The sequence below is a fragment of the Orcinus orca genome, chromosome 11 (assembly GCF_937001465.1).
Source record: "Orcinus orca chromosome 11, mOrcOrc1.1, whole genome shotgun sequence".
In the NCBI taxonomy this organism is placed as follows: domain Eukaryota; kingdom Metazoa; phylum Chordata; class Mammalia; order Artiodactyla; family Delphinidae; genus Orcinus; species Orcinus orca.
Window position 1 is genome coordinate 34486106 of NC_064569.1, and position 243793 is coordinate 34729898.

General features: G+C 36.4%; 1 protein-coding gene across 1 annotated transcript; it reads right to left on the reverse strand.

Moving 5' to 3' along the window:
• Window positions 1-29795: 29795 nt before the first annotated feature.
• ADAMTS20 (ADAM metallopeptidase with thrombospondin type 1 motif 20) lies at window positions 29796-225438 on the reverse strand. The gene is made up of 39 exons (XM_004274437.3): window positions 225071-225438; window positions 224129-224490; window positions 207886-208048; window positions 170692-170951; window positions 157993-158076; window positions 157347-157471; window positions 155973-156013; window positions 140139-140244; window positions 138152-138298; window positions 136154-136295; window positions 134470-134574; window positions 126937-127082; window positions 125554-125735; window positions 125320-125456; window positions 123128-123245; window positions 120670-120765; window positions 117733-117899; window positions 117448-117577; window positions 112327-112453; window positions 110579-110789; window positions 110282-110446; window positions 109619-109783; window positions 108519-108638; window positions 107407-107514; window positions 106194-106358; window positions 105808-106098; window positions 104804-104965; window positions 103321-103497; window positions 77991-78158; window positions 64424-64597; window positions 64176-64346; window positions 56898-57098; window positions 56061-56190; window positions 55755-55849; window positions 55573-55667; window positions 54891-55024; window positions 48883-48974; window positions 33723-33827; window positions 29796-31330 (listed from the first exon to the last, which is right to left on the reverse strand). The coding sequence occupies exons 1-39, from the start codon at window positions 225159-225161 to the stop codon at window positions 31241-31243; spliced, it is 5748 nt and encodes a 1915-aa protein (XP_004274485.2). The 5' UTR covers window positions 225162-225438; the 3' UTR covers window positions 29796-31240.
• Window positions 225439-243793: the final 18355 nt, after the last annotated feature.

Genomic DNA, 243793 nt, shown 5'->3' on the forward strand with positions numbered 1-243793 from the left:
TCACATGGCTTTGTACCCTTACTATATCCTAAATACATCCATCAATATTGTGTAGTATTGACTTGCTTCTTTTACACACATATATTAGTATCATTTTTTACATTTAATTCTGCAACTCTTATTTCTTTCAACATTATATGTTTGAGATTTATATTGATTTTGAGTTATTTCTATGTCTATACTCAGAAATATATAATAATTTAGAACGTAAAATGTGCTTTTCATAATGTTTATGCATTCTAGAAAAAATACACTCATTGTAAATAACTAAGTCCCCAAAATATTGCATAGGCCTACAAAAGCACTTCAAAAGTATGTCTTATTGCAAAATTAAACCCCACGTTTACCCATTTGCCTGTAGACAAACAATTACTTTGTAGGAAACTTCCTCAAAAATGAACAAATTAGTTGACATATGAGACTGCATGGCATACTCATTCCTTACTTATAAGATACCAAGATTCTGTATAACTTCCAATATTCATCATAATGATTTATAAAAAATAATTATTTCAACAAAAATTTTATTATTATTATTTTTTGCGGTACGTGGGTCTCTCACTGGTGTGGCCTCTCCCGTTGCGGAGCACAGGCTCTGGACGCGCAGGCTCAGCGGCCATGGCTCACGGGCCCAGCCGCTCCGCGGCATGTGGGATCTTCCCAGACCGCGGCACGAACCCGTGTCCCCTGCATCGGCAGGTGGACTCTCAACCACTGCGCCACCAGGGAAGCCCCCAAAATGATTTTTTAAGTGAACAGGAAAAGGAGAAACTAAAAACATATGCATACACGTTTAGTTGGAATGAAATACATTGACAATATTAATTTTAATTATTGAAATGCTGTCTGATACAGAAAAATATAATGAACTTACCTCAATTTATGTTAAAGATTTTAGCAAATTTTTTTTTTTTTAAAAATAGGTAGCATACTGCTTAGATTTTCGGAATCAATTGTAAAACAACCACAAGAGGGAGTCTTGAGTGAAAAATACATCGAGTCACACACTTTGTTCCTAAATTAGTGATACAATGATGGTAAAGAACCAAACATAAGAAGATGGTAGTGAACAGAAAGTGGAATATTGAACATGCTGATTTGTAAACTCCATTAATGTGCTATCTAAAAATATATTGTTAATTTCTAACCGACAATATTTGTTAAATAGACCATCCCTTTAACTTGTATATTACTATATTATATCAATGTACTATTAGCAACCGCAATAACAATAAAAGCTACATCTTATTGAGATTTTAATATATGCCAGACACTATAGATAGTGTCTGATAGTATACACATGAGGGGTTCCCTGGTGGTGCAGTGGTTAAAAATCTGCCTGCCAATGCAGGGGGCATGGGTTCAAACCCTGGTTCCAGGAAGATCCCATATGGTGCGGAGCAACCAAGCCCTTGAGCCACAACTACTGAAGCCCACGAGCCCTAGAGCCCGTGCTCTGCAACAAGAGAAACCACCGCAATAGAAGCCCACGCAGTGCAATGAAGAGTAGCCCCCGCTCCCCGCAACTAGAGAAAGCCCACATGCAGCAATGAAGACCCAATGCAGCCAAAAATAAATAAATAAATTTAAAAAACAAAATAAAAATTTAACTGATACATATATAAGACAACCAGTATTTTGAATTTCAGATAAACAACAAATAATTTTTAATATAAGTACATCCCATGCAGAATTTGGGACCTACATATACTAATTATTTGCTGTTTATCTGAAATTTATATTGACCTGGCATCCTGTGTTTTAACTGACAGCCTTACTCTAAAACTGATCCAGAGCCTTAACTCTCTGTTATTTGACTCTCAAGAACTAGAAACTCTGCCTTGGATGAAGAAAAGGGCAGCCACTATTTTGCTTGTCTAGACAAGTGAAGGTCAGTGGTCTGGGTCTCGTTGCCCCTTCAGCATCATCCAATAGTTCAGTGGTTCCCAAATTTTAGTGGGTGTAAATACCATCTAATGTGTTTACTGTAAATACACGTTCTCCAACAGCCTTTGGCTGGGCCTAGAAGTGTACAATTTTAACAAGACTCCAGATGTTTCTGATGTAGGCAGTCCTTGGCTTGTTCCCTGAGAAACAGTGAAATAGCTGGCTTACTCAAGAAAAATGTAATGACACTGGAAAATGTGCTAGAAAAAGTAAAAATCATTTTAGGGGCAAGGTGGACCAGCCTATGAAGTCTGACTAAAATTAGTAGAAATGCAGTCTGAAAAAATATAAGCTGAAGAAAGATCTAATTGAACATCATGTTATCATGACACGCAGCAGTCAATAATATTTTTTTAATGGAGTAACCAATTAAACCCAATGTGCATTTGATAGGCTACTACTGTTCTTCTGGACACTGGCCATGGGAATTAAGGCTGATATCCTTGAACATGCAATATATATCAAAATTTAATATTTCCTTTTCTCCACTACTAAATTACTCATTTCCGTGCAAAGTCTTCTCTTTTTAGGTGGGCCATTCAGGGCAGATGATTCAATTATTCTGACCTTCTTCCAGAGTTTGAATTACTTACTGATCCTGAGAAACTTCATGCAGATTAAGAAATTAAAATGAGAACCAATTTAAGTAAATGAGAGCAATTAAATGTTTTCTGCTAAATGTTATAAAGGAGCTCAAATCCCAAGAAATCTTAGAAAGATATCATTAAATTATTTTAAGATTTCATCTGTCCACACTCTTTTAAATGTTGCCTGCAGGCATTCTAGTATCTATCTTTTTAACCCTTTTTGTGTTTTCAGTAAGGTAATAACAATGAGGGCAAGAACCAGAGAAGACATGTTAAACATGGAGAGGAAAGAGCAAATACTAAAGACTTTTTTTTTTTTGCGGTACGCGGGCCTCTCACTGTTGTGGCATCTCCCGTCGTGGAGCACAGGCTCCGGACGCGCAGGCTCAGCGGCCATGGCTCACGGGCCCAGCCGCTCCGCGGCATGTGGGATCTTCCCGGACCGGGGCACGAACCCGCGTCCCCTGCATCGGCAGGCAGACTCTCAACCACTACGCTACCAGGGAAGCCCTAAAGACATTTTAATGGTAGAATTAATACCACTTGGAAAGTTATTCAATATGTAGAATGAGTACAATATCAATTTTTCTCTATTATGGCCATTATGATCATTTTATTAGTAATTCTATCTTACTAAGTAGTATGACATGCATGTTCTTGGTACCTATTGGACTGTGAAGAATTCATTTTCTTTTTTTCTTTAATTAGGGGGTGGCTAGATGATGGCTATTCTTTTAAGATGTTCACTTCCAACAACAGTCCCACTGCCCCTGTTTTGCTGTTTTATCCCCCCTAAGAAGAACTGAATGCCACCAGTAGACAATAATTGATCAAGACATTTACATGAGTAATCTTAATTTTCTATATTATCCAAATAATTTTCTCAATTTGTGTATACTGAAAGACAATGTTAAACAGGCTTGGACTTGCAGTAAATCTCAGAGCCGTGGCTCAGTTAACTAGGCACAGCGAATCTCCAGAGATGATGAGGTGTGAATTATTTCCCAACCATAGTAGACACTGAAACCCTTTTTTATCTGAGGATCCTGTCATGGACTTGATGTTCCATCAAATACACACACACACACACACACACACACACACACACACACACTCACTCACTTAAAACTATGTATTCTGTCTATGTCAACATGTTTCGGACTTAACAGCAGGAGACTTGCATAGCTGTTTTATTCCTCCACAAAGACATTTTGTTATATGTCATCTGCTTTTCTCTGGATAGCTGAGTTGCTGGGTAAATGGCATGGTGCTGTTCTCTTCTTGCTAGGAATTATATAGTTCCACCAGTAGATAACATGTGTAATCCCACTGACCTAGAGTTTCTGGGTTCTTTGAATTTCCACATGAAATTTTTAATTGGCTTATCAATTTCTTTAAAAATGCTTGTTCAGATTTTGAGTAGGATTGCATTGAATCTACATATTGGTTTAAGGAAGATTGCCAGGTTAACAAAATTGAATCTTCCAATTCATGAACATGGTCTTGCAATTCATGAAAACATCCCTCCACTTGTTTAAGTCATCTTTATTTCATAGTTTATTTTTCAGTTCTAAAATTTCCATTTGGTTCTCTCTTTTTTTTTTGGCTGAATTTCCATTTCTCCATTGAGACTTTTACCCCCTGAAAACATGTCTTTCAGGTTTTCTTCTGTGTTGGGTTTTGTTTTATTTTACTTTATTGAGGATAGTTATAATATCACTTTAAAATCCTTGTCTGAAAATTTCAACATGTAATTCATCTTAGGTTCAGACTGGATGTATTCTTTTTCTCTTGAAAATGTGTTTTTTCCTTGTTTTTCACATTTTGGGTAATCTTCAGTGTATCCTGGGCTTTATGAATTTTAAGTTGTGGGGATTGTGAATTCTGTTCTTTTTCCCTGATGAACATTTGCTTTTAGCAAATAATTTTCTCCACTAGGCTTGAACTTCAAACACTGCTGGCTTTCTTGAATGGCCTCTCTCATCTCAGTTCAGGTCTTTTGCCTTTAGCTGGGCTGCCTTTGGCTCTGCTTCACACATGCATTGTTCACGTGTCAGTCAAAAATGTAGGCAGACAGAATCTGGGGATCCACATTTTGGCTCTTATCCTTGTGAGGTTTACCCAGTCTCTTCAGTGGATCAGCTTTTGTGGCTACATGTTTCTAATTTCACTGGCCAGAAGGTCTGGGTCTTTCCACATGAGCCCCAACTCCTTCTGTGTGTATCTCCTGGACTGCACTTAGCTCAGGATAAGAGCTGCAGAGAGGGAAATTTACTTAAAGAGAATGCCTTCTGTTCCCTCCTTCAAGTGAGCATAGACTCCCCATCAGGTCTGTCTTCCCCTCACTGCCCAGTACCTTCAGGTAACTGTTTTATGTGTTACTTCCAGGTTTTAAATTTTCCTGCAGATTTTTTTTCTAGTAGGGTCTTAGTCCAGCACTCCAAGAAATAGAACTCCCTACCTAAAAATCTGTTCTTCCAAACTACAAAGACACCATCGAATCCATGAATTCATCTTGGATTTGTTTGACATACCATCTCTACCCCACTAAAGACAACTCCCTTAATTTCTGGTGAGTCCGACATGACTATTTTCTCTCAATTATTCAGTGATGGTCATTCTTGAACATCTAGATTCCAATAATTATTTATGTTGTCATGATATTACGTTCTTTCCTTCATCAGTATGGTCATCAAATGGTAAAGTTCAAAGTAATAAACTCCTGGTCATTGTTTTCATAAGACTCAAAAAAAAAAAAAAAAAAAAGAATAGGAGGGAAGCTGTATAGGTTTGACTGCAGCGAGTTTTAGGAAGTTGCACAGGATCTATTTTCTCATGCTGCCCTGAACCTTTAGCTCTGATTTAGGTGTAGAGCTGCTCTGACAAGTTTCCTCTTGAAGTCAATTTTAATCTCTCTTTTTATTTGGTGGATTCAACCAGCTTACTCATTGCGTATTTATTTTGTAAACTTTTACTTCTCCCTCCTAAATGTATTTTTTTCTCTGCTACTTATCTCTATTTCCCCTGTTTTCTTCTCTTTTAATGGGCCACCCACAAAGCCAGTAGCGTACCTTTGATATAACTTCCTAACTGAGCAGTTTTTGAATACCTCTTTCGTTCTCACATCTCTACCCATTATGGCAGAGACAGGTTACAGAAATCTACATTTCTTTCCTTCCTTGACATCATCCATTTTCCTCCAACAACTGACTTAGAGTTGTTCTTGAAATAGTGTAAATATTTGCTTAGGATTTTATCCTAATATCCCACTCTATGAGACAGTCGTGCTGATAAAACAGCAGGGACATGTCACAGAGAATTTTCTACATTCTACAACTTAACAACTAAAGGGAATCTTTATTTAATTAAAATTTTTATATGTCTTATTTCCACTCATAAAAAACACTGAATTTCTCAGGGCCCTTATTTGCATTTCCATTTCCTTTACACTGATGATGCCTTGAATTCTTAACTAGACCTCATCAGAAAAGTCATTTTCCCTTGAGTATGAGTAACAAATGGATTATACCTCTTAGACATACTCTAGATTTCCCAACAGTTTCAGAATGAAACAGGTCACTGCCAGGGCCATTATCCTGGAGTATCCAAAATCACACAGGTAATCAGGGAGGTCACACAAGTTACAAATCAGCCATCAATAATTATTTTTAATATTTTTTTTACCTGTAGGTTAAAATAAAGATAATTTGCAGTTCTATGCGAATATAATACGGTCCTACAGTACTTACTCTGTGCTAGACACTGTTCAAGCACTTTACTAATGATACTTGAAATATATACTCAAAGGGGAAACTAATAGTAGGTTGGAATTAAAAACTTGGGCTGTTTTAGTAAGGTCTGGGAATTAGTGAGGTGGGGCTGGGTAAGATGGCAGAAGTAAAATAAAGTTCTCCTACCTCAATGAGGGAGTGTGGGAAAATAAAAATGTGCTAAAGGTCTTATCTTGATGAGGAGATGCACAGCTGGGAATAAGAATGCCTTCGTGTGTTGGGCAGTGGGTCAGTATCTTATTTTTGTTGAAGAGTGGAGAAATATGTGTTTGATCACAAGCATCAAAAAAGGAAAGGTGTTTCTGGGAAATTGACCTTCATTGCAGGCATGTAGCCAGAGTCTGCAGAACAGGCTGGTCAGGAAGGGTGGTGGGCGTTCAGGACCCAACCCTTTACAAGGAATTTCTCACACCTGGTCAGAGCCTTGCTCTCTGTGGGTGGTATCATTCACAGCTGTACACAATCTAAACATGCTAGCATCTTTTATGAGCTGCTTCTGATGGAACACAAGAACATAAAAATATTGTGACCTAAAGAAATTGCCTTGCTTTGAACTCTGGGCAAAGTTGTAAACATTGCTGACATTTCTTGATGTCAATTGGATTATGCTTTCTAGCATTCTTTCTTAATTGGTTTTGATTGGACTGAGACATACTGATGATTACAGGATTCTTAATAATTATGCCTACAATTGTCTAAAAGTCTTTAAGAAACTAGAGCACACTACTAAAACTGCTTGAGATAAAATTTTAAAATGGCTTTAATAACTATGAACATGAAAAGCTAGAAGGAGAGAGTTTTAGGTAAAATCTGAAGAGTTTTATTTGTGTCTAATGTCCATTTCATATCCCTTGCCTATTGAACTGGATGATCTCTGAGCTATCATGCATTCTGTTCTTGCGTAGTGTTTGGAGTGCCCTTGGAGAGGGTTGGGATTTCCTTTTTACTTTTCATACAAAATTAGCACACTTAATGGAAACAGCACACTTACGTGCAGCTCCAGCGTTATTGTAAAGGGAAATGGAGAATTCAAAATTGGGGAAATTACTAATTTGAACCCATTGTTTGATATGTCTATTTTAAGACAGGCATATTTAGTGGAAAGAGGGGAAATGTATTAATAAGTTCTTACATTATCGCAAAGTAAAAAAGACACTCGAATTGGAAGTAGCAGCATGACTTATGAACTTCTGGGAAACGGGAGCTAATTGGAATCAGTTCAGCTTGTGATAGGCTACATGTCAGTGAGGATGCTTTACAAAAACAAAAAATATAAAGTACACTCGAGAAAAGTCATACCTACTGATGAGAGTGAAGGGATCGATGCCCAATGTCTACTAAAAGTAGAGAAGGTTCAGAGAACAAATCATTTCATTAATAACAATGATCAAATATTTTGATATGTTTAATTGATATATCCTCTTCCTTATAATTCTGGTTGAGAAGTGAAAGATAATAAGGAAACTAAGAACCAAAGAAGGAAAGAAAGAAAAAGGAAAAGAAGAAAAGAAAAAGAGAAGAAAAGTGTTGCTGAGTTGACACAGATGTCATTTGGGGTCCTGGAATGGGTAACAAGAACAGTCTTCAGACAAGCTGAAGCCTGAGTCTGTTGAGGAGTACTCTGGGTTTTGGGGAAATTGATCTTTGTTTTGCCCAATATCTCAGTAAACATTCTGGAATGTGCTGGAATTGTTTATATCAGCCACTTTCTTCTGATGAGCAGGCCAGTTTTCAGGACAGCCAGATGTGAGGGAGATCAAGGAAGAAAGCCCTTGTGAGAATTACAAAAGGAGCTTCTCCTGGCTGGTAGAATCTTCACTCCTTGTGAGTGATATCATTCACATTCCTTAGCTTTTGTCATTGAAGACATTTTACATCCACTTCTCTTGACATCTCTCGGTCAATAATACCATTACCTCATTGTAACAAACATGATAAATTGTAACTGTTAGTAGAATAGACAGCAGAATTCACTTCTAAATTAACAACTGGAATTTTTTTTTAAATAACAAAGTCAAGCACACAGAATACACAGAGAGCAGAAATAAGATCAAATATATTATTTAGAAAATTAAAAGTGATCAAGATTAATTCCCCTCTTAAAAGACTTGAGAATAGGAGATTAGGAAAAAAGTAGGAGAGTAGGAAAAAAGTTATAACAAAATATTTTTAAAAACCAACCTCCTCCCTTTAATGTATAGGTGCATGTGTATGTGTACATGCATGTGTATGAAGAGAGTGGGCATGAGAGAGAAAGATGTTGCTTGCAAATATTAGACAATTGACAGTTTTAAAATTTTACTGGTATAGATGCAAAATCAGTTCATTATTTTGCCACAAACAAACCTAGATGAAATCAAAATAGTAGAGATTTTACAGACTACATTTTTTATCATAAATCAATTAAATAAAATATAAACAGGTAATGGGGAAACTTGATTATATGGTACAATATGGAAATTAAGAATTATCTTTCTAAAGAAACTCTAAATCACAAGCTAAAAACAAAAATTACAAAACTATACACAGAAAAAAGAAAACATTATACCAAAATCTCCAGAGACAGCTAAAACTGTATCAAATTTAAGGAAGGAATACAGTGTAAAAATTAGGGAAAGACTAGCAAAATCAACCAAAAGAAAATACATAGACAAAAATCAATATCAAACCTTGGAAAATGAGAAATAGGAATGAAAATATTTAAGAAAGTATAGATATACTCAATTGCATTATTTGAGAAGGCCAGTTAGAAAACAACAATTTCTAGCAAGCTTGATTAAGGGAAATATGCAGAAAGAAAAATCATACAAGTTTAGAAATGAGAAGACATAATACAGTTAATACTATGAGAGTTAGGAAAGAATATCATCTACAATCTATAATAGGCATTTTTAAGACCCAGAGGAAATTGATGATTTCTTTGCAAAATATAAAAATTGACCAAAGAAGAGGTAGAATGCTTGCATAAACCAAAGGGATTTAAAATGTGTGGCAGTTTCCTTACTCTACGTATATCTATACCCTGGTCATTATGTATTTTTTTACCTCTTGACTTTGCACTTGACCATAAGATTTTCTTTAACCAATAATATATGGATGAAGGGCGAGTATGCCTGTCTGAGTCTAACCTTTCAGAGGCTTCAGGTGTCTCTGCCCTCTCTTTTTGCCTCTGACACAGCCATGAAAAGGATATGGAGAAAAATAAGAAAAATAATTATAAGCTAGTTCTAAATATTTTTCTTTGGCTCATTAATTTTTAAATAATTCCTCTTATTTGATAACTTAGGGGAGATCTTTTTTTCAGTTGTTTAAGAATTTGCAGTCTAATGATAGCAAGTTCTAGTTTTGTTTCAAAGTTAGAATTTCTGATTTGTCTGCAACTTCTTTGATTTTATCATGTATATAGAGGTTCTGATTCAGAGACAGTCATATAAAAACAAGTTCTGTTGTGTCATATTCTATTTGTTTAGAAGGTATTTGAAATAAAATAAAAATTATTCTTGGAAAAAAAAAAGGATATACCTCTATAGCCACCTCTCCAAGGAAGATGGTACAGAGGTGCCAGCCAAGCCCAGCAGAAATCAGTCTGTAGACAAATAAGCAAGGTCAGTGCAGATGAGCAGAGCTGTTACAGATAATCTGAAGACCTGTAGGAATAAAACATGGCTGTTAAATCTTCGACTTTTAGGTTGGTTTATTAATGCAAACAACCCTGAGTAAAAGTAAGCACATACCAATGTTATGAAAGTTCTTCCATCATAATTAGGGCACAAATACAAGAAGGTTTCACAGCTGATTTTTCTCTAATCTTAAGAACAGGTAATTTCAGGATATACCGGATCTTTCCCTGACTATAGTAATAGGATGTAAAGATTCTTAGTTCATTTATCAAACCAGACACCTTATTACCAAAACTTGATATAGTACCAATAAAAGAGGAAGGGACAGGGAGACAGTGAAAGAGATATAAATAGAGAGAGGCAGAGAGAGAAAGGGGAGGGAAGAGAGAGAAAACTATAGGCTAATCTCATTATTAAATACACAGTGAAATTCATAAACACTACCTTAGTTTAAAAATCTAATTAATAACTCACAAAATTACCGTTCAACTGACGAAGAACAGTTTGTCAAGGAATACAATTTTAGTTCAATTCTCTCTTCTGCTTCTGGCATACCATTCTATATTATTAGACTGACTGATAATGTCCTACAGCTTTTGAACGCTCTATTCTATTCTTTTCAGTCTTTTTTTTCTCTTTGTGTTTCAGTTTGGGTAATATCTTTTGACCTGTCTTCATGTTCTCTTATGCTTTCCTTAGCTTGTTGAGTCTGCCAGTGGGCCCATCAAAGGCATTCCTCTTTCCTGTTACCATGCTTTTCATTGCTAGAGTTTTCATCTGATTTTATTTCGATAAATGTACCATGTGTTCTTGAAAAAAATGTGGTTTTGTTGCTGTTGGAAGTTACATTCTATGCATGTTCATTACATCTTCCGTATCTTCCAGATCCAGTTGAGAAAGGTGTGTTAGAGTCTCCCACTAAGATTGCAAATTTGTCTGTTCCTTTCTTTTGAAACTATAATTGGATGCATCCAGATTTTACTGGCCGATATCATTTTGAAATATTCTTCTTAATCTTCAATAATGCTCCGTGCCTTAAAGTTTACATTTTCTTTTATAGGAATAGTCACATCAGCTTTCTTTTGGTTAGTGTTTGTAAGGTATAGTTTTTTTTCCCTTTCATTGTCTTTTTGAACTTTCTGTGTACTTGTATTTAAGAGGCCTCTTGTAAACTGCCTGTAATAATCTTTGGCTCTTTATGCAGTCTGACAAGCTTATTCTTTCACTTGAACTATGTAGTCCATTTGCTGATAGACATGCACATATATCTCCCACATCTTCAAGAAAGGCCTGTTGCCCTGCCGTAGGGAGCGTTACCAGCAGACTGCCTCCATTGTCAGCTCCCTCAGGGTCTGCCTCAACTGCAGGGGAGCACTGCACCCCAAGTCTCCCTGCTTTGTCCAGTGCTGCATGCATTTGGGGATTGAGCAAGTTGTAAAGGCCTGGCCATTTCAACACAACATAAGACAACTCCTGTTCCTCTGCCCCATTCTCCTCCCTTTGGGTCTTTCCTTTTTCCTAAGGCGTGGCCTAGGATGGAAGCCTGACAGACCTCTGTCACCTCAACCCTGAATGAGACCTAGCTCTGCTCTTCAGAGTTTCCAGACATCCTTCTAAATCTGTCAAATGTCTTGAGGCGGAGGCCTGTGGAATTCTTGGAGGCTGGTCTCTGTTTCCTCAGCCCTACAACACTAGGATACATTCATTCTGCCTTTAAGGCCTTTAGGACTAGCTCCTGGCCTTCTAAACAGAGCAGAATTTAGCAAATATGCTCTGGGGAAAAAAAAAAAGTGAATTTGAGTCATCTCAATTTTCTAACTTGTCACACCAGACCCATAAGCCAACAGCTTTGCTGATCTCTATTTTCCCCAGCGGGGGCTCTCTCTGCTTGGGAAACTCCAAAGTTTGCCTGTGGCCATGCTCAGAATCAGCAAAATCTCCAAGCAGAAACAAAGAAAACAGCTAGAGATCTTCCGCTCAGCTCAGGAAGCTTCCTCCTCTTTGGGATTTCAGTTGTTCTAATAATGCTTACTTAGCTGTTCTGACGCCTTTAAAAATAGGGTTTAAAAAAAATTATCCAGCTTTTCTAGTTGTTACAGTAGGGACATTGGTTTGCCATAGCATCCCACCAAAGTGGAAGACTCAGTTATCTCTTAAACCTTCTTTTAGTCTTCTCCTTCTTTGTGCATTCAGCTGACACATCCCATTGATCCATTTCTGCCGTTTGCTTGGATCTTCTGTCTTTTTCTTTCCATGGCCACCACTTTAGTTTGGTTACTCCAGGGTGATTCCAACATCACTAGTCTCTCCTGCACATCCCACTAGACTTCTCTGTAGACTAAACATTGGTAGGCACAGCTCTAATGATACTAATTTCCAGTTAGAATTCTTCCATGGCTTTTTGCCACAATTGAATGTCAAGTTTTTGTCCCAAGTTATTTCTTGTTTTATGATTCCTATTGCTTATGCTTCATGCAAACCAGACTATTTAGTGCTCCATTAACATACCCCGAAAATCAGCACTACTTGCCCTTTGTCCAAGTTATACTTAGTCATTTTCCCTTTAAACATCTGCTTTAGAAATCCTACCCGTGATTCAAGTTACCATTTAAATGCTGCCTCTTTCATGAAAACTTCTTTTATGCTCCAACAAGATCTCATGAGTTTGCCTCCTCTACATCTTCCTGTTATGTAGATTTAACTTGTCTTTTGGTGCTTCCTAAATTCTGTCCAACATTATATTGATTTGGGTATCCCCACTGCTAAAATGTAAAATTTCGAAGTCAGGGACCTATTTGTACTATCTGGTAAAATATACACTTATTAAGCACATTTTGCTCAACAAAGAATAATAAAATAAACATTGGTAAATAAATAAAAGAGTGAGTCACATAAATGATCAAAAATAAGTTGATGACAAATTGTGTACAGATTTTCTAGTGTAGGGACCTTTTCTCTCCCTTTTTCACCGTTTTTCACCATGTTTCTGCAATATTCGGTAGTGGGGGGGATATTCGGATTACCTGTAATGATTGCTTGGACCAAAGTCAACCTCCTCCTTGCCTTTTCTTTGTTAGCTTCAAAGCCATTGTACAGAGAGAGATAATTTGGAGCAAGTACAAAATATTCCACAAAGCAGCATAAAATGTTTATCTTAATTTACAGTCAACCTTAAAGTATAAAAATTCAGTATTTGTCCACAAAGTGCTTTCAGAGCCTCAGAAGGATAACATAACCCAAATCCAAAGTGCCATTGTGTTGTTATCTTCAGGTTCTCACGTTATGAGGTCATGCTTATTACTCATGTAGTTGGATACTTTACATTTCTTACAAATCCTTCCCAGAAACAGCCCCACCCTAAATAAAACTGTTCAAAGTGAAGACCCTTAGTTTTAAAGTATAAATAAGTAAATGATGAAACTTGGTAAAATGATCTTTTAAACCTCATTTGGAACAAAAGAACATCAGTGAGAAACAATAAATGATGCAGAGAAACATTTATTTCTGCATCAGCTAAACTCCTTTCTCTATCGCCTGCAAAGGATCAACTGTCATGTTCTATAAAACTCTGTGAGTCATATGAGTTTCCAACAAGCACTTATCATTGGCCGTCATAGACTGATGTGGACTTGAAGTTGGGGAAAACAAGCACGAAGGGCTCAAGCTTGAAATATTAATAATATAGTTGAAAGAGATTATAGCAGGAAGTCCTTCTCCCATCATTGAATAATCTGATATAAGCTATTTGGGTTGTATCTACATAAGAAAAAATAAAACTATTTAAATCAGTAAATCTGATTTTTAACATGGGAAAATTAATAGCTAATTGAAGCTGTGTAGTCTGTACTTAATACATGTAAATTATGTAAATAAAACAATATATATGTTGTGATATGCATAATTTTAAATCCCGCACTCTCTATCTCTATTCTCCAGGATTAAACTGAAAAGCAGCTGAGGATAAACAAGGTCAAGGGTATGGACTCTGAAACCAGACTGCCTAGGTTCAAATCCCTGCTCAACAATTAATTATGTAGCCTTAAGCAAGTTAATTAAAATCAAGTTTCCCATAGATTGCTTACCTTGATAGGAGTGTTGGTTACTGGGTGTAAAAATTTGTCAAACCACATTTAACTGAACACTTAAAAATCTGTGGACATTATTTTATATAAATTACGTCTCAACTAAAAGGGAACAAAATTGTTTAAAAACCATTTCTATAAGAAGGGAAGGGCTTCCCTGGTGGCGCAGTGGTTGAGAGTCCGCCTGCCGATGCAGGGGACACGGGTTCGTGCCCCGGTCCGGGAGGATCTCACATGCCGCAGAGCGGCTGGGCCCGTGAGCCACGGCCGCTGGGCCTGCGTGACCGGAGCCTGTGCTCCGCAACAGGAGAGGCCACAACAGTGAGAGGCCCGCGTACTGCGGAAAAAAAAAAAAAACACACACACACACAAAATAAAAAAAAGAGAAAGAAAATCACTCTGCTTATCACATGTTTGTCGTATGTCTTAAATAAGACTGCATACAAAATGCCGCAGAAATCATAACTATTATCATTTGAATAAGTGATCAAAATTTTGCAAGGTAAATATTGCCGCCTTTTTTTTTTTTTGAACTAATGAAGGAACAGTCTAGAAATGTGTACTAACTTGCCAAAAATTTGAAGCAGAGCATTAAATCTTGGTCTGCGGAAGGTCCGAGTTTTCTCCACTCTAAGAGAAAATTACAGTGTGGACTTTTTAAAAGAAGTTTAGCTGGATTGAATGAACAGTTAAGTGTAGATTCTGTTTTTTCTTGTAGTTTAACCATGGGAAAAGAGCTCAAAGTTTCAAATGTTTTAGTTTAAAATATTCTGTTCACAGAAAATTTTAGTTTGAAAGTTTACGATTGTAAATCTTATAATAGGGTATAATAGGGAGGGATAGTAACATTATGGAAGATGGGAACTTCATTCTTCCTTTCTGCTACCTGCTAAGGGAATATTTCGTTGTTTCAAATATGTTTAGAACTGTTACTTTTCAGACTGACAGCCTAATGGATGATACTACCAAACAGATAAAGAGACTCTATCTCTTCCTCAGGCATGTGGAGAAATATACATAAACATATGACATTGGCTGCAAACATGTTGGTTATATGGTTTGAATAAAAAGAAAACCACCATGAACTATATGGTGGCTTTCCAAATGACACATTGTAGGTTTCATCTAAAATTATTTATAATTCCTATATAAAATATTTCTATAAAAATTGTTTCCAAATTTCTGCTAAAGCACAGGTGAAGTTAGCTCCACTTTTTAGCTCATCATCTCTTGCCATATGATGAATGTAATCTTAAGAATTAAGTAACATTTTAAATAATAAACCATCAACTTTGATTCTATATAAGTATTGTGAATTCATTCATATCTTATGATTCGTTCTATTTTTTGAAATTCTAACATTTTATAGAAATTATGTAAAAGGTTTGACTGTTTTGGGGGAAACGTTATTTAAGATACTTTTTATATAGCTGCATCCTAATATAAAAAATCATTATGCTTCCTTTATTCATTCATTAAAATACTACTAGCAATCACATTCAGAAAGAAAAAAACCTGCTCTGTGATTGGTATACAAAGGCATCCGCAAAGAACTTTCAGTTTAGTGAGGGGAAATAGAATTACACTGAAGTGATTATCATAAAAATCAATATTTAAGGACACTGTTTAACCCAACAGCAGTGGGAGCAAAGCAAGAAAGATATTTCTGAAAAGGCAACTTATTCTGAATAGAGAAAGTTCAGATTTGAAAATCTTATCTTTGATACAATAAGGATATAGTAGATTTAACAGAGGGTGACCTGGAGAGAGGAACTAAAATAAGCAGAGACACAAGAATACAGGAGCAGAAACCCAAGGGTAGAAAAATAAACTAGAAGATTAATAGCAATTGGTTTAACTACACAGTTCAGGTAGTAGAGAAATGGGAGATAAGTATCTGAAAGGATGGTTGGAGCCAGATTTTGAAGGTCTGAGAATGCTAAGATAAAGAGTTTGGGCTTTTATTCCCCAGCCTCTGAAATCCTGGTTTAAGCATTGTTCTAAGCAGTGATTCTCAAAGTGTTGTCTAGGGAACCCTGGGGAGCCTCCATGAGGTTTTTAGAGTCCATGAGGTCAAAACTATCTTCATAATAATACTAAGATATTAATATCATTCTCATTGCCTCACAGGTTTACTGTGGAGTCTCCCATGGTGTGTTACATCACAAAAGATTAAATGCAGAAGCAGATGTAAGAATCCAGGTGTCTCCTCTTGAGCCAGACGTTAAAGATGTTTATAAAACATAAACCCATGCCATATTTCTCAATAACAGTGCTTTGTTTTGGAGAATATAGTTATTTTTTATAAGACTATATAACTTACATTAACATGTAATGGCTTATTAAACTTATTTTATAGTAAATTAATAAATATTTTTAAAGTTCTCAGTTTTATTTCTGATATATAAATATATAGTATCAGTAGATATAACTCCTCTAACTAAAAGCTCTTAGGAGTTGTCACCAATTTTTAAGAGTTTAAAGAGGTCCTGAAACAAAAGGTTTGAGAACCATTGCTGTAACAGTACCTTGGACGTGATACAGATTTTATCATGGCCTCTAGAGGACACATCCAGCCATGTCGTAAATGTGGGGAAATCTGATTCAGTCACCAAAATAAAAGGACATGATTTTTAAAAATTTTTAATAGCCCAGTAAATCCAAGAATGTCATTTCAACATGTATTCAATGTAAAACTTGTTGAGATATCACGAATTCAAAAGAACATCATTTGAAATTCCACCGTCAATTCTTCTTGAGACTTCACTGAAGCTCTTCTATCAGCAGTGCCACATCCAGGTGTGGCTTGGTTGGCTCGGGCCACGGTGTCCCGAGGTCTCCCTGCTTCAAATTACCTGGGCAACAGGCTTCTAAGGAAGATTCCTGGCTCTTACCCAGAACTTCCAATCATCTTTTGTGGAAGATCCCATCTGCATTCAATCAAGAGTCCCACATTGTTCTTAGGAGCACTGCCATTTAAAATTCTTGTTTTAGGATATTTATGGTGTACTTAACAAGTTTACAAAGAAGCATCCAAAAATGGTGGTTAAACCTCACATGGAGTCAGACATTTCACTCAGCTGGAATTTCAGTCGCCATTGACATAGGTGTTTTTTCCACTAGAAGGTATCTTGTTTTCAGGCAAAAATTGAGAAACCCTGACGTTTACAGAACTTGTCCAGAGAAAAAGAATTACTCATGGATCCCTAGTGAGACCTAAATTCATCAGACACCACTCTGCCCTCATGGAAGAGTAAAGTGTGGATTAAACCTGAGTGTCTGAGACTTTAAGGTACAAGAGAATCACCAAAGATTGCAAAGCCTAAAATATTTATTATCTGATCATTTACAGAAAAAATTTGCTGTCTCCTGCTCTAAATCAGTGCTTTTTAAACTTTAACAAATTAATCTTTCAGGGATCTTGTTAAAATGCAGATTCAGATTTGGTGGATCTGGAGTCAAGATTCTTATTTCTAATCAGCTCCCAGGAGATGCTGCTGGCCCACTGGCCACCTCAGAGCAGGTCTGAAATGCAGGACCTCAGGCCCCAACCTGCAGTCCCACTGAATTGGAAGCTGCATTTCACCAGGATTCATGGATGACCCTCATGATTGCACCAGAAGCACTGAAGTAGATTACAAAAAAAGAGTGTGACCTTTGACTTCAGACAAAGCAGAATCGTAATCCCTCTCTCTCATTAGGCATGGGGATATCTGCATGCAACTCAAGCTCTCCAAATCCCCTTTTTTTCATCTCTAAAGTGGGGACAAGAATATTTTGTTCACCCACCTCATAACTGTTACGAAAATCAAATATGACAATGGAAACAATTTATAAATAACACTAACACATATTGAAGGTTTACTATATTTGCAAGCCATTATGGCAAATAATTTATAAATAAAGAGACTGAGGTTCAGAGAGGCAAAACAACTTGTTGGGAATCACATTGCCAACTAGAGAAGAGTCGAACTGGTACACAGTCCTGGCCAGTAGTTACCTGCTCCTGCACTTTTTATGACCATATAATTTTGCCACCTTGAGGGTCTTTCAGCCCTATTCAAATGCCTGTGTTAGTGGCTTCTATTATTTTTTGCAATCATATTCCAAAATACATCTCCATGCATAAATGAAAGAAATCTACAGTCTGGGCCAATAGGGTAAATGCTGCAAACCATAGTGCACACACTTGACCTTGCCAAAAAGTCAAAAAGCAATGAAGTAAATCAAAATAGTCCTAACCCATGTCCTACGTTAGAGCAACTTTGTTTAATTAAGGTCAAGCTTCCAGAAATCCAGGAATGGTCAACTCTCATGATGACTAAATCACATATTGAGGGAGATAGCGGTGTACACTGCTCAATTATATAGTTTCCTGGTCTTTGAAATCACCTTTGAGTATTGCTCTCAGGAGAGCTTTGGCAGCACAGCCTCCATCTGCTTATAATTTCCCCTGCATTTTCTTAGCTTTTTCAGTCCTTGCTGTTTTGCCCAGCAGGAAGTCAAATTGGGTGAATCATTTTCACCAGGCAGTCCCCATCTCTGCAACTCACTTTCATTTTCCCTTCCTGCCCTAAGTAGAGGGTCACAGCTGTCTTTGAAAGAGCACTTTATAAAAGATGCAACAGCATCCTCTACTGACTGTGGCTTACTATATCAAAGAGGAAACAACTCACTTTTGTGTGATTTGGATCATTCTTCAGTGCATTTATCAGTGCTTTTTATTTTCTTATTTTAGGCTGTTTTGGAATGAAAATAAAACCTTGGTGTTTAAACTCATTTTTAAAACCGCTTATTGAGGTGTGTGACTGACATAGAAAAAGCTGTACACATTTAATGTACGCAGCTTGTTGAGTTTGGAAATAAGAATACGTCAGTGAAATCATCACCCCGATCTATGCCATAAACATACCCATCAGATCCAAAAGTTTCCTTCTGCTCTTTTTATTATTATTGTTATTTGTGATAAGAATGTTTAACATAAGATCTGCCCTCTTGAACCATCATACACTGTTGGTGGGAATGTAAATTGGTGTAGCCACTGTGGAAAACAGTATGGAGGTTTCTCAAAAAACTGAACATAGAACTACCACCTGACCCAGCAATTCCACTCCTGGGTATATATCTGAAAACAACAAAAACACTAATTTAAAAAGATACACACACCCCAATGTTCATAGCAGCATTATTTACAATTGCCGAGATATAAAAGCAACCTAAGTGCCAATCTACAGGTGAATGGATAAAGAAGCTGTGGTATGTATATACTACTTAGTCATAAAAAAAGAATGAAATTTTCAGCAATATAGATGGGCTTGGAGGGCATTATGCTAAGTGAAATAAGTCAGAGAAAGACAAAAACTGTATGATACCACTTATATGCGGAATCTAAAAAATACATGTTAGTGAATATAACAAAAAACAAGCAGACTCACAGATATAGAGAAAAAACTAGTGGTTACCAGTAGGCAGGGAAGAGGAGCAATATAGCGGTTAGGGGAGTGGGAAGTACAACTATTGGGTGTAAGGCTCATTGATGTATTGCACAATACAGGAAATATAGTTAACATTTTGTAATAACTGTAAATGGAACGTAACCTTTAAAAACTGAATAAAACATTTTAAAGTAAAAAGCCCCTGCACTATCCCTGAAACCCTAGGTTTCCAAAGAAGTACCCACCCCCAGCTTTCAACACATATAACATGTTTGTATACTTTAAAACTAGTTCACAAAAGTATTATACATGATCCCATGGGTCATGATAAAAGTGGTAATTACAGCTAACATTTTAAAAACTTATTGGAGAGAGGATTCTGGGAAAATGGCATAGTAGTAATCATCAAGAATCTGTTTCCCCGCCTAGAAAACAATTGTACTGGCAGAACCATTTTGGACCTCTGGCATCTACTGAAGCTTTGCAACTTCCAGGGGAAGGCTTGGACAGTAAAACTGTGATGAATTTTAGTCAATTTCACCTTTTAGTTCAACAGCACCCACTCCCAAGTCCCAAGGCAGACAGCCATGGATATGTTTCTGCAACAGCTTGCACTCAGCTTGAGGAATCCAGGGTGGGCAATAAGGACCTGTCCTGAAAATTTGGGGATCTATGTTCTGTTCACTGAGAGCTGCCTCTGATCATGACAATACAGACTTGGAAGCAGGCAGTCTTTATTAAACACATCCCCACATACACACCCACCATTGCAAGTCCCTCACCCTCAGGCTGAAGCAACTTCCAGGAGATTTAAAGGGTCAGATCTTTTTCCCTCCTTTACTTTTCTCCTTTTAGAAGCCAGACATTAAAGACAAAGACATTCAAGAGCAATTGCTTTCGAATTTATAAAGTCACTGTGTGTGGTTAAGGAAAGGCACAGGCTCAAGAAAGATCTGAGAAGACTTTAAGCTTATACCCAGGTTTATCGTTGACACAGAGACAGCCTATAACAGTCAAAGCCAAGAGAGAAACAACAAAAAGCAAACCCTGTGAAAAGGGGAGAATCTGATTACCAGAATCCACATAATTAAATTTAAATGTCCCATTTGCAAGAAAAAACACACCAAAAAACACAGGAAGGTATGAACAATTCATTGGGGAAAAATAAACCAACAAAACTGCCCCTGAAAAAGAACAGATGGCAGATCTACTAGATAAAGACTTTAGAACAACGGTCTGAAAGATGCTCAAAGAACTAAAAGAAGACATAAAGTTAAGAAAATGATGTATGACAAAATGGAAATATCAATAAAGACAGAGAAAACTTGAAAAGAAAATTTTAAAAAAATTCTAGAGTTGAAAATACAACAATTGAAAAGTAAAATACATGAGGGAAATTCAAGGGCAGATTTGAGTAGGCAAAATAACCCATGAACTTGAAGACAGGACAATTGAAATTATCAAGTCTGAGAAACAGAAGGAAAAACACTTGAAAAAATATGAACAGAGCCTAAGGGGCCTGTGGCACACCATCAAACAGACAACCATATGAACTGCGGGAGTCCCAGAAGAAGAAGAGAGAAAGGGACAGTGAAGTTATCTGGAGAAATAATGGCCAGAAACTTCCCAAATCTGATGAGAGACATGAACAAAAGTATACAATAAGCTCAGTGAACTCCAAGAAGATGAACTAAAAGAGACCCACACTGACACACATTATAATCAAACTGTCCAATGCCAAAAACAAGGAAAGAATATTGAAAGCAGCAAGAGAGAATCAATTCATCACATTCAAGTGATCCTTGATAAGATTTTGGACAGATTTGTCATCAGAAACTTTGAAGTTCAGAAGGCGGTGGGCTAATATATTCAAAGTGTTAAGAGAAAAAAAAAAAAGCTGTTAGCCAAGACTCCTATACCTGGCAAAACTGTCCTTCTAAAGTGAGGCAGATTAAGACATTTCCAGATAAACAAAAGATAAGGGAATCTGTTACCACTAGACCTGCCCTGCAAAAAAATGCTACGAGTAGTCCTGAAGATTGAAATGAAAGAACACCAGCTAGTAACTTAGCTATAAGAAGAAATAAAGATGTCAATAGAGGTAAATAAATGATTCATTATAAAAGCTTGTATTACTGTAGAATTAGTTTGTAACTCCACTTTTTGTTTTCTACATGATTTAAGACTAATGCATTATGAAAATCAATTACTGGTTTATGTTTTAGGTCACACAAGGTATAAGATGTACTTTTGCGACATCAATAACTGAAAGACATCGGAAGGAGCTGTAAAGGAACAGAGTGTTTGAATGTTATTGAAGTTAAGCTAGTATAAATTCAAATTAGAGTGTTGAAACTTTAGAATATTAAATGTAATCCCCATGGTAACCACAAAGAGAATAGTTACAGAATATCGAAAAAAGGAAATAAGAAGGGAATTAAAACATTTTATTAAAAAAATTGACTAAACACAAAAGAAGACAGGAATTTAGGAAATAAGGGACACAAAAACACCATAAGGCATATAGAAAACAAATAGCAAATAACAGAAGTAAGTACTTATCAGTAATTACTCTAAATGTATGTGAATTAAACTCTCCAATCAAAAGATAGAGATTGGAAGAATAGATAAAAAAACATCATATGCTGTCATGTCAACTATATGCTGTCTATAAGAGACTCACTTTAGTGTGAAGACACAAAGAGGTTGAAAGTAAAAAGATGAAAAATAATATTTCATGCAAATACTAAACAAAAGACAGCAGGAAAAGCTATACTAATAGACAAAATAGACTTTAAATTAAAAAAAGGTATAAGAGACAAAGAAAAACTTCATATATTAATGAGTTTCAATACATCAAAAATATAATAATTAGAAACATTTATACACCTAATAACAGACAATCAATATATATGAAGCAGGGCTTCCCTGGTGGCGCAGTGGTTGAGAGTCCGCCTGCCGATGCAAGGGACACGGGTTTGTGCTCCAGTCCGGGAAGATCCCACATGCCGCAGAGCGGCTGGGCCCGTGAGCCATGGCCGCTGAGCCTGCACATCCGGAGCCTGTGCTCCGCAATGGGAGAGGCCACAACAGTGAGAGGCCCGCGTACCGCAAAAAAAAAAAAAAAAAAAAAAAAAAAAATATATATATATATATATGAAGCATAAATGGACAAAATCGAAGGGAGAAATAGACATTTCCACAATAATAGTTGGAGACTCCAATGCTCTACTCTCAATAGCAGATAGAACTATCAGACAGAAGTAAGGAAATGGAGGACTTATTACACAATAACCTGACTAAATCTAACAGACATATACTGAACACTCTATCTAACAACAACAGAACACACATTCTTCTCAACTTCACATGGGACATCTTCCAGCAAGGACCATATGTTAGGCCACAAATTAAGTCTACATAGGTTTAATAAGATAGATATCATACAGAATATCTTTTATGACCACAACAAGATGAAGTTAGAAATCAAAATAGAACTAAAACTGGAAAACGCACAAATTCGTGGAAATTACACAACACACTCTTAAACAACAAATGTATCAAAGAAGAAATCACAAGGGAAATTAGAAAATACTTAGAGATGAATTAAAATGAAGACACACAATATCAAAACTTATGGGACATAGCAAAAACAATGCTAAGGAGGAAATTTATAAACACATTAGAAAAGAAGAAATATCTCAAATCAACAACCTAACTCTGCAACTTAAAGAACTAGAAAAAGAAGAACCAACTAAAAATAAAACTAGCAGAAGGAAGAAAATAATAAGGATTAGAGCAGAGATAAATGAAATAAATAACAGAAAAACAATAGAGAAAAATAAAAAAAAATCAAAAGTTGATTCTTTGAAAATATGAATGAAATTGAAAACTTTTAGTTGGATTGACTAAGAAAAAGAGAGTAGAATCAAATAACTAAAATCAGAAATGAAAGTGGAGACACTACAACCAATAATAAATACAAACAATAAAAAGGATTATAAAAGAGTAATATGAACAACTGTGTGGATCAAACTTGGATAACTTGGATAACTTAGATGAAACGGACAAATCTGAGAAACACAAAACTTGACAAGACTGAGTCACAAAGATATAGAAAACCTGATTAGACTGATAACCAGTTAGGAGATTGCATCAGTAATCAAAAACATTTCAACAAATAAAATCCCTGAACCTAATGGCTTCACTTGTGAATTCCATCAAACATTTAAAGAAGAACTAACAAACACCAATCTTTCTCAAACTTCAAAAAATATTTGAAGAGGAGAGAACACTTCCTAACTTCTAGCTCCTCATTCTCTAAGGCCAGCATTCTTCTGACACCAAAGCCAAAGACACTACAAGAAAAGAAAACTATAGACAAATACACTTATGAACATTGATGCAAACTATGCAACAGGAAAAAATATTTGCAAATAAAGGACTAATATCCAGAATAAAACTCAACAACAAAAACAAATAACCTAATTAAAAAACAGGCAAAGGACTTGAATAGACATTTCTCCAAAGAAGATATATGAATGGCTAATAAGCAAATGAAAAAACTGCCAAAATTACTAACCATTAGGAAAACACAAATCAAAACCACAATGAGATAGCACCTCACACCCATTAGTATGGCTACTATCAAAATCATTAAAAATAACCACTGTTGAAGAAGATATGGAGAAATTGGAAATTTGGAAATATTGGAAATTTGTACTGTTCATGGAAAACAGTATGAAACAATATGATGGGTCCTCAAAAAAATAAACACAGAACTACCATATTATCAGCAATTCCACTTCTGGGTACACACTAAAAGAATTGAAAGCAGGGTCTCAAAGAAATTCTTGTATATCCATGTTGATAGCAGCATTATTCACAATAACAAACATGATAGTAACCCAATGTCCATTGACAGCTGAATGGATAAGCAATATATGGTATATACAATGGAATATCATTAGCCTTAAAAAGGGAAGGAAATTCTGACACATGCTACAACATGGATGAACCTTAAATAGGGAGTTATTGTTTAATGGGTACAATGTTTCAGTTTTGCAACATGAAAAGAGTTCTGGAGATGAATGGTGGCAATGGTTGCACAAAATATGAATGCACTGAGTATCACTAAACTGTGTATTTTTTTAATGGTTAAGGTGGTAAATATTGTGTAATGTGTATTTTACCATGATAAAAAAATTTTAAGCAAAAAAAATTGAACCCAATTTAAGAGCCTGACCTCGTACCAAAATTTTACAGATTAATATTTTCAGCCACAAAGTGAGAAAGATACTATAAACAGCTCAGATTTATAGTTGCAACCATGATGTTCAGGAAGATCTAGTGATTTTCCCAAGGTCACAGAGCTTACATAAGCAGCAGAACTGGAGTGTAGACCCTGAGAACCTGCCGTCTACTCACTATAGTGCTTTCGAGGCTATTTTCTGTATTTAAAATGAGGGAATGTAGCTAATTTGGCACTTTCTACCATTCAAAGATATTCACAAACATAAACTCATTTACTCTCACAATTTTTATGTTAGGAGGGCAAGCAATGCAATTTTTCTTCTATCCATTTTACAATTTACAATACTGAGGTTGAGATTATGTGTTTTGTTATGACACCGGAAAGATACAAAATGGCAGAGTACATTAAAAACTCAGGTCTTCTTAACTATGAAACACTGTGAACAGAACCTATCTTTGCTTTGTTTCATAAACTGAACAGCTTCTGTGTAGTAAAAGTGAAAGAGTAGTGATCTACCCCCTTCTAGAACTGTGTTTTTTACTCACAATTAAATGTCAAATAGTTTTATTTATATAACAAACGTGGTAAAATGTTAAAAATTAGTGAATCCGGCTGAAGGACATATGATAGCTACTTGTACTATTCTTGCAGGTTTTTGTAAGTTTTAATTCTGTAAATTTTTATAGATGAAGTTTAAAAATATGAAGGTATAGTCAGATAAATGCAAGCTGAATAAACTGCCAACTAAGGCACCAGACACAATTTACACATATAAACGTTTAGAGTTGAAAAGTACCTTGGAAATTATTTATTTTAAATCCCTTATTTTACAGCTGAGGAAACAAACCTAAAGTTTAATGTTAACGCTATTTGTTAATATTAGAGCCTGGTCTAGAAATCTGAGGTGTCCCCGAACCCTTGCTCTCATCCTGAGTTTCCTCTTTTTGTCGCATAAAGTTTCTCCAAAAAAATTATTGCATTAAAAACAACTTCTTTGGCTCCTGGAAGCCAAGGAAGATTCTATATTGTTAAGAATATTCTCAGATTGAAGTAGTGAAAAGAACACATGTATGTTTGTATGACAGAGATACAGATATGGATCTGATAAGGATATAGGTAACAGTGTTCAACTGGGTTAAAGAGAACTCAAAGACTGTTCACCTACTCCATTGCAAGCAGTTGCTTCTCAAGCTCTTCAGAAAATTGCAGAGGAAAATTAATTTGACATTTTTTCTTTATCACGCTGCAAAATAGTTAAGAGTGGCCAGCAGATGCCACTGTTGTCAGTTGTAAATAATTTTTCACATTTCAAATAAAGGAGATGAGTCATTACAGAAGGAAATAGGATAAGTGTAACAAAAATAATCATGTTATCTTAAAAAAATGTAACAAAAGTAATGCATTAATTGGATCTTATTATTTACCTTTAAGCAAAACATTTAATTAGACACTTGTCAGCTAAAAGATATGAGCTAACTTGTTAGAAAAAAATTAACAAGGAAAACTGTAAGTCTTCTATGTTTGAAAAGAATAATCATGTTTAAAAATTAGAAGTTGATGCAATCACCAATGTTGACTAATAGCTATATTTAATAGCCAAGATATAGCTTACCTGATGAGTGACATCAAGGAAGAGTAAAATAAAACATCAATTCTATTCTTTTTTGTTACTATTGAGACATTATAAAAATAGTTTTGTATTTCTCAAGCCTACACTCAATGGTGAATAAGCTGTTACTACAAAATTGACTGTTAATTATGTTACTCTCTTATATTTCCATCAATATTCGTAGTGTTAAGTATTTTTAAAATAATTTAAAATATATAAATTAAAGCAGACCTACATGGCCTATTCCATGAGAAAAAATATGATGGCTATTGGTTACTTCTAGGCTGGCCTCCCAAATTCCACAGTGGAACATGATTGATCACTCCTGGAATCCCTGTATCTTCCTGAACATATTTTTGGAATGACTCTTCACTTTTTTTAAAACATCAATCCCACCAAAAATCTGTAAATTATAGTTCAAATAGATTTTTTCATATATTTTCATGTGGATTTGAATTGCTGAATATTTTAATTAATTGACAAGAAAATATTAAATCTATGCTATATTCAACACTCTGATAGTTGCTGTGAGGGATTCAGAAGAGAATAAACATAGTTTCTGTTCTTAAGCAAAGAATACAGTAGAATAAAAAGAAAGGTTTTATGTATGGACATATATGTACTATGCTAAATGTTTCTGCTGTTACATAAAATGATGTGTAAAATGGTGAGGTTTCATAAGATTGTTGTAAAGATTAAATTAGATAAGGAGTAAAGTATCCATATCTAATTTAATCTCTCAATATCAAGCACAAAATAGTGGCTAAGCCAGTGTCAGTTTTCACTCAAATAACTGTCTTGGAGAGCAGATAGAGTGAGTGTTCAAAACCCTATTCAAATACTAAGTATAAATAATAAGTGATGTAAGAAAGGAATAGAATACATGAGAAATTAAAAATAAAGTGTTCCTGGCAGAATGGTCCACAAAAATCTTGATGGAGGAGGTCATATTGAGCTAATACTTGAGAGAAATGTAAGCATTTAAAGTGTAGAATAATGTGAAATAATCTTATGTAAGGTAGAGAAAGTGTGGGATAAGATAGGTTAATCCCTGGGGCAAACGTTAAAAAAATAAAACAAAGAAGCCAACATAAAAAGAGAATATAAAATTGAATACAAAACTAAACAACTCAAAAGAAGGCAGAAAAGGAGGAACAATGGAAGAAAGAATGTATGAGACAAATAAAAGACAAATAACAAGAAGGTAGACTTAAATCCAACCATATCAATAATTGCATTAATTGTAAATGGTCTTAAATTCTTCAAGAAAAAAACAGATTGCTGAACTGGATTGAAAAATGAAAAAACACAGAACAATTCTATGCTATTTATAAAAGAAAATTTAAAGATATATGCTGGTTAAAAATAAAGGATGGCAAAAGATATATCATGCAAACACTAATTAAAAGAAAGTTGAGATAATTTTTTTAATATCAATGTAGACTTTAAGGCAATAAGTATCACTAGAGATATAGGAATATTTCATAAAGAGGGTCAATTCATTGAAAAGACATAACACTCATAAACATGTATGTACCTAATAACAGAGTTTCTAAATTCATGAAAAAATATGGCAGAATTAAAAGGAGAAATAGACAAATTCACAATTGTAGTTGAAGAATTTAACATTTGTAAGACTAATAGAATATTAATATTAACATCCTATTAATAGAATAGAATAATTTAATCAATAAGTGATCATTTTCAGTAATATAATTTTAAAAAATTGATTCTACAATTAGAAAAATATCTCAATATATAATATAATATATAATAATAATGGACACTACAGTTATTATTATATATTAATACTCTACAGTTATAACACTACTATAATAACTGACACTACAATTAGAAAAACTGTATCCCTCGGTAATTGATACTGCAATTAGAAAAAAGATACAGAAAATATTTGAATAATATGAAAAACTAACTTGACATAATTTACTTACATAAAACCTATACAAAATTACTGCAGAATACACATTATTTTCAAGTGCACATAAATATGTACCATGATAGACAATACTTTCAGCTATTGTCATAATATTTCATGGAACTCTCCCTCACCCTTGCCAAACGCTATTCAGACATCAAAAGGAAAAGAACTCAAAATATATAATTGTGCTTGGCAATTAGGAATTCATTTGTGATTTTAGCGAAAGTAGTATCGATGAAATATTGAGGGCTGGAAACCACGTTATAATGGACCAACGCTTGAATGAAAGGTAAAGATGAAGAGATCAGGAGGATAGCTGTTTCTCTTAGGAAGTTTGACAGTGAAAGGAAGAGAGAGTGAATAGGGGTGGCAGAGGAGGACATATTTTTGTTTTAAAATATAAGAGAGGTGAACACGGTTTCTGGATGAAAAAAAGGAGCCAGTAAAGAGAGAAAGGAAAAGGAGAGAGAATAATCTGCGGAGAAAGGTCTTGGGTAATTCAGAGTGGGAGGAAATCAAGAGCAGAGATGGGCAGATTGGCCTTTGATATGATCAGGGAAAGCTTTTCCCCTTAAGAAGTAGGAAAAATAGATAAAATAGATGTAGAGGGTGTTTCACTTTAAATGATAAACAGGTATAGAAAACTACTATACACTGCATAGTAATATTTGTAACTAAGGTACAGTGCAAAAAGCATGCTTTGTGATAAGAGATCCTCAAATGTTTTAAATCACATTCACATAAAACTGACTCCCTTATATGTTTGTTTCTTTCCTTTTTTGTTTTTTTTTGGGGGGGGTGGAGTTTAGAGGGTGGGGAAAGGCAGGAAAGGTGGAGGACAGGAGAGGTAAAGTGAACAAAAAATAAAAAAGCAATTCTCAGAAAAAGGAACCTAATAGCAAAAAATATATGAAAGGATCTTCATCCAACCTAGTAATTAAATAAATATAAATTCAAACAATGAAATACTATGCTCTGCCCCATAAGATCAGAAAAAAATTTCACATGTCACTGAGGAAGTGGATACTCTAAACTTTTTACACCCTGCCAGTGGTAATTTAACTTGATTTAACCCCTTTAGAAAGTAGTAATTTGGCAATTTCTAGGGAAGTTTAAGATGGATGGATGAAACATGTTATTGCTCAAAAGGATCTACTCCCTCCCTTGGGAGAGGATTGTGATCATTTCCATATGTCTGGCCATCCTGCACTGTAGAGGTGATATATTTCCCTGCCCCATTGACTAGGATTTGGTCATGCGATTTAAGTTGACCAATTGAATATGAGTATACATGGGTATTCCTTCTATGAACAGAAGCTTTTGAAGTCATTGCAAATTTTTGTCAGCTTCCTGCCCATTATTTCCATGAGAAGGGTATACACTGGATAGGAGCTGTTTCCATCCCAGCTGCAACAATTTGAATAAAATCTTTTTAGAATTTCTGTAGTGATTTTAGAGTTATAGACTTTTTGGTGAAGAATTCTTTTTTTTTTTTTAACCTGAAAGGAAAATGAAAACAAAGTCCTAATATATCACACAAACATGTTTATTACTTAAATGTTTATAAATTATAAGATTTTACTTATGAATAAAAACATTTCTAGAAAATGTTACACATTTTGTAATAATGTTTGTAACTGGTTTCAGGCACATAGTGCAAAATACTTCTTTTCTGATACAGAGATCCCTAAATGTTTATCTAACCACATTGGCACAAAATTGCTTTAGTACCTTATATGGTACAATATACCCCTAATAAATCTTTGAAAAAGAAAAACTTTGTGGACAAAACTAGTACACTACTATTTACTGGCAAAAATCTATTAGTAGATTCAGTTTTCTTGGTTTATAAAGTAGGTTGCCATAGAAAAATATTATTTGTCTATGATTCTTTTAAAATCACATTATTATATAATACACAAATTATTCACCTGAAAAAAATCTCTTAATACCTGAGAATTTGTCCATGAATAGTTAATTTTTATACTATCTTTTATGTTCTGGCTTTGAGATACCTCAGATATGAAATAACTTGAACGTCTCTAATAAAAGTTTTGCAAATGTAAACATAATTTTATGTTTACCAAAATAGGATCTTCAACATGTCAATAATTCTTTTCTACTTGATTAATAAAATACAGTACTTAACTGTGAGAAAATTAATTTTTTAAGAGTAGACATATACATATATAAGATCTATAAAGACATGATAGAATATACACATTATAAAAACAATGTATTGCTCTTATAAGTACAATCAAATTAGAGGTAGGTGTTTTAAGTCAAATTCTACTATATCATATCTTCTTCTGTATTATTCCCACAAAATTTCATATTTAGTATTTAACCAAAGCATATATTTTAAATACAAAATTATACCATATTTTAGGATGATTTTTTTCAAGCACCATAATGCACAATTAAAAATTAAAGGAAACATAAAACAAAGTATCTAAGCTGTATCAGTAGAAAGTATAATGGCTATGTACTTTTTTGATGTGACTATTGATTTGCTATTCACCTGACAGATTCAGTATGTTTATCGCAGTTTTAAATAAGTTCATTTTCCTAATTTTTACTTGCTCCATTTTAACAAGTAGAATAAACATTCATTGTACAGTAGGATACCAGAGCAGAGATTTACATGTGTGTTTATAGGCATAAGGTAATTGTGGTCCAGTCCAAGCTGTTAACAGCAATATTATCTTGGTATAATTCAAGCATCCCTGTATACCCTACCATAAATTACTATATCCTTTTAAGGATCCAGATTAGAATCACATATCGTTCAGTTTATTTTGAAGGCCTTGAAAAATTAAGCAGTGATGTGACTCCCTGATGAGCACCCTGAAAAAAACGCACAGACATTTTAGACATGGAAATCTCAGGAAGGGAAGGGTAAAGAAACAAGCACCAGCTATTTGCAGTTTCCAGAGAATGTCTCCTCTTTGGGACATACTTCCCACTTCTGAATGTTCATATTACTTGAATTGGGAGACCAGTAGTCATGTGAGGAATACACTTTCCACAGAACCCTCCACATCTGCCATAGACTTTGGTTCCATCCTGAAAATAGGAAGAGGCAGAGATACAGGAGAATCTGTTACAAGCTAGTATCTGCGTGCACAGGGCAGAAAAAGCAAATGCTTTGAATCATGCGGTTGAAATAATTAGCCAAGGTTTCATACAACAATTACACTTGAGGTCAAAGGTCATGCCATTTCAGGATTAGTTGAAATTTGTGGTCATGGGAATTAGATAATGTGAGATTCATATTATCTACTTAATGATTATAAACCACACTCTAATTTAGACAATTCATCTCAACCCACTTATTTTTCAACAAGATATCTATTTGCTTCAGTGAGTTTATTAAAACCTCTCCCAATCTGTTGTCCAGCATTGCCATGATTTTATATAAGATTCTCACAGACTAAAAAAAAGATAGTATGCAAACTTGACCTTAACTGAATCCAAGCCATATTAACCTCAAATATCTCCTGGAAGCATTAGAAACACAGCCTGAAGAAAATATTTAGAAGGTGATAAAATGAGGGGGGCGGGGAATAAAACTGGACTGAAAGCAGGAATTATAATTAGACAAGGACTAAAAAGGGAGATTCTTCTTTTTTTTAGGAAAGCAGAGCTGCTTACTGAGGAATGACTGGTGAAGAAGGTGGTCAGGACATGCTAGATTTTCTTTCCAAACTGTCTTCTATCTTTAGGTCCAAAAGTCAAAAGGCATTTTGATAGGATAAAGCAAAAATAGCTTGAACTCCTGTAGTTTCTAGAAAAGGTAAGTTTTGCTTTGTTTTTTTAATCTAAGGAAGGAGGATAGAGAAGGAAACTTTGGGTTCCTGGAACTTTTGAGGATGAAGAATATTTTGAGATCGGGGGCTTTTGAAGTTGCCTCTCCTTTCAAAAGCTTTCTAAACTCTAGAGAGTCTGAGTAAACAGAGAAAGGAATGGCAGTAAAAATTCCAATTTATATACATTCCTGTTCGCAAACGGATCGTATAAGTAAACCCCTAATCTTGCTTAAATTTAATGGGAAATGAAAATATGTGTGCATTTCCATAAGTACATTTGGGTTTCACAAGTCTCATTTTCACACCAGGCAATAGATCTCAGGAAATACCTTCATGTGCAAAATTTTTGATTGAGGGAGAAACTCTCAATTAAAAAAACAAATAAATAATCTTTAGAAGAGAACTTAAATAGAAGCAAAAGTAATGATTGTACTAAATATTCATTTTTACTGCTGCCCTCAGCCAGATCTCATTTAACCAAAAGATACCTAAAAGCTGTATAAAGTCAGAATATCTCATTGCACTCTCTACATTTTCTACTTGCTCAGAATATACTTTAACTAGGTAATTAATTTATTTCCATTCTTCTACCAAAAGGGATTAGACCAAAATTTGCCAAATAAATATTTAGAAATAGCCATTTTTAAAAAGCCTACTGCTTGCCCATATGATAGAAATAATAAAAATTTAAATTCTTTAATTATAAATTGAAACACAATTTCATAATATTCAGAAATATAATGTTTTAGTCTCTGATTATTAGAAAATTGAATTTCATTTATAAGTGGTATTCATATAAATAGGAGTGTAACAGAAGTCACTTTTATCAAAAGAAAGAAAAATGATAAAACCTTAGAGTGGGCAGGGGGTTGTTGATGGTGCTGATTTATGTGCAATATAGGTGAGGACACTTATAATGTAGATCCTGATTTACTATAGATAGAATCATGTTATCTAAGACATGGGAACTCCAAGTACTAGGAGCCATCTCATAAAGAGTATGTGCTAGTACACCATACCAGCATCAAAATTAAATGGATTCTGCTTTAGATAATACATGTGCTATAGGTAAAAACCAAATACCAATGTTCTCTAGATAAAGGTAAACAGAGGAAAATATGCATACAACCCTAAAAAATATTCCTAATTCTTGAAGAACCTATAAAGGATATTTGTTAAATGACAAATGGCTTCAACCTCAGCTCCATCACTAAATCAAAGTAGTGAGGTAAATAAACCAAAAAGTTACCTCTCACTTTGAAATATTAAAACCTACAAACCTTTAATAATTAGAATATAGCTAAAAGCACTACCTCTTTTTGAAGTACCTGCATTTCAAGCCATCAACCCCAAACTTGAGCTACTTCAATCTATATGCTCTGGCATTTGATTTCATGTTCAGATATATGTAGGCTAAACATGAATGTTTATGTATATAAAACCTACATAAGCACATGAATAAAAATGAACCCAATTCCATAATTTCATAAATTAATGTTATATTTCATTATATGTAATATAGCCCATCATATGCAATAACGCATTAGTCATTAACTTCATATAACTCTAAATTTAAAGTAGAGGACCTTTAATGCTAGTTCACAGCACAGAAGTATTTCAGACAGATTTTTTGGTCCAGCAGGACTTACTTGTGATCTGTGAATGATGACAGAGGCATAACTGCCCTGAGCAAGCCACTTTGCTGTACTGGATATCTTCATTCCAGTTCCAGCCAAATTAATGCTGAATTGTCCCTGGATTGAAAACAAAACAAAATAAAAATAGATGGAATTCATAAAATATTTAAGCATCCACTTTGCTGGAAACACCTGAATTGGAATTATGTAAGAAAGGACTCGAATTGGTTTTCAAGATTCTTTCTTTAGAAAATGAAAGAATATTGATACAACCTTACACTAAAGAAAATGAACAGGCTAAAGACTTTTTAAATTGATTACAAATAAGTCTTCTCAATTACAAGAGACAACTGAAATAATACCAGATAATGTTATTTGTGCAAAAGTAATTCTGTCCAACACTAGGACTCTAGGGTTGACAGCTAGAGCTTATGCTCCTGTAGCAACAGCAAGTCCAGTCAGAATGGGAGTTCACAGGGATTGATACCAACCAGACTTTAACATTTCTCCAGTTTCAATTTTTGACCCCTCGTTGCTAATTTCCCTAAGTTACACCTGTTTAATGTATTTCCTAGAATCTTCTGTTACTGTGCCCTTACCTTTTGTGTTAAGAATGTTACTTTTTAACCTACCACACAAAACTACTGAATGTGATATTATTGCCCCAGCTATCATGTGCTTTTAAGAGCCCAGAAGTGTTATGTGGACGTCTGATGCCACATGATTTACACACATGGTATGTGAGCCCCCTAGTGGCTTTATGATCGAGTTATTTTCAAGACATAAGAACCAGTTTCATGTCAAAATATTCCAGACTATCTCTGCTAAAAATTAAACTTTAGGGCTTCCCTGGTGGCACAGTGGTTGAGAATCCACCTGCCAATGCAGGGGACATGGGTTCAATACCTGGTCTGAGAAGATCCCACATGCCGCGGAGCAGCTAAGCCTGTGCGCCACAACTACTGAGCCTGCACGCTAGAGCCCGTGCACTGCAGCAAGAGAAGCCACCATAATGAGAAGCCCGTATGCAGCAACGAAGACCCAACACAGCCAAAATTAAATAAATAAATTTATTTAAAAATAAACTTTAAATATCTGTTAATTAAGAAAGTGCCTGATTAAAATTGGCAAAATTTGTGGCACATGTATATGATCTTGCAGTACAGAATTATACACTGAAAAGCTGAAGTACTTAATGAAAGCTAATTAAGCCTACTGCCAATGTTTAATATACATACAGTTTTAGAGCGATATGAGGACAATCTTAGATCACATCACAATATCCTATGGCCTAAGACTCAGGAATCTTGAGCAAGACAGTGATAAAACATTAAAGATTATGTTATGTCAATGAAAATATTATCTTGTCATGAAAGCAAACTAAATAGATTTCAAATATATTTATAATATGAACTATTACAACTGCTAAAAAATTATGTATCAGTTTAGTTTATTGTTAGATTTCTTAGGAATCTTATATACTTCTTATTTAAAATCAAAATAGAGATTCAAATACATTTATAATACAATGATAATATATGGAGAATTTTCCCCAAAATAGAAATAATTTGTTTTAGATAAATTTCAAAGAACATTAGTTATATACGTCATTTGGTTATGAAATTTAGAATATGACCTGTATGTGTGCTTCATTGCTGTACTCCTAGAGTCCAAAAGAAGGCCTAGGCACTCAGTAAGTGTTTTTAAATGGATGAATGAAGTGCAACATTATAAATATTAAATTTTAGCATTGTAAAAGTTAATACACAGCTAAACCCTTCATGCTCGTGATAATGAATGACACTAACGCTACACACATCAGAATTTTATATTAGTAAATATTTGAATGAGAAGAAGTAATTCTAAGGATATATTCTACTGGTTAATACTTAGTCATCTCATACAGGTTTTGCACTGAATACCTTCATCCCACCTTAACTCATAAATAGGCCTCTCACCAAATAAAAGAAATGGAACTATATTCTGTGGTGTAGGTTTCCTGTGGCTAACCACTTACTGAGTGCCCCAGTTGGGGGAATGCAATGTTTTCACAACCTAATAGTTTACACTTCCATTTATTCTTTACCTCCCTGCTCAAGGTTGCTTGGAAGCATTCAGCTGGAAAGGAAAGACAAAAATCCAGCTGACTACAGTACTGAGAGACTTAGGTGGTCATTAACACAATGAGTTAGGTCTAGAAATATCTGCTGTTTCATTTCTCCAGACTAATTTTCATGATCTTTGTTTACATCTTTAGTCCTTGTTCAAAAGCTACATAATACAATCTCAAAGAAATGGCAAAACAATTCAACTGAACTCTGGGATGATATTGACAGAGGTAAAAATACACTTCACTCATTTGTTCGAAATTAACTGAGTGGCAGACTTGGTATGAAGCACTACTGCAATACAGAGAGAGGTTTTGCTCTAGGTTTGAGAAGTGAAGCACAGATTGGTGGTTGCCAGAGGTAGGAGCTGAAGGGGGAAATGGGTGAGGGTGTTTTACAAGATAAATAAATCCTGGGGATTAATGCACAATATGGTAACTATAGTTAAGTATACTGTATTGTATATTTGAAAGTTGCTAAGAGAATAGATCTTAAAAGTTCTCATCACAAGAAAAAAAAAATTGTAACTATGTGAGTTGATGGATGTTAACTAAAACCATTGTGGTATAATTTTTCAATATATACATAGTCAAATAATTATGTTGTATACCTTAAACTAATACAATGTTTAATGACAATTATATTTTAATAAAATGGAGGAAACTAAATCTGATATACACATAAATAAATGTGATGCAATGTAGAGAATTATAGGTGCCATAAGAAAGGTACTGGTATATTCCTATGGAACTTTAGAAGTGATAAATGATTGAATAATTGTATTAATTACTTATTTCAATTCCATTACTTTATTTAAGATTAAAATTTAAACCTCCTTTAACCTAATATTTAACTTGAAAAATTAATTCAACATAGTATCAACTAAAAAATATGGTTTTTTGAAGTAGTATGAAGTTTATCTCCTCTTGTACTCTCGACATTTTTTAGAAGAGGCCATCATAGGAAGTAAAATTCTAACAGCCAAATCACAAGTGGAAGGTAAGGTGATTCAGAAGACCTAAGAATTCAACAGATTGGAATGTCTGCCCTTGAGTAATTAGCTGCATCAAAGGAAAAGTAGTTAAGGATACAAGGCAGAGGGAAAGCACAGAAATAGATGCAAGTTTTAATGTTCCACTTCTTTGATTGACTGGTTGGTTCATATGTGCCCATTATATCATTAGGTTTTACAATCTTAAAGTTTGTTCCACATATTTTATTATGAATGGGATCTATAGATCTAATGCAATTCCAATAAGAGAAATGATTCTAAAATTTATATTGAAAGACAAAGAAATTAAAATAATTAAAACAAGTTTGAAAAAAAATAAATTTGAAGGACCCACACTACCTTGTTTTAACACTTATTATAATAAAGTTATCATAACCAAGACAGTGCTGTGTTGGTGAAGAGAGAGACATGTAGATCAATGGAACAGAAGACAGAGTCAGAAATAGACCCACATAAATATGTGCTATATATATATATATATATATATATATATTTTTTTTTTTTTTTTTTTTTTGGCCCCACCACATGGCATATGGGATCTTAGTTCCCCGACCAGAAATCGAAGCCATGCCCCTGCATTGGAAGTGTAGATTCTTAACCACTGGACCACCAGAAAAGTCCCCTCCAATTGATTTTTGACAAAGGCAGAAAGGCAATTTACTGGAGAAAGCACTGTCTTTTCAACAAATGGTGTTAAGACAACTGGATGTCTATAGGCAAAACCCTTCCAACTTCATAAAAAATTAGTTCAAAATCAGTCATAGGTATAGATGTAAAGCATAGAACTATAAAAAAATTTTTAAGAACACATAGAAAAAATCTTTGTAACCCGGAGTAAGTCAAAGGCTCTTAAATATGACATTAAATGTACAACCCAAAAAAGAAAAAAATGATAAATTTGACTTCATTAAAATTTAAAACTTCCACTCTGTGTAAGACAATTAAGAGAAAGAAAAGATAAGGTCCAGACCAGGAGAAAAAGACTTGGAAATGTTATATACAACAAAAGACTTGTAACCAGACTATGTAAAAAACCCTCAAAACTAAACAGTAAGGAACAATAAGGAAACAAACAACCTAATTTTAAAAATGAGCAAAAGACTTGGGCATACACTTCACCAAAGAGTATATACAGATGGAAAATAAGCATATGAAAGATACTTAACATTATTATCCATTAGTGGAATGTAAATTAAAACTACATTGAGCTACCACAGAAGATGGGAAAACAAACAAAAAACTTGACAATACTAAGTGCTGACAAGGAAGCTAATCAACTAGAAATTTAATCTTTGCTTGTGGGAATAAAAAACGGTACAGCCACTGTATCAAACAGTTTAGCAGTTTCCTATAAAGTTAAACATACACATATCATGTGACCCTACAATCTCACTCATAGGCATTTATCCCAGAGAAATGAAAATGTACGTTCACACAAAAACCTGTATGCAAATGTGCATCTCAGCTCTATTCATAATCTCCAAAAACTATAAACAACTCATTTTCTTCCAACAAATGAACAAACTGTAGGACAGCTGTATGACATTCATTTGATGGAATAATGCTCAGAAATAAGGAAGAAAAAATTATTGACACATGCAAAAACACAGATGGACCTCAAAGGCATTATGTTGAGTGAAGGAAGTCAATCTCAAAAGGTTACATATTGTGTGATTCCATTTATAACACATATCTATGTCATCCCAGAAAATGCAAAACTAAAGCAACAGAAAAAAGATCAGTGTGTACAAGGAGTTAGGTGGGAGGGAGGAACTGACTCCATGGAGGAAATGTGAGGGAGCTATTCTATATTCAGATTATGGTAAAGTAATATGAATCTGTATGTATGTTAAAACTGTATACTAATAAAGGCAATTTTATTGTGTTTTTTTTCACCTTAAGATGTGAATGAATATAACACTTATTTAAAGAAAAAAATTTCCAATTGACTTGCAAACAAAACCCAAGTACATGCTATATGTAATAGACACACTTAAAGTGACTCATAAAGGCCAAAACTAAAAGCATGTGCGAAAGTATACCAGGAAAATGTACATAGAGAACAGGGGTAGCAAATCCTGATAAGGTAGAATAGAATTCAAGTATGAAATCAGGAAAACATGACAAAGAAGTGCGAAAAAGCATAATCCACAATGAAGACGTAATATGTGAGTATTATGCATCAAATAACACAGCAACTTTTTTTCTTTTTTATCGCAGTATGCGGGCCTCTCACTGTTGTGGCCTCTCCCATTGCAGAGCACAGGCTCCGGACACGCAGGCTCAGCGGCCATGGCTCACGGGCCCAGCCGCTCCGCGGCATGTGGGATCTTCCCGGACCGGGGCACGAACCGGCGTCCCCTGCATCGGCAGGTGGACTCTCAACCACTGCACCACCAGGGAAGCCCAAACACAGCAACTTTTATGAAACAAAACTACAGGAGATGAAAGGAGACATAGGTAGAAACATCCTAATAATAGGAAATTTTAATATACCACTTTTAATAACAAAATAGATCAAGCAGGCAAAAATAAGGAGAGAGATGATCTAAACAATATAAATAAAAGGGTAGATCTTATGCATATATATCAAACTCTGCAGTCTGATAATAAAGAATACACGTTCAAAATATGTAAAAACTGGCTCTGAATACTCAAAATGGATGCTGGCCATGATCCTCTGGCATTGGTTATTTCTCTTGCTCTCATGTAATCAACATTAATTACAAAACAGCTAAAGAGATACACATTGTGTTTTTTTTTTTTTTTATGGCTCTGTGAAAAGTACCAAACATTTTACTTCACTTTTGAGGTATATATATATATATATATATATATATATATATATATATATATATATATTCTAAAGTCACATCACACTCTTTAACTTCATCTTATATTACAATGTGGCAAAGTTTATTTTCCCTAGAGAGTGCCATATGTGTCCATTTTCTTTTTAGCATTCATGTCCTGGGGTGCCCTGTCATATGCAAACAAAGAGAATATGGTTTTGAGGAATCCCAAACAACAGAATAAGTTCTTTCTGTGACATCAAACATCTGGAGAGTATTCATGCAAATCTTATATAACTTAACACAGAATCTGGTTTATATATTTGACAGAATAGCTTCAAGAATACTGGACAGTTTGTATTTTTGGTAACAGTAACTTCAGGCACTTGAATACAGACTGAAAAAAATGGGCATACCTTTTTTTGACAGCACATACCTATGCCCAATAACATCTAATTTTGGAAATAGAGCTTTGCATTCCAGAAATGCAAACTAAGTGGAAGAGCCATCTCACCTTGACTAGCAGAGAGGAGCATTTTATTACTACACTGGGGCTACCTCTGACTTCCTCAAGGATCTTGTACAGGTTGTTGACACAGAGTGTCTGTTTCTCCAACTGTAAATTGGGGTTACCCAGTTTATAACTATGTACTTTTCTCAAGATATTGTAGGGGAAAATGGGGTTACATAAAAATTGGAGTAATAGAGTTAGAAATTACTGAAAATATCTGTTTTACCATTTAAAAACTTGATTGTGCTAAGATCTCTTATTCTGATCTCATGCTCATTGAGAAATATGCTGTTTATAATAATTAGTTTTCTGTTAAGATATTTTCTATAAGCAAAGTTTACTAATGAGATAAAAGGAGTTTTGATTCCACTTGACAGTTATATTACTTATTTGTATATCAGTCTCCTGTGAATTTTGTTGATGTCTCATTGACCAGATTTATTCAATTCAACATGTAATGAAAAGGACCAGATTCCCAGAATGTCATGACCTTTCCGAGGTAATAGTACCTTGTAGCACACTCTTCACATCTCTAGGTGGCATTTACTTCTTTCTAATTTACTTCTTTCTAATCATATCAAGTATATGACCAGAAGGCATTGATTAGAAGGAATATGGATTGTTGGACAAAGTTGACCAGTCTTGACATGGGTTGGTCATTGGAGACTGAATAATCTCCATTTAAAAGGGTCAAAATGGAAAAGCTATTTTAAATATCCATATGTGAAAGAAAAGATTGTTTAAAGTGCTAAAAGTTTTAGAATACACATCCTTGACCTTAGAACAACTGTTCAAAGAGACACAGTGTAAGACTTCAGAAGGGGGAGTTCATCAGGAAAAGCATAGTCCTGGGAAGAGAACTAAATAAAAGATGTAGGTCAGAGAGTCACCATTTTGCAGGGAGAGCAATCATCTGGTAGGCCAACATGAGCGAAGCAGGGAAGGAGAAGAATGGACATGAATAGAGCTAACCAGGCTCAAAGATTGAATGAGAACCTGAGATTCCTCTGCAAAGCTGTGTACCTTAAAAAATATAGCCAATAGAGGGAGCACATTTGGAATGGCTTTTGAGGAGACCTGTGGACTCTTTCTTCAGTGAAACAATAGAGAAAAATAGGAATAGAGGGGAACTTCCTTCAACTTGATAAAGAACACTTACCAAAAATCTATAGCTAACATTACAGTTAATGGTGAAAGACTGAATGCTTTCCCCCTAAGATCAGAAGCAGTTAAAGCATGTCCACTATCACCACTCTTCAAAATAATGCTAGAAGTTCTAGACATACATACTAGTATGATTCCACCTATATAACATCTTTGAAAAGACAAAAATTATGGAAATGAAGGCTAGATTAGTGGTTGCTAGAGGATAAAGTGAGGCTGGTGGTAGGAGGGAAGTAGTTGTCATTATAAAAGTTCTTGTGGGGCTTCCCTGATGGCGCAGTGGTTAAGAATCCACTTGCCAGTGCAGGGGATACGGATTTGATCCCTGGTCCGGGAAGATCGCACATGCCGTGGAGCAACTAAGCCCATGCGCCACAACTACTGAGCCTGCACTCTAGAGCCTGAGAGCCACAACTACTGAGCCTGCATGCCACAATTACTGAAGCCTGCGTGCCTAGAGCCTGTGCTCCGCAACAAGAGAAGCCACCACAATGAGAACCCTGTGCAACGCAATGAAGAGTAGCCCTCACTTGCTGCAACTAGAGAAAGCCCGCACACAGCAATGAACACCCAATGCAGCCAAAAATTAAATTAAATTAAATAAAAAAAAATAAAGTTCTTGTGGTGATAAAAATGTTCTGTATATTGATGTAGAAATGTCAATATCCTAGTTGTGATATTATACTATAATCATGCAAGATGTTACCATTTGGGGAAACTGGGTACATGGGATCTCTGTATTATTCCTTAGAACTACATGTCAGTCAACAGTTACCTCAAAATAAAATGTTTAATTTCAAATATAAAAAATATATAAAATACAAAACCATTTCAAGTCTCTTGAAATTGTCCTAAGGCTATACAAAAAAATGGAGAAACATTTATTCGGGAAAATCTATGAAATCTAGGTAAGAACAGTAAGCATCTGTGACATCTGAACCATGACCTGTCCTCTCTTCCCCACCTCAGCAAGATGACAGTTCTACTCTTCGTGGGTGCAGCTACGAACACAGGACTGTATTTCCCCCAGCTCTCTGCTAGGGCTAAGCTTTCTCCTAGGGTGTGTGGGGGGCGGCAGGGGTTGGGGGACACCAGCACTCCTCATCTCACCCAGCTCTGTGTTGCTGAAGCTGTCTTAGAGGCAAGAATGGCGGAGAGTCTGAAGCTCCCTTCCACCACTCAGTCCCTGCTCATAGATCAGAAGATCTGCCCCAGGCATGGCAGCCCAAGAACACAAGGCCTGAGTCAGTCCCACTCAAAATCACTGGTAGGGCAGAAGTTCCATGCTGAGCAAGGCAAGCCAAGAAGACCAGGGGATGTTGCCATTACCCAGCATTCTGCTTATAGATGGGGGATGTTACTCTGCAAAGTGGGTTCTACCCACTCAATCCACAGAATTGGTGCAAAGGTCCTTCCTTGGGGGAAAATCAATCTGTAAGAACAGAAAATTCCATAGCTTTTCCTAAGGAGACTGAGCTTATTTGGGACTGAACATGGGGAAATTTAAGCCTAAAGGGCATACTGAAAATAAGATTTTAGTGGTGTGCAGTTAAGAGGAGGATGGGGGTAACTGGATGAGAGCAAGAAGCCAAATGGTAGGTCAAAGCTCAGTTTATCAGAGAAAACCAGGGAAAGAGACAGCCAAGAAGGGCTCCTCTTGAAGTCTGACCTGACCTCAAAGACTGACCTATAAGACTACCCTGGCCAAGGGGCCTGAGTTTAATTGGATCAGACCATGTAGTAATTTATGCCTCCAGGATGTTACTGAAAGAACAAAGTGATCATATACTAATTAGTGGAAGCTAAGAGCTGAGTGTGATATCAGTAGAGGCAGGCCATCTAGAAACTTCATCAAAGACAGGCCAACTAAAAACACTGTCATTCCAGGAGGATTGGGGTGACAGTGTACATGTCCAAGGCTGAGCCCTCTGAGGAGTGACATTAAAGGCTGCACACCACAGGGGAAATAGATGTCCCTGAAATAGCCCAGCCAAAGAGCTAAACAAATACATAAGCAAGCAAACAACAAATCCTAGAGGGAAGGGGAAACTTAGTATCCACAGTTGCTAAAATATCTTATCTAAAATGCCTGGTTTTCAACAAAAAATTGTGAAACATGTAAAGAAACTGGAAAGGATGACTCATATACCGGGGAAAAGGCAACAGAAACTGCCTTTGAGAGGTTTCAGATGTCAGGCTAAGCAGATAAAGACTTCAAAGTACCTATTATAAATATGCCCAAAGAACTACAGAAAACTGTGTTTAAAAAAGTAAAGGAAGGTATGATAATAATGTCTCATCAAAGAGAGACTGTCAATAAAGAAATAAAAATTATATTTATAAAAAGAGCCAAAGGACAACTTCAGGAGTTTAAAAGTACAATAACCAAAATAATAAATTCACTAGAGCAGATCGATCAGTAGATTTGAGCTGGCAGAATAATCAGCAAACTTGAAAAGATATCAATAGTGATGAAACAATCTGAAAAATAGAAAAAAGAATGAAGAAAAAATGAATAAAGCCTCAGAGAAATAAAGGGACGCCATTAAGTGCACCAACGTATGCATGATGGAAGTACCAAATAGAGCAGAAAATATATTTGAAGAAATAATGGCTGAAAACTGTCTAAATTTCATGAAATGCATTAACCTACACATCTAAGAAGCTCAACAGACTCCAAGTTAAGTAGACACAAAGAGATCTACATCCAGATATGTCACAGTAAAGACGCTGAAAGTCAAAAAAAAAAACCAAAAAAACTGAAAGCATCAAGAGAAAAATGACCACATATGTGGGAATCCCAGTAAGATAAATAGCTGAGTTCTAGAAGCCAGAGGACAGTGGGATGGCATATTTAAAGTGCTGAAAAATAAAAACTGTAAAATAATTTTCTAGAAAATCAATCTCTCAAGAATGAATGCAAAATAAAGACATTCCCAGATAGACAAAACTGAGAGGATTTGTTATTAGCAGACATACTAGTTATTATTAGACATACTAAAGGAAGTTTTTCAGGCTGAAGTCAAGTGACATCAGACAATACAAAACAACCAAAGCGTACTAGTAGAGGTAATTGCAGTAATCATAAAAGACACTATAATTGCATATTTCTTTTTCTTTATTCTCTTGTTTAAAAAGCAGTTATATAAACCAATATGTATGTAATTATACTACTGACCAGTATAATATAGAAATGTAGTATATTTGATAATAATGCCACAAATAAAGCAGATGGAAGCAAAGCTATTTTGCAGTAATTAAATGACAGCAGCTGATAACTCAGAACCACAGGAAGAAATGAAGAGAACCAGAAAGGCTAAATAAAAAGGCTCATGTAAAAAACTCAATGAAATATAAGTTCTCTCATTTCTTATCTCTAAAAGATATAAGATTATATAAAGTAACACTATAAAAATGTATTGTGGTTTGTTACACAGGTAGGTATATGGACAACAAATATAACAAAAAAAAAAGGGAAGAAGAGGGCTTCCCTGGTGGCGCAATGGTTGAGAGTCTGCCTGCCGATGCGGGGGACATGGGTTCGTGCCCCGGTCCAGTAAGATCCCACATGCCGTGGAGCGGCTGGGCCCGTGAGCCATGGCCGCTGAGCCTGCGCGTCCGGAGCCTGTGCTCCGCAATGGGAGAGGCCACAACAGTGAGAGGCCCATGTACTGCAAAAGAAAAAAAAAAAAGGGAAGAGGAAAAAGAGTATATATAGGAGTAATGTTTCTATATGTCACTGCAATTAGGTAGTATAATTCTGGAGAAGATTCTGTAGTAGAGTTAAGATGTACATTGTAAGCCCTAGAGCAACCATTAAGAAAGCAATTTAAAATATAGTGAGAAAATTATTAAGGAAATTAAAATGTTACACTAGAAAATGTTCACTGAATAAAAAAAGCAGTAAAGAAGAGACAAAAACAATACAAGACCTATAAAAACAAAAAGTAAAATGGCAAAGATAAATCCAGACATATCAGTTACAACATTAAGCAATCCAATCAAAAGGCAGAGATTCAACAAAGTACTCCCTGTAGGAGACACTTTTAGGATCCAAAAATATATAGGTTAAAAGCAAATGGGATGAAAACATATATACCATGTACTATAAGCAGCCTGAGTAGCCATTCTAATATCAGATAAATTAGACTTTAAAACAAAACAAAACAAAATGGTACTACAGATAAAGAAGAACATTTTATAATGATATAAGGGTCACTATATCAGGATATTATGACAATTACAGCATACAGTCATGTACAACAAAATCACAAGGTAAATAAATCTAATACAAAATAAATGAAACAAAAGGATTGAAGTGAGAAGCAGACAATTCAGCAATAATAGCTGCAAAGTTTCCTTAGATAGAATAACTAGGCAGAAGATCAACAAGGAAATGGAAGAGTTGAACAATACTTTCAACCAACAAGGCCTGACAGACATCTACAGAACACTTCACCCAACAACAACAGAACACACATTCTTTCCAAGCACATATTGAACATTTTCCAGGATAGCCATATGCTATGTATAAAACAAGCCTCAATAAATTTTAAAAGATTGAATAATACAAAGTGTGTTTTCCAACCACAATGGAATGAAAGTAGAAATCAATAACAGACGGAAATGTGGGAAATTCACAAATACATGGGACTTAAACACCACACTCCTAAATAACCAGTGAGTCAAATGAGACACCACAAGTGATAATAGAAAATACTTTAAGATGAATGAAAATGAATTCACAACATACCAAAACTTCAGGGATGCTGCAAAAGAAGTGCTTAAAGGAAAATTTACAGTTGCTAATGCCTATATTAAAAGAGAAAAAAGATCTCATACCAATGACCTAACCTTCCACCTAAAGCACTGAAAAAAAGGAGAGCAAATTAAATCTAAAATTCTATGGAGCCAGTACTTCCCTGATACCAAAACCAGAAAAAGACATCACAAAAAAAGAAAATGATAGGCCAATATCTCTTCTGAATACAGAGGAAAATCTAGCAACATATAAAAAGGATTAGACCTCATGACCAAGTGGGATTTCCCCAGGAATGCAAGATTGTTTCAACATACAAAAATCAATCAGTGGGCTTCCCTGGTGGCGCAGTGGTTGAGAGTCCGCCTGCCGATGCAAGGGATGCGGGTTCATGCCCCGGTCCAGGAGGATCCCACATGCCGCGGAGCGGCTGGGCCTGTGAGCCATGGCCTCTGGGCCTGTGAGCCATGGCCTCTGAGCCTGCGCGTCCGCAGCCTGTGCTCCGCAACGGGAGAGGCCACAATGGTGAGAGGCCCGCGTAACGCAAAAAAAAAAAAAAAAAAAAAATCAAGCTGTGTGATACACCATATCACAATGGTAATGGACAAGAACCACAGGATCATCACAACAGATGCAGAAGGAGCATTTGACAAAATCCAACAGTCATGATAACACCACTTCAATTAGGAAAAGAAGGGCACTTCCTCAATCTAATCAAAGGCATCTACAAAACTCATAGCTAACACACTCAATGATGAAGGACTGAATGCTTTCCCTCTGAAATCAAGAATAGGACAAGGATGTCCACTCTTGTCACTTCTACTCAACACTATCCTGGAAGTTTTAGCTAGTGTAATGAGGCAAGGTAAAGAAATAAAAGGCATCCAGATTGCAAAGGAAGAAGTAAAATTATTTGTGTGTGACATTACTATGTATATAGAATATCCCGGGGAATCCAATAAAAAACTATTACAACTAATAAATGAATTCAGCAAGGTTGCAGAATACAAGATCAATATACAAAAATATTGGCAAAAATTAGTGATTTGTTGAGGCCTCGGATTTTTTTTGGGGGGGGTGGTCTCTTTTTGGGCAATTCTCCTTGTCAAAAGTCTTCTTTATCTTGAGCTGGAATCTGCCCTATTAATGTCTCCTTGAGTAACACATACTGAAGTCACTCCTCTTTCATGGAGCTCCTTACATATTTAATAGTAGTTATCATAACCTCCCACCATTTTCCTGGCTACCTTCTTCATTTTCCTAACATAATGAAATTTAAACCTTCCTTTTTTTTCCTGATTGTCACCTTCTACTCCTAGATAGATTAAAAATTTATCTTTCCCAGACAGAAAATTTTTTTTTTTCGGTACGTGGGCCATATAATATTATAGATATGATAGATATTGGATGGATAAATAGATGAGAAAGAATGAATGGACACATTTCCCCAATTTGGGGAATCAAGTCCAACCATGGGCTGAACAATCCTGAGGCATCTCCAATGAAGTGGCAGCTGGCAGAGAAGCAAAATATCAGGCAGGAACTAAAACCCCTTAATAGGATTTGCCCTGAAAACCTGGCATTTCATAAAGCAACAAAGTAAAGGCATTCTACCCTCTGCTCAAGTGGAGCACAGACAATATGTTTCCAATGCATCATATGAATCATAATGTCTTTGTTGTTCTTTAGCCTTAATTTAATTGTAAAGAAATGTGGTATCACATTTTGTTCCGTGAAGAGGAAAATAATCCTTGTATTATGCCAGCCAATAAAAATAACTCAATATGAAAAAAAAAGAAAAAAGAAATTACTACTTGATCTACACTAGTTATATTGAACTCATGGTGGTTGAATAAAACACCTAGGTCTTTTTATATGACATTGCCAGGTTCTACTTGCATTTATGGACCTAAGATTTATATATTTATTCCAGTTAACTTTTTTCATATTCATTTCAGCCTGTAGTTCTAGTATCTTTTGAACTCCTTTAAGTGTCCTTCTCTAATACAGAAAATGCCCTCTCTTTTTAGCATAAGCATACTTTCTATGTCATAGGATGAAAACTGTGAATGAGAAATTCTTAGAAGAGAGGGCTATGGCAAACCCTTTAGCTAGTTCTCTTCAAAATGAAATCATTATTATAATTACTATCTCCTGGGCAGGATTTTTCATTAATCTATAAATCTACCTAATAATGGTATATTCACCTAGCTTATGTCTCTGTATCTTATCATAAAAAATGTTATTCACACAGAATTTATAAAATCCTATGTTAAAAAAATGAGACAGCAAATTTCTTCTAGGAAGCACACTTTGTACTGGAAAGCTCAAAAATGACATAAAAGGGTGTGCAAAGAGAACTCTGCGAAAGAAAGGATAAAAACAAGAATAAATACATGGAAATGTATTATTTCACAGTAATAGAAAGTTATTCTGAGAATGTTACAGGCCCAAACAGCTAATATAACTGTTGTTAGCAGCAGTGTATGAAAGTCACATGTTTGTGATCCATTCCTTTACCTTGTAACTTATGTCCATTCATTTCTATGGACTAAGTCGAAAGATTGACAGTGATAAAGCATCATGGAAGGAGAAACAGGATCTAAACAATTTAAAATTCTTATTATTACACCCTTCACACAAACCTGGTACTGGTAAAGATGCTTTTCCTCCAAAGTTTATCTATAACCTTTGAAATGAATTTCATGTCAGAAGTTTGCATTTTCTATTTACTTATGTTTCTTGCAGTATTTTGGTCAAGAAAGTGAATGAAGAGAAACAGTATTAACTTTACTCAGTGAGAAAAAATAATCAACTATGAAATACCTGTGGGCATCTGGCTGCACTATAGCAATCTCCAGCTGTGGCAAATGGAACTGCATTTCCAAATACTGTCTGGGCAAAAAGAAGGTCTGTAGCTAGAAAATAGTAAATGAAATTCTTTAGCACTGAGACATTGTATGTTTTCACATCTTCATTGCAAAACATGCAGTCTTCATATTACATTCTTAAATACATTCATATAACTAATCCAAAATTTTAAGCAAAAATGTTGCACAATTGTAGTACATAATATAGATCAGGCTCTCAAATTTTTACTTAATATAAAAATGTTCACCTCATAAATTGCTCTAAAATATGACAGGGACATCTGTAACTAATCCATATTTTTTTTTTTTTTTTTTTTTTTTTCCGGTACGCGGGCCTCTCACTGTTGTGGCCCCTCCCATTGCGGAGCAGAGGCTCCGGAAGCGCAGGCTCAGCGGCGTGGCTCACGGGCCCAGCCACTCCGCGGCACGTGGCATCTTCCCGGACCGGGGCACGAACCCACGTCCCCTGCATCGGCAGGTGGACTCCCAACCACTGCGCCACCAGGGAAGCCCAATCCATATGTTTTAAAAGCTAAATAAATGCTCTATCGTATTTTACATCATAGTGAATATCTAAAATAGATAAAGTGGCATAAGGAGCAAAATTACAGAGGAAAAAACATTAGTTAAAGATAAATTATGATAAAGCAACATATATGTACTTATAGAGAGTATGCATATCAATTCATTTAGAGAATTCAAAAACATGAAGGTAAAAAGTGTGCCATTTTCTTTGATTTCTTCTATTACTATTTCATTCTTTCTAATCTTACTTTTGCTATTGTTATTAGCAAAATTTCTTGACTGGCAACAATGCTGGGGATTCCATATAAAGTATCAGAAAGAAAGAGTCATTGGCTCAAAAATAGGTTGGGAGGAACCCTAAAGGTTAGCTGGTACAATCACTTATTCATGCTTGAATCACTTAAGTAACATCCCAACTAATGCGCATGCAGTCGGTGGCTCTCACCTCTGCTAATGTTGTTTCAAATATCTTTCAGGAGGACTGCAAGATCACTGCATGCCCTCATGATGACGCCAGTCCCCTAGAGGCAATCCCCAAAGGTAGCATTTCTGGAAATATTTATCATATCTCCAAGGGCAGCTTCCAAAGCCAGCAGGCCTTCCATGGTGTGCCAGAGTCAGCTTGTACCAAATCATGAGAACCAATTGTGTGTGTCTCTTCCCAACTCCATGCATAATGAGCTCATGTTGGTAGCTTAAAATTGGCCATGGTGGGAATATATACCCCACGGAAACTGGCAAAACCTACAAATCAAACTTTTTTTTTCCTGATTGTTAAGAGCTGGTTGTTAAACATTTATCCGCACACCATTGCTTATGCATGGTACTTAGGGTTAGGCTGGGCAAACTGACACAGTTTTCAAATTAGCCTTTGCTATTATCTCCTCCATCATTCCCTGGATAACCCACAGATAGCTCTCGCTTAACATGTCCAAAGCTAAATGCATTATATTTTTCTCCAAACATATTCCCCCTGCTATATTTCTCATCTCATTGAACTATATCAGCATCTACCCAGTTATTTTGGAACTCTTTCTAAATATTCCATGCCACAAATCCCCATATTCCATCTGTTGGAAAATCATGGAGTGTACCTCTTTAATATTTCTCTCAGGTTCTCTATTCTGAACCAAGTCCCTAATTTAGGTCCTTATCACCTTCTATCTGAACTATTATATTAGCTTCCTAAATATCTTCATGGATACAATTTGCTCTCTCTCCAACTGAGCCTGTTCCCTCCCCTGTTTATACTTTTACCCCAAAGGTCCCCATAACTTAAAAGATAAATTCAGTTGTATAGTTTAGTACACGTTGTTCTTCATGATCTGCTTTCTGGGAACTTCTTTAATAAGCGGCTATCCCCCAACCTCCATTCAATTTATGCTTAGACAAAACTAGACTACTCCTTATTCTCTAGTGGAACCAAAATGCTTCACCATTTCATGCTGTGTTCATGATGTCTCCTCCTGAAACTCCTTCTCCTCACTTTGGTTAATTCAAATTTGTCTTCAAGATTTCCTTAAGATAGTTTCTTGAGGAAAGTTGACTTCTATTCAGCAAATATTTTTTTAGAACCTATTGCGTATTGGGCATTATCATAAGTACTGTAAGAGCACAATAGTGGATGACATAGGGGCCGATGGAACCTGAGTGCTACCAGAGAGAAACAAGTAATAGAGTAGATACTATCATATGTTGTAGGTGATCAATGCTATAGAAAAAAATTTAAAAAAAAGCAGGAAAAGAATGAGAAGAAACGGAGTTTTGGAGTGGAGAGGGTCCAGGATGAACTTATTGGGAAGGTGTATTTAAGCAGAGACCAGGAAGAAACTGAGGGGTAAACCCAAAAGACAATCATTCTAGGCAGATAGAACAGAAAGTGCAAAGGCCTTAAGGAGGGGTGGAGGGCATGCTTGATGTATTCAAGAAACAGCAAAGGGACAAATGTGTCTGAACCAGATCGTGCAAGGGAGGAGTGTGGAGGGAAGGAGCAGAAAGGTAATGGAGGTGGGAAGGTCTTATTGAGTTTTATTGACCATCGGCAGGATTTTTAATTCTGTTATGAGTTAGATGGGAGATGTTTGGAGAGTTCTGAGCAGAGGTTGGGGTTATTAAAAAGATGAAATGAGATAATGTATAAGACAAGACATGGCTTACGTTTTAAGGGATCACTCTGGATTCTCTATTGAGAAGAGAATCTAGGTCAGGAGTTGGGGAAAAGGTGAAAAGGAACCTGAGTGCTACCAGAATAAACAGGAATACCAGTCAGTAAGCATAAGAATCCAGGTGAAAAAAATGATATAGACTTGGCCCACGGTTATAGCAAATGAGATAATGGCAAAGTGGGATTTTGCATGTGTCTTAGCTCAAGCTGCCCTAACAAACTGTCACAGACTGGGGGGCTTAAACAAAAGAAGTGCAGGTGCAAACACGGTCAAGTTCTGGTGAGAGCCCCCCTTCCTGGCTTGGAGATCGTCTTCTTCCTGTGTTCTCACATGGCAGAGAAAGAGAGTCCTGGTGTCTTTTCCTCTTTTTTTCATAATGGCATTCATCTTACAATTATGGCCCTACCCTCATGAACTAATCTAGACCTAATTATCTCCCCAGGACCAAACACTGTCACATTGGGGATTAGGGCTTCATCATATGAATTATGCAGGACACAATACAGTGCATAGCAGCATGTATGTTAATGATTCACCTGACAGAATTTGATGATGGATGGCACATAGGTGTGAGATAAAGGGAGGAGTTAAAGACATTGCTATGTTTTAGCAAGAGTAACTAGAAGTTGATAGTTGCCATTTACTGAAATGGTAAAAATTTGGGTAGAAGGACTGGTTCCTTTGTAGAGTTGTGAATGGACCTAGAGTCTGTCATACAGAGTGAAGTAAGTCAGAAAGAGAAAAACAAATATCATATATTAACGCATATATGTAGAATCTAGAAAAAGGGTACAGATGAACCTATTTCCAGGGCAGGAATAGAGATGCAGAATGAACATGTGGATGCAGTGGGGGAAGGGGAGGGTGGGACAAACTGTGGGATTAGGAATGACATATATGCACTACCATGTGTAAAATAGATAGCTAGTGGGAACCTGCTATAAAGCACAGGAAGCTCAGCTCAGTGCTCTGTGATAACCTAGATGGGTGGGATGGGGGGGTGGGAGGGAGGTCCAAGAGGAAGGGGCATAGGTATACATATCGCTGATTCACTTCATTGTACAGCAGAAACTAACACAACATGGCAAAGCAATTATACTCCAATTAAAAAAAAATGAAAGTTCAGTCTTGGATACATTGTCAGACACATATTAGATTTCATGTGGATATGCGGAGTAGGGAGTTGAATCTTGGAATTCAGGGAAGCAGTCTGAATTAGGGATATACATTTGGGACTGTCATTTAATAGATGGTATTTGAAATCTATAAGTTGAAAGAGATCCTTAAGGGAATGACTGAGTCCTGAAGTTCTTCAATACTCAGTGTTGTATAAAATGAAGAGTAATTAGCCAAGTTGAGAAACAGTGAGAAAGATGGGAGAAAGAGTGACCAAGACAGGAGCCAAATGATGAGAGTGAGAAGTCCTGGAAACCAAAGACTGCTGATGGATCAAATGAAATGAAAATCAAGAATTTGGCATTGGAGTTAAAGAAATGGAAGAATTGGTGATGTAAGAGAAAAAGGAAAGTTTGCTGAAATAATGGTCCTGAGTTGGTACAAAGCAAGGAGCTCAGAGCACAAGTAGAAGGGGTTGCCTCAGATGGCAGCAGAAATAGTTCATCCACAGTGACCAGGAGAGAAGGCAAAGTCTATAGGTCAAGGTTTAGGTCATCAGCAATGAGTGACTGGAGTGGAGGTATTAGAAAATTTTGAAGTTTGAAGCCAGAGGAGAAGCTGTGAGTCAGACATTGAGAAGAGTTGGGGAGGAATGAACCAGGGTCTGTGCAATCTCAGGAGTCATGCATTTAAAGTAAGATCAGTCAGGAGGGCTGTGTATTACTTGCCACATGCAAGATTCATGGTGCAAGTGCAGAGTAGGTGAAAGGTTTAATTTAATCAAGACTGGGTTTTTGGCACACAAGTATGAGGAACGAAAAGAGAAAGCAAGTGGAAAATGTATACATTTAACATTGTATCTTCAGAGCCCAGTCCAATGCCTGGCAAAATGGCAGGTTTGATAAATTAATGAAAGATAAAAGCTTGCTAAACAGTAAATAAGTTCCCAAATGCCCATTATGTACTCAGCAATGCTGACACAACATATATTATTAAATAATAACCATTGTTTATAGAACACCTACTACTCGCAAGGCATTTACTAGATATGTTACAAGTATTATCTCTTAATCCTAACCGAAAAAAAAAAAAAAGGAAAGAAAGCAGAAAAAAAGAAAGAAAAAAACCTGAGAGCCATCTTATTATGACTGGTAACTGGATGCAGAGAATTTACACCCAGCAATCTAACTCCAGAGTCTATGATCATAACCAAAGCATTATAACACTTCCCCACTGCAGTAATTGTGGGTGTTCAGTAAATGGTAGCCACTATTACTGACAATAATAGTTCACCATCATATGACTGATTTAGAAATTATGTATTCATGCATTCACTGTCTCAACAAACATTGTTTTGTTTCTTTTTGTGGTTTAGGTACTGTGCTAGGCACTGGTGATTCAATTGTGATTTAGAGTTTCTGCTTCTGAAATGAACTTCTTTGCATTTTCATGTCACTATGTAATTTTCAGGAGGGCAGACTGTCTGATGCTCAGTGTATGTTAGGTTTCATAAAGTATATTTACTTTAACTTGACTGTACTATAAATTACTTCCTAGAAAGGCAGCAGGTCCATAATCTGGGATCTGTGAGTGGGACTTTATCTCCCTGCAATGCCAGTTACTAACTGTATGAATTGGGCCAATCACTTAATTCTATAAGTGCATCTTAATTTCATCACTTGCAACAATGTGATGAAATTTTGCCTTATCTAGTATAGGGTTGTTAAAAAGATCAAATGAGATAAAGTATAAGAAAATACTAGACAAACTGTCACCTGAAGCTAATGTTAATTATTACTTTAAGCCCTTGCAAAAAAGCTTATACAACTACATTGAGGATATTAACTTCCTTATTTTTAATGTAATTGAGGATTTTAAGGTAGATTGTTATATCTTGGGAGGGCAGGATCTTTACTATGACAGTATCCTTACTATCTTTACTAATGACAGTGTCATTACCACTACATTTTTATTAAGGGTTCCCATGGTTTGTATCACTATGTAGCTAATAACTTTTTAAAAAGAATTCTAAGTAATTATTGTACAATGCTAGGCCCTTCTCTATACCCTAGCTACCACATATACCATATAGTATATTGTTACACTTGCATTAGCAAACAGGTACTTTTCATTTTACAAATAGAGATTCAGCACTTACTTTTAATTTGCATGGAATTAAGATCAATTCTTATTTTGCTGAAAACAGTGTGTCCAGCAGCCAAGTAGTCATTTTTACACTCACAGTCTTGCCTCCTGCTTCCATTAAAAGGACATTCATATGGATTTTGCAGTCTGTAACAACATTAGAATATTTTAGTATTAGATACCATTATTAGACCATAATGCAGATAAATGGTAAACTTTGGAAGTGGGAAGGTAAAAGACACACTCTTCAATATTTTAGGGTCAACAGGTTAAATGTGAAAGAAATGAAAATCACTCAACAAGTTAAATGTCAAAGAAATACAAAATGATCAATGGGAAATTCAAGACCAGTTTGTGGAAAAATAATTCAGCTGTAGTTCTCCTAGCTTTTATTACTGGAATTAATTTGATTTCTATGAAAATACACACAGGTCTTAAATTCTTCCCTCCTCTGTTGTCTCACTGCTCACCCATAGTATCCTTCTTAGTCAGTCTCTCTGTGAGTACATGTTAATGCTCAAATCTTTATTATTGAACAGGCATGGACAACATCTGGCTTAGGTCATAATATATCTACCTGTTTCTAAATTACTTGTCACACTGGGAGCTATTCAAGTACCACTCTGAACTCTGGAACTTCTAATTCTCTTGAAGGACCATGAAAATGCACAGATAAGGCAAAACACAGCATATACCTAAAGCCATACACTTCAGAAAAGTTGTCTTCTTCACCTTTGACCAATGATATATATTCCTTGGGGTTCTGCAAGTGCATGCCAGCACAATAGATCTAAAGAGAAAATGCAAAGATCTAGAAAAGATTTTTTCAAAGTCAACAGTCAATGCTAAAATCAAATAGGAGCTGTCTTCATAATACCTTTATTATTCTTCCTTTAATGTTAAGGTAATAGTCACCATCTTTGGTAATGTTGTTTTTCACTTGGATTTCTTTACAGCTGGTAAATGTTTTACCTTCAAGGACAAGTGAGTACAACTTATCAACAATGAACAAATTACAGACACAACATGAATTTAACTCAATTACACCAATATTGTTATATTCTGAAAAAAACAGACCTTTCATTTTGTGGAGTGTATGACTACTCTAAATATTTATTTTCAGATTTTAATTAAAACTTCTGAGGAACACTTAGGTTCTAGATTTTTGAAGTCTAGTACTTACAGTCATGGACATAACATTTCTTTTGAGCATCTGGTTTTAAACTCTTTAAACATAAGTCACTGGACCAACCATTGTCAGCTATGCATTCCACTCTTCTCTCCATTACCCCAACTCCACAAGTCACAGAGCACTGTGAACAGAGTAAAATTTGAAGGTAAAGTATATAATGGATAATAAGGCCAGTAAATACATATCTCCTCCTTTCAAGCTAGGTCCTTTTGGAACAAACTGATGATCAATAATGGCTAGAATTTCTGCAGACACAAAAATATCCTGGAGGCTAGAGAGTCACAGGTGGGGCTAATCCTTAAGAAACTCAATCTATTCTTTCTCAGTTACTGGCTCCTTTCCATTTATTTTGTATCGTTAGCTCAGCAGTATATTGTTAATACCTGATAAATATTAATTAATGATGGTTATTCAGACTACTGAGTTTTTACTCATTGTTGTATGCTGTTTGCAAAGCAATATTTACTTGCTTTCTATCAATTAAATTGGAAATGGAATATGGTGCAAATAACCTGTATTACTCATACATTAGATTTATTTACTTTTTCACTTAACCAATAAGTATTGCTTAAGCATCTACTCAAAATGCAAGCCACTGTGCCAGGTGCTCTGAGGAAAAGAAACAAGTATTAATTATGGTCCCTGCTTAAGGCAGGTTATAGCAAACTTAGAAAAAGAGATGATAACTGATAAATAACTGGTAAAGTGATTGTTAGACAATAGGGGTATGAGACAACTCTGATATCTAGTTAGAAGTGCAGAATAGTAGGCATCCCACAACTAGAAAGTCTCATTCAGAAGATTTTAAATTCATAATTATAAACTGACCTTGCTCCATTTTCCAACTTTCCAAGTGGCCATATGCAAACAGGTTCTAAAATTGCATTTGTAAACCTGAGGGGAAGGCAGCACAGGGCATTCTTGATAGTCTATAGGCCACAGCTCATGAAGCTTATATTTCTCAGTAGATCGGATCCCAATACAATATGAAATCCTTTGTCGGTAACTAAATCCACAGTTACCTGCACACTGAAAAATACAATGTTACGAAGGGAGAAGAAGATGCTTTTAAACTTAACCAGGGTTAAGCACCACTACTTTCCAGGTGCTTAATATATACTATGTTATGGTATCCCCACAACAATCCTATTATTAGCCTCATTTACAGATGGGTAAACAAATGTTCAGAGGTATTAGGCAACTTTCACAGAGTTGTGCCAGGATGGAAAGGATCCAGATTCAGGATAGATTGTCTATATTCAGTGCCTATGTTTTTTCTGTTTGTTCCTTTGTTTGTTTTCTGTTTTCTTGGTCACACTACAAAGAATAGCTTAACTGAATGAAAATTTATCACCTGATAAGCAGAGCTTTGGAGAAATGAAACATATCAAGCATTCTTACCTGAAATAAAGGACATTTATTAGTCTTAATGTACTTGTAACTCTATATAAGTTTAGCATATATTTATCTCTATACATACAATGTGATGTGTACTACCATTTGACTAGAATAGGTAAGTGATTTAGATATAAATTAACGATCCAGAGAAAAGAATGGGCAAATAGATTTCTGACTCCAACAAAAAGGAGTAACAAGGAATAGAGTTACCATCTGACCTAAAACAAAAAAAACACTTGAACAAAATATGTATTGATTAAACAATGGCTCTTAAGACACTGGACATTAGGCAATAAAGGACAGTGATTCCCTGGGAGACGGAAACAAACAAAGTGACCCTATAATTGCTCCAGCTTAATGTCTTGAGAGAGTTTCCAGGTTTTGGAACAAGGAAAGGGATCCCAAGGGGACAGCAGAGTTCTGACCAGTGCAAACATGTGAGGACTCCAACTGAGGCCAAGGCATGGACCGATTAAAAGACATATGGGGACGTCCCTGGTGGTCCAGTGGGTAAGACTCCATGCTCCCATGCAGGGGGCCCAGGTTCGATCCCTGGTCGGGGAACTAGATCCCGCACGCATGCTACAACTAAAAGTCCGCATGCCGCAACTAAGAAGTCCTCATGCCACAACTGAAAGATCCCATATGCTGCAACTAAAGATCTCACATGCCCCAACAAAGATATCGTGTGCCTCAAATAAGACCTGGTGCAACATAAATAAATATTTTTAAGTAAATAAATGACATATGAATCACTGTATCTGGCACTCACACAGGACCAAATATAGTGTCTGTTCCCTTCATTCAGACTGGAAAACCTTATATACATGCAGCAATAGGAAGAGTACTCAAAGGGGTCTTGCCACAGTAGAGGGGAATAGCTAACTCTAGACTAAACAATGAACTGGTCTCCCATAAAAAATCTTAAGAGCAAGACAAGAAAAGATCACACTTCTTACAGACAAAATAACTGCATTCTGGAACAAAGCTCAAAATATACGTATAGAAATAAAAACTATCAAGTAGCCAACAAAGTAAAATTCATAATGCATGGCATGCAATAAAAAATTAACTGGCATGCAAAGAGGCAGGAAAATATAACCTATGATGAGGAGAAGTATCCATCTATCAAAGCAGACCCCAAGGGGTGAGTGACACCGGTGAAAACAGCAGAGCAAGGACATCTGAAAACGTTCTCTTCTATAAAGGCAATGAGAAAACTGACAAAACTTGTGAAAATCAACTTTTTCAGAGCTCTGTAAATTAACCAAAGGCTTGCAGCAATCCGGGAAGCATTTATTAAAGAAATAAGGCTAAATCTCAGTAAGAACAGTGAGCTTTGTGTGTTTTAGTTTGCCCTATTCCCATTCCCCCTCTTTAGCTCTATAGGAGGATTGAAAATCAATAGCCCTGCAAACATACTGAAAAACAAAAGCATGGAAGCCACCAGAGGGATTGGACATCTTTCTAAGCCTCATTTCCAGAGAACTGTCATTATTTGAACTGTTTAGTGGTTTTCTGAAAGACCTCACTTGCAAGTCTCTATTTGACTTTACCCAGCACTTGCCCAGTGCTAAAAGCCTTCTCCTTGGAGGCATTTTTTAACACAATTAAAGGCTATTGTTTAACTTTGCAGCTTCCAGAGGAAGTGGATAACAGTCAGGCAAGCAATGGGCTACCAAGAAAAGCTTAAAAGGAAAAGCTTGGAAAGGAGATGTCCACAGGGGCTTTAAAAACTCCAACAGAGTCATAGATAACTAGAAGGCCATGGACATACATAAGGTTTGCACATGTCTAGGGCTGTGTGCAAGCTTAGGAAATATCTGAGAAGTACCTACACTCTCATTTCTGGCTGATGTCAAGGCTCTGCTCAAGCAGGAAGTTAAGGTTAAGGAAGAGTTGTCAACTGCCTCATCTAGTGTTGAAGATGCCCACACATGCACACAGAGCCTCTTGGCAAAGACTGGAGATTACTGGTTCCAAGTATCTCAGGAAATCACTACCCAGTCATTAGTTGAAAACTAATCAGATAGAGACTTTAGTGATCACATGAGACAAAGAATACAGACTTTACAGTTAGTTCAGAAAAGTCACTGAACAAACAAACAAACAACAACAAACAGCAGTAACAACAAACTCTGGGAAGATGGGAGAACATGTGTAGAAATCTGTGTATCTATGTAGACCTATAACAAGTAAAGAGATGGAATTAATAAACAAAAAACCTCACACAAATAAAAACCCAGGACCAGAGCCTTCATTGGTGAACTCCCCCCAAAGTTTAAAGAATTAGCACCCTCCCCCTCCAAAATACTTCCAAAAGATAGAATAGAAAAGAACACTTCCTAATTTGTCATATGAGGCCAGTATTTCCCTCATACCAAAACTAGGCAGACATAACAAGGAACGAAAACTACAGACCAATATCTCTTGTGAATATAGATGTAAAAATCCTCAACAGAACACTAGCAAAACAATCCCAGAAGCAAATAAAAAGGATCATACACCATGACAAAGTAAGATTTATCCCAGGAATGTAACATTGTTTCAACATGTGAAATCAATCAATGGAATACATCATACAAATAGACTCATAAAGATCACATGAGCATCTTAAGAGATGCAAAAAAAGCATTTGACAAACTGACACATTTTCATTATACAAACATCAAGCAAACTAAGAATAGGAGGGTATAATAAAGAGAATCTACCAAAAAATCCATAGCTAACCTATTCAATTATGAACATTGAAAGTTTTCCTCTAAAGAGAAGGATATCTGTTTTTACCACTTCTACTCAACATTGTTTTGGAGTTTCTAGCCAGGGAAACTAGGGAAGAAATGAAGTAAAAGGCACCCAGATTTAAAGGAAGAAATAAAACTACCTGGATTTGCAAATGATATACTTCTGTATATAGAAAATGCTAAGTAATCCACACAAAAAAAGAACTGTGCTCAATAAATGTGTTTAACATACAAAAATCAATTCTATCTCTACACATTATGAACGGACAAGCAGAAAATGAAATTAAGAGTATAATTTCATTTTCAGGAGCATAAAAGATTAATAAAATTTTTAGGAACAAAATTAACCAAAAAAGTGTAAGATTTGTACAATGAAAACTATAAACTATAAAGCATCCTTGAAATAAATTAATAAGACCTAAATAAATGGAAAGACATGTCAATTCACGGATTGGAAGACATTATTAAGATGGCAACATTCCCCAAACTGATCAAGATTCAACGTAATCTCTAACAAAATCCTAGCTGGAGTTTACCCAGAATATGACAAGTTGATCCTAAAATTTATATAGGAATGTAAGGGACACAGCATAAGCAAATAATCTTGAAAAGGAAAAGCAAAATTGGTTCTCTCACACTTCCTGATTTCAACACTTACTATAAAACTACCTTACTATAAGACCAAGACTATGTGGTAACGATATAAGGATAGGCACATAGATCAGGGAACTGAATTCAGAGTTCAAAAATAACTCTTCAGTAATAGATAATTCAATGAGGAAAGAACAGTTTTTTCCAAAAATTGTGTTGGAACATCTGGATAGCCACATGCAAAAGGATAAAGTTGGACTCCACTTCACATCATATACAAAAATTAATACAAAGTGGATTACAGACCTAAACGTATCAGCTAAAATTACAAAATTCTCAGAACAAAATATAAGTGTGAACCTTTGTAACCTTGGATGGGCAATAGTTTCTTAGAAATGATACCTAAAGTACAAATGAACAGAAAAAATAAATTTGACGTCATCAAAATTAAATACATTGGTGCACAAAAGACACTATCAAGAAAGTGAAAATGCAAGAGAAAAAGTTACAGCTGACACCACAGAAATACAAGGATTATAAAAGATTACTGCTAACAATTATATGCCAACTAATTAGATAATCTAGAAGACATGGATAAATTTCTATAAATGTTCAATCTCCCAAGACTGAACCAGGAAGAAATAGAAAATATGAACAGACCAATCACATGCACTGAAATTGAAACTGTGATTTAAAAACTCCCAGCGAAAGAAAGTCCAGGACCTGATGGCTTCACAGGTGAGTTCTATCAAAAATTTAGAGAAAAGTCAACACCTATCCTTCTCAAAATAGTCCAAAAAATTGCCAATGAAGGAACACTTCCAAATTCATTCTACAAGGCCAGCATTACCCTGATACCAAAACTAGACAAAGATATCTCACACACACACATACACACACACACACACACACACACACACACACAAATACAGGTCAATATCACTGATGAACATAGATGCAAAAGTCCTCAACAAAATATTAGCAAACCAAATTCAAGCGGGATTTAGTCCAGGGATGCAAGGATGGTTCAATGTCCACAAATCAATCAACGTGATATACCACATTAAGAAAATGAAGGATAAAAGTCATATGATTATTTCAATAGTACAGGGAACATACCTCAATATAATAAAGGTTATATATGACAAACCCACAGCTAACATCACACTCAGTGATGACAAGTTGAAAGCTTTTCCTCTAAGCCTTCTTCTAAGATCAAGAACAAGTCAAAGATACCACTCTCACCACTTTTATTCAACATAGTTTTGGAAGTTCTAGCTACAGCAGTCAGACAAGAAAAAGAGATAAAAGACGTTCAAATTGGAAAGGAAGAAGCAAAACTGTAACCATTTGCAGATTACATGATATTATATATAGAAAACCCTAAAGACTCCACCAAAGAACTATTGGAACTAATGAATGAATTCACTAAAGTTGTAGGATACAAAATCAATACACAGAAATCTGTTGCATTTCTATACACTAACAACAAACTATCAGAAAGAAAAATTTTAAAAACCATTCTATTTACAATTGCATCAAAAGGAATAAAATACCTAGGAATAAATTTAACCAAGGAGGTGAAAGACCTGTACTCTGCAAACTATAAGACATTGATGAAAGAATTGAAGATGACACAAGTAAATGGAAACATACACCATGCTCATGGATTGGAAGAATTAATACTGTTAAAATGTCCACACTACCCAAAGCAATCTATAGATTTAATGCAATTCCTATCAAAATACCAGTGGCATTTTTCACAGAACTAGAACAAAGAATCCAAAAATTTGAATGGAACCACAAAAGGCCTGGAATAGCCAAAGCAATCTTAAGAAAAAAAAACAAACAGAAAAAAAACCCAAAAAACCCTAAAGCTGGAGTTACCATGCTCTTGGATTTCAAACTGTATTATAAATCTATAGTAAACAAAACTGTATGATACTGGCACAAAAACAGAAACATAGCTGAATGGTACAGAATAGAGATCCCAGAAATAAACCCATGCTTATATGGTCAATTAATCTACAACACAAAGCTAGGAATATACAATGGGGAAAAGACAGTCTCATTGATAAATGGCATTTGGAAAACTCAACAGCTATGTGCTAAAGAATAAAACTGGATGCTTTCCTTACACCATATACAAAAATAAACTCAAAATGACTAAAGATTTAAATGTAAGGTCTGAAACCCTAAAACTCCTGGAAGAAAACCTAGGTAATACGCTCTTTCACACCAATCTTAGCAGTATTTTCTTGTATACATCTCCTCAGGCAAGGGCAACAAAAGCGAAAACAAACAAATGAGACCACATCACAATAAAAACCTTTGGCACAGCAAAGGAAACTATCAAAAAAGTGAAAAGACAGCCTACTGAATGGGACAATATATTTGCAATGATATATCGGATAAGGGGTTAATATCCAAAATATATAAAGGACTCACACAACTGAATATCAAAAAAAAGCAAACAATTCAGTTTAAAAATGGGCAGAGGATCTGAATAGATATTTTTCCAAGGAAGACATACAGATGGCCAACAGACACATGTAAAAATACTCAACATTACTAATCATCAAGGAATTTCAAATAAAAACTGTGATATCACCTCATACCTGTCAGAATGGCTATAATCAAAAAGACAACAAACAAACAAGTGCTGGCAAGGATATGGAGAAAAGGGAACCCTCCTGCACTGCTGGTGGGCATATAAATTGGTACAGCCACTATGGAAAATATTATGGCGTTTCCTCAAAAAATTGTGAATGGGAATTACCATATGATCCAGCAAAATTCCACTTCTGGATATTTTCCTGAAGAAAACAAAAACACTAACTCAAAAAGATATATACACCCCAATATTTATTGCAGCATTGATTACAACATTCAAGATATGGAAGCAACCTAAGTTTCCATAAACAGATGAATAAAGAAGCAATAGATAGATGATAGATAGATAGATAGATAGATAGATGATAGATATAGGTAGATAGATAGATATACGGATGATGACAGAGATATATGCTGTACCCCTTACACTTATACAGGGTTGTGCGTCAATTATATCTCAATAAAACCGGAAGAGAAAAATTTTTTAAAGCAGCCAACTATGCAGGGACAGATGCCAAACCGTCCCTGGTAGTCGGTTTCAAAGTTGTCACCGCTTCAGAACTGCACCAGAGTTTAACATACATGTCGCTATTATTCTATTTGCACCATCCAACTGCCAGCGATTTTATCCCTTAGATTGATATGCACACCATCATCTGCTCCCATGTTCAAATTTAGACCCAGTTTCAACTGGGTCAAATTTGAAACTCAGCTGTGTTTTCCAGGAGCGAAAATTCTCAACTTCCTTTCTTTGCCTTACCTGTGATGAGTTTCCCGTTACCACAATATACTTGCAGGGAGGGTTTCTGCACTTTCTGACTGCAAGAGGTCTGGTTGAAGGATCGCAGAAACTTTCATTCACTTGCGTGTTTTGTGCACCCACGCACTTCACTTGCCGATGTGTCTCTCTTTTCTTACATGACGTTGAACACTAGAAATACAATGACGAAATGAAGAACACATTCTTTCACTGAAGGGTTGTCTGAAAGTGTACTTGACAATACTCACATCCAGCCACTCTCCCGCCACCCAATGGTACTGTATGCAGTCCTGACGCCAACATTGTCTCTGAAAATAAGGCCGTGTGGACTGATCACACTTTTCTTCTGCCACCCGACCAACACCTCGCAGTCTGCAGTACACATCCCTTTGCTGAACTCCAGAGCCACAGGTCACAGAGCACTATGAAGAAACCCAAACGATTGGAATAATTAACTAACAAATATAAAATTATGTAAAAATCTCAAAGTAGAGCAAAATTATACCATGCATTAGATAGAAAATACATGCAAGAAGTATTTTTAACATTGCCTGGTCTGGAGCACCTATACAAGTATACAAATAGATGTTCTTTATTTTGCAATACCTATTCAAGTCTTGTAGAAACTATGACCAGATACTCCGTCCGAATAGATAGCTCTCTCTTCTGACTTCAACATACTTAATATCTATAAAATTTACCACACAAACTATTCTACTACTACATTGCTTTTGAACATTATTTAAATATTGAAATTACACTGTATTCATAATCTCCCTCAAAGCAACAATAATTTCCAAGTTTGGGTTCTATCCATCTTTATACCTGCCATCCCTATTACAGCTTGGGGATCCAAACATTTGCTGATTTGTTGACTCGTGATTGTATTTCAGTGGAGAGGTGTTTTGGGAAACTGATCATGTAAGCTTACAGTTTACTTAGACAACCTTGTCTTAGCCTCTCCTCTCACTTGTCTTATCTGTACAAAGAAGGTTTTGTGTTATTTGTAAAATTTCACAGAACATGTCCCACACATTTATTCCTCGCAACAGCTCTTTAAAGGAGGCACCAGGGCTGAGGGCCCGGGACTTAGCTAAGAGATGTTAAGTCATTTGCCTGAGCTGCTACGTGAAGTCAGTGGCGAAGCAGGTTTAAGCCCACTTCTTTCTGACTGCAGCCTTTGAGCTCTCCCCGTGCTGCCTCCACGGGATGGAGAAGGACTTGGCAACTTCTCAGGGTTTTCTCAACTCTGCAAGGCCAAGCCATAAAACAGCAGAGCCTGACCACAACCAAGAGCTAGGATGCCAACATTAATAAAGTAGGCAGAACGTCTAAGGGTATTTATTTAATTTGTGAGCTTGGTTTTTATACTCTTCGTTATTCCAGAAGGGATTGGAGGTCATATTGAGTGTTACATGGGGCCTCATGGCTGTTCGCAACTATGACAGTGTAAGGGTAAAACTTCAGGTTTTTCATTAAGGTCTCTGTTTCTGCAGGATTCACAGAGTCAGTGGTTGCTTTTTTCTCTAACAGTAAATATGTCTCTGCAGAATATGGTTTCACCATGAATTGTAAAACACTTAACGCCCACAAAAGCTAAGAACTTAGTTCACCTGTTAGACTCAAGTTCCTCTTATAAACTCTTGCAACAGTTTTACTCTAGCGGCACCTTTAGATTTAGTTTTCTGTCTTGTGTGTATAAGCGGCAACCACTGACTTAAAAGAGGATTTTTATATTTTTTTAACTTACAAAGAATATTATGCATATCTACATTGCTTACTTATATTGACCCTCATCTTATGCTTTAGCAGTTGAATTTTGACAGCTTATTGAATGTTTTCACAAAAAAGACATGGCTCCTTTGTATGGAGATAATAACTTAATATGTATTTTGTGCAGGGCACAATATTAAGCAGACTAAGATGTCAGGTTGTAGTTTAACTTATCTGAACCTTTGGTGAAATGTTTAGTCTATAAAATAAGGCTCCTGCAAACATTTTCCAGTAATAATTCCACAAATATAAACCATATTCAGAAAAATTCCTACTTCTAAACCTGAAAAAAAAATCCTGAAAATAAATTTCATGAAACACAATTTAGCAAGAAGTTGATAAATAGCGTTTTCTACAGTTCAATAATCCACAGTGGCTGACTGATTCTTTGACCACAGCATGCATTTAGAAGAGTCCACTGACACCATAGGGGGCTACTATAATGGACCTCACCCTCAAAGGAAAAAAAAAACTGGACTACTGCTTGGAAGAACACAAGTAACTTTTGTTTTTCAGCATTTTTTAGAGCTAAGAGTACAAAAGAGTAAACTGATGTGATTTCAGATTTGAAAAGAGGAGAGAATTCTTTGCTTAAATGAAGTATTTCTTAGCCTCATGTCATCGATAACCCTAACTGCCAAGTCCAAGAGACACTTTTCAAGTCTTTTCTTAGTTAATCTCACTGACACTGTCAGCACCAGTGACCACATTCTGTTGAGCCTTTCTGGCCTCTGTGATTGAAATCCCCTCTGGTTCCAGGTACTCTCCTCTTGTAGTCCTTAACTGACTCTATTTTCTCTGTTTAGCCTTTAAATGTTAGCGTCTCCCAGGGTTCTCTTTATAACTTGCTTCTCTTTATACCCTCTGAGCTCTTCCTGAGCAATTTCTTCTATGTCCCAATAATTTCTAAATCTGTTCTCTCCAGCCTTGATCATAATTCTGAGCTCTCCATTTATATTTTCATGTATTTACAAGGAATTTTTCATGTATTGACAAGACTTTTCATGTATTTTCTACATAGATATGTCAAAGGCACCTCAAATCCAACATTTCCAAAGCCTAACTTATCGCCTTTGCCCATCAGCTCCTCTTACGGGCTGCGGATGCTGTGAAGACATGATAACTCACTCTTATGTCCAGCGACTTATTAGAATGACCTCCCAAGGTACAGCTGTAACTCCAGAGTAGTCACCCTTATTCAACAGCTTTATTGAACCACATTTTTATAAGCATGTTAAATTTTATCTTTCTTTAAAAATCCAAGTAACTCAAACGAAGGCAATGCGAGTCTATCATTACAAGTATGACACAAATAATTGATTGGAAGGCACTAACTGACCACCACTGCATAATTTAACTCAGAGAGGAAAAGTCAGCCAAATTTCCTATTCATGCGTACATGTACTACAACACTGCATAGCCTGGTGCTTTAAAAACTTGACAGTGGAAGTGGAGAAGGTAAGTTTTAGCCAATCCACAGGTTTGGCTGTTTTAGCTACTGTAGAGCAGAGATGAAGAAATGTTAGAACATGCATTGCCAAATGGGTTCATTAAGGCTAACTCACTCTGCTATTTAATAAAAAAAATTATTTAAAATGTAATAGTAAAGTCCTTTCTTGATGCATTATTTATAATTTCTTGTTAATGGATTAAGGTTTTGATTTTATTATAGTCAGTTATTTGTAACTATAGTTTATTTCAAATTCATCAATACTGTAGCAGTAGTATTAGCAGTAGTACAGGATTTTGAGTTAGAAAAGACTCTAGGAATATCTAATTCCAATTCCTCTTCCATCCTGAAATCCATTTTACAGCAGTAGTGAATGAATGAATATCAAACCTACCCATACTTCCACAGCCTCAGTATGAGTAAGTTCACTGTATCCTGAAAGCAATCATTTCATTTTTGGGTGACTCTGAAGTTTTAGCAAATACTCTCCTATATTGAGCTGAAATATTCTTCCGTAAACTTTACCCACTGTCTAGAACCTGTCCTCCTTATCAACATAGAACAAATTCATACTTACTTTCATGTGAGAAAGTATAAAGGTGTGAGGTCTGGAAAGGGAGCAGCTATTTTATGACCATTAGGGTTGATCAACAGAATCACAGAAATACCCATCCAGCACCCTGCCATTGTGGAGCTACTGAATCAAACTTAAATCTAGTGACCTTCTGGTCTTGTTATGTAAAGAATAAATGACTTTGAGTTCAAGCCACTAATAATCAGTACTTTTCCTACTTGCAATAGAACACAGTGAAACTGATACAGAATAGTCACAACAATTCGATTGTGCTTCTCTGGGGATTTGGTAATTTGTCAAGACTTTTCTTACAGTGTGGGTCTCAGAATAGGTACTGCTCCAAAAATCTGACCAGAATTTATTAGTGCAAAATTTTGAACACTCTTCATGTATTAATGTAGCCTAATATGTTGCTAGTGATTTAAGCAACTACACCATATTCAATACATGATCAATTAAACCCTCAGTTATTTTCCTAAGATATGTAAAATCCATATATATCTTAAATTTATGCAACAGGCTTTTTATATATAAATAAGCCTGTAATGAACTCAACACAACATAGACACAACATAGAAACTACGTTTCTGTTGAATGCATTCTTATGTGTCATCCAGTGACATTCTGCAATTGTTGACTTCAGATGCCTTGTAAGAGGGGAGATACATTGCTAAGGAAGTAAAAGACATTGCTTAGGAAGTATAAAGATGAGCTCACGTAAAATGATAACTATAAAATAATTATGACAGCAACTACAATAGGGAAGACTCAGACAAGTGTTCAAATGCTCATCCCCCGCCCCCATCACTTCCTGGCCTGTGACCTGCACAAGCTGTTCAGTACTTAACCCCTATAAGATGTTGTTTCCTCATCTGCATAATGAATACCTACAGTTGGGAAGAATACAGAAGTCTCTCAGCAGTGTCAGGAACTGACTGTCCCTTGCTGCTTCCGTCCTATTCCCATTTTTTTCACTTTTCTTACAGAGATACAAATATTTTTGCCTTGAAAAGTTTCTCGACACATGCCTCAAACCAAAGAGTATTAGTCGTCTCAGCCCACTCAAAGATAGACCATCTTAAGTATCAAGAAAGATGATAAAGGAAGAGAGTTAACAGGCAGCATAGAAATTCAAAAGCAGAATTGCTGGCACTAGCTAGAAAAGATTGAGAAGCATAGCTCACCCAGCCCCAGAACAAAAAGACATCCTCTCTGACCTTGGCCTCAGCCTGTCTTCCTGGAAGAAAACTCACTTAACCTGGGTGTAAAGATGAAGAGGCTCTGCATTCTTGGTCAGGGGCTGTGGGGACTTAAGATTTACTATCTTTTTAGATTATAAAAGATATATATGTATACATCACAATTTTTTCAAATATGACTATATTTGAAATCAAATATTTAAATCAAATATGATTTATATATGTATTTTGGAAATATAGAAAATATGGAATTACAGAAATACAAAATCACTTAACCATGTCAGCATTTAGCAAATAGTTTCCAAAAAAATTTTTTTTCACATCAGGTGTTTTGGGAAAGGGGGGCACTAGCTGGTAGACTTGTGAGATTTTGGAACTCATATCACATTTGGTTCCAACTCTGATCGTAAAATACTACAAAGAAAATAATGGGTCCCTGAAAAGAGGGACCAAGTAAGTGGCTGCTATCACGAGGCTCTAGATTCAATAGGGTTGCCTGAGATTCTTCAAGTATCTTTCTAAGCTGTCCGGCAAGTTTGCCATGATCAAAGGGAGGTGAGAATTCTGGATGATTTTTTTTTTCTGAGTATAAAAACTACGTTTGGATGGCACTGAACTAAGCATGAGACCATGAGGATGCTAACACCCCATGCTAGCCTTAAAAACTTGAATTTACAAGTGAAGCTGGTATTCCCAAATAGGTAAAATTAGGTGAAAACAAAAACAAAAAGCCTGGTTCCAGAAATAAGAGGATGAGGCTTTTTTCATTTTAAATGATTCCAGTATTTATTTTGCCTCTAAACATATACATCTGGACCCTAGGGACAAAGGACTCTATATAGCAATGTTTGTTCCTGTTTGGCTGCAGTCATTAAAATGCATTACTAAATCCTTTCATTAAAAAAAATGATATCAAATACCAAATGAAGAGTGTTAACTTCAAAACTCATTTGAGCACCTCTGTGGTCACAGTTTGCCAAATAAGTCTTTCCATTAGAGGTACAATGTAAAATAGTAATAAAATGAAATTATAGTGAGGGATTCTAGTAAAGCAATTTTACAATTTATGCAGTTGGAACAAAGTAGCAACCAGTGATTATCCTGTAACTACCTCTGAAATTACACTTCTGTTGAATATATTATTATATGTAGCTCACTGACAGCCTGCAATTGTTAACTTCATGTGGGTACTTTTTATAGAATAAATCAAAGCCAGCGACTTTACTAGTGGTCATTTGTTTCTGGCAGAGTTTTGGGGACCGTGTGGGTGTATGAAACTAATTTCTATGACAAGGAAAACCAATTCAAAGAAAAAAAGCCGACGCTGTACAAAAGCATCTGTGTTTTTTATAGTCTTTACATATTCATATCTGTATCTTAGAAACCCCTGAAATACATCCCTTTAGTGAATCTTATATAATTTCAGAGTTGGTGGCAAGCCAAGGACAAGTTGTTAGCACCCATGATTGATTCACTGTTGTGGAGCTGGAGGTCAAGGGTCAGGAAGTGTCCCTCATGAATAGCAACCACAGCAGCTGCAGCAGCTGCAAGGCAGCAAAAGAATCCTGAGGATCAAAAGGGATGCTGGTGGCCAAAAAGCAGAGTCTCTCCCGCTTCCAGTCCCATCCACCAGCGTCTCCTGCCTGCTGTCATTGAGAGAAGCTAGGGGATAACTAACTGAAGGGTCAAGGGAGACAGGATGGACCCAGTGTTTCTGTTTTGAACGACTTAGTAGGTAGTAGTGGCATTCACTAAATAAAACAGGTTAATGGGATATCTTTTAAATAATGGTCTCTGCTAAACCACAAAATTAATTTTATTTACTGTACCCAAATTCAGGGTAGAAGGAAGTGCTCAGATATATATGTTTTGTTTTGAGAAGAAAAACAGAGACATGTTTGCCCCTAGTTTTCAGTCAAAGATGAACCACAATTCTCAACACCCTAACACTTGACAGAGGCTAACTCTTCTACACAGAAACCTGAGATACTCACTCAATTTGGGAGCTTTTTATTCAAAAATAATGATGCGCTGACACTGTCCCTTTAAAAGCTGGTGCTCTGCCACCAAGGATCTGATCTCACGGAGTGAAGGATGAAAACTTAGAGGCCCAGAGAAACCCCACTTCTAGCTCCTGTCTGAACCCCTACCTTCCTAACATAGCTCCAGCATCAGACAGAGACAAGGAAGTTCCATCAGCAGAAGATGAGCTCTTTTTCCCATCGTAGGACTAGCTCCTCTAAGACACAGGTAAGTATCCTGAGATACTGCTGAGAGCAGCCAGAGAGCTTTGCTGAAAGCCTAGCCCCACTGAAATCAGGCCTCAGGAAATTATTCTAGTTATCATTTCTGGCTTCATTTATGGTTTTTTTCCTCCTTAATATTTCCCAGGCTGGTCTTTGCTGGACAATCACATTCAAATATATGGCTTTCCCAGTTTAGATCTGGAGCTTACTTCCCTGAGTGTGCCAGAGCAAGTATCCATCACCCTTCTTTTATAAACTGAGTTTTCAGTCTTGGTCTCATCTCCGCAGCAGCTTCATTTTTGCTGAGTCTTTCCAAGTGTGTCCACTCTCTGGCCTTAGACCAGCTGGGCTCCCTAGTTCTGTCATTTCCCTGACTCTTAAACCATCTCCAATTATGATCCATCTGGAACTTACCAGTCCCTTTTCCAAGTTGCAAACTCAGCTCAAATCCAAGACTTTAGTGTGGAAGCAAGACAGTTACTAAACACCTCATCAGGTATATTTTACTGTTAGGTCACCTGGAATAATATTATAATCATCAGTAGCCTCCCTAGTATTCAGTAACGGAATTTCTTGTAAAGTTTACAACCACAAAAAAAAAAATCAAAAGACTAATTTGTTGAGCAGCCTCAGAAACAGCGGATTAAAGCTCCACAATCAACTTGATGTACCCTGCATCTGTGGAATACATGAATAGACAATGATTCATCCCAAATTGAGGAGCCGTGTGGATGAAAGGCTCTTGGTGCTCCAGCCAGAAGTCAGGGCTCTGCCTCTGAGGTGGGAGAGCTAACTTCAGGACACTGGTCAACAAGAGACCTCCCAGCTCCACATAATATCAAATGGTGAAAATCTCCCAGAGATCTCCATCTTAACACCAGCACCCAGCTTCACTCAACGACCAGCAAGCTACAGTGCTGGACAACCTATGCCAAACAACTAGCAAAACAGGAACACAACCCCACCCATTAGCAGAGAGGCTGCCTAAAATCATGATAAGGCCACAGACACCCCAAAACACACCACCAGACGTGAACCTGCCCACTAGAGAGCCAAGATCCAGCCTCCTCCACCACAACACAGGCACTAGTCCCCTCCACCAGGAAGCCTACACAACCCACTGAAACAACCTTAGCCACTGGAAACAGACATCAAAAATAGCGGGAACTACGAACCTGCAGCCTGCAAAAAGGAGACCCCAAACACAGTAAGATAAGCAAAATGAGAAGACAGAAAAACACACAGCAGATGAAGGAGCAAGATAAAAATGCACCAGACCTAACAAATGAAGAGGAAATAGGCAATCTACCTGAAAAAGAATTCAGAATAGTGATAGTACGGATGATCCAAAATCTTGGAAATAGAATGGACAAAATGCAAGAAACAGTTAACAGGGACCTAGAAGAAATAAAGATGAAACAGGCAACGATGAACAACACAATAAAAGAAATTAAAAGTACTCTAAAAGGGATCAATAGCAGAATAACTGAGGCAGAAGAATGGATAAGTGACCTGGAAGATAAAATAGTGGAAATAACTACTGCAGAGCAGAATAAAGAAAAAAGAATGAAAAGAACTGAGGACAGTCTCAGAGACCTCTGGGACAACATTAAATGCACCAACATTTGAATTATAGGGGTTCCAGAAGAAGAAGAGAAAAAGAAAGGGACTGAGAAAATATTTGAAGAGACTATAGTTGAAAACTTCCCTAATGTGGGAAAGGAAATAGTTAATCAAGTCCAGGAAGCACAGAGACGCCCATACAGGATAAATCCAAGGAGAAATACGCCAAGACACATATTAATCAAACTGTCAAAAATTAAATACAAAGAAAGCATATTAAAAGCAGCAAGGGAAAAACAACAAAAAACACACAAGGGAATCCTCCTAAGGTTAACAGCTGATCTCTCAGCAGAAACCCTACAAGCCAGAAGGGAGTGGCAGGACATACTGAAAGTGATGACGGAGAAAAACCTGCAACCAAGACTACTCTACTCAGCAAGGATCTCATTCAGATTTGATGGAGAAATTAAAACCTTTACAGACAAGCAAAAGCTGAGAGAGTTCAGCACCACCAAACCAGCTTTACAACAAATGCTAAAGGAACTTCTCTAGGCAAGAAACACAAGAGAAGGAAAAGACCTATAATAACGAACCCAAAACAATTTAGAAAATGGGAATAGGAACATACATATCGATAATTACCTTAAATGTAAATGGACTAAATGCTCCCACCAAAAGACACAGATTAACTGAATGGATACAAAAACAAGACCCTTATATATGCTGTCTACAAGAGGCCCACTTCAGACCTAGAGACACATACAGACTGAAAGTAAGGGGATGGAAAAAGATATTCCATGCAAATGGAAACCAAAAGAAAGCTGGAGTAGCAATTCCATATCAGACAAAATAGACTTTAAAATAAGGACTATTAAAAGAGACAAAGAAGGACACTACATAATGATCAAGGGATCGATCCAAGAAGAAGATATAACAATTGTAAATATTTATGCACCCAACATAGGAGCACCTCAATACATAAGGCAAATACTAACAGCCATAAAAGGGGAAATCGACAGTAACACATTCATAGTAGGGGACTTAAACACCCCACTTTCACCCATGGACAGATCATCCAAAATGAAAATAAATAAGGAAACACAAGCTTTAAATGATACATTAAACAAGATGGACTTAATTGGTATTTATAGGACACTCCATCCAAAAACAACAGAATACACATTTTTCTCAAGTGCTCATGGAACATTCTCCAGGATAGATCATATCTTGGGTCACAAATCAAGCCTTGGTAATTTAAGAAAATTGAAATTGTATCAAGTATCTTTTCTGACCACAACACCATGAGACTAGATATCAATTACAGGAAAGGATTTGTAAAAAATACAAACACATGGAGGCTAAACAATACACTACTTAATAATGAAGTGATCACTGAAGAAATCAAAGAGGAAATTAAAAAATACCTAGAAACAAATGACAGTGGAGACACAACGACCCAAAACCTATGGGATGCAGCAAAAGCAGTTCTAAGAGGTAAGTTTATAGCAATACAAGCCCACCTTAAGAAGCAGGAAACATCTCGAATAAACAACCTAACCTTGCACCTCAAGCAATTAGAGAAAGAAGAACAAAAAAACCCCAAAGCTAGCAGAAGGAAAGAAATCATAAAAATCAGATCAGAAATAAATGAAAAAGAAATGAAGGAAACAATAGCAAAGATCAGTAAAACTAAAAGCTGGTTCTTTGAGAAGATAAACAAAATAGATAAACCACCAGCCAGACTCATCAAGAAAAAAAGGGAGAAGACTCAAATCAATAGAATTAGAAATGAAAAAGGAGAAGTAACAACTGACACTGCAGAAATGAAAAAGATCATGAGCGATTACTACAAGCAACTCTATGCCAATAAAATGGACAATCTGGAAGAAATGGACAAATTCTTAGAAATGCACAACCTGCCAAGACTGAATCAGGAAGAAATAGAAAATATGAACAGACCAAACACAAGCACTGAAATTGAAACTGTGATTAAAAATCTTCCAACAAAAAAAAGCCCAGGACCAGATGGCTTCACAGGCGAAATCTATCAAACATTTAGAGAAGAGCTAATACCTATCCTTCTCAAACTCTTCCAAAATATAGCAGAGGGAGGAACACTCCCAAATTCCTTCTATGAGGCCACCACCACCTTGATACCAAAACCAGACAAGGATGTCACAAAGAAAGAAAACTACAGGCCAATATCACTGATGAACATAGATGCAAAAATCCTCAACAAAGTACTAGCAAACAGAATCCAACAGCACATTAAAAGGATCATACACCATGACCAAGTGGGGTTTATTCCAGGAATGCAAGGATTCTTCAATATACGCAAATCTATCAATGTGATACACCATATTAACAAATTGAAGGAGAAAAACCATATGATCATCTCAATAGATGCAGAAAAAGCTTTCGACAAAATTCAACACCCATTTATCATAAAAACCCTGCAGAAAGTAGGCATAGAGGGAACTTCCCTCAACATAATAAAGGCCATATATGACAAGCCCACAGCCAGCATCATCCTCAATGGTGAAAAACTGAAAGCATTTCCACTAAGATCAGGAACAAGACAAGGTTGCCCACTCTCACCACTCTTATTCAACATAGTTTTGGAAGTTTTAGCCACAGCAATCAGAGAAGAAAAGGAAATAAAACGAATCCAAATCGGAAAAGAAGAAGTAAAGCTGTCACTGTTTGCAGATGACATGATACTATACATAGAGAATCCTAAAGATGCTACCAGAAAACTACTAGAGCTAATCAATGAATTTGGTAAAGTAGCAGGATACAAAATTAATGCACAGAAATCTCTGGCATTCCTATATACTAATGATGAAAAATCTGAAAGTGAAATCAAGAAAGCACTCCCATTTACCATTGCAACAAAAAGAATAAAATATCTAGGAATAAACCTACCTAAGGAGACAAAAGACCTGTATGCAGAAAACTATAAGACACTGATGAAAGAAATTAAAGATAATACAAATAGATGGAGAGATATACCATGTTCTTGGATTGGAAGAATAAACATTGTGAAAATGACCCTACTACCCAAAGCAATCTACTGTTTCAATGCAATCCCTATCAAACTACCACTGGCATTTTTCACAGAACTAGAACAAAAAAATTCGCAATTTGTATGGCAACACAAAAGACCCCGAACAGTCAAAGCAATCTTGAGAACGAAAAAAGGAGCTGGAGGAATCAGGCTCCCTGACTTCAGACTATACTACAAAGCTACAGTAATCAAGACAGTATGGTACTGGCACAAAAACAGAAAGATAGATCAATGGAACAGGATAGAAAGCCCAGAGATAAACCCACACACATATGGACACCTTATCTTTGATAAAAGTGGCAGGAATGTACAGTGGAGAAAGGACAGCCTCTTCAATAAGTGGTGCTGGGAAAACTGGACAGGTACATGTAAAAGTATGACATTAGAACACTCCCTAACACCATACACAAAAATAAGCTCAAAATGGATTAAAGACCTAAATGTAAGGCCAGAAACTCTCAAACTGTTAAGAGGAAAACATAAGCAGAACACTCTATGACATAAATCACAGCAAGATCCTTTCTGACCCACCTCCTAGAGTAATGGAAATAAAAACAAAAATAAACAAATGGAACCTAATGAAACTTCAAAGCTTTTGCACAGCAAAGGAAACCATAAACAAGACCAAAAGACAACCCTCAGAATGGGAGAAAATATTTGCAAATGAAGCAACTGACAAAGGATTAATCTCCAAAATTTACAAGCAGCTCATGCAGCTCAATAACAAAAAAACAAACAACCCAATCCAAAAATGGGCAGAAGATCTAAATAGACATTTCTCCAAAGAAGATATACAGACTGCCAACAAACACATGAAAGAATGCTCAACATCATTAATCATTAGAGAAATGCAAATCAAAATTACAATGAGATATCATCTCACACCAGTCAGAATGGCCATCATGAAAAAATCTAGAAACAATAAATGCTGGAGAGGGTGTGGAGAAAAGGGAACACTCTTGCACTGCTGGTGGGAATGTGAATTGATACAGCCACTATGGAGAACAGTATGGAGGTTCCTTGAAAAACTACAAATAGAACTACCATATGATCCAGCAATCCTACTACTGGGCATATACCCTGAGAAAACCAAAATTCAAAAAGAGTCATGTACCAAAATGTTCATTGTAGCTCTATTTACAATAGCCCAGAGACGGCAACAACCTAAGTGCCCATCATCGGATGAATGGATAAAGAAGATGTGGCACATATATACAATGGAGTATTACTCAGCCATAAAAAGAAACGAAATTGAGCTATTTGTAATGAGGTGGATAGACCTAGAGTCTGTCATACAGAGTGAAGTAAGTCAGAAAGAAAAAGACAAATACCATATGCTAACACATATATATGGAATTTAAGGAAAAAAAAATGTCATGAAGAACCTAGGGGTAAGACAGGAATAAAGACACAGACCTACTGGAGAACGGACTTGAGGATATGGGGAGGGGGAAGGGTGAGCTGTGACAGGGCGAGAGAGAGTCATGGACATATACACACTAACAAACGTAAGGTAGATAGCTAGTGGGAAGCAGCCGCATGGCACAGGGATATCGGCTCAGTGCTTTGTGACTGCCTGGAGGGGTGGGATAGGGAGGGTGGGAGGGAGGGAGACGCAAGAGGGAAGAGATATGGGAACATATGTATATGTATAACTGATTCACTTTGTTATAAAGCAGAAACTAACACACCATTGTAAAGCAATTATACCCCAATAAAGATGTTTAAAAAAAAAAGAATAATTTGTTATTAAGCTATGAACTTAGCAAACGTGTTAACACTGTACAATATTAATTCAGAGCATAGTGCAAAAAAATTATGTAATAGAATAAAACACATTTAGTAGAGTAAAACTTTCAAGGTTATTGAAAGCATACAGAATGAATTAAGATTTTCTCTGTAAATGCAAAAATACATATATAATCATAAAACATCTTACATACCTCATTCCATTTTTTGGCTTTCCATGAAGGGCATCTGACAGATCTACAAGCTTTATGAGTTCGAGGTTTCTGTAGATGACTGCAATATTTTTCTTCTAATTTCCCATGGAATTGGTCAACGCAAATCACCTCACGGTACTTTAAACCTTTACCACAAGGAGCTGAGCACTGGAAAATAAATATGAATGCACTTGATTCATTTCATCTTTACTAATTAAAGTTTATCTGCAAGAAGTGTAAAATGAAGCAATCAAAACATCATCATTTTGATATTTCATCAAGATATACTTTGATATTTCTGAGAGAATTTAAAATTTGCCAATCTGCCCTCGACCATCACTGATATTGATATGATAAGGTATCCATTTATTTTTCAAAAAAGTATTGATTGTCTACCATATACCAAGCACTCTTCTGGCACATAAACGCTTTAGATCTTTTGAGGTTAAAGACTATCTGCAGCTAACTCCTGTTATCACACATATTTCAATAAAACTTGCTTTCGATTTTGTATGGTCGCCACCTATTCAATTTTTAACCCCATATGTCTTGCCATAGTGCAAACTGTGCTTTGGATGTCAAAAACAAAACAAAACAAAAATCTCTCAATGTAGGAAACTATGAGAAAGTATAAAATTAATTTTTTAAAGCGCAATTCAGTTCAGGTTTGTTTTTCACTTCCATCTGGCAACTGTATGTCCCCATCATCAACCCTCCAAAATATTTAGTGAAAAACAAACTACCTAAAATCTCTGTAAGGATATATGTAAAACAGTGATCAGACTTCCTTTTTCAGCCAGTTGCCATTTTATGAGCAAGTCCAGTGCAGAGGAGAGGAAGGGCTTGGGCTCTGGCATTGAATACCAGCTCTGCCACTTACTATTTGGGTGACTTTAAGTATATTTCATCCCCTGGCCAAACCTCAGTTTCTTCATTATAAAGTGATGATAATGACACCAATATTAGTGGTTTATTATGAAGATTAACATGAGATAAAGAAAATGAGACATCTAATCCAGTCCTTTTACATAGGGTACATCTTCGGTGAATATTAGCTTCCTCTTCTACCATTTTCCTTCATATACTCTGAGGATGTTGACAATTTTCAGCATGATATATGTACCAGGGAAAAGTTAAGCAAAGAAGATACGGATTCCAGATAACTCCTCTCATTCCTCTGAGACAGCTGGTTACATATGGTTTCATTTAGAAACATATACTGAGTTCTGAGAACATTAGATAATATATTATGCATTTTATGTATATTATGAGTTCAAAGAGTGACTAATATAGAGTATTAGATGTTTAAAATATTTTAAATTAAAAAAATGAATAGTTTGGGGATAATTTACCTTTATATGTTATCTGCAATACTATATCCCATTTGTGTGGGGAATTAATTTAACTTGGTGCCTTGATTATTAAGACATTACCATATCTGAGATGTTCTCTTCCTGTTAACACCTACAGCTTTACATGCCACTTAGAACACACTTTAATTCAGTGTGAATTCTTAACGGGTCTTGATAAACTGTATTACATGTACATTCTTTCCTGCTATTTTTTTTATTTTTTATTTTTGTACTGAAGTGTAGTTGATTTACAATACTGTGTTAGCTTCAGGTTTATAGCACAGCAATTCAGATATATATATATATATATATATATAGAGAGAGAGAGAGAGAGAGAGAGAGAGAGAGAGACGAGAGAGAGACACATATATGTATGTATATATATTTTCTTTTTCATATTATTTTCCCTTATAGGATATTACAAAATATTGAGTATAGTTCCCTGTGCTATACAGTAGGTCCTGTTGGTTATCTATGTTATATATAGTAGTATGTAAACATTAATCGCAGCTTCCTAATTTATCCGTCCCCCCACTTCCCCCTTTGGTAACCATAAATTTGTTTTCTATGTCTGAGTCTATTTCTTTTTGGAAATAAGTTCATTTGTATCTTTTTTTTTCAGATTCCACATATAAGCAATATCATATGATATTTGTCTGGCTTACTTCACTTAATATGATAATCTCTAGGTCCATCCATGTTGCTGCAAATGGCGTTGTTTCATTCTGAATGTGCCCGATCTCATCTTTCCTACTACTGACCTTCCCTTTCAGATCTACCTTTATGCTCTACTCCTCTTGGTCTCTTATCTTGGGCACTTCCCTGCCTGTTTCTTGACTACATTGTTTATTTTTCAAAGAGTATAACATAGTTTATACTAAAAAATCACATACTATTGAGTACCAGGTGTATATTATCTGGGAGTATACATGCATGTTCACACATACAAGAATGTTTTTCTCCTTGGTTGTGTATTTTTTCTAACTTTCAAACTGTGACTTTTTGAACAAAGGAGGATTTATTACTCTCCCTGATAGTCCCTTGTAAAAAGTATTCATTATTGTGAATACTCATGATATGAGCCCAGTAGTACTTATGGAAGATGGAAAACTGTTTATTATTTTATTTACTCTATGAATATTATTGAGTTTCTGCCATATACCAAGAGTAGCATATAAATATAGATTCATTAACCATCTTTTGCCTTGACTTATCCTCAAAGTGCTTATAATCTAAATGACACCATCTATTAAATGAATAATGCCAGAGTACATCTTAAATAATATTAAATTCAATAAAGATCAGAATAAAAATACAAGACAGTAAAAACCATTAAGATAATACAATAAAAATATTATTGAATTAAGAAAATAGTGAAAAATAGTCATTTTTTTATGGGATATTTGGTAAGCACTCAGGGAGAGGTAATATTTAAACTCAGTCTTGAAGATGTAGTTTTGTTGATGGACAAAGACAGATGGTCTTGTATATTTGTTTGATGTGCCTTATCTAATGCCCATGTGTCTCTGTTTTGCAAAATTCTCATAGTTTTTTTATCAGTGCCAAGAATCCAAGAATCATGCAGTAAACATGCAGTAAATTGTTGATATTTCTGATAAGAATGACCAATTCATTTATGAAACTAACACAAGAAGAGACATTAAAGACTCTACTTTAGAATTGAACAATGCATTTCCTCTATAAGCAGCATTTGTGAGTGGAACGTAAACTGGGACATTACAGTTCACTACCAAAGTGAGGACTGTTTCTCACAAAACTGAATAGCCTCTCCTCATCTAACTGGAAGTCACCTTTTATTCTTTCTCTTCTTTGTTATTCTAATCTGTAACCAAGACTAGTGTTAAACATAATTTTAAACATATTGCTTCTTTACTTTTTTCAAGAACTGACAATGAATCTCTGTTGTCCTTAATACAATACGAAAACAAACCTCTTCCCTGCTTTCTTATTTCACCAAATTTCAGTCAACATCCCTTTCTAGCACAATATTCTGTTTCTTTTCAACACACAACCTTTGCTCTACTAACGTATAACATAATTACTTTCTCTTTAGGGTGACATTTTCACTCACCACAGTACCTGATTCATATTGTTTCCTTTTACTTCGACTAATCACTTGCCCCGGTGCTTTCTAAATAGTACTTATCCTTAAAGCTCTAAGTCCATCCCATGTCTAAGGTGAATACATATCAATCTTTCACTTCTCTGAACTCTTCTGTCTCTGTTTTTGGCACTTCATCATTTTCTATTTTTGTCACATACTTTATCCAAACTTCTAGAGGTCAAGGACCTTTTAGATCACCCACGTCACCCACAAAGTGGAAGGTACGATAAATATCAGCTGATTAATTGATGTTGATTCTTGGTGCAAGCAGTTATTTGTTTTTATTAAACTCTAAAATAATTTATTAAAACAGTTTACTTTTCCATGAAATATATTTATTGGATATTAAACTCAAAGTCTTCTAGGAAAGATAGACAAAATGTATAAAATCAAAGAATTGCAAAGTAAATTATGCTTTCATTACACTTTTAAAGTAGCACTCTCTTTCCCCAAGATCTGAAAAGGAATAAGTACATTATTTTATCATGTCTGATGAATTCCATGTGGGCATTTAAGTAAAAGGGAACACATTATGCAAAGAATTATGTTTTGGTTGGAACGAAGCAGTCATAGAGTAAATAACTAGTGAAATGTTACCTTCCTTCTCTCAAACCACAATACATTCTGAGTTGTAAAGTTTCCACAAAATAGCTTATTTGGTAGAAAAACCCAAACATGGTCATTCTTTGCTCTGGGACCCCAGTAATTCTTTTCATTTTTGTTTTTCTCTATTTTATAACCCTGATACCATCCTATTCCCTTGAGGTTTTATTAACTGTATAATTTTTTTGAACTTTATTTTATTTTTTACATAGCAGGTTCTTATTCATCTGTTTTACACATATCAGTGTACACATGTCAATCCCAATCTCCCAATTCATCCCACCACCACCACCACCACCACCCCATCCCTCTTTCCCCCTTTGGTGTCCATACGTTTATTCTCTATATCTGTGTCTCTATTTCTGCCTTGCAAACTGGTTCATCTGTACCATTTTTTGATTAACTGTAAAATTTATTTCCAGAATTCTCATCAAAGTTTTTTTTTCTTTAAAATCATCTCTGTCATCCTTAGTTGACAGTCTTACTCACTAACTCTTTCTGAGATTTTTCCATGAATACTAGGGAGCAATAGCTATAGGAAGTGGTGACATTAAATGTAAGTAATCTGAATTGACTATTCTTATAAATTAGGTGAAGACACGTGCCTATTTAAGGAAAACAGGGCGTTCAAAGCAAATGTAGAATTTGCAGGCCCTAAAAATAGAATAGAATATCCAGAACTGTGCAGGTTGACTGGCACATTCAATCTCAAGATGGACAGTTGGAATTAATGAGTCCATTTTCACATGATTAACTTTGGAACAAGTCTATTCTCGTTTTTCAAATGAAGTTGTACATAATTACAGAATGATTACTTCTGATATTGGAAGTGTGGATTATTGCTTTGTTTGCATATAAGGATACTATAGAAGAATGAATGAATTGACAATTTGTGAGAAACTTGTTGTTAATTTAATTCTAGAAACTTAAATTGCAAGACAAAGTAAAACAAGGAAATGAAGTTTACCTAGCTCCAGTTCTAGAAAATGGAAAACTGTGGAGTTTGTGCATGTGTGTTAGACTTTCATAAACTGTAATGGTGATTGGGTCTCTATCCTCTCTGAAAGTAGTGGGAAACATACTGATATTGGGAGAATTAGTATGTACCCTAATTAACAATAAAATAGACCTGAAAAGTAACTGTTACACTATACCCTTGTCATGTATAAACTGCCTTTTACTGACAACAAACTGGGTAACTGTATGTAAGTTCTTTAATCTCACTCAACCTCTATTTTTCATATGTAATATTAGTAAAAGAATAACTATTTCATATAAATGTCTGGGTAAAGGTAAGGAGAAAGGAATTTTTTAAATGAGAGAAGGGGCCAAACTTAAAAAACTCTAAAGAATTTATAATGCTATAGCAAAATGTAAAAAATATTAAAATTAATAAAGAATAAAAAGAATCCTGCAAACCTTAATGTTAATTATATGAAGGACAACCATGAAAATGTCTCCCATAATGTAAAAGCGAATGGGAAGATGACATAGAGAGAGAATATTGTTTCCTGGAAAACACTCTGCTCATTCCCAGCTCACGACATTTGCACATATCATGTCCTCCAGTCCCAGCACTCGTCTTCCATTTCAATCCCTACATATTTTTCAGTGTTGAGTTTTAAATCTCATTCCCTCTGCAAAGCCTCCTTTGGCTGCTGGAGGATATCAGTCCAGGCTAGATTAGGTGTGGCTCTTACAGAGCTTTTATACCTCAATACCTGGTTGCCTCTTCCCCTGTTTCTTTTCCCTGCTAGACTATAAATTCTACTGGGAACAGACTTATTACAGGAAATCATGAAAAGTAGAAAGAACCCCAGAATCACTTGTTCCTAATTTAACGTGTTATGAACCATTCTTCTTCTCAAAAGAAGAAATAATTGTACCATTGTACCATGAACCATAGTTCTCCTAAAATAATAACTATTTCACTGGTGCTACCTTAGCTGATTTTAGATGGTATATTTTAAATTTAAGGCTTAAATTACATAGTAATGGTCAGCCTCAATTTTAGCTATAAAGATCCCTTAGCTAGCTCTTTGAAAACCAGAGTAAAAAAGAAAAGAACCTAAAGTTTGGTCTACTGAAAAACAAGTGAAGTCAAAGTTAAGAGTAAGAATTAATTACTCATGGGATCTATTTTAATTAAGTTTGACTAGAAAAGTAGCTAGGCAAAAAAAAAGTAGCTAGACTAGAAATTTGGCTAGAAATGTCTATTTCACTTGCCACTGCATAGTGTCATCTATGGATGAAGGAGTATATTTTTGTTTCTATGTTCCTCACGTAAACTTTAGCTAAATAACTCTAAGAATAAGTACTAAAACTAATATTTGACATTTTATATTAGAAAATTATTATTAGAAACACTTAATATTAGAAAAGAGCTATAACATCAACTATAAGTTCTACATTAAATATTTTTAATGATTATCAAGATAAGCAACCAATCAGTGAAAGCACAGGTTTTACAGAAAAACTTAGCAATTCACATAGATTCTCGGTTTTTTATTTAAAATTTCCTAATTAATTCAATATATAGCCTAAATAATTTCCAGTTCTCTAAATGGACTTCAATCAGTAAATTTGGCAATGACCCCATTGTTTAAAGTCAGCAGGGTCAGTTAGTCGTTCAAGGTCAATTAGTCAGAACTAAAAGTATCTTGTAACAATAAAACTACAGCTTCTTTAGCATTCCTCTTCATTTGCTGATAAGGAAAATATTTAACATGAAACAAGTATTATCAAAATTTGATAATACCATTGTAAACATTTTATTCTATATTATGGTTTATCACAAACCATTTCAGGGATAGTTAAAAATAATGACATTTAGTTTTTCAGCTATCAGAAATAGCATAATTTGACTTAATTTTAGTTTTCTAATGTTGTTATTATGCAAAAAATGACTAACAAGAAAATACAAAACTGAATAAAAATAAGTGAGTTACTATTAATCAATTTCACTTTGCTTTTCAGAATCTTTGGAATCTTCTGGTTGTTTTTTGAAACATAATCATTAAGTCATCAAACAACCTAATGAAGAAATGAATTTTTACTTTATTTCTAGATGTCACATTATCTCTGTTTCCTGACAGCAAGGTCCACAGTCATCTGTTGAAAATGTGAAAGCTCACAACTGGATGGCTGGGAGTCATGTCCATCCTATTGCTTACTGTATGACAGGTATTAGCTAAGACAACCAAGGAAAACCTGCTACCAAGTGACAAAGGGGTTCACACAGTCTTTTTGTTTTAGGAGAGCTAAACTCACAGAAATGCAATCATTTCACGTTACAAATCTAAGTCCAAATATACCTTCTCACTACAAACCAGAAATGCTTTCCATCAAGACAGGTGCAACTGAATAAGAAGCATCAATTTACAATGAAAAAAATGGAGAGGTTTTGATTTAAACACAAACGTATCATAGTAGCTAAAACATAATCATGTACTTGGAAATAATTTGAGAGGATTAGTTGTCGTTTTCTTTGTCTTTATGAATATTCCAAAAGTATCAATGAATTTCTCATTATAGGAACATGTATTATTTATCTTTGTTTTGAACTTTTCAAAACTAAACAGTTGTATGCTTCTATAGTAAAGTTAAATTTTAAATTTTTCATGGAAAATTTCTGATCATAGCTATTTTGCCAGAGAATTTTTTTAAACTATGTTTTGGTGATTATGTTAAATGTCTTTACGACACTCTTATGAAACAAAAAAATTGTCTATGAAATGACATATTACAAAGGGAAATAATAGAGTTTCAGGCCAAAACAGTCCAGAAGTTAGATATTCTATGGAATAAAACACTATTGTGTGTATGCATTCATGGATATGTATGTTTCTTTTTTTCTTTCTGATTTTTAAGAAGCCTATTATAACATTCTCTAAATAAAATAAAGAGGCTAATCAAACAAACAGACTACATCTAAACCCCAGGAACAGCATGGTTTTTTTAAATTTCAGGAAGACAACGATAACTATCTATCTAAGAGAAAAGCCCCACTATAGAAAAATCTTAGCTATGAGTTTTATACAACTATTAATACTTTGTAATTAAGGGCATTCCTTACAATGGTGGAATACTATTTTAAATTGAGCTCCAAAACTATTAGAGAAGTAAAACATTAAAGTAGTTAGAGCAAAACAGCCAGAGTATAGTAGAGTAGGGTATCTCTCTGTTTAAAGAGAAGCAAAAAAATGACAAAAATATGCATATTAAGAGTAGAGTGTCAACTCTGTAAATATAGTACTGCTACTGTTCCTTTAATTCAATGCATATGTGCAGTAAGGAGTAAGATACTAAATCTTATCAACAGGGACCCCATTCATAGTATTTCCTGAAAGATTATACTTAGAGTTTTAAAGTTTAATGGAGTTTGAATATTTCCTTTTTAACCTGTTACAGACACCCTTTGACTACGCAGCTTTAATAATCCAAGACAGCATTTGGTTTTTAGAATACGTACTACTGAAATATTTCATTCAGTTGCATTGTATCTGATTATATTTAAAATCTGCAAATTTAGACATTTAAAATTTTTCAAGTCAGATTCATTTGCAAAGATGTTTGAGTCTCAACTTAAAGGACAAAGAAATATATGCTTAATAACAAACATATCCAGTAAACTTTCACATTTATATTATTGTAAAAATTATAATATTTTGATTTCTATTTCATGTTCTAAAATTTTGGGGGGCAGGTATATATGTATCTATTTACATACACACACAAAATGGACTTACAGTTCTAAGCTAGTCAATGCAACACAATTATCTCATGTATAATTTATCTGGCTAATTCAATTGCAAGTAATATTTAAAGATAATTTACTATAATATAATTATGGCTATGGAAAAATTCTGTGATTATTTTCACTTTCAAATATAAAACCTGAAGCAAAATTGCAATAACTCATGCAAGTACTTTATACAGAAAATTTCACTTATCATATACTGTTTTCCACACATAAATATTAGGAAATTGGGATAAAAATCACCCCAGTATATGATAACTAAAATACTCAATTATTGGATTCATTTTCTTCAATAATAAGATTTGATAAACAATCCCTATAAACCTGCAAACATGAGTTACTGAACTCAGGTTTATTTTGCTGGAAGCAACAGTAAATGTAAGTCTAATTCAAATGTAAGCACTATTTGTAGCAAATAAAATTGCTCAGGAAAAACTGGCATTAGTTTAAAGCTTGTAGATTATTCTTTTAACTTTCTGTCTAATAGTATAGTGTGTGTGCATTACAAAGGAGTAATGAACATTTCAGACTCCTCTGTAAAATCTCATCTAAAGGGTTCCTGTTCAGAGATTTTATTGACTCACTAACATAAATCTTAACAATTACATGGTATCAGGAAAAAAACTGTTACTCTCAATATGAGAATAATATAACTCTTGTCTAATTTTAACAATTCTTTAGGGGCCATTATTGTGCATTTACTTTTTCTTGATGTCTTTATACAAATCACAACAACTGGGACGTTACTTTTGTTAGATGGTATGGCACGTTCCGTGATAAAAACCCACATTTTAACCCCTGGGAGCTGCATTCAGAACCATGAGCATCTGCTTTCCTGGATGGAACAAAGCAGAAAACTATTCAGTGTGGGTAGACCATAAAAAGGTAAAGAGATCAGAAAAATAACTAAAGCATACCTTTAAAAAAATAGATTGACTTTCAAGGCATTACTTACTATGGTAACATTTACAAAATTCTTAAAATCAAGTGCCAACAGAATAGCAGGATTTACCATTTCAAGTTTCTACAAATGTTTTCATGCTAGCTGTGGGAGTTAACAGAAGTAAAGCCAAGAAGTTTGCTTTCAAGTAGGGTTATAAAGATCTGAAAAGGAATATGCACAGAGAACTCTCAGATGAGAAATAAAAAATGAGCTCTATGAAGGCTTTGATAAGGGAAAAGTCAGAGTTGAAATTAAAGGAGCGATACCCACTGCACCTATTTATGTCTATTTATCATATGCAATAAAAGTTGTGAGGCAAAAATGTTTTCGGGATTAATTTTTCAGTGAACTTAAGCTAACTTTAAAATTATATTAATCAGATAAAGATTATTTATGTTAAAATTTAAGGCGGGGTTTTATAGTTTTTACTACTGGGGAGTGGAAGATAGAATAATAAAAAGGGCATGGGATTTGGAATCAGAGACCTACACTTGAACCTCAATTGTCAGCAGTTGAACAGCCTTGGGCTAGGTCTTAACCTTCCTAGTCCTCAGTTTTCTCATCATAAAGTGGCAATAATAACACCTACACCTCAGGGTAGTTGTGAGATTAAAGGTGATAATGGATGAATGAACCTAAAACAGTGCTTGACACAATACTCTAAAGTCATATTAAACCTCCGTTCCCCTGACTTTTTCTTCCTTTCCCAAATCCTCAGTAAATAAATTTTAAAAAAGGTAGTGAAAATACAATCCATGGTGTGGGTTTCTCTATTAAACACTTGAATGGAATAGGGGCATGGTTCAACACTCATACATTTGTAGCTCATTCAGTAGTGAGAGGAGGGTAACCACCTCAAGGGAATTCAGGTAAGACCCTATCTTGTTCCCTCTGTAAAAAAATTCTGTTTACCAAGATGCTGAAAAACTCATCAGACATACTTCAAGTTATTTCAGAGCAGAGAGAAGGAAGAGAAAGAATAGGAGGTGAATAGACATATGGTCAAAAAAAACCCCAACAAAAACCTAACCAGTTTCCGTTAAAAATGATGGAGTGATCATATGTGTTCATTTCCCCCTCCCTCCTTGATTTTTTTTTTCAACCCACAAAGTCAAAGCCAATAAAACAGACTGGAAGATGCAAAGAAGAGAAAAGACCAATGTGAAGCAAGACAACCTTGTACCTACAAGACCTCTGAACCACTTAGCACCTGGATGCAACAAGAAGGGCTACATCTCCTCAACTCCTCTTTAGGTAGATGAGGGGTTTATTCTTTGGAGAAATTAAATTGCAGGAGTTCCAGAGTTGGGGATGCTGGAGGAAGAATAAGGGAATTCTACGCATTGAACTCTTGACCCTTAATCTCTCTGCCCAGAGTACTCTTGCTCACTGGCAGGGGGTTCAAGGGTTCTTCTCTGAGAAACTGTGTCTCCAAGAGAAAAGACCTTAAACTATTGACTTACAGGGAATATCATCAGTCACTAGATGCTATCCAAACGCAGTTTCATATCAATTCTCTAGTGCCTTACTCTTAAATATGAGCTGCAGAAAATTATCAACTTTTGAAAGAAAAGACTTCCATAGGAAAACCAGAAAACCACTCCCACCCTTACCCAAAGAAAGGGTCCAAAGGATAAGGAGACCATCAAGAGAGAATCTCCCCTCAAAAAAACAGTAATTAATATGAGAGAGAGAGAGACTAGATGCTATATGGGCAAAAGAAGAATAGAATACTATGGCCCCAAAGCAATTAGAATGCAAGAAAAGGCTTTGGATAATTCAATATGTAATAACATAAATAATTCAAGAGATGGTTTATACACTGACAAAGTTTCCCATCAAGTAAAATCAAATGACAGAGACAGAAAATAAGAGAATTAGAGGATCAAGAATTCTAATATTCAACTAGAAAGAGTTCAAGAAAGAACAATGAAAATAGTTGCATAGATATTATCCAAGAAATAACAAAGTTGATTTTCTCAGCACAAGTCTCCTTAATGAAAGGGCCTATAGAATGCCTAACAAACTGAATTTTAAACACACACAAACACTAAGTCACTTTATCATGCAATATCAGAACAACAGGGACAAGGATACCAAAAGCTTCAGTGACACAGACATGAAGACAAAGGCACCTACAACAAATGAGGAGTCAGAATCACCAGACATCTCAGAATGCTAGAGGATAAGATAATCCCTTAAAAATTCTGAGGGAAATTATTTTCAAGCCAGAATTCTAAAACCAGCCAAATTATCAATGAAATATGAGGACTGACCAAAGACATTTTCAGATTTGCACAAAAGGAAAAATGTACCTCCCATTTTTCATCTTTCCAGAAGATACAGGGAAAAGTGTTTTCATATGCAAGAGTAAATTAAAAAAAAAAAAAAAAACATGTGATGCAAGAAAAAGTCATCATAATCGAAACTGAGTGAAAGGCTTCACAGGATTAGAGAATGGTCAGCAAGGTTGTTTGTCCTGGCCAGATCAGAAGAGGATGACTGGGGGTCAGGGGGCTCTGGGAGGAGTCTAGGAAAGAGAAATATCTGAGCATTTAGAAAAAAACATTCATAGAGATTTTATATACGTGTTCAAGCACTTGAGAGAAAAAATAATAATTGGAACATTCAAAGAAAAACTAAGCAAATTTTTAAAGGAAGCAGTTACTAACTCTAGGAAAATCAGAGTTGTGCAAGAAAGGAGCAGTGCTTTAGGGACCTCCTTGGTGGCGCAGTGGCTAAGAATCTACCTGCCAATGCAGGGGACACAGGTTCGTAGCCCTGGTTCAGAAAGATCCCACATGCTGCAAAGCAAGTAAGCCCCGTGCGCAACAACTACTGAGCCCGCACGCCTAGAGCCCGTGCTCCGCAGCAAGAGAAACCACCACAAGGAGAAGCCCGCGCACCACAGTGAAGAGTAGCCCCCGTTCACTGCAACTAGAGAAAGGCTGCATGCAGCAACGAAGACCCAACGCAGCCAAAAAATAAATTAATTAATTAATTTTTCAAAAAGGAGCACAGTGCTTCAAAGTACACTACTTGGCTTCACAGTGACGTAAGGAACACTAACTGTTGACTGAATCAAGATTTATTTTGAAGATAGGATTGTAGAATTAGCAGTCCATTTAGGAATTAAATAGTCAACCTCTATAAAAGGAAGTCAATAGGTAATTTATTTTTTTTTGATGCATCAATAAATAGCAAAGTAAGCCTGTTCGGGAATAAGGAATTACGTATCAGAAGACATAGATAAAAGGATTTAAAGATTAATTCTGGGTTAGGAAAGACTGCAACAGGAGATAGCTTTTTTTCTTTATCAGCATTTTAGCATCACTTATTTTTTTAACTATGTACATGTGTTACATTAATAAGACTATATTCAAAACTGTAATCGATGATATTTAGTTCATTAATGGAGATCAATGCCAAACTGGGTGAGCTCTCTCTAGAGGTATGTGCTTGAGCTCTGGATCCACCTGGGTATGGAGGAGACTATTAATTACTTTATGAAGACATGAAATGCACACTTCCCAATTTACTTATGACATAAAGTTGGAAGGATTTATTTAAAAGTCAAATATGAGAATTTAAATAAAAACTATACGAATGCAAACTACTAGAGAAAAAATAGAAGTTCTATACTTTTACTTAAAAATATCTACTCCTAAGGAAAAATAAAATGATTAATAACAGTATCATATACCATACATATTAGGCTTATACTGATGTAAGATCAGTATAAAAAAAACTAGGTGACCACTAGGAACTGAAATTTGATGCAATATTGATTATATTGGGCTCAGTGTTCATATCAAGGGTGGCAATATTCTTTTTACAGTTAGACCATTTTTGCTAATGAATGAAATTCTAGATGTTAGATTTTGAGAGAGAAGTAAAAAAAGGTGATTACAATGATTAAAGAGTTGAACAAAATAAATATATTTAACCAGGAAAACAGAAAAATAGCTGCCTTCAAGTATTTGCTCTGTAGAGGAGGAATTTGATGTATTCTTACTTCAAGGTGCAGAATGAGAGTTACAGAGGAATATTCCATATATATCAATTTTACCTCAAAATACAGAAGAGCAGTCATATAATTTTCCTAAAAAGAAGTGGATTATGTTATGTATGGTCTCCAACTTTAGAAAGGTTCATCAACATAGAAACTGTGTATAATTCAGATGAGAAACTTAGTAAATAATGTATGCTTTGTGTAGAAGGATAGGAAAGAGGAAATTGAAAGTCTCTACCAATTTTAAAGGTATAATACCAAAAAAATGTAAGAAAACAGTATTTTTAAAACATTTCAAGAATCACAATAATTTAACTTTTTAGATATATATTTATGGGTTTATTTTTAAAGCTGTATTATTTACTCAAACCAGAAAATCCAAATTCCTGCACACCTGAATTACAGGACATCCATTGGTAGGAGAATATGCCATCCTTTACTTCCTAAGAAATTTCAAATAAATCTTATAGTTTTATATTGCCTCATTCACTATGACATAGGTATCTGAATGAAATCATGAAGTTATTCCCAGACTTATAAATTTTAGTTTCTGATAAAATAGCTTTCAAAAAAGAATCTGCTTTTCATTATCATAGCCACAGCTAAAATCTTTCCAACTAATTTCTCTTTTAAAAACTTCTCTAGAGTTTTCCTAAGTATTAATATATATATACATGGAAACATTTTCCCAGTCAATAAGGAAGTGAGTTTTATGTACAAGTTTTCTCCATATTTTGACTTAAAAATAACTAAAAAATCCTCATAGTTTGAGAGTGACACAGGCATAAAAACTTGAAGACAATGTTTAATTTCATGAAATACAAAAAATGTCTCCAAAGCTCTCCTCAATATAAACCATAATCTTAAATGGCCTATTTAATTATATCTAAATAAATACCATATCCTTGTTAACATAATAGAAATTTGGATATTAGGATGATTTTCATGTATAAATTATGCATCAACAAAAATAACTAGACTTTCTACCAAAATATGCCCACACATTAAAGATGCTGAAATAAAAAATAAATGAGAATTCTAAACTTAATAAGGTCAGAAACCACATCTATAAATGTTTACTGAATGAAAAAATGTTATGTAGAAAAAAAACGAGCAAATACATACAAACAAACATCACTTAAATATGCAGTTTATGTTATCTGAATGAGGTAGAGTTGAATGGCCCTTAATTCTACCAAAATTACATAGAAAAGAAAGCTTCATGTAATTTAGATCTCTTTCTCCAAGATTTTTGTTGTTGTTTTACTGATTCTATGGGGTGCCTTGTGGATCAGCAGAGATGAGAAACATCTCCTGGTTTCATCTAAAATTAAGATCTTGCCAATTTTAGCAACGAAATGCTCACTTGGAGACTGGAGCCCATATGAGCTCCTACTGTTCTTTGGAGCCTGGATGCTGAAGAAATGTCCACTGATGTGAGAGGAGCCAGGCCTGATTATCTTCCCTATTCCCAGATCTGAAAATATTCCTAAGGCCTATGAATAAGCAGTAAAAAAGCTTCCCTCAGATGGAAGGATGCAAACTCTGGTGGTAGAATATGGAGTCATTTTTTATTAGTGTGGCAGTAAAAAGTTCCTTTTATTCTTTCACTTTCCTATAAAGAATATATTCTCACAGAGCACACATCACCATTTACACGGTACAATTTGTACATTTCAATTCTCACACTATATTTAATGATATCCCAGAGTGATTAATCTTTAATCACACAAAATGCTTTCTGGTTCTACCTATTGAATATTATCATATTTGCATTTGTTTATGATGGGTAAAGTCTACTATAAGAAAAAAATACTTTTGTGAATATATTTATACCCTGAAAAAATTACAGGCTAGAAATAAAAATGGTTCTACTTTGGGCAAGCCTTTTTTTGACAAGTTTAATAATTCCACCAAAGTTCTCTTCCCCAGAAGTCTGACTGCTTGCCACAGTATTTTCAATTCTGTTTTTGTTTATATTTTGGAACTAGGTTAGAATCATATTTCCTGCTATTAATAAATATCACATTAAAAGAAACGTTTGTCTCAAAAATGATGATAGTCATCTCTTTAAATGTATTAATTTGTTGTTGCTTTAGTCTTTTTTTATCCAGCTGTAATATGTAATATCTTCTATCTCATGATACATTCGTGTTTTTATCCTCCACACCAAGTACTATGCAACCATCGTTAACACACACTAACTGCTATGTAAATATCTACTGAATGAATAACTTAAGAGAAATCCATGAAGATTATAAATTTTAAAGTCTGATAATATCAAGTGTTGGGAAGGATGTGGAGCAACTGTAATTCCCATACAACCCTTCAGAAAACTGTCTGTCAGTATTTACTAAACCAGAACCTAAGCATTAACCAAGATTCAACTCCTGTCTACCTACCCAACAGATGTGCATATACATGTTCACCAAAAACATGTGTGAGAGATGTTCATAACAGCATTATTTGTATATCCCAAATTAAAAACAACTCCAGTTGCTTGTCAACTGGAGCATATTCATATAAATTCATTAATTTATTCACACAACAAATTTATTCATGCAGTACTAGAATGTAATAAGAAACTACAATTACATGCAACATGAATGAATCACACAAATGTCATATTGTGACTCTCACAAACAAATTCTCTAAGTTCCATTTATATAAAGTCCAAAGACAGGCAGACTTATCAGTGATATTTGATGTCAGAATATGGGTAGCTTTGGGGGGTACAGTGATTGCAAGGGGTATGTGGGGAAATTTCTGGGGTACTGTTCTTGGTCTGGGTGTTGGCTACTCAGGTGTGTTCACTAAAATTCACTGAATTGTACCTTTATGATTGAAAGTATTGCTGAATGTCACATTTCCTAAAAGTTTGAAGAAGAAGCCAAACTCTAGTCTGAATTGATTTCTTTCTTACACTAGAGTATTTTTGCTTCAGTAGATCTTGTTGCAGATTGTTCAATGTGTTATACTTATCTACTGCGTTTGGATTTTTAGCTTTTTGAGGAAAGAGAGTTAGTACTTATTATTGGATGTGATAATAAAAAGCAAAATACATTGAGTCTTTAAGTAACAGGCCCTATGCTAATCACTTTACCCATTGTCCATTTAATACTAAAAAGTGTCCTCTTTCGGTAGGCACTATTATTATATTCTATGAAACAAAATCTTCGAAATGTTCAGTAACTTTCCAAAAGTCACTCAGTTAAATAATAGCAGTTTTAACTCAAACGTAGGCATTCTAACACCACAACTCTTAATCACAAGATCTAGAATAGACTTACTATTAAAAGTTTCAGTAGGCTTAGGAATAATGATATTGCTTCAAACTCTTTTGGTAAATGAAAATTTACATTTCTCTTGGTGAAGTCAAGATTATATTCTCTTACGTGAAACTAATACAAAGCCAAGTTATACACCATCAAATGGGCCGCTCAATCTGCAGTTTGTAAGCATAGTAAATTGACTCATTGCCCAAACTTTTTACTCTCTTCAAGCCCAAACTTAATTTATCTCAAAATTATCCAACGTGACTTTTCTCAACTTTATTATCTTGACAATACAGTACTTGACAAGATGTTCTCTTATATATCTTTTCCTCCCATTTGCAAAAAATAGTCCCATGAATCTCTCCTCTACCAGCTTATTCTACTCCATTACAATTCGAGTGTTGTAATCCATAAATACTTGATGAGTAACTGAACAGTCCCTAAATCATCACTCTAAACTTTTCGAAGAGTCCCCTCTTGGACTTCTCATCTCCAGTCTCTGATATTTTCAATGTGTTTATAATTTATGATGAGAATTGCCTATGAATCTTCCTAAAACACTGCTGTGTTCCCACTCCAAAAAATTCAGTGTTTTTTAACAAACTTAAAGAATTTTTCCATTTTTAAATTCTCTTAAGCATGATACTTATTGGTCCTCCTTGCTATGGCTCAATTCATATTTCATATTTCTAACTTTATTCTTGCCCCTTGTCTCTCACAAACCAACCTACACTAGTCAAATAACTACTTTTTCTGGCCTCTGGTTTTGCTCAGCGTGATCTCCAACCTGGTTCCTCCTTTCCCACTCAAATCCTATCTACCCATCAAGGCTTATGCCTTCTTGATAAAGCCCTATGTTTCTCCAACTGGATGCACATTTTCTGACTTTCCATGACATCCATTTCTGCCTTGTGATTTGTGTATATATTTATTTTTCCCTGGACTGTGAATCTTTTGAGTACAGTATGCCATTCTTATTCATCTTTAGCTTTCTTAGCCCAGTGTCTGTTACAGATGGGCTCTTAATAACCTTGAATGGATTGATGGGGATTAATTTTTGGGAGCTCAGTGGCCACCATTCCCTTCATAGTTACCTCCAAAGTCTCTGAGTCTCCCTGGGTCACAACTGCAAAATGTCAAAAGTTCAGGGAGATTGAAAATAGCTCAGAGCAGTCTTAGAGGATCACCTTAGAGCTCAGTTACAACTGATAGAGAAGAATTTGTTATGTGATCTACCAAAAACTTTGTAATACATCATTTAACTTGCACAAATATATGAATGTCATATAATGCATATTATATGATACCAGGGTTTTAGTACAAAGGTCATATCACAATAGGACGTGACAGAGTACCTTCCTAGATATAGCCTACTAGATTTAGGTACATTGGTGAGTTTAAGTTTACCCAATCATGTGGGTAGGGGAGTACAACCAAGAAGCAGATGATGGTGTCTATGAAAACAAATTACATAATTCCAATCTTTACTGTGTAACGTATAAGGTTTTATAGATGTTACTGAACCGTTAAGTCTCAAGTATATCTCAGAGGCAAGGTGATTCAATGGAGTACCAAAAACATTTTTTAATAGTCTCTGTTCACATTTGTTTTCATCTAAAGTAAGAAAATAAGCTTTGCTATATGGGGTTATATGTCAGCCTGATATGTAATGCATATAATACATTAGGTATCCTGGCAGGGAGATCATCACTTGCCACTCACTTTCAGTGTACCCACCACACTTCACACACACCCACTTAGGAAGATGAACAGATTACAGTACATGTATCAACTCATAACACTATAATCAGATGAGTGCCATGACACACTGCTCCTGCTGGTTTTTCAGTTTTAAGTCACAGAGTTTTGCCGATTGTGTTCAAATTACCAAATGGGGTCATGAAGATGAATTATTAATTTTTCTATTATGAAAAGAGGCTTGTTCCAAATTTGCTGATTTTTTCTATGATAAGGATTAAAATGTTATACCTGTCACTTAAACAAATAGACTTATAATCTCTCCTTTAAGATAAAGGAAACATTTAAGATTGGATGAGAAAGCAACTGCTTTTGGAAAATCCTTCTAAGGAGAGAACATTTTGAAATGTTTGGAAGTGTTTCTAGTGTTATGGGACTTTGTTACCATAAGTATGCCAACGACAGAAATTCTCCAGTGTATTTTTAAAACTTTGGAGCAAGATTTTCTAATATGTTTAAATTGCTTCCAAATCTTTCAAAGTTTCACTGTTTTAACAGTATTTGTTAAAATATAAAGATATAACCCCTTCCAGTACTTTTCAAGAAGCAAATGACAGAATGGAAAATGGAAATTTGTCAATTTTCAAAAAAATTTTTTAAAATAACTGGTATGATCCGATGATTTAAAATCAATGACTAGTTTATAATAGGAACATCCAGTGATAAACTTTGCTATATGGAGGTATGCATTTAGCAAAGTAATTTTTTCAGCTATGGAAGCTACTGAAATCACATATTGGAATAAACCAGACTTTTGAATTGCTCTAACAGTACTAAAACAAGATTTTCAAACTAATGAAACATTCTACCACTTTTTAAACATGAGATGAGTACAATAATAGTTCACTGAGAGAAAAACTTTATTATCCATAAAATTAAAAATGTATTTAATATTCATCTTATCCTTTTAAATTTATATGTTCTATAAATTACATTTATATATTAGTTTATGCTTGCAATGTATAGATATATAATAATATATAAGGGTATGTGATCAAAATATTTTACTGAGAAATGTACGTATAATTAAAAATTAGAAATTGTCTAGAAAATGTCAAATAGACTCTTTAAAGTGTTAATGTTTGACTCTGTTGTAATTATATAGGAACTAAAATCTGATTCTCAGTCTACCGAAAGTTGACACAAAATTATAACAAAAAATTAGGGATCTAATAAATGCACTAATATTAACCATGCCTGTATATCTCCTACAGCACATAGATATTGTAGAATACTGAGACTGTTCTTCTAAAACATCTAAAAATCTATTTCCAGAAATTCTTTAACATTCTGAAGCATTATGCCTGGGAAAACAGAATTACAATGGAAACATGACCATCCATTTTCTTCATATAAAGAAAAATATAGCAGTATCACCATTTCACGTTGACATGTTTTTTAGAGTTATTTTAAACTCTACATTCTAACTTCACTCAACCAAACACACTTACAAGTATCTTTTTTTACATTCTCATCGTTAGATTATCTCCTTAAATTTTTCCTAAGTCACACATTTCAAACCTGCAAGGTCCATTTGTATCTCCAAAATTATTTTCAAAGCATCATATCTAGGGCAAACTATAAATCAGTCTACATTCTCCCTTTCGGTGATTCATGAAATTTATGCACACACACAGACAAAAGAAAAAGATGCTGGGATTAGGCAAAAACTAACCTATTCTTCTAGCACAGAGACTTGGACGCCACTCATCTCTAGCCAGGTTATAATGGAATACCTCCTGCTAGTTAAGGCTTTCTAGAAGGATCTACTGGAATAATTACTATGCTTTCAAATACAATTCTTATTACCAATTCTTGGATAATTATAATCTATTGAGCCCCCGATATTATGAGTCTTTAATATTATAAATCACAAAGTTGTTACTGAAATAAGATAGGAATCCCATTCTGCTTCTAATCATCTGTTTATCTGGTACCTTCCCCACTAAACTGCAAACTCCTTGTACACAGGGATTGTGCCTGATTTACGTCTAGTGACTAACACAATGCCGAACATGTAGGGGATGCTCATAATTTGGGGGAGAGTTGATGAATGTACCATAGAATGATATGGCAATATAATAAATGGAAACATTATTTCAACAGATTTCTATGATAAATTGGAAATAAAATAGATTTCCAGTCTGTTGCTATACTTGCGTGTGTCTTTTCCAAATTTACGAAAATAACTGATTACTATAAATTGTTTTACTGAACACTCCACTTTACAAAGAATGGACAGTTTCTTGAAACCATTTCCCCACACATTACCTTGTTCCCCTGGCTGATTCTGGTCTTAGGAGCAGTGGAGCCAGTAACAAGTTCCTTCCCAAGTACATTCCACCTTGAGTGGGAGCTACAGTTTAAGAGGCTGCCTGACCCCTCTGCTCAGTCCCTCAGTGTTCTTCTGTTACACAAAACTGTTAAATTGACAAACTGCAGATTTACTAAGTGTGTACAGCTACCCCATGCTCATTTCTGAAAGCGCCTCTATTTGTCACATTCTGTTGTATCATATTAGAAATTTAGTGCTCTCTCTCTATATATATACACATATATATATTTTTTAACACAATGCTACAGGAGGGTATTATTTTAAAAAGAGACACTTGGGGAAAAGGATTAGCATCAAGAGGGTTCAAGTATCAAGCTTTCCTTTTTAAAAAATAATTTTCTCATTTTTAGAGGAAAAAACAATCTTGAATGGGAAAAATACTCTCTTTACCTCTGTGTGATCATTATTAACCCCAGAACACAATGGAATACACAACATTTTCTTACCAAACATGAATTCATTTTATGTAGGGAATAAAAAAATATTCATTTTATGTAGGAAGATTCTAGGAAAATAAGTCAGTTAAATGAGGTTTAGGGGGAAATAAAGATAAGTTAATATAAATTTATTTAAAGAGCATTTGCTAGAATAGTTTATGTTACATGTAGTGTCCCTTCCAATATAAAGGAAAAATAAAACTTTTACTCATCTTTTAAAGACTACCCTGGGCAAGAGCACATCTATTGTTAACTTACTAAATGAATTTGCTTACATCACAAATTTTTATTCATTATTTATAATATATGAAAAGAATATTAAAATTTCTAGTATTTAAAAATTGATAGCCAACAATAAATCTTATTTTTAAATACCAATGTTAGTTTCTAATAGGATTATCTGAAAAATAGCAGTAGCTTATACATATACTCAGTAAAATTATGAAAACGTATACTATTCAACAATTAAATGTTTAATAAGAAAAATTAACAATTTGTTATTTAAGAAAAATACATCAAAAGAAAAAAGGCATTCATTATAATACAGGATCTGTTCAGTGACTTAAAACATTTTAGGTACTGATCCAAGGAATAAAAATATAACATACATGTGAATTATGCAAAGCACAAAGCCACAACACATCATTAATAAGCAAGGGTTAAAATACAATCATTTCACATTGACTAATCACAAAAATGCAGTCATTAAATTAACAGACATACGTTAAGATTTATTTATTCCTTTCTTTAATCATGCTTATAAATTATTACAACACAAGGTTTCCAACATGGAGAAAATTTAAATGTATATTTACAACTTTTTTCCTAGTTACATTTTAATGATTTAGCACTTGGTATTTTAATTTTGCTTTAAAATGAAAAGTGTTTAAGATTTCATGTCACTCATATATGTGTGTATATATATATATATATATATACACACACACATGTATATATATACATACATTTCTTAATTTTCTAACCTAGTAAATAGGATCCGAAATTAAAGTTGTACATGAAAGAATATCAACCTGATATGTTAATTAGAGGTATTCTGAAATTTGGCTAATATGCAACAACACTGAAAGAGGTAAAGGGTTATATCTGGTTTTAACAACAAAACTTCAGATCACTTAAACCCTTTTAATATAAAAGGCTAATTTAAGGAATAAAATTCTTCATATAATAAGAAATCCAGATACTCTAATGATATATATTTATTTTATACCTATAAAAAGTTAATAAATAAAGTTTATAAAAATTCTGATATATACATCTACTGTGATTTTTAAATTTTTATCCTCAATTTATCAAAAAAATTATAGTTCTTTCCTAGTGCAAGGACTGAATTAGTCAATGAACTCCTTTGTGGAACAGACATGTATTAAATAATTGAAGACTTTTATATTTTTGTCCTACTATTTTTTAATTTGTGGTTATTGTTTTCTTGGTCATTTGTTTTTTGTGAGGTTGAAAAAAGTTACCTCTACACAGGGTCTTTAATGAACATTCAGGTTTTTCACTTATGACATCATTTACATACAAAAAAATAACATGACACAAATATATTGGAATGTAGTATTAGATATTATTCCAATACAAGAAACATTGTGTGATGTTGTACACCTTAAACTTATACAATAAGACCATATATATCTCAATAAAGCTGGGGAAAAATTATGTGAATGTTACAGTGAATATGTAGAGAAGATTGATAAACATTAAGATATTTTAAAATGTTAAAGGATCAAAAACATCTAAAACTGACCCCAAATGAATATTTGCAATTCTAATATGCTATAACTTTAAGTACATTTTACATTAAATTTAAAAAGTTTTATAATGTTATTAAATAGAACAGGAGTCAACAAGCTTTCCCCAGAAAGGACCAAACAGTAAATATTTCAGGCTTTGAGGGCCAGTCTCTATTGCAACTAATGAACTCTGTTTTGTAGTGCAAAAGCAGCCATAGATAATACATAAAAAGTTGTGCATGACTGTGTTCCAATAAAACTTATTTACAAAAATAGGCAATGGGTCAGATTTCATAGTTTGCTGACCCCTGAAATAGAAAATCTGATTCAAAAGCACAATTTTAGGAACTTCAATATCTGGCACAAAGCAGGAGACATAAGTAAATGTCTAATGCTTCGTGAATTAATGAATTCATGAACGAGTGGGGAAAATAAAACCTTCGTGTCTGCTTTCCTAATTGAGGCAAAATTCCAAGAAGGCAATCTATGGATTAAGTCTTATTAAGAACTAGGCTTGCAAATTAAACCAATAAAATGAAAGAAAATGTAACAGAGATATAGTAAGGAGAAAGTGAATTTCCAATCTAAAATGACTAACAAAAAATATCTTTATAGTGAGTTCCTACAGTACTTCACATCTCTCCAACTAAACTGTAAACTCCATAGGGGTAAGAAATATGTCTTTATTATTCCTGTAGCACAGCACCTAGGATATAGCAGATGGTCAGTGAACATATTATTAAGTATTGCTTAATAATTTTTGCTTTCCATAGCAAAATACGTTTTTTGTTAGTTCCTGAAAAGTAATGGCTCTCTACTTCTAATGCAGCCATTTAACTTTAAGATCCTCCTATAAAGTTAAAATGTTCTGTTGTTTTGTATCAGTCACACTGACTCTAAAGATGAATTTCAGCCTGAACTGGAACTTGACCTGTTCTTCAAATAGCATGAATTGAAACAGGTTTACATTTCATCATAAAGCTTTGACTTGGGTGAAGTAAAACAAGTGTACACATCAGGGTTGGATATAAAACCAGAGTTATAATTATTTTCCAAATAAAGAACTGTTTAACTTTATAAATTTAATTATAAATAGATTATAGACTCCAATCAGTTTTTCACCTGAGAGAAGTATACTTAGTTGTTCATGATTTAAAATATCAAAAGTGACCAAAATGCTAATTTCAATATATTTATATATTAATTATTCTTCAAAGCCTGGTATTTGAAAAATACTAAAGGAAATTAATCATTCATAAATATTTATGAATTTTGTCTATGGCTCCAAAAAAAATAAAAAATTAAAACGGTTCAAAACACAGTAACTCCACACAGTGGAAGAAATGAATATTCTTATAAACTACTATATAAATCATACTTTTCCATGATGTATGTGACAAACTGTAAACAATTAATTTACTTTGTGTAAGTAAATTTCTCTATATTTTTTAATACAATATTTTCACATTTCCAAACAAAATACTAAGTTTAACAATGATAAAAACAAGAATGTTACTTGCTTTTAGATCAGTTATTGGACACTGACAGACAAAAGCCACAAACAGTTATATACTCAAACAAGACACAGCCTTAACTCGCCATTGTTATAAGCACAATGTTAACATTATGTACAAATGTAAATAGTAAAATATTTCCAGTTAATTTGTGGGCAAGCCAAAGGTGTACTGGAGAAAGATACTGCCATTAGAATAGTGCTACGGTTCAAAATTCACTTATAAAAAAATAAATACATATAAAACTATTTTATATATATATATATATATATATATATTACAGTACTTGAAATTGAATGATTCTTCTTTCAAACTATCAAGCCAAGAGGGCCAATGGTCTACTTTAAAAAAAATCAGAAGATAAAATGTGTGCATCACAATTTATGAAGAAAGGAAATTAAAGTAAAAGGAACATAGAAAAACAAAACAAAACAGAAGGATAAAAATAAGAATACTATCGTACCGATTTCCATGGTCCCCGATGCCATGATACATCATCAGGGCAAGCATGCACATGACATTGTACCACACTAGGTGGCTTGTTTAAGATTTCACAGTTTTGCTCTCGTGACATTTGGCCATTGGGAAACAGACATATTACGAATCGTGATTTTATTCCTCCTCCACATGTTTGTGTACACTAAAAATAAGAAGAAAAATCAAAACTATGTGGCTTCAAAAAGAATATTATATTGCTTTATTCAATGTTGAGTACATAATCAGTATTGCTAGAATTTAAATTTATCCTTTCTTATAATCTTATAATTATAAGAAATATATAAGAATATATTTATATTCTTATATAAGAAATATAAGAATCCTTATAATTCTCAACATTTCTTCCTGGGTAAAAAATAAATCAAAGTTTTAGTTCTATAATTTTTTTAAAAAAGACAAAATTTTGAGAATTGGTACTGTAATAGGTATTAACTACATAATGTATGGTATCCTATCAAAAGATGACTGTGTAGCCATGAAAGCTAATAAGGGAGATCAAAATTTATGAACATAGAAAGATGTTCAGTATATATATATTACATGAAAACAGCAGATGGCAAAGTGGCATGTATAGTATGAACCTATTTCTGGAACCCACACAGAACAAAATCTGGCAGGAAATGTATCAAATGTTAAAAGTTCTTATCTTTTCACAATTTTTCATTTTATTTGAATTTTCACTATGAGATTTAACTCAGAAATTAAAAAGTTACTTTCATTTTGGAAAATAGTAAAAGTACATTTTAAAGAGGTACTTGCTATTTATTAGCACCTGGTCAGAGTGTATCTTTAAACAATGATTTCCAAACTCCTTATGGAAAGAAAATATGTACTAAAATCATTCAGCAAAAATATCTGACTAATTAAATTAGGCAGTTTGTTTTATTCATCCAAAGCCAATGTAAGTCTTTCTTCTTTCTCATGCATAATATAGGTGGAATTAGTATTCATTATAACCATTTTTAAAACTATCTTCATAATCCCAGTGCCTAAAAGAATGCCAGGACATGAAGAAAGCACTCAATAATTGACAGCTCTCCATTTAAAAGATTCACCAAATGAATGGTTCAGGCTTCATTTGATATGGATAGAAGGATATAAACATGCCTATATATCACTCTAATTGTCTATATCCATCTAATTTTCTAAGAAATTAAAACAATAATATACTACTTTTAGAGAGGTTTTAGTAGGTCACAGACCTATTGGCTAGCACAAAGGATTCTGTTAAAAATCTGGAGTATATATTTCCTATCATGAATGAGTGATTTATACCATGACACAATGTCTATTAAAAGAACATATTTTTACTGACTCAATTAAAAAAAAAATCTTTTCTCTGTAGGACAGTGAAGTAAGATTATCCAACAGTAACAATATGAAGTGCTTAACTTTCAGTCTTGGGAGATGTCATAATCTCCACAAGTTTAGGAGATAGTATGACTTACTTCTCCCCAGCTTCCGTAGCTCCACCGTGGACAAGGCCCCGAATCACAGTGCTTTGATTCTGGGGGTTTGGAGGCTGCATTGCAGTAACTGGCACTTTGTCCATTTTCATCCTGGCAAACCACAGCTCTACGCTGAATACCTCCAGCACAACTGCTAGAGCACTGAAAAGGATGGAACACAGGAACACACAAACTGCAGATTCCATGGCACAAAATTACATCCAAAAAACCCCACAAAAAATCAGTACTTTGACTCAAATTCAAGCTTTCCACATTAAAACCCCCCTCATTGGAATAATAATTTGAATCAAGAATATCTGTCAAAAAACACTTGGGTTTTTTTTTTTTAAATACATAATGTGTTTTATTTAACCCAACATAACCAACACTTGGGTTTTAACTAGGGGTTTCATTAGAATTTGTTGATGGAAAGGTGAAGTTTTTAAGCTTGCAAAAGGAAATTCACCCTTGTCCTAAGTGTTAAGTAAAAAGGAATTAAAGTTTTCAGGTCTCACTAGGAAGGAAAAAAACCAAAAGATAATGTTAAGTTACTAAACTTTCACATTGTTTTTCTTTATTTGGTATCTTTACTCTCATATAAAATATGAACCACAGTTGTACCTTTTCTAGTAATCATGATTTTATTCCAGCTTACTGCACTGCTATCAGAGTAATTTCTGGGTTTTGGGGGCTTTTTTCTTCATAAACACTGGTAGTCTTAACACTTAAAAGATTTTCTTTTATTTTTACTATAATAAACTCTGAGATTGTTTTCAAGTGCATTCCTCTGTAATCATAATATCACATTACTGTATAATTCAATAAGAACTCTGGGGAATTGTAATCTGCATCAAAAATTGCTTAATCCTTTTAAGATTTAAACTACTGATCTTCAGAAAAATTTAGCATTAAAAGCATTCGATGTCATTACACACATATCTGTTAAAAGGCCATATAACATAACAAAATTACAGAATTAGTATAACTCAATAAAGAGGGCTTACTGATCCCCATGGTCCTGTTCTCCACTGGTTTCCTTTGATTGATGGATGGACCCCCTGATTTTGATTATCTTCTGGTTTGTGAGTTAATGGAAAATTCCTGCCTGGTAAATGGCTTGGCTGCTCAGAGGAACTCGGAAAGTGGCTGTATGTGGGAGGGCAGGCTGCCAGGTTACATTCTTGTTCTATCACAGGGCGGACTTCAGGGTCACAGTAATTCTCATTAATTGGCTGATGATAGTTGATGCATAAAACTTGTCGAGTTGTTTTTCCATGGCCACAGGAAGCTGAACACTGATCACAAATTCAGCCAATAAACTACATTATCTTAAACAGCAAGTATTATATTTAAATTTTTCATTTCATTTTTCTCACACACAAATACTTACAGGTGACCAATTCCCTGTTTGCCACTCTCCACAAGGGCTAAAACAGACAGCTATTTCAGCTGGTCGGGGTAAGTGGGCACAGTATGATTCATCTGCTATTCCATCGTAAGCATCACGACAGCTTACATAGCGGGCTTGATTCCCTCTTCCACAAGACACAGAGCACTAAAAAAATTGAATAATACCAAGGAGTTATACAGGACATTTCCACGTCCCTTACACTTGGCTGTTGTTCAAATTTCTAAACCTCAAGTTTATTGAAAAAAGTTAAATTATAAATACTATCACCTGGTATCATTTCTGAGTCAAAGACAGGGCAGTGAATATCCCAATGAGTTTAGAAAATCAATTTCACAAATCAGATATTTGTGGTAATGAAACAAAATACTCAGCTTCTAGGAATACTGATTAGTTGATTGCCAAAATTTAAAAAAGAACAGAAAATATTTTATGTAAGAGAATCTTAAGATATCATTTAAGATAACTTTTGAAGACCTAGGTAATAGAGTAGATAGGCTCTCATAATTAAAATATTCAGAGAATATGTGAAACTTAAAAATATATCTTTCATATATTTTCATATATCTTTCATATATTTAGTATATATTTTCATATATACTAAAGCGAGTATATACTCCGAATAGATTAAAGCCTTCAGTTTAGAAAAACAACATGAATATGTGGTAGTTTAAATAAAGGCTGATAAAAAGCATCACATCTGCTTCTCATAACAACCTGGGACATAAATATTATCATCCCCTGAACTGGTTTGCAAGGCAGAAATAGAAACACAGATGTAGAGAACAAACGTATGGACACCAAGGGGGTAAAGTGGGGGGGGTGGTGGTGGGATGAATTGGGAGATTGGGATTGAAATGTATATGCTAATATGTATAAAATAGATAACTAATAAGAACCTGCTGTAAAAAAAAAATAAAATAAAAGTTAAAAAAATAATCAATAAATATTATCATCCCCATTTGGTAGATCAGAAAATAGAGCTAGAAAACTTAAATTTCTTCCCAGAGACACAGAGCTCTTGAAAGGCAGAACAGGATTTAGTCATTAAATTATCTAATTCTAAACCTTATATTCATCAAAATACCTGAGAATGAATGCATACATTAATTTGGCAAATCTGTAGCAACTATTTTGTGGATGTCTGAAAGGCTCCATAGTAGAAACACTGTACCTCTTAAAGGAATTCACTTACTGGGGTCCAAGAACCATATCGCCATTGTGCTATCTTCCCCATGGGGAGGGCTGGTAATGAAGTGGCCCCAATTTTAGGGATAATTGGGCAAGGTGTAACAATACAGTCCTGTTCAAAAGAAAAATGGGTCTCACAAAACATCAATGAATTAATTAACATTCTGCTTTATACTAAATCCTATACTTCATTTCATCCTCCACATATATAAGTAAAGAACATTTGCACTCTAAACTACAAAGAAGCGATGTAAAGGTTTATATTTTTTCAAAAGTACAAAATATGGGCTTCCCTGGTGGCGCAGTGGTTGAGAGTCCGCCTGCTGATGCAGGGGATGCGGGTTCGTGCCCCGGTCGCCCCGGTCCGGGAAGATCCCACATGCCGCGGAGCGGCTGGGCCCGTGAGCCATGGCCGCTGAGCCTGCGCATCCGGAGCCTGTGCTCCACAACAGGGAAAGCCACAGCAGTGAGAGGCCCCCGTACCGCAAAAAAAAAAAAAAAAAAAAAAAAAATGTACAAAATACTATCAAGGGCTAGAAGTGGATAGTATGACTCTGAAGGCTAAAGTTTGGATCATTCTGCCTGATGGTTGAAAAGAAAAGAGTAATAGTCCTTCAAAAATACCACTAAGCTGAAACCTCCTGAATGAACACAGGATGCTCCCTTAGGCAGTACGACACGCTTTAGAGGTTCAGCCTTCTGCAGTTCAAAGGATGGAAATATAAGTTAAATGAGTGATCCAATGGCAGATAAATAGTACAAAAAATGCATCAATAAAGCTGGCAAAACCAAGAACAATATACTTTCTGATGCCCACATACCTTTTGTAAAATATACTTATTTATTTATTTATTTGGCTGCGCCAGGTCTTAGTTGCAGCATGCGGGATCTACTTCCCTAACCAGGGATCGAACCCAGGCCCCCTGCATTGGGAGCACGGAGCCTTTGCCACTGGACCACCAGGGAAGTCACCCACATACATTTTTTTTTTCCACATACATTTTTAAGGCATAGAAGTTTAAGTGGAAAAAATACGTATGGAAATAGTTTTAACATATCAATAATCCTCCTGTATCAAACATTTTTGTTTATAATCCATGAAGAGGTGTCCTTTACCTGCCTGTCACTTGGGCGACTAGCTCCATGGCACACTCTATCATCTAGCACTGCACTAAGTAGCTCATTGACACATTTCACAGCACGCATCTGGTACCCCTGTCCACAGGTGGCTGTGCACTGAAAGAATATAAGCAGATACCAAACACCATTGTTCAAATATTACATAAACTTAATTTTCTTTGTAAATAGACAGTTAAGAATATACTTTCAGTAGATATTTTTATTAGTCTTTTATACCAGATTCTAGACTTAAAATGAGCAAATTGAATCAACACACACCTTTATTCAAATTTATGGAGATACTAATAAAATAGTGAAATTAAAATGGACAATTATTATATCTTTAAAGTTATCATGTAAAAATATCAATAGAAGCCTGATATTTTGGAAGCAGAGTCAATACAGTTTAGAGAAACTAAATACTTTTCAAAATCGACCTGGTGCATGCATGTCATTCAATACGCTAAGTAAATTTCAAAGAGATAAAGGAAGAGCACAGGACAGAGTTAAAGGGCAGATGAGAGAAGGTTTCTCAGCAACTGTGGCAACCTGTGTAGGATAATAAGCTGCCCACCCTCATCCAGCAGATTCCTAGCCGCCTGTTTGGCAAAACTTCCCAACAATGCCTACTCTAAATACAGTAAAGATAATAATTTAGACACCGAACATGAAAATGTCTATAGTTTAAATAAAGCTGATGAAAGCATAAAAAAATTTTTATTGAAGTATAGTTGATTTACAACATTATGTTAGTTTCTGGTGTATAGCAAAGTGATTCAGTTATTTATATATATATTCTTTTTCATATTATTTTCCATTATGGTTTATTACAGGATACTGAATATGGTTCCTCGTGAAAACATAAAATTTGTAGCATTTTGCTTAACAAAACTGAATTAAAAAGCAAAGCTAGAATATTTACCACAGCAACATCAGCAGTACTGACAAAATTGTGCAGGTAGGGATTTACATTTCAGGAATCTTTTTCCAAAAAAACACCCAAATTTAGATGCAGCCACTAAAGAGTGAATACACCACAACTCCTGTGTTATTCTGTAATGATGGATTAGAGTAGAAAACCCTTATCATATACTCACAGAACCCCATGGTCCTATTTGCCAGGAAGCACATGCATGAAGCTCACATGGTCTCAAAGACTCAGGTTTGGTGCTTGGATCACAGAAGCCATCACTCAAGTGATCTTCATTCAGTTGACACCACACCTGCCGCTGCCTTGTTCCTTTTCCACATGTAACAAGACACTGTAAGAATACAACTGACCGTTATTTTCAGTATTAGTCAGCACATATACCTACAAAATATATAATGAATGATCAATTTGCATATTCAAATACAGCTGAAAGACCATTCCTAAGGACATTTTCCCTTCACTCCTCAGAAAAATCAGAGATAAACACGGGGTAAAATCAGCCATCCCAAATTTCTGCTGCCCAAATCCCAGGGCAACATCCATTTGTTCCAGAAACAAAGGTACAAAACTAACCTTAGAACAAGTGTATATCTCAGCCTACTGTGGACACTATGAAAGTGGTTACAGATTAAACACCAGTATGTCATTGTTGGCCAGATATTGTAAACAGTTAAAGAACGAACCATTTTTAAATGTTTTACTACCTTGATGAAGTTATTTACCGCATGATAAAATAAATGGAAATTTTTTTTGAATTATATAGCCTTCGATTGTAAAGCTCTCCTACACAATGTTATAACAGCTCTAAGCCTCATGGGTTTAATGTTACCTCACTCCACTCACTAGTGGCCCAACTGGGACAGGAAAATTCATTGCAATTCTCAGTTGTCACTCGGGGAAGTTCCTGGCATTCTCTGTCAGCAAGACGGTGGCCAAAGTTATTTATACAGTAAGATTCTCGAGACCTCTCCCCTCCTCCACAACTCCTGGAACACTGATTAAAAAAAGAAAAGTGGTGACAAATGGACACAAAATTAAAATTTTAACAAAACTCTAGAGTGACAAATATTTAATTAGAGGTAAAAAAAAAGGAGCAACTTTTCTTAAGCAATCTTTTTCTTTGTACCTGGGACCATTCTGAATAATGCCACCTTGTTAAGACACAGTCACCATGGCAGGGTTCCCGGGTCGGAGGTTTAAGCTGGTCACCACAGTAGTGGTCATCTACTGGAACAGTATGTCCTTTATGAATGGAATACTTCATACAGTGGACGTCCAATGACTTATATCCTTGACCACAAAGGGATGAACATTCACTTTTGCCAATGATGTACCACCTTCAAAAAATGATGCTATTACACTTAGGAGGTGTGCCAACGAACACAATTTTAAAAAAGGATTCAGAGAAACTCACGCATATCACTCATCTTTAAAATTTTGTTGCAATTAATGGACAAGCTACCTAAAAATATCTGATGTATCATTGATTTAGGGATGAAAACTTCTTAGACATCAGAGCCCAAACTTCCATTCTATAGATGAGAAAATGAAGACCAGAGGTGCTGTACATTCAAATGGTATGAACACCTGACTTGTCAGAAATCTTACTTTTTTCCAAATAAAATCTAACTTGCACTCCAAATACATAAACATGGAGTGTCTGGTTAAAGACGGAGGTAGGGAACCAGCTATACAGGCACTTGGAGGCAGCTTTGGAGGTCCTAGGAACCCCACGCCTCCCGCTAGACCTTTGAAAACAACTAGTTGAGATCAAGATTGCTCAGTTACGTAGTAGAAGATTTAAGACTAGAACTGAATATATTTGACTCATCATCAGGGAGTGCCTCCCTATGCAACCTTTATTTGACGGAGGATCAGGGAATATCTGGGAATATGACTACATCAATAAAGATAAAGCCTTTACAAGTTGGTAAACTTGGTTTTTGTAAGGCATATCACATTTTCTCATTAACTCAAGTAATCTATTTTTAGACATGTTTCCAGGGAAAACACTTTTTTCCACAAGTAAAATCTGCCAGTTTGAGCCACATTATCTCAATTACAGTCTAGCAATCTCTCAGACAATATGAGTGCACTAGCACAGCAGATAAGAGAATTCATGGAGTTCCTTTCCATCCCACCTGCACCTCAAGGGTTTCACTGTGCTTCACTCTACTGCAATGTAGAGGATGCACCTTGTACAGGCTGTTCTGTCATTAGCCTTTCACTATAGGCCTTCAAATACCACTATAAATATATAAAAATTCTCATCCTTGCTGAGCCAAAGAGGTTCTGGCCATCCCTGAAAGTTGACTGTCACCTGCTACATGGCGGTTATTGCTCTTACCTTCACTCTAAGACCCATCACAGATAATCAAATAACAAAAATTTTAGAAGAACAAACTTTCTGCCATGATCTAGGATCATGATCCTAATGTTTAACGGACAAAATACTGATAAGATATAGAAATCAATTTATTGATTAATCCTCAAACTTTAAAAGTTTATTCGTTCATGAGTTCAATGAGAATTATAGGATAGTGCTACAAAATGTATTGTTTCAGATCTTTAAACCATAGGTTTTCAGATTAGAGTTTTCCTGTATTTATTTTACAGACAAATTTGATTCGATTTCTTACACAAAATATTGAGGTCTCTATACTGGGATTCAGCAAATACTATGAATAAAAAACTCAAACCAACTGCCGAGTTTCACAATAAGTTAGTGAATCTAAAGTTTTTTAACCGAAGGGGCAAAGGATAGACATTAATTACACGTCCACCCTGTGAGAGGCACTACACTAGATGTTTACATCTTACCTCACTTACTGATTTTAACCTGGTTACATTATACATTATTTCTCTTTTACTTACCTTAGTTCACAGTCTGTATTGCACCTTTCAGTCACCAACAATGGAAGTGGTAAGTGGTCACATCTTTGATCAGACACTACCATATGATCACTCTTACGTACACAGATAATTTTTCTTCTATGAAGACCTTGGCCAAAGCCAAATGAAAATTTAAAATTAAAGGAAAATTCACATAAGGAGATGTTGCATAATCATTTACTTCTGCTAATAGCCTGAAGGATTAAGCTAAGAAAGCAAAAAAAAAAAAAAAAAAATTCCAACATAGCATACAAATAGGCTAGCATATTGATCTAGTCAGGAATGACTTTCTGCAATAAGCAAGCTGAATCCTGAAACACTGAGGAGTTTGCTTAGTAGAGAGACATAAGGGAAGGTGGGACAGGTGTGGAGTAGAAAGAAATTTATTATAGCTGTATTGAAGTGTTGCTAATAGAGAACTGAATGGCCAGGGTCAGTGCTGATGATACATGATACAGGATACACAATACATGATACACTACACCCCTGTTCCCCATTATTTGCTTCCCTTTTCCCTGTAACAAAATTACAGTCTCCACTTGCTACAGTGTTACTATAACTTCCTATAGGAGGAGCAGACTTCGCTGCCCATTGACATCAGGCTTATGACAACCACCTGTAAGGGGATGTGACCTATTCCAGTTCCAAGCAGAAGCTCTAAAAGCCACGGTATGCTTCTGCCAACTCTTTCCCTTTTCCCTCCGTCTCTAAAACAGCCTTTCCCAGATGGGGCTGATTTTTCAGCCTGGAATCATGAATGAAAAAGGCAGCACAGACGGACTTTAGTTAATAATAATGGATCAATTGTAATAAATGTGCAACACAAACGCAAGATGATAATAATAGGGGAACTGGGGAGGGAGGGTATGGAAGAAGGGGGAATATGAAAATTTTCTGTACTTTCTGTTAACTTTTCTATAAACCTAAAACTTCTTTTTTTTTTTTTTTTTTTTTGCGGTACGTGGGCCTCTCACTTCACTGTTGTGGCCTCTCCCGTTGCGGAGCACAGGCTCCGGACGCGCAGGCTCAGTGGCCATGGCTCACGGGCCCAGCCGCTCTGCGGCATGTGGGATCTTCCTGGACCGGGGCACGAACCCATGTCCCCTGCATCAGCAGGCGGACTCTCAACCACTGCGCCACCAGGGAAGCCCTAAACCTAAAACTTCTTTAAAACAATAAAGTCTATTAATTTTTTTGAAAAATGACACGGATGCAGATACCAAGCTGGAGAAGAGTCAGAGCCAATTAGCAGCCAACACATAGTATGAGCGAGAAATAAACCTTTATTGTTCTAAGTCATTGAGATTTGGCGGTTGTTTGTATGGGGCATAACCACAGCAAAAGCAAACTAAGAGAAGCCACAGGGGCCAGAGTAGACTGAACTTTGCACTTTCTGCAATGAGGAGACAGGAATAAGTTTAAGCCATCAGTGCCATGATCAAATTTCTGTTTTATCCAAGTTCAACTGTATACTTTCAGTTAGTTAAACATGAACATGCATGTTTATCTCTGCTCCTTCCTAAATACCATCTGAGGTAACTATAAAGAATTTTGAAAAGGCAAAAACCTCAAGGAACAAAAAGCAAAAAGTATAAAGAAGGAAACACAGTAGGCAAGAAAAGGAAATTCTGAATATGAAAAGAAGATGGAAATAACTATTGTAATAGAGCCAAGGAAGCTGAAATCTAAGGCCGTGGAGGAAGAAAGTAAGAAACAAACCATTCATGCCACAGAATCCAAGCAAAGTCCAGGAGTCAAAAACACCAGTTTCCTCTAAAGAGGTGAATGTGTGAGGGGTAGGCCTGAAAAAATGGAGAAGTGACTGAACACTATTTATGAAGATTGGTCAGACTCCTACCTTCTCGTCGAGAGCAGCACTGCCCAATAAAAACATGACGTGAACCACATGTAAGTTTACATTGTCTTGTAGTGACATTAAGAAGTAAAAAGATAGAAGTATCCAAGATAATATCCAAATAGGATCATTTCCACCTGATAGCAATGTAAACATTATTGATGATGTATTTTACATTCTTTTTTCATACTAAGTCTATAGAATTCATTGTGCATTTCACACTTACACCACATTTCAATGGGCTAGCCACATGTGGCTAGTGGCTACCATATTGGACAGCAAAGCTCTAGAGAAGGTGAACTTGAGGGCACAGACACAGCAGCTGAGGGAAGTTAGGGAGTTGTACTAAAAAGGGAAGTTGTACTAAAAATAGGGGTATTCAGTAAAAGTCCCATACTGAATGATGAGATCCAGGCCCACTGGGCTCTCCCTCCATTTCCCTCTGGCTTCAAGCCAGTTTTTATGGTTTCTCCTATCCCCTAACTGACCATCAGAAGATGGGAGAACTCCTCTCTTGGAAAACTCTTCAGCCCAAGAAAAAAGGTCAAATGACAACGACATTTGGGGCTTCTCCCCCAGTGACACAAGAAAGGGCTACTTAGAGATCCAATTACTCTATAATGAGGGTTATAGAGTATCCCACACAGGACTATCTAACTATCTAACCCACACAGGACTTTCAGTTAGTACTTTAGTCTTAAATATGAACAAACAGCAAAGGATCAGCAGACACTTTAGGAAAGTCACTCACACAAAAGGGGCCAAAAGAAGCAGAAGCAAAACAGAACTAAGATGAAATAGATATGTCAGGGGGCAGAAGAAACTTGCAAGACTAAGATTAATACTCTCAAGGACATGGGTATTGCATCCATGAAACAAAAGCAAGCTGTTGAGAAGAAACATTAAGAAACCAAGGTACATTTGGAGAGGAAATTAGGAGATAAGAGATCAGTCCAGGAGGCTGGATATCCAGACAATACAAATTTTACAAAGACAGAAGAGAAAATTTAACGTGAAGAAATTATCAAAGAAATCATGCACAAAACTTCTCAAGTAAGAATCTATGTTTTCCGATTGGAATGCATCCTAATTACCTAGGAACAGAGACAAATAAAAAAGCCAAAACGACGCACATTGTCTTGCTATTCCACACCACCAGAATTAAGGTGGGGAGAAACAAAACTTCCACATCAGGAAGTGTCATATCCAAGCACGGGAAATCAGAAAATGAGCCAGAAAACAAGATTTTCAACATTCTAAAGGAAAATAGTCTAGTTTAGAATTTTATATGAGCCAAGCCATCAATCCAACGCGCGAATAGAATAATGCTATTTTCAGAGAGAAAAAAAATTCCAAAAACCTGCCTCTCTTTCTCAGGAAAGTACTGACAGATATGTTCCCCGCAATGGAGGAAATAAAAAGAGGAATTCATAGGATTTAGAACACAGGGAATCAAATACATAAAAAAGGGAAAGTGCATGATGACAGCCGTGTAACAGGCCTGAAAAGCAACATGGCCAAGTTAGAGCAGGAGAGAAGAGGGCCACAGGAGCAACAGATGAGGAAAAATAAAGGAAAATTGAAACTGATACATTGAATAATGGGCTTCAAGATATCAAGACAAAATTTATAGCACTTACAAAAAGTTGGGGGACTGACCATTTTCAGTACACAGGAAACAAGTAAACAAAACTGAAGAAACTTCACTTTAAAGAAACCCAAAAGTTACACACACACATCAAAGGAACTATAATCATAGTATACATTGTGGCAATTGATTTAATAGCTCCTTTCCTCCTGCACACAAGAGAGCTCTCCTGGTTCAGACTTCCAAACTATCTCAAAATGCCTCACCCCACCTTTCATTTGGATCTTGTTATTTTTTATTTGGTGTGTTCCCCACATTTTAGAATGTTCTTTCACTCAACTGTTACTTAGATTTCTTCTAGCTCCCCAAATCCACTGACAGAGACCAGCTTACCCAGTTATGCTGGAATGCTTGTCTCAGCTCCCCAAACCGAAATTCTCTTCTATAAAGCATAACCAGGGTCTTTCGTCAAAATGAATTCCTCCATCTCCTGTGTTCCTAAAGCTTTGTTCCTACTTACAGCGTTGTCCCAGTCAGCCTGGCATCATTTACTTCAGTCTCCCTCCCCGGAGACACTGCTCAAACAGGAATGCCTGTTTCCACGCTATCATCCAGGCACCCCTGTCCCGACACCACAGGACGAAGTCTGTGCCTTTTTCTGAACGGGATACCACAATTTCTTTGGCACCTTGAGGTCAGTTTGTTAAAATGTCCCGCATGTTTCCATCATCTGTGATCACCTCTGGCCACCTACCTTCTCTCAGCTCTTTTCCATACTGTTCTGATCTGACTCTCTTCTGACTCACTGCTCCCCTAATTGCCAAAACTTGTCTCTAGTCCCCATCGGAACTACCTTTCCATTCTATACAAACTTCCCTATATCTTCCCGTTTCACCTCCTCAAACTGCCCCCTCCATCTTTCCTGGGGTCTTCTCTGTGCATACCTGTAGCATTGCATTTACCATTTAAAACTAAGATGACCTACGCATGCCTCTGTTTCATCCATATGACTTTAAAGCTTTAATGCAAATCAGGGTCCTAATAATCCAAAACAAAGTAGCCTCTCAATAAACATTTACTGATTTGCACAAATGTAGCATCACACAACTAGGTATTCGTAATTACAGATTGCCCAAAGACACCAGTCTCTTCATTTGCTTTCTCTACTACAAATTTCGCTGTTTTTCCATCTCCCTCTATATTCCTTTCAGTTACCCATCCATCAGTACAAGCACATTTCCTTGTGGTCAGAGAAGGGAAATAAAAGAATGAGAGAATGTTGACACCCCAACACTAAAAGAGGGAGATGGGTGGCTGGGAAAGCGTGTTGAGGGGAAAGGACAAGAGGGTGGGTATTTCACCGGGAAACAGAGTCCCAGTTAGAGAACCCTTCTGTGACGGCGAGAAAGAGAACGGGGACGTGATAGGGAAGAAGCAGTGATGGAGAACGTTGAAAAGGGTAGAGATAAGGGAGGCTGTTAAGTATAAGAATCAAAGAATAAGTGGGGAGAAAAGCAGGAAGAGAAAAAAGACAGAAAACCTCTGTATGTCTGTGTGGTGTACATGCGTGGATTCCACAGGCAGTCAGACTCAAGAGCACCCCAGATTATACCAGCATGCAGAGCTGAACTTTTGTCTCTTTCATTTAATACCAGTGTACCTTGACACATTTTTGTACAGTCTTGCCATGGTCCATATGGGTCCCACGTGAACAGATCACTCTTCTCTTCCATGGGGATATTGAAGGAATAACGTACATCAGGGTTGTAGAGATTACCCACACATAAAACCTCAATAAAAATACAAAGGAGCATGCCATTAATTCATAAAAGATATACTCTTAAAAGATATAATTTTTATGTTTAATAATAAATGCAAAGCACTTAAGCATCATACTTTACTAACATGATTAAAACTATCTTATTAACAACTACTGAGAATTTACCTGCAAAAGAAGTTCTTCTTCCAGACGATCAGTACTATTAATTCTTTCAATCGAGTTGTTTGAACCACTGTATTCAAAAATAGCTCCTTGTACGTTGATTTCTTTTTTGGACATACTTACAACAAAATTCCCATTCAAAAGAAAATTCCCTTGAGTGTCTGATAATGCTGTAAAAGGAGAGTACTCATGAAATAGCAAAACCAGTCAATGGTATAGAAGCATTTTTAACTTTTACAATCCACATCCTTTTTTTGAAATTAGAGAATATAAACATAAGTTAATATGGAGGAAATAAACTTTATTTTACTGTAAAGTGGTATCTAAGCCATATGCAGGGAAACTTCAGCACATCAGCCAAAGACATGAAAATAAATTCACCCCATAATTTTTCCTTCCAAGAAGGTCATGTTCCACAAGGTGTGCAGCTCTGGGAGAGACACACAAGAAGTGGGAAAACAGAAAGAAGTCATGCACGGGCCTGCAGACAGATCAGCTAAATCAATCCTGGTCATCCATGGTGAGGAAAGAAAGGGCAGCCAGACCGCTGCAGCATTCCGTTAATGCTTATCTTGGAAAAAATGTACAAAGCTTCAACACTCTAGCGTCAACGTTCTAAAAGGCCATGCCTCTCCACTCCTCTCTCTGTAAACATCTGGATCTTCTTCATGGCAAGGCGTTCATCACTGCTCACGCATACGTGAGTGACTGCTGCTTTTCAGAATCCTCTGACCTCCCTCTCTGTTCTTACCCCTTCTTATTCTCTCTTTTTCCCCAATGACAGGTATTAATATCAGCCTATCAAATATGTATCCGTATGTCTATCTATATACTAATATTTACATATGTATATAATAGAGTATGTAACAATATGTATTCACGATTTGTTACTTTTTATTTTTTATTTATTTTTTGTTGTTGTTACTTTTTAAACGCAAAAAGTACATGGTGTCCACAGTGATGTGGTAGTAAAAAGACCACAGAATTTGGTATTAGAACAACTGGTTTAAATTCAAGTTGTTCCAGTTAATTACTATGTGATCTTGGATAATCTACTTGCTTCCTAATTACATAACAGGAATAATAAAAATTCTTACCTCACAGGCTTTTAATCGGAATCAAATTTGGAAAGTGTTTGTAAAAGTGTATAAACTGTAAAAAAGCACTGTGCTTTTTTTTTAACTTTCAAGAGGATATATGATATTTTAAATTTTGCACTAATAAAAACTCCATATTAATAAAATATATTTTTGCTGCTTTACTTCTCAGTGGAATAACTGTTTTGGAAAACATTTGTTTGGTCTTCCAGGGAACCCCACCCAAAGCATACAAATTACCTATGATTAAACTTACTAAATACTACACACCTCAAAGCAACCATGAAGGGATTACTGCCAAAGGCATTTGGTGTTCCTGTGTCTGTATGGACTACGGTGATTGTCTTTATACATTACACTGAATTCAATGAAGAACAAATAAAGTCCCACATTTATCCTATAAAATGAAAATCTGGACATTATCAGAAGTGGATAGGCCTATTTAAGGGACTACCAGTTACATTAAAACTAAGGGAAATAAAACTTTACTGAGAAAAATTGTATACATTTCATTATTTTTAGTTACCAAAGCAAATTTCATAAATATAAATATTTTACAAGTCCTTTCTAATGTCTTCACATGTTTATTTTGCTCACTCCAATTTAGATTTTGATATTTCCATTAGTAGTTCTTTTACAAAGTATAGTGATACTTTATTGGTGAACATTTCCAATTTTTAAACTTGGGCAGAACCCAAATATCTATATTTGGATCCTAAGAGAGACATATTAAATTATCTACAATATGGTAGCATATATCTATGTATATGCAAAAGAAAAAGAATTGCAACTAAATGTAAAACGTTAAAACATTTACATTTGATTTTCTTTGGGAAATTTTTGCATTTTTTATAGAGGTGAAATTGACATAACATAGAATTAACCATTTTAAACTGAAGAATTTGATAGCACTTAGTACATTCACAATGTTGTATAACCACCACCTCTACTTAGTTCTAAAACTTTTTCATCATCCCAAAAGGAAAACCTACATCTATTCAGCAGTCGTTCTCTTTACAATTGACTCTATAATGCCAAATATAATTCTTGAGATAAGCTGTTCATTATATATTCAGATTTCAAGTTAGAAGAGTTGATTACTTGGGCCAATATTTCACATTTCATTAATGTGAAGCAGGTACTTTCTCATTATCAGCTTTGCATCACCAGTTTGGTGAATTACGAATTAGTCAATATTAAGGTATTTATCAGACACAAAGAAAAGGTTTGTAAAGCATTCTTTTCATCTCTGGGCCTAAGTGAAATTCTTTAAGCCTAAAAGCTAATTTCCAAAAATAAACAACAACTGAAATTTATACTCTAGAATTAGCTAAAGGACAATATACTATAACTATACTCATTAACATCTAAAAATATGAAACCATAGTTCTTTCTGCCTTTCTGTAACATAAGAGCTTTGTAAAAGTTGTATTTAAAGACTTTTGCTACATGGTAAAGACATTTAAGAAAATTCTTTAAAACATTTAACCCCAAAGAGGTCTATAATTAACTTTAGATAAAGATAGAAGGATAGAGGATTTTATTCTAAATACACACACAACTTTAACTGAATATAACCTCTGGTTTTCTAAAACACCCTCATGGGAGAAAAAGTTTAATTTACTTTCCAGAATTTAGTTAAGGATTTTTAAGATAGGATATGGTGTGTAGCTCAAAAAGAAATCACGCATAGGGAGTCAGATGACTTAAGCTCAGTGTGAACTGAAATTGCACGTTTGTTCAAGGGGCTCTTCTTGCCTTCCAAGAATTTACAGCACCCACAGACCTCTGTGAAATTGCACACGAACCACATACTGGCTGCTGTTTAACTAAAAATGTTTACCCAGGTAATTGTCATCTTCTGGTTTTCCAGAATAGCTGTGCTGAAGAATATCAATGTTTGTTGCTCCTGGGGGAATCTTTACAACGACATTATAACCTGCAATAGAAGTTTACACATGTTAACTTTCACAAAAAGCAGAATGGCCAGGAGGCTAGTACCGCTGAAAGAAAAACCTGAATAGCATAGCAGACTTAATTTCATCTTATCTTTGAAAGATGATATCGTGCTTATTCTTTTTGAATCAGTGCCTTATATAAATTACTAAGGATTAAGAAAAAGTGGTTGTTGTCTAGAAATACACAGTCTGGGATTCTTAAAGTACATTTCTTAATTACTCTTACTTCTAAAATTCTGAATATAGAATAAGAATGAAACTAGTATTTTAGCTCCTGAACTATTTAGTACACATATTCATTTTAAAATTTGACCAATACTTTTACATCTTATACTTCCTAATGAGGAAAAAAATTCTAAATGCTATTCACAAGTCCAGGAGATATAAAAATAGTTGGTCATTGCTATATGTGTACACAGACTCAGTGAACAGCAAAATAATGAAAGTTAAAGAGAAACATTTTTCTTAAGCTTTTAGGTTCTAGTGTAAGCAAGAATCCCTATAGTTACCCCCCAAATTTTACATTATTTTGTAAAGTCTACTAACAAATTGTCAAGAGAAAAGTAAAAAGTTTACTCAAGAGAAATGAAAATGTTTCTGTTTTATGAGACCGAATTCAACAACACTGGCACTTCTCAAAAGATGAGGAAACACTATATCAAATATACATTAAACAAGAAGCAACGTTTCTCCTGCACTAAAACCACTCATGTCACAGTTTTCCGAATACTCTCAGGTTTTAAGTCAACAATTAATTTTGCTCTAGTGATATTATTCTAAGTTTTTCCTTTCCCTTTTTAGGATTTTCCTCTTCTATTTAATACATAAAAGGAGTTAAAATTTTTCGTATGTACTGACTTGATAAATATAGAATGAACTTAAGAAAAGGAAGTTTTCAAAGAGCTTACGTTTGAAACCTTGATATGAAATTACCTTGCATGTTTTTAGAGCAGCCTCATTTATTTATATCTCTTTAAGATATCACATTTAAACGTAAAGTGATAAATGATCTGATGATTCTGTATACACTATATGCATATTGGGTGTAGGTTATAAGCCTACAAAAACAATTTTGACTCATGATTTTTTCACTATAAAATATCCCTACCAGCTCCACTATTTTATGTCTTTGCTATTTTTTCAAGAAAGCGTTCCTAGGCATTGCAAATGTGACAAAATGAAGGCTACCACCAGGGGGCAGTAATGTGACAAACGCTATTCAGACCCTGCACATGAGTTTAAGATCTTTTTCCGTTTGCAAACTGATTAAGTCATAGTACAATTTTGTCAAGGTTAAATATATGATCATAATTTGGTGCATGTGGTTTTACACAGAAAAAAAAAGTTTTTCAGTGAATACAGACCAGACTTTGATAAATGTGTGCCATTGGTTACAAAAGGGGATCAAATATTTACGGCTCCCGTGAAATAATGAATCATAATAACTAGAAAAATAATGTCAAATTATCTAGTAACTCAGATTCATAAGCACGACCAGAGTATGAAATGTACTATGCTTTTCATATAGATAAAAATATAAATTGTGTTTTAAATTATACTGCTTTAACTGAATTCTTACTAACTTAAACAACTATGTTCAAAAATATGTGAATACAATTTAAAGCTGAACAATAAAGCTGTAATAAAAAATACATTTTTATTTTGCAAGGAAAGTTTTAAAAGGCTGCTTTTTATTACCATAAAAAGAAAAAGTTTTCTCAGAAAATTTAATGGAAAATGTCTGACATATTGTATTCTCATAATTTTGAAGAAAAATGAAACCGTGGCCAAACATCAATTATATCTGTAATCCAGATACTTCCCGAAAAATCAAATGTAACACTAATTCCAGATTAGCACTGAAGTTAATGGTTTCATCCTTCACCTTCAATCAGTTTCAATATATCATCAATATGAAACACAGTAGATAGTCCAGGTCACGCACAAAAAAATGTGGTTCAAATGATTAAAAATAATTGAAAGCGAATTTCCTGGAAAAATTATAAATAAATACAATACAAATTACAGGAAGAGCAGTAAAAACATTTCTTTAACTGGGGGACTATTCACACATCATTGTCAAGCTGCACCACATTTACTCTAATAAATGCACCTAACAAATTTTTAAGGATCAGATTTGTCTTAAAGCAGGTTATTCATTCATTAATTAATGTATTCATTAATTCAATGATACATCTGGTATAAGATTTAATTAATCATTATGAACTAAGGTACAGAATAGACAAAACAATAACGAGCCATTACTATTATTCCTTCATTATATACTCCATTATATACTCCATTATACCCAAAGAGAAAATTAGAAAGAACTGCACAGCTCACCATAATGGGCACTGTTGAAGGCACCTGCCATTGTCCTGCATGAGGAGTTATCCCCACCACACACTCCACATCTGTCTCTCCTGGCCTTGGAATTTAATACGTGATCACAGCCAGCTTGCTTCAAAATACAATAATTACAATGAACGTCATAAAAAGGACTAATGAAAAGCATGGTGCTTTATAAACAAAGTTCTTTTCAAAAATATTCTTTCAATTAATAGGAGATTCAATACACAGGGTTTTTTCAGAATACTGATCTTGTTTGTACAGCAGTATTTTCACACATCTGTTCACATGGTTGAAAAAGCAATGTTTTTTAAAGGGTCATCCACATACTTCCTGCATCAAAATCACATGGCGTGGGATTTAAAAAGACAGATTCCCAGATTTTCTGAATTAAAATCCTTGGAGGTAAAAACCTAGGAATCCAAATTGTAACAAACACTGACAGTGATTCCCACATCCGTCATTTGAAAATCACTCTTTAAAGTCACGTAATTCAAAAGGGACAAAAAGTAACACATTACAATAACTCCAAAAAGATGTCTTTCATGATTCACGTTTTTCACTCATGACCTTAGAACTCTGGGAATTAAATGAGCACTTTTGAGAGAAACAATTTACTTCTTTAAAATTAATACCTAGCATAATAAACAGTGATTATGAAAAAGAATGAATAAATAAATAAATAAATAAAGGTGAAAGTATACATGGTTTGTTCTAGGGCTTTGAAAGAACAAGTGCAGCTCTTCTCCACACAGATGGTGTCCTCTGCATACATTGCAGTAACGTTTAGTTCTTTGGAATATTCCTTTAAATTTAGTGATCAGGAAAGTAAGAAAAAATCATAAGCCTCATGACTTTTTACTCACAAGGCAAATATTTCCAAAATGAAAATTTCATCCAGATATTTTCTGAAAGTAACATGAATCTTTATGTTCAGATACTTGTCATATTTTTTCATGGTATTTGACTTTCTGCTGTTAATTTAAATAAAACAAGTTCTTAAGGCCACCAAGTACCCTTTTTCTAGTATTTAATCTATTCCCAAAGTGTAATTTAAGTTTCTCTGAACATCTCATTAGCCCTTTGGGTGCAAGGCCTTTCTCACCTAGGTAACTGGTAATAGATGTTTGGTTATAGGGAGAGGAAATTGGTTCTATTAAGTTCCACTTAATGAAAGGAATGAGTTCACAAGATGACATTTGTATTCTTTAGACAGCATTCACTATCCTAGTTCTCAAACTCACCATCCATTTTTAAGATCACCATCTGCAAATTGCATGCTCTGATTCAGGGGCTCATCTGCTCTCACCTAGAATCCTGCTGAATGGCCTACCTAACTCCAATTTCCTGACAACCCAGTACATTCTGAAGATTGTGACATGCAAATCGAATCACATCTCTTGCTTAACTCTAAATCCTTGTATTTCCAAGAACTTCAGGAAAAAATTTCATATAACCACCATCAGCTGGTAGCTACCTCTACCCCTGGCCCCTTACTTCTTCACCTTTCTAAACCTACTTACCCTGATAATTAGCTCCAGACTCACACCCTCCAAGAGCATTCCCCAAATCCTTTACCCACTTCCCCACAGAACAAGACACTCCTCCTACATCGTCCCCATGCCACCTTGCAGATGAGCCCATAGCACTGCATTCTAATTGTGTGTGCCTATCTCCCCCACAAATCTGTGTCCACATTGGCGGCAGGTGCTCTGTTCCGTTCTTTCATCTTGGTGACTAGAACGGTATGTGACATCTAGCAGGTATTCGGTAAAAGTTTGCTGAACGTCTGTAAGAAGTAAGAGAATGGAGAGAGGGAGGGAGGATATCACTGCTTCTAACACTGAGGGGAAAAATGTCACCACAGAAGGGTCATGTTCGAAGTAGCAAAAGGACTTTCCAACCCTTGGGTCCTAATACATTCTATCTTTTTAGGAAGCTGACCTCATCTTTCATCTTGATTTTAAGTGCCATAGGCAAAACAAAATCAGCAAACTCATCTTACTGCTTCATGAGTCACTCCTAATGCCGGAGAATGGCCTAGGAATAGGCAGCCCGGTAGCAACCAAGGATGCTGCACTGAATTCGCAAGAACGTATCTGAAGTCATAGAAGCAATATTTGGTTAGAGTTACAGAAGGAAAATAGTATTCTGAAAGTCATTTTAAATGTAGTAAGTTTACTTACCCGACACAGACCTTGAACACAGATGTCATTTGTTTCAGTTCCACAAGGAGTACCATCAGCAACCCTGTCCTTCAACTGGTAGAAGTTAGTGGTTCCAGCCACACGACAATACAGTTTACAACGATCTTTCATGGCAACTGTAAGAAAAAGTCCAATTCTGGGTGTACGATAACACAGCTATGTGTTCCTATGTCTCAAAAATGTTTACATTAAAAAAAAATTCTAATTACTTACTCCCACTATACTTTGGAAGCCACCTCACATTAGGGGACAGACCATGGATGTTGAAATGTTTACCATCAAAATCAGAGCACTGCTTCTCACGAAAGTCCTGCTTGCCTTTTGGACATGAATCAGTGTTACATGATCGAAATTTCATCCTGCGGCCCACACAGTACTTTCCTCCGTTTCTTGGCCTAGTCAAATTCATTACATTGTAAAGCACATCAGTACAAGATTATTTCTGCCATTTACTTCTAAAACTCTTCCATTCCTTTCCAGGATCTGGAAAACCACGGATGTCCCACTCACACTTTTCGTTTTTAACAGAAGTATGTAACGTGGTTGTGAAGCAATTCTGTGGTTAATGAAACTGTAGAAAATATATTTTAACATGGACACTGTGGCCTGGAGGGCAGAAATGATGTCTTATTCACGACTGGATTAACTAACAAGGAGCTAAGTAATGATGGGGATTTGTTTTAAAACCTCAAAAAAGGGTTTCTTCATTTTGGAGGTGTGGGGACACACAGAGTGAGCCAAAGATGATCAGAAAGGAAGATGATAACATGTTAAATTTTAAAAGAAGTATATATGCCTCTTTGTTGTGTATATCCTATTTATCACTCAGTTCAAAGAGTTTCATGGTATCAATCTATAGCCATCTATCGCTATATCAACTTATGCTGGAACATAAAAACTCTTTTGTCGGTGTTTTTCTTTTAATATGAAGACTTTCAGCATAATTTAGCTTTTCAAAAATTCAAATAAACTAAGTCGGATTTTATTCAAAGTATGTCACATTTCTGCATTAAAAAGTCTTCATATATATAACATGTAACAACAGAAACATTAGTTTTAAATTTTTATGGAATCCCTAAGTTCTTTTAAATAGTTTGGTGAGCAGGACCTATGCTTCAGTTCTTATTCAAACTAAAGACACTGAAGCATCTATAACAGGAAAAGAAGAGAAAGAAAATATGACATGACAGATTATACCAAACAGTAAACATACGGTAACAAAACTACATATTTCATCCAGGAAAGCCAAAACATAGTCGAAAGGGGCCAGGATCTTCCAACAGAAGCACAGTAAAAGTAAAACTGCCATTATATCAACATCATTATTGACAACTATTCCTCAAATTTACACCAGATCAAAAAAGAAAGAAAATGGTTTGGTCTTGATTCAAATTCTCAAGACTATTTTAATTTACTTTTTTGTTTAAGGTCTGAATCTACCAAGATATAAAGTAACATGGCTTAAAGTACTCCAGAAGTTTTCTGAATCTCAGAAACTTACAGACTGACCTCCAGTTTTAGAAGTGAATGAAATTGATGTTTACTTTCTGGTGCCTTGAGATAATCTTAATTTACAGTGACATAAAAAGGACATACTCGGGCCGATTACAGAGCCTGGTTGTGCTTTTGATTCCACCTCCACATGTTCTTGAACAAGAACTGTAAGGTCCCCACGGTCCCCAATCGCCATCTACAGGACGTGTGTCCATTTCTTTGTTTACACATAGCCCATGGTGGCAATGCTATAAAAATAAAACAAAAAGAAATGATTCATGCATTATCTCATTGGGACATCGTAGTAATAATAACAATAGCACAGAGATCAGTAGAAAAATGGGTATACAATTTTAAGCAAAATGTTATCAATTCAGAAATGAGATTACACGTGACACCACTCTGTGAATATTTCCTGAGTATCTACTGAGTAACTGTAGAAAGATCGACAGAATGCAAAAATGAACAGGAAATTTACCTTGCCTATGAGATCTATAGTCTCATTGGAGAGGGAAGACCTACACATATGGGGAAAACTTAAATAGTATAATGAAAAATATTTTTGAAAAAGAAGCAAACAAATATTTGTTAACGTGGTATTTGTCCATGCTTCTATTTTTATGCAAAGATATCTATCACTCTCCCATGCCTTAAGCTAACTTTCGGCTCTATCTCATTCAAAGTCTCAAAGACCACTTCGTTCCTTGCTTTCATCAAGAAAGCAGAAATGTACAAAAGAATCTGCCCAAAATCTCCCACCATCCCTTCTACCCACCCAAAAGCATCTGTGCCCAGTACTCAACCTTCCTGCCAATTAGTATACATGAAAAATCCAAAGTCGATCCCTCCACTGTGCCCCTCATCTCATCTCTTCTCGCTACTCCAAACACCACTCCAGCAATTCTCCCATCTCTCCTACATCATCACTGCTCCAGGCACTACTACATGAAAGCTAATCAAAACACGGTCCATGCACGGATGCCAGGCTTTGAACTAGTCACTGTCAGTAGGGAGAAGAGGTATACAGAAGTTGAGAGTAAGCGTTCAGAAACTTTCAGAAGATTTTGACAGAGTAATTTCGTTTATTAAAGTTAATAATTTTAAAATTAGCTTATATTAGTTCTATTTTTAACTGTGCTAAAATACACATAACAAAATTTACTCTCAACCATTTTCAACTGTACAGTTCAGTGGGATAAAGAACATTCACATTGGTGCGCAACCATCGCCATCTATAAACAGAACTCTTCTCCAAACTGAAACTCTGGACCCATTAAACAGTAACTCCCCATCCTCCCCTCCTCCCAGACCCTGGCAACCACCATTCTACTCTGTTTCTATGAATGTGACTGCTCTGTATATCTCACATAATTGAAATCACACAGTATTGGTCTTTCTAGGATGGGCTTATTTCACTTAGCATAATGTCCTCAAGGTTAATCCATGTTGTAGCATGTGTCAGGACTTCCTTCCTTTGAAGACTGAATAATACTGCATTGTACGTATATATCACATTTTCGTTATCCATTCATCCGCTGATGGACACTTGTGTTGCTCCCATCTCTTGGCTATTGTGAATAATGCAACTCTGAATACGGGTGTGTGAATATCTCTCAGAGACCGTGTTTTCAATTCTTTTGGATATATACCCAGAAGTGTTTGTGTTGGGTCATCTATTTCTATTTTTAATCTTTTTGAAGAACCACCATTTTGTTTTCCACTGAAAAAAACTGGCTTACACTTTGAACGTCTTTTTTCATTCATTTTTATCATTTTGTGCAAGAGTATGTTTATAAATGACCAGAACTGTTTAAAAGAGAAGACTGGTCCTTTATGAGAGATAGTTTGAGAAGCACTCCACTCATGCTCTTTAACTTCCAAACATACTCTTGTTTCTCCCACTTTAACAACAACAACAACGAATTTTTCTTAGATCTCGTTTTCTTCACCAGTTATTGACCTGTTTTTCCTTGAAAGAGTTGTCTACGTTTATTGTCTAACTCTCTCTGTCTATTCTCTCTCATCATTCCACCGTCCATGAACCTGCTCATGTGTACATCACCAATGGCCTCCAGGACACTATGATGAATGGCCAGTTCTCAGTCTCTGCCTTCATTGATTTATGTGACACAGTATGTGACACAGCTGATCATTCTTCTTCTTTGATACATTTTTTCTTCTCTTGGTTTCCAGGGCTTGGCACACTCTTGGTTTTCCTTTCTCTTTAATGATTTCTCTTTTGCAGTTTCTTTTGCTATTTCTTCTTCTTTTTGACCTCTTAATGTCCCCAGGCTCAGATTGTAGTCCTTTATTCTTCTTTATTGACAGTCATTCTCAGTCCAGCTCTCTCTCCTGAACTCCAGACTCCATAGACAGCTGCTTCCTCATCTTCATTTGAATGTCTAATAGCCACTTTAACTATAGCGCGTCAACACTGAACTCTTGCCTTGGCCCCTCAAAATCTGCTGAGTTGACTCATTTGATCAGCTAAAAACCTAGTCATCTTATCTCTTCTTCCTCTAACATTCCATATCTAACACATTAGCAAATGCTCTAGTTCCTTCAAAACCATACACAAAGTTGAGTTTTAATCATCACCTGGTTTCAGCCACCTGCATCTCTCATCTCCATTATTTCAACAGCTCCCTGAGTACATCTCCTCCGTTTCAACTCTTGGCCCTTACAGTTTAGCCTCAACAGTTGTCAGAATGGTCATGATCCTTTTTTAACTTAGTTTAAAAATTAAGTCAAATTAGGTGACTCCTCTGCTCAAATCCTTCAATTATCTCACTCTGAGTTATACAACATTCTCACAATGGCCTGCAAGTTCTTCCAGTAACTTCCCATACATCTCTCTCTCTCTCTTCTCTCCACTCCAGCCAAAATGTCTTCCTTGCTCTTCCTTGAATACTCCAGCAGTACTCCAGACTTAGGAGTTTGGCCATTCCCTTTTCCTGGAGCTCACTCCCCTGGGATGTCCTCAAAGCTAACTCCCTCACTTCCTTTAAAACAGCTCATGGGTTTCCCTGGTGGCGCAGTGGTTGAGAGCCCGCCTGCCGATGCAGGGGACATGGGTTCGTGCCCCGGTCCGGGAGGATCCCACATGCTGCGGAGCGGCTGGGCCCGTGGGCACGGCCGCTGAGCCTGCGCATCCGGAGCCTGTGCTCCACAACAGGAGAGGCCACAACAGTGAGAGGCCCACGTACCGCAAAAATAATAAATAAATAAAATAAAATGAAGTCCCTTTAAAAAAAAACAAAACAAAAAAAACAGCTCATTAGGCAACTTCCCATAAGATCGACCTTGACCACCATAGTTTAAAATGCAATCTGCCCTCTCCTACCACACAACTTCAATCTTTCCTCTGCTCTATTTCTCTCATTCATGGTACTATTATATTGTTCATAATACTCCAGTCTTCACTAGAATACAAGCTCCAGGGGGGACAAGGATCTTTTCTCTTTTGTTCACTGATGTATCCTGAGTGCCTAGAATAGTATCTGACATGTAGTAGGTCCTTGATACATTTTTGTTGAATGAATTAATCCTATAACCAAGATTATTAGCAGAAAAAAATGCTTTGTGCCCTCCATTGGAACAAATCATTCAATATGAGAAAGCCATTATAAAAGTGAACAAAAACAAACTCTCAGAATAGAATATACTATGTGCATATAAATTTTGTGGGCATCTTCCAGAAACATTTAAAGATTCCTTGCATGTTCCTTATTTATTTATGTATTTCTGAGAGATCAAAGCATGAAAAAGAATGTTATACTATTCACCATGTAGTAAAATTAACTCATCATCAGATGGGTTCAGCATGTCTTCATGCAAACAGATTTACTACCAAAAGCATTTAACACATATCTCACACATAAGATAGTCATAAGATAAAGGAACTAGAGGAGAGTGTTAAGGCCAAATTATAGAATATTTGTTTAAATTTTCCTTTAATAACAGGTCCATTTTATACTGAAAATGGCTAATGCATAGGGGCTCACTGTTTTGAATTGATTTTTTTTAAAAGGGAATTTATACCTATCATGATCCACATTTTATCCCAAATGCCACCTCTACCTTTAATCTACATGGGCTTTATAGTAGGTTTCAGTATCTCATCATATTTACCTGAATTCCAGCAAACCCATGCCCGCCATACCGTATCACCAGGGGAATATTTAAGTGGCTAATAAGCAAATGAAAAGATGCTCATAATTGATGATAATCAGGATAAGGCAAGTTAAAATTACAATGAAATTCTATTTTGCACCCATCTAGAATGGCTAAAGTTTTGTTAAGGCTAACACTATCAAAAATTGGCAAGGAATGCAAAGCAACTCAAACTTTCATATTTACATTGCTTGGTAGGTCTAAAATGGTTCACATACTTTGGAAAATTGTTTGGTACTTTCTTATGAAGTTAAACACACACCTACCCTATGACCCAGGAATTCTACTCCAGGTATTTACTCAAGAGAAATGCAACATATGTCCACAAGAAGACTTATACAAGGATGCTCACAGCAGCTTTATTCATAAAAGCCAAAAACTGTAATGACCCAAATATCCATCAACAGGAAAATGGTAAACAAATTACGGTGCAGCTGAATTACACTTCAACATAAAGGAATGAAGTACTGATGCACACAACAATTTGAATGAAACTCCAAAACATTATGTTGAGAAAAAGCAGCTTGACCCACTTGCTCCTTGCCAAGACAGACTATACTGTATAGTTTCATTTACTTAAAATCAAGAACACACAGGAGATGGGGCAAAGATGGTAGACCCTGAGCTCATCTCCTCCCATGGGCACACAAAAATTGCAACTATTTACAGAGCAACTATCAATGAGAATGACCTGAAGACTAGCAGAAAAGATCTATAACTACAGATATAAAGAAGGAACCACAACGAGATGGGTAGGAGAGAACATAGTATAGTTAAGACCCACACCCCTGGGTAGGCAACCCACAATCGAGAGGATAATTACAATTGCAGAGGTTCTCCTCAAGGACCCAGAGGTCCAAAACCCACATCAGGCTCCCCGGACTGGGAGTCCTACACTGGGCAGACAAGCCCCACAATGTCTGGCTTTGAAGGCCAGCAAGGCTTACTTGCAGGAGAGCCAGAGGGCTGTAGGAAACAGAGACTCCACTCTTAAAAAGGCACACAAAAAAATCTCATATGCTCCAAGACCCAGGGAAGAAGCAGGAATTTGAAAGAAGCCTGGGTCAGACACACTTGCTGATCTTGGAGAGCCTTCCAGAGAGGGAGAAAGCAACTGGGACTCACCCTGGAAACAGAGACTCTGGCAGAAGACATTTTAGGGAGCTCATCCTACCACAAGGACACTGGTACTGGCAAGCACCATTTTTAATCCTCCTGCTAGCTTATTAGCATCAGGACCTGGCCCCACTCACCAGCCTGCTGGCACCAGTCCTGGAACGCCCAGCCCCTAGATCCCCAGAGACTTGCAGCAGGCCATCAGACAAAGCTCCACCCACCAGGGGGCAGGAAACAGCCCTGGTACCCCCTGGGCCCTGGCCCCACCACCTGCTGGCCTACATGGACCCTGGGACGAACAGGGCCCAGCAGCCATGGTCCTGGACCAGATTCGGCACACCAATGGACCAGCACTAGCCCTAGGACTTCCTGGGCCGTAGCCCACCTACCAGCAAACTGAACAGCTCTAGGACCCCCAAGCCCCAAAGTTAGAGACCCCAGAACCCAGCTCCACCCACCATGGGCCACCACTAGCCCTGGGACCAGATATACCCACTAATGGGCAGGTACGAGTGCCTGGACTCCCTGGACCCCACAGACACCATCCCTGGGAAGCACCATGGCCCCACAGCCAGCTGTCCTGGGATCCAGCCCCACCCACCAGTGAGCTAGCACCAGGACCAAGCCTCTCCTAACCATGCAGCCAGCCACACCAGGACCCAGCCATACCCACAAGTGGCCAGCAGCCTCCGTACAAGGCAGAACCTGGCAACCAACAAGACCAAGATGACTGAAATCATATCAAGCATCTTTTCTGACCACAATCCTGAGACCTGAAATCAACTACAAGAAAAATATTGTAAAATACACAAATATGTGGAGGCTAAACAACATGCTACTAAACAACCAATGGGTCACTGAAGAAATAAAAAATACCTAGAGACAAATGAAAATAAAAACACAACAATCCAAAATCTATGGAACGTAGCAAATGCAGTTCTAAGGGGAACGTTTCTAACAACACAAGCCTACCTCAGGAAACAAGAAAAATCTCAAGTGAACAACTTAACCTTATACCTAAAGGAACTAGGGTAAAAAGAACAAACAAAATTCAATGTTAGTAGAAGGAAAGAAATCATAAAGGCCAGAGAAGAAATTAATAAAATAGTTACAAAAAAATAATAGAAAAGATCAATGAAACTAAGAGCTGGTTCTTTGAAAAGATAAACAAAATTGATTTATTCAGACCCATCAAGAAAAAAAAGAGAAAGGGCTAAAATCAATAAAATCAGAAATGAAATAGGAGAAGTTACAACTGACACCACAGAAACACAAGGGATCCTAAGAAATTACTATAAATGATTATATGCTAATAAAATGGACAACCTAGAAGAAATGGACAAATTCCTAGAAATATACAATCTCTCAAGACTAAATCCTAGGAAGAAAAAGAAAATATAAAAACACCAGCACATGAAGTTCACTAGTAATGAAATTGAATCAGTAATTTAAAAAACTCCCAACTAATGAAAGTCCAGGGCCAAAGGGCTTCACAAGTGAATTCTACCAAACATTTAGAGAAGAGTTAACACTTATTCTTCTCACACTATTCCAAAAAATTACAGAGGAAGGAATGCTTCCGAATTCATTCTACAAGGCCAGCATCACATTGATACCAAAACCAGACAAAGATATCACAAAAAAAAGAAAATTACAGACCAGTATCACTGATGAACATAGATGCAAAAATCTTCAACAAAATATTAGCAAACTGAATTCGACAATACATTAAAAGGATCATACACCATGATCAAGTGGGATTTATCCCAAGGATTCAATCGTTCAATATCCACAAATCAATCAATGTAATATACCACATTTCATTATCTTGGTGAACCCTATCACTTGACATCATGTTGGCAGATTTAGATAAGTTCATGACTGATGCTAGAATGGCAAAAATGTAGTATGGTAGGCAGTTTATCTTGCAGTACAATGTATTTTAAACAATAACACCAATAAAGATCTGAAGAAGCCACTTAAAACTTTCAATTATACTTATCTGAATTTTTAGGATAAAACGTATACAATGGTAACATCCTTGAATTTGGGGGATTTGCTGTAATATCTGTGGCTAGACTCATTTTTAATAACAAGACTATAATATGCTTAGATAACTAAATATCCATGTTATTATGTAACTATAATATCCATCTGCTAGATCTTGAAAAAAAGAGTAAAATTTTAATTCACTTGACAACATACTACATCAAACAAATAAGACAAAAACATTAATTCAACTAGCAGAACAAAAGTTGACAGCGAAAAGGAAGAATGCTGAAACGCAGAGCAATCGCATCCTTGGATAATCTCTTGATACAAGACTCACCCTTCGAGAAAACCTACCATCCCAGGACCACAGTTTGTTCCATCTGCCAGTGGCATGTGTTGAGTGCGACAGCCCTTGTGAACTCCTTCTGCACTCGTGCACCAGAGACGCCTGCATTGTTTCTGCAGAGTAAGAAAAGGCAGGCAAGCAAGAGTGAAAATAACACTGTAACCACGGAATCAATTCAGTATTATGCATTGGTTTATAAGCTGATCCTAGGTACTTCCTGGTTTCATGGTCAGAGCGGGAAATAATCAGTAAAAAAATATTTGCTAAGTCAGTCCGAGTCATCGATTTTCCTCTAAACACATAAAATGGCAAGATTTCATTTTTAAAAACTTTTGGATTATCATCAAACACTGAACAATGGAAGAGATGTCTTGGAGTAGAAGTATTCAAAATTATGTGGGACATTTTTCTCTCTTTGCAAGACATTTTTCTAAAGGACTTTTTGTTGTTAAATGTCATTCACAAGGAGTTTCCAAAAGTCCCTTTTGATCCAACAGTGGAATGTATGAATAATGTGCATAGAAATATTGTATAATGTATACTGGTTTCCTATTTTGTGAATATAATGCATACTTTCAACTTTTGAACAAAGCGTTCTGAAGTTTTCACAAGATACGAAAATTCACAGAGGCTCACAGGAGCTATACCCAAGATAATCCCTTTCTGTTTCTAAATTTAAATTCAAAGTTCATTCAGTACCTAAGTCAGGTAGGAAAGAAATGTATCTTTTATAACAAAAAATTAAGGTAAATCTTCCCCCCTCCAAAGTAGATGTTTAAAAGCTTATAAAATTTGTGATTATAAATTTAAGATTTTAGGAATATTATTCACTGTATGGAATATGCTTTGTATGTCCCTGTGCTCACTGTTAAGTAACTTTCATTCATTCATTTATTCATACATTCCTTCACACATTCATTTACTCATTCATTCAACATGCAGTAAGCACTTATTTTCTGGTGCCTATTATGTGGCAGACTCTGAACTGCACCCTGGGGATACTTAAATGAATAAATAAGGCTGGATTCCTGGTCCAATGATCCTCACAGTCGAATAGTATAGTAAGCAATTTGGCAAAGTTTTATACAGGAATGAAGAAAATGGAATGAGTATTCTGCTTGGAAAAGAAATTCACCAAAGTAGTGACGTTTATTCAAACTAAATCTTAAATTTAATTTACCCTCAAGATAAGGTAAAAACTTGGTTATAGATTCAGTAAAAATGTTAACTCAGCTATTTCGGTGGAAATTTAAAGCATCTAACCTGTGAAAAATCCTCAAAATAAATTATAGAGTAATGGTTTAATGAAAACTAAACCACAAGAGCCAAATTTCATTCCTTTGGATTCAAATCTGTATAAATTAAAATGTAGTCTCTGAGATTCCTGGGGCCTTTAATACAATTCATTATCAAAACACTTATATTTTCTTCTCCCACCCACAAAACAACATCATTTGAAAATAACTATTTGAATGCTTTTAATTTTCAGTAACCTCTCTGTGACTCTTGTTTTCTGACTGGGGATACTTTTTTAAACCTTTTCCTGACAAACACTAAATTTTTCTAATCCTTAAAAATTTTTAAGATATATTCAGCATACTGTCTGTCCAAGAGAATAAATGTACATTTCGAAATGTAGTCAAACTACAACTTTATGGTAGTTTTCAAACAAAAGGACATAATTTTTCTTACCAAATAGGGACACACTTGTGATCCAGGACCAAACATAAGTTCACATTGCTTGTTCACGTCATACACTGATCCAGGAAGTTGTGAAGACAGATCGTATATTCTTCCATTTGGTTTGTCAAGGAGGCATTCCCCATGACCAGTACTGTAACAATGACAGAAAACAAAGTACTGTGAATACATATGGATGCATTTCAGTATAAGATTCTTTATCACATTTTCTATAGCTCTGCACTTTCAAAGAAACTATCAATATTTTTTCATAATTTAAAAACCAACTCACATGAAAGTCAGTATGAAAACCTCAGTTTATAAGGGACATTTTATGTGTTTGTTCTCATTTGATCCCCACAACTGCCTTAAAGGTAAACATTTTTAAAAAAGAATAACAAATAAACAAAAATTCATCACAATATCATGTTTGAAACATACATTCCTATTTTGATCACACTACACTTTTGGTCTGCTTTGCTATCCGATAGCAATGCCCTATATCTAATGTCCAAATTGTCAAAATGTAAAAAGTAAAGTTTTCAGATCATCTGAGAAAGTACATTGATAGCTCTAAGTGACAACAAAACAAAGGAATTTCCAAAAGTGTTATGTGGTCTCCATCTCAAAGAGTTTTTTTAGGAAAAGAATATAAAGCAGAGTCAATAATGTCAGCTTTGGGAGTTTGCATTTGGGTCTCATCACTTCTCAGAATGCATGGTGTGAACAAGTTATTTAGTCTCCCTGAGCCTAAGTCTCCTCATCTGTAAATTGAGAGTGGTAGTGTTTACCTTGCAAATTGCTATTAAAGTATACGATATAATAACTTGAAGGAGTTAGAAAAGTGGTAAATAGTGGTGAAAATGTGTATTTGCTATTCCTAGTTTGTCACACGATAGATAGTCTGCAGAAAACTTTGTGAAAATGTTCAGCCATTCTAATTGGGTTAAAAGCAGCAATTTATTCAATGGAAATAATTAGAAGAAATATCTTGGGGGGGGGGATTTTTTACAGCTAGAGGGCAAATTAAATTTTGTTCCAAAAATGAACATGTAATTTTTAAAATACCCATTGGCTAGAATCATATTACCCCCTTCCAAAAATAAGCACACCCACTGGTATTTTTAATCAATACCTCAGTCAGCAATTGAACAAAGCTATATGCAATCATGTATAGATCAGCAACTGTGTATTGTGCTTTCAAATCAAGTTCCCATACAAGGATAAATAATCATTGCTGATTATAATTAAGGGATATATTTATACACATATATTCCAAAACATGGTTTCATTTATTCCTGTAGTTCTCGTATAGATAGGTAACTAAAACTGCATAAATTGGTGATTAGAATATGTAGTAGAAAAAAATCAAACAGTATTTTGTTTATAAGAGCTTGGCCTTGCCTTTTGAACAAGTTTCAGTAAGTAGGATAGAAATACCATTTGGATAAGAAGTTGGGAAGCAGAGAAACCTGGTAGGAGTTGAAGAGGCAAGGCAAGAACAATCTGGATCTGCCTCCTGTCTTCAGAGCTGGGAAGAGCCTCCAAAGAACAGGTAAACCTAGAGATTCCATATCCCTTCAGAGAACTATCTGTAATATTCATAGTTTGACTTTAGCTATTCTTTGCCCTTCAAGGGCACCTCAAACTTGAACTAAACTCCTCTTAAACTATTACCTAGTAGCTTCTGAAAAAATTCAAACACACACAAGGAAGCTTTGATTCCCATTAAGTCTCCCCCTAAAATAAGTTTTTCCCATAACAGAGAGCCCAAATAAAAAAAAACATGATAGCTAGATCTGAACTGCCCCCCCGCACACCAAAAATATTAGTTAAGAATGAAATAAAATTCTTTTCTTGTTTTTAAACATCCATTTGTACAGTGAAAGTAAGCTTAAACAATAAAAAACTCAACAGAGATTGAACCACTCTAAAAGAACATACAAGTTTCAAATTTCATAATCTAATAAATGTTCAATTATTTAACTAAAGTAACACAAAATCACTTACTCTAGGAATTCAGTGATGTATTTCTGACTACAGTTTGACCAGGTCCAAGGACTTGTGTGGTAATTTAAAGTTGGAGCCATTACATGATACTGATGTTTAATTCCAGTTTCCTTACATTTAAAACTATCATCGTGTGGAACATTAAATCTAAAAATAAAAATAAACACTTAAAAAAGAATACTAAAATATGTATACAACATTAGAAACAGATCTCTTATATTTAAAGTATAATCTAAAATGCAGATAAATCTGATTACATCAGGATTTGTACTCTTGATCTCTCCATAAAGTATTGTAATGCTAGGGTGACCTTCATGTTTAGAAGCACATGATGTCTAAGAAACAGTAGATTATAACTTTGATCAGTAGCACAGTCTGTTGATTTGGTATTTGAATTTAAACAATCAAAATATTTGGATTCTGGCTCACTTCATCACAATATGGACTTAGCATAAACATAAAAATAACTGTAGTTTCCAACACACATACCCTAGGAGATGCGTGGGGAAAGATTAGGTGAAGGCTCTACCACACTAAATTCCAGACCATTGACTATCGCTACAGTATCAAAAAAAACCACAAAAAGCACTTCTTTAATTTCGTATCACTCTATATTTTCCATCTATTTCATATGAAAGAGCCTAAGTGCTCTTTCTGGTTTATAATCAATAAGTGATGATTTGATTGAACTGGAATAATAAAAATATTCCTAAAGGGCAGCCAAATCTTCACAATAAGAGCAATGCTATTAAATGATTAGCTGGTCAGCAACAAATCCTACACATTCTTTTGAGGACCCCAGTAAAAACTCACATTTAGAAGAAACCACTTGATTCAGATCCTTGCCTGTCAAAATGTGTACATAAATCAGTATTGTAATTAAACTACTTACCTATATTCTAAAGACACCTAAAGAGTTTCTCAGGAAGAAAATAAATGTCTAAGATGGTACCCTCTGCAAGAACACTCTTCTCCTAGTTAGCACCAGTAGTAACCAGAAATCAGTGCTTTCCAGATGTTGCAACGCATGATGTACCTCAGGCAGGTTCCTGATCTGCCCCGACTTCAACAAACAACATAAAAATCTGAGTGTGCATCTTGTGGATGGTCATGAGATATAACCATGCTAAAGGGAACTGAAGAGGCACTAGTCTAATAAAAACAATCTCCACGTGAAATTATTCCAGCTGAATACTCTAATGACGTTAAGCCATGACCAGGAAAAGAAAATGTAGTCAAGAGAGGCAACTCTAGCCTCAATTCCTTATTAGCAGATAACCAAGAAATCAAAGGAGTACTGGGGGTACATTTGGGATCATTTTTCAGGGGATGAGTTTCAGAGGGGTTTCTGATTTTCTCTGGGAGCCCCAAGGGTATCATGGGAAATCACAGCCTCCACATTCTTAGAGCATAAAACCCCAGTAGAATTTTTAATAATGCAGGAACAGATAGGAGAATCTCAAATTAAAAAACAAAAAAAAAAAAAACAAACAAGAAAACTATGGAACTGGGAAGAAATTTTTTAAAAAATCTTTTAGTAATTAAGAAATTCCCACAGGCTACATCTTCTGCTGGGGCTCTGAGCTATAAAAGCAGGAAATGAATTGGTACTACAAATATTTTGGGGAGTTCCCCAGAACCAGGGGCCCCTGCAGGCCCTCCCATAAGATGGTAGAGCACAGTACCTGGTCATGTATAGGATAACAAGGGATAGAGGCCAGAAGTGCTTGTCATGTAATCCAATACAGTAAATGAAATAAAAGAATTCCCAAGCTCTAGTTCTTTGCTTAGTCTGTTGATCTGTGCAGCCTGTCTGACCTAACATAGATCACAAAAGAGCCAGAGTTAGAATTTCAGGGGTGAAAATTATGCTACTAATACTTTATAAAGATATAAAGGTGCTAATTACTCAATTGAAGATGGAATTTTAGACATTTGTGCAATGGTATATAGAAGGCATGTTACTGAGGTGACAGAAGGTACTTACACATGCCCAAGCTCGTGGGCTATGGTAAAGGCAGCACTGAGTCCATTTTCTTCACTAATAGAGCAGCTCCGTAAAGGATCACACAGGGTACCTAATTCTGCTAAACCTGAAAAATTTCATGTTTGTATTTCAACAAAATGGGAAATACCAGAATCAAAGAAAGCACTAAAGCATTTATCGTTGGCAGTACTACTTAGAAATGAATGCAGTTGACTGTTAATATTGCATGAACGTTTTGAAAGGTAAAGAAAAAAGAACAGAATGTTTTGTCTGTAGTTGAAATCTTTTCAGCAAATTCTTGGATTCTTTCACTGAAGAAAATAATCCAAAATATGGGACAGGCAAACAGTTTTTTAAAAAACAGAAAAATAAATTTAAAAATTTATTACAGGAAGAATGAAGTTTTAGGCCACGTTAGTGTGCGTAATAGGAAAGGTAATAAATGTTTAAATTGATAATAGCACTAATAAAGAAAATAGCACAGAACAATATAAATTATAAATTTTCTTTTATTTTTTAAAGTTTTGAAGCAGCATACAATTATTCAGTTACCATATGATAATTAAATGAGTAAAAATATGTTAAATGCTTAGAATAGTGCCTGAATTTAATATGTGTTAAATAAAACATGATAATAATATAATCACTGGAAGCACTTGATTTTGTAACCACTTCAGCAATGGGAAATGTATCACATGTCAAGATCTAGTCACTCATTTAAATAACAACGTGCAACTGTGCAACTCGAATTGCTGCTGAAAGAAGAAGACACCATGAACTGGTTGGACACCAAAGACAGCAATAGTTACAACTGATATAGTCTTTTAGTCTAGAAAAAGAAATTCCAAATAAATGTTCATTATAATAATCCTACTCCATCATCAACCAAGGTAGCATTTCATTTTACTTTTCAACATAATACAATGGTTTTTGCTATTGCTAGCCTTCAATATTTGCCTGCAAATTTATCTGCTCTCCTACAATGATTCCTTTCGTTAAAAAAAAGATTATCATATGTAAAATAACCAGTTTCTTACTGTAAAGTTTTACATTTAGAAATTTCTTAATATAAAATAAATACTTATATTAGCTACTGTGTTTTAGCTCCCTCTTCCTATGTATTCTTTTAGTCATAAATGTCAGAATAAACTGAACACATTTCTTTCATGAATATGCTGGCGTTCCCTTGCCTTCATTAGTATTTTCAATTTGCCTAGTGGCTCAATTCCAGTGTATTCATTTTCAGGGCTGTGTATTTGGAACACAATATTGACTCCATTACCACCTAAACTTTATGTTACATGCTTAAAGATAGATATATTCTAAACTGAACATTTTAGTCACATGACATATCTGTAAAAATATGCATTGCATATGATTAGAGACCATGATCAAATATCTCCATAGGCAAGACCAACAAAAATCAAAGTGAATGTATAGCCTTATGGTACCAAGCAGCCGGCTGGGGGTTTGTGCCTAGATTCACTCATGTTGATCAAGCGTTCTCTAAAGCTGGGCAGAGATAGAATAAAGCAGCACAGGCCCAAATCTGACACAGATTCCCCATGTTTGGAAGTGTAAGAAGCTACACAGAGTCACCAATCCATCATATTAATGAATAAAAACCATTTTTTAACATACTTTATAAAACATGCTCAGAGACTAAGGCAACAGTACTTGCAAAAGGATAAATGAGCAGGAAACCTAGTAATTATTACCAACATCTTGTATTTGTCATTAAGAACTATCCTTAGGGTGTGTTCAATTGAGGAGGTAAGAATAAAGGAGCAGCAGCTACTCAGGGGAGGATTTTGGGGGGCAATGGGAGAAGTATAAGAAAGCAAATCCAACTCCAAGAAAATATTGAATTCTCTCCTATGCCATGTTCTGCAAGTTCCCAAATAGAGGCACTTTTTGGACTCAGAACCCATTTCCTAAAATCCTGGCTGAGTCCCTGGGTGGAGAAAGACCCTGTAAAACATCCGTGTGGCTGACAGGGACTTGGTGCTCCAGCCTGGGGTCAGGGCTGAGCCCCTGATATGGGAGAGCCGAGTTCAGGACATTGGACCACCAGAGACCTCCTGGCCCCATGTAATAACAATCAGTGAGAGCTGTCCCAGAGATCTCCGTCTCAATGCCAAGACCCAGCTCCACCCAACAGCCAGCAAGCTCCAGTGATGGAGGCCCCATGCCAATCAACTAGCAAGACAGGAACACAACCCCACCCATTAGCAAAGAGGCTGCCTAAAATCATACTAAGTTCACAGACACCCCTAAACACACCACCAGATGTGGGCCTGCCCACCAGAAAGAAAACATCCAGCCCCACCCACCAGAACACAGGCACCAGTCCTCTCCACCAAGCCTACACAAGCCACTGAACCAACCTCACCCACTGGGGGCAGATACAAAAAACAACAGGAACTACAAACCTGTAGCCTGGAAAAAGGAGACCCCAAACACAGTATGTTAAACAAAATGAGAAGACAGAGAAATATGCAGCAGATGAAGGAGCAAGGAAAAAACCCACTAGACCAAACAAATGAAGAGGAAATAAGCAGTCTACCTGAAAAAGAATTCAGAGTAATGATAGTAAAGATAATCCAAATACTTGGAAATAGAATGGAGAAAATACAAGAAACATTTAACAAGGACCTAGATGAACTAAAGAGCAAACAAACAATGATGAACAACACAATAAATGAAATTAGAAATTCTCTAGAAGGAATCAATAGCAGAATAACTGAGGCAGAAGAACGGATAAGTGACCTGGAAGATAAAATAGTGGAAATAACTACCACAGAGCAGAATAAAGAAAAAAGAATGAAAAGATTCGAGGACAGTCTCAGAGACCTCTGGGACAATAGTAAATGCACCAACATTCGAATTACAGGGGTCCCAGAAGAAGAAGAGAAAAAGAAAGGGTCTGAGAATATATTTGAAGAAATTATAGTTGAAAACTTCCCTAACATGGGAAAGGAAATAGTCAATCAAGTCCTGGAAGCACAGGGAGTCCCATACAGGATAAATCCAAGGAGAAACATGCCAAGACACATATTAATCAAACTATCAAAAATTAAATACAAAGAAAAAATATTAAAAGCAGCAAGGGAAAAGCAACTAATAACATACAAGGGAATCCCCATAAGGTTAAGAGCTGATCTTTCAGCAGAAACTCTGCAAACCAGAAGGGAGTGGCAGGACATATTTAAAGTGATGAAAGGGGAAAACCTACAACCAAGATTACTCTACCCAGAAAGGATCTTATTCAGATTCGATGGAGAAATTAAAACCTTTAGAGACAAGCAAAAGTGAAGAGAATTCAGCACCATTAAATCAGCTTTACAACAAATGCTAAAGGAACTTCTCTAGGCAGGAAACACAAGAGAAGGAAAATACCTACAAAAACAAACCCAAAACAATTAAGAAAATGGTAATAGGAAAGTACATATTAATAATTACCTTAAATGTGAATGGATTAAATGCTCCAACCAAAGACACAGACTGGCTGAATGGATACAAAAAAAAGACCCATATACATGCTGTCTACAAGAGACCCACTTCAGACCTAGGGGCACATATAGACTGAAAGTGAGGGGATGGAAAAATATATTCCATGTAAATTGAAATCAAAAGAAAGCTGGAGTAGCAATTCTCATATCAGACAAAGTAGACTTAAAAGTAAAGACTATAGCAAGAGACAAAGAAGGACACTACATAATGATAAAGGGATCAATCCAAGAGAAGATATAACAATTGTAAATATTTATGCACCCAACATAGGAGCACCTCAATACATAACGCAAATGCTAACAGCCATAAAAGAGGAAATTGACAGTAACACAATAATAGTAGGGGACTTTAACATCCCACTTTCACCAAAGGACAGATCATCCAAAAGGAAAATAAATAAGGAAACACAAGCTTTAAATGACACATTAAACAAGATGGGCTTAACTGATATTTATAGGACATTCCATCCAAAAACAACAGAATACACTTTCTAGTCAAATGCTGATGGAACATTCTCCAGGATAGATCATATCTTGGGTCTAATAAAGCCTTGATAAATTTAAGAAAACTGAAATCATACGAACTACCTTTTCCAACCACAATGCTATGAGACTAGATATCAATTACAGGAAAAAAACTGTAAAAAATACAAACACATGGAGGCTAAATGATATGCTATTAAACAACCAACAGATCACTGAAGAAATCAAAGAGGAAATCAAAAAATACCTAGAAACAAATGACAATGAAAACATGATGACCCAAAACCTATAGGATGCAGCAAAAGCAGTTCTAAGAGGGAAGTTTATAGAAATACAATCCTACCTTAAGAAACAGGAAACTATGAGACACTGATGAAAGAAATTAAACATGATACAAACAGATGGAAAGATATACCATGTTCTTGGATTGGAAGAATCAACATTGTGAAAATGACTACAATACCCATAGCAATATACAGATTCCACGCAATCCCTATCAAACTACCAATGGCATTTTTCACAGGGCTAGAACAAAAAATTTCACAATTTGTATGGAAACACAAAAGACTGCGAATAGCCAAAGCAATCGTGAGACAGAAAAACAGAGCGGGAGGAATCTGGCTCCCTGACTTCAGACTATACTACAAAGCGACAGTAATCAAGACAGTATGGTACCAGCACAAAAACAGAAATATAGATCAATGGAACAGGACAGAAAGCCCAGAGAAAACCCACACACATATGGTCACCTTATCTTTGATAAAGGAGGCAAGAATATACAGTGGAGAAAAGACAGCCTCTTCAATAAGTGGTGCTGGGAAAAATGGACAGCTACATGTAAAAGAATGAAATTAGAACACTCCCTAATGCCATATACAAAAATAAACTCAAAATGGATTAAAGACCTAAATGTAAGGCCAGACACCATCAAACTCTTAGAGGAAACATAGGCAGAATAATCTATGACACAAATCATAGCAAGATCCTTTTTGACCCACCTCCTAGAGAAATGGAAATAAAAACAAAAATAAACAAATGGGACCTAATGAAACTTAAAAGTTTTGCATAGCAAAGGAAACCATAAAAAAGACCAAAAGACAAATCTCAGAATGGGAGAAAATATTTGGAAATGAAGCAACTGACAAAGGATTAATCTCCACAATATACAAGCAGCTCATGCAGCTCAAAATCAAAAAAGCTAACAGCCCAATCCAATATGGGCAGAAGACCTAAATATACGTTTCTCCAGAGAAGATATACAGATTGCCAACAAACACATGAAAAGATGCTCAACATCACTAATCATTAGGGAAATGCAAATCAAAACTACAATGAGGTATCACCTCACTCCGGTCAGAATGGCCATTATCAAAAACTCTACAAACAATAAATGCTGGAGAAGGTGTAGAGAAAAGGCAACCCTCTTGTACTGTTGGTGGGAATGTAAATTGATACAGCCACTAATGGAGAACACTATGGAGGTTCCTTACAAAACTAAAAATAGAATTACCATATGACCCACCAATCCCACTACTGGGCATATACCCTGAGGAGACCATAATTCAAAAAGAGACATGTATCCCAATGTTCACTGCAGCAGTATCTACAATAGCCAGGACATGGAAGCAACCTGAGTGTCCATCAACAGATGAATTGATAAAGAAGATGTGGCACATATACACAATAGAATATTACTCAGCCATAAAAGAAATGAAATGGATGGTCATAGAGTCTGTCATACAGAGTGAAGTAAGTCAGAAAGAGAAAAACAAATACCATATGCTAACACATATATATGGAATCTAAAAAAAAAAAAAAATGGTTCTGATGTACCTAGAGGCAGGACAGGAATAAAGATGCAGACAGACATAGAGAATGGACTTGAGGACACAGGGAGGGGGAAGGGTAAGCTGGGATGAAGTGAGAGAGTAGCATTGAAATATATACACTACTAAATGTAAAATAGATAGCTAGTGGGAAGCAGTTGCATTGCACAGGGAGATCAGCTCGATATTTTGTGACCACCTGGTGGGGTGGGATAGGGAGGGTGGGAGGGAGATGCAAGAGGGAGGGGAAATGGGGATATATGTATACATATAGCTGATTCACTTTGTTATACAGCAGAAAGTAACACAATATTGTGAAGAAATTATATTACAATAAAGATGTTAAAAAAAAACTATTCTTAGCTTGTTATTTTTTTCCACATATTTTAGATGGGAAAAAAATACTAAATCTTGTATTAATACACACTATGTAGCCTTGGGCAAATTATTTATCCTCATTTATAAAATTGAAATTATAGGTCTTACTTCATAGGTTTGTTGTGAAGACTAAATAAGTCCAATCATGTTAACCTTAATATAGTGTATGATACATAGTAGGCACTCAAATATATCAGCTATCATTATCATCACCATTACTCTTGACTTAAAGGATAATAGGAATACTTTTATTTTCACATTCTGTGTTTCTAGATATCACTATGATTTATGTGCACAGGAGTGGCTGAAAACTGCAAAAAAAAGAATGGGGACCAGGAGACCACCCACTTCTACATGAATAGCCCAGAATGTCTAACATTAAATCATTAAAAAATAGTAAGATATGGCTGACATATTCATACTTAACTTTTAGTATAAAGATGTGACAACAAGGCATAGATAATATAAGAAATATAACATATTCAATGGATTCTTCTTAGATGATTGACTCATAAAATATGTCTACAAAGTCAGAGAATAGTTTGCAAGGAGAAGAGAATGGGGTCTGTTGTAAAAATTAGAGTAGCAGGTGTCTGTTTCCACATTTGTGGAAGATTAGAGTTTCTAGACAGTCCTCCTACCACAAAGAAACAAGTCCAGTATTAAAAAGTACTTTTTTAATGAATACTGACCTCACAGTGTACAAGAACTATCAAATCCCCACACCTCCAAAACCTAACATATATTCTCTCCCTGCCCATCTCATACCTATGCACGCATGCATAAATACATATAAACATTTATACCATGGGCTAAATTCTAATTGGTAAGCAATGAATAGTAGGGATAGGAATTACTCTGAGGGATAATACTGATAAAAGCAATATGATCCAGAGCTTGCTATAGGAAGTTTCAAGGTACAGGATCTGATTCTGAATTCTCTGCCTTAAGTCAGGGACCTTGGTTAGTAACACCCTTTGGATTACAGCAAAAACAACTGAAAATGCTCTCTAGAGGAAAGCACACACTTTTTAAGTGGTCCACCACTAACCTTATGGATTAATATTAAGTAAATATGAGCTTATGATCAGAGATCACCAAACATACAAACCAAAAAGTCAGCATAAGAGAAAGTTAGCAGAAACCACATATTTGGCTATCAAATGTTTAGGATATGGGAATTGTCAAAGATGGTATATAAAATTACTCCAAATAAATGTGTCAGTAAACATGAAAGGCAATTACAAATATAAGCAAATATAAAAAGAATATAAACAAAATGAACGCACAGATTTTGAATAAGAACTAACTAGGATATTTTAAATTGAAAAACTTATGTTGAACTGGAAAATTCAGAGGACAGGTGAAATATCAGATTAGATGCAGCCAAAGAGAAAAATAATAAAATGCATGTTAGAGATGCTTGAATAAAGCATGAAGACAAAAAGAAATAAAAGCATGGAAAACAATTATAATAAATGTACATGGACTAACGTTGGTAGTTAAACAGACATTATTATGGATGTTATTTTTTAAATCCAATTATATGTTGTTTCCAATAAAAACACCTGAAGTAACAGGAAATTGGAAAATTGAAGGAAAAGATATCTAGCAAATACTAAACAAGAAAAAGTTGGGTGCATAAATATTTACAATTGTTATATCCTCTTCTGGGATTGATCCCTTGATCATTATGTAGTGTCCTTCTTTGTCTCTTGTACTAGACTTTATTTTAAAGTCTATTTTGTCTGATATGAGAATTGCTACTCCAGCTTTCTTTTGATTTCCATTTGCATGGAATATCTTTTTCCATCCCCTCACTTTCAGTCTGTATGTGTCCCTAGGTATGAAGTGAGTCTCTTGTAGACAGCATATATATGGGTCTTGTTTTTATATCCATTCAGCCAGTCTATGCCTTTTGGTTGAAGCATTTAATCCATTTACATTTAAGGTAATTATTGATATGTATGTTCCTATTCCCATATTCTTAATTGTTTTGGGTTTGTTTTTGTAGGCCTTTTTCTTCTCCTGTGTTTCTTGCCTAGAGAAGTTCCTTTAGCATTTGTTGTAAAGCTGGTTTGGTGGTGCTGAACTCTCTCAGCTTTTGCTTGTCTGTAAAGGTTTTAATTTCTCCATCAAATCAGGAGCACCTCAATACATACGGCAAATACTAACAGCCATAAGAGGGAAAATCGACAGTAACACATTCATAGTAGGGGACTTTAACACTCCACTTTCACCAAAGGACAGATCATCCAAAATGAAAATCAATAAGGAAACACAAGCTTTAAATGATACATTAAAAAAGATGGACTTAATTGATATTTATAGGACATTCCATCCAAAAACAACAGAAGACACATTTTTCTCAAGTGCTCATGGAACATTCTCCAGGATAGATCATATCTTGGGTCACAAACCAAGCCTTGGTAAATTTAAGAAAACTGAAATTGTATCAAGTATCTTTTCTGACCATGCTATGAGACTAGATAGCAATTACAGGAAAAGATCTGTAAAAAAATACAAGCACATCGAGGCAAAACAATACACTACTTAATAACGAAGTGATCCCTGAAGAAATCAAAGAGGAAATAAAAAAATACCTAGAAACAAATGACAATGGAAACACAACGACCCAAAACCTATGGGATGCAGCAAAAGCAGTTCTAAGAGGGAAGCTTATAGCAATACAACCCTACCTTAAGAAACAGGAAACATCTCGAAAAAACAATCTAAACTTCCACCTAAAGCAATTAGAGAAAGAAGAACAAGAAAACCCCAAAGTTAGCAGAAGGAAAGAAATCATAAATATCAGAACAGAAATAAATGAAAAAGAAATGAAGGAAACAATAGCAAAGATCAATAAAACTAAAAGCTGGTTCTTTGAGAAGATAAACAAAATTGATAAACCACCAGCCAGACTCATCAAGAAAAAAAGGGAGAAGACTCAAATCAATAGAATTAGAAATGAAAAAGGAGAAGTAAAACTGACATTGCAGAAATACAAAAGATCATGAGAGATCACTGCAAGCAACTCTATGTCAATAACATGGACAACCTGGAAGAAACGGACAAATTCTTAGAAAAGCACAACCTTCTGAGACTGAACCAGGAAGAAATATAAAATATGAACAGACCAATCACAAGCACTGAAATTGAAATTGTGATTAAAAATATTCCAACAAACAAAAGCCCAGGACTAGATGACTTCACAGGTGAATTCTATCAAACATTCAGAGAAGAGCTAACACCTATCCTTCTCAAACTCTTCCAAAACATAGCAGAGGGAGGAACACTCCCAAACTCATTCTATGAGGCCACCATCACCCTGATGCCAAAACCAGACTAGGATGTCACAAAGAAAGAAAATTACAGGCCAATATCACTGATGAACATAGATGCAAAAATCCTCAACAAAATACTAGCAAACAGAATCCAACAGCACATTAAAAGGATCATACACCATGATCAAGTGGGGTTTATTCCAGGAATGCAAGGATTCTTCAATATACACAAATCAATCACTGTGATACACTATATTAAGCAATTGAAGGAGAAGAACCATATATATGATCATCTCAATAGATGCAGAAAAAGCTTTCGACAAAATTCAACACCCATTTATCATAAAAACCCTGCAGAAAATAGGCATAGAGGGAACTTCCCTCAACATAATAAAGGCCATATATGACAAGCCCACAGCCAGCATCATCCTCAATGGTGAAAAACTGAAAGCATTTCCACTAAGATCAGGAACAAGACAAGGTTGCCCACTCTCACCACTCTTATTCAACATAGTTTTGGAAGTTTTAGCCACAGCAATCAGAGAAGAAAAGGAAATAAAACGAATCCAAATCGGAAAAGAAGAAGTAAAGATGTCACTGTTTGAAGATGACATGATACTATACCTAGAGAATCCTAAAGATGCTACCAGAAAATGACTAGAGCTAATCAATGAACTGGATAAAGTAGCAGGATACAAAATTAATGCACAGAAATCTCTGGCATTCCTATACACTAATGATGAGAAATCTGAAAGTGAAATTAAGAAAACACTCCCATTTACCACTGCAACAAAAAGAATAAAATATCTAGGAATAAACCTACCTAAGTAGACAAAAGACCTGTATGCATAAAATTATAAGACACTGATGAAAGAAATTAAAGATGATACAAATAGATGGAGAGATATATCATGTTCTTGGATTGGAAGAATCAATATTGTGAAAATGACTATACTACCATAAGCAATCTACAGATTCAGTGCAATCCCTATCAAATTACCAATGGCAATTTTTATAGAACTAGAACAAAAAATCTTAAAATTTGTATGGAGACACAAAAGACCCCGAATAGCCAAAGCAGTCTTGAGGGAAAAAAACAGAGTTGGCGGAATCAGACTACCTGACTTCAGACTATACTACAAAGCTATAGTAATCAAGATAATATGGTACTGGCACAAAAACAGAAAGATAGATCAATGGAATTGGACAGAGAGCCCAGAGATAAACCCACGCACCTATGGTCACCTTATCTTTGATAAAGGAGGCAGGAATATACAGTGGAGAAAGGACAGCCTCTTCAATAAGTGGTGCTGGGAAAACTGGACAGGTACATGTAAAAGTATGAGATTAGAACACTCCCTAACACCATACACAAAAATAAGCTCAAAATGGATTAAAGACCTAAATGTAAGGTCAGAAACTGTCAAACTCTTAGAGGAAAACATAGGCAGAACACTCTATGACATAAATCACAGCAAGATCCGTTTTGACCCACCTCCTAGAGAAATGGCAATAAAAACAAAAATAAACAAATGGGACCTAACGAAACTTCAAAGCTTTTGCACAGCAAAGGAAACCATAAACAAGACCAAAAGACAACCCTCAGAATGGGAGAAAATATTTGCAAATGAAACAACTGACACAAAGGATTAATCTCCAAAATATACAAGCATCTCATGCAGCTCAATAACAAAAAAAAACAACCCAATCCAAAAATGGGCAGAAGACCTAAACAGACATTTCTCCAGAGAAGATATACAGATTGCCAACAAACACATGAAAGAATGCTCAACATCATTAATCATTAGAGAAATGCAAATCAAAACTACAATGAGATATCATCTCATACCGGTCAGAATGGCCATCATCAAAAAATCTAGAAACAATAAATGCTGGAGAGGGTGTGGAGAAAAGGGAATACTCTTGCACTGTTGGTGGGAATGTGAATTGGTACAGCCACTATGGAGAACAGTATACAGGTTCCTTAAAAAACTACAAATAGAACTACCATATGACCCAGCAATCCCACTACTCGGCATATACCCTGAGAAAACCATAATTCAAAAAGAGTCATGTACCAAAATGTTCATTGCAGCTCTATTTACAATAGCCAGGAGATGGAAGCGACCTAAGTGTCCATCATTGGATGTATGGATAAAGAAGATGTGGCACATATATACAATGGAATATTACTCAGCCATAAAACAAACGAAATTGAGTTATTTGTAGTGAGGTGGATCGACCTAGAGTCTGTCATACAGAGTGAAGTAAGTCAGAAAGAGAAGAGAAAGACAAATACCGTATGCTAACACATATATATGGAATCTAAGGAAAAAAAATGTCATGAAGAACCTAGGGGTAAGACGGGAATAAAGACACAGTCCTACTAGAGAATGGACTTGAGGATATGGGGAGGGGGAAGGGTAAGCTTTGACAAAGTGAGAGAGTGGCATGGACATATATACACTACCAAACATAAAATAGATAGCTAGTGGGAAGCAGCCGCATAGCACAGGGAGATCAGCTCAGTGCTATGTGACCACCTAGAGCGGTGGGATAGGGAGGGTGGGAGGGAGATGCAAGAGGGAGGACATATGGGAACATATGTATATGTATAACTGATTCACTTTGTTATAAAGCAGAAACTAACACACCATTGTATAGCAATAATACTCCAATAAAGTTGTAAAAAAAAAAAAAAGACTTCAGAGACCTAAAAAAAAAGAAAAAGTTTGGCTAGCTATAGTATTGCCAGACACAGCACTTTAAACATAAAGCTATACTGACTTTATTTTCTTTAGAAAGCATTATTAGAGATAAAAAAAGTCACTGCACAATTGTAAAAGGTTCAATTCAAACTTATATATGCCTAATAAGTTAGCCTGAAAATAGATGAAACAAAAAATTTGAATATTGTAATTGTAAAAATTATAATGTAAAATTGAAAAGGGATAGAGTGACAGAGATATATTCATGTTTTAAGTAAGTGACCTAGTAAGCAAAAAATTAGTAAATATACAGTTGATTTGAACAAGATAATCGGCAAGTTTGATTTAACAGGCATATAGAAACCTGTATACCATAGTTAAAGAATGTACATTCTGTTTAAACATACATGAAACATTTTTTTTAACTGACCACATAATAGACCATACAGGTAATACCAAAAGATTTCAAAGAATGGGTATCGTATAGATCATGTTCTCCAACTACAGTGAAATTAAATTAGAATTTAATAAACAAAAAATAGAAAGTCTGAATATATTCATAAAATTTTAAACGCATTTCTAAATTATAAGTCAAAAAAGAAATCATGATGAATTTATACATACTTAGAATTTAGAATTTCAAATGACATGAAAAATACCTATCAAAATTTGTGAGAAACAATAAAATGATACCTTGAAGTAAATCGATAGTCTTAAATAATAAAATTAGAAAAGAAAAAATCCTGGATGTTATTGAGCTAACAGTCAGTTTACATTATAAATAGAACAGCATGAGTAAATTGGAAAGAAAAGGAGAGAGCGGAAATTAATGAAATAAAAATGAGATTGAAAGCAAAGAGTTGATCCTTTAAAAAGACAAATGCAATAGACAATATTCCAGTGAAATTGGGCCATTATAAAGAAGTGTAAATAGATAATATCAGAAATAAAACAAGGCAGAAGTATAGCTATTGACAGAACTTAAAAGAAAGTGCTATGAGAATAATTTAAGCTAATTAATTTTACTACTACTAAAAGAAATGGTCAGATATCTAGAAAAACACACTTTTTAAAACACCTTCAAAAAGATTTTTTTAAAAGTCTGATTACCGTTGGAAAAATCAAATAGTTAAATATCTTTCCACAAAGGAAAGATGAAACCCAGATGGTTTTCTAGGTGGGATCTCCCATGCTTTCAAGATATAGATCATTCCAACATTATATAAAATCTTCCAGAGAATGGGAAAAGAAATAATACACTTCCAACAAATTCTGTATGGTGAATAAAACCTTGGTATCAAAATTAGACAAATATAATCAAAGGAAGATCATTTCACTCCTGAAAATATATGCATGGAATGGAATCTAGCAGTGTGTTTAAAAAAAAAAGGAAAAACCTTGATCAAGTTTGGTTTAGTGTTACAAAACTCATAAAAGGAATTCACAGGATTAAATTAATTGTATGATCATTTCAATATCTGCAAAATTTTTTAATAAAAAAGCATACATTTTTTAAGTCTCAGAAAACTATGATGATAAGTTTATCTGCCAAGAACCTATGTCAAATATTATTCCTAATGGTGAAACTGCACAAGTATTCCTTTCAAAATCCAGGATAAAAGGCTACCATCATCATTTCTATTCAACATTCGACAAGGTTTTTGTCTTGCTTTAAGACAAAAGAAAGAAAAAGAGAAAAACGAGAGAAAGTTATAAGGATTGAAGAAGAGGGGGAATAATAGCCATAATTCACAAGTGATATAAATATCCACAGGTAAATTATAAGGATTAGTTAGAGTAATGAATCAGGTGGCTAGATTTAAAATCAATAATCCAAATAATCTAATGCATTTCTCTCAATCAACATCATAGACCATACACTAATAAAAGAGGTAAATGAAAGTTGTGCATGACCAGCTTTGAAAGAAAATATTATATACTACTGAAAGAAATTTTTAAAAGACCTTCATAAATAGACAGATAATTGTTTTATAATTACTTGACATGCTGGTCTAAAATTTTTATGGAAGAGCAAAGGTCCAAGAATAGCCAAAATACTCTTGAGGAAAATTAGATGGAGTTATATATCCTATGAATTATGATGATTTATTATATAGCTATAAAATTTGAACTAATATGAAATTGGCACATGGACTAAATAAAAAGTATTGATTAATGAAACAGCGGGATGATTTGCACATACCAGTGCAAACAGAAACTTTATATATGGCATTGCAGATTCTAATGAAAGGAGGTAAACTAGTCAATGCGTGATCTGAGGAAACTGGACATTCACAGAGAAAAGGAACTTACAAAACTAGATCCCTATGTGATACCACATCAAAAAAATTATGCCAAATGGTTTAGAGATTTAAATGTGAAAAGACAAATTTTTAAATATTTACAAGGAAACAGGATAATACACTCAGACTTTTGAGCTACAGAAGGCTCAGAAGGCTATAATTTCTTTAATAAGATACAAAATTGCTAAACCTAAAGTTATAAATTCAGCTACAGCATACATTTTCACACACACAAAACAATTAACACTAAGGAACAAATTATTAACAGATATTTACAATACATATAAACCAAAAAGGGTTTGGTATCAAGAAGTTATAAAGAACATTAAAAGGCAGTAAGAAAATGAAAAATGCCACAGCAGAAAAATAGGCAATGTTTTCTTCATTTCTTTCATTCCTCTCCAAAAAGGAAATATAAATGACCAGTAAATGTATAAAAAGACATCCAAACTCATTAGTGACCAGGGAACTGAAAATTATTGCTATAATGAAATATATTAAATTTAGATTGGCAAAAATGAGAAATTTGAAGATCCTGGTATTAATAGTGACATAATCAAAATGAATGCTTATACACTATTGATTAAAGGTATAAATTGGTACCACTTTAGAAAATAATTTGGTATATCTCATAAAGTTAAACATGAGCACATTTAGTGGCATGCAATTCTAACCATAGGAATATACCTTAGCTCTTATAATAAAGTTCATAATAGAAAACAGCTGGAATCAGCCCAAATATTCACTGGCAGGATATAGATATGTGAACTGTGGATGAAATATTGTACAGCAGTGAAAATGCATGAACTAAAGCTCAAAAATAAGCATAATCAAGCAATTTCTTTTAGGAGTATATACATATACAATAAAACTATTTTTCAAAAGATGGAAGGAACTGCCACATACAAAATTCATGCTATTGGTTACCTCTTGGGGAAGTGCAAGGGAGAGAATAAGGACTTAGCACAGGCCATAGAACAGTACCGATAAATTTCTAATTCTTAAATCTGGTGGTGGATTCATGACTACTCTTTTTTTTTTTTTGCTTTAAATTTGCATATAAGTTTTTATGTATATTTTGTATGGATCAAATATTACACAATAAAACACTTTAAAATGCCAAGCTCTGCATAGCACTTGATATTTAGAAATTAATTGGTACATAAATATTAGCTCTTATTATTCTTTAAAACTTAGAGCAGAATCAAATAATAGTGACACTAACCATTAATTAATAATCAAAATGATTGTGTAAATTAAAAGGAAGATAATCGAAACATCATTTTAAATAATTCAGTAAACAATTATACAAGCTATATTTTATTTACCAAATAACTTACCTAATGTGTCACATTTCTCTCTAGCTCCACAAATGTCTTCCCTTAAAACAAAAGATTTTGAAGCATTTTCAGAAAATATTTTTGCAACATGCCAAAACAAAGATAAAGAAGCTTTAACTATGACATGACTATTACCCTAAACCTAGAGTAATACACCATTTTTGCATATCAATAAGCAATAGGTGCTATATAAAAGTGATTGCTGTGAACAGCTGAAGCTTAACCAAGTTCAATGAAAAGCTTTCTAAGTGTATTTTTCTCCTCTCTGCCTTTATTTATGCAGTAGTATACGTAATATACTCTTGATGTTTCAATGCCTTTATGAACTTCGGCTATTATTCTCAGCTGCAAAATAATGATGTTCTCAGATGTTACCAAGTTGCTTAAATTTTTTCCTTCTTAAATTACTTAGTCCTTAAACATTCATTATGACAGTTCTCTAGTCTCCTTCCTCATGGTCTCCTCTTACAGCCCTTTTCCTCCCTCCCATCATTAATCTGTTATCTTCAGTCTTTGCTGCTTGGCCTCTAACTATAACCCAGGGCAGTACCATGGATTGGTAATAGAATACTCTGTATAAATTTGAGTCAATTCTGTTTTAGTTTAGAAAAGAAATAAAGCACATGGACAATATGTCAGCTGTTTTACATGGACTAAAGGTTTTCATTTCAGGGTTCTAGAAAGCCAAAATTTCTCTGAGTCTGACCCTCAAGTAAAAGATTTTTCCCCCTTGGCCAAGCAACCAACCGAAACAAATAACAAACTCAGGATCTAAATATTCTGGTAGCATGACCATTGCTGAAACAAAGATGTGAATTAACAGTGTATAGTGGTACATGTAAAATGGATACTCATTTTATAATAGCAGCAGCTGCATATAAATAAATAGGTTTGAGAAAAACCCTAGCAAAAGCAGCCCGGTAATTAAGTCATGCGTTGAGCATCAAAACAAGGAGCAGATAGATATTTTTAAGTATAGGGCATCCAAAATAAATTCAAAGGCTTTCTTTTACAAGCGATTTAAAGGTCAAGTTAGGGAAGAAACAAAACATGTTCTCAGTTCCATAACTATATTAATTTCCAAGTAATTTTCCTAATTCTTACTCTGTCACTAATATAATAAGGAAATTATCTTGTTTATGTCAAACCATTACTTAGCAACCTAACGTTGCTAATTTCCTAAGGAATCAGGCCAGTGTTCTGGTCTGAAAAAAACAGAATGCTTTCATTCAATGGTATCTTTTGTAATACAAGTTCTCATAGAACGTTTCTATGTATTATCGATAAAGAATTAACGTAAGAAGAAGTACTGGTGATCACGCAGGAGATAAAGGGTAAACAATTTCATTGCAAGCGTTATTTCTAGAACTGTACCTAGTGATAAGAACAGCAGTATCATGGTGGGATGGGTGGGCATCATCTAGAACATTCTGAGTTTGCTGCCATAAACAGAAGTTGCGTAACGTGGTAGCCGCATTAAAACTGATGACTGGTCCTTCCTACACACAAAAAATCAGCAATTTAACATTACGTCAAAACATTCATGGCCTTTTTCCTTCCAAGCCTGTCAATGTTTATGCAATTCATTAAATAGCATTTTCACAGGCAAAGGAAGAAGTGGTATCATCTCTCCCTCATATCTAAAACATATTTCAGCAATACTTAAAACACTGTGATCAAAACACAAAAATTAGACCTTCCAATATTTGGGATTGAAAAGCTAACTTCTGAAAATTACTATATTTTAAATCTTTCAACAGTAGGATTATAAAAGTGAATACCTGAATGTTTTCAACCTTAAATTTTTTAATTGTTTATTAATTTTTGTTACTTCCTCTGTTGTCATTCCATTTTGTTTCCATCACAACAGAAAAAGTTAACCCCACTCCTTTTCAAATTAAGTTTTGTAATATACATTTTAAAAATATCTCATTTCTAATAAGGGTTTCATGATCTCTCTATATATTCCCACTAAGAGCCTACTACAGCTAGGATTACTACTTTTAGAACTGTTTCTTACCTGTTCATCATGAATTATAACTAATTTTACAATTACTATGTTTATAAGATTTCCAATACTTGAGTCCTTGTAGATCGCTGCAACCTACAAGGAAAAAATATAAGATTAGATGCCTAAAATGAACACCTTTTCTCAAAAAGTAAATTGAAACCAGTCTGAGCCAGAGCATCAATTCTCCAATTTAGCTGCACACTGGAATCTCCTAGGGAGCTTTTCACAAATCCCTAAGCTCACGCCACATCCCTTATCAATTAAATCAGAATCTTAAGGGTTGCGACCCAGGCATCAGCATCTTTTAACATTCCCTGGCTTTTTAATGATTCCAATGTGAAGCCAAGTTTGAGAAACAGTATCTTAAATCTTGCTACTGAGATTCACTCATTGATCAGCAGCATTTGTATCACCTAGAGCTGATTAGAAATAAGGAATCTCAGGCCCCACCCTGGACAGGTGAGTCAGAATCTATATTTTAACAAGATCCTCAAGTGATCTGAACACGCATTAGAGCTTGGAAAATACTGTTCTAGATGATTCAGCAAAAAATTCACTACATTCTGTGTCACAATCCACAATTTATGTGTCCACAATACACCATAAAAATAAATATAGGGGGCTTCCCTGGTGGCGCAGTGGTTGAGAGTCCACCTGCCGATGCAGGGGACACGGGTTCGTGCCCCGGTCTGGGAAGATCCCACATGCCACGGAGCGGCTGGGCCCGTGAGCCATGGCCGCTGAGCCTGCGCGTCCAGAGCCTGTGCTCCACAACGGGGGAGAGGCCACAACAGTGAGAGGCCCGCGTACCGCAAAAAAAAATAAAATAAAAACAAGGTCATCTTGCTCGTTTAATTGTATGCACCTCCTATTGTTTTATGTACTGACCTTTATAATCTATGTGCTCACACTCTATACATACATACCTTTTATAATATTTGGATATTTAGAGGTGCTTTTATTGAATAACTATTCAATTAAGCTGAATTGTGAATCAGGCAGATGAATGACCAGAAGGCCCACTTGTTACTTCAGAGGCTTTCCCAGTTAGCATGCACAACATGCTTCTCTTATTCCTAAAACTACCACCCCATATTAGGTCACCATAATGGTAGGGTATCCATGTTTGCTACTTCCTCATAAACACATAACTAGAAATAATATTTATTGAACGTTTACTATGTTTGTGATGTGATCTAAGTTTAAATGTATTAATTCATTTAGTAATTCTCACAACAAATCCTATGAGCTAGAAACTATTGTATCCATTTTACGGATGAGAAAACTAAGGTACAGAGAAGTTAAGTAACGCACTCAAGGTTAGGTGGCTGGTAAGCAACAGAACAATTTCCATCCAAGGCAGTCTAGCTTCAGCTCTGACTACTTTATCTGATCTTATGGAGCTTCAGCATTCTACCCTAAGTATTTCCTAATTAGCTCTTGGTACAAGAGTTATTTCAGAACCCTGATGTGGTTCATGCCCTAGCCCCTGACACTGTCCTGCTATAGTCACTTGAGCATGGCCTCAGAAGTCCTACATAGTCAGGAGACCTGGGTTTTAGTTCTCGCTCTTATCAGTTACAAGCCCGTTGTCTAACTCTAGAAATGGATGTATCTACTTTTTGGATCAATACCACAACTACACTGAGGCCCTGAGCACCCTCCGTCACAGTGCCCTGGTGTGCTGGATTAGTATTTACCAGATGCTGTTGGGGAAGGGGTGTGAGAACGTTGGTTTTAAAGAACAAAATCATTCCACAGTTTGAGAAAAGTTGAGTAAAAAAATTAAACAGATGCCTTCATGGAGTCTTGAATAGGCTAACATATATGCATAAATATTAAATCTACAAGAGAGGTATTACATGCAGCATCTCACACAACTACTTGGCCAAGTCCTCTCTTCCCTTTCATGGAACATGCCGAAGGACGAGTATTGCATCCCAGACTACACTGTAGGAACTGCTAGATTAGATTTGTAAGGTACCTTTTGTTTTATAAAATCATGGAATATTGTTAAATTTTACTGTAATCACTCCACTTTAGAGTGCTATATATTAGAACTTTTATTGATCCAGTTAAAATGTATTCAATCTTTTATTCTTTTTTTTTATCTTTTTAAAAATTTTTATTTCATTTATTTTTTTATACAGCAGGTTCTTATTAGGTATCCATTTTATACATATTAGTGTATACCTGTCAATCCCAACCTCCCAATTTATCCCACCACCACCCCCACCACCACTGTTCCCCCTTAATGTCCATACGTTCGTTCTCTACATCTGTGTCTCTATTTCTGTCCTGCAAACTGGTTCATCTGTACCATTTTTCTAGGTTCCACATATATGAGTTAATGTACGATATTTGTTTTTCTCTTTCTGACTTACTTCACTCTGTATGATAGTCTCTAGATCCATCCACATCTCTACAAATGACCCAGTTTCATTCCTTTTTATGGCTGAGTAATATTCCATTGTACACATGTATCACATCTTCTTTATCCATTCATCTGTGAATGGACACTTAGGTTCCTTCCATGACCTGGCTATTGTCATAGTGCTGCAATGAACATTGGGGTGCATGTGTCTTTTTGAATTATGTTTTTTTCTGGGTATATGCCCAGTAGTGGGATTGCTGGGTCATATGATAATTCTATTTTTAGTTTTTTAAGGAACCTCCATACTGTTCTCCATAGTGGCTGTATCAATTTACATTCTCACCAACAGTGCAAGAGGGTTCCCTTTTCTCCACACCCTCTCCAGCATTTGTTGTTTGTAGATTTTCTGATGATGCCCATTCTAACTGGTGTGAGGTGATAACTCCCCGTAGTTTTGATTTGTATTTCTCTAACAATTAGTGATGTTGAGAGGGTTTCATGTGCTTCTTGGCCATCTGTATGTCTTCTTTGGAGAAATGTCCATTTAGGTCTTCTGCCCATTTTTTTGTTTGTTTTGTGTTTTGTTTTTTGTTTTTTGTTTTTTGTGGTACACGGGCCTCTCACTGTTGCGGCCTCTCCCGCTGCGGAGCACAGGCTCCGGACGCGCAGGCCCAGCAACCACGGCTCGTGGGCCTAGCTGCTCCGCGGCATGTGGGATCCTCCCAGACCGGGGCACAAACGTGTGTCCCCTGCATCGGCAGGCGGACTCTCAACCACTGCGCCACCAGGGAAGCCCTGTAAAAGTTTTTAAGTATCATTAGATCCCATTTGATTATTTTTGCTTTTATTTCCATTACTCTAGTTGGTGGATCAAAAAGAGATCTTGCTGTGATTTATGTCAAAGAGTGTGTCCTTCCTATGTTTTCCTCTAAGAGTTTTATACTATCCACTCTTACATTTAGTTCTCTAATCCATTTTGAGTTTATTTTTGTGTATGGTGTTAGGGAGTGTTCTAATTTCATTCTTTTACATGTAACTGTCTGGTTTTCCCAGCACCACTTATTGAAGAGACTGTCATTTCTCCATCCTTGCCTGCTTTGTCATAAATTAGTTGACCACAGGTGCGTGGGTTTATCTCTGGGCTTTCTATCCTGTTCCATTAACCTATACTTCTGTTTTTGTGCCATTACCATATTGTCTTGATTACTGTAGCTTTGTAGTATAGTCTGAAGTCAGGGAGTCTGATTCCGCCAGCTCCGGTTTTTTCCCTCAAGACTTCTTTGGCTATTCGGGGTCTTTTGTGTCTCCATACAAATTTTAAGATTTTTTGTTCTAGTTCCGTAAAAATTGCCATTGGTAGTTTGATAGGGATTGCATTGAATCTGTAGATTGCTTTCGGTAGTATAGTCATTTTCACAATATTGATTCTTCTAATCCAAGAACACGGTATTTCTCTCCATCTATTTGTATCATCTTTAATTTCTTTCAGCAGTGTCTTATAGTTTTCTGCATACAGGCCTTTTGTCTCCTTAGGTAGGTTTATTCCTAGGTATTTTGTTCTGTTTGTTGCAATGGTAAATGGGAGTGTTTCCTTAATTTCTCTTTCAGATTTTTCACCATTTGTGTATAGGAATGCAAGAGATTTCTGTGCATTAATTCTGTATCCTGCAACTTTACCAGATTCATTGATTAGCTCTAGGAGTTTTCTGGTGGCATCTTTAGGATTCTCTATGTATAGTATCATGTCATCTGCAAACAGTGACAGTTTTACTTCTTTTCCAATTTGTATTCCTTTTATTTCTTTTTCTTCTCTGATTGCCGTGGTAAAACTTCCAAAACTATGTTGAATAAGAGTGGTGAGAGTGGGCACCTTTGTCTTGTTACTGATCTTCGAGGAAATACTTTCAGTTTTTCACCACTGAGAATGATATCTGCTGTGGGTTTGTCATATATGGCCTTTATGTTGAGGTAGATTCCCTCTATGACCACTTTCTGGAGAGTTTTTATCATAAATGGGTGTTGAATTTTGTCAAAAGCTCTTTCTGCATCTATTGAGATGATCATATGGTTTTATTCTTCAATTTGTTAATATGGTGTATCACAGTGATTGATTTGTGTATATTGAAGAATCCTTGCATCCCTCGGATAAATCCCACTTGATCACGGTGTATGATCCTTTTAATGTGTTGTTGGATTCTGTCTCCTAGGATTTTGTTGAGGATTTTTGCATCTATATTCATCAGTGATATTGGTCTGTAATTTTCTTTTTTTGTAGTATTCTTCTCTAGTTTTGGTATCAGGGTGATGGTGGCCTCACGGAATGAGTTGGGAGTGTTCCTTCCTCTTCAATTTTTTGGAAGAGTTTGAGAAGCATGGGTATTTGCTCTTCTCTAAATGTTTGATAGAAGTCACCTGTGAAGTCAACTGGTCCTTGACTTTTGTTTGTTGGAAGATTTTTAATCACAGTTTCAATTTCATTACTGGTGATTGGTCTGTTCATATTTTCTATTTCTTCCTGGTTCAGTCTTGGAAGGTTATACTGCTGTAAGAATTTGTCCATTTCTTCCAGGTTGTCCATTTTATTGGCATAGAGTTGCTTGTAGTAGTCTCAGGATGGTGTGTATTACTGCAGTTTCTGTTATAACTTCTCCTTTTTCATTTCTAATTTTACTGATTTGAGTCCTCTCCCTCTTTTTCTTGATGAGTCTGGCTAATGGTTTATCAGTTTTGTTTATCTTCTCCAAGAACAAGCTTTTAATTTTATTGATCTATTGTTTTCTTTGTTTCTATTTCATTTATTTCTGCTCTGATCTTTATGATTTCTTTCCTTCAGCTAACTTTGGGTTTTGTTTGTTCTTCTTTCTCTAGTTCCTTTAGGTGTAAGGTTAGATTGTTTGAGATTTTTCTTGTTTCTTAAGGTAGGCTTGTATTGCTATAAACTTCCCTCTTAGAACTGTTTTTGCTGCATCCACAGATTTTGGACCATCATGTTTCCATTGTAATTTGTCTCCAGGTATTTTCTGATTTCCTCTTTGATTTCTTCAGTGAGCTTGGGTATTTAGTAACGTATTGTTTAGCCTCCATGTCTTTATGTTTTTTTACGTTTTTTTCCCTGTAATTCATTTCTAATCTCATAGTGTTGTGGTCAGAAAAGATGCTTGATATGATTTCAATTTTCTTAATTTACTAAGGTTTTATTTGTGATCCAAGATGTGATCTATCCTGGAGAATGTTCCATGTGCACTTGAAAAAAAGTGTAATCTGCTGTTTTTGGATGGCATGTCCTATAAATATCAATTACATCTAGCTGATCTATTGTGTCATTTAAAGCTTGTGTTTCCTTATTAATTCTCTGTTTGGATGATCTGTCCATTGGTGTAAGTGAGGTGTTAAAGTCCCCCACTATTACTGTGTTACTGTTGATTTCCTCTTTTATAGCTGTTAGCACTTGCCTTATGTATTGAAGTGCTCCTATGTTGGGTGCATATATATCTATAATTGTTATATCTTCTTCTTGGATTGATCCCTTGATCATTATGTAGTGTCCTTCCTTGTCTCTTGTAACATTCTTTATTTTAAACTCGATTTTATCTGATATGAGTATTGCTACTCCAGCTTTCTTTTGATTTCCATTTGCACAGAATGTGTTTTTCCATCCCCTCACTTTCAGTCTGTACGCGTCCCTAGGTCTATAGTGGGTCTCTTGTAGACAGCATATATATGGGTCTTGTTTTTGTATCCATTCAGCGAGACTGTGTCTTTTGGTTGGAGCATTTAATCCATTCACGTTTAAGGTAATTATCGACATGTATGTTCCTATGACCATTTTCTTAATTGTTATGGGTTTGTTTTTGCAGGTCCTTTTCATCTCTTGTGTTTCCCACTTAGAGAAGTTCCTTTAGCATTTGTTGTAGAGCTGGTTTGGTGGTGCTGAATTCTCTTAGGTTTTGCTTGTCTGTAAAGCTTTTTATTTCTCTGTCGAATCTGAATGAGGTCATTGCCGGGTAGAGTAACCTTGGTTGTAGGTTCTTCCCTTTCATCATTTTAAATATAACATGCCACTCCCTTCTGGCTTGTAGAGTTTCTGCTGAGAAATCAGCTGTTGATTTTATAGGGGTTCCCTTGTATGTTATTTGTCATTTTTCCCTTGTTGCTTTGAATAATTTTTCTTCGTCTTTAATTTTTGTCAATTTGATTACTATGTGTCTCCACGTGTTTCTCCTTGGGTTTATCCTGCCTGGGACTCTCTGCACTTCCTGGACTTTGGTGGCTATTTCCTTTCCCATGTTAGGGAAGTTTTCAACTATAATCTCTTTAAATATTTGCTCAGGTCCTTTCTCTCTCTCTTCTCCTTCTGGGACCCCTATAATGCGAATGTTGTTGCGTTTAATGTTGTCCCAAAGGTCTCTTAGGCTTTCTTCATTTCTTTTCATTCTTTTTTCCTTATTCTGTTCCATGGCAGTGAATTCCACCATTTTGCCTTTCAGGTCACTTCTCCATTCTTCTGCCTCAGTTATTCTGCTATTGATTCCCTCTAGTGTAGTTTTCATTTCAGTTATTGTATTGTTCATCTCTGTTTGTTTGTTCTTTAATTCTTCTAGGTGTTTGTTCTTTAATTCTTCTAGGTTTTTGCTAAACATTTCTTGCATCTTCTCAAGCTTTGCCTCCATTCTTTTTCCGAGGTCCTGGATCATCTTCACTATCATTATTCTGAATTCTTTTTCTGCAAGGTTGCCTATCTCCACTTCATTTAGTTGTTCTTCTGGGGTTTTATCTTGTTCCTTTGACTGGTACATAGTCCTCTGCCTTTTCATGTTGTCTATCTTTTTGTGAATGTGTTTTTTGTTCCAGAGGCTGCAGGATTGTAGTTCTTCTTGCTTCTGCTGTCTGCCCTCTGGTGGATGAGGCTATCTAAGAGGCTTGTGCAAGTTTCCTGATGGGAGGGACTGGTGGTGGGTGGAGCTGGCTGTTTCTCTGGTGGGCAGAGCTCAGTAAAAGTTTAATCTGCTTGTCTGCTGATGGGTGGGGCTGGGTTCCCTCCCTGTTGGTTTGGCCTGAGGAAACCCAACACTGGAGCCTACCCAGCTCTTTGGTGGGGCTAATGGTGGACTCTGGGAGGGTTCATGCCAAGAAGTACTTCCCAGAACTTCTGCTGCCAGTGTCCTTGTTCTCACAGTGAGCCACAGCCACCCCCACGCCTCTGCAGGAGACCCTCCAACAAGAGCAGGTAGGTCTTGTTCAGTCTCCTATGGGGTCACTGCTCCTTCCCCTGGGTCCCGATGCTCACACTACTTTGTGTGTGCCCTCCAAGAGTGGAGCCTCTGTTTCCCCCAGTCCTGTCGAAGTCCTGCAGTCAAATCCTGCTAGCCTTCAAAGTCTGATTCTCTAGGAATTCTTCTCCCATTTCCGGACCCCCAGGTTGGGAAGCCTGACATGGGGCTTAGAGCCTTCACTCCAGTTGGTGGACTTCTGTGGTATTAAGTGTTCTCCAGTTTGTCAGTCACCCACCCAGCAGTTTTATTTTGATTGCGCCCCTCTTACCAGCTCATTGTGGCTTCTCCTTTGTCTTTGGATGTGGGGTACCTCTTTTGGTGAGTTCCAGTGTCTTCCTGTCGATGATTGTTCAGCAGTTAGTTGTGATTCTGGTGCTCCCGCAAGAGGGAGTGAGTGCATGTCCTTCTACTCTTCCATCTTGAACCAATCCCCCAATCTTTTATTCTTTAAGTATTTGTTTCCCTGGCATATAGAATTCATATTGCTTTATAGTAGGTCTCATAAAATAGTAAACATTAATTCATAGATAATTAGCAAAAGGAAAAGAAATGGTATGAATTGTTTAAATAGTTTAAGAAAATCCTAGGCAAAATAAAGTTCATGCAAAGCATGAACCAAATTATGTCGCTAGTAACTGACCAACTATTTTGAAATAATTTCCAAATAGTGCTTCAGCAAATGTTCATACATGGCATGTTTAGAGACCACCTTCTTTATTATTTTAGCCATTTTTTAAAATTAAGATAATTGACATATATCATTGTATTAGTTTTAGGTGTACAATGATTTATGTACATATTGCAAAATAACCACTACAATAAGTTTGGTTAACATCTATCACCATGCATAGTTGCAATTTTTTTTGTTATGATATGAACTTTTCAGATCTACTCTCTTAGCAACTTTCAAATATACAATACAGCATTGTTAACTGTAGTCACCATGCTGTACATTACATCCCCAGGAGTAATTTACCTTATAACTGTATATTTGTACCCTCTGACCACCTTCACCTTCAAAGTCATCTGTAAAGAACTGATTTTAACAAAGTGAACACATTTTGCTTACAGAGACCATTACTCTTATCAGAAAGATGTTTTCGTTTTTAAGTTAGAAAATGACATTCTGCATATGCACAAAGTAAATATGTACGAAGAATTAGGAACAGGTAGAGCACTGAGTTGAAGGGAAAGGTAACATAAATGGTTGAACATAAAGTACGAAAATAAATCATTAGTTTTTATTTTAGTGTGTTCGAAAATTTTCCCCATCCTAAATAACATCAGTAAAAGCAACTCAAAGAATTGAAAGCAATGATATTAAGTCAGTGTAATGTAGGTTAGGCTTTCTAGTTGATAAGTGTCTCTAATAGCAATTGTGTTTTAATAAATAGGGCTAATTCCTGAGAATCAAATGATGCTCTTGAAATTTACATTATTAAATCTGTAGCAAGGTGAATAGCATCAAGTCAAACCTTTGTAAACCCAAAGGAATGTAGAGTTTTCTGACACAGTAAGTATTTCCAAGATTAATTAAACAGTAAGTCATTGCATATCAAAATAAATCTGTTGAAAAAATAATAATGCATGTAAAATTACATTTTAACCTGATCATGTCACCCAAATTTTCTAAGGATAAAATTTTTGGAATAGCAAATAATTGAACATCTTTGCTCATTTAACACACACTTTTTTCATTAGATATACTATACACCACATATGTGCTCTTCCCAGCTAATTTTAATGTTATTTCCAGAAACTCTTTGAAGAGAGATCACTAAGTTATTTTTGCAACATGAGTAAAGCACTCTAAAAGGTGAATTAAATCACACACACTATTTCTATATCACTGCACTCAGATATTTTTAAACTGTTGAAAGCAAAGGAAAAGTTTGAGAAGAGAGCATAATTGTTTACTTTGTACAGGATGAGTAAGTGTAGATAATCCTCTTTCTAAATTATGTATATAATCGATCTGCTCAATGCTGAAAGCATTCAGCAGTTTCCCCCACTATATCTGGAGCTCAACACAGAAACTCTTTCATCACTTTGAACTTTTCTTTAAATGGCTCTGAATCATATTCCAAGTCCAAATCACATATTCATGTCTTTTTCCTAAATTACTATGACCAAAAAACATTACCAATATCTCGAGTGTGTGCTTGAAATGCAGTTAATGCCTTTTTAAAAATTAGGACAAAGGGCTTCCCTGGTGGTGCAGTAGTTGAGAGTCCGCCTGCCAATGCAGGGGACACGGGTTTGTGCCCCAGTCCGGGAAGATCCCACATGCCGCGGAGCGGCTGGGCCCGTGAGCCATGGCCGCTGAGCCTGCGCGTCCAGAGCCTGTGCTCCGCAACGGGAGAGGCCCGGCCGGGCCCGTGAGCCATGGCCGCTGAGCCTGCGCGTCCAGAGCCTGTGCTCCGCAACGGGAGAGGCCACAACAGTGAGAGGCCCGCATACCGCAAAAAAAAAAAAAAAAAAAAAAAAATTAGGACAAAATATGCAAAACTTGAATGCCTTCTTCTTCAACTGGAAACATCTGGGGACATTTATGTGGAGATAGTATTCCTCTTACTTCTTTAGAGCAATTTTGGAAATGGACTTCACAAGTGGAGATAAAACAAATTGGATTAGATTTGACTATCTCTGTGTAGTGTGACCAACTGTCCCAGTTTGCTCAGGACTAAGGGATTTCCAGAGACATGAGACTTTTAATACTAAAACTAAGAAAGTCCCAGGCAAAACAAGAGTCTGTCAACTCTTTCTCCAAGTTTCCATTCACCTTTAACATGGTTTACATCTACAAATATAGCTATGACCTCTTTTTTTCACTAATAAAATAACAATAACTGTCCAGAACCTGACAGAAAGTCTGCTGATTTTCCTGCATCCTTATCTAAACATTCAACAGAAGAGAAAAAGAATAAAGAGAGCAAAAACCCCAGGTAATTTGAAGTCATCTGAAATTTGGCCTCTGAGGAGGAAAGAAAGTATATATAAAACCAAGACTACCTCAAAAGAGAGATTTACCCTCCTGAAATTTTCCTCCTGCCCCATCTGTATTTGGAATGTTCCCCTATTCCTCAACCTGTGGCAGTATCTCCCTGTGAATGAAAGCTTAACACAAACCAACTGACTACATCTACAAACATCTCGTCTAAACTGAATTTGGCTCTCCTAGTGGGACTAAAAATCTAGGAAATGGTATGTGCATGCACTGGTCTTCTGTTTCAAGCAATCTCAGAAGCAGATTTACTTTCCATGAAGTCAGAATGTCGGCTTTGTCCTTGATGAACTCTGGCTTTAAAACTCCCATGGACACAAGGTACATCACAATATCTTCTAAACAGTGATTACATTGATTTTTATGTAAAATACAGATGACAAAACTTTTCAGAGGATGGCATCATCACCAAAACTGTATTTGAGAGCTATTTGAAAATTACTCTTGAGTTCCTTGACTTCTTCTAGTCATTACTTCCAAAGCACTGATATGGGAGTTGTCACTTAACATGCTACAAAACCTGTTGCATTTATAAAATCTAATATTTTCCTTCAGTATCTCTATCCCCTCCCCAGTTTTCTTAATGAGTATCTGCTTTAACCATTTAAAATTGCCAAGCTTATCCCACACTGTTCCATATAATTGATATAATTTCCTACATATCAATCAACATCCTCCATGTCAATGTTCTCATTAGAATCCCTTCATAATGAGCATGCCACACCCATATCTAGATAATTATACATCTAGATAACTACTTCAGATTCGGAAGTTAAAAAGTCATCAGAATAAATCTGTATGTATAGCTCTGTTGTCATTTTAAAAATTCAACTCAAGTAAACAAAAGACATCTATACTGTACAAATTTAGGAAAATCATTTTGGATCATCTCTGGTTTTTGTCTGTTACAATGTCATTTATTTTGAAAAAAGTATCACTTTAATCACTTATTTACTCATTCTTTAACTAACTAATGAGTGCCCATTTCATACCAGATACTGTGTTTAGGCAGCAGAGATCATGTATTCTTAGCACTTATAAGAATTTAAGATAAAATATTATACGTAAGGAAAATAACAAAGTCTTAGGATCTTTAAGTCACAATGAACTTAACTGGCGAGTTCTTGTTAAAGGAAATTTATAATAGCCTATATATGTGTCCTGGTCAAGTTTTATCCACCAAGTAGGCCTGAATTCCCTACCTGTGAATAGAGATACTTCTAGCCATGAGATATGTTCCAATATCCTGGATGTGTATAAATAGGGGACCATATAATTCATCAACTAAACCAAGATACTCCTGAGATGAAAGAGGTACTTTTAGTAATTACTTCAAAACAGCAGGACTTAATCCAGCAATGTCCCAGACAGTAGATATATGTGTGTATATATGTATATGGGTGCCTATATACGTGCATGTATATAGGACATAGTGTGCTACCACTAACACAGAACCGGTGTTCTTTACTGGCACTAGAATTCTGTTCTAACGATACTGGCACCACCGTTGCTCAAAGAGATATTAACATCAGCTCAAAAGCTCTTATAACTACTGTGATCTTACACCCCAAATTTGCTAAAGCAGCTCTATTAGTAACAGGTTATCCTTTTATTGCCATAATACTTTTATAACTTAAAATATCATGTGCCCCAATTTGATTTGGCGAATGCAGTAGTAGTAAAATTAGTAACCCCTCCTTCTGTGCAGAAATAAGATAAGGTTTAAAAATTCAGATTCAAAGGGCAAAAGATCAGTTCTACTAAGATCTTCCCTGTCACTAGGGGGCAGAAGCCATTCATGTGATGAAGTAAAGATTCAAGCAATTTCTGTAAGTGGCTTGTTTCAAAGATTTTAGATTTTTTAGAAAACTGTCCAAGTAACAGAATGGGATACTTGCTATATACATCTATTTAAACTAAATTTCAAGGAAATATTTTTGGCTTAAATATAGACAATTTGCTTACATCTAAAGTTCGGGAAAACATTTTAATTAAATGTGAAAAAATATTATGTTAAACATTTTAGGAAATACAAAGGACCCGTTAAGTTTACTTACAATTGACATTAGAGTTAGTACGTAGTGCTGCAAATTCTGTCCATGATGATGAACCATTTTAGCATCAGCTGTAACCATAACTTCCACATATCTTGGATACGATAAAAAACGTTTTTTCCTGGAATGTAATTGACTTCTTTCATCTTTCAATGATGTATTTTTTGAAGAGTCTCCTAAAACCATTTCCTCCTTTATATTAAGATCTTCATTCATGTCGCTGTAGTTATGAAAGGGTAAAGTGGTTTTCTTTATTTGACTTTCTGGTGGGGGAAGAATACAACAATGTGGAGTCATTAAGTTGGAGGTGATTCAAAATACTGCACAGAATAGAATAACCAAAAATATTGAATACTTACACACCTGCTTCCAATATGAAATAAAAGGACAAAAAGAAATTATTTTAAAGTGTTATACCATATTATCATAGCATTACTACTCACAGTAATATAATGTTCACATTTTCATAGATTGCACTAACAAAACTGTATGTAAGTCTTATTTTAACAGCTATGACTATTCAAAATATATATTAACCACTGGGCAGAAAATAAAAACAAATCAAGGAGAACTTATGTTTTTTTCAGTAGGTAAATTAGGTCCTCAAGCCACTGATTGCATCTAATCTCATTACAGAGAAGTATTTTGTAGGATGAAACTTCATAAAATACAGAAAAGAAACATATTTTTTTGTTATACAGCATGTGAAGAGCACCAACAGAAAATGAACCCATATAACAACAGACGGCTTTTCAAACCCAGAAAGTCAAAGGTTGATATAAATTGTATAATACTTGATTATATGAAATACCTGATTATTTTTATTACATTTCTTTATATATAAATACAGTGTTAAAACTGCTGAAACCTTAGGGATTATTATGGCAACTACTTGAAGTCCTATGCATTTATAAAAGTCACTTCTAAATTCTTATTTGTGCTAATGGAAAAAAATTCACAGGCAGCATGAGTGTTTGTCCTCTTTCCTTCTCTTTAAATTTATTCCTCTACTCTCTTTCTTATTTTTCTCTTATAATTGTTTAGTGAAACTATTTAGAACAGAAAAGTGGACCAAAGACATCAGGTAAGAAGAAATAAAAGGTCCTGAATAGCTCGTAAGGCAAATCATCAATACCACAACAATCAAGATTTAGTTGTACTATAAGGATTAGACAAAATATAAAACTATATTACAGAAATAATTCATTTCACTTAAAATTAGCAGCAATCCTATGGTTGTAAAAAAAGAAACAAAAGTCCTTGAACAATGTTTCCACAGTTGAACTACTTTTTCTAATTCTTAAAACCATCCTGCCTTTTAATGTTACTATGCTCTTAAGTTTTAAAATTTATCTCAGTGGGAGATTGTGGGAATCTGGCAAACTGAATATACATTCCTAAAACTTTGTCCTGCCATATTTTTCCTAGGGTGATTCAACCACCAAAATATCCATGACGAATTATTAGACCCTGGAGAAGATCCCAGATATATCTGATGAATACAAATCTCAGATATATCAGAAAGAAGCCAAATATTCATGTTTTGTTTTATTTTTTTCATCCACTTCATTCATTCAAAATAAACTTTCATTGAGTACCTACTCTATGTCAGCAAACATTTAGAAACTGAGGAGCAAACAGCATCTAATAAGGCTTACACTCTCGTGGGAAGAGAAAAAATAAATGAACACATATTGAAGCACTTAAAGTTACCTCAAATTTGTTCTTAAATAACAACTCAACCAAAAGACAAAAAAAGTGACTCAACCTTACCAAAACGGCTAAAACTTAAAAGACTGATAATACCAAGTGTTGGTACAGCCACTTTGGAAAACTATCTGGCAATTTCTAAGTTAAGTTACACATGTACCCAACGGCCCTGCAATTACACTCCTAGATACATACCTAAGAGACGGAAAATATATGTCCACAAAACACTTGTATAAGAATGTCCATAGCATGACCAATGGAACAGAATAAAGAACCAAGAAATAAACCCTCACATATATGGTCAAATGATCTTTGACAAGGGTGCCAAGGACACTCCATGGGGAAAGAAAAGGCTCCTCAACGAATGGTGTTGGAAAACTAGATATCTCCATATACAAGAATGAAACTGGACCTTATCTTACAACATATATAAAAATTAACTCAAGGGCTTCCCTGGTGGCGCAATGGTTGAGAGGCTGCCTGCCAATGCAGGGGACACGGGTTCGTGCCCCGGTCCGGGAAGATCCCACATGCCACAGAGTGGCTGGGCCTGTGAGCCATGGCCGCTGAGCCTGCGCATCCAGAGCCTGTGCTCTGCAACGGGAGAGGCCACAACAGTGAGAGGCCGCATATCACAAAAAAAAAAAAAAAAAATTAACTCAAAATGGATTAAGATCTAAAAGAAAGACGTAAAACTTTGAAACTCCTAAAAGAAAACAGAGGAAAAGCTTCATGACAGCTGGTTTGGCAATGATGATTTGGATGTGACACCAAAGCACAGGCAATAAATGCAAAAAATAGACAAATACGACTATAAACTTTAAAATGTATGTGCATTAAAGAACATAATCCACAGAGCGAAAATGCAACCTATTGAATGGGAGAAGATATTTGCAAATCATATCTGATAAGGAGTTAAGCAGGTAATATACAGAATATATATATATATAAACTCTTACAACTCAATAAAAATAACCTGATTTCTTAAATGGTAAAAGGACTTGAATAGACATTTTACCAAAGAGAATATAAAAATGGACAACAAGCATATAAAAAAAGATGCTCAACATCACTTATCATTAGAGAAATGCAAATCAAAACTACAAACAGATATAATTTCACACCCATTAGGATGGCAACTATTTAAAAAAAAAACAGAAAATAAGTGTCAATGAGGATATGGAGAAATTGGAACCTTTGTGAACTGTTGGTAAGATTATAAAATGGTGCAACCGCTATGGGTAACAGTATAAAAGTACTTAAAAAATTTACATATAGAACTACCATATGATCCAGCAATTCTACATCTCAGTATATATCCAAACAAATTAAAAACAGGGTCTTGAAGTAATAGTTGCACATCCATGTTCATTGCAGCATTATTCACAACAGCCAAAGGGTGGAAGCAACCCAAATATCCATTGATAGATAAATGTATAAATGAAATGTGGTATATGTATAAAATGGATTATTCAGCCTTAAAAAAGGAAATTATTTCATGCTCTGACATGGACGAACCTTGAGGATAGTATGCTAACTAAAAATAAGCCAGCCACAAAAATATAAATCCTGTATGATTCCACTTACAAGGTATCTAAAATAGTCAAAATCATAGAAACAAAGTTGAATGGTTAGTTACCAGGGCCTGTCAATATCTCACTACCTGAGATAGCTCCCAAAGTCTGTCCAGCCTGAGTGCTAAGAAATCAAACATCTCACTGGCTAGTAGTAAGTTAAACAACACATTTGATTTAGCACTATGTCTTGAAGGAGTCAAACTGATAGTAAGTTAGAATAGGTGGTTCTTTGCAGGCTGAAATAATGAAAGAAACAAATAGAATTCCAAACTGGAATGAAAACACTGGATATAGTATATAGCACAGAAAAAAGAAAGTCTCTAGAAAAAAAGAATATATAAATTTTAAATTCAATTCTGGAGTAATTAATCAATTGAAAAAGGAAAAAATAGCAAATATCAGGATCCTGTAAACATTAAGAAGACATTATAAACAGCTTGATGCAAAAAAATTCAGAAATGTTTTCTAGAACAGTTCTGAAAAAAATACATCAAAACTGACCCATAAAGAATTAGAAAGCCTAATAGCCACATAACTTTAAAAAAATTGAACTCTAATCAAAATCCAGTCTCAAAGGGCTTCACCAGTAAATATGATTAAACATTTAAAGAAGAAATAGCTCTACTTTCTCAAATACTTTTCTAAGAATTAAAAAAAAAAAAGAGGGAGAAAGATCCCAAACATGTTTTATGAGGATTTTAAATGATGATATATCAGAATATCTTCAAGATCTGGTTTTTATTTTTAAAACAGGACTCTTTAGGACACAAAAAATACTAACCATAAAGACTATTCATTTGAGTAAGTTAAGACTTTGAATTTGTGTTTACCACTATGGGAGTAGGAGAAGGTATCTGCAATAAATATAAAAGGGCTTGAGGAGTCAAGATGGCAGTGTGGAAAGACGCAGAGTTCACATCTCCCCACAATTAGGGTGCCTGCCAGATGCTGGTAGGAGACTCCGACACCCAAGGAGACAGGAAGAACCCCCAAGCAAACCGGTAGGACGTGGGGGCACTGAGCAGGGAGGAGAAGTGGAGGCCAGACAGAACTGGTGCCCCTGAGGGATGACTGAGAGGGGGGAGGGGTTCTCATGCCTGGAGGGACCCTCAGGGGCTCGGACTGGGGGGAACAGACCCAGCATCTCCCTTGCCCAATCAGCTGGGGAAGTCTGCCCGGCTCTCGGGCCCGGTTCTCCGCCCTCAGAGGTCCCCTCTGGCCTGGGTTGGTCTTGGGGGCATAGAAGGGAGGACAGGAGAGAACAGGAGAGGCAGGCAGGAGGGTCCCTCCAGGACCAGAGGAGCAGGAAAGGAGTGGAGGGTGTTTGGGCATGGGGAGCCTGTTGAGTTCCCAGGCCAGTCCCCCACCCTCCAAAGCCCCCTCCAGGCCACATGGGTCCTGAGAGCGTAGGAGGGCAGCCAGGGAGATCAGGAGAGGCAGATGGGAGGGATCCTCCAGGACAGGAGGAGCAGGAGAGGAGCTGAGGGCATTTTCCCCACCCACTTGAGCCCAAGAAGCCTACTGGCCTCCCTGGTGGGGTCCCCCACCCTCTGAGACCAGGGATGGGGGGCACACCTGGGCCTCTTCTGTTCCATTGAGCCTAAGCCCCAACCCCCACACCCCAACCCACTCCGTTGAGCCTAAGCCCCAACCCCCACACCCCAACCCACCCTGCCATTTCCAGCCCTGTGGGTACTAAGCATATGCCCAAACCTCACCCCTGCTTAGGCCCTGCCCTCCACAGCCAAGGCCTTTTCAACTTTTTCATTTTCCTCCTCTTCCTTTTTACTATTGCGGTTCTGTTTTACCTTCCAGTTGTTGTTTCATATGTTTTTATTTTTATATTTTTTCTAACATAGCTGGATAATTTTGCACCCCCGCATGGCTTGCGGGATCTTGATTCACGAGCTGGGGGTCGGGCAGAAGCTCCTGTAGTGGGAGCTCCAAGTCCAAACCACTGGACTACCAGAGAACCTCAGACCCCAGGGAATATTCATCAGAGTGAGGTCTCCCAGAGGTCCTCATCACAGCACAAAGGCCCAGCTCTACTCAACAGCCTACACACTCCAGGGTTCGAAGCCTCAGGCCAAACAACCATTAAGACAGGAACACAATCCCACTCATAAAAAAAAGGAAAAAATAAAATTAGACAGCAAAAAATATGTCACAGATGAAGGAGCAAGGTAAAAACCTGTAAGACAAAATAAATGAAGAAGAAATAGGCGATCTGCTGAAAAAGAATTCAGAGTAATGATAGTAAAGATGATCCAGAATCTCGGAAAAAGAATGGAGGCACAGATTGAGAAAATACAAGAAATGTTTAACAAAGATCTAGCAGAACTAAAGAACAAGCAAACAGAGATGGACAACACAATAACTGAAATGAAAAATACACTAGAAGGAATCAATAACAGAATAACTGAGGCAGAAGAATGAATAAGTGAGCGGGAAGACAAAATGGTGGAAATATCTGGCGAGGAGCAGAACAAAGAAAAAAAAGAGAAAGAATTGAAGACAATCTAAGAGACCTCTGGGACACACTAAATGCACCAACATTCGAATTATGGGGTCCCAGAAGAAGAAAAGAAGAAGAAAGGGTCTGAGAAAATATTTGAAGAGATTATAGTAGAAAACTTCCCTAACATGGGAAAGGAAATAGTCACCCAAGTGCAGGAAACACAGAGAGTCCCATACAGGATAAACCCTAGGAGAAACACACCAAAGCACATATTAATCAAACTAACAAAAATTAAATTGAAAGAAAAAATATTAAAAGCAGCAAGAGAAAAACAAAAAAATAACATACAAAAGAATCCCCATAAGGTATCAGCTGATTTTTCAGCAGAAATTCTGCAGGCCAGAAGGGAATGGCAGGATATACTTAAAGTGATGAAAGGGAAAAAATCTACAACCAAGATTACTCTACCCATCAAGGATCTCACTCAGATTTGATGGAGAAATCAAAAGATTTTCAGACAAGCAAGACCATCAAACCAGCTTTACAACAAATGCGAAAGAAACTTCTCTAGGAGGGAAACACAAGAGAAGAAAAAGACTCACAAAAACAAACCCAAAACAATCAAGAAAATGGAAATAGGAACATACATATTGATAATAACCTTGAACGTAAACGGATTAAATGCCCCAACCAAAAGACACAGACTGGCTGAATAGATACAAAAACAAGACCCACATATATGCTGTCTACAAGAGACCCACTTCAAAGTGAAAGGATGGAAAAAGATATTCCATGCAAATGGAAATCAAAAGAAAGCTGCAGAAGCAATACTCATATCAGATAAAATAGACTTTACAATAAAGACTGTTACAAGAGATAAGAAAGGAAACTAATAATGATCAAGGGATCAATCCAAGAAGAAGATATAACAGTTATAAGTGTTTATGCACCCAACATAGGAGCACCTCAATACATAAGGCAAATGCTAACAACCATGAAAGGAGAAATCGACAGTAACACAATAATAGTAGGGGACTTTAACACCCCACTTTCACCAATGGGCAGATCATCCAAACATAAAATTAATAAGGAAACACAAGCTTTAAGTGACACATTAGACCAGATGAACTTAATTGCTATCTATAGGACATTCCATGCAAAAACAACAGAATACACTTTCTTCTCAAGTGCTCATGGAACATTCTCCAGGATAGATCATATCTTAGGCCACAAATCAAGCCCTGGAAAATTTAAGAAAAGTAAAATCGTATCAAGCATCTTTTCTGACCACACGCTATGAGATTGGAAATTAATTAGAGGAAACACACTGTAAAAACCACAAATACACAGAGGCTAAACAGTGCGCTACTAAATAACCAAGAGCTCACTGAAGAAATCGAAGAAGAAATAAAAAAATACGTAGAAACAAATGAAACAAAACCACAACGACCCAAAACCTATGGGAGACAGAAAAAGCAGTTCTAAGAGGGAAGTTCATAGCAATTCAATCTCATAACAAGAAACAAGAAGAATCTCAAATAAACAATCTAACCTGACACTTAAAGCAACTAGAGAAAGAAGAACAAACAAAACACAAAGTCAGCAGAAGGAAATAAATCATAAAGATCAGAGCAGAAATAAATGAAATAGAAATGAAGAAAACAATAGCAAATATCAATAAAACTAAAAGCTGGTCCTTTGAGAAGATAAAAAAAATTGATAAACCATTAGCCAGACACATCAAGAAAAAAAGGGAGAGCAAATCAATAAAATTAGAAATGAAAAAGGAGAAATCACAACTGACACCGCAGAAATACAAAGGATTATAAGAGACTACTACAAACAACTATATGCCAATAAAACGGACAACCACGAAGAAATGGACAAATTCTTGGAAAGGTACAATTTTCCAAGACTGAACCAGGAAGAATTAGAAAATGTAAACAGACCTATCAAAAGTAATGAAATTGAAACTGTAATTAAAAATATTCCAACAAACAAAAGTTCAGGACCAGATGGCTTCACAGGTGAATTCTATCAAACATTTAGAGAAGAGCTAACACTGATCCCTCTCAAACTCTTCCAAAAATTGCAGAGGGATGAACACTCCCAAATTCATTCTATGAAGCCACCATCACCCTGATACCAAAACCAGAAAAAGATATCACAAAAAAAGAAAATTGTAGACCAATATCACTGATGAACATAGACGCAAAAATCCTGAACAAAATACTAGCAAACAGAATCCAACAACATATTAAAAGGATCACACACCATGGTCAAGTGGGGTTTATCCCAGGAATGCAAGGATTCTTCAATATATGCAAATCAATCAATGTGATACACCATATCAACAAATCAAGGGAAAAAAATATGATCATCTCAATAGATGCAGACAAAGCTTTTGACAAAATTCAACACCCATTTACGATAAAAACTCTCTAGAAAATGGGCACAGAGGGAACCTACCTCAACATAATAAAGGCCATATATGACAAACCCACAGCAAACAGCATACTCAATGGTGAAAATCTGAAAGCATTTCCACTAAGATCAGGAACAAGACAAGGAGGTCCACTCTCCCCACTCTTATTCAACATAGTTTTGGAAGTCCTAGCCATGGCAATCAGAGAAGAAAAAGAAATAAAAGGAATACAGATTGGAAAAGAAGAAGTAAAACTGTCACTGTTCACAGATGACATGATACTATACATGGATAATCCTAAAAATGCCACCAGAAAAATACTAGAACTAATCAATGAATTTGATAAGGTTTCAGGATACAAAATTAATGCACAGAAATCTCTGGCATTCCTATACACGAATGATGAAAAATCAGAAAAAGAAATTAAGGAATCAATCTCATTTAACACTGCAACAAAAAGAATAAAATACCTAGGAATAAACCTACCTAAGGAAGCAAAAGACTTGTACCCAGAAAACTCTAAAACACTGATAAAAGAAATCACCAGATGGTATAAACAGATGGAAAAATATACCATGTTCTTGGATTGGAAGAATCAACATTGTGAAAATGTCGATACTACCCAAAGCAATCTACAGATTCAATGCAATCCCTATCAAACTACCAATGGCATTTTTCACAGGACTAGAACAAAAAATTTTACAATTCGTAAGGAAACAAAAAAGACCCCGTATAGCCAAAGCAATTTTTATAAAGAAAAATGGAGCTGGAGGAATCAAGCCCCCCAACCTCAAACTATACTACAAAGCTATAGTAATCAAGACAATATGGTACTGGCACAAAAACAGAAATATAGATCAATCATACAGGATAGAAAGCCCAGAGATAAACCCACGCATATATGGTCATCTAATATATGACAAAGGAGCCAAGAACATACAAAGGAGAAGAGACAGACTCTTCAATAATTGGTGCTGGGAAAACTGGATAGGTACATGTAAAAGAATGAAATTAGAACACTACCTAACACCATACACAAAAATAAACTCCAAATGGATTACAGACCTAAATGTAAGACCAGACACTATAAACCTCAGAGAAAAACATAGGAAAAACACTCTTTGACATAAACCACAGCAAGCTCTTTTTTGACCCACCTTCTAGAGTAATGGAAATAAAAACAAAAATAAACAAATGGGACCTAATTAAGCTTAAAAGCTTTTGCACAGCAAAGGAAACCATAAACAAGATTAAAAGACAACCCTCAGAATGGGAGAAAATATTTGCAAATGAAACAACGGACAAAGGATTAATCTCCAAAATATACAAACAGCTCATGGAGCTCAATATCAAAAAAACAAACAATTCAATTAAAAAATGGGTGGAAGATCTAAACAGACATTTCACCAAAGAAGACATACAGATGGCCAAGAGGCACATGAAAAGATGCTCAACATCACTAATTATCAGAGAAATGCAAATCAAAACTACAATGAGGTATCACCTCACACCGGTCAGAATGGCCATTATCAAAAAATCTAGAAAAAATAAATGCTGGAAAAGGTATGGTGAAAAAAGGAACCCTCCTGCACTGTTAGTAGGAATGTAAATTGATACAACCACTATGGAGAACAGTATGGAGGTTCCTTAAAAAATTAAAAATAGAACTACCATATGACCCAGCAATCCCACTACTGGGCATATACCCTGAGAAAACCGTAATTCAAAAAGAGACATGTACCACAATGTGCATTGCAGCACTATTTACAATAGCCAGAACATGGAAGCAACCTAAATGTCCATCTACAGATGAATGGATAAAGAAGATGTGGCACATACATACAATGGAATATTACTCAGCCATAGAAAGAAACAAAGTTGAGTTATTTGTAGTGCAGTGGATGTACTTAGATTCTGTCATACAGAGTGAAGTAAGTCAGAAAGAGAAAAACGAATACCATAGGCTAATACATATATATGGAATCTAAAAAAAAAATGGTTCTGAAGAACCTAGGGGCAGGACAGGAATAAAGACATAGACATAGAGAATGGACTGAGGACACAGGGGAAGAGAGGGAAGCTGGGGCAAAATGAGAGTAGCATCGACATATATACACTACTGAATGTAAAATAGTTAGCTAGTGGGAAGCAGCAGCATAGCACAGAGAAATCAGCTTGGTGCTTTGCGATGACCTAGAGGGGTGGGACAGGGAGGGTGGGAGGGACGCTCAAGAGGGAGGGGATATGGGGATATTATGTATACATATAGCTGATTCACTTTGTTGTACAACAGAAACTAACACAGCATTGCTAAGCAATTATACTCTAATAAAGATCTATTAAAAAAATAAATAAATAAAGGGCTTATATGCAGATTATATAATTAACCACTGCAAATAAGAAATAAGACAAAAATAGGAGAGTTGAATACCTCAAAAAAGACAAAAGTCAAAGGCAATAAATATATGAAAACAGTGCCAAAAATTTATCGATAATCGGAAATGCACATTAAAACACAATGAAACTTGACTATTTACCCTCCCAAATGGCTAAAATGAAAAATATTGAAAATAACAAGGCATGGTAATATAATGTTATTACCATGAACCTCTCGTATACTGCTGGAGATGGTGAAAAGTGGCATATTCACTTTGGAAAATTTCAGTGGGGCAAGAAGGAACTGGGATAGGTCACATAGCTTCGTGCAAAAAAGGATATAATTATTATTTACTTTTAATATCAGCAAGTATCAGGTGTGTGTATATACAAGTGTTAAAATAACCATATCACCAAAGGAAAAAGATACTCAGTAGAACTTCTAATTTCAAAAGGGTGGGGGATGACTTAAGAAAAGAAAACTCAGCAAAGGTAAGGAAATGGAGAAAACAGAAATCAGAATATCATTAATATGAAATACAAATAACACAATATATTGGTTATTATAAGCCGAGTACAGAAGAGCCTTGAACAACATGGGTATGAGCTGTGTGGGTCCGCTTATACGTGGATGTTTTTCAATAAATAGGTACTATAGTACTATGACCTGCAGTTGGTTGAATCCACGGGTGCAGAACCACAGATATGGAGAGCCAACTATAAAGATATATGTGGATTTTCCACTGAGTGGGGGTCAGCACCCCAAACCCCCGCCTTGTTCAAGGATCAGCTGTACATTTCTGACAAATTTATTTGTATTAACTAATTTAATAGTGGCATACAAAATAAGTACTATTGTTAATCCCATTTTATAAATGAGGAATCTACAATATAAACAGATTACAGAACTCACATAAACAGTTAATCATTGATAAAGCTGAAAATGAAAACAGATAAAACTAACTAAATAGTTCATATCATAATAAAGGTAGTTTAAATTTGCCTATCAAAAAGCAAAAGCTTTATAGAATTGGGTTGGTAAAATCCAGCCCTATGTAACTAATAAGTAGCACATCTAAGATTTAAATCCTGGGGATCTGGCTCCAGAGTCAGTGGTTTTAACCCCTAAAACATACTGCTTGACAATGAAGGTTAAAGGAAAAAAGAAAGAAAACCATAATTTAACAACAAATACAGTGTTATCAGTACAGATCTCAAGAGTTTAATCTCTATAGCAAATGAAATAATGATAAGAATATTCTAGAGGACTCTGTCAAAATCATTGAATAATTTAGAAGAAATCTAATTTCATAGTTCAACACACAACAGTATGAATCTATTTTGTCACTATAAGTGACAAAAGTGGAAAAAATTAAATACAACGTATTTTTATATAGCTTAAAAGCTAAAAGATATATACTTTAAGAAATATCTATGGATGTAATAACACTACATTAAGGCAAAGCAATGACAAACATGACATTCAGAATGATGCCTCAAGTGAGGGGAGGTAGGTGGATGAATGAGAGGGTGGGTGACAGCAGAACTGTGTGGCCATGTATAAGTTGTTGTCCAAGTCCTATATTTCGTATTGGTTCATATCTTCATGACTTGCATTATATTATTAACAAGTTCTTAACCAACAGTAATTTACAAAACTAACTGCCGTTAAAATAATAGGACAGCTCTCATCACTATCATACAGTATTGTTTTGGTAATGCTAAAGCAGTAAGACAATAAAATGAAATATACAGAATGAATATTAGGGAGAAAGTTTTCTTCACTATTGTTTTGATTTGATTTTGCAAATATAATTTTGCAAAGACAAATGGCTGGTAACTAAAAAAAAACAAGAGACGCAATTTAAAACTTTTAAAACCAAGAATCCTCAGCACAGGAATAATTCAACAACAGAATGTTATGCAGCTGTGAAAAAAAAAAGAATGAGGTCTATGTGTTTTTATAAGGAAGGATGTTCATGATGCATTTTTAAGTAAAATGTGTAAGTGGCAGAACAATATGAATAGTATGTTCTCATTTTTGTGAAAACAAACTTTCACAAAATATTGATATATACTCATAAAATTTTATAAAATGAGCCAAAAAGATATAGAAATATATACCTCAAACTTTTAGCACTGGTCATATGCATAGGTGTGACTGAACAACTATTAAATTCTTTCATTAAATCTCAGTGCCCTTTAAATCATTACAATGAATTTGTTTACTGTTTATTTTAATTACAATATTATTTTTTAAAACAGTATCTATAACTATTTTATAGGATAAATGTTTTATCTCATTATCTTTTTTCTGATATTTATACTTAAGCAGTATAACAAATAATGATAATGTAACCTTTCCAAATACCCTAAATAAATGGGCATTATTCAAAGCTCATTTGCCAATTCAATTACATCATTTCTATGCAATGCTTATCTTTCTATGTTCCATTGACTCAAATGTTTAAACAACGTCTTGTCCTTTATTAATAACAAGTGTATTGTGACCCAAAACTAATTTAGACCAAACCACCACATCTCAAACATCATGCAACAATGATAATCTACTTACTAGAACATAAAATACTTAAAATTACATCAGTGAATATAACCCTTCAAACAGCATAGTGTATTCTAGAATGCAAGGAGATTAAGTTATAATCTATAAGAGTATAAACTACTAAAAAATTTCTCAAATAATGAAATTAGAAGCCCATAATTTGACTTGAATGTCTTACTGGTACCTCATACTCAAAATATATAAAAATGAGGGAATTTCCTTTTCCCACTCCCAGTTTCCTCATTTGTATTAATGTGAGCAATAACTTCCAAATACTATACTGACACTAAACTGTACACCACCATTGCGTTCTTCCTATCCTTCCTTTACCCTTTGCATCTGGTCACAAGTTTTGCCACTTCTCCTTCAAAATGCTCCCTGTATTGTTCCTGTTGGCAACAATATTGTTGCCTCTAACTTCATTCAGGTCTTTCTCACTTTAGAGCAACACTGCTGGAATCATAAATGCAAAATAAGAATCAAAGAGTCTCCAAACGGTCCCACCATCTTCAATCTCTTCTCCCTCCCATTCATCCTTCATTGGTATCCAAAAAGATTAATTTTTAGAAACATCTCTTTTATCTCACCCTTATTCAAGACATTACAATGGATCCTCACTGCCCATAAGATGAAGTCCAAGCCCCTCTCCATCAGCCTACCACTAAACACAGTCATCCCCACTACCATCAAGCTATACCCTCCCTAAAGCCTGGGAACACTACTGGGTAATGTGTTCTGCCCTTTGTATGTGCTCAACAAATGTTCATGGAAAGAAGGGAAAAGGATTAAGAGAAAGAAAATGAGGATGATAGAAAGTTGGAGGTGAGATGGAGAAAAGGAAGACAGATGGAGAGAGACAGAAGAAAGGAATACACTGAGGAACAAGACAAAAGAGTTATCAGACCAGAACATCAGAGAAGGGGTAATACTAATCATGAAGTGCAGCAGCAATTCAAAGACAAGAGAGATTGCCTTTGACTCTCCTAATATCAAGTACAACATTTACTCCAGTCTCTGGGCTGAGGCTGGAATTGATACTCATGCTCTGTATTTGACCAGATGAGTAAACAAATTTTATACTTCTCCAATAGCACCTAACCATCCATTTAAAAAATGATGGCATGAAATCAAATGAAGCTTGTTCTAGACCATCAACATTTCAAACTACCTGTTAAATACCCAGTAGCACTCCCAGCTCAAAGAACTGGGTGTGCCTTGAAATAAAGGATGATCATAGCAGGTATACTGTGAAATCTAAATTATATTTTCTCATGGTTTAAACTGTTTTCTGGATCTATTAAATGTCCTATGTTGCAACCCTATTGAGTTTTCTTATTAATGCTACTAGCAGCAATAATGGCAAACATAATGCTCAGTGACTGCTTACAATGTACCAGGTACTTGTACATTTCACATAAATTATCTCTTATTATTAACAATAACTTTATAAGGTAGGTATTGTGATTATCTTCACTTTATATATGAAGAAAGTGAGGAACAGTCAAGTAAACTGCCCATGCTAACACAGCTTATAAATATAATTCCAGAACATATTTTTAATAGTAATATTCCATAACATAAACACTTATACAAATCTATAGCTCTCTGATTTGTCAATATTAGAAATCTCAACCACTATTATAGAATTATGGCACTTAGATTATGAAATATTTTATAGTGCTTTATTTAAAAGCAGTTCACAAGTTAATAATTAGAACTCCACCTACTAATAATAAATATGCGGAAGATTATGGACTTGCCTGTGACCAGCTGAAACCTGAAATATAAAAGAATCATTACGTCATTAGTCCTCATTGCATCCCTGAATCAGCTACTATTACAGTACACTTTTTAAAACAGAGATGTGACACGGGTTACATAAAATTTCAACAGCCACCAACTAACTAAGTGGCATAACAAAGAGATGAATTCATATTTCCTCAATATCAATTATTACACCTGAATTCCACATCACATGACTCTTCTAAAAGTCATATGTGGGTAATATATGCAGAATGTTAAGAATTTAGTAACCAAGGTCATAATGGAAAATCCTGCCTCCTACAAAATTAAAAGAGGAACTAGCTAGTCATAATGAAAATACGGGGTCTAGTCTTCTTTGTATTACAGAATCATAGAGTTGAGCCAAGATTTGGATATAAAGGGATTTAGCTCGAACTTGCATAGACTTGAGACAGACCTGGTACTGTCATTTTACTCTACTGGCCCTCAGAGAGAAGAAAAGAGGGCACTGGAAACCCCCAAATTACTCACATTAATCCTATATCCAGCAAGAAATTCTAGTTCCTTCGGCTATGTGTGCTGACAGGGCAAAGGGCACACTGGTCAAATATTACAGAGTAAATACCCTTTCTTCTTCCATATTCTCAAGAAGTCAACCCTAGGGGCTTACTCTAAAGGTGTAGAAGACAATTTCCCTAACAAGCTGATCAAGGATTCTTGCATAGATCAAGAGCTGAGGGACTTCCCTGGTGGTCCAGTGGCTAAGACTCGACGCTCCCAATGCAGGGGGCTCAGGCTCAATCCCTGGTCAGGGAATTAGATCCCACATGCTGCAACTAAGAGTTCACATGCCACAGCTAAAGATCCTGTGCATGCTGCAACTAAAGATCCTATATGCTGCAACTAAAGATCCCGCATGCTGCAACTAAGACCTGGTGCAGTCAAATAAATAAATAAATTAAAAAAAAAAAAAAAGAGTCGAGGGCTTCCCTGGTGGCACAGTGGTTGAGAGTCCGCCTGCCGATGCAGGGGACACAGGATCGTGCCCTGGTCCAGGAAGATCCCACATGCTGCGGAGCGGCTAGGCCCGTGAGCCATGGCCACCTGAGCCTGCGCGTCCGGAGCCTGTGCTCCACAACGGGAGAGCCACAACAGTGAGAGGCCCACATACCACAAAAAATAAAACAAAATTTTAAAAAGAGTTGAGAACAGGCACATATTCATTCATAAATTCAAAACCTTTAAGGTTATTTTTAATGGAAAGGAATACACGCCAGTTGTCTCTTTTCAGCTTTTGGCATCCCAACCTCTACACTTGATGGTTATAAAAGAGGAACACTTGTATTGCCCTTTGCATTTTGTGCCTTTTCGCATCTTCAAATCCTATCCCTTATCAGAAATTCTAAGCAAAGTGAAACTAAGACAAACTAACCAACCAACACAAATATCAGAAGAATTTAGGTTTACAATTACATATATAACAATGTGATATTCCAAACTCCTACTCCATTACTGCTTGAAAAGGTGTTTGAAAATCTTATCAATGAGTTAAATTTATACCCTAGGAACTGAACATGTAAATGAAACGTATCATTTCATTCTTTAAAGAAAAATTAGTTATTCAGAATTCATGCTGAACACTACATATCACATTGATATATAGTGAGTTTATTTTGCAAGGGTGCATGGCTGCTAAAATTAGAATATAGCATAACACTATTAAAATGGACACCAGTACGGAATTCTACCTTATCAATCTTATCTTCTTGTTTTCAGATGAGCCTTCATGGCAAGCCACTCCTAAACCATATCCACTTACTATTATTTAACAGCAGATAACATAACTCCCTCTGTTTTTCAAACTTTGCATGAGTTGCTCCTAGAGCTCAGTTTTCCCATATTATCTGACAATCTGATTCATGCGGAATCATTCCAGAACTTCCTTGAGGTAATTTTAAGTACTAACTAAGCATCCTAAAACACCTCCCAAAGTGCAAACTTAGTTCAAAGTAGGCACTTATATAAGCATTACGCCCTATTTGCTCTATCAATTCAAGTATTGATATAATACTATTTTCTACACTATTACTAAGTAACTCATTAAAATCCTAGATGAGCACTTCCTTTTGTGTTACTAACTATAATTTATGTCTTGGATATTTTTGGAAAATAAAGTTATAACTCATAAAAATCTAAAATGTAATCTAAGGTTATACTTAAACTCATTCTTTATTCCAATGCTACTCTGGTCATTACAATTTATTTCTTAAACTATATATCTACTTCTCCTGACTCTAAAATTCCTGAAACAGCTTTGACTGAAAATAGAATTCTTATATGAAATATTCTTTGAAACTTTAATATTTGCTTGAAAGATTTTTTAAAATAAGGAATATTAAAGGTGTTTTCCAAAGTAAATATAACACTGAAAAACTGAGATATAATTAAAAGATAGTCACTAAATGAATATAAAATGTTAAAAATTAAAATTTTATGTGATATCTTAGTAGATATTATGGAATCAGTTTTTACTTACATTGCTTTTGTAAAAGCTTCTATTAAGTCCGTATTTTTAGTTTTTGACAAAAGTGGGAAAAAATCCAACTTTGAAATTAGATAGATTGAACTCATATTTTCAAGCAGGTATTTTATTTTATGCTACACCTCAGAATTTAACGAATCACCACTTTCTGAAAGAATGTTTCCATCAATCTTACACAAGGAAGTGACTGTAACATCCAGGTACATTTGTATTTATGCAAAAGAAGTTGCAAACTGCAGCCTGACAGATCAGAGTGGGAAGGGAGTTTTTCTCTTCAGTTTTCTGACTCTCTTCCAAGGAAGAAAAGCCCAAGAAAGAAGCCTTCTTGGGGTAGATCCAGAGATCTGGATGTTCTCCACATGAAACAGTGTATCTGTCACTGACCTGGCCATTGGCCCAACTTTCATTCTGGAAGTAATGATCTTCACAAATAGTGGAACACAGGCTGAGACCAGCCAAGAACATGGCCCATCCTTGTGCAGTTTTCCCCTACATTTGTACTCATTGTGAGAGCAGCCCAGTCTCATGTCTCAATGTCTTTAAGCAGAGCTGCTTTTGAATGCTGCAATTCTGAATTGGATTTTAATTGCAAATAATTAGAATCTTGCACCCTCTTCATGAGGAAAGCATAATGTGACTCAACAGTAGCAAGCCAAAGATAAAAATTTACTTCACTAAGCATCTGCAGTTAAGTCATGTGTTTGGTAGACCAGAATAAAACTGTAAAATGAGCTATCTGGCTGATTAGTAATCTAATACTTCAGATAGAAAATTTTACATTTATTGCTCTCCACAAACCTATTGATTTATTGACTTCTCTCCTTTACCTGCTGAGTAAATCTAAAAGAATATCAAGTGTATAAAACAAAAATGATTATACAGCTCATATTCCATGGTCCATCATTTTAACCATTCTTTTCAATAGGCCCTCATATTGCTTGCTCTTTTCCATGGAAAAATTACAAACCATATTCATTCATGAACATAGATGAAGAAAGTCTAAAGAAAATATTAGCAAACCTAGTCTGATAAGAACCCAAGCCAGACTTGCCATTTGAGAATCAAATAACTGAACAAAGGGGGAAAATATGATCACCTTGGTACATGCAGCATAAAATGTTTTGATAAAATTCAATATCCATTCATAATAAAAGTTCTTAATAAAGCAGGTGTTCAGGGGAACTTTCTTAATCAGATAAAAATTGATTTTTCTTCCTAAGAAAAACATACATTTTGTTGTAAACATTGTACACATCAGAACAGGTCAAAAGCTTTCATTCCAAAATTGGTGATGAGGCAAGGATTTTCATCATTGCCATTTCCATTCAACATTGTTCCAGAAATCCTAGCCAGTGCATTAAGGCAAGAAAAGAAATAAAATGTTGAAATAATCTTTCAAAGGAAGAAATAAAACTGTCTTATATGATTGTTCATGTACAAAACCCAAAAGTATGAACAGATAAACTATTAGAATATATGAGCACAGTTGCTAAATATAAGATCAATATAGGGACTTCCCCGGTGGTGCAGTGGTTAAGAATCCACCTGCCAATGCAGGGGACATGGGTCCGAGCCCTGGTCCAGGAAGATCCCTCATGCCATGGAGCAACTAAGCCTGTGCGCCACAACTACTGAGCCTGTGCTCCAGAGCCTATGAGCCACAACTACTGAGCCCATGTGCCACAACTACTGAAGCCCGTGTGCCTAGAGCCCATGCTCTGCAACAAGAGAAGCCACCACAATGAGAAGCCCACGCACTGCAATGAAGAGCAGCCCCTGCTTGCCGCAACTAGAGAAACCCCACACGCAGCAACAAAGACCCAATGCAGCCAAAAATAAAATAAATTTTAAAAATAAAAAAATAAAGATCAACATAAAGTTTGCCTGCATTTTTATGTACAATAATTAGAAGATGAAATTTTAAAAATTATACCATTTACAATAGTGTCAAAACTGACGAAATACCCAGGAAGAAAACAAAGACACAAGACCTCTACAAATAAAGCTATAAAATATTAAATGGGAAATTAAGCAAGAATATAGGGATATGCCATACTGATGGATTAGAAGACAATATTAGAAAGATGTCACTGCTCCAAATTGATCTATTGATGCAATTAAATCCAATCAAAATCCCTTTTTTTCCTTTTGTGGAAACCAACAAGTTGATTCTAAAATACATATATGGAAATGTAAAGGGTAATTTACATATATCAAGGACTTGTCCTACCACATTTCAAGACTTATAATAGAGCTATACTATTTTTAGGACTATTTTTAGCTACATTGTTTTTGGTGTTGACACAACAACAGATATAAGAACCAATGGAAGAAAAAAATACTATGCAAAACAGATGGACATATAAGGACACTTTTCAGAATAAATGTTATGCTAAATGTTTTCAATTTCTATGAAACATCTCAATTAACTTTTACACAAAATAAACTTATTTACACTGCTTTTGGTAGTTTTATTAAGTCCACTATTTCTGGATTTTGACAAAAGGAATAAATCAAAGTTTGAAATTGATATATTGAGCTCTTAATTTCAAAGATTTATTTTATTTCATCTTTTATTTTATTTTATTTTATGCTACATTCCAAAGTTTAATATATCATCTTTTCTATGAAGGTTTTCACCATTGACAGGATTAGTCCTCAACAAGGAAGGCCTAAAGATAGTTCATCTAAGTCTCCTTAATAATACCTTAATTTTATGAGTTTTATTCCTGAAAATATTCTGGAACCCATTCCAGTCAGCACAACAGTTAGGGTCACCAATCATCTCTACTTTGCAAAATCCAATAATCAGTTCTAAGTCTTCATGTTCTTTGAATTCTCAGCATCATTTAGCTAATTAATCAGTCCTACCTTTTGAAAATTTTTTTCACTTGGCTTTGGGGCACACATTCCTCAGGGTTCTCTTTAATTATCACCCTGGCCTCTACTTTTCAGTCTTCCTAGTTTTCTCCTCATCTCCCCAACTGCTAAAAATCGACATGCCCCATATAGTACAGTCCTCGGACGTTTTCTCTTCTCTTTCTAATCCATTCCCTATGCAATTTCACACAAACTTATCTTTCAATACAATTTATGGTATGACTCCCAAATTATTATCCCAAGCTCAGATTCCCCTACTGAGCTCCCAACTCATAGTTTCTCTTGCCTACCTGACTATTCTCCCTTTGGATACCTAATTGGCACCTTAAATTCAAAATATCTAAAACCTAATTCCTGTTATTCCCTCCTAACCTGTGGTTCCCTCAGACTTCCCCATCTTAGCAAGTGACAACTCCATCCTTCCATTTGTTCAGGCAAAACAAACAGACAAACATAGAATTATCTGTGACAATTTTTACTGTCAACCCTCACACTCAACCCACCTATCAGCTTGACAAAACATACAGAGTGAGACCTTCAACATGGCGGACGAGTAAGACATGGAGATCACCTTCCTCCCCACAAATACATCAGAAATACATCTACACGTGGAACAACTCCTACAGAACACCTACTGAACGCTAGCAGAAGACCTCAGACATCCCCAAAGGCAAGAAACTCCCAACATACATGGGTAGGACAAAAGAAAAAACAGAGACAAAAGAATGGGGACGGGACCTGCACCTGTGGGAGGGAGCTGTGAAGGAGGAAAGGTTTCCGCACACTGGAAGCCCCTTCGCGGGCGGAGACTGCGGGTGGCAGAGGGGGGGAGCTTCGGAGCCGCGGAGGAGAGCAGAGCAACAGGGATGCGGAGGGCAAAGTGGAGAGATTCCCGCACAGAGGATTGGTTCTGACCAGCACTCACCAGCCTGAGAGGCTTGCCTGCGCCCCCGCCGGGGCGGGCGGGGTCTGGGAGCTGAGGCTCGGGTTTCGGTTGGAGCGCAGGGAGAGGACTGGGGTTGGCGGCATGAACACAGCCTGAAGGGGGCTAGTGCGCCAGAGCTAGCCGGGAGGGAGTCTGGGAAAAAGTCTGGACCTGCCGAAGAGGCAAGAGACTTTTCCTTCCTTCTTTGTTTCCTGGTGCGTGAGGAGAGGGGATTCAGAGCACCGCCTAAACAAGCTCCAGAGATGGGCGCGAGCCGCAGCTAACAGCGCGGACCCCAGAGACAGGCATGAGACGCTAAGGCTGCTGCTGCCGCCACCAAGAAGCCTGTGTGCGAGCACAGGTCACTATCCACACCTCCCTTCCAGGGAACCTGTGCAGCCCGCCACTGCCAGGGTCCCATGATCCTGGGACAAGCTCCCCAGGAGAACTCAACGGCGCGCGACAGGCTGGTGCAACGTCACACTAGCCTCTGCCGCCACAGGCTCGCCCCGCTTCCATACCCCTCCCTCCCCCCGGCCTGAGTGAGCCAGAGCCCCCGAATCAGCTGCTCCTTTAACCCCATCCTGTCTGAGAGGGGGAACAGATGCCCTCAGGCGACCTACATGCAGAGGCAGGTCGAAATCCAAAGCGGAACCCCAGGAGCTGTGCCAACAAAGAAGAGAAAGGGAAATTTCTCCCAGCAGCCTCAGGAGCAGCGGATTAAATCTCCACAACCAACTTGATGTAGCCTGTATCTGTGGAATACCTGAATAGACAACGAATCGTCCCAAATTAAGGCAGTGGAATTTGGGAGCAATGATATATATATTTTTTTTCCTTTTTCTCTTTTTGTGAGTGTGTATGTATATGCTTCCTTGTGTGATTTTGCCTGTATAGCTTTGCTTTTACCATGTGTCCTAGGGTTCTGTATGTCCGTTTTATTTATTTTTTTAGTATAGTTTTTAGTGCTTGTTATCATTGCTGGGTTTGTTTTTTGGTTTGTTTGGTCTCTTCTTTCTTTTTTTTTTCTTTACTTTTTAATATTTTTATTTTTAATATTTATTTTAATAACTTTATTTTTTTTTCTTTCTTTTTTTTCTCCCTTTTATTCTGAGCCGTGTGGATGACAGGGTCTTGGTGCTACGGCCAGGTGTCAGGCCTGTGCCTCTGAGGTGGGAAAGCCGAGTTCAGGACATTGGTCCACCAGAGATCTCCCGGCTCCACGTAATATCAAATGGCTAAAATCTCCCAGAGATCTCCATCTCAACACCAACACCCAGCTCCAATCAATGACCAGCAAGCTACAATGCAGGACACTAGCAAGCACTGACACACAACTAGCAAGAAAGGAACGCAACCCAACCCATTAGCACAAAGGCTGCCTAAAATCATAATAAGGTCACAGACACCACAAAACACAACACCGGACACAGACCTGCCCACCACAAAGACAAGATCCAGCTTCATCCACTGGAACATGTGCACTAGTCCCCTCCACCAATAAGCCTACACAACCCAATGAACCAACCTTAGCCACTGAGGGCAGACACCAAAAACAACGGGAACTACGAACCTGCAGCCTGTGAAAAGGAGACCCCAAACACAGTATGTTAAGCAAAATGAGAAGACAGAGAAACACACAGCAGACGAAGGAGCAAGGTAAAAACCCACCAGACCAAACAAATGAAGAGGAAATAGGCAGTCTACCTGAAAAAGAATTCAGAGTAATGATAGTAAAGATGATCAAAAATCTTGGAAACAGAATGGAGAAAATACAAGAAATGTTTAACAAGGACCTAGAAGAACTAAAGAGCAAACAAACAATGATGAACAACACAATAAATGAAATTAAAAACTCTCTAGAAAGAATGAATAGCAGAATAACTGAGGTAGAAAAACAGGTAAGTAATCTGGAAGAAAAAATAGTGGGAATAACTACTGCAGAGCAAAATAAAGAAAAAAGAATGAAAAGAATTGAGGACAGTCTCAGAGAATTCTGGGACAATATTAAACACACCAATATTCGAATCATAGGGGTCCCAGAAGAGAAAAAGAAAGAGACTAAGAAAATATTTGAAGAAATTAGAGTTGAAAACTTCCCTAATAGGGGAAAGGAAATAGTTAATCAAGTCCAGGAAGTGCAGAGAGCCCCATACAGGATAAATACAAGGAGAAAAACACCAAGATACATATTAATCGAACCATCAAAAATTAAATAGAAAAAATATTAAAAGCAGCAAGGGAAAAACAACAAATAACATACAAGGGAATCCCCATAAGGTTAACAGCTGATCTTTCAGCAGAAACTCTGCAAGCCAGAAGGGAGTGGCAGGACATATTTAAAGGGATGAAAGGGAAACACCTACAACGAAGATCACTCTACCCAGCAAGGAACTCATTCAGATTCGACGGAGAAATTAAAACCTTTGCAGACAAGCAAAAGCGAAGAGAATTCAGCACCACCAAACCAGCTTTACAACGAATGCTAAAGGAACTTCTCTAGGCAAGAAACACAAGAGAAGGAAAACACATACATTAACAAACCCAAAACAATGAAGAAAATGACATTAAGAACATACATATCAATAATAACCTTAAATGTAAATGGATTAAATGCTCCAACCAAAAGACATAGACTGGCTGAATGGATACAAACGCAATACCCGTATATATGCTGTCTACAAGAGACCCACTCAGATATAGGGACACATACAGACTGAAAGTGAGGGGATGAAAAAAGATATTCCATGCAAATGGAAACTAAAAGAAAGCTGGAGTAGAAATTCTCATATCTGACAAAATAGACTTTAAAACAAAGACTATCACAAGAGAAAAAGGACACTACATAATGATAAAGGGATCAATCCAAGAAGAAGATATAACAATTGTAAATATTTATGCACCCAACATAGGAGCACCTCAATACATAAGGCAAATGCTAACAGCCATAAAAGGGGAAATTGACAGTAACACAATCATAGTAGAGGACTTTTAACACCCCACTTTCACCAATGGACAGATCATCCAAAATGAAAATAAATAAGGAAACACAAGCATTAAATGATACATTAAACAAGATGGACTTAATTGATATTAGTAGGACACTCCATCCAAAAACAACAGAATACACTTTCTTCTCAAGTGCTCATGGAACATTCTCCGGGATAGATCATATCTTGGGTCACAAATCAAGCCTTCGTAAATTTAAGAAAATTGAAATTGTATCAAGTAACTTTTCCGACCACAACGCTATGAGACTGAATATCAACTTCAGGAAAAAATCCATAAAAAATACAAACACGTGGAGGCTAAACAATACACTACTTCATAACCAAGAGATCACTGAAGAAATCAAAGAGGAAATCAAAAAACACCTAGAAACAAATGACAATGAAAACATGATGACCCAAAACCTATGGGATGCAGCAAAAGCAGTTCTAAGAGGGAAGTTTATAGCAACACAATCCTACCTTAAGAAACAAGAAACATCTCAAATAAACAACCTAAACTTACACCTAAAGCAATTAGAGAAAGAAGAACAAAAAAACCCCAAGCTAGCAGAAGGAGAGAAATTGTAAAGATTAGATCAGAAATAAATGAAAAAGAAATGAAGGAAACAATAACAAAGATAAATAAAACTAAAAGCTGGTTCTTTGAGAAAATAAACAAAATTGATTAGCCAGACTCATCAAGAAAAAAAGAAGACTCAAATCAATAGAATTAGAAATGAAAAAGGAGAAGTAACAACTGACATGGCAGAAACACAAAGGATCATGAGAGATTACCACAAGCAACTCTATGCCAATAAAATGGACAACCTGGAAAAAATGGACAAATTCTTAGAAAAGCACAACCTTCTGAGACTGAACCAGGAAGAAATAGAAAATATAAACAGACCAATCACAAGCACTGAAATTGAAACTGTGATTTAAAATCTTCCAACAAACAAAAGCCCAGGAACAGATGGTTTCACAGGCAAATTCTAACAAACATTTAGAGAAGGGCTAACACCTATCTTTCTCAAACGCTTCCAAAATACAGCACAGGGAGGAACACTCTCAAACTCATTCTACAAGCCCACCCTGATACCAAAACCAGACAAAGATGTCACAAAGAAAGAAAACTACAGGCCAACATCACAGATGAACATAGATGCAAAAATCCTCAACAAAATACTAGCAAACAGAATACAACAGCACATTAAAAGGATCACATACCATGATCAAGTGGGGTTTATCCCAGGAATGCAAGGATTCTTCAGTATACGCAAATCAATCATTGTGATACACAATCTTAACAAACTGAAGAATAAAAACCATACGATCATCTCAATAGATGCAGAAAAAGCTTTCGACAAAATTCAACACCTATTTATGATAAAAACCCTCCAGAAAGTAGTCATAGAGGGAAGTTACCTCAACATAATAAAGGCCATATATGACAAACCCACAGCCAACATTGTTCTCAATGGTGAGAAACTGAAACCATTTACACTAAGATCAGGAACAGGACAAGGCTGCCCACTGTCACCACTTTTATTCAACATAGTTTCGAAGTTTTAGCCACAGCAGTCACAGAAGAAAAAGAAATAAAAGGAATCCAAATTGAAAAAGAGGAAGTAAAACTGTCACACTTTGCAGATGACATGATACTATACATAGAGAATCCTAAAGATGCTACCAGAAAACCACTAGAGTTAATCAATGAATTTGGTAAAGTAGCAGGACACAAAATTAATGCACAGAAATCTCTTGCATTCCTATACACTAATGATGACAAATCTGAAGGTGAAATTAAGGAAACACTCCCATTTACCACTGCAACAAAAAGAATAAAATACCTAGGAATAAACCTACCTAAGGAGACAAAAGACCTGTATGCAGAAAACTATAAGACACTGATGAAAGAAATTAAAGATGATACAAATGGAGAGATATACCATGTTCTTGGACTGGAAGAATCAACATTGCGAAAATGGCTATACTACCCAAAGCAATCTACAGATTCAATGCAATCCCTATCAAACTACCACTGGCATTTTTCACAGAACTAGAACAAAAATTTCACAATTTGTATGGAAATACAAAAGACCCCAAATAGCCAAAGAAATCTTGAGAAAGAAAAACGGAGCTGGAGGAATCAGGCTCCCTGACTTCAGAATATACTACAAAACTACAGTAATCTAGACAGTATGGTACTGGCACAAAAACAGAAATATAGATCAATGGAACAGGATAGAAAGCCCAGAGATAAACCCACGCACATATGGTCACCTTATCTTTGATAAAGGAGACAAGAATATACAATGGAGAAAAGACAACCTCTTCAATAAGTGGTGCTGGGAAAACTGGACAGCTTCATATAAAAGAATGAAATTAGAACACTCCCTAGCACCATACACAAAAATAAACTCAAAATGGATTAAAGACCTAAATGTATGGCCAGACACTGTCAAACTCTTAGAGGAAAACATAGGCAGAACACTCTATGACATAAATCATAGCAAAATCCTTTTTGACCTACCTCCTAGAGAAATGGAAATAAAAACAAAAATAAACAAATGGGACCTAATTAAACTTAAAAGCTTTTGCACAGCAAAGGAAACCATAAACAAGATGAAAAGACAACCCTCTGAATGGGAGAAAATATTTGCAAATGAAGCAACTGACAAAGGATTAATCTCCAAAATTTATAAGCAGCTCATGCAGCTCAATATCAAAAAAACAAACAACCCAATCCAAAAATGGGCAGAAGACGTAAACAGACATTTCTCCAAAGAAGATATACAGATTGCCAACAAACACATGAAAGAATGTTCAACATCATTAATCATTAGAGAAATGCAAATCAAAACTCAGTAAGATATCATCTCACACCAGTCAGAATGGCTATCATCAAAGAATCTACAAACAATAAATGCTGGAGAGCGTGTGGAGCAAAGGGAATCCTCCTGCACTGTTGGTGGGAATGTAAATTGATACAGCCACTATGGAGAACAGTATGGAGGTTCCTTAAAAAATTAAAAATAGAACTACCGTACGACCCAGCAATCCCAGTACTGGGCATATACCCTGAGAAAACCATAATTCAAAAAGAGTCATGTACCACAGTGTTCACTGCAGCTCTATTTACAATAGCCAGGACATGGAAGCAACCTAAGTGTCCATCCACAGATGAATGAATAAAGAAGATGTGGCACATGTATACAATGGAATATTACTCAGCCATAAAAATAAACAAAAGTGAGTTATCTGTAGTGAGGTGGATAGACCTAAAGTCTGTCATACAGAATGAAGTTAAGTCAGAAAGAGAAAAACAAATACCATATGCTAACACATATATATGGAATCTAAAAAAAAAAAAAAAAAAAAGGTCATGAAGAACCTAGGGGCAGGATGGGAATAAAGATGCAGACCTACTAGAGAATGGACTTGAGGACACGGGGAGGGGGAAGGGTAAGCTGGGAGAAACTGAGAGTGGCATGGACATATATACACTACCAAACGTAAAATTGATAGCTAGTGGGGAGCAGCCGCATAACACAGAGAGATCAGCTCGATGCTTTGTGACTACCTAGAGGGGTGGGATAGGGAGGGTGGGAGGGAGGGAGATGCAAGAGGGAGGGGATATGGGGACTATATGTATATGTATAGCTGATTCACTTTGTTATAAAGCAGAAACTAACACACGATTGTAAAGCAATTATACTCCAATAAAGATGTTTAATAAATTAATTAATTAATTAAATAAAATGTACAGAGTATGTGGCCACTTCTCACTAACTTCATGGCTATCACCCTAATTCAAGACATCATTTAGCAACATGATTACTGCAATAGCCTCTAACCCTCTTTGCTTCTGCCCTTCTGCTAGCCTTACAGCATTCCTTACAACAATCTGAGTGATCCCTTTAAAACGTAGGCTGATCAGGTCACTCCTACGTTCAAACTCCTACAGTGGTTTCCACTGTTAAAGTTAAAGCCAAAGCCATTACTGTGACTTACAATGTCCTACAGGTTGAGGTGGGTTCACCATGAACCTAAAACAGGTTAACTTCTGACCTCTCACTTATAAAGTCCCTTTCAAAGACCTTGAAGGAACCCTAGAAATTTTGTATTCACAATTTCTCTATTATTTTTCTTAAAGAAGCACCCCCCCGCCCTTTGTTTAATCTTCAGGCCCCACAACCTGGATCCACCTACAACTATAGGATCTAGCCTCCCACTACCACGCTGGCTTCATCTCCTACTACCGTCTCCCCCTCCCTCACAGCAACCGTACTTGTACAGGCTGGTCATGGTACGTGTTATGCAGCCCCAGCACCTTTGTAGCTTCAGTGAAGGAGGTACTCAATAAATATTTTATAAATGAATGAACAAATGAATAAACAAACCCATGTTAGGGTAAAATTGAGACCTCATCCTCCAGAGTTATTGATGTAGAACAAGGACCTGAGTCTCCTCTTAGCAGTCAGCCTTCTTCTCCACTTATTAAATTCAACCCCACCCCAGAACGTGGAGCAGGGAAAACCTGCCCACACACACTTCACGACGACACTCTTCTTGCTTTTTTATTGTCCTTTCTTCTCCTGGCACACCACGAGATGGGAAACAGAAAGGGCAGGCTTTTTATTTATTGACCCTACACCATACATCTTCTCTTTCCAGCTGAACTATAAACCGAGTCCTCTAGGGCTAGCAGTGGATATACTACTACAGTAAAAGATAAACAATTCAGAAATTTCTTCTATTTTCTTGTGGCACCAATTTTGAAAGTCACAACCTGAATATTAGCCTAGTCTTTCTTCTCTCCAACCCCAAAATAAAAAACAGAGGTGTGGTCAGATAATCCAAGTTTGCTAGAATATATGTGAAATTATTGAATTTTCTGACAGTGGAAAAAATGAGGTAACTGAAAATTCTGGACAGTGTTACACTAAGAATAATATTACCAGTTCTCTTTCTTGTACCATAGCCTGTATTTTAGCTATTAATAACTCAGTCCTCTACACATTCTATGTCTTTCAACATGAAGTTCAGCTACTAACCCATTAATGTCAGAAATAACCCCTTCATTCTGTATTTATCAGTTGTTGGCATCTCTTTTTGCAGTGCTCAAAAGCTCGTCAAACACAATTTTTCTAACCCCAATATCACAAATGTCCATCCCGTGTTTCTGCATGTTATGGTTTTCTCTACCCAGCATTTATTCACCTAACTTCTTACAACAGTCCCCAATTTCTCTTTGGGTATCTATCCCTGTCCATCCACTTAGTCTATAGTTACAGTTACAGTGATCTGACCCCACCACCAGGGTGGGTGTGGCTGATTACAGCTCTGTCTCCAATAACAGCAATTAACTCAGGCCAAGTCAGGTCAAACAAAATAATCAGACCCTATACCGGGAACTTTGTCTCAACTACTGGGGGAGACGACTCCCAATATCTACCGGATGGGTGCTGAGTTAAAGCCCAAACACCTAATCCAGGTTTACACTGACCTTCACGAACTTTCCCCTGCTGACCTCCCCAGCATCAGGTCATCTCACCATCTCCTGGCATCCCACAGTTTTTACTAATTACTTATAGTTCCCACATGGTTCTAGTACTGCCTCATCTCCAGGTGTTTATACATGCTGTTGCTTCCATATGAAATACTTCTCACTCTCTCCCTGACTAATCCCTACTCTTCTTTTGAGTCTCAGATAATGAGTTATTTTCTCCAGTAAGCTTCCATGACTTCCATATCTGAGTTAGGTTCTCTTTCTATGAGGCCCCAAATCATCTTCTGAATGAACCTCATCTTACACGCCTACCTGTAAGCGGTTATTTTAGTACTAACAATTCCTCAACTATTTACACAGCATTTATTATATGCATAATATAATTCAATAGTATTAGTTGCTGTGAGGAATGTAAATAAAGAAATAAAATGTAACCTTTTACTTTAAGGAGCATAAACAAAGAATCTTAAAACTGAGAGGTAGGATAACAGAGCACATAAGAAATTTTAAAACAATGCAAGACAGTGTTAATTATGTGCAGAATAAATAGAGTAGCCCCTAAATTGTAAGACATTCTATGGGACATTCAAAAGCCTGTGTTCTTAGTCTTACAAAATCATGAGTAGGTACATTAACCACAGGAGAATGAATAAGATGCTAATTATAAGTAAAATGAATAGCAATTTTTAGTAAAGCAAGAACCTGTAATAAGATACAATTAGTAAAAGAGCTAAAAACTAATGACTCCATTCACATTTTTATCTCTGTAAGTGAAGAGCATCTAAATAAACTTCTACTTAGAGCAAAGGGATTTTTTTTAAAAAAAATTTGAGGAGACACATCTCATTGTACAGGAAACATTAATGAGAAAACTTCTTAACGAACATGTGATTAAGTATGAAAGAAGCCAAAGAAAATACAAGGTGGTAGACAGATCACTGAAGAACAAGCACTGCTGTAAGAAAGGGAAAATGGAGATGTATCCAATTCTAGCAGTGAGGCTTATATTACTGTCAAGTTAAAACACATAGAAAATTTACCAAGTTGCAAAGTGACTAAAATCCCTACAAGGAATTTCAAAACAAGAAGTAGACCAATCTAAAGCAAAGACGGAAAAGTTCTTAATGGAGGTGGAAGAGAAACACACATGCACAGTACATTTCAAAGAAGGATTAATAATCTCATTCCCACCTCAACAGTAGATTTCATGAACACATGAACCAGAACAAGTTGACATCAGGATTCCTAGCAACAAACAAGAAGCTCAAATTTTACAGTGAGATGTAATCAAATCTTAACAGAAATATGAGAAGTGGTTTGGCACTATTATATTTAAGACTCTGATGTAGCTTACTCTCCAATCAGGGGTTATAACTATAATAGTTTCTCTTCTACCTCAAGAATCACAATTCTCCCCATTCATTCCCAAGCTAGTACAGAAACAACATCAAGAAAAAAAACTATGCTTCAAAACTAGAAGAATGAATCATTATTTCTACCAGCAAGATATTCTCCAGTTTAAGGATATAGTATGAAATATGTAATCCCAATACAGAGAAAGGAAGATTTTTAGAAACTGTTTAATTCTAAAGAGTATGTAGTTTTCGGGTAGTCCTTCCTGGAAAGAACTATTGTTACCACAGTTAAAATATAGAGGATTTCAGTTACCTATAGTGATATATACCTTTCAAAATACACCTGACAGACTGGATAAACATACCTTCTGGTTCCTAACATATTGGTTCCCTTCCTCATTTGCCCATTTCACACAGTTCACCCAATGTGGGAATCATTAACTTCACTATAAGTAAAACTAGATAACACAAGACTTCACAAATAAAATAGGACTTCAAAGCTCTGGGAATTGCCACAGGCCTAATAATGCAACACAAAATAAGCATCAAGTATAGCAGACTGATTCTTCTCTTTGGAATGCATTCTTAAATACACGCACATTTCACAATCATGGCAAAGCAGAGCACACAACTGGCAAAACAGGTCAGCTAATAAAATAACCCTGTACGTGTGGAACAAACAATTGTCACAGCACCACGAGGTCTTCCCCTCACAGAAAACATGCATAAGTTGAGGATGATTATAGCTCAGAATTACTCTAAGGATCAGTGACATATGACTATGAAGAGTGCTTTGAAAAGCACAGAACCATATATATGTATCTTCTATTCCATAGCATTCACAGTCTCAAAATCTTAATAGGTCAAATTTCACAGTTTAGGATATTTCTTTGGTTTGGGATGAAATTTAACTTAAGAACATTACTAGTTCAATAAGACTGAAGAACAGCCACTTAGGAAAATAGTACACTACTTTCATGCACTTTAGAATACTGATGAACAAATAAAGCAAAACAGGAAAACCTGAGTGGGTGAGGCAAATAATTTGTTATTCAAATATAAATCAGTCTTTTCTAGTTAATTGAATAAGGCTTTAAAAAGCAATACTTGTTAAGTTTCCACTACAGCATGTGCTTGATTTAAACATAAATTTGGACACCAAAAGAATAAAGGCTTCTTTTGGGGGTGCAGGCGAAGAGCGGGATAGAAGAGAGAATGGCTTCGGATTTAGATGTATTGAGTCTAAGATGCCGCCGGGACATCCAAGAAAACATCCGCATCACGCAGTTGTAAACCTGAGATTTCATCTCAAGACGAGCTGAATATAAACATTTTTAAGTTCTCTAACGTTTAAGTCAGTAGTTAAAATTAGAGAAGTACAAAAAATCACAGACTCTATAAGAAATGGTATAAACTGGTGGCCAAGAAGAGCACTTTTAAAAAATGTTTACCTTAGAAGATGGTAAAGTAACAATGACCAGGAACTGAAATGGGAAGAAAGGTAAGAAAGAAAAGCAGCAAAGATGGACGCAAAGTGTGTCAGAGAAGCCAAAGTTGATCAAGAGTGAGAAATAATGCCCCCAAATGACGTAACAGTAAGCCTGAGAGAGATGATTGCTTTTGGCAAGTAGAAGCTCATAAGAGATCTTTGAGAGAGTAGTTTTAATAAAGGGTGGGCAAATGAGTAACATCTCTATAGTCATTTCCATAAATATTTAGAAGCTTAAGCTGACTCTTAAAAATACCATTAACAAGTTATTAGTTCAAAATATTGGCCATTGTCACGGCCGTATTTACAATCCTCTCTTCCTAGATTAATGGCACCTCCTTCTCTACCCACAAATTTATAAAATGTTATAAATGTCAGGAACCTTAGAAATCATTAAACGATTGCAAACTGGCAGCCAACAGGCCAAATTCAGCTCTCATGCTTCTAACTTTTTCCCCCACTTAAAAACAATCTTAGATTTTCAGCTTCTCTGTAAGATACAAAGGATCTGGTAATAATGGTCCCACACTTCCAATGCACCTTTTGCAAGAAACATGTCTATTCCACTGCCCTAAGGACACCTCAACGTCCTAATGACACCTCACTTCACTCATTTCTGGTAACTGTGTTCCTGTATCTGTGAGGTGTCTAAGATAGAAACTCCTAAACTTGACTTAAATAGGAACCATTAAATTCATCAGCCATTCACTACCTACTCTAGGTTAAGACCCAGAGAGGTTAAGGTCTCAAAGTGAGTTAGAGAGCCAGAAGTAGAACTCTGTTCCCTGACTCCCAGCTTACTAAGTGAACCGTGGCTTCTGCTGACACTAAAGATACCTCTGGGTTTCCCCAAACACATGCCGATTAATTATCTTTAAAGGAAAGGGAAATCATCTATATCTAAATATAACTTTATTAAGAAGACAATTCTCAGACATTCACAGAAATATCCAAATTGATCACTCACAAAAAAACAAAAATCTTTACCGTACCATCAAAATTGAAGGAAATGCGTTAAGGAAATCATCCTTAATTTATTCTTTACGTGCACTTTACTTGTTTGATACGTCCTTTGTTGACAAGAGAGCTGCTTTCTTGGATTCGGTCTTTCTGCCTTCAGTCTTTTCTTATTCAAATCCAAAGTTATCTTTAAAAATAATCTGCCAGCTGAGTAATACATTATAAGAGAGGACGTCTCTGTTTTGCAAGTTCTTCATTTCCCCAGGGCTTATGGAATAGCCTACAAGACCCTGGAGCCCTTTCCGTCGGCCTGTGTGCCTTCACGGCCTCATCTTCCCTTACCACCTACACTCTCCTTCACATACATCAGGACGCTGAGGACACAAATATTATTCCCCCTTATCTAGAGGTCTGTCCTAACCAACTGCTGTAGTTTTTGTAACTGATGAGTTGGCATTAATCACAGGACCAAACTAACAGCCAAAGATGTTTATATGTCCGCCACAGTCCAGCTTTCAACAAGCACACTGAAACCGTATTACGAACCTTCCGACCACAAACCACAAATTGTGATCAGTGGTTCACTTCCTGCCCAACAGGAGACACCCTGTGTAACAACTTCCCATCACCGCAGAAACAAAGCCTTTGCCCATGCTTTTCCCTCCCTCCTTCACCTCCTGACCAAGCTGGGTGCTTCTCCATGAGACCCAGGGGGGCATGTCCCCATCTCTTGGGGACTGTAAGTAATAAACTCTTCTTTCAAAGGCAGTTATCTCTATGTCTATCTTCTCAGCATACTTAACTAAAACAAATCCCGCACATGTTTTAATATAAGCCCATCCTCCTTTTTTTTTTTTTTCTTAGAAAATACCGATAAATCCTTCATAGTGAAAATTAAATGGTTTAAATGTCACCTCCTTGGTGAAACCCAGGGCAATTTTTGTTGCTCAGCCGCTTAATCTGCTCCTAACACAGGTAGGGCAGCCTCCGCTCAGTTTTGCAATTTTTCTGTTTTTGTGTTCTTTTGTACCCATTGGGCTTGGAGAACCTAAATGAAGAGAAACACTCAAGTCTTACCCAGTTCCCTCCTTTATATATATTAAGGACTCAATGAATAAATTTGCAATGGGAGAAAGGGAGCAAGGCTCACCGGGTCCCTTGAAGAACACAGACCAGCTCTGATCCGCCTTGGAGGATAAACAACAGCAGAACCACACTTAACAGAATCCAGAGGTTTATTTTCATTCCTGTCAGGCTTTTCAGGGCTTCCCTCTCCCTTGGGTTTTAATTTTGTTACTATGTGGTTGTTTGTTCATTTCATGGGTTTTATGGGCTTGTTTTGCTATTTCCACTGGATTTTACTTAGACTAAGTCTGATGTCTACCTGGGAACCTGGCATCCACAAAGGCTTAGGTTTGGCTACCAAATATAATTCGTATGGCCTCAAGGCACATGGTGAAATCTGATGTTAAAAACAACTTACTCTAATTCATCAAGGCTGAAGTCACTATGAATTACAACATTTTAGGGTTGTAATGAATTAAAATCAATAGAAATATGGGGGGAAAATGACCTTTCCTTTTCCAATTAATCCTTTTGGTTCAAGCGCTAAATCTTTAGGCCTACCTATTTGAAGAATTCTCCTGAATGAAGGTTTACCTTTAGAATACGTAAGATTCTGCAAGTATTTCTGAACAACAATGTGTGAACTGGGGAAGAAGAAAAAAGCCTTTGATAACATTTTACTAATTACATTTATAACTCTCCATTTTTACTAACAAGATGATGATTAACAGGTAAGTATTTAGACCACTAATTGATTGCCTTTTTTAGTGATTAAAAATATGCATGTCAATTATACCTAAAAATGTAGGTAATTTAAGAACTGAAAAGAATGATACTACTTTTAACATTTCAGTAGATAAATGTTGTGGGAAATAATATCATGATTAAAAGTAAATCCCATAGCTTTCTACTTGCTTGTTATTTGTAGCTTTAAATAAATAATAAATCTAACTTAGTATAAGTTTTTTGGTTTTTTAAACAAAAGGGCCTGGCTTTTCTTGAACCATTCTCTTTCTGATAATGAACACTGATTGTGAATGCAAAACCTTGCATATCATTATGTGAAACATTTATGCATTCAGAGTGTCTACTTGGTGGCTTTCTTCTTAAGAAGCTAAACAATTCATTAAACAAGCTGCTCCTGAATGGTAGATCAGAACAAGCATAAGCTGCCTTCTGTAGAATTCTATTGTGGAGCTGTACCCATTTGTGTTTTCTTTGAAGCCACAAAAATGAAACCCTTATGCTCATATTAAAAGCATAAGAAAGGCATCTATTGTGTCAATAGATTTAAAACACGGCCTTAGACACAGTGAGAACCACTCCAAAATGGCACTCCTATAATAGCAAAGGTTAAGAAGTGCATTCCCAGGGAAAACCTTCAAAGGCCTACATATCATTATATCCCAAAACAGATGGCATCGCAGTGTTTGGAACTATAGTTTATGGACACCTACAATCTCAAATAAATCCTTTCTAATCCCACTCTTTTGTCTAGATTTTGTACTTTGATGATAACTGCAGGTGCTTTTCTCCATTCTTCATAGGGTGACAGAGTGACAAAATGATACAGTGAAGATTCATGTACATATATGGACACAACTCTTAATACAACTTCTATGCAATGTACAAGTATTCTACTAGCAAGAGACTTACACTTTATAGAAACTGGCAATTCCTAGATTCTGATCTATGATAAATCATTAGTCTGAATTTTATAGGAAATAATGAAAAAAAACACATCTCTCTCATATATTGCTGAAAATATAAACTGATAAAAACCACTTTGCAAAACAATGTGGAATTCTCTAGTATCTATGTGCATACTTTGGAAAGACTCAAACACAGGAGATGAGGACAAAAAATTTCACAGCAGCATTGTTTATAATAGCAAAAAACTGCAAATAACCCAAAAGCTCATCAACAGGAAAATGGATATGTGAACTGTGATATACTCAGCAATGAAAATGAACAGCTGCTACATGTACCATGTGGATGAACCTCAGAAACAATGCTAAGCAAAAAAGTCCCAGAAAATGATCTGCAATGCTTCCTTCATGCAAATTTAAAAGCATGCAAAATCGAGCAACATGTTATTGTTACTTAGGTTCAGTTTTTTTAATCATGTAAAATTCTGCTGAGAAAAATCATACTACTGTGACTAACAGACTGAAATAAAAGTTTTCTGATTTTTTGCTACAAATCTCGGATACAGTGGACCCTTGAACAACACGGGTTAGAATTGCACGGGTCCACTTATGTCAGTTTTTTTCACTAAATTTGTACTACAGTACTACACGATCATGGCTGTTTGAATCCATGGATGGAGAACTGAATATAAGGAGGGCTGACTATAAAGTTATACATGTATTTCCAACTGTGAGGGCGTCAGTGCCCCTATCCAACATGCTGTTCAAGGGTCAACTCTACTGAACACATTTTTGGATTCAAATTTAGTCTACAACAAAATTCTCTACAGATAATTTCTAATGGATCCTTACAGGTCAAGAAAATTTATTTAAAATATCATATATATCAATATTTAAGGAAAATATGTAAATTCTAACCTGAAAAAGATTTAAATAGTATCATACTTTTACTGTAAAGAGTTTTACTTCATAGTTTACCTGAAACTTCACAAGGCTTGTGAGACTGCAGGGAATAGTTCCTCTTTAATTCCTGTCTGTATATAAGATGTAGCTTGTTATGATCATCTTCATGTTCACTCCCATCTGCCTTCATTAAAGGTTCTAAGAAATATTCACCATCATGTGCTTTAAATGTTCCCATCTGGAAATAAAGAAAATAAAAATTAATTTTCTTCTGTCACTAAGCAGAGAAAGCACGCTGTGTCACAGGTTAACGTGAGAGCACAGAAACAAGACAGCCAGGAGTTCTAAATGGCATCAACTAAACATAATGTTTCTTTCCTGGCTCACTTCTCCCTCTTATGTATAAAGTCACGGAGACTGGATAATATTCCAGTAAACCAAGGTGAAATGACAGGTATTCCAGGTATAAAGAATAGCATAGGCAAAGGCATTAAAATGGCCAAAGGCTTAGCACATTCTAGAAGTAAGAAAGCCTCTTTGGCTTGGTCTATGTAAGGTAACAGAGTGAGACAAGACTTAAAAGGAAGGCTGGGGTCAGATAAAAGATCTTGAATGTGACGCTAGCAATTTAGAATTTGTAAGCAATGGGGAGCCATTGAGGAGTTTTGTCAAAGACCTGTCTCCTGAATTCCAGAATCCAACATCCAACTTGCTTTTTTGACACTTCCTAGTAGCATTCTCAACCTCAACATGTCCAAAGACAAACTCTTTCTTTTCAGTCCAAACCTGCTATTTCTTCAATGCTCCCTCCTCAGTAAATGGCAACAGTATTATTCAGATAGCTTAGGACAAAAATCCTTAGAAACCAAGGATGGGTCTCTCTCAAATCCCACATTCAATTCATCTGCAAATGTAAATGGCTCAACCTTCAAGGTATAACTGAAATCCAACCACTTCTCCCAAATTTTATCACTACACCCATGATCTAACCTAACTTTCTCTCCTTTCTGAACTAAATCAATAGCCCTCTATTGTCTCTACAGAGGAGTCACAGTAATTTTTAAGTCTAGATCACGTTGCTCTCAAATCAAAAAAACAAATACAAAAAAGTAACATGACTTTTCACGTCATTCAGTAAGATTCAAATTCCTTACCATGGTCCACAATGTCCTGCGTGATCTGCCCACCCCTTTGCACCACCCGGCCCCTCCAAGCACACAGATGACCAACAGTTCTGACTTCACCTTCTCCCATTCTACCTTGGCTCATTCTACAGCTCCATTCCTGATGTCTTTGCTATTTCTCAAACATGACAAATATTCTCTCACCTCAGGACCTTTGCACTTTCTAAACCTGCCTCAAGCACTTTTTTCCCTGATCACTCCCACTATCACTTGTTTCAGGTCCCTACTCAACATTCATGACCCTATTTAAAAATGTTACCCAGCCTCCTACGTCTATCCCCACTATCCAGTTTCATTTTTCTCCATAATGCTTATCACTACCTGAGAGATTATTCTTTATATTTGTTTCTTGTCTGATACCATCCACCAACATATAAGTCCATGAGAGTAGAGCTTTGACTGTATTCTTCTCTGCATGTCTGTCATGCCTACCACATAGCGGATATTGGATAACATATATTAAAGGAATGAATAAGACTGTAAGACATGGAATTTAATCTAGTGACACTGTATGGTAGAATACTAGCAGTTATAAGATAGAGGCTATAGCCCAGAAGAGAGGTAACAAAACCTGAATTATGGTGACAGTGATGGTATAGCAGTTGGAAGAGAAAGATTACCAGATGCGAATGCCTAAGGAAAGCAGAAAAACAGACAGTGAGAGGGAGAACTTATGATAGAGATAATTTTCTGGGAAAATAATATTTACCAAAATGACTCCAGAAATGTTAAAAATCCAAACAGACCCCTTTTCTACCAAACAACAGAAAAAGATGTCGGAGTTACATCACAAAAACTCCTGGCCTTGATGATTTCATAGAGGAATTCCACCAAACCTTGAAAGAGCAGATAATTCCATTGTTATTTGAACTGTTCCCAAAAATGAAAAAAAATCCAAGTTATTTTTATGAAGCTAGTGCAAACATATAGCAAAGCCTGGTAAAGACAGCACAAAACAAAACAACCACCCAGAAAAACAAAACAAATACAGGACAAGCTCACATATGAATATCAAGCTAAAAGTCTGAAACTGTATTAACAAACAAAAGTCAGTAATGTGTGAAAAATATACGACGAGGTGAAGTTTATCATAAGAATGTAACTATGGCTCAATATTGGAAATCTTAATTCATCATCACCACTTACACAAATGGAAAAAAAATCACGTCTTTTGAAAAAAATCACCAAACATTCTTGATCTTAAAAATATCAATAAAATATAAATAGGTAGATGCTCCCTTAACAAGATAAACTCCATCACAGCCCAAAGACAGTATCATGCATAACAAAGATACATGCAAGGCATTCCCACTTAGATCAGGAATATAAGGATGCCCGGTATCACCTGTCCTAGACAACAGAATTAGGTAAAAGATTAGAAACATAAAATTGGAAAGGAAGAGTTAAAACTTTCATCTTCATAGGTAACATCCGTGTATACCTTAACAAATAAGAACTAACTGAAAAACTACTATAAGAACTAAGTGAATTCAGTGAGAAAATACACAGGCTTCAATAATATTCATGTGTATAAAAAACAGTGAGAAGATACTATGGAAGAAGCAATCCAATTTACAAAAAAAAGGTTAAATGCCCAGGAATAAAACAAATTTGTCAGGTCTACTGGAGAACAAAGGAAGAGAACTTAGAAACCACTTGCCATGTTCCTCAATATAACAAGATCTCAAAAAAATACCAACAGATTTTTTAACATGTAAACTGCTTCCAAAGTACATACAGAAAAAAGAAATCACCAAGATAATTATAAGAAAACAGTGAGGTGGGACTAGCACTATAAGATGTTAAAATATTACAAAGCCACATTAGTTAAATACTCCAATGCTGGCATGTGAGGAGACCAACGGACCAATGAACTGAAAAGAAAGGCAAGCAATAAATCCTAAACCACAGGACTTAGTATTATTAGTATATAGACTGCATCTCAAATCAATGAGGAAAGAGTATATTTAATAAATAGATTGTGACATGTGGACATCTGGACAAAATAATTTGGATACATCCCACACAGACTAAATTCCAAAGGGTCAGTGATGCAAACTTTTGAAATAAAACTGTAACAGCACTAGAAGGTAACATGAGAGAATGCCCCTTTCACTTTGGAATAGGGAAGGTCATTCTAACCATGACTCAAAACCCATTAAAAAAATGTTAAACTTCACTCAGGAAGAACAGAAATTAATACTAAACTGAGAAACCATTTTCACCTATGAGACTGGCAAAATTCTAAATGTTTTATAACATACTTCAAATGTGTCTGTGGAAAAATGGGCACTCTGATACACAGCCGTTGAAAATGTAAATTAGTGCAATCACAGTGCAAAGCATTTAGCAATATCTATGGCAACTACAAATGTGTTTGTTCTTTAACACAGCAATTCCCCTTTTGAAAATTTATCCAACAGATACTGTACATTTCCACACATGTTGAGCTAACATAATTAAGGTTACTAACTAAAGCACTGTTTTTAACAGCAAAATATTGGAACCAATTCAATAGTCCATTGTTAAAGTATATTTACATAAACTATGGTATAACCATATAATGGAATATCTTGTTGTTATAGACAAAAAAGAATAAACATTTTATGTAGTGATGTGGAAAGACCTCCAATACAATTATTATACCAAAATATAAAACTGTAAAACAGGATGTATAGTATACTACCATTGTGTAATAAAGGAAGGAAAAAAAACCTAAATATTTCTATTTGCCTGGAAGAAATGCTAGAAGGATTCATTAGAAACAGTACAGGTAGAGGTGGGAGAAAGCAGATGGATTCAGGATGGACTAGGTATAGCATCCTTTTCACTTCAGGTACTTCATATACACTGTTCCCAATTCCCACCCTTCACCTCACATTCCTGCCACAGCCCCCTGCCTGGTGGACTCCATCTCATCGTTCAAGTCTCAGCTTCAAAGAGCAGCTACCCAGAAAGTTTTTCCTTTACCAGCTAACTAGGTAACCACATCCCTACCCCTAATCCTGAAAATAATTACTTTTTTAGAGTTTACTACTGTTTGACTTCTTCAGAGCACTTACAATGTTGTATTTATATATTCGTTTGCTATTTATAACTGTTCTCCCTCATTAGACAGGCTTCATACAGGAAGAGACCTAGCCCTGAATTTACATTGCCTTATACAGTACCTGACACACAGCCAGTGTGGTACACAATAAATATCTGTTAAACCAAGAAAGAGATTATTTCCTACTTTTTGTAAACTCAGGTTATGTTGAGCAGAGAAGTAGGACAAATCTGGACACACAAGCTGGAGCTAGAATATGAACTCTTGAATGTAGGGCTGTTATAATAAAAAGAGTCCATAAGCAGGTGAGAAAAAAATTGCATTTTTATTACCATGAACCTATAACTGAAAGTTAGAATTTTCTTCAACTGTGAATGTAGGCAACAAATCCCAGTGATGTTGCCAGTGGAGAGCAGATATTTTCATCACGTGAAGATGTTTGAGATCTCAAAATATTGTTTATGCTCAACAACTGTGTTATTAGATCTGCCATTAGATCTTATTTAATGTGATAATAGGTAAAATTTTACATAATTATTTTTAATATCCTGATAACTGTATTTCAATAAAATTGGTTTATTTTGTAATTTATCTTAGGCACTTGAAAACATTCTGAGAACGGCTCCATTGGTGAATTATCAAGAGGTTTGAAGAGAAATGCGAGGAGGAAGGATAGTCAAAGCAATAACTTCAGAAGATTAAATAATATCTTTGTGCAGCTGCTAAGACAGCAAGGGATGAAACAGAAAGAACTTGCACCCACTGGTAGTCAAGAGAGTGGAAAGAATCCCTCAAATGGTCAGCTCTGATCAATAAATCTCTTTCTCTAGTTTGGTGAGGGTAGGCATTAATCATAATTTCAATAGCTAACTCGGATCTATACAGCAGACATCATTCCTATACACTTATAATTTATTTCCACCTAATAATAACTGAGGTAAGTTATTATTATCCCCACTTTACAGGTGAGATGAATGAGGAACAGTGAGGTTAAGTACCTTGTCCAAGGCTTACACCTAGTAAGTGACAGGACCAAGATGTGACCCCAGTTAGGCTGGCTCCACAGTTCGTGCCTTAACCCAATGCACTGTGCTAGTGATCATACGCCAATTCTGATAAACCCTACAAGACAGCTGAAAACTACTTAATGAGTAGGCAGAGTTCTAGGGGCTAGAGATCCAGAGGTGAGCATGACGAAATCCCTGCCCTCCAAGAATTCATACTTACATGGGAAAAGACAGATAATAAAGATGTAATATGCCTGGTGGTAATAAGTACAATAAAGAAAATAAGGCAAGGAGACAGAGAATCCCAGAGCGTGGGGGGAGGCACTCTAGGCTGAGGCTAGAATAACGAGGGGGGAGCCATGGAAAACTCTGGGAGAACACTGCAAACAGAAGAGCGGTGACTGAAAGGCCCAGTGACGGGGAAAGCTTGGCAGGTTCAAGTGACAGAGAACAGTGAGGCTGAAACTTTGCCAACAAGGGGATACACAGCAGAAGCTCAACAGGTAGGGGCAGGCTGCACTCATTATGCTTGACACTGGAAAGCACTCACCACGCCTCCAAATACACAAAGGTACATTTACCTACATGTAAAACTTGGCAAGTTTCCACTTAGAGAAGCGTATTTCTGTGAAAAACCAATTCAGAAATGAATAACTAAATTATGGATGCTATGATAAGCACAGTTTTAGTGAATGAGGCTTCATTTTCATTTCTTAATTATCTTTAAATTATTTAGGGATAATAACTTTGAAATTGTTGCTTTAAATTCCATTGTAAAGAGCATATGTAAATCACTGTTTTAACTGAATAGTCACTGCAAGCTGTTTAAATGATTAGGGCAATTATAGTCATAAATTCTTCTTTACATTCATAATTATTACCACATCAACCTCTCCTTAAAGGTACCAAAGGCTTTACTATTTTTACAGTTCCCAAACCTAAAACACTGCCTGAGACGTAGCAGGCACTCAACACATATCTGTAGAAATAAACATTTTTTTAAATAAATTTATCTATTTATTTTATTTTTGGCTGTGTTGGGTCTTCGTTGCTTCACGTGGGCTTTCTCTAGTTGCAGCGAGCAGGGGCTACTCTTCGTTGCGGTGCGTGGGCTTCTCATTGTGGTGGTTTCTCTTGGTGCGGAGCCCGAGCTCTAGGCACACGGGCTTCAGTAGTTGTGGCTCACGGGCTTAGTTGCTCCATGGCATGTGGGATCTTCCCGGACCAGGGCTCAAGCCCATGTCCCCTGCATTGGCAGGCAGATTCTTAACCACTGCACCACCAGGGAAGCCCGAAATAAACATTTTGGTAACATGGTAAAGTACCTGATTTTCCCCCCATATACCCTTTAGTAATCCTTTTTTTTTTCCCTCTAATATTAAGTTACAATAGTTAAGGGACTTGTCTGAGATACAGTTACATGATTTTGTTTTCTTTTAATGCTGAAAAGTAAAATGTGTAGGTGCTCTTGGTTACATAATGTGCTAGTATATTAGGATTACACATTTTTAAAAGGCTTAAAAATTAAGGAAATTCCATCAGATATACTGAAATTCTAGTCTGTAAAATAGAAAAATTTATAAAGAATTCATCTATTTCTTAGATACTTTTCTAGTATACTATACTCTAGCATATTTCATTCATTCTACCAAGTGTTTATTTTCCAAATATAACTACAAATCCCTTATTTTCAATACATACCAAAATTCCAGCTTTGCTTTCCCAGAAAAAATAATTAACTATATTTAGAGGTAACAAAGACTACTTTTGAAACTTGAGTAAATGGACCCATGGGAAAAAATCACTTTCTACCTTTTTTAAAAAGCATGCTGAGCAGAAGAAACGTGATAGCATCCTGGTAAAAGATACAAATAGGAATGAGGCAGCTTGTTACTCATCCCAAAACTATTTTGAATAATGTCACACTTTCCCCAAACAATACTGTAAATATCTATACCTTGAAAACTTTTTTTATATACCTTTTGGATCAAACTCTGACTATGGGGTACTTCTATGATAATGTTCCAATAAACCCACACATGGGTCCAACCTGCACTCTCACATGAAAGATGAATATAGTTGTTTCGAGTCCATCAGCACTTCCTTTACTCATGCTAGAACACTCTAGCCTGCTAATAATACTGCCTTTATAACTCAGAGGCCTTTTCTTCAACAAAACCTCATGCTTAAAAGAGTAATTTCAAGAAAAAATAATTCGTCCTCAAAGGGGTTTGCCCGTATTTATCAATGAAGGACTTAAAAGCATTTTGCTTCCAGCCATTTTTCTATAAGCCACCCCACTGCAGAGGACTTTCTCTTCAAAAAATAAAAATATTAGAGCTTTGCCTAAAGCCTCCTAAGGAAGCACACTTAATTTTTTTTTTTCAACTTGGAAAGGAACCTCGTAAGGCATTGGAGGACTTAATAAAACAGGTGGTTCGTAGAATTATATTTAGATCATGCCATATTTTTAGCAACCTGCCTATCTGCGGAGGGGCACTGCAATTTGATTCATGAGAAATGCCAATCAAATTCCAAAGTCTTTCTTTTGATGACTATTAAAAGTAGCATAACTAGTTTTCACTTGGGCAAAGGGTTCCCATTTACTTGAAGCAATGATCTTCCATTTGCCAAGGCAGCAAGTGATTATGCAACTGGTTCCAATTTACTCTCATAGGTCAAAATTTTTATGTTTAGAGAATTTTTATACAATAGTTTTTCCAAACTGTTCTTATTTCAGTATTTTGACATTCATTCATATACTTTTCCCTAAATACATGGCAAACACATGTATTATAGCCACCAATAATAATGTACTCTCAGATTTTATTAAAGGGTAAAAACAACAAGCACAAAATGTAAACCATTTGGACTCTTTTCCCAAATCATTTACAGTTATCACATAAGCACTGGCGGCTATAGAACTAGTTCAAAATAAAGGTACTATTAAACAAGGCAATTATTTAGAGCCAATACTGAGAATTTATTTTAGTAACAGATTGCTCTCAACTATTAATAAAATTGGATTTTCATTTAAGGACTGAATCACTGGTAATTACTACCATGAAGACTAAAATGTTTAGTTTCTCAATCTTTAATCATATGTCATATTAGAATCAGTCTGATGCTATTTGTAATAAGAAAGCCTGAGTATGAGTCCTGGGTCTGCACTCATGGAATCTTGGGCAAGCCACTTCACATCTCAAACCTCAGTTCCATGACTTATAAAACAAAACAAATAATTCTATCTACCTAACTTCCTTAGAAAGACAATGTGTGTTAAAATGATGTCAGTAACTGTTTTGAAAGTGAGTATAGTTTGATATAGGATGGAAAAGTCTCCACTAAAAACACAAATGTTACAGCTACCCTTTTTTACCCTAAGCAGAGGGTAAGTGTTATGTAATAAAAGGTCATGAAGATTAACTCTGAGATTCATCTTTATTTTAGGGTACTCTGTTCAATGCAAAAGATATTTTCCCCTGACAGTTCCTCATTATAACACCACTGACCACACCTAGGAAATAGCGTATTATACATAAGCACACATTGAATGAATGAATCGATGATATGAAGAATATGTAATTGGCCACAGAAGCCTAAAGCAGAAGATTCATTGCAAAGTTTTTGAAAAGAGAGTCTTCTCTCCTCTAGTAGCATTCTTAATTCCCCATTCCACAGGGCAATTCCAGATCTCCAGTATAAATGTGAGAGGAAACATTGCTGATACTCACCTAAAAAGACACTGCTCTCTCACCACACCCCTACCCATGAGGATCAAGAAAATAAGACAGACTCTGGACTCATCTACCCGAGATTCGTGCAGCCAAATGATTCAGCTACATAAATAGTGTCCCAGCAACATCACTAACAAGGAGTGAATTCTGTAACATTTCTCTTTTTTGTAGGCACTGAGGTATATTTGAGGTCACATGAACTCACTAAAAGTGGAGAGAACTGTCAAAGAAATGGCCACGTTTCTTTGACCTGTGGGGTCCAGGTAGTGGTTCTCAGGACAGCCTCTGCCATCCTCTTACTAAAACATCTGCAGAGACATAAAGCCCAAAGTCATTATAACAATTAGAAATTTAAAACAGTAAGAAATGTTAAAGAACTACTCTGTAGGTATATAATGGAAAGATGTTCATGATATATTGTCAAAATGTTATAAAGCAATATTACTTAACAAAGATATACGTATACAACCTGGTCAGCTCTTTGTAGAGAAGATGGGACAAAGAAAAGAAGGCTCAGGATGGATCTGGAAAGATGAGTAGGAGTTTAAGGCAAAGGACATTCTAGACAAAAAGAAGAGTAAATATAAATTCAAACCATTATGAAGATTAAAGTAAACCTATGAGAAAATCAAACAAATGTTTCTAGAATAAGTATCTCTTTCTTGGCACCTCTCCTGTTATTAACTTTCCTGGTTAATGGCTACAGGATCACTCAGTCATTTAAGTCAGAGTCATTAGAACCATTTTGGTTGTCTGTTCTTCTGGTCCAAAATTCTAATGGGTCTCCTACAAGGTGGCTTAACTTCAGCACTACTGACATTTTGATAATTCTTCATTGTAGGAGGCTATTCTGGGCATTGTTGGATGTTTAGCAACATCCCTGGCCTCTACCCACCCGATGCCAGTAGCTTCCCTTGCCCCCTGCACAGCTGTGACAACCGAGTGTCCCCAGACTCTGCCAAATGTTCCCCGGGGGGACAAAACTGCCCCAGTTGAGAACCACTGGTCTCATAGTGCACCTTCCACAGGGACCCAACTCTTCTCGCCACTGCAACCACATTGCTTCCTGCGGCTCCCATTCCCTGCTCTTCCTTACTGCAGTGGTGATCTCCTCAGCACCTCGCTGCCTCCCCTGCTCCTTGCACCATGGTGCATAAGGGCAGACCCCTCCCAACACATCAAACTAACCCACCATCTACAGTCTAAGCCTTCATGCTTTCGCAGTACATTCCAGGCCTTAATCTGACTTCAACCTTACCTTTCACCCTCACCTCCTAATGCACCCTACTCTTCAGCTGCAGAGACCCACAAGAAGCCCTTGAATTTTCACATCCCCAAATGTTTATTCATCCCTCAAAGTCCAGCTGAGAAGCCTCCTCCAGCCCAGGTCTCATAACACTCTTCCTCCCTCCTTCCTCAAAGTTCACCCAGCACTCCTTGTACGCCTCTGTTAACAGTATTTAACAGACTATTTTCATTGAGTGTGTGTACATGTGCCCGGGGTCACTATGTGGTGGCCCTGAGAATGCTGAGCATAATTGACCAAGGACCCCCACTCCAGGTTTTGAGATCCATCCGTGCGTGTGCCCCAGCCATATCTCCCATGCACCACTCCAGACAGTAACTGAGTGTGGCAAGGATATGAAGAGGAAACTCATTCTTAGGAGGCAAGGCACCGTTGTCCCAGGCAAATCTGGCTTGAGGGGTGCTTTGCTGAACCTTGCTTAGACTGCCCGGAAGCCTGGGATGCTTCTACCCAACATTTTCATCCTCTCTTCACCTGTTTCAGACTCCACTGCTCGCTCCTTTTTTCTAACACAGACACTTCCCCTATTAAACTCTTTGCACATTTAATCCCACCTTACTATCTGCTTCGTGGAGGACCTAGGCTAACACGCGAATGTTAAAGGTAGAGGCCTAAGAAATTCTCCCTAGTGTTGCTTGAGTATTTGACTAAGTATAGGAATAACTAAAAGGGATCCTTATGAGTTTTCCAACCAAAAAAGATGAATACAGAATGGCATGTGTAATGACCTGAGGCTATGTGACTTCTGAGCAAATAGGAAGTTTAAAAAATAAAGTTTTCTAAGAAGACAAAAACCGGTAAAGACACTACTGATAGTTTCCATACATTTATTTCCTGTCTGAACATGGAGGTACCACAGCACCTAAATAATCAGTCATCAGAAGGCATTAGTGCCTGACATGCCACAGAATGGTTCACATGAGAAACTTCAAAAAAGTACACACAGCCACTGCTCCGTGAGAATACTGTATAAGCCAGATGCAATGTCTGGTTTTATGACATCTGGAAACTGTTTCTTTCAACCAAAAAGACTGCATTGATTCAAATCCCACCAAGAAACAGTGAAGCTAATTGTCTAGGCAGTCGGGTTAGTCCCTGAGGGCCTTTGGAAGAAGGGAACCCAACCAGGTAATGTAAGAGAGCTGGTAGAGCGACAGGGGTTGTTGGGAATAGCCTCTGTACAATTTACACATGCCATTCTGACAAGGATATGCCCCAAATATTAAAACTTATGGAATACTGACCTCTACTTTGGCAAGAGTGTATCAACATCATGAAAAATAGATAATATGGCCATGAAAACAAAGTTTAGAGTTGAATCTAGAGATATTAACGCCTGATAACTATATATTCTGTGACTTTATCAATGAACTAAAAACAGAGTTTGATTAGCCATTATATTACATATAAGTAAATTTATGATTTGGCTGTATTTTCATATCTACTATAGATTTTAGAAATGTCAAATAATCAGAAATGTTTGAATTATGTGATAAATACTTACACTTAGAAGAAAGAAAAGTTACAGAGAAAGAAAGATTAGAAAAGCAAAAGTAGGGCTTCCCTGGTGGCGCAGTGGTTGAGAGTCCGGCTGCCGATGCAGGGGACACGGGTTCATGCCCTGGACCAGGAAGATCCCACATGGCGCGGAGAGGCTGGGCCCGTGAGCCATGGCCGCTGAGCCTGCGCATCCGGAGCCTGTGCTCCGCAACGGGAAAGGCCACAGCAGTGAGAGGCCTGCGTACCGAAAAAAAAAAAAGATATTTGGCATATAAAAATTTATATACTCGGGGCTTCCCTGCTGACTCAGTGGTAGAGAGTCCGCCTGCCGATGCAGGGAACACGGGTTCGTGCCCCGGTCCGGGAAGATCCCACATGCCGCGGAGTGGCTGGGCCCGTGAGCCATGGCCGCTGAGCCTGCGCGTCCGGAGCCTGTGCTCCAAAACGCGAGAGGCCACAACAGTGAGAGGCCCGCGTACCGCAAAAAAAAAAAAAAGAAAGAAAAAAAAAAAAGAAAAGCAAAAGTTATACCCACAGGAAACAAAGAAAATTTCTGGCAGACTCAGCCCCTCTGGTTCTTGGGCCCAAAACACTTGAGAAAACTAAACAATACAAGTCATGGTTCAGTGGTTTAGTGAAAGAGAAAAACACGTAAATACTAAGACTTCTAGAAGTGGGGAAAAAAAGTAGCTGTGTAGAAATTAAAAGAAAACGTTAGTTTATATGTTTGAGGTTAATGCAACACTAGCAACTGAATGAAATCAATAAGTATGTTGTGATGTCAATTTTTTTAAATGGTTGTATGTACAGAGATATTTGGAAAGTAGTAACTTGGTTTGTATTCCCTTCCTTTAAAAGTCACATTCCTCAGTAGCCACCAGAGAAAGGAAAGGTAGACGCTTCCTCAAATAGGAAGATGGAAGGGGAACAGCTCAAATGAATGAGATATGAAAGGGGAACTCAGTGGATTCCAGGAAGAAAAGAACGATGGAGGCAATGGATACGGCTGGGAAGATGTATGTGCACTGACTTCTCCACTGAGGGTTTAAGGCCCTGGAGGCAGAAGGCATGTTACATAGTTTAGGAGGACTGCCAAGAGAAGTGCTTTAGCATGCTATGTGGGACTCAAGGGACGGACCTCTACAAGCCCCGCCCCCACACACACACACACATGCACTCACTGAAATAGAGGTGTGGCAGAGTTTGGCGAAGGGAGGGATCAAGTCCCCCTAGACTTTCATATGCCATGAAGGGTCTGACCCTTAGAGGGGTCTGGAAGATTACCAATGGCATCAGCAAACCACCTTATGTGGAGAGAGCACTGCAGCAGGAGCTAAGTGACCCTGTGTTGAAGGCTGCACATGAAGAAGCCAGACAAGAAGCCAACTAGGTGTTGCATCCAGAACTCAGAGGGATACGCAGCAACAGAGAGAGCCTAGGTAGGAAAGAGTCAGTGAGCCCCAACTGAGCAAAGAAAAGCCACAAGTTCTCAGGCCCAGAATTCAGCGGCTGGTGCCAAAAAAATGCAAGGAGACTGAGGCACAAAGGACGTCGGAGGCTAGAGGAACTGGAGGACAGTATGATTTCCCCACCTTCCTCCCAAACAATACAGAGGCCTCAGAACACTTTGCTGCCCTGTATGAGGTCAGTTTTCATCAATGGTCAACATTTGCTTGAATCCAGCCATGACAATGAACATTAGCAGAAAAAAAATGAGGAAGTCACACACTCATTCAATATATTCAGGAAAAGCATCTGATTAAGTACAACATCCATTCACGATTAAAAGCAAAACTAAAAGCAAAGAGCAACTAGCAAAAGAGAACTTCAATAGGACTGGCTCTAAAAATCCTTCAGTAAATCTCAACTTTAGTGTTTAATGGACTGACAAAAATCAAAGCTGAATCATCACAGGCGCACACATGCAAAGTCACAAAGATGAGCTGGGAAGCAGTAGGAGCAGGGCTGGAAGTGAGCATTACTGACATCTTGGGCATTGTATCGAGGAGGATCTGCAAAAACTCAGCTGGTCCAGGTTGTGGGTAACACAACTTTATCTGGATCTAAAGATTAATCTCAGACTAAAAAACAGGAATCTGATATAATAATAAATGGACTCTAAAACCTACCAGAAGTTCCACCATTTGATGAAACTATTATTCTAAAGAGTGCTAAGGATAGAGTCAAGGTAGAAATAAAAAAATCATAAATATACAGCTAATATCCGTTATAGTGCTAATATCACAAGGGAGAAAAATCAAAGAAATGTCACTAATCTCATCAGTGATTTAGACTTATAATGGGTCCTGATCATACTTCGAAAAGATTTTTAGATCCTGATACCTCTAGTTATGTGCTGTATTACTGGAAACTTTCTACCTCTGCTGTGACTGATATCCTCAACGCAGCCCTACACATACAGAGAAATGGAGATAAAGCTGAGTTACAGAAGTATGAAAATATGTTTTTAGATGTTAAATCAAACTCTGATAATATCAGTAAGTCTACCAAAAGCAAAGTACATACATAAATCAAATTAATAATGCATGATAACTAAACAATTATATCCAAATTGACACAGTGACAGGAAAAGGATGAACTCCTGTTATGACTTTAAAACATTTCCAACTGATTTTTGATTTCAAAAAGGAGATATTGAATAGTAATTTGAACTACACAAAAATTATGAATCAACATGAGCAGAAACATCACTCCTAATAATGCTTCCCATCTGGAATTTTTTCCATGCCTTAAATACTAAATCAAGAAAACATACTGACCATGACAAATTTGTGGTAGTAAATCTAGAATTTTCTAGACAAACTAAACATTTTGAAAGGTTCTAGAAAAAAGAATATTTTTCTTTCCTTTGATGTGTAGATGGCTGTGTAAATATTAGTGTGTTTCTGCCATTCTGATGTTGCATTTTACACTTATCTACAGCCGAAAAGAAAACTGTCCAAGGCGTATATATATATATATATATATATATATACGTACATATATATATCAAGATAATAGCAGAAAAAAGAACAAAGAGGTGTTCCAAATCTACTTAGTAATGACCAATACTCACACCCAGGAAGACATCTTACACCAATTACCCTGAAAGGAAGTATTACATTTGGCCTAGAAAGAACTGTTATCAATTTTCTACTTCATCAAAGAGTAAACAATGTTGGTGTTCTGAAACTCATCTAAAATTTGCCCAACAAAAGCTAGAATACTTGGAAAGAATCCTGTAGCCAAATTCTTAGTTGTTTCTTCTTGAACACGTATGTATCAGAGAAGTTAATGATAAAGTGAGTTCGTATATGTTTTAATGTAAGTGTTCTCAACCAAAGGTTCCATGAACTTGGATGAGAAAGACATCTTTATTTTCCCTAACCTCTGATACATAACATTTCCTTCAATTATGATTGTAGGTAAAACCACAGACATTGTGACTTTGTTGGCAATAAAATAATAGCTACTTCAACTCTAATGTAATGTAATACAAATCTATCCGGATTGTTTATTCTCATTACCACTACAAAAGTATAGAAGTAAGTAGTCCCCTCCCCAATAGATATTATTTAACGCATTAATAAAGAAGGATGTATTATGACACCACAAATTCTAATACTTGTAACATTTGATTACTGTTAGTATTTAAAAGGAAGCCAATTAAATAACGTGTATGCTATTTTACACATTTAAATTATGCGAGAGGAGGCCCTGGGTTTCCCCTAGAATGCTGAAAAGTTGATGGCAAAAAACAAAAAAAAAGTTTAGAACCTCTGTTTTAGAGGGAGAGAAACAAATAAAACACATAGAACCCAATATTTTATTTCATTTCCTCTCTCCGCAATGAGGTTCTTACAAAATCCACATCCTTTACTCTTGTCACTCTAATGATCATTTCTCATTTGCTGGCACCAGATCTTTGTAGATGCTCTACATTTTTAAGTGCAGTGCATTTTAAACTGGCATATTCAACCTTTTCCCCATCCTGTACTTCACAGATTAATGGCCATCCCCATAGTAGCAAAAAAAACCAAAACAAAACAAAAAAACAAACAAAAACTCTTTGTTTTCAAACCTTTTCATTTATTCATTCTCTATTCATTCTATCATTCTTCATTCAAGGAATAAATTTAAGTAACTTCAGGGGAGTCTGCCTTAATAGATGGTCCAGAATGGGTGTGTCTGAATGAAGGAGGCTGCTGTCCTGCTGGAAACCACACTTCCTGTGTAGCAGAAAGCCACTCCCCACCTCCCTGACTAGCTCAGCATCTGACACTCTTTCTCGCGGCTTTGCACAGAAGGGTCAATTTTGCCCAGCAGGGAGAGACATGCTGATCCTCCAAACCCTGCTCCCCACTGCAAGAAAGGAGTGGCCTCTGGCTTGGGTTCATCTAGGTGTTAATCCCTCTGGTGGCCCACTCTGATCTCTTGGGTCAACCAACCGCCCATTCGGGAAAAGCCAATGCCCGGCTCCCTGAACAAGCAAGGATGGATCCCAAGAAAATGCCAAGGGACCCGAGCGCGCTTACCAAGCCTCCACAAAGGCTGAAGACGGCTGTGTGATCCTCCCGAGCATTGACCTGGCCGCGGTAGAAGCAGTGGCGCAGGTCTGGGGGCGCCGTGCGGCGCTCCTCAGCCCGGAGCGCAGGGGCTCCCAAGTGCACCTCGGTGTAGCCGGCAGCCAGGAAGGCCGCGTCGGCGCTCAGGTTCAGCTGGAAGACCTGGCCGTAGGCGCGGATTCGGTAGTGGGTCCTGAACGGCGTGGGCTCCAGCGCCTCGGCGCTGCGCTTCCTCCGGCTGAAGTGGTGGCTCTTTGGGAACACTTCGCCGAACTCATTGACCCGCGCGGGGGTCACCACTTCGTAGGAGGCCAGTGTCCTCACCAAGGCTTCTGCAACCACAGCGAAAAGGCCGTTGAGCCCCTACCCGTTTCCAACTCCCTAGCGCCGAACTTCTTCAACCAAACGTCCCAGCCAGAGAGCCGAGGCCCCAGGTCCCCATACCCCCGGCGGGGCGCGACGAAAGAACACACGCTGGCGAGCGCGCGCGCACACACACACACGTGCGCTCTGTGAGTGTGCCTGCCTGCTTTCCCACAACCCCGATTCGCTCCACCCTCCCCAAGCAGGGACCCTGACACTCAGGGCCCTCAGCAGCACCTCCTTCTCGCGCCCCTCTTCGCCCCCCTGCCGCCGCCAACTCGTGCCCCGCGGGCGCCCGCGCCACCCTGCTCCACGCGTCCCCGCCGCGTGGTCCCCGGAGGGAAACGTGTGCCCCGCGCGCGATTCCTCGAAACACCGCGCAGCCGCAACCTCCGGGGATGCTTGGGGCTGACTGATCCCGGAGTCCCGAGAGTCCCGGCTGGGCCAGGGTCCACCAGCGGGCAGAACCGCTCCCCCCGCCTCCGTCCGCCCGTCCCACTCGGGCACGCGCCCCACCACGCTGCTGAAGGCGCCCCGCGGTGACCTTACCCTGCCTGGGGTGGAAGTGAACTTCCCAAGACCTGGTGATGAAGAGCGAGAGCTGGTAGAGCAGCCCCGTCAGCCACTTGGCCACCCGCATGGTTCCACCGGGGGGATCCCGACCGGGGAGGCCAACCAGAGACGCCTGCCGCCCCGCCGGCTTCCCCGCGCTCCGCTGCCTCTCCTCCCTCTCGCCTGCCGCTCTCCGCGCCGGCAGCCGCGGCGCCTCAGCAGCCTCCGGAGCAGCAGCCCCGGCCCCGGGCCGGCCCGTCGCGCCACACCGCCAGCCTCCGCTCGCTGAGCCACTGCTTCATCGCACTGCAGCCCCGCAGCCTCCGGCTCGCAGTCGGCAGCCTCGCTCCGCTTCCTGCGCCTGCACAGCCCTCAGAAGCCCTCTCCTTGCGTCCAGCCCAGCGCGAGGAAGCGACCCAACCTAGCAGGAACGGTGCCAATATAGCCACCCCGGGCCTGGCGAGCTGGGGGGAGAGCCCGCCCCCAGGGGCCGGGCCCGGCCAATCAGCTGGAGGCGCGGCCCGGGCTCGCCCTCCGGCGCGCTGCCCGCCCCCAGCCCCTAGCCGCAAGCGGAGTGCGGTCGCCGCAGGCTCCGGCTGTGGGCGTGCAGCGTGGTGAGTAGCCCGAGGCCCAGTTGGACACCATCCCGGTACCCGTAAAACCTAGGACTGATACAAGTTGCGCGGCCGAGGTCCAGATAGGGGATAGGTGTGCGAGGTTTTAGTTCTTACAATGAAATGGCAAGCATCAGAAGGAAAGTTTCTGTCATGTTTCACGGTAATTTTAGGCTTCTCAAACAAGATAAAGTAAGCTACAGCGGAAAATTCTTGTAGGCAGAGGATGCTACCAGCGAAGCTTAATGGCCAGGCCGCATTTGCAAGTACCCCTGTGCACCCGGGGGGTTGTTGTGAGTTTCAGTGTTGGAGGGGAAAGCAAAGGTGAGGTTGCAATCAGCAAACACTTCTGGGTGAGAATTTCTGGCAGTTGCCAGAGAAAAAAGGATCTCAGTCTCCAAAGTTCCAGTAACTTATTGTGACTTTTTTCATTTCAGTATTCATTTTTGTACTTAATTTTGTATAAAGGGCCCCCCAAAATTATATAAATGTCAAGCCCCATGAAACTTGGATCTGCCCCTGGGTCATTGTTTTTATGAGACTTTCTGCTGGTAGTTTCACAGTATTCATATGTCTTTTGTTTATAATATCCAAATGACCTCATGTATCCACAGTTATCTTCCTCAGCAATTATTGTAGCTCTGAATCCAGTTGAGTCATCTTGTGTCTGTTAAATTGGATAAACCTCAATGGCAACAGAAAGCAGTCATCATTTCAGAACTCCTTCCTCATTTCCCAAATCCACCTGTTTGATTTGCAGGTTACATAACTGTTTCTCCCTATAACCAGTATGGAAAAAAAAAAATGAAGTGGAAGTGGTCAGATATTGTTGAAATCCAACCAAGGGAGAGAAAGAATATGAGTATAAAAAGTAAAGGAATTATATGGGTAACTCTTCACGAACACAAAGGAATACACTCTCAATTTAGTCCCTGGCTGCCCTTTCTCCTGTGAGCTCACAACAATGAAAATTCTGTTTGCTTTGAGTTTACCTCTCATGACAGACCTCCATACTTTTGTATCAAATGTGGAACAATCTTGTCCAAGGAAGGAGAGTTTCTTACTTTTGCCAAGGAAATTACCCAGCTCTGTAATGGTAATTCTTCCACAATCTATCCCCTTCTTTTGTACCCCTTGCTCACAAGTGTCATTTTATTCATCACAGAATTACAGACTTCTCATGTTGTTTTTCTAAATTAATCCTACTGTTACTCTAAACAAAACAAAAATGGACTTGACCCACACTTGTCTGTTTAGTGGTTACCTTCAGTACACTGTAATTTAGAGTCATTCCAATTACACTGCAGCTCTGAATGCGTCTTTACCTTAGGAGCTATGCCTACCTTCATACAAATAACAGAAAATAGATCTGCACCTGTTTAACTGTCTATCTGACTGCCGACTGCAGGCAAAGTAGATACTTCATTTCCATCACAGAATGTTTGTCACTCAAAGTAGTATTTGCAATGTGATATTTGATTTTCAACCTGCTCTAACTTTTTGGAAACAATGTTCTAAGAATAGGGCCATTTTTTCCTGTTTTAAAGGAGCGGGAAAATGTACGAGATATGTATTTTATGTCATTATAATCTTTACAGTGTTCAGTAAAGAACATTATTTCCTTCATTTTATAGAAGGTAAATGTTACACAGTATCTAAGTAACTAACTGGATATCTACAAACCCTTTCTGACACCAAAGTTTTTTCATTATACTAGACTAGACCCATTACGATATCACATTATTTGTCTCTCTTCCTTTCTCCTTCCCTACCAAGTGAAAATGTCATGAATAAGCTAATCTATGCCATTTAAATCAAGCATTTCTCCACATGGGCAATTATAGCTACCACTTATGGAATTCCTTTGACATACCAGGCACTGTACAAGAGACTTTAGAAAGGTTACCTCGTTTAATTTATGCATTCCCCCCAAGAGAAATTAGGTAAATCACCCCAGATCACACATCAAGTTAGACTCAAATCTCTTTGGTCTCAAATTCCATACTTTTTAAGAGTAGATTGTATTCTTCATACTAGTTCAAATCTCATTACAGTTGTAATCATCAATCAACAGTAAAATAGATCAATAGATTGTGATATATGCCCACAGTGGAATGCTAGACAGACTGAGAACATATAATCTATAGCCGCATGCAACAACATAAATGAATCTCACAAAAAATATTATTTAGAGAAAGACTTAGAGCCCCCCCAAAAAATATATAGTGCATATAAAATGACTCAATCTATATGCAATATACAAAAGCAGGCAAAACTGCTCGATTTTATTAGCAGTGGCTAATTCTTAGGGTGGGGTTAATAGAGATTGGAATAAAGATGAGTGAGCTTCTAAGATGCTGATACCATTTTGTTTCTTGATCTATGTTCTAGTTGAAGAGGTGGTGTGTGAAATTTCTTACATCTGCAGTCTTGTGTATTTTCATATCATAATGATATGTATCATTTTTCTGTGTATATGTGCATGTAATAATATAATAAACATTTTTAAAGTACTTACTATGAAAAAAACACCACTATTTCTTTACTATATGGAAAAAGTTTAAGAGAACTTCAGGTATTAAATATTAAAATAATCTTTTGAGGTAAATATTTATTTCCAGACACAACTTAATCCAATAACCAGAACCTATAACTAGAATCTCACAAGACAAAAATGTCAAGAAAATTCTAACAAAATATCTTCCATGGCTATTGTCAGTCACTTAACTACTTATTCAATTTTTCTTTTAAAAATAAGAAAGGAAAGAAAGGTTCAACACAACAACAAAAAAGGAAAGAAAGAGGGGTATACATCCCTCCGAAGAACATTTTTATTTTATTAAAATACATTGCTAACTGCATGGTATTTAACTCATGACTTAAAAAAGGAAGAAAGGAGGGAAAGAAAGAAGGGAGAGAAAGAAAGAAAGAAAGGGAGGGAGGAAGGAAGGAAGGGAGAAAGAAAGGAAGAGAGAGAAAGAAAGAAAGAAAGAAAGAAAGAAAGAAAGAAAGAAAGAAAGAAAGAAAGAAAGAAAGAAAGAAAGAAAGAAAGAAAGAAAGAGAAAGAAAGAAAGAGAGAAAGAAAGAAAGAAAAGAAAGAGAAAGAGAGAGGGAGGGAGGAAGGAAGGAAGGAAGAAAGAAAGGGGGAGAGAGAAAGAAAGAAAGGGAGAAGTGAGAGAGAGAGGGGGAGGGAAGGGACAAAAAGGAAATCTAATAACTTTCCTCTGATTTTGAGGGATTCGTAGGGATTCGTAAATAATTCACAGGTTTTCTTTTAAGCCATGATGTACTTTTACCCAAGAGAATGTAGAATTCTGATGGGTCTAATCATTATTTTACATCTAAAATGTTACTTTTTTACCTTTTATACTATTCTGCATATTAAGGTTCATAACCTGTTGGTTGCACAAATATTATAGGATTATTTGATAGAAGTATTTTTGACACAATGGATTCACATTGAATACGTCAATTAAATTTCTATAGAGAGTAATGATAATAGTCCATGAAAAGTGAAATATAATTGGAAGTATCAACTGCTTTAAAAGGATATAAGTTTTGGGCTTCCCTGGTGGCGCAGTGGTTGAGAGTCCGCCTGCCGATTCAGGGGACGCGGGTTCGTGCCCCGGTCCGGCCACATGCCACGGAGCGGCTGTGCCCGTGAGCCATGGCCGCTGAGCCTGCGCGTCCGGAGCCTGTGCTCCGCAACGGGGGAAACCACAACACTGAGAGGCCCGTGTACCGCAAAAAAAAAAAAAAAAAGGATTTAAGTTTTTCCAAACATTTACACAATCGTTTCTGTTTAAATGGCCTTTATATTTGGAATTCTGCAAAATATAATGAACTGATGTGTCTTGCTCCTGAAAATTGGTTTTCTGTCAATTATTCTTGAAAAGAAGTTCTTGATCGTTTATGGTCTAAGATCCATATAGGCAAAATGCTTCCTTCTAGACAAAGTATTAAATAAGTAATATATTGTTCATTTCATTTTGCTACTGAGACAAAATTCTAGCGATCTATTAGGGATAGAAAAGGTCAGGAAAAATTATTATCACTAAGATTTATTTAAAATTCTACACTAAGGCAAAGATATCATACATTTAGAAAAAACAAGAATAACTTTCCTCTAAGGAGGTGTTAAATTGGAATTGGACACTGTGGCATATAACCAGTAGACTTTTTCGCCAGAAAAAAAAATGGCAGAAGATCAGAATACACAGGAACCAGTCTTGAAGTTTACCCCAGTGACATGACTGAATGCCAAATAAGGTGGAATGCCACCAGGATGGGGTGAAAATAAGGCAAGGAGCCTCAGCAAACAAATGAAGGAAAGGATGGCATCATTCCAAGGACAGAAGAAGAAAGGAGTGCTCTTTCCCAGTCCAGCTTGAATTACAAAACTCTGGAAGCAATGGGAGGAGCTAATAATACAACTCTGTTCTAGCTCGGGAGGTGCCTGGCTAACATGATGATGACTGAGCGGTTTAAATATAAGACTCTACTGGTGTGTTTGCAAAGAGCCAAGTAAATGCCTTCACTCAGGAGAATATGACACCAAACAAAAATTCACCTGTGCCGTTTTATTTCAACATACATTACATTTTTCAAATATTATAGCCATTTATTTTATAAAAATATGGACTAGTTAGACTGATACTCAAGGACATTGTCACACCAAAAAACAAATATGTCAAATCTCTTACTTACTCTTACTTTTGCGGTCTCAATATGTTTTCTTACTGATAAATTATGAAGACTGGACTGGATCATTTCTGTGACCATTTACAAGCCTAACATTTTATGTCGCTGTAATTTTATGATTTGAAATAAAGTATAAAAAACACACAATCACCAGGGAGTGGAAGAGTTTGTGGACTGAAAAAGGTCAATATGGATATCGGATCTTTATTTTAAAGGGAGGGTAGCAAAAATGGATGATGCACTTTGGGATATAATACAGGAATTTGAAGAAATGTTTTATTCCTTTATGAAACAAAATAGGGTGGGAACCAAAAGCTGAAATCAATATTTTGGCATCCAGTGGAGGTCTATGCAGCTCAAATGAATTGCATGTCGTCAACCAAGTTTCACAAACAGGTTAGAGAGAAAAGTAGGCATTGCACGGCCATTTTTGAGATATTCTATAGAGGTAAGATTTATGGACACTGATTTTTTTAGTTCCATCCTTTTACACTGCACACAAATATAGAAAGAATTCCTCAACTATTAGGGTGATAAAAACTGAAATGGACTCAACAGAAATGCAGGGTCTCCATTACTTCATATACTCACCTGTGTAAACTGAGACCAAAAATATATTTCATGTAAAGGCATGTAGTTTTTACAGAAAATTAAAGTAAGAAAGACGCTTTGAAGCAAGCATAATTTTATATTGTTTTTCGATTGTTTGCTTTTTCCTAATTTTATTTGCAGGTGCAGGAAAAATGGTTGGAAAAGTGTGTTTCAGAGCCCAATTATAGGCCATATGAGAAAATCACTTTACCTATTTTATTGCTGCATATTTTGTGTTAACCCATTGCCCAAGCTGCATATTTATTTACCAGACTTACTCTCAGTTGCATAGTGAATGTATTCAAAACTCAAATACATTTCAAGGCCTCCACTGAGGACCTTAAATTTTTTTTTTTTAGTGACTCTAAGAAAAATTCTTAAAAAGAATTTCAATCTGTTTTAAGAAAAAGTAATGGTCCCTGTCACATAGTACAGTAAAACAAATATACTGTTTTGTTTAATTAATATTATAAATGAAAACATTCTTATTTTTGGAACTGTGAGCATAACCTCTCTATCTAACCATCTATCTACCACGTGATTTGCTTGACCAAAATTATTCAATGTATATAATTTAAAGATAAAACCATCTTCAGTCTGGCATAGCTAAATTAAGTGAACTCTTAGAAATCACTTTGAACGTATACTACATCTGCCTAAGGAATGCCTTACATAGCCTTTTTTCACTTATGTGGTCTTAGATAAATACAATAGGTGCTATTCTAACTTTCCTTTACTTTTGAGGTGATGCTGAGAACACACAAAATTTGTAGTATCCAAAATAGAAAAGTTGCTGAAATGCGGACCAGATATCATCTCTTACTGTCATGTTTTCTCCATTCTTCCAGAAGGAAACAAAAATTCTAACATGCCCACTGAACATGAGGCATATGAAGTTGGAAATCTGGAAATTACCTAGATCCCCATTTCCCTGAGTGAATACAAAATAAGGAATGGTAAGCTAAGTTATCTATTTTTGACAGTAGCTTTCCAGAATCTGGATCAGACCTTAAAGCATTGAAATATTTATTAATTATTCTTGTGGTTTGTCTCACCTAATGTAAGCTCCAGTGAAGGTAGGAGGAGCAGGGTGGGGAGCTCAGCCTATGTGTGAAATCACCATGGAAACCACATCTATGACTAATCAGTGAGAACTGGCAGGCATGGTTCTGCACTTATTATTACAAAGCCCCACATGTGAACTTATTTAAATCCCCTCTCATTTTGTCTCTATTTTGAGTTAAAACAATACTCAGGTTTTCTTTTTTCCAGAGTAGTCCCTGAGTGTTGTGTAACCACAGATCCCCACCAGCCTCTCCTCTCAAAACTTGGCCCAGCATTTCTCAAAGCATATTGGAAACATCTATCATCTCTCTCTCGTTCTCTTTCTCTCTCTCTCTCTCTCCCCTCTCTCTCTTTCAGTCTCTCTCTTTCAATCTCTCTCCTCTGCCCCATATTTCTTCTTAATATAGGAACAAGGATAGAGATATGCCCACCTCTGTGGGATTGTTTAATCACAGCTGGAATTGGAAAAAGAGCTATTAGGAGGGTTCATTTCAAGATGCTGTCTTAAAGAATCAGGACAGAATGTTGAAATAGGAATCAAAATTAGATTACTTAAGAACCAAAGTATTTCCAGAAGGACAGGTGTAGTCAAGTAAGAAGGGGAGAAAGTCAAATAAAATGAGTGATAAATACCTATTGGATTTCACAAAAATGAAATCATCGACAGCCTTCATGGAGCTGTTGATATGAAACGGGAGTAGGATGAATGTGAACCAGGGCGGAGGGGGTGCAGACAGTGAGCTCAGAATGAAGTTCAAACAGCTTCGTTATGAAGATAGAGTGGCATCTGAGAGACGCATGTTTGAAAAGGGCTTGTGTTTTCTAAACTTTTTAAAGACAAGTGTCTTGAGCACATTTAAAACCTGATAGGATGGAGCCGGGAGACAGTGAACAGTTGAAGATTGAGAGAAGAAAGAGGCAAGGATGGGATCCTGTGAAGGAGTGGATGGCCTGACCTTGGGCAGAAAGAGATACCCGGCTGCTAAAGGGTGGGTTACAACCCAGGTGAATATGTCAGTGTAGTGGCAGGAAGTTGAGGAATTCCACTTTCAGATTTCGACTTTCTCTGTGAGGTAAGTAAGTCACTTTCTGAAAAGGAAGGACAGGGCAGCGGATGAGAGGTGTCAGATAAGTGGAGAAGGTCTGAAAGGAAGGTTTTGGTCCTGATGAAGCCACAAAGGGAGATGCTGGGGGAAAGGATGGCCAAGAAGCATTGAGAAGCCACCTAAGGTTGGAGAGTTTGTAGTGACACCAGACCCATGTTTAGGCCATTTTCTTCAGCAGGACCTAGTCACCTAGAAGAAGAAATATTGAGGGAAAATAAAACAGCCTTCTAAAGTATTCCTAAGACTATACCACCTAGTAGAAATTACTTTTGCCACCTTAAAGACCAATTTAAATACATGCATACTCCAGCTTCCACAGGGCACCCAAGATCTGTCATATTTCTAGGTATTAGTCACTGTAAACCTATTTGAGGCCAGAGAGCATGCCTTTCTGACATTGTGTCCCAAGGACCCAACAGGGCCAAGCACATAGCAGACAATATGTTGATAAATATTTACTGAAATCAATGCTAAATGGATGGATATCTTCAGTCTACTGTGAAAATAAAACACTGGCCACTTGTCTTCCAGACCAAAAGAAATAAGTATAAAGTAAAAGAAAGGTAGATTGCTTACTGGCAAATTGCATGTGGAAAGACATAAATGTACTTTCAGTTTATTACTAAAGACTATGTATTTAAAAGAGACCCAAGTACACTTACTAAAAGGAGATCATTGTATTTAATTCATGTGTCAGGAGAACAGTAGAAGGAGACAGTAGCCAAAAAACAGAAGGGTGACCTCAGGAAACATGATCAGTACAGATACAAATTTCATAGCCTCAGTGGATGATCCATGGACTTAATCATGAAACCGGAAATAATAGTAGGTAGTCATTATTAAAGTAATATTCTGGGATGCTTATTATGTACCATGTTCTGGGCTCAGCACTTAGATGAGTTCTCTAATCTTCACGACAACCCTGGGAGACAGGCACTATTCATATCCTCTTTTTGCACATAGAGGAACAACACTTAGGTGAAATAATTTGCTCATGAGTACAGATCTGGTAAACAGCAGAGCTCATATGGGTTTAGTTCTCTCTGTCACCAGAGTCCACTCTCTTCACCGTGCTATCTTCCCGTCCAGTGCAACCCTTCCTTTGTCAAATGTGAGAACCAAGGCCCAGGGAATTAAGTGAGTTGTCTGTATTCACACACTGTTAATTGTTGATCCATGAGTAGAACTCAGGTCTCTTCATCTCCAGCCCAATAATCTGTTACCCATTCTTCAAAGCCATAAGCCCTGATACATTAATTCCTAGTATTTGAAAATTTTACCTGACCCCAGTTCATTGACTCAATGAAAAAAATTTGCCCTTAGCTGAGTGACTGGATCCATTTTTGATCTTAACACTTTTGACCAAACTAAAGTGGATCTATCGTAATTCATCACTTAAATAGAGAACATATTTTTAACTCAGATATTTGAGAGAAATCCTGTCATAAGAATCTTCACTATTACCCCACTATTGTGATGTCAGAGCAACAAGAAGCAAAGACCGTATAAGACTATGGTCAAGCAATAACCTAAGCTCTTTAGATATATTATTCATTTAATTTTCACAGTATTGTATCACCGAAGATAGGTACAATTAGCACCTCATTTTTCCAGTTCAGGGAAGTGAAGTACTGAGTGTTCCTGTCATATACTTAGGAAATGGCAGACTCCAAACTTGGATCTTGGCAATTCCTACTGAGAACCTTTCATTCGTATTCACATTTATGAATATAAAAGAATGTTAAATAGGACCTCTATAAAGGACCTATCATAACAGGACTTACCAACTGTTCCAGAAGCCATCATTTCTAATAGTCTATGGAAGATAAGGATAGAGATTCATTAGAGAGAAGTTCCCTCTAAGGGGGTTATTAGGATGAATTCCTAGTGATAGGGGCAAAGAGGAATCTTTGGATAGATTGGTGGGGGTGGCATACTCATAGGGAAAGTCAACAGGCATCTCCTTCTCCAACTGGATGCTTCTTTCTAAGTGGGTAAACTGGATAAACCCCTTGGCTCATCCAGGGATAATACAGGAGTGAAGTAGAAGAGTCCTTGAGAGAACCTAATGAACCCCTGGTGTTTGGAGGGCAGAGAGTCTAGGTATGAGATGCACCTGGAGCAGTTTGGAGGTGGCATCTGGCTGCAGTTGCCTTTGGCGGCTAGGTGAGTAGAGAGAAAAGGGAAGGGTAGTGGGAAAGGCAGCTTGCATTTCCAGAGTTTGGCAGACCTGGAGGCAGAGCCCAGTTCTGGTGGGCCACACAAATGTCACTGAAGTAAGGCAGATCCTAGCCTAAGAGAGTTGTCTGGTGGGGGAAGAGTATCCAACAGAAAATACTATGGGGGGGGTCTGCCTCCAGGACAGAAGCTTGAAAAGCTGAAGGTTGCCCTGAAGAGTGAGCTGGAAAAAGTATCACTCATGACAGGGGATGGTACAATATGGAGGTCCTGAGACCTTTGGGGGTGGGTCTCAGGGGAGACACAGAAGAGCCTCCAACAGGAAGAGAAGCATTCGGACATCTGCCCTACAGGAAGCACCAGCTGCCGAGGTAACAACAGCAGCATCAGTCAGAGAAGAGCAGCCCTTTCCCTCTACCTGACCTCCAAAATTATTTCCTGATTTATTCCCTCTGAATTCAGGCTACTTAATAAACTGGTCACTCTCAATCCACAGTAGTTTCTTAACTGGTCCTCTTATCTTCAGTCTAGCAGTTCTCTATCCAACATTTACTTTGCTTTCAAAAACATTTTTCAAAAAAATATTACTTCCTTGCTCTGGCCCTTTCATAATACTCTCTCCCTCCCAGTTAAGACTGAACTCTTCAGTGTTCATGGAGGGGATTCAATAATCTTTTTTCTGTATTCATTTTTCAACATATGAGTGGTTTGACTTATATTTGGACCCACTATGAAGGGAAAAAATTTAATTGATTTCTGAGAATACATTTTAGTCCCCCAAAGTTCTGTGGATGTGTACTTTCATTTCCCCAAACTCACTATGGATGTCACAACTCTGTCTCTCAAGCTGAAATGCTTCCATAACCCCAATCAAAATCCAACCCACCCTTCAAAGCTCAGCTCAAATATCACATCTTCTTAAATTGTTACCTGATTCCCCCAGTTGGAATCAGTTAGTCCTTGGTCTGTATTCTCCTGACCTTTTCTGTATTCTTTTGGTTTTGATCTTATTTCATTCTGTTTCATATTAGAGCTAGCCATGTAGCAAGGGTGCATGACAAAAGCCCAAAATGTACATCCACTCTCAATTTCAATATATCAAGAAATAAAACAAGAAGGACTTGGAAGATTCTAGTTGCATGCAAGTTCAAGGAGTCTGCTTGAAAGAGAAGTGACTGAGACCCTTGAACAAGTCCAGAGTCAAGCAAACCTCCTGACCTATGAGGAGTATGGTTTTTAGTTGAACCTGAGTGAGCAGGGTCGAGGTGGTAGGATTCAGTCCTGAGGCACCAGCAGAAGTGTGCCAGGGACAGAACTTGAGGGATTCATAGTAAGCAGTATCAGTTCCCAACAACTGAGTTTAGGAGCCTCAGGTGAAGAATTTTAAGAAATTGAGCCTAAGAAAGGGTTTTTATCTCTAGGGCAGTACAAAGGATGCTACTTGGGAGCCAGTTAAGAGTTGTTTCATTGGAGGCAAGAAGGCTATTTCTTACCTCAGCTGAAGATGAAAGTGATGGGGAAAAAAAGAAAGTATTGACAAGCATGAGGATATGGGCATGGTGTCAGAGGGAAGATGACAAACCCCGAGTCATGATTCGGTCTGTCCATATGGGTGCGGTGAGAGGCCAAGTAACAAAGTGTGTGGGCTCAGTGTGTGCACAGGCACAGAGGAAAGGAGGTCAGCAGGGCAGCCCTAACTGATATTGTGTAGTGTCAGTAGCAGTGGCCTCTGATGAATTAGAGAATTAATTTGGAATTAGAGAAACAACCTCTTGTGGCTGCAGGGGGACACTCTAAAGTCACAAGAAGCATGTTTAAACCACTCCACCAGGGAAAGGGGTTTGGATTTGAGTATCACCTACTTCTCACTCCTATGTCCCAGGACGGGAGAAACTGCATGTCAAGGGTTACAGTTGGAGACACTTAATAAATGTCTATTGCATCAATAAGGATGTTGCTGTCTTCTGTGAAAGATCTCATCAGATCTTGCAAAACAGTGTGTCTGGCAATTCTCACTGTATCCTTAACTTTCCATAGAGTAGACACCTGTATCTCTATCGGTTGAACATGCCCCTTTCCCCTTCCTCTAGTAAATGCAACCTCTTCTTCGGCAGACCTGGTCCTCCCCTGCTCTAACTTTTGACATTAGTGAGGTTGCCAGTCATGGTCACACGAACCAGGCTTGCCATTCAAATGGTCCCATCGTTTTAGCAACAGGGACTGGTGTGAAGGATTGGCACAAGACTCAAACTCTGGTTAATCAGCACCTTTCCATAGACATGTTACATACAGAAGCAGGGACACTGTCTTTCCTCACAGTGGCGAAACTACCATGTTTACAACATTGGAGCTGCTGCTTGCAGCCATGTTCACGGTCGTGTGGAGAAAGCCAGTGGGGAGGAGGAGAGAATAAAGGCCAGCAAAGACAAGTTCGGGTGTGTGTGTGTGTGTGTGTGTGTGTGTGTGTGTGTGTGTGTGTGTGAGAGAGAGACAGAGAGAGAGACAGAGAGACAGAGAGAGAGAGAGGCAGACAGAGAGTAGAGAAAGAAAATACAAGCTTTATTAGGAAGATAGTAATTATATTTTTCAGTGTACATTTTCTTTATTAACATTTTCCTGCTGTTTAAACAAAAATTATTTTTTAAATCAGAAGAAAACACAAACACATATTGGGAGGACACATGTGAATGTTTCTCATCCTTTAGCTGATCCAGCCTCGCCAGACTTGCCTGTTTTAGACTGTTTATTTCCACTCTATCACCATGTGTGACACTAATGAAGATTCTGGCTTCATAGTCCATATGCTGGAAGCTGCATTGTTTTCTGTAACACTCTGGGGTCCCACTATAAATATTTAAAGCATGTCAAGCTTGTTATCTACAAAGGAGATTCCGGGTAAGAAGTGAGCTCTAAAGCTCTCCTAGAACATTAGAGTGGGGTAAGAGAGTCATTATAAAATCATAAAGCTTTGTAAAATTCAGGCTAACTTCTTATTTTAGAAGTTGTTTTTGATTTTTCTCATATATCTTTCTTTGTATATCCTGTTTCTGACTAGATAGCCTTGCTTAATATTTCTAAAGGAGATCATCATACTGAATCTAAAAATCAAAGAACTTAAGCCAGAGGAATTTAAAAAAAAAAGAAAAACTGGGGATGAAAACTAAGCAAAGAATAAAATGTTAAGGAAAAGTAAATCAAAATTGTCATGAACACCAAGAGATTTGAAAGCTGAATTATTCAAGGCGGCACATTTTCTGGATTCCAGCTCTATGCTGCAAGAATTGGAAACAGATAACAGAGGCATTGTTACATACTTTTCACTGCCAGCCTTCTGCTGCCACCAGAAAGCACTGCAGTCCCTGTCCTTACTGCCAGGACAAGAACCTTGCATGGAAAATAATACGCAGAGTCCCTAGTTTTGTTTTTAAGTGATAAAGACTCACTTTTAGACGTCTACAGAGAAGCTACTCCATCCAAAGGTTTACCTAATCAATTTGTCTAATAATCTATCAGGGAAGACTTGCTTTATTTTTTTTTTAAGTTGGGCACAATTGCAAGTGTAAAGACTGGATATAATAAGGCAGATAATTTTAAAAAATGGATACAATTCCTATCATTTCTCTCCAGCTTGTAATCTTTAAATTGACATTGCCCACATTTATCCTAAGATCATGTAAATAATAGACTGTCTCCAAATTTAACTTTATTACAAAATTTGGTGCCTCCTAACTCCATATACTTTATAATTGAGACTTCAACAAAACACTGCAGTCACTCCTTTTCTTCTTTCCCTTCTTTTCAAATAAACTCCTTTTTGTTTTCTTTTTGAAATTTTTTTTACCCCTCACTTCCACAGCACTATCCATGGGCTTTATTTCTTACATGAAAGCAGAACTAGTCTCTGTGTTATTTGAAGAATCTTGCCCACAACACTCTTTTTTTTTCTCTCCTCAGACTACTTTCTGTTAAGTCCTGCATCTCCAGAAAGCCACAGTTAAGCTGCTGGAAAGTGCCTGAAGGGAGAGAGAGGAAGGGAGAAAGCCAGAGTAGGCCAGTCACTGTCTAGGAAGCGTAGACGCCAAAACGGAGTATCATGGCAATGCCCAGCAAAGGAATACCTGAAAAGTTGTAGTGGAGAGGTGAGTTTTTACGCAGACTTAAGTGATGTAGAGTAGGAGAAAGCACTAGTACAGAGCCTGGCGGAGGGAGCTTTTGTACAGTGTTTCTTTCCTTCCTTCCTGCCCTCATTCCTGGTTGTCCATATAACAGAGAACAAGCCTGATGGGGGACACTGCTAAGAGCCCCCTAAAGATGCATAAATGTCCACATTTCCAACAAATCGGACTTAAGCTAACTCAGGATTATGCTTGCAGCAGACTTGTCCTAGACAATGCATGTCTGATGAAATAAGTTTGGAAGGACTAAAAGTTCCCACTCTATCTCTCAGCTAAAATTACATACAGATGCTGCTCTGTGCCTGTATTAACTTGTAACTATGAACAAATTATAAGGTTTTAAGATCACAGAAAAGTTTTTGAAGTTGAAAATAACCACCATTACAGACAAAATAACCTGTCACTTCTTTTAGAGTTCAGGGAAATAAAATGTTGGTGAGAAAATAAAACATTCTGGCTCCATACCAGAACATAACATTATACTCTCATACACTTCTAAAGTGCTTAAGTGTCAGCAAGTGGCTCTTTGTTGAAATCCATCTCCCTTAAAAATATTTAAGATCTTTTTGATTGACAGTACTGAGTGTCTGTTATACATTAGATTATATGTTAACTTTGCTCTAAAGAAATAGCATCCAAACATTTATTTATTGGAATCAAACTTATTGCAAAACCCATCCACAAATCAAGGAAAGAAAAATATTTGATATATTTAATGAAAGAAGTGATATATTTTATTTAATTAATTAATTTATTTATTTATTTTTGCGGTACGCGGGCCTCTCACTGTTGTGGCCTCTCCCATTGCGGAGCACAGGCTCCAGACACGCAGGCTCAGCAGTCATGGCTCACGGGCCCAGCCGCTCCACGGCATGCAGGATACTCCCGGACTGGGGCAAGAACCCGTATCCCTTGCATCGGCAGGCAGCCTCTCAATCACTGCGCCACCAGGGAAGCCCAACTATCTGTATTTTAATTCTGCAATGTCATTATCAGTTTCCTGGTTTTCGTTATTTGAAAGGAATAACACACAGAGTTTAGAATCTGGGTATGATAACTTTACATTTCTGTCTGCAGATACTATATCTTATAATAATAAGGTTTTTAAGACATGTGTAAGTTCAGAAAAAAGAGGCCTAATTATAATTTTATGCTGTGGTTTTGATAGTAATGGTTTAATCATAAAGCATAAATAACTGATATGAAATTTAAAGGGAAGTGGTTTTCACCAACACTCTGGTTAATCCGAAAATATGCAATATTAGGTCTCAAAAGGGAGAAAACCAGTTTTCTTGAGATTTCTCTTCTGCAGCTGCATTCTACAGAGGCCTAAAAATCATTGAAATGAACTATCCCAAGGTTCAACCCAAGCCTTTTCTTTAAAGGACACACTGAGGGTAAATTTTTGAGCCTAATTATTATGCCACTTCAAATACACTCCTCCAACGGAATCAGTGGGACACAGCTATCCGCACACACGTTGAGCATCTCAAACGTCTACCCTCTGCCCCTTTTTAGCTCCTCTTCCTGCAAGCTGAGCCGTTCTGGCTTTTACTTTCTTTATTCCCTCTTTCCTACTCTCAAAGGGGAAAAATGAATGTGAAAGAAACTGAACCACAGTACCAAGTGCTCGGGCATATATAGATAAGCAGATAGACTCTCTCATACCTAGATTTTTAAACTCCGTGGATAGTTTGTTTCAAATAATGAAAATCAGGAAAATAATTTTTAACTTTCAAGAGTAATAGAGGGCCCAATATGATTTGTCATATATGCCAGGAAGTTCAGAGTCTGGGAGCACCTTCTGAAGATTAGAATCGATACATCAGGCCATTTAGCATACACATTATAACTGAATTTTGCCTTTGTGTTAATAAGTCTAATGCTTTTGGCTATTTTGGACTCATATTAATTGGTCTAAAGGTCAGGAGTTATAGGTTCTACCCCAACCTTAGAACCCTTTGTAACCTTAAGCAATTCATGTAAATGACCTGTTCTAAATCATTTGTCCCCTCATCTGTGAAGTAAGGAAGTTGGACCAAATCAGTTTCTAACCTGTGGGTCAAAAACCTATTCAGGGTAATGGAGTTACTAAAAAGGTTCAGATAAATCATACGTACAACTGAATAAATACTACTAACACATGTGATACTAATGCTTCAAATGTGTGCAGATACTATTGCACTTAATAAAATATAAATTCATTTAAAAGGCTTACTGAATTCAGAAAAGCATTTTGTTACTTTGCATTTGTAATATTAATCATCCAATAGTAAAATTACAACTGAAAGTATGTGAAAGGTCCTACTAAAATGGTGAAATATGGAATTATGCCAGCTCTAAAACACTAAAAATCTGTGGAAAGCAAATTCCATGCAGAATTCTTAGGCTGCTCTTTGGAAGGGCTATAGGAATGTAAAAACAGAGCTTATGGGCACCTCTTTGTCCTGTGGCCTGTTTTCTGCCTCACTAGTCAAAGGTGACCCTTACTGTGTATAGGACCGCGGATTCTAACCACAATGCTTTCAGACTCCAACTTAAGCTAGGAATACCAAAGACGTGAAACATGTCTATTTCTCCTTTTCAGAATTGCCCAGGAAAATAATCTAGCCTGTAACAACTGCAACATTCTTCTTTGAACACAAAGCTTAGGCTATGAAATTCCATATTAGAAAATAGTTTTGAGACTTGACTTGAGAAATATGAAGTAATTCCTTTAGAATAAAAGAAAGAGTATTAGAGAGATAATATATGTCTATGAAGTTAGTCTCATGGACACAGGAAAAACTATTTTCTGTATCCATTGTAATGCTTTGGGCATGATATTTTTTTCTCACTTTTTTTTCTTTCATTAGTCTTATATGTGTCCAAAACTGAAAGTGAGCTAAAGTTCTTATTGCGGATACCAACTGATCAATTATCAAGATAATCAGAGTTAATGTCTTTCTCTGGTTGATTCTTCCATTGTCTTTATCTCTATTGTCTATACATCCTCACAATCCTTTCAATGGAATTTTCTCAGCTTTCCATACCTTGCAAATCTCAGCGCTCTGGATTCCTCTCAGCATCACTCAGAATGCTGATGCTTACCTTCTACCTACACTCTGATTTCTTCCAGGTAGAGTTCATTTTGTCCCAATGAAACCACCCATTTCCCACCCCTGATTGATTCCAGATCACTCCCTACTCAAATCCATTCTACTCCGCCATCAGAATTGTTTTCTAAAATAGATTTGCTTACATTAAAAACTGCAGGGACTTCCCTGGTGGCACAGTGGTTAAGAACCTGCCTGTCAATGCAGGGGACACGGGTTCGAGCCCTGGTCCTGGAAGATCCCACATGCCGCGGAGCAACTAAGCCTGTGAGCCACAACTACTGAGCCTGCACTCTAGGGCCTGTGAGCCGCAAATACTGAGCCCGTGTGCCACAACTACTGAGCCCGTGTGGCACAACTACTGAGCCTCTGTGCCACAACTACTGAGCCCACGTGCTACAACTACTGAAGCCCACGTGCCTAGAGCCCGTGCTCAGCAACGAGAGAAGCCACTGCAATAAGAAGCCCATGCACTGCAAGGAAGAGCAGCCCCCACTCGCCGCAACTAGAGAAAAGCCCACGCAGCAATGAAGACCCAACGCAGCCAATAATAAATAAATAAATAAAATTTTAAAATAAAATAAAAACTGCACCCAAGTTTTAAAACATCTTAAATTACTCCCCGTTATCTTAGAGAGAAGCTCCATGCTACTTAATCTAGCCTACAAAGTTTCACAACCTGGATGTGAGCCTCCTTTTTAGCCACATCTCCAACCAGCTCAATCCTACTACTACACCATGATTTTTTTGTAATTCATTGTCTTTGCTACTGCTACTTAGTGTGTCTAGATTATTCTCTGTCTAAAGCCTCCCCAACCCTGTGTCCCTTCCTGTCAAGCTTTTATTTATTCTTCAAGATCCAGATTAAAATATTCTCTCTGTTTTCAATGTTTTTCTTACTCCTTTCTTCTTAGTAGAATTGACTGAACTCTTCATGCAACACTAACTGAACATCTGTGTGTGATATCATACTAGATACTGAGGGCACAAATGTTTATAACAAGACAAATTCTTGTTTTCAGTGAGCTTTCAGACTAGTAAAGGATACAGTTCTGAAAAGAAATAAATGCCACTTGGTGTGTCAGTTCTATGACAAATCAATAGGTATACAACAGGGGATAAATAATGATCAAGAGGGGAGGGAGAGACCATCTAGTCAGTCATTCAGTTATTCATTCAGCCAACATTTATTGAG

What these genes read in the sequence shown, in the direction of transcription:
- ADAMTS20 (XM_004274437.3), bottom strand. Translation starts at nt 225,161, where the DNA reads ATGCGGGTGGCCAAGTGGCTGACGGGGCTGCTCTACCAGCTCTCGCTC. An exon ending in AGGCTCTGTAATCGGCCCGA is followed by an intron (nt 125,736 to 126,936) that starts GTATGTCCTTTT and finishes GAATTTGACTAG; the next exon opens with GCCAAGAAACGGAGGAAAGT. An exon ending in CTGTACAAAAATGTGTCAAG is followed by an intron (nt 112,454 to 117,447) that starts GTACACTGGTAT and finishes GCTTTGGCCAAG; the next exon opens with GTCTTCATAGAAGAAAAATT.